The 236,025-nt window shown below is 42.4% G+C and overlaps 3 protein-coding genes across 4 annotated transcripts; all 3 read left to right on the top strand.

The window, feature by feature from the left end:
- Window positions 1–19,526: 19,526 nt before the first annotated feature.
- Window positions 19,527–121,382, top strand: SYNJ2 (synaptojanin 2). Its single transcript, XM_075267682.1, has 27 exons — window positions 19,527–19,986; window positions 42,794–42,880; window positions 48,956–49,229; window positions 55,246–55,471; window positions 58,646–58,729; window positions 66,131–66,192; window positions 70,882–70,978; window positions 72,457–72,629; window positions 76,057–76,138; window positions 76,519–76,671; window positions 78,316–78,481; window positions 79,758–79,949; window positions 80,860–80,944; window positions 93,197–93,337; window positions 94,701–94,893; window positions 95,650–95,808; window positions 100,132–100,288; window positions 102,179–102,296; window positions 106,177–106,395; window positions 107,446–107,524; window positions 109,188–109,356; window positions 110,602–110,766; window positions 113,857–113,988; window positions 114,261–114,325; window positions 115,375–115,483; window positions 118,356–118,552; window positions 120,329–121,382. The coding sequence occupies exons 1-27, from the start codon at window positions 19,863–19,865 to the stop codon at window positions 121,355–121,357; spliced, it is 4,737 nt and encodes a 1,578-aa protein (XP_075123783.1). The 5' UTR covers window positions 19,527–19,862; the 3' UTR covers window positions 121,358–121,382.
- Window positions 121,383–141,872: 20,490 nt separating this feature from the next.
- GTF2H5 (general transcription factor IIH subunit 5) lies at window positions 141,873–151,718 on the top strand. 2 transcript variants are annotated; one of them, XM_075267732.1, is made up of 3 exons: window positions 141,873–141,946; window positions 147,079–147,214; window positions 151,344–151,718. In XM_075267732.1, the coding sequence occupies exons 2-3, from the start codon at window positions 147,180–147,182 to the stop codon at window positions 151,522–151,524; spliced, it is 216 nt and encodes a 71-aa protein (XP_075123833.1). In that variant the 5' UTR covers window positions 141,873–141,946; window positions 147,079–147,179; the 3' UTR covers window positions 151,525–151,718. The 2 variants fall into 2 exon arrangements, with proteins under 2 accessions (XP_075123833.1, XP_075123834.1); XM_075267733.1 differs by lacking the exon at window positions 141,873–141,946 and adding an exon at window positions 142,936–142,983.
- SERAC1 (serine active site containing 1) lies at window positions 141,880–215,075 on the top strand. The gene is made up of 17 exons (XM_075267701.1): window positions 141,880–141,946; window positions 163,313–163,410; window positions 165,078–165,114; window positions 166,937–167,073; window positions 170,535–170,627; window positions 172,094–172,225; window positions 178,005–178,126; window positions 181,446–181,574; window positions 188,137–188,250; window positions 190,524–190,686; window positions 191,457–191,607; window positions 195,198–195,336; window positions 196,471–196,571; window positions 202,376–202,473; window positions 203,569–203,751; window positions 206,697–206,840; window positions 214,850–215,075. The coding sequence occupies exons 2-17, from the start codon at window positions 163,320–163,322 to the stop codon at window positions 214,987–214,989; spliced, it is 1,974 nt and encodes a 657-aa protein (XP_075123802.1). The 5' UTR covers window positions 141,880–141,946; window positions 163,313–163,319; the 3' UTR covers window positions 214,990–215,075.
- The last annotated feature ends 20,950 nt before the right edge of the window (window positions 215,076–236,025 follow it).

Here is a 236,025-nt window from a genome sequence, read left to right as displayed (position 1 = left end):
ACTCGACCAATCAGCGCTGGCTCTGCTGGAGGAGGCGGAGTCTAAGATCGCTCCACACCAGTCTCCATTCAGGTCCGACCTTAGACTCCGCCTCCTCCAGCAGAGCCAGCGCTGATTGGCCGAATTCCGTACTCTGGCCAATCAGCACTGGCTAATGCATTGTATTGGCGTGATGAAGCAGTGCTGAATGTGTGTGCTTAGCACACACATTCAGCTCTACTTCATCGGGCTAATAGAATGCATTGGCCAATCAGCGCTGGCCAATGCATTCTATTAGCGTGAACTGAGTTTGCACAGGGGTTCTAGTGCACCCTCGGCTCTGCTACATCAGATTGCTACATCTGATGTAGCAGTGCCGAGTGTGCATCAGATGTGTAGTTGAGCAAAACTGACTCAGCACTGCTAAGTCTGCATTCGCATAGGAATGCATTGGCCAGCCTTCGGCCAATCAGCGCTGGCTCTGCCGGAGGAGGCGGAGTCTAAGGTCGGACCTGAATGGAGACTGGTGTGGAGCGATCTTAGACTCCGCCTCCTCCAGCAGAGCCAGCGCTGATTGGTCGAGTTCCGTACTCTGGCCAATCAGCGCTGGCCAATGCATTCTATTAGCCCGATGAAGTAGAGCTGAATGTGTGTGCTTAGCACACACATTCAGCTCTACTTCATCAGGCTAATAGAATACATTGGCCAATCAGCGCTGGCCAATGCATTCTATTAGCTTGATGAAGCAGAGTGTGCACAAGGGTTCAAGCGCACCCTCGGCTCTGATGTAGCAGAGCTGAGGGTGCACAAGGGTTCAAGTGCACCCTCGGCTCTCCTACATCAGAGCCGAGGGTGCGCTTGAACCCTTGTGCAGCCTCGGCTCTGCTACATCAGAGCCGAGGGTGCGCTTGAACCCTTGTGCACACTCTGCTTCATCAAGCTAATAGAATGCATTGGCCAGCACTGATTGGCCAGAGTACGGAATTCGGCCAATCAGCGCTGGCCAATGCATCCCTATGGGAAAAAGTTTATCTCACAAAAATCACAATTACACACCCGATAGAGCCCCAAAAAGTTATTTTTAATAACATTCCCCCCTAAATAAAGGTTATCCCTAGCTATCCCTGCCTGTACAGGTATCCCTGTCTCATAGTCACAAAGTTCACATTCTCATATGACCCGGATTTGAAATCCACTATTCGTCTAAAATGGAGGTCACCTGATTTCGGCAGCCAATGACTTTTTCCAATTTTTTTCAATGCCCCCGGTGTCGTAGTTCCTGTCCCACCTCCCCTGCGCTGTTATTGGTGCAAAAAAGGCGCCAGGGAAGGTGGGAGGGGAATCGAATTTTGGCGCACTTTACCACGTGGTGTTCGATTCGATTCGAACATGGCGAACACCCTGATATCCGATCGAACATGTGTTCGATAGAACACTGTTCGCTCATCTCTAGTAAACACTTTCTACTAATGGTTACACAAATTGGCTAGTTTTAGGTTATAGGCAACTGTAGAGACTCAGCATTTTGACAACTTTTCTTTTGGTAGTCAATTTTGGTAACTGATAAAATGGAATAAGAGTTGAAATAATTTCTGGATACATCTAGGTCTACCTCATACAATGGAGCGCATTTTAGCATAATAGATGTGTATAGAATACATGTGTAAAAATAACACTCCCATTGACTTCAATGAAATTTTTTTACACGTGTAAAAAGTGTCAAAATATGCGCAAAAACGCAACGCGTATTTTGACGCGTTTTTTACACGTGTAAAAAGTTTCATTGAAGTCAATGGGAATGTTATTTTTACACATGTATTCTATACACGTGTATTATGCGCTCGCGTTAACTCCGTGTGCACGGGCCCTAAATGTGTAAACCAATCTCCTTGAGTGTTATATGCCAGCTATAGACAGTAGATGTGTATTGGTCAAGATGGACAATTTGGATGGGGTTTGACAACAAGAAAGAGGAGATGAGGATCAGGCAGCTGGATTTCAGGTGATCACTCTTTTTATTCTTGAGATAAGCCACAGCCAGTGTAATATAGATTAAGATGGAGAAGTCCAGAGGAGACAGATGGGTATGGCAGAGGCTATATCCGCAAGATGAGTATGGACGTATATACAGAAATTGCTCATGATACAACTTTGCTCTCTTCACTTTATACAAAACTTCTTACAATATGCACAAAACACACAGAGGAGAACCATTAAATTGGCTAAAAAATGTGAATATATTTAAAACCTATAAATAGGCTTTCTCCATCAGATTCCCTGCTTGAGCTTTCCCATGCTGGCTTCTTCTAGAACTGCAGGGACTGCCCCTGTCCGGATTTTAACTTTTGCTGAATAGCTTCTGATTTTTTATTAACATGGTAAAGATGACATGCACATTAAATAAGAATAGGTTTATTATTGATTAATTTACTGTCACTGCCATACACTCTCAGCGCTTGTACTATGTTCGGGGATCCTTTCCCCTCTCTGCATGAAAACTGCAGAGAGAAAAGTGCTGCAAGTGCGGAAACCACACGGACCCCATTATAGTCTATGGGGTCTGTGGATTTCTTAAGATAACCGTTTTTTATGTGCAATAGGTTTTCCCCAATCAGACCCTCTGAACGGAAACCCAGACGTAGATGTGAACCTAGCCTTGTTGAGATCAAGCATTAAAGTCATTCAACTTCGCCATACATATTCAGTGACCCAGGCAGAAAACCGAACAGTTTTTCTGGAAATGTTCTGTTATGGAGAGATCATTTTTAGACCTAGAGAAAATGTTTTCTATGACCAAATGCTTTTCTTTTCAATATCAGATAAAAAATAAATCCTTCCAAACTCCAAATGGTATAAATCATAGAATCAATGACACATTTCTATTATTTCCAGTAACTGCAACAAAGATTCCAATTTCCCATAGAAACCTACCTTCATATATGGTAGTCACTGCCCATATATTTCTCTCAATAGAAATTTCCTATCAGTTTCTCTTTGAAGTATGGGAGGAAACTGGAATACCCAGAAGAAACCTGGGAAACCCTTGAAGAACATTGTATATGTATTTTCATAGGAAAATAATCAGTAGCTTTTTAATGAATTACCGGAGCTCTATGGATTCCTTCGGACCATGACTGGCAACCATTTGTGAAGGAGTTGGTTTGTGGAAAAATAGAGGAGTTGATGTTTTAACCTACCGCTCCCACAGCCCTGTGTGTGCCCCCTTTTAGTTACAGTTCTACAAATAAATAGTTCATTATCCTGTTATTAAAGTTGTCCATTTATTTATACTTAGTTAAGTCAATTTAATTTATTTCCAATAAATATCCCAAATATTGATACTCTTTCTTACGATTCTTAGGTTTTAGTTCAGATCGATTATATATAGAGTTGAGTAAGTAGTATTGGATCGAGTAGGTATTCGATCGAATACTACGATATTCGAAATATACTCGATCGGATACTACTAGCTATTCGCAGTAAATATTCGATTTAGAATCAGCGTTGATTGGTCGAATGCTATCCGCTGGTTCTGCAGCAGGCTCGTCCTTGCTAGTCGGGAGAGCTGGCAGCTTGCTGTTACGAGGGAGCTGACTTTTTCTCATAGGAATGCATTGACCCGCGTTGGTTGGTCAGTGTACAGCATTTGGCCAATCAACGCTGGTTCTGCCGGAGGCTCGTCTGTGAGGAGGCGGAGTCTAAGTTCGGACCACAGCAGTCTCCATTGTGGATCGATCGCGGTGTTTATGCCATGTGTGGCCCCAATCTTAATGTGTTTTTTCACCTCCTTAAAAATGCAATAAAAGTGATCAAAAAGTTGTACAAACCAGAAATTGGTACTGATAAAAAAAAAAATACAACTACTGCAAAAATAAAAGCATCAGCAATTTAAATTTTTTTTTTTTAAATGTTACTAAAACAAAATAGCATTTTATTCAGTAAAGCTGTCAAACATGACAAAACTAATATAAATATAGTATCAGCCAGAAAAAAAAGTTGCCATCTTATTTTTAATTGAGACTGAACACCAAAAAATACAAATGTACAGTTTTTCCCTGACTCTGCCCCTATCATGTTGATAAAAGCTAATCAACAACCATATATATACTGCAAAATAGTGGCAACTCCCTACAGAAAGAATAAGCCCTTTTATGGCTATGTATATACAGCAGACAGTGCACCAAGAGACTTCCGGGGTGCACCCAGAACATAATTAGCATATGAATAAAAATGGACTTATTCAAAGACTACTGAGGCAATTTACATACAAAAAGTAGTTGTGGAATATCCTTTATAAAGGCTACACAAGGATGTGATTAGTTAAAAAATGACTTTTTCCAAAGATAGAGCCACTTTAATGTAGCTGTATAATGACCTGCAGTTTGTAGGTGAGTTATATTTTTTTCAACTGCTCCATTTTGAGGTATCCATAGTGTATTGAAAAAAAAAAAAATTCTCAATGAGAATAGGAAGAAAAAAAAAAACAAATATTTTAATACTTCACCCCACTGTACAATGTGCCTATTAAATTTATTATGTGGGTTGTGTGGGGAAGGTAACTCAGTAGAAGCAGTGGTGCAGACCCAAACAGTCAAGACAGGAGCACAAAAATGTGCAGCAAGCTGATTTATTTACAAAAAAAAAACTGGAAAAATAAACCTTCACTTCAGGAACAAATAAGCAAAACAAAATACAGGCTTCACTTTAGGCAAAAATAAAACAAATTCCTGCTCGTCTGAGCGACTAACTAAATAGAAGTTATAACCTAACTATACTTGTGGCTTATTACCAGACACACTAAAAACACAAGCACAAATCTCACCGGACTCAGGGTTACTGGACAGACCCAGGCACTTCCTCTCCTCCCTGGATCTGCCCTGAAGTGCAGGCTCTGCAGTCTTTTATGGTCTAATAATGAGCCTATGACCCACACCTGGGCTAAGGACTACTCCAGACCTGCTGTTAGGATTTGGTCACGCAGGTTGCTATCACAGCGCACAGTGCCACCTGCGGGTCAGTCTAACCATCCAGCTTTCACCTTACTGAGCATGCTCAGACGTATTGGAGCTGCTCACAAGCTAAGTGTCATTTCTCCCCTACTGAGCATGAGCAGTGAGGTCATGGCCACCGCCCTTATTGGGCGGGGACTTCCCTTTAAATAGTGTGAGCCGACACCTGCCAGGGGCTCACGCTTTGACTAAAATTTCCTCAAAGTCCATGGAGTGAATGACAGTAGTCTCAGGGATAGGCTCCAGTACTCAGGCAGCTTTCAGATTAGGCCTCTGTGTGGGGTTCCTCTGCTTCTCCTGGGTGCTGTTAGGTAGGACCTGTAAACCCTGTACTGTTAGAGCTACACCGGGGCTAGGAGTGGTAGACGCCGTTCCAGCTTGTAGATCTGCAGCAGGTATGGTCTCTGAGATAGCCTATGTGTACTGTCTGACTTCATGTAGCTTTGTGCGGAGCGTGGGTGTTTGATGGCTCCAAGCTGTGTGCAGGACCATGCAAACTCCCCTGGTAACTCCCAGCTGTGTGCAGGAGAATGTTCTAAACTTCCGTGGTGGCCCCTAGCTGTTGCAGGGGTAAGTGTGTGTTTGCTGACCTGGGGTGAGTGTTAACCCTTGGCAGCCGTGTGTGTTTCACTTGTACTGGTGCACCTGGCCAGTGAGCTAAACTGGCAGGGTTTTAGTTGCACCTTGTTCATATGGAGTGTCGCACAGTACCCACTGTTCACATTGAGTTCAGGCTGCAGTGTCTTTGCAGCTGTTCACATTAAGTACCGCACTGCAGTATCTTTGCAGTAGATCACATTTAGTTCAGACATACAGCTGCCCACCATTGGGCCTGTGGACCTTGCTGTAGTGTTCTACAGCTAAGAGGTTCTGTAGTTTAAAAAAAATATATTTATATTTATACACAGAACCGTAACAGCTGGCAAGGGCCACACATAAGTCAGGAATCTGCGGCTGATGTAGCGGAACTCCAGCACTTTGCCTTTCATCTTCTCACAGTTGATACAATTAAAAGAATATTATTTTTATGTTTTATTAATTTGTAGAATAAATGTAATATTTAGTGTGTTTGTGACAAGTTTTTTTTTTCTTTATTGAAGGCACCATTTTGGTGTTCATAATTTGATGAACTTTTATTACCACTTTCTGCTGAAGAATGGAAAAGTACAGCAATTCTGCGAGTTCATTATGTGACATAAATGGCAACGTTATTGTACAGTTTAATATGATTATGGAGATGCCTTATTTTTATAGCCCAATTCATTTTATGTGTCTCCATATTCTGAAAGTTGTAAATTTCTATTTTTTTGTAATTAAAGCTTTGTGAAGGATTTTTTTGTGGCTTTCACCATAAAGTATGTATAACTTGTTAACTATTCTGTGTCGACTGTGAAAGTTTGTTCATATAGGATGGAATAGAGTTTTTCATTGTATCATTTTGGTTTACATGTTTTTCTGATAATTTTCTATTCCTTCTTTGGGAAGCAGGATCAGTAAAACCAACATTTTTTTTTCAATCGTGATTAAATAACATAACTCTTCCTATAGTTACTTTGTTATAGTTACTTAGTTTCTGCTGCTGAAACCTGGGAGAAAGGGATGGGGAACAACAGAGACAGTGAGTCCTAATGCTAGACCCAGCCCCAATCCCTACCTACCTGCCTCAGCTACCCTAGGTGGTAGAGGACAACTGTGCGACAGTTCCTTCCCGTAATACAAGTAGAACACAAAACGCAGACAAGACAACCAAACAGGTACGGGTAATTCCACAATTCCTTTTTAGAGCCAAGACTCTCCTCTTCCTCTTCCCCAGCCCAACCGTTTCAGGGTTGCGTCACTAAAAAGAGCTTGCCTCCCCTATTTTAAACCTTTAATCCGTGCAAGGGGATCTGGTCTTCACTGCAGAAGGAATACCAAGTGGCTGCCTCTTGGAGTGGTCCCAATATATAGGTGATAACTGACTGAAGACTCTGGCATCAAAGGGACAGACCATATGTTGTAATGTACAGACCAAGGAGTCAGAAAGAGGAATCAGGTAGAACTGGATGAGTGGAGCAGCGACAAGCCAAGGTCCACGAAAGGTATCAGGCAGATTAGGATGAGCACGCTGATGTAGAACCAGGAACAAAACCAATGGTCAATGCACAGGTAAAAGAAGAACTAAGTAGAACAAGTCAGAAAGTCATTGTAGGAACTAGCAATGCTATTGACCTATAAATTGCTCAGTCACCCTGCAGAGGGAAGAGCAGATATAAATAGGCGGAAACTGCCAGGGATTGGCTGAGAAAGGCTTATACCCTGTTTCCCCGAAAATAAGCCGGTGTCTTATATTAATTTTTGCTCCCAAAGATGCGCCATGTCTTATTTTCAGGGGGTGTCTTATTTTTTTCAAAGAAGAATTCACATATATTGCTAAATATAAAAATTAACATTTATTAAATACTGTACAGCATACAAATATTTTTATAGATTTGTAGAGCAGGTGATTTTGGACACAGGGATACCTAACATGTACGGTATGTGTTTCACAGTATTTACATACTTTTATACGTGTTCTAGGGAAATGGGTTGATATATATATATATATATATATATATATTTCTTTTTTTGCATTTATTAACTCCCTGTAATACATTACAGACAGGCAACCTGCCTTCAAAAGAAATGACGATTTTTTTGCAATGCAATTGCAAAGGTCTGATCACTAATGCAATGCAATGCATTAGTGATCAGACCTTTGCAATTGCATTGCATTGCAAAAAAATTGTCATTTCTTTTGCAGGCTGCATAGAGCAGCCTGCAAAAGAAAAGCACTGCAGACAGGCCGGGGAGCCTTTACAAGGCTCCCGGCTGTCATGCCAACGTGACATCGGCCCTGGAGCATGCTCCAGGTGCCGGCAATCACCGGTGCCAGAAGGGTAATGCCCACGGTCAGTGTGGGCACCGACCGGGGGGCATTAGCGCTGGATGTCTGCTGAGGATCCAGGTGTTTAACTATGCCGACCACCCGGGAGTCGGGCGGCCGCCATAGCCGCCTGGTGTCTGCTGGTGTCAGCAGACATCCAGCGCTAATGCCTCTGGTCGGTGCCCACACACGCTTCCATAGAAATGAATGAAAGCACCCGGCACGCCGATTAACCCCCCTCTTGCCGGCTACTTCCATTCATTTCTATTCAGTACGCCTTACTTTCGGGGGAGCGCCTTATATTAGGCAAGGCAGCAAAATGTCTGCCATACCTTACTTTCGGGGTACGTCCTATTTTCGGGGAAACACGGTAGGCATGCAAGCTAAGTCTTCAAGTTGCAGGGAGGAAGGGCACACCTATTTGGCAGCAGAAGGAAACAGTGTAAGCAGTGGTGAACCTAGCTTCTCTGCTGCCTAAGGCGGACAATCGAAAGACTACCCCTCCCGCATTGAGTCCGGGGGGGGGGGGGGGGGGGGTTGTTGTTCATCTCTTGATTGTCCACCTCAGACAGTGTGTGTGTGTGTGTGTGTGTGTGTGTGGGGGGGGGGTTAACATTACAATAAATGCAATGCAGTAATATTTTGTGCAGCAATACTCACAGGGGACGTCTTCCCACATTTCCCATCTCTTCCCTTTGGACCGCCATGACCACTTCTTCCAGCTGCGACTGAAACACAGTTTGAAACACAGACATATTTGACTCCTCACTTCTCCACGCACCTAACGCCTATATATCCCACAGCGGCCCCTGCAGCCTATATTATGCCCCACAGTGGCAAAATAGACTGTGGGGCAATAATAGAGGTTGCAGGGGGGGGCCACTGTGGGGCATAATAGAGGTTACAGGGGCCACAGTGGACCCTTCAAGCTCTATTATGCCCCACAGTTGCACACCCATGAATTATTATTATACTCAGGGGTCTTTTCTACCTACCTCCCAGGGCTTTCTCACGGCCGCCTCCCGCTTCCTCTTCTGCTATAGGACGCAGGGGCGGCCAAGAGCAGGCCCCGGGCCCAGGCTGCGAAACTACTACCACTATTATTATACTCTGAGGTCTTTTCAGACCCCCGAGTATAATAATTGGAGCCCCAGGGGAGATGAAGGAACATAATAAACACTGTTACTCACCTCTCCGGGATCCAATGTTAATCCTAGCAGGCTTCGGGCCTATATGGTAATGCCCAGATGTCACGTGGTCTGGGATATTACTATATAGGCCCAAAGCATGTGCTAGCAGTAACAGGCTATTACTACTAGCACAGGCTTCGGGCCTATACGGTACTTTTAGCACAGGCTTTGGGCCTATATGGTAATATCCCAGACTATGTGACGTCTGACACATTACCATATAGGTCCGAAGCCTCCTAGGATTAACATTGGATCCTGGAGAGGTAAGTAACCGAAAAGACCCCCGAGTATAATAACAGAGGTAGTGGGATCGCGGCCTGGGCCTACTCACTACCGCCCTCCGCGGCCTATAGTACAAGGGAAAGCAGGGGTGGCAGGCCCGGGGAGGTTGGTAAATAGGCCGCTATCTGCTGGGGATACTCCAGCAGGTAGTGGCCTATTGGAAAACGAAAAAAAAACAATTATACTTACCGACATGAGCGCCGCTCCCGCTGCCACCGCATCCTCTTCTCCGGGCAGTACACTGCATCTCAGCGTAGGGGGCGTGATGACACCGCCTACGCTGATACGTAGACGTCTGGACCAGCGCAGGAGAGCGGCAGCTCACCTGCGCTGGTACAGAGAAAAAAAAGAAAAATCGCCGGGGCTACCGCCCCCCTCCGGTCCGCCACCCGAGGCGGTCGCCTCATCTCGCCTCATTAGAGGTGTGGCGCTGAAAAGGCTGCACATAGCAGGCCACATCCAAAAAAGCAGTGTGGGAAAAACCGCAGTACTTCTGACAGAAACTCAGTTTTCCTCTGCAGACTTTCTGCTTCAATTATAACTATAGGGCATTTCTGTAAGTATAAGTGACATGCTGCGATTTACAAAAACAGTTTTAGAAATCGCAGCATTTCCATTGTATTATTCTACAATATGTGGATGGGATTCGTTTGAATCCCGTCCACATTGCAGGGACTGTAAAACATTGTGATTTACACTATGTTGGGCCCTGGACTGAAGCAGAGGTGGCTGTGTTAGGCTGGGATAGTACAACAGTGGGTGCAGACATAGTGCTTTATCTGCATCATACTGTACATTAGACAACGTTCACATACAAAATTTGACATTGCTGTGCACAAGAGAAATATGAAAACCATTTTATTAGCAATATTGATTGAATTATTTTAGAAAAATAGCTAAAAATTATTTAGAAAAAAAATTATGACCTTTGAAGAGCTTGTATTATCAATACAAATAGCAATAGGTAAACTAAATATGTATATTAGAAGACCTTGGTGAAGTATTGTTGCTAAAGAAAATGTTTTGTTGCAGAAATATTAGATAAGATAAGATAATCCTTTAATAGTCCCACATTGGGGAAATTTCAGCATGTTACAGCAGCATAGTAATACAGGTACAGGATAATACACAGTAATATATTACAGACGTAGACACACATAAGCTGAGAAGAGAACATATACTAGGAGTCCATAGCAGCTAAGGAAAAACGGAAGAGAAAGAGGAAGACCTCATGGTCATCGTCATAATCATTAGTTCTCTGTGCGGAGTGATCTTCGCTTGGTCTGATGTAGATTATACAGCCTGGTCGCGGTTGGAAGGAAAGACCTGCGATAGCGCTCCTTCTCACACTTGGGATGAAGCAGACTGTCACTTATAGTGCTGCCAAGTCCCATCAGGGTCCCATACATGGGGTGGGATTTGTTCTCCCGCATGGAGGTCACCACAGACAGTATCCTTCTGTCACCCACCACCTGTACTGGGTCCAGGGGGCTCCCCAGGACAGAGCTGGCCCTTCTGATCAGCCTGTCAAGTCTATTTCTGTCCCTGGTTGATATACTGCTCCCCCAGCAGGCCACACCGAAAAAGATGGCTGAGGCAACCACAGAGTTGAAGAAAGCCCTAAGAAGTGTCCCCTGAACTCCGAAGGCCCCTCAGCCTCCTGAGCAGGTAGAGTCTGCTGTGACCCTTTCTGTGCAGCGCCTCCAGGTGATCAGTCCAGTCTAGTTTATTATTGAGGAGCACACCCAGGTACTTATAAGTCCTGACTATCTCAATACATGTTCCTTGGATCTCCACCGAGGTCGGAGCACCTCTCCGTTTACTAAAGTCCACCACCATCTCCTTGGTCTTAACAGTATTAATCCTGAGATGGTTCTGCTGGCACCATTCTACAAAATCCCGGTTTAAGCCTCTGTATTCCCTATCGTCGCCATCAGTGATAAGGCCGACTATAGCAGAGTCATCGGAGTACTTCTGTAAGTAACAGCTGGAGGAGTTGTGCCTAAAGTCAGCAGTGTACAGTGTGAAGAGAAATGGGGCAAGAACTGTACCTTGTGGTGCCCCCGTTCTACAGATCACAGTGTCAGACACCGTCTTGGGCTCTCACATACTGAGGGCGGTTTGTCAGGTAGTCTAGGATCCAGTAGGACAGGTGGTGGTCCACTCCACCAAGGTTCAGCTTGTCCCTCAGTAACCCAGGCTGAATGGTGTTGAACTCACTGGAGAAATCAAAGAACATTATTCTCACAGTGTTCCCGGGTTTCTCCAGGTGAGAGAGAGCTCTATGAAGGAGGTGGATGATGGCGTCATCTACCCCAATGCCCGTCCGATAGGCAAACTGGAGGGGGTCCAGAGCGGAGCACACTAGGGGGCGTAGGTGTGTCAGGACCAGTCTCTCTAGGACCTTCATCAGGTGGAATGTCAGTGCTACAGGTCGGTAGTCATTGTAGCCCATCGGGTTGGGTTTCTTTGGGACTGGTACCACACAAGATGTTTTCCACAGTTGAGATACCACTCCCAGCTTTAGACTCATATTGTACATGTGCGTAATAATGCCACCTAGCTGGTCACTGCACATTTTAAGAACTCTTGCGCTTATACCATCAGGTCCTCCCGCTTTGTCTGCTCTAATCTTCTTCATTTCCTTACAATTATTTGCTTGTAATACTACCACCAAGTGTTCAAAATGTATATGTCAGAATATGTCATTCTAGAGAGAGACTGTTATCTTGTAGACTGGTCGCAGCATTTCCTCATGGAGAAAGCCCAGCATAAGCAGCAGTAAATATAATAGTAACACATCGACGTCCTGATGCCGACTGCAGGCAGTGAGGCAAAAATCCCTGTTCCATCCTGAACAATCATTCTTGTATTTGTCCCTGGTGTAGAGAGCAGTGTAGTGAGGAACATCTCTACTGCTCCAAACGCTGCTGCCATGCTGACTTTCCTGTCTGAGAAGCTCCGTGCACGGCTCTATTGACACACAGTGGGCACTGCATATAGGGCACTGAAATGGCATATTTCTTTCAAAAATGTAATTTTTGCTTTCCCATTTTGTGGGAAGCACTCATGAGCTCACAATATCCCTTGATAAATTCCTTGAGGGATGTAAGTTCTAACATGGAGTTATATTTTGGGTGGGGTCAGTTTTTTTAAAATTTTACCTCAGAGCCTCTGTAATTGCCCATCAATGCTGTGTATAAGGGTCCATTCACACGGAGTAAACGTGCGCTCATTTTGGCACAATACACGTGTAAAGAATAGACGTGTAAAAATAAAACTCCCATTGACTTCAATGACATTTTTTAAACGTGTAAAAAAATATGTCAAAAAACGCATCAAAAAACTCTTCTTATGGAACGAGATCTTCACCGCATCTTCTTCTGGCGGTGGCTTCTAACTTCTAGGCCTCGGGCCTAGGGCAAAGCCGACTGCGCATTGCTCGCGGCCACAAGAAAAATGGGCGCTTAAATAACCAGATACATGTATTCGATTGGGACAGTAGAATTACATTGATACAACATTTGTATGTTTTTTTTTTATACTCTATTGCTTTGTAAATTGTGTTGTCTTGTTTTCATCTTAATTTTTTTTGGCAACTATTTTTTAACTTACCCTAGAGGACTTGAGCTTGCAATTGTCTTATTGCTTGCCTAATACATTGAACTACCTATGTCACCAAACTGCCAGGCAGTGTATTAGGCCACGGATTTACTGAAGGCAGTCCTCGGGTGCCATATAAAAGCTTTGTCACCCTGTGATTGTGTTTTACAGGGGTGCCATTGCCACCTTGCGGAAACCCACTCCCTACAAAACCATTTAAATTCTGTGGTTACTATTAACTGAACAAACTTGATTTGCGCACTTTGATTCTTTTCCATGTTCACTGTATTGGATAAATACTTTAATAGTATAATTATTTTTGAACATAGCGATAACTGTGAGTACATTCATCTTCACTTGTAAAATAGGGAAAGGGGGTGATTATAACTTTTTCACATTTTTTTTAACTTTTGTTCCTCTAACAATTTTGAATGTTAGCAGATTAGAGGGTGTGTTTATACAATATACTACAATATTTCTACCACATTCCACAGAGTATCATGGAATGGCAATCTGCGCGCTTCACTGTCCCTCCATACAATTCTTATCCCATCACAGGTCCAATTTTCTATAGATTAATGGAGTTTCCAGTGGTCAGGGCCAACAAGCAGCTAAATAAACATTTGTTCCGAACCACTGCCTCATATAAATATGCACAAGATTCAGCCAATCTTAAGGGGTTGTTCAGGATAATTTTTTATATATGCGACCGGGAAGGTAGTAATCAAATTTTAAAAAAAATCTCAAGTGCTTCGGTGTCTCCCACAATGGTCTAGTCCTGCAACAGCTTCAGCAAAGGACATGAGACGTCCCCTGTCCTCTCCTTAGTCGTGGAAAAGTGAGGAGCCAAAGGTGTCTATGCTGCAAACTTTGCAGAGATTGAAAGAGGTGGTATGCCGGTCCAGATGGAAGAAAAATGGAAAGGAAATATGAACGATTAGTCAGAGACGTCACTGGTAAATCACTAAATGTTACTGCACTGCATTCACCTAAATCGTCTGCAGAGCCCTGTGTAGAGCCGATATATACCTCTATACACTCACCATATAATAATGATATCGGTATACATAGGTTGGGGGTCCACTTGGACATATTCGCCCCCTTGTGCTGAACCCCTAGCTATGCTGCTCTTTAGGCAAGGATAATAATATTCATCTTTAATTAGTAATCTATAAATCTTTTTATGAGCCTACAAGTGCATGAGGGGCAGGGTTTGATTTTCCTGATTTGCCTACAGACAACTGTGTTGCAAACATGTCAATCATGAATGAAAAGGAAGCACTGGGCAGAAGCAGAACATCTGTGACTGTCTGAAGGCAAAGCTGAAAAATCTGTCCCAACCTGATGTACTTGCAGGCTGATCTGCATATACATAAAAGATTATCTCTACATTGCTTCATTGGTTTGCGGCTATACAGTTATGTTTCTGCTCCTATTAAATCCTACAAGCACTGTATTTGTATCTGGGTCACAGGGAAACATATGGCAGCAGGGTCTGTGACTTCAGACATCCATAATCAGGGACCATTAACCCCGCAGATGCTGTGTTCAGAGGCAACCACGGCATTTACAAGGTTACTTACACTGGAACGGCTCTACCATGAAAGAAAGCAAGAAAAATTCAATTGCTATGGCAGCTGGGAGCCTTCTGAAGACACCCAGGCATGCCATAGGCATACCTCCCAACCGTCCCGATTTCCGCGGGACAGTCCCGATTTGGGTGACATGTCCTGCGGTCCCGGTTGGAGGGAGGTATGTCCCGATTTCAACTCAGATCGGCGTCCAGAGGACGCCGATCTGAGTTGAACACATACGCGGCTGAAGCAAGGAGCTGACACAGATCAGCTCCTCGCTTCGCCGCTGCCCGCCTCTCTCCCTGACACATGCGGCTGAAGCGAGGAGCTGACCTGTGTCAGCTCCTCGCTTCGCTGCTGCCGCCGGCTCCTGGTTTGTAGACGCGATGTACAAGCCAGGAGCCGGCGGCAGCGGCGAATCGAGGAGCTGACACAGGTCAGCTCCTCGCTTCAGCCGCATGTGTCAGCGAGAGAGAGACGCAGCGGCGAAGCGAGCACGCGAGCAGCTTCAGCCGCATGTGTCAGGGAGAGAGGCGGGCAGCGGCGAAGCGAGGAGCTGACCTGTGTCAGCTCCTTCCTTCAGCTGCATGTGTCAGCGAGAGAGAGACGCGGGCAGAGAGCGGCGAGGGAGCGGAGGAGAAGGTAAGTTTAATGTGGAGGTGGAACGTGAATCTGGGGGCAGATGAAGGAGAGGACGGCATGACACTGGGGGCAGAGATGGAGAGGACATGAATCTGGGGGCAGAGATGGAGAGGACATTAATCTGGGGGCAGAGATGTGGGACATGAATCTGGGGGCAGAGATGGAGAGGACATGAATTTGGGGGCAGAGATGGAGGGACATGAATCTGGGGGCAGAGGTGTGGGGACATGAATCTGGGGGCAGAGATGGAGAGGACATGAATTTGGGGGCAGAGATGGAGGGACATGAATCTGGGGGCAGAGATGGAGGGACATGAATCTGGGGGCAGAGATGGAGTGGACATGAAACTGGGGGCAGAGATGGGGGACATGAATCTGGGGGCAGAGATGGGGGACATGAATCTGGGGGCAGAGATGGAGAGGACATGAATCTGGGGGCAGAGATGGAGGGACATGAATCTGGGGGCAGAGATGTGGGACATGAATCTGGGGGCAGAGATGTGGGGACATGAATCTGGGGGCAGAGATGTGGGGACATGAATCTGGGGGCAGAGATGGAGGACATGAATCTGGGGGCAGAGATGGGGGACATGAATCTGGGGCAGAGATGGAGAGGACATGAATCTGGGGGCAGAGATGGAGGGACATGAATCTGGGGGCAGAGATGGAAGACATGAATCTGGGGGCAGAGATGGGGGACATGAATCTGGGGCAGAGATGGAGAGGACATGAATCTGGGGGCAGAGATGGAGGGACATGAATCTGGGGGCAGAGATGGAAGAGGGACATGAAACTGGGGGCAGATGAAGGGTGTATATGAAACTGGGGGAGAGATAGAAGGGGGACATATAATTTACGGGTGACTGTAGGAGGAATATACTGTGTGCGGGCACATGAAAAATTAACGAGTGGGCGGAGTCAACACAAAAGTGGGCGGGGCTAAATTTGTCCCTCTTTCGCTTCTTCAAAAGTTGGGAGGTATGCATAGGGACATTGCTATTGAGTACTCCCTATGGTAGGGATCAATAGCAATGTAATGATTTTACCATAAACTGCAATACTGTAGTATAAGGCTAAGGCCCCACATTGCTTTTTTGTTGCAAATTTTGTTGCATTTTTTTGAGGCAAAGCATTATTCTTATAGTTTACATATAAAAATAAACACAAACATATTAGGTATCACCATTTCTTAATATCCCATACAGGATTTTTTTCTATAGTGGGCCAAATAAAAACTGAATTAGGGTAGGTTCACACCTGTGCCTGTTTCATGTTTGTGGTCTCCATCCCCGAATCCACTTAAAAACGCAGAGAAAAAAGTGCTGAACTTTTATCTCCGTATTTTTCGGGTGGAAACCCAGTAGACCCCTTTAGGGTTCATTCACACGGAGTAACCGCACGCTCATTTTGGCAAAATACATGTGTAAAGAATACACGTGTAAAAATAAGGGCTCATGCACACGGAGTTAACGCGAGCGCATTTTAGCATAATACACATGTATAGAATACACGTGTAAAAATAAGACTCCCATTGACTTCAATGATGTGCATTTTGACGTGTTTTTTTACACGTAAAAAAATGTCACTAAAGTCAATGGGAGTCTTATTTTTACACGTGTATTTTGCCAAAATGAGCGCGCGTTTACTCCGTGTGAATGGACCCTTATATTGTTTTGGTTTCCACGGGTAACCGCTTTTTAAGCGTAGTGGGTTTCCGTTCTTCGGATCCCCAAGTGAACAATTGAAGTTGTGAACCTAGCATAAATGTTTTTTTGGGTTTTTTTTGCTGCTGTTTTCCCTTTTCCAGAAATTGAATTAAAAGCAAACAGAATGTGAGACGTTCCCCAAAATGCTATAAACAAAAACTAAAACTAGTCCCTTGCCTCACAAAAAAAGATGCCTTAGGCCAAGCCCCCACAGGACGTCTTGCAGCAAAAAAAGCGCTTCAATTAGATCTGTATGGAAAACGCCAGTGTTTCGGCAGGTATAACTGACATGCAGCAATTTCCAAAAATGCAACAGTTGGAAATCGCAGTTTTTCCGCTGTGGGTATTTTTCTGCAATGTGTGGATGGGATTCTCCCATTCACTTTGCAGGCACTGTAAAACCAGCGATTACGCCAGGTTGGGCCCCGGCCTTAAACAATTATGGCCAAAGGTGTAACTGCAAGTTCCTGAACCCCAATGCAAAATCAGTAATGGGGCCCCCACCTACCTTGAGCTATTTAAAATAGTGGTATATAATATGTGGCAGGGGGCTTCTAGGGCCCCTTCAGTGTGCAGGGCCCAGTAACAACAGCTTATGTAGCTACATCTGGTTATGGCTTTTGGAACGGAAGGTATAAAAAAAAACAAAAAAAGGCATTGGATAGTTAAAGTAATAAAACATCACAAAACTATATGAGGCTGGGGCCTTAGGGTGCATTCACACTGAGTAAACGCTAGCTTATTCTGAACGTAAAACACGTTCAGAATAAGCGGCGTCTAAAGCAGCTCCATTCATCTCTATGGGAGCGGGGATACGAGCGCTCCCCATAGAAATGAATGGGCTGCTTATTTCACTCCGTGCAGTCCCATTGAAGTGAATGGGAAGTGCCGGCGTATACGGTAAGCTCTGCTCATGCCGGAGCGTACACGCCGGCACTCCCCATTCACTTCAATGGGACTGCTCGGAGTGAAATAAGCAGCCCATTCATTTCTATGGGGAGCGCTCGTATCCCCGCTCCCATAGAGATGAATGGAGCTGCTTTAGACGCCGCTTATTCTGAACGTGTTTTACGTTCAGAATAAGCTAGCGTTTACTCAGTGTGAATGCACCCTTACAGTGCAAAAACGCAGTGTTTTACATTTCCTGCATAATGGATGGAATTCTGGCAATTCTCATCCACATATTGCAGAAAAATCTGCAGCGGAAAAGCTGCGATTTCAGATATGCTTGTGTTTTTCTGAACTGCAGCTTGTCAGTTATACCTAGGAAAATACTTTGGACTTTGTGTGAAAAATGCTATTGTAAAAAATGTGATGCCTTTTAGCCAGTCTTTTCGGCAATGTTTTTTGTCTGTGGCCCGCTCTTTGGGGTATTGCTGGGATTGTACTGATCCACAGTATATATAGCTAGATGGGCATTTCTGCATAGTGAATGCTGCATAAACAAGACCTGCAATCCCACACCATTCATTTTATTGTAGTTCCAAATACATCATTTGAAATAAGCGATGGAGGGGCTATACATGGGATATATGATTAAAATTAGAGATGATCGAACAGTAAAATGTTCGATATTCGTTTCGAATAGCCGCTCAATATTCGACTATTCGAACGAATATGGAACCCCATTATAGTCTATGGGGAAAAATGCTTTGTTTCAGGGGATCCCACCATTCGACTCAGGAGAGTCACCAAGTCCACTATGACACCCCAGGAAATGATGGCAACACCCTGGAAAGCAACTGGGACAGCAGGGGAAGCATGTCTGGGGGCATCTAACATGCCCAAGTCATTGTATTATGTCGGGATCCCTGCTTGCGATATGCGGGAGCTGACTTTTTCTCATAGGATGTATGGCATTTGGCCAATCAACGCTTATTCTGCTGGAGGCTGGTCTGTGAGGAGGCGGAGTCTAAGATCGGACCAGAATGGAGACTGCTGTGGACCACTCTTAGACTCCGCCTCCACTGGCAGAACCAGCGTTGATTGGCTGAATGCTATAGCATATGCTCTCTGATGTAGCAGTGCTGGCCAATGTAGCAGTGTCCGATGTAGCAGTCCGATGCAGCAGAGCTGAGTGTGCAGCAGGTTCAGCTGAACCTGCTACACACTCGGCTCTGCTGCATCGTACTGCTACATCGGACACTGCTACACTGCTACATCGGCCAGCACTTAGGGTTGAGCCGATCTTCAAATTTCAGGATCGTTTTTAAAATCGGATTTCTGATCATTTGTAGATGGATTTTAAAAATGATCCTATTCACTACACACCATGTAGTCCAAAAAATTTTAAATTTTTGGGCCCCACGCTGTGTAGTGATTGGAATCGAATATCTTGAACGGCCTGATATTTGATCGAATATGTATTCGATCAAACGGTGTTCGCTCATCTCAAATTAAAATGTAATTTTCACATTGATCAAAAATATTGACATATTATAATTATTGCTATATCCTCAAAAACACACACAGCCATTCCCTAACAAATGCTAATAAATAATGTAGAGCACATTCCTATCAGCAGATGTCTCTTGTAGCGCCCACTATAGGCGCTTCATAGCAACGTGCATTCTGCTAATGATCCAGCAGAGGGAGCCAGAGCGCTGCAGCCGCCCCTGCCTGCAAGGAGGAGTCAGGACTGAGGGGAATGAGAAAGTAAACTCCCTCCGGGCTCGGGACAAGTGATCTCTGCGGAGATGTCTGGAGTGGGACAGGACGGGAGATAAAGTGGGACAAGGCGACGTGTTTATGTGACCTGCTGCGGGGGATACATGTGAGGTCCGGGGCTGTCATCTGTACTCGGAGCGGCTGCAGTGTGTCCGAGGGCTCACGGGGCTGTAAAGTTTGCCAGGATCCCTACAGTCCGTACATGGGATGCCGAGGACGCTATAGGTGATGCGGGAGCTCCGGGCGAGGCTCTTGTAGGAGACATGGAGGGTCCTCTGCGGTGACCGGTGGTCTCCTCCCGCTGCCATGGCTCTGAGTAAGGGGCTGAAGCTTCATGTGAAGCCGGATCCGGCTTGTTACAGCGCCCTGCTGGAGTCCCGCCATAGGGAGGACTGTCTGCTCTTCGAGTCGGGAACTATCGCCACCCTGAGTAAGTAATGGGGTGTCAGGGGGTGTACTGCTGTGCCTGCAGCCCTATTAAAGGGGTCCTCAGGAAGTAATGGGGTGTCAGGGGGTGTACACTGCTGTGACTGCAGCCCTATTAAAGGGGTCCTCAGTAAGCAATGGGGTGTCAGGGGGTGTACACTGCTGTGACTGCTGCCCTATTAAAGGGGTCCTCAGTAAGCAATGGGGTGTCAGGGGGTGTACACTGCTGTGACTGCTGCCCTATTAAAGGGGTCCTCAGTAAGCAATGGGGTGTCAGGGGGTGTACACTGCTATGACTGCAGCCCTATTAAAGGGGTCCTCAGTAAGCAATGGGGTGTCAGGGGGTGTACACTGCTGTGACTGCTGCCCTATTAAAGGGGTCCTCAGTAAGCAATGGGGTGTCGGGGTGTACACTGCTATGACTGCAGCCCTATTAAAGGGGTCCTCAGTAAGCAATGGGGTGTCAGGGGGTGTACACTGCTGTGCCTGCAGCCCTATTAAAGGGGTCCTGAGTAAGTAGAGGGGTGTCAGGGGGTGTACACTGCTGTGACTGCTGCCCTATTAAAGGGGTCCTCAGTAAGCAATGGGGTGTCAGGGGGTGTACACTGCTGTGACTGCTGCCCTATTAAAGGGGTCCTGAGTAAGTAGAGGGGTGTCGGGGTGTACACTGCTGTGACTGCAGCCCTATTAAAGGGGTCCTCAGGAAGTAGAGGGGTGTCAGGGGGTGTACACTGCTATGACTGCAGCCCTATTAAAGGGGTCCTCAGTAAGTAAAGGGGTGTCAGGGGGTGTACACTGCTGTGACTGCAGCCCTATTAAAGGGGTCCTCAGGAAGTAGAGGGGTGTCAGGGGGTGTACACTGCTATGACTGCAGCCCTATTAAAGGGGTCCTCAGGAAGTAATGGGGTGTCAGGGGGTGTACACTACTATGACTGCAGCCCTATTAAAGGGGTCCTGAGTAAGTAATGGGGCTAAAGGGGTGTCAAATTTGCATTTGTTTAAACTGGACACAGGGTTTTGGGTTGGATCCAACCCCCATCCCCCAGGGTCATTTCGCCTCCACTCCCATGTTCACAGGTAGTGAGTGCTATGGGGGCTTGCGGACTACAGTAAAGCTGGCCCTATAGGACACAGGTGACTAACCGCATGTGGAGAAGGGAAGAGGCAGCGTGACCTGGTGGATGGAGTTGGAACCCAGGGGTCCAGTTTAAACAAATGCAAGGAGAAAATAAGGTAAGTTCTAGTCACGTTATACCTAGGACACATTCTCCTTAAAGGATGAGGATAACTTTCAGATCACTGGTGGTCCAACTACATTGACCTCTACTGATCGGGAGAACAGGGATTTTTTGTCCCCTGCTCTGAATGAAGTGGTGGTGGAAATACCGAATTACGGCGCATGGCTACCCTGGCACTCCCATTGGAATGAAGGCCTGACCACTGCTTCATTCAGAACGTGAGATGAAATTCCCCCGTTCTCCTGATCAATGGGGGACTGACCAGTTAGATGCCTGCTGTTCTGTAAGTTATATCAAATCCTATGGATAGAGAATAACTTCATTTGGTGGGAAAACCAATTTATAGAAGACCTTTTATCACCTCAACCAACTCTTTTCATTCTTCCGTATCTGCTGCTCCACTGATTCTGGGGCAGTCACTTACATACGTACTTACATGCATGCATAGGACTGTGTGTTCTTATGATGTGGCTATGGAGTGACACTCAGAGTGACATCAAAGTGTTATCAGAGTGTATTCTGTTTTGCATTCACATCTGTGGGGACTTCTGATTATCAATTCTGTTCTGATGACATGGATGATCATAGAGAACGTCCGATACAGCTTTGTCTCATCGGAACAGAATGGATAAGAAGCCTTCTCAGACGTGGATACGTAATGGAATGCACTTGGATGGCTCAGCCCCACATGAGAATCACACTCAGCTGTCTGCAAGGACCTGAATACTGTTCTGAACAAGAATTCCGGGCTGTAACTGAGGACCCGTGCAGTTTGTTTATCATTCTACTGAATATTTTATGGAAATTAGCCATATAAAGTCAAGTTGACACATACACTCCAAGTCTGTCTGATATGCTGCTATATAAGGGACTTAATACATGGTCTGGCTGTCTGTACCTGATCATTTCTCTCTTAGGTGCAATTATATACAATAATCCAAGCCTCTCTATGGCACTCCTACTATAAGATTGGTGTACTTTGTCAGCACTGCTAGTATAAAAATTGTACGTGTAATTTTTGTTTTGTTTTTTGGTAGTGATACGTAAACATAAATAACAGCAATATATAGGGCTGCTCATTATATAGGAGCTTTCACCACCTCTACCCACTCTAACTCTTATAATAAGCACTGTATGTGCTCATAGGGAGTCTGTTATCATAACAGTCCCTGTAAGTAGGTGGAAACTGTGATTTGTTAGGGAGAAGCCTGGTAGGTTGCACATTACTCAGGTTAGGCACCTTAATTGTTCCAGATTGTATCATGCATGTTACTTTAAAAACTGCCTGCCATGTTGTGTATTATATTATGTTTCCAAGTCTGTCTTAGGGCATTTGGGTATTGTATTACACGCCCCATGGTATGGCCCTGCATAGCTACTGTTTTATGGTTGGTCTTAAGGCTAAGTTCACACTGAGTTTTTTTTGGTCAGGAATGTGGTCAGGAAACTGAATCAAATTCCTCCTCCTAAAAGATAAGATAAGATAATCCTTTAATAGTCCCACAGTGGGGAAATTTCAGCATGTTACAGCAGCATAGTAATACAGATATAGGATAATATACAGTAATATATTACAGACATAGGCACACATATGCTGAGAAGAGAAGATATACTAGGAGTCCATGGCAGCTAAGGAACAGAAGAGAAAGAAGGAAGACTTCATGGTCATAATCACCATAGGACTGTATGGTGAGGCATTTTTTGGAGAAGGAATTTGTCAGATTCCTGACCAAACTCCTGACCAAAAAACTCTGTGTGAACGTGGCCTTAGGGCCCCTTCATACGGAGTTTACGCTCCGTGTATTCTGTACATTTTACACGTGTAAAAATACACGTGTAAAATGTAGTTAGCCATTGAGTTCAATGGCTTTTTCGTATAACGCGCGTCTGCGCGCGCACAATAAGACGCGCGTTATACGAACATGCCATTGAACTCAATGGCTAACTACATTTTACACGTATATTTTTACACGTGTAAAATGTACAGAATACATGGAGCGTAAACTCCGTGTGAAGGGGCCCTTATGGATCACACCCCTCCTTGCCATCTTCTTAAGTGCAACCAATGTGTATCAGAGAGAGGGTAAGAGATTAACTGCCCCTGCATTATTCCTGACCGCCATCAGCACTATTACCTGTAGGAACTTTGTCAGATGACAGTTGCTTAAGACACTATGCTTAAGGATTTTACTCAGAGGACTTTTCACCAACTCCACCAATTTAAGTTCTTAACATCTGTTAATTGGGGCCACTCCACTAATTTCCGCACAGTTGGAAATGTTCTCTCTAACCCCCACCATTCCTGAGTAAAAAGTGCAGTCAGTTTTGGTCTTATATGCTATTTAAGCTCTGTAATATCAGTTTCAGGTGGGGTTGTGATTCAGAGCTCCAATCAGAGGCAAGTAGTGTCAAAGCTCAGAATCGCACCCTTGTCTGCTCCTGCCTGACACCGCCCTTCTGACGGTACAGAGCCTAAATAGTACATCAGGCACCACAACTAACAGCATCAATTGCTGGGTAACAGCGAGGGCTAGAGAAAATAGACTATTATGGGGCCTGCAGGGGCAAAAAAACGTTGAGCGAAAAGTGCTGCTTGAAGGACTTTTCTCTCTGCATTTTTAAAGCAGAATGGAGAATAGATTGACAAAGCGCAGGTGTGAACCTAGTCTTAGGAAAGGATACTTGTTTATGAGATGTTTGCAAGCATTACATTGTTACTTTGTTTGTCATTAAAGAATGTTTTGTTGCTAATAGTCAGTGTATTATTTGGCCTATGGTAAGGACAACTACATCTGTTATCTCCCAGGGCCACGGCTGCAAGGTCTCACTGTCATTTATATAGAGCCACATTATTATCTGGATAATGTAACAGTTGTAGGAAATGGTAACAAAATACTGTGCCAGTGAAGACACATTCATTGCTTGTGAGAATATTATTACAACAAATAATAGGGAATTCTCATTGGGCTGTAGTTATTATTGCAGCAAGCCTTTGTTTGTAATGCAGTATGTAATGTGTATTAATGGTGTACCACATTTCACAGGACTGTTTACTTAGCAGCTTGCATATTACATTGTATTCCCAGTGAAGTCCTTGGTCATAGTAATATGAAAGGTAGGAGACGTGTTTCACACTTGTAAGGAAGGCAAGCAGTTTATAGTTGTTTTAAACGGGCTGAAAAGATCTGTTAAAGAATGGAAAGCTTGTCTATACTTACATTTTATTTGTTGCAGCACATCATATGAAAATGCTGGGAGGCTGCAGTGCATTGTAATGTGCAGAAGGGTATAGCGGTTTTGTGAGTTATTGACCCCTCTCACCCACCCACTGCTGTTTGACAGCTTTCTCTCTATTAATGTGCATAGGCAGAAATCTGTCAATCATCAGCTGAGGGGGAGGGGGTAAGACCCGGTTCCCATCTGCGTTCAGGGATTCCGTTGCATTTTTCGTGCAGAAACCAAGCGGAAATCACACGGACCCCATTATAGTCTATTGGGTCCCATCTGTTTTCTAAGGTAACCGCTTTTTTTATGCTGATTCCCCAAGCAGACCCCCGATCGGAAACCCGAACACAGATGTAAATTTATCCTAACATAGTTGTTTGTAACAGTGGAGCCCTTATGTGCTCATAGATTCCTTATAAGACTGGGGCCATTGGATGAGAACATTGCAGAATTTCCATCAAGGTGTGTTTTCGTGAAATCTGCTAATCCAGAAGCCTGAGATTGGGGCGCTTCTTGCTGTGGTTCTCTGGAAACTGCATCAACATGTAATATCCTGCTAGTTTACTGCAGCACAAGTTACTTTGCAATGTGACTTTTAGATTAAGGCCCACACTGTGGACATTTTTGGATGCCGTGGAAGTGCAATAGAAAAACCTCTGCCGTTTACAGCACCAGCAGAGCAAATGAGATTTCATTAATCTCCTCTATCCATTGCAGAAAACGAGCTGCAGTCCAGTTGAATGCATTGCTTATGCTCAATCGTGAATTCTTCGGCTGTCACTAAAGAGCTAAAATGTATCGGTAGTGCTACAAACAGTCGCAGTGTAGCTCCAGCCTAAGTCACAGCATATGGGTGAGATCTATAGAAGTCTAATTTTCCTTAACGCTATTGTAGATTGCAGTGGATTAGCCACAGATGAGTTTATGGTTGCTAACCTGCTGTGAACACAATCCATGTCTTCAACCACAAGGTAGGTTATAAGATTACTGAGACTCTTAATGATTATTAGAATAGGAATCCAAAGACAAGAATGAGAAGGAATGTATATGGAATGGAGGTAATGGATGTGTGCAATGTATTCAACTTGGACAGTTTAGGGGGGTCACAATGGGGTTGTCATTTATATACTGAATGTGCTTTTTTTTTTTTTTTTTCTTTCCCACCCATTTTTTAATTTCCACTTCTGTTAAGTAATCTATTCTGTACTCTTGCTTGAGCTGTGAACAATGACTTCAGAGATTTGTTTTACTGCTGCCAAATGGACATAAGGAACTTTTAAAGCCGGGTTCACACTGGATTTTTTTGGTCAGGATTTTGACGCGGAATCCACGTGAAAATCCGGCTCAAAAAACCGCCTCCCATTGAATTCAATGGGTTCCTTCTTCTGCGAGCGGTTTGTTCCCACTCGTGGAAAAAAAGAAGCGACATGATCTTTCTTGAAGCGGAATCCACCACAGAGTCCACGGCGCAACACCTCCCTCCCAACTAGGCCCATTCATATGGGCCTAATCCGGAGTAGAATGCCGCTACTGGGTGCCGGTGCAGTTTATGCACTGCATCGGCATCCAGTCACAGCTAGCCATTTTTTGGACCAGATTCTGAGGCGGCCTCCACGTCAAAATCCGGTAAAAAAAAAACAAAAACATGTGAGCCCGGCTTAACTTCTGTAGAAGAGTATTGGGGGTATGCTATTGACATGCATTTGTGACTCTTGCACAGGTCACAAGCCATTCCCACAATATTCACCCTAAGAAATAAAAAAAAATATTTTTTTTTTTCTTTTTTGCATACATTCTATTGTAATTCCACATATTCTGATAATGCTAGGACTGATAACTTGGTCTCTACAATACATAACTTGTTACAGTAAAACTTTTTTCTGCTAATAAATTGAAATGCATATCTATGGAAGACCTTAAAAACTGCCAGGAGGAATTTTTTCATGGTCCCAATTATAAGAGAGAAAGCAGAGAAGACTTGTGCTATTATGCGCTAGGTAAACAGATTTCCAGCAGCTGCTTAATCTCTCATGTGACAGGTGGACAAAGAATAACACATTTCTTTGAAGCCCTTTTCTTGCTGAACCCACATGTAGGCTAAAGTGTAGCTTGTTCTGTAGCTTTTAATCAGTAGATGGAGCAGAAAATCTGTTCTCTTTGGCACCTTCTGCCATTCACAATTCCTGTCGTGGCGAAATAATTGTGGTCGTATGAAAAAAAAAAACAGTAAAGAAGCATAGTCAGTGTCTCTACAGAACGAATGAAGAATATACCGTATTTTTCTTAAAATGTGCGAAACATGCTGTTTATCAGCTATACCAAATTATAAGACAGAATCACAGTATAAATGATATAAACACTCATTCTCTGCAGACGTAGGCATTGCTGGACCTAGGGCCCATACGTAGCCCATACATCAGCAGACCTCAGGCAGCAGCAAGGCTTGGCAAGATTATTGGGGCTCATGCAGTGTGATTGAGAAAATGGGGCCCAGGGAAGATATGATTCTGGTTGGCCTGATTCTGCACCTAGATGTTATCTCAGAATGATACAAATATTAATTTTTACAAAGTCTACTGCTTCAGTTGTTCTAATGGCAATTTGCATATACTCCAGAATGTTATAAAGAGTGATCAGCTTAACAGCAATTTCTTACAAAGTCAATATTTGCCTAGAAAATGAACTTTATCCCCCAAAACACATTTCAACATCATTGCAGCCCTGCCTTAAAAGGACCAGCTAACATCATTTCAGTGATTGCTCCATTAACACAGGTGTGGGTGTTGATGAGGACAGGGATGGAGATCAATCTGTCATGATTAAGTAAGAAGGACACCACTGAACACTTTAAAAGGAGGCTGGTGCTTGGCATCATTGTTTCTCTTCTGTTAACCATGGTTATCTCTAAAGAAACACGTGCAGTCATCATTGCACTGCACAAAAATGGCCTAACAGGGAAGAGTATCGCAGCTAGAAAGATTGCACCTCAGTCAAGAATCTATCGCATCATCAAGAACTTCAAGGAGAGAGGTTCCATTGTTGGCAAAAAGGCTCCAGGGCGCCCAAGAAAGACCAGCAAGCGCCAGGACCGTCTCTTAAAAGTGTTTCATCTGCGGGATCGGGCTACCAGCAGTGCAGAACTTGCTGAGGAATGGCAGCAGGCAGGTGTGAGTGCATCTGCACGCACTGTGAGGCGGAGACTCTTGGAGCAAGGCCTGGTCTCCAGGAGGGCAGCAAAGAAGCCACTTCTCTCCAGAAAAAAGATCAGGGACAGACTGATATTCTGCAAAAGGTACAGGGAGTGGACTGCTGAGGACTGGGGTAAAGTCATTCTCTGATGAATCCCCTTTTCGATTGTTTGGGACATCTGGAAAACAGCTTATTCGGAGAAGACGAGGTGAGCGCTACCACCAGTCTTGTCTCATGCCAACTGTAAAGCATCCTGAAACCATTCATGTGTGGGGTTGCTTCTCAGCCAAGGGAATCGGCTCTCTCACAGTCTTGCCTAAAAACACAGCCATGAATAAAGAATGGTACCAGAATGTCCTCCAAGATCAACTTCTCCCAACCGTCCAAGAGCAGTTTGGCGATCAACAATGCCTTTTCCAGCATGATGGAGCACCTTGCCATAAAGCAAAGGTGATAACTAAATGGCTCAGGGAACAAAACAGAGAGATTTTGGGTCCATGGCCTGGAAACTCCCCAGATCTTAATCCCATTGAGAACTTGTGGTCAATCATCAAGAGACGGGTGGACAAACAAAAACCTACAAATTCTGACAAAATGCAAGCATTGATTGTGCAAGAATGGACTGCTGTCAGTCAGGATTTGGTCCAGAAGTTGATTGAGAGCATGCCAGGGAGAATTGCAGAGGTCCTCAAGAAGAAGGGTCAACACTGCAAATATTGACTTGCTGCATTAACTCATTCTAACTGTCAATATAAACTTTTGTTACTCATAATATGATTGCAATTATATTTCTGTATGTGATAAAAACATTTGACAAACACACATAAAAACCAGAGGGCAGCAGATCATGTGAAAATATAAGATTTGTGTCATTCTCAAAAATTTTGGCCGTGACTGTATACAGTATATACAAATAAACTGGATAAGTAGGGCTAGGCAATTTTGCTAAAAACTTACAAATTTATTTTATTTTTTTTCAACTTTATGGCCCATTTTCCAGTTGAATCTCAATGTCCTTAGTGTTGCTGTTAGTTTTTATCATTTGTTAGTTACGCACTAGAGTAAATGGTGGTAATGCTTACCAGGCAGTCATACCTTGTTGAGAATTTGCTTGACATGACATAATCCACTCACTTTTCCACATATCCTGGTCTTAGGGCGAATCGTCTGGGTTTTCTAGGGGTTATAACTAATGAGGGGAGACATTATCTTTGTCAACCAAAAAGGGTGTGAACACTGTACTAGGTTTCCAATGATCCAGGTTCACGGTGATATCAATGAATGAATAGTCTCCGTCTGGGGAGTATTTTTGTTCCTTAGTTGGGATTTATTATTTTTTGTGTTTAATAAAGTTTATGAGCTTTTACTGCGTCCTTTTTAGGGATACTCACCCTTATTTGTTTGAAATATAGGTACCACGTTTGCTGTCTAACAGTCATTAGAGAACTTCTAAATAAATGGGGGTACAATAACTAAACCTGAGCCCTATGTGGACATTTAGATAACCATACGCATAAGTGCATGGTTCCCTAATGGAATGACAAAGTTCCCTAGTGAAATGACAAAGTGTATAATACATTTTTTAATAAAAAGTAACAAAATATTTTTTTTTAAAGTAATAAAATCCATAAAATTTAAGTGATCAATACTAGAATTGCTGTTTTGTTTATCTTGGCTTCACAGTATGTCAATTATACCTGCGTAAAAGCTGGCGTTTTCCGTATAGGTATAATAAGGGCAGAAAGTCTGCAACAAAAAACACTGCAAAATTGCGGTGGAAAAAAAAACATGATGCATTTCAGCCATGGGTTTTTCTGCAGCATTTTTTTTTTTTTTTTGCTGCGTTTTGCTACATGGCGCCTTGGCCTATGAAGTGTAAGTGTACTTGTGTCTGGTTTTTTTTCATAAATCCAATAGTGAAGGTGAAGGGAACATAATATATAAGAAGGATGGATAGTAATTCCTGATAACCCAGCTGGTGTGAAAGAAAATTGGCACCATTATGCAGATGTGTCTCTGCTTATTCCCCCTCCTCTTCTCTATAAATGGCGATTGTACATATTCGATCAGTGGTAGCATGAGGTGAGTGACGAAACAGGCATTTCTCTTTAATAAACTATAGTCAGTCCAAAGAAATAAACCTCCTCCTATTTAATAAAAGCTTGTGAGTGAATTATGCTGAAAGTAAATATGCAGCAAACTAATTATACAATAGCAATATTTCATATCAGGAAAGATAAGTATTATATTTTGGAGTCTGAGCTAGTGACTTTTTTTTTCTGATTCCAACATACCCTAAATTGCACTTCACAAGCTTGTTTTATTGACTGATAAATATAGAAACAAGTGTGTAGCCCACTAAGTAAAGGAGAAACGGGCTGAGAAAGGAGTAGTGATGGCAGAAGCATTTTGAGAAATAGATATTGCAATTCAGTGGGTATGTCGGAAAGAAAGAAATCCAATTTTCTTCTGTTTCTTCTTCTGCCTTTCCTTCTGTCTTGTCTTGTTTTTGAAGCTGAATTCAATTTTACAAGCCCCCCCCCCCCACACTTATTCTCAAGTATGCCTCATTGGGAGATATAGTTACAGAAAATGTCTCAGATTTTGCTCAAAAAAACTGCAAGTGAACGTTTGTGAGAATTTTATATAGAGAGAAATTGTGGCATAAGTATTGCATAACCAAGAGTACTATGTAGCTAATGGTTACAATGTGATCATCTGTTTAGCAGATCCAAATAATGGGTTTGCTAAATATAGATGCAAAGGGAAGGTGATTCTTTTACATAGTTATCTAGAGATTGTCAGGTTTGCTTTTTTTTGTGAAACCCAAGAATGGCAGACTACGCTTTAGTTTCTGACAATATAAAAAAAAAAAACACCCCAAACCAAACATTTGTATCCAAATGATTAGAATGTGATGTGTACGGTGCCTTATTAGTGATAATTGGAGTCTATATTCATTATAACTGCAGGGTATATTGATAGCCAATCACCTATCCACTTGCCTATTGTCAGGACTGCATGGAAAATGTATTATTTTCACAAAGGAGGCCAATAACTTCCTTGACGTTCGGTAACTGTTTGGTTCATCTCCTGTTCTTCCGACCACTTTTCGCTCATTTTAATAAGCTTTTTATGGTCCTGTATGAAAGAAGAACCTTCCTGCCTCTACCTGTTGTATATTCACCACTTTTAGACCAAGTATGCTACTGCATAATATGTAAGTTTCTAAGAAAGCAAATGGCTAAAACTAAATGGCTTGTGATCCTTGCTCAGGTCATATCATTACTAAGGCTGTGGAGTCAGTAGGCTAAACTCTATTTTTCCAACACTTCAACTCCTCATAGATTATAGGCCCTTGCAAATAGGGCCCTTTATCCCACTGTACCAGTGGGTCACTGTTAGTAGTGTACTTGTTTTATTGTATATAATGCCTGAAATATACAGCATTATGGAATTAATGGTGCTCTATAAATAAATGGCTGACAGCATGATAGTAATAGCTGATGATAATTACAGTCCTATTAACCCCTTCCCGACCCATGTGGTACTATTACCACATGGATGTCTAGTGCTTCACGACCGATGTGGTAATAGTACCACATGGATGTAAACAATCCCCGCAGCGCAGTGCGGGTGTTCTTGGAGCAGGTGTTAGTTGTATCTGACACCTAACATCCTGCTCCATCCCCCTCCATCAGACAGGAGTGCTGATTTTGGGTTTTAACCCGTTGATTGCCGTGATCAAACATGATCACGGCAAACAACGGGTTGCCCGATCTTGTAGGGATCCCCGGCACCCCCCGCTGCGAGATCGGGGGGTGCTGGTATCCCTACCATGTAGCCAGGGGTCTGATTAGTCACCCCTGGCAGTCCTGAGTCCCACTTACCTTTCTTATCCTGTGCGGGATCTCCTGAAGATAAGTTGTCCCGTCTGTCTGCACGAGCCGAGCTTCACTTCCTGTTTACAGAGTGATAACGTGCAGGCTCTTACTGAAGCCTGTGACTCACTCTGTAAACAGGATCAGTGATGCAAGCTTCACTCATGAAAAACACATGAAAAAGTTAAAAAAAAAAAAAAAAAAAAAAAAAGTGGAAAAAAAAAAAAAAGTGTTTTGAAACAATTAATAGTTAAGCCCCAAAAACCCTTTTTTTCTATAGAAAATGAATTATAAAAAAAAACAAAACTAAAAATTAATAAAAACAATACATATTTGGTATCGCCGTGTCCGTAACAATCTGTACAATAAAACTGAAACAATATTTAATGTACACGGTGAATGACGGAAAAAAAAAAACGGAAAAAACCCGCCGGAAGTAGTGATTTTTCGCCATCTCACCTTACAGAATGTGCTATAAAAAGTGATCAAAAAGTCAAATGCACCTCACAACAGTACCAATAAAAAGCACACATTGTCCCGCAAAAAATAAGCCCCCAACCAACACTGTCAACCAAAAAATAAAAATGTTACGCCTCTCAGAAGATGGCGATGCAAAAAACATTGATTTATGTCTCCAAATGTGTTTTTGTTCTGCAGAATTAGTTACGCATAAAAAAAAATATAAATGAGGTATCGCCGTAACCGTACCGACCCACAGAATAAAGATAATATGTTACTTATACTGTACGCTGCATGGCGAAAAATTTACAAGGTAAAACGCAATACCGGAATTGATTTTTTTTAATTTAAATCCAGCAAAAAAAGAGTTAATAAAATGTATTCAGTAAGTTGTAGGCACCCAAAAATGGTGTCATTACAAAATACATCTCATCCCGCAAACAACAAGCCCTTATATGGCTGCGTCACCAGAAAAGTAAAGAAAATATAGCATCTAGTAATGCAAGAATAAAAACCCGCAAAAATCGCCAAATCATTAGAATACAACTGGCGGCGTCAGGAAGGGAATATATAAGCTGTGCGAGCGAATATCAGGGGACACCCCAGATTTAGAGCTTACGAGGGAAAATATACCAGAAGTGACCCCAAAGTGACCCCCAGAGTGACTCCCCCAATTATAGGAGCTACTGGGACCTAGTAGGAAATTCGGTGTTTGCAATGTCCTCCGCACTGCTTGTATATTCCCTCTTCGGCATCCGCTGTGCAGTCACGTCCGGGATACTAATACTCACTACACCCCCTGATAAATTCTTTGAGGGGTGCAGTTTTCAAACTGGGGTCACACCTTTGGGGAATCCACTTTTCTGGTACCCTACAGGCTCTACAAACATGACATGGCGTCCAGATACCAAACATCTGAATCTGCGCTCCAAAAGCCGCATCGCGCTCCTTCCCTTCTGCGCCCTGCTGTGTGCCCAAACTGCATTTTATGCCACATATATGACACATGTATGATACTGGTGTACCCCGGATAATGCACGTAATGTCATATGTGGGTATAAATTGATATTAGGGCACAGCCAGACACAGAAGGGAAGAAGGGTTATTGGGTTTTTGTAGCACAGACTTAGACGATTTGTTTGTTTTTTTTTTGGATGCCATGACACTTTTGCAGAGACCCTAAAATTGCCCTTACAGAATGGGGTCACTTCTTGGGGAATTCCAGTTCACTGGCACCTCCAGGGCTCTGCAAAAACATCATGGCACCCAGAAAGTCCCTCTAAATCTGTACCCCAAAAGCTAAAAAGCGCAGTGCTCCTTCCCTTCTGAGCCCTGCTATGTGCCCAAGCAGCAGTTTATACCTACATATATAATTTTTTGCCCCTCAGGATGGCCCACTTAATAGTTTTAGGAGTGCAGGTCTCTGACAACACGAAGTGGGTGCAACGTATTGGGCACCGAAATGGCAGATTTCTTTAAAAATTAAAATTTTCATTTTGTACATTAATTTTTGGGAAGCATTTTTAGGCTCAAAATGATAATACGCCTTTATTCATTCCTTGACAGGTGTAGTTTCTAAAATGGGGTCACTTTTGAGGGGTTTCCATTGTATTGGTACTTTAGGGGCTCTGCAAATGCGACATGGCACCAGAAAACTGCCCTCAAAAGCCAAATAGCCCTCTTTCCATTCTGAGCCCCGCCATGTTCCCATACAGCAGATTATGGCCACATATGGGGTATTGCCGTGTTCAGGAGACATTGTGTGACAAACTGGGGGGCTTTTAATTCTCTAACTACTTGTAAAAATTAAAAATATGGCGCTAAATGGACGATTTATTGGAAAAAAGTAATTTTTCATTTTCACATCTCAATGGTAAAAAAAAATCTGTGAAACACCTGTAGGGTCCAAGTGCTCACTAAACTCCTTGATAAATTCCTTGAGGGGTCTAGTTTTCAAAATGGGGTCATTTGGGGAGGGGGGTTCCACTGTTCTAGCACTTCAGGGGCTCTCCAAATGCAACATGGTGCCTGAAACAGATTTCAGCTAAATTTGCCCTCTAAAATCCCAATAGCGATCCTTCAGCTCTGGACCTCACAGCATGCCCATACATCACTTTACATCCACATAAGGGGCATTTCTGTAGTTGGGAGAAAATGCTTGACAATTTGTGGGGTGCATTTTCTCTTTTAACCCCTTGTGGAAATGCAAAATTTGGGGTTAAAGCAACATTTTATAGCAAAAAATGTCACTTTTCCTTTTGTTGGGCCAATTCTGTTACACTCCTGTAGGGTCAAAGTGCTCACTATACCCCTTAGTAAATTCTTTGAGGGGTATAGTTTCCAAAATGGGGTCACATTTGGGGGTTTCCACTGTTTTGGCACCTTGGGAGCTCTGCAAACGGGACATGGTGCCTGAAAAGTATTGTTCCAAAATCTGGCCTACGAAATCCAATTAGCGCTCCATCCGCTCTGAGAGCGACAGTGTGCCCGTACATTAGGGTACCAGCACATATTGGGTATTGTCGTGTTCGGGAGAAATTTTGTAACAAAATGTGGGGTGCAATTTTTCCTTTAACCCCTTGTGAAGATGAAAAATTTGGGGCTACATTGACATTTTATTATAAAAAAAAAGTAATTTTTCATTTTCACATCTCAATGGTAAAAAAAATCTGTGAAACACCTGTAGGGTCCAAGGGCTCACTATACCCCTTGATAAATTCCTTGAGGGGTCTAGTTTCCAAAATGGGGTGACATTTTGGGGGTTTCCACTGTTTTGGCACCTTGGGGGCTTTGCAAACGGGACATGGCGCCTGAAAAGTATTGTAGCAAAATCTGGCCTACAAAATCCAATTAGCGCTCCATCCGTTCTGAGAGCGATCGTGTGCCCGTACATTAGGGTACCAGCACATATGGGGTATTATCGTGTTCGGGAGAAATTGTGTAACAAAATGTGGGGTGCAGTTTCTCCTTTAACCCTTAGTAAATGTGTAAATTCTAGGGCTAAATGAATATATTAGTGACAGAAATTGAAAAATGTAAATTTGACCTCCATTTTGTTGTAATTGTTGTGAAATGCTGAAAGGGTTAAGAAACTTTCTAACTGCTGTTTTGGATTCTTTCAAGAGTGCAGTTTTTAGAATGGAGTGATTTTCGGGGGGTTTTATTAGAGAGGCCTTTCAAGTACCCTTCAGAACTAAACTGGTCCCTTGAAAAATGTGTTTTGGAAATTTTCTTGAAAATTTGGAAAATTACTGCTTGACTTGTAAGCCTTATAATATCTGAAAAAAATGAAAGGGTGATTAAAATTTGATTGCTACATAAATCAGAGACATGGTTAATTATATTTATGAAAAAATTTGGGTAGTATGGATTTCTATTTGAAAGGCTTGCAATTTCAAAGTTTGAAAACTGCATTTTTTTCAAAATTTTCACCAAATTTCCTATTTTTTCATAATGAAAGACAAAACATATTGACAAAAATTTACTACTGACATGAAGTACAATGTGTTACGAAAAAACAATCTCAGAATCACTTGTGTAAGTTAAAGCGTCTCAAAGTTATTGCCATTTAAAGTGACACATGTCAGTTTTGAAAAAAGAGGCCTGGTCCTCAAGTCACTTTTGAGCTGTGTCTCTATAGGGTTAAACGGATCCTATCATTTAAACAGAATTTTTTCTGCTTATCGCATAGGAATAGCCTTAAGAAAGGCTATTTGTCTCCTACCTTTAGATCTCTTCTCCGCACCGCCGTTGCGTAGAAATCCTGGTTTTCGCCGGTATGCAAATGAGTTCTCTCACAGCACTGGGGGTGGGACCCAGCGCTCAAACAGCACCGTGGGCGGTCACTAATGCGAGAGAACTCTGCAGCTCTGCCCCCATCGTCTTCAGGAACGGGGTCTTCTTTGCATCTTCTTCCAGCACGGGCGGTCATAACTTTACTGCGTAAGCAGCCATTTTTTTGTGGCTGGCGAGCATGTGCACTCGGCTTTGCCCAAGGCCTAGAAGTTTGAAGCCAACCCCCGGAAGAAGACCCATTCCTGAAGAAGATGGTGGCGGTGCTAGAGAGTTCTCTCGCAGCATTGGGGAACTCATTTGCATACCAACGAAAACCGGATTATATACCGAACTGTGGCCTGGAGAAGACATCTAAAGGTAGGAGAAGAATAGCCTTTCTTAAGGCTATTCCAACATGACAAGCAGAAAAAAATTCAGTTTAAATTATAGGATTCCTTTAAACTTGCAACAAGTTACACATCTAATAAATTATACAATATTTATTAAATTATGTAATATAATTAGTCATTTGATCTTGAAGCTGAATAATATATATATATATATATATATATATATATATATATATATATATATATATATATATATATATATATATATATATATACACACACATATATATATTATAAGATATTTTTTTTGCCGGCTCTAGCCTCAACTCCAAATCCATAGCCCAGGTCAATGTATAAAACGTTCTGTGGATTCTGTATCTGAGATAAACTGTATTGCATCCGAGATGGTCACATTTCACAAGTCAAAAATTGTCTGGAAATATTGCCCGCCTAGCTTCTGGGTCTTAGTGACTTTACTTAATGCATCACCTCTTGAGCACTGGAAAGCTATAAGAGACCCTGGTTCCATCCATTTATCACTGAGGATGATCTACACCAATTTTCTTTAAAAAGAATATAATGCACATTCAGAAGCTACACAGCAGTGAATAGAGGGTTTTTACCTTATGATGTCTTCAGATCGGGTGACAGGGTGCGTACATAAAGGCATGTGTATAAATGTGCTCAATTTATCTCTGTTAGTCCATCTCCATTTCACTGTAATATTGACATTCTTAGCCATTTTTATTTGGACTAATCCAAATGCATATGCGATTTTCAGATCTATTGGTTTAGATTCGGATAACACATCTAATAAAGTCAGAAAACAAAGCATTATTTTACAGTAGTCCGCTATTCCAGTGGATGGCAGGAATGGTGCAAAGCTGATGGGCCATAATACCTGGAGTTTGTCAGGATTTATATGTATACCAAATTTAACTGCGTCCGTTTTTCTTTTTTTCACCTAGCCTGGTAAGGTAATCCTGCTTTGACTGATATTTAAATAGTATTGTAAAGTGTTGCGGTGTGATGAAATATTTTAACATTTTTGGTTTAGGACACAGGGAGTGGGCACTTTACCATCATTGCCGTAGGACTTTCTAGCTAGTAATTTACTGCATAATGGACATTGTGCTTATTCAGTTGCTGTTTCTTTCTGACTTATTGGCATTCCTTGAGAATTAGGTCAGCAAAGGCAACTACTCAAGAATTGTTCTGGCAGCACCTGCTGTCTTTTCAGCTCAGTGATAGGAGTAAAACTTGGAATTTTCATCCAGCCAGATCTAACCCTTCTTTTTCTTGTCTTTTTGTGCAGTATATTAGCCAGTGTCTTTTCTGCAATGTTGTTGTGCTTAGGTGACATTTTTTTTTAGCTTACAGGCTAAGATTAATGTGGACTTTTCAGTATCTTCAACAACTCCAGTGGTTTCATCCTTTAGTAGGTGCTGTGCTACTGACTCCTGCACAGTTGGAATTTTTTTGTAGTTCCCACCATTCTTGAGCAATCTGTGCTGTTAGTTGTGGTGCCTCTTATGCTAGTTAGGTTCTGTACTGTCAGGAGCCTCTGTTTGGAACTCTAAATCATGCCCCTTTGCCTGCTCCTGCCTGACACAGAACCTAAATATCTTATCAGCCACCAAAACTAGATGTAGTGATTGCTCAGGATTGTTGGGGGCTACAGAAAGATATGTACAAGACCCAACTGCACTGGAATTGTTCTGAGGAACAATGAAGGAATACAGAGATATATAATCTTTTTATGGATATGCATTCATTTTAAGTCTGATAAAAACAAACTGTGTTCCAGGAACTCCTATATTTTGGTCACTGAGGCTTTTCCCAGGTATTTGTTTGCTAATGTACAGTTACTCCTGGGAGAATTACATATAATGAAACCAGTAGTATCCGTAATGGATAGGGGAGGGGGAAGACTGTTCCTTATTGTATATGCCCACAGCCTCGGAGACAAATGCAATATGTGTCGTGGCCTCAGTGTGATTATCAGCAGCAGAAAAAGGACATGTATGAAGGCTTAAACAGTCATAGAACAGACTGCCCAGCAAAACCCTGCATATATTTCTATGTAGGTACCATTAACACGAATATGCTGTATAAAACGCATTAGCAGGGCCTCTTTACTGGCAAACTCTGAAACGTGTTCACTCCAGCATTTTGCATGTGCGTTATTTTATAAGCAGTTTAATATGATCAGCCTTTTCTTCTGTCATATAACGTCTATGTATTTTATTCTCTCATGTGACCATTAATCTTATTTAATTACAATATACATTGTTTAACACTGAGACGTCTGTAAGGTGCAATCAGATGCTGTAACTTGGTTAACCATTAATATCAGCGTACGGAAACATATTTCAGAGATCACTTGTTTGTGTAAATGTTTATTACCCATATAAACTGCCGTATACTCGATAATACTTTAGTCTGTGACTTCTATTTCATTCCATGTAACTAATATTAAGCAATGCATGTTTGGCTGCTCTTGCAATGGCTTCATATCCTGTTTGGAAGCAATTGTGTTGCATGATCCTGTTACAGTGGAAGAATATGCCATTAAAAAGAGCAAATCCACACGGAGAAACATTAGAAGGGGCAAGTAGCTTTAGATCAGAGACAAGTTAATGTATACAACTAGTAAGGTTGACAAAACATGGAAAAAATATCCGTAGGTATTATGTTGCAGTGTACAGTAGTTAACTCTCAATAGGTGTCGCAATAGAGGGAATAGGGCAGGATAGGATGTACTGCATATGCATGACAATCTGACAGCAGTGATGGGTGGAGGAGGGGGTCTGGAGACCCTCAGAATTAAAGGGTTGAAAAAAAATTGATCTCATGTAACAGTATTCCTCAATATAAAAAATCAATCAAACAAACACTAATACACATCACATTAAAATTATGCGAAGTCTAGTTGATTTACCTTTAGGTCACAAGGCCATTTCTGTGATGTTTTATTTATAGGCTCCCTATAAGCAACGAGGCCTGTAAACGAAATGTCACTGTGTAGGTAAGCAAAACGTGGCTAAAAACAGGTCATGTGCCACGGTGATAATTCATTTGCATGCCTCGAAGCTTTCAGGGAGCCTGTAAACAAAACGCCAAAGACGTGATCACATGACTAAGGCTGGGTACTTATTTACCTTTGTAAACCACAATCTGTCTGTCTTTATCTTTCTCCCCTTCCTTTCTCCATGCACTTCATTGTAAATTGATCTACTTGTATAGTAGACAAAATTAATAGGCAGTTATCCTTAACAAAATATTTTATATAGTTTACCTTTACACTTTGTTTTTTTTGCAAGCTTAATAATTCCAACTGTCTACATTTTATAGCCATTCTTAGAATTCAACCTAATCTTTCAACGTGACACTTTAAGATCACATTACAATGTATAAAAAGATCTTTTGGCACCATGGTTTCATTATATCTTTTAACAGTAGAGTGAGATGCCAGAGAGACAATATAACAACATAATAATAATAATAATAATAAATTTTATTTATATAGCGCCAACATATTCCGCAGCACTGTACAATTTGTAGGGTTCAAATACAGACAGAAACATATATTACAAGAAAAGTCATTTCACACAATGGGACTGAGGGCCCTGCTCGCAAGAGCTTACAATCTATGAGGTAGAGGGGGTGACACAAAAGGTAGCAGGGGCGGCATTGCTTATACAGAAGTCAGACACTTTTGTAATAGAGGTTACTGTCATTACACAAACATAAAATTTGAGCTGTCACCAGTCGTGTCCTCTAACATGTGGATGGAGCTTGGACCTATAGAATTAGCCTGAAATGGCATCATATCGTGGGGTAATGTGGGAGCTGGAACAGAGGAGGGTTAAATTTTGGGGATTCTAATGATGGTACGACTTAAACTTATTGTAATTACAAAAAACAGTAGAAAATAGTATTGAAATTCAGTATTTTTGATTAAACTTATTGTATTTTATTATAAAAACTGTGTAATTCTCGGTTTCTTATATACCATTCTACCTGTTTTGTTTTTTAAAATTGTCAAAGGGATTACCATTGAACCATTTTAACCGTGATAAGATAAGATAATCCTTTAATAGTCTCACAGTGTGGAAATTTCAGCATGTTACAGCAGCATAGTAATACAGATATAGGATAATACACAGTAATATATTATGGAAGTAGACACATATATGCTGAGAAAGATATACTAGGAGTCCATAGCAGCTAAGGAAGGGAAGGAAGACTTCAGAATCATTTAGTTTTCTGTGCAGAGTGATCTTCGCTTGGTCTAAAGTAGATTATACAGCCTGACCGCGGTTGGAAGGAAGGACTTGCGATAACGCTCCTCCTCACACTTGGGGTGAAGCAGACGGTCACTTACAGTGCTGCCAAGTCCCATCAGGGTCCCATACATGGGGTGGGATTTATTGTCCCGCATGGAGCTCACCACAAACAGTATCCTTCACCCACCACCTGTACTGGGTCCAGGGGGCTCCCCAGGACAGAGCCGGCCCTTCTGATCAGCCTGTCAAGTCTATTTCTGTCTCTGGTTGATATACTGCTCCCCCAGCAGGCCACACCGAAAAAGATGGCTGAGGCAACCACAGAGTTGAAAAAGGCCCTAAGAAGTGGCCCCTGGACTCTGAAGGCCCTCAGCCTCCTGAGCAGGTAGAGCCTGCTGTGGCCCTTTCTGTCCAGCGCCTCCAGGTGATCAGTCCAGTCCAGTTTATTATTGAGGAGAACACCCAGGTCCTTATAGGTATTAACTATTTCAATTCATGTCCCTTGGATCTCCATCGGGATCGGAGCTCCTTGGTCTTCCCAGCATTAATCCTGAGGTGGTTCCGCTGGCACCATTCAACAAAAACCCAATTAACAGAGTCAAAATGGTTTGATAGTACAGTTGGTCCACTACCAGCTGACGCAGATAAGCCCACTGTTCTAGCAGTCTCCAGGATAGTGTTTTTTTTTTTTTTTTTTTTATACTTGTTTTTCATGTGTCTGCTTGTGTGTTGCGTTATGACACCCTTTACATGGTTCAGTCAGCAGTAATTGGGAATAGACGTTCTTCTGGATCTTCACTTTGTCATCCCCTGCATTTTTACATACAGCAGGTCATTGTTATTGCATCTTTTATTTTCATAAAGTTCACAATGTCGGCATCACATTCCCCTGTATAGACATTGTGGGGAATATAGCTCAGTAGAAGCAGTGGTGTGGACCCAAACAGTCAAGACAGGGATACAAAATATGCAGCAAACTGGTTTATTTAGGGGGAAAAAAACCAGAAAAAAACTTCAGGCACAAAATGAGCAAAATAAAATACAGACCAGGCAAAAACATAATAAAAACCTGCTCGTCTGAGCAACTAACTAAACATGTTAAAGGGGCTCTATCATTGGGAAAAGTCATTTTTAGATAAGCGCATCCTTGCAAAGCCTTTAGAAAGGCTATTTCACATGTACCTTTATTATGTAAATTGCCTCAGTAGATTTTGAATAAGTCAGTTTTATTCATATGCTAATGAGCTTAGACTGTGCACTGACCATGGACAGAAGTGTCTGTGTGCACTGTCTGCTCTATGTGTATGCACAGCAGAGACGAGTCATCAGCACAGCAGTCTCTGCTGTGCACACACAGAGCAGACCGTGCACACAGACACTTCCGGTGCACGGTCTAAGCTCATTCGCATATGAATAAAAACTGACTTATTCAAAATCTTCAGAGGCAATTTACAGGACAGACTCCATGGATCTGCATTGGAGTGCAGAATCTGCAGCCTTTTTCTGGGCCAGTAATGAATGAGCCAAGGACTCCCACCTGGAGCTGAGGCCTACTCGAGACCCGCCCTGGACCACACATAAGTTAAAAACCTGGGGGAGATATAGCAAGATTCCTGCAACCTGCTTGTTACCTTCTTACAACATGTATGTATATATGCTGCGGACAATCATGATTTTGAGGATAGATATATGATGTGATCACCTAATAATCAAAGATTTTGATGGCTCCGTTATTGGGTTTTAGGCCTGATCATTGCATTGTGCAAAGGGGCTTTTAGAGTCTATTGAGGGTCTGTAGTACCTATACATCAGTTCCATGTATGGTATGTAAGAACCATGGAGCTTGATTCTTGATGTTGAGTTTGCCCGCCCAGCTGTTTACTTAATGAAGCAGGAGTCCATTGAGTGTCCATGATTACTAAAAATATAGCTTTATTCCGTGTGCTTTTGTGTATGAGCCTTCCAGATTTTGCAGTTGTGTATGGCCTGGTTGGTGATTCCAGGGACTACCATGTCCAGTCAGTCAGCTTTCAGAACCTATTACCAAGCTAAATATCAATGGCCAATATACAATTTAAAGTTGCTGATGGCTGCTACAGAGTATCTTTGTGTTTTATCATTATAACCATGGTTAACCAGAATAAATAAGAAGCGCTTTTGTCTCTAATACGGTAGTATGTGAGTTTGTGTATTGGTTTCACCTAGTAGCTCTTTGATTTATGTCCTGCCGTAGAGATGACCCTATATAAATATTAGTAGTATTAGTAGGAGTAGTATTTAAGTACTGACTACTCATGATCTCATGAACCGTGATATACTGCCATAAAAGCCTTACCATAAAACTTATATAACCAAAGGATATTTTGCTATTATTATAAGCAGCAATTTTCTTTTTATTTCTTTAAGCACCTGGAGAAAAGGAAATAATTAAAGGCCAATATGAGAGACTGCAGGAAGCATATGGATGCCTCGGGGTGCTTCAGCTGAAATCAGGTAACTTGTTTTTCTCTTTCTCTTTCATGTTGCAAAATGTTCTTTTAGTAAAGGTTATTCCCAGCAGCTGGTGTCCAGACTAATATTTCTTAAGCTTGCATAGGTATTAGTATAGAGTTACATGTGGCCACCTTGACTCAGCTGTATTGTAGGAATGTTACAGATAAAATCTACAGAATCCACTTTACTGCACACTTTGCAGTAAAACAACTGGATAATGACACATACAGTCCTATGAAAAAGTTTGGGCACCCCTATTAATTTTAATCATTTTTAGTTCTAAATATTTTGGTGTTCGCAACAGCCATTTGTTTGATATATCTAATAACTGATGGACACAGTAATATTTCAGGATTGAAATGAGGTTTATTGTACTAACTGAAAATGTGCAATATGCATTAACCCCTTCCCGACATGCGCCGTAATAGTATGTCGCGTGTCGGGTCTGTAACTATGGCGACCGCCATAGCCGCCGGGTGTCTACTGCTTTAAGCAGTAGACAACCGGCTCTAATGCCTCCGATCGGTCCCCGGACCGATCGGAGGCATTAACCCCTCTGGCGCTGCTGTCAAAGGCGCCGGAGGCGCCATTTTCCCGGCGGCGCATGGGCGCCGCCATTTTGGCAGGGATCGCCGGCTCCTGGAGCATGCTCCAGGGCCGACGTCACGTTGCCATGACAGCCGGGAGCCTTGTTAAAGGCTCCCAGCCGGTCTGCAAATTCTCTCTTTTGCAGGCTGGTGTATATAGCCTGCAAAAGAGATGATGATTTTTTGCAATGCATTGCAATGCATTAGCATTGAAATGCATTGCATTAGTGATCAGACCCCCTGGGGTTCAACACCCCTAGGGGGTCTAATAAATGCAAAAAAAAATAAAAAAAAAAAAGTAAAAAAAAATATAAAAAAATATAAAAAGTATTAAAAGTTCAAATCACCCCCCTTTCCTTAGAACAAATATAAAAGTAGTTAAAAACTGTGAAACATATACATGTTAGGTATCCCCGCGTCCGAAATCGCCCACTCTACAAATCTATAAAAATATTTTTCCCGTTCGGTAAACGCCGTAGCAGGAAAAATAGTCAAAAGTGCCAAACCGCCGTTTTTTCACTGTTTTAATTCTGATAAAAATTTGAATAAAAAGTGATCAAAGCAATAACATTTCCCGAAAATGGTAGAACTAAAAAGTACACCCGGCCCCGCAAAAAAAGACGCCCTATGCATCCCCGTACACCTATGTATAAAAAAGTTACGGCCGTCGGAATATGGCGACTTTTAGAAAAAAAAATTTTAAACACCGTTTTGGAATTTTTTTTAGGGGTCAAAATGTAAATAAAACCATATAAATTTGGTATCCCTGGAACCGTACCGAAACACAGAATATAGGGGACATGTCATTTTGGCTGCACAGTGAACGCCGTAAAACCAAAGCCCGTAAGAAAGTCGCAGAAATGCATTTTTTCTTCAAATCCACTCCATTCTGAATTTTTTTCCTGCTTCCCAGTACATTATATAGAATAATTAATGGTGGCATCATGAAGAAAAAATTGTCCCGCAAAAATTAAGACCTCATATGACTCTGGGAGCGGAGAAATAAAAAAGTTATGGGGTTTAGAAGGAGGGGAGTCAAAAACGAAAAACGAAAATCAAAAAATGCCATCGGCGGGAAGGGGTTAAACCAAAATTTGACCGGTGCAAAAGTATGGGCACCCTTATCATTTTATTGATTTCAATACTCTTAACTACTTTTTACTGACTTACTGAAGCACAAAACTGGTTTTGTAACCTCACTGAGCTTTGAACTTCATAGCCAAATGTATCCAATCATGAGAAAAGGTATTTAAGGTGGCCAATTGCAAGTTGTTCCCCTCAGCGCTTCTGACTGCAGCCAGCTGCAGTTCCCCTTCAGGTCCGGCCTCCTGAGGTTCTTCTTCAGGTCCACCCCTCAGCGATCTTGTCGGGGATTTCCCCCAGCGCTCCTGCCGGGTATTCCCCTCAGTGCTTCTGTAAAAGGCTCCCGGCTGGCAGTGCTTCTCTTTTGCAGGCTGCTCTATGCAGTCTGCAAAAAAAATGACAATTTTTGCAATGTATTAGCATTGCGATGCATTGCATTAGTGATCAGGCCCCCTGGGGTTCAAGACCCCTAGGTGTTCTAATAAATGCAAAAAAAAAAAAAAAATTAAAGTAAAAATAAAATAAAATAAAAATAGGTATTAAAAATTACTCGAGTCAATAAGTTTTCCCAGTTTTTTTTGTGGTACAATTAGGGGTTTCGGCTTATATTCAGGTCGGCTTATACTCGAGTATATATGGTAATTACTTACATTTGCAAAAATGTTTACCTTATTATTATCTACAAATTTAAAAATGGTTATGTACGTGGGAATACCCCTTTAAGGAGTCCTGTTAAACTTTCTTATTTCTTTCCATTACACTGAAATCCAGGGACCTGACCATGTATAGAAAAGTGATTTAACTGAAAATTAAGGGTTAAAAGAAGGCAGGGAATCTATTGTGGCATTTGTTTGCATAGTGAACTGATAAATGTGAATATATTTGAGTGGTAGGGGGAATCTGATGATGTCATCACATTAGTATTTTGTGAAATGGGCATATAGATATAATGTTTGGGCCTGTGCTTGCATGGAAGCCTGTAGAACAAAAAGTATCAGAGGCATTGTTGGGTACACATAATTTAGAACTTAAAGAGGACCTTTCACCATATCCGGGCACATGCAGTTCTATATACTGCCAGAAAGCTGACAGTGCGCTGAATTCAGCGCACTGTCGGCTTTCCCGATCTGTGCCCGGTGTGAAGAGCTTACGGCCCGGTACCGTAGCTCTTCTATGGTCAGAAGGGCGTTTCTGACCATTAGCCAGAGACGTCCTTCTGCCTCGCGGCGCCAATCGCGCTGTGCTGTGGAGCTGGGAGGAACGCCCCCCTCCCTCTGCTCACACAGCTTGTCCGTAGACTAGCATTATCAGGAGCGGGAGGGGGCGTTCCTCCCGGCTCCACAGCACAGCGCGATTGGCGCCGCGAGGCAGAAGGACGTCTCTGGCTAATGGTCAGAAACGCCCTTCTGACTGTAAAGCGCTACGGTACCGGGACCGATAGCGCTTTACACCGGGCACGGATCGGGAAAGCCGACAGTGCGCTGAATTCAGCGCACTGTCAGCTTTCTGGCAGTATATAACACTGCCTGTGCCCAGATATGGTGAAAGGTCCTCTTTAAATGTTTGGAAAAGGTGGAGAGACTTGGCTCTTTGTCTTGGCACTAGCGAATATTGTCTTAAGCACACAAGACATTTGCAGACTGGCATTCATTGCCTTAGTATTCCTTTAATTTAATACTCCAGTATACATACCTGTATTTTGTGTAAGACATTTTGTATGGATTCACATGAACATACCAATATGTGATAAATGGAATACACTCAGATATGTTTTTCCAGTTAGAACAATATCCTTGGCGTTTATATTGTATAATCATATAATAATTTAGAAATGAATTTAAATAAGCTGGTAGATAAAGGGACTATATCATGCAAATCTAGCTGGAATATGAGATACGAGTTACAAATAAGAGAAGGATCCTTGTATTTTTGCCGGTCTCTGACTGCCTGGAGGTAGTACTTTAAAGCTATGGCAAGTGGTGGCTGTATCGGATGATACGTCCTCAGTCCTCGCAGTTATTGCCTCTTACTCTCAGTAGTATGAAAAGTCATCTCTGCCACAGGTATCAATGTATTAGTATGAAGGCGGCAATATGACATTCACTAGAAAACTGAGCTGAGGCTACTTCCTCGGAGCTGCACAGATGTGATTTTACAGATCTGAGTCCAGTGTCTCAGATCTTTGAAGAAACAACAGTATATTGTTGCAAAGGTCCTCCAAACTCTTCTGAATAACTTTAGGATCACTCGTCTGAGTCTTAAATAGGACAAAAATGACTGGAGATCACCGGTTCCTGCTCACTGAACGTACAAACTATAGTAGTAAGTGTAGGTACCGCAGCATTGCCCTATTGAAGTCTTTTACAATATTGAAAATTTTGTTGCAGTAGAAGTAAAACAAGTTGAAGATTACTAAAAAATCAAACGTTAAAAAGTGTTCACTTCTCCCTAATGGGAGACCACGGTGGGTGAAAATAGATGTGTAACCAAAGGCTTAGGTTTATATTTGCATGACACTAGCCGAGGTTCATAGGCATTGTTAAAAGCACTTCCTATGTTAATATGTTGTAAGCACAGACAACGATTTCTTGTGGTTACAGCATGCTTTCTTCATGTGTTGCTGAAATATCTTCAGGGAACTTAAGTATAGATTTAGTGAAGAATTGCTCTTCAAAGTTCTTCACATCTCAATTCGATAATTCTTTCCTTATCACCCCCTCATTCCATCCTAATAAGCAATGTTTGCTTTCTGTGCCACTTTACCTTCATTGCTGCCCAGTATTGCAGCTTAAGCCATTCACGTGAATTCAAGATTGATCAAATATTACATCTTAAACGGGTTGTCCAGGAATTTGGAAAAATTTTAGAGATGCCCTGGGCAGGTGTGATATTTAGATAAAAAAATACACAGAAAAAATCCTCTCCTGTCCCCAGCATTTTGTTGGGTACTGACGCAGTCTTTTCGTTCACACACCATGTCCCAGTCTCTGGAAGCCCTGCGAGCCATGTGACATCGGTTACTGGAGTGGGATTAGTGATGTGTGTGATGTCACTGTTCCTTTCACGTGGCCTGAGTGGTCATGTGAAACATGCTACACCTGTCTCTGCAGTTTTTCCTTTAATGTTCACATCAATGAGAACCCCTTTAAAATTTCAATGACTGACAGACCTACTTTTAGTCCTTACTATAGGTCAAATTTGGTTAAGGCTGAAATCGCACTAGCATTAGTGTTTCTATAGGGGATTCCACCATTGGATCTGATCTAAAATCAATAGAGAGAAAAAGAAGAACGTTTCTCTCAACCCGTTTTAGTCTGTGGGGTCCGCAAATCCAAAAGACAGAAACCCTAATGCTTGTGTGAACATGGCGTAAAGGGGTTGTCCACATGTTTGCATCCCAGGAGCCACACTGCTGGACAAGGTGAAGTGGCGGTTTGGGTACTAATATTGATGACCTATATTGAGGATATTAGAAAGGTGGACAACCTCCTTGACCAAAAGCTGCGGAAGTGAAACCGTGCAACATCTTTAGTAAGATTATAATGCAGAGATGTTTTTCTGAGAAAATCAGGTGCATTTAAGTTTTAGAAAATACACTCAAAGTGGTTTAGATCATGTTTTTGCTAAGGTGTGTTGTCAAGACACAAGTGAAATATACAACTGCCACCTGACCTGTCTCTTAGCAGCCACTTCGGGTGCGAGGTGATAGTGCTGGTATTTAGTAGATTCCCATACCAGTCTGTACTCCAGCAGAAAGAAGCACTTTCTTTTTCTTTAAAACCTTTTTGCATTTTTTTTCCTGCCAGTGTTAAACAGGTTTTTCAGGTTTATTGTTGCATCATAGACTAAAGAAGTAAAAAAAACAACAAAAGTGAAAAATGTTATCCAACCATAAGAATCTCTTCAAAATGCTTGATATTCTTGAGAAGCCTGGGGTCAGAATTTTTATAGGGTGACAGTTTCAGAAATGGTGAAAAATGCAATTACTTGGTATTTAATCCAGGTTAAATCAGGGTGCAGAGGAGGGGTAAGGGGCTCATCATTCTAGATAAGGGACCTGCAGTTATCACACACATGGCATGTTCTGTGGATTTGCCATGAATGTCTTTTTGCTTTTTTGTGGGGAAATCCCCTTTAAGTGGCTGTGAACTGAAGTGTGACTGGTTGATCTCCTATTGATATAGGGTTTTTTTGTTTGGGTGGTGGGGTTCAGCCCTAACTAAAGATAACTTTGGGCATATCATAGTTAATGTTAAGCAAATGAAATGTTGGTGTAGGGGTATATGAATTAAAACTGTGGAATTACTGATAATTACGATCTGTAATTTGTGTGATTGTCTTAGTGGATCGTCATTTTGTTTTACTTTTCTGAATTTTTTATTTTATTTTTTAATTTTCCTTCTAGGGAATTCTCGGTTGCACTTTCTTGTCCTGGTCAGTGGATGCACGTCTGTTGGAAGAATTTCAGATGCTGAAGTTTACAAAATCACATCAACTGAATTCTGTCCACTTCAAGAAGAGACCAAAGAGGAAGAACGAGTGACTGCTCTCAGGAAGATCCTGAATTCGGGGATGTTTTATTTCTCTTGGCCAAATGCAGGATCACGTTTTGACCTCACTGTTCGAGCCCAAAATCAAGCTGACAAAAGTTGTTATGAACCTGGAAACTGGTTTTTCTGGTTAGTACAATTGTATTGTCTCTGTTTGCTGTAATGTCCCAGCCCACAGCTTTACAAATGATGTCCTGGATAATATAACTTATTATGTGTTATTTACACTGTACACCGAAGATTTACTAATGTTGTGTAATAGGTAGACAGTGAAAACGGAAAGCCACACTCCAGGGTTCATTTGTTTTGTAGGTCCTTGTACAGCTGCACAAACTACTGCTGAGAGCCCTGGACGTATGGTGACCTGAGTATAAGAAAGGGGGCTATAGGGAGCAGATTAAGTGAGAAGCAGGGGGGCATTTATACAGAAGAGGTAGGACAGAAGAAGGCAGGACCTTGAATCTGAGGTCATGTAATGGCTCTGAATAGAATCCGCAGCAGAGAGAGAGAGATGACAACCAGTGCTAGTAAAAAGATGTCCTGCTATATTGTGAGTTATTGAAGGTGAAACCAAGGTTGCCAGGTTTATCACAGAGGCTCACTTTGGATGATACATTTGGTACATTTTTTTTTGACACTTCTGTGTAATTTTCATTACCTATAGGTTGTGTTTCTTTGACAAAATTTGTTGCAGTGTCACACCTTATATTTTACAGGAGTCCTATACACATGCAAACAGTGTTATATAATCCACATGTTAATAATACAATTGAGTTAATTTACAAAGAAAATATTAAGGTTAGATTTACAAGAAATGATGCAGCTACTATGTTAATAAAATATATATATATTATAAATCTCTTTCCCATCTGCGACAAGCAAAAAATGTTCATTAGAGACTATAAAGCAAAAACCAAAACATGATATTTGCAATACTGACACGCTAGATCTCTACTGCATTGCAATAATTGTGAGTTTTTGTATTGCCCGTTTAAGGTAAGATGATGCTGAAGAGATGTTGGCATTTATTTTCAGGCAGTATATCACAGAACATTTACCTGCATCTACAATGCATTTCCTTAGTTACACAGCTCTTCTTATCTACATTCAATAAAGACTGAACAAATAGTTACATTCTTGACAGGTATTTAACTATTAGTCACAGTTGAGTAATCTTGCAGCACTTCCCTTGAAACAGTCAGATGTCAGACCTCCACCAATCTGGTATTTTAGGGAAAGTCATCAGTACTAACATCCTGGAAAACCCCTTTTATTAGCAGATCGCCAACAGAATCACAAAGTATTTTAATAAGTTATGAATATCAGATTGGTGGGAGTCTTATTTCTGGCTGTTTTCATAGGAAGAGTAAGATTACTCAAGGAAACAAGATTTAGTTTTATTGGACTTTTAATATACTTGATCCTTTTGCTTGGCTCAGAGATGATCAACTTAATTAAGTGTCTTTAAAATTAGAATATGGGGCTAAACATTAGGGGACAGGGCTATATATTATATATTTGTAAATGGCCAATTCCTGACCGTTCAGCTGACAGTTGGCTATGAAAATACCTCATATGTTCTTATGTGATGGCCAATGGCAGACTTAAAGGGGTTCTCCCATCTCAGTGTATCAGACAGGCTGTATGCAGTGTCTGCTTCTCACTTCCTGCTATTCTGCTCCTCCGCCCCCCCCCCCCCCCCCCTCCGGAATAGCAGCATCACTCCTGTCGCTGCTGGCTTCATGCAGGGCAGGAGCGTAGCGATGTCGCAGGCACCTGTGCCAGCATCTAACCCTCCCCGGCATCCGCTTCTCTATTACAGCGGATGCCAGGTCTGTATTGGCGGCCCCCTCCCCCCCCCCCCAGCCGCAATAGTAATATACAGAAAGTCCCATAGACGGCAATACAGTTGTATTGCCGTCTATGGGAATTGCAATCAAATGACTGCAGGTTCAAGCCCCCTGGGTGGGGGGACGACTAATAAAATAATTAAAAAAAAAAAAAAGCTTTAAAAAATATATAATAGCTCCAGCACTTATTTCCCCCCTCCTTTATCTGATAGCAGGAATCTAGGTCACATGGTGTAGACACAGGAATAGCTACAGATACAGGCTCGCTCCCTGCACTTAGCCCCTCCTCCCTCCCCCCTGAGAGCAGGCACATACATCACTTGACTTTTGAGCAGATAAGTCAAGGGCTGTGTCAACAATGAATTGAATAAAGTAAGATAGTGGACAAACAAAGCAGTTTTGCTGAAGCAATGTATTTCGGAAAAGTCTTACATCCACATTAACAAGCAGTATAGATAGGATCCTTGTGATGGGACAACCCCTTTAATTAAGTATACTATATAAATGTTCACCAAACACCACAAAATAGTAAAAAATTAAATATGAATCATAAATGTGTTTATATATCTTCCTGTTAGCGGCTGACAGCTGAAACCTAGGACTACTTGGTTTGTACATTGGACTTGTGTGGGCTTCTATTTCTGAGAACATTACAGATTATGGTAGATTAGCAATCACTTTCCAAATTGAAACAATTTTGGTGAATGCAATACTTTGCACCAAGTAATCCATTTAATGTGGTGCCATAGTGAATTGCCTGTAGAAAGTTTAATCTGGTTATACGTTGGGGGATGTTGTTCATATTTGCTGTATAACTACACCTTTTATGTTGTTGGTGTAGGCAGGACACTTACACATTAGAAATCTCTCCGGATTAGTTTTAGAAAGTGCTATTAAATATTGAATGGGGTGAGAACATACAATACCAGCATCAGTGTTAAAGGAAACCAAGGAAGGAAGTATGCGGCTAGATGTCTGAATAGGTGTACAGCAAGTAACGGGATACCGGCGTTAGTCATTAATGAGTGATCACTGATCTGCTTTCCTATTTGGTTTCACTTGTCTGCTGACATGACTCTGGCCAGTGAAAAGCAATGTAGTCTTTTGTAGGAACTTTTTTTTAGCAGCTTCTTTATCCTATTTGGAAAAAAGAGACTTGAACTTTTTAAAGGGGATTTTCTAAGATTTAACAATTGGTGCCTTGTTTCTGTTAGATATCAGTAGGGGTCAGACTAATGGCATCTTACTGCTGTTTGTAGGGACCATGGCACTTGTGTGAGTGCTGCAGCTTCTTCATTATGTGTCATGTATGTTGTAGTGGATGTGGTGCTGTTATTTAAAGTACATGGGACAGAAATCTAAGCAATCTCTCTCCTCTCTCTACAGTAGGATTAAGCTGTATAACAAAACTTCCACTAAAAAAAAAATCAAAAAAAAATCTGCCATTTAGCTGGTAATTTCTGCACATTTTTATTGACAGGGGAGATACATTCTGCTAAATTTAATCTCTGGCTTTTTCAAGCTCCTTAGCGTCAAGAAAGTCTTGTGGCACCTTAACTGTATTACATGGCTTCCAAAGCAGTGTTTGCTCATTGGTGGATAGATTTGGATTTAAGCAACATTGCCAGTCAGTCAGTGTCCCTAACAGCTCTGAGAGCCTTACTAACCTATTGTTCAGGTGAAAACCCCCCACACTATGTTCTGTCCTGATTTAAGACTGTTGCCCGAGCCTGGCAAACTAATTTTGCAATGCTAAAGGGATTTTTCAACCCTTATACTGCCCGAGGAAAACCTATGGCTGAAACCACACGAATCCTTACCAAGAATGTTGCTGTGGAAGATCTCTTGTTTAAGAGACAACTCCTTTCTTCATGGACTTCTGGGAAATTCTTTAATTGTCTCCAACTACAACATGATTTTATGGTACAATCCGCTCCCTGGACCTTTGTAAGTTGGAGGATCTCCTTGGGACTTTTGACCTCCCAAAACTTTGCACATAGGCTTATGCTTTCCTGAAGTCAGCAAAGCCTAGACCCTTTGACAGGGCCAAAGCGGGGTGGCGAGATGAGGTTCCAGGTGACAGATGAAGAATAAAGGTGAAGTCTTACCGCTTTGGTACAATGTGGCAGCATTCCTACGCAACCACTTTGAGATCCCTCATATTTTTGATGTGTTTGATAGGTGTTATTAGTAACATGGTGCAACACTACTATGATAAGATTTTTTCTTGATTTACTTTGTTTTTTTTGCTAGGAAAATTATTATTGGTGGCAAATTCAGATGACCTGCTTGGCATCTCAAATAGACAATAACTAGACAAAATAATGGGATAGGAATTATCAGCCATACATTAATCAAGGGGTTAGATCAGATGATTGGATTCTTTCTCCTCTCTCACCCAGTGTGGGAGGGGGTAGGCGTTCCACCACCATTAACTGGATTTTTAATGTGTCAGATACAGGGTTCAATCTGAATTTGATCAATTTGCAAAATAAAAGGTATGTTTTTACTATACTTCGGATAATTCTAATTGGTGCTGTATAAGGGGAAATTTGCTGCCAATAGAAAAAAATGCAACTGTAAGGAAACCATTTCAAGAAAAATTATTTTTTCTAATATGTCCGTTATCCCAATTGATGAATGTAGATGGTAAATTCCCCCATGAATTTAGAAAACATTTGCTGGCTTGCAATGTCTGAGACCACTTAAATTACTACTTCTACTGCTTGCGTTTGGTGTTGGGCGTTTGCCTTATACAGTATGAGATTTACATTATACAGTATACAATTGAGTAATATGCACAAAGCAAGACACCAAGGAGATATTCATGACAATCGTCTATCAATACACAGAATATACAGTATCAGGCAAAAGTCTGGACATACCCTTCAATTCCATGGCTTGTTTTTTTTTGTTTGTTTGTTTTTATTTTCTACATTGTGGATTGGAGACATGAAAGCTGTGAAGAAACATGCATAGAATTAAGTAGTAATCAAAAAAGTGTTAAATAAACCAGGATTTGTTTTATATTTTAGATTCTTTGCTTTGACAGGTTGCACATTTTCGGCTTGGCATTCTCTCGATCAGATTCATGAGGTATTAAATTCGAAAGGTTTTTCCAACAGTCTTGAAGTTGTCTTTGGAGCTTTTGGGCACTCGCTGGCTGCTTTTCCTTCACTCTGCGGTCCAACTAGTTCCAAACCATCTCGAATGAGTTAGGCTGGTCTTACACAACCGTTGTGGTTTTTGCGGTCCGCAATGTGCGGATCCGCAACACAAATTTCACTCAAAAAACTCATTTTGGAGACATCCGTATCCAACCGTATGCACCCGTTTTCTTGCGGATCCGCAAAAAACACACACCCCCAAACAAAAAAAAAAAAAGGGGGATGTCCCAACCCCCTGCATAGGTGACATTGTTGGATAGTGACCATCTTTGCTTTGTTCATTGTTGCTGGGACGGTGCTGTCATTGTGAGCTGCTGTTGTTCTGCTGCCTTGTGAGTTTGGTGAAAAATGGATCCATTTACGTCTTGAAGCTAATGGCTCCTCGGCTGTCGTCTTCTTCTTTTCAATCTCCTGCGTGCTGACGTAGTTCCAGCAGAGTCCAGTCTTGACATCCGCAATTACGGATACACACTGAACATGTGTTGTGTGTATCTGCAGAAATGCACGCGCCCATAGACTTTTATTGGACCTTCCGTGCCGTGCCGTAAAAGCACGGCCATTACGGGCATGCGGTGTACTGTCCGGAGCACGGTTGCAGCGCGCCACACCACTGACAAAATCTACAGTCGTGTAAGAGGCCTCATAGAAAACTATGGGACCGTAAATGGTCTGCAATTTTAAACCCGCAATTGCGGACCATTTGCGGTGTAAAACTACGGTCGTGTAAGACCAGCCTTAGGTGGGTTATTGTGGAGGCCATGTCACTACCTGTGATGTCCTATATCCTTTGTGTGGATGGGCTTCACTAGAATCTTATCTATTTTGCAGGGACTATAAAACACAGCTGGGTTTTTTTTTTGCAGAGTTTGTACCACATGGAGCCTTAGCCTAAAACAGATTTTTCTAGGTTAAACAAAATTAAAGCTGAGCTTTTAGCAGTTACTGTTGTGAAAAAGGCTAGATGCAATTGATAAATCTCCTATGCTTGCTACATAAAAACCAGAGAAACAAATGTGAACACTTACCCAATTTGACTTTTAAATATCTTTGCTTTCTTTTTTCTTTCCTGTAAAGTCTTCTAGGATATTTCAGTTTGCTCTTTAGTTACACATGAACTTGTACTTACAGGAACCGGCTGCTGCACGTGCCTTTCAAACACTATCAAGTCAGCTGCTCAGATTGGCTGCTGAAGGTTATCTGTGGCGGGGTAGAAATCCGTACTGTCTATGCGTCACATCGGAAAGCCAAGGCTTGCCTTATCTCACGTATCAGCTGTGTACGGGCAGGTACAAGGTTCCACATCCGTGGAGTAGATGATGATGGACACGTTTCTAACTTTGTGGAAACAGAGCAGGTATGTGTAACACTATTTTTATATTATAGGGAACCTGTCAGCAGGAAAATCGGCATGAAACTAATTATAGCACCTTGAAGTGCGGCTTCTACGATTTCCAAAGACAACTTTCTTATTCTTCATGGCAGCTTCATGACTTAAGACAATTATAGCTTGGGCTAAATGCTATAGCTTTGATGTCCTATGAAAAATGAGATTCTACATTTTGTAATCCTACCTGTATTTCCAAAGATATCACCAGTTAAAAATAGTCTGTAATAGGAGCAGCCGCATATAAATATGCCATTCTCAATTGGTCCTAAAAACATTACAGTTTGAACTAAGATCTTGTCTTTCATATGAAACCAAAAGCACCTTTCTAGGTTTTTTTAATGCTCAAGATTAGAGATGAGCGAGTACTGTTCGGATCAGCTGATCCGAACAGCATGCACGCATTGAAATGAATGGAAGCACCTGGTACTTCCGCTTTGACGCCGGCCGGCCGCTTAACCCTCCGCGTGCTGGCTACGGCCATTCATTTCAATGCGTGCGTGCTGTTCGGATTGGCTGATCTGAACAGTACTCGCTCATCTCTACTCAAGATATGTATTGCATTGTACAAAAGCCTGTACACCCATATACCTGGTGAAAGCTGTATACAGTTCCCAATAGAGAAACAAAGGACAGAGTAAATAAGTGCAGGATTTCACAGAAAGGAGCCAGTACTTGCTAATGAAGTATGTTACAAAGCGTATTAATGACACAAATGGCAGAAAATCAAAAGTTGTTTGAAAGTTTAGGCACACTTTAACACCGTACTGTTATTTTAGGGAACTGAAAGCACAACCTCTTCATCTGGGACATAGTTGGCCAGGTGTGAAATTTTTGGCTGCTAGTTGGATGTTCATCCAAAAAGCTACTACTGTATAATATTTGTGGCCACCATAAGCACACTTTCATATGGTCGGTATTTATAAGCCAAAACCAGGAGTGGGACCTGCAGAAAGAAAAACTATAATGGAAAGATATGCGCCTCTTCTGTTTTATGTACCCACTCCTGGGGTTGACTTACAAATACTGATGCAGAATACTGACCAAATACTGACACTGTAAAAGTAACCTTAGATACCTGACAAACCGGATGAGTTCTTTTGTCACCATGTAAATGCCATTCAGCTGCAGCTTTCTGACCTTAGTGTGAATATAAAGTAGTAGCCATCAGAATAGTAAAAGCAGATAGCGTGTACATATAGAGAAACCACCTGGAATTACTGGCAGTTTTACAGTAATGGGGAAGCATTTGCATAGTTAGCTAATGTATTATGTAGGTTTAACTTTCAGAGGTGGAAATATCCAGTGGATGACATCAGATCTATTACTGTTTGCTAAGCTATTTAATATCATCAATTTCTCTGTTTTATGTAAATCCATCTGCTTGTAAACACAGAGGCATTGTTAGGATTTACTATTAATAGGACACCGTGAGACCATTGTGGCTTTTGCTTCTGTTAAGTTTGTGGATCATATAAACATCAGTGTTCTGAGATCTGATATAGCAGGTGACAAGAAGGAACTGATGCCGTCCTGAAACTTATTAAACATGGTCTGTCTTTAGATACATTCACACTTGTAGTTATCGTTCTGTTTTCCAGGAAGTAATGGACAGATTTGGTACATGGATACCGGCATGTATATATTCGTAGGGTCTGGTCACAGGCATGTATTTGGTTTCTTTGGTACATTTTCAAGCAGAGAAATAGGAACCAGTACAATAACTTTCTTATGGGAAATACAGTTTGTATATGTACAGATGCTTTCATTGGCAATCGCCTACTGTATTAAGCTCAGTGTCCCTATCAGATAACTATCCTTAATAGCTAAACTCACAGAAATAAGCAGAGGAAGGTAAATTCAGCTAGTCTATTATGCTCCACCCATAGAAATCTATGGGCTCTTTTGTAAACCTGTGCCATAATTTCATTTATACTATATACAGCAGCCCTAACCTCCCAGTACATCAGTGGAGGTCAGCTTTTCTTCTCTTAGTCCAAAATTTTGCACCCATAGTGCCAGGTTTATGCTTTTTCACATTATTATTATTATTATTATTTGACTGGTTGTATGGACTGGCATACAGTAAACCTCTTTCACAGCAAGCCAAACCAATAGTTGGTCCACTTCTGATTTTGTCTTACAAACAGTAATGTAAAATACGGTCCAAAATATTGCTGTGTGAATGAGGCCAAATAGATAAACTCAGGACATAGAATGTTATTGTAACAAGTAAAAGAACAGATTCCAGCACAACTATTGTAACCTATAACCTTTCTGTTCAAATTCCAAATACCAGCCTTTTATACCTCTTTCAGTAGAAGAAACGCTCAAAAATTAAGAACAAAAATGTCATTGTCTGCAAATTTCTTTTTTCTACTTTCTTATGTTTGTTAATAAGTTTAAGTAGATTCACACATGACTTTTTTTTTTTAAAAAGCACATATTCAATGCGCATGGTCCATGAATATGAACATGTGCTTAGTGTCAGCTTTGTATTACATAGCTAGCGCACTGATCCATTATTTTCTATGACCCCATACAGATTCCTGTGTATTATCACAGGCTTATGTATGCGGCTGTGAAACTCAGGACAGGTCCTATACCTCTGTTTTGCGGCCCAGGCTCACTGAAGGAAGTGAATTTTAACAATTTCCCTCATCAAGGGAGCGTTCACACTACCGTCGGTGTCCGACATGTAGTGTCCGCTCCTAGTGTCCGCTCAAAATCTGTCACGGACACGTCCTTCCCTGTCCTGCATGCAGGGTTCCTCTGTCCGCTTGAGAAGTCGGACATCTTCACTTGCGGACAGGAAAGGACGGGCACGGAGTGCAAAAGAACGCACCCGATGCCCATTGAAATAAATGACAGGTGTCACGGACACAGCTAGTGTCCGCTCCTAGTGTCCGTGACAGATTTTGAGCGGACACTACATGTCGGACACCGACGGTAGTGTGAACGCCCCCTAACAAAACCAACTTTAATAATCTTCCTAAATATCTAGGAAGCCTAAATTAGCTGGAAAATTGAAATCTCAGACAAATCTCATAAGTTTGTTGAATTTCAATAAAGTATTGCTACATTGTATTATAGATAAATCTGTAAAATAAATCTAATGTACTGTTGTCTTTTATCTCTGTACAGACCATCTTTGTGGATGATGATGTTTCCTCCTTTGTTCAAATCAGAGGATCTGTCCCATTATTCTGGGAACAACCAGGACTGCAGGTAAAGAGTCATGTAGGCTTCCAACACACTTAGATTTTAGGGTGCTTCCTAGTGCAGATCCCCCAGGTTGAGCCGTACCTTTTATTGTGCTAGCCACAACAACTATTGTAAGCCGTGGTCATAACGTATTGCAGATCTTGTTGTTCCCTTGGAGTGGCAACAGCTCGGGGTTAAACTGGACACCTCATAGACTGCGATGCAGTCACAACACAAAGGCACATGTACCTGTTCTCTCTTGCCGTTGTTTCAATGGGAGAAACATCAGGTGGAAGATGGAAGAAACTTTAGGCATCGGGCTTGTATTGGAATATGTTTATTTGTCATATACAGTAATAGGTGATGTTTTTCAGAGTAAATACTTCATCAGACCCAACTGACACACCCTACATTAAACGCCATTTATACATACTCGAACAGATCTTGTACAGAGGTCAGGAGGTCATATCAATAAAATGTTAGAGAAAATAGTAAAAACTTATATGACAGTGTTATATAAAGTGTATAGTAGAAACATTTACTCATTAGTAAACTATAATATACACTCATAGGGAATCATGTTGGCTCAGTTCAGTGATTTTGGCGGTAAAAAAGGCAGTTCACCAGTTGTGATCAGGACGAAAGCCCTTGCTACTTGACTGACTTTAGTTATGACTGATATTATACTTCCTGACCAATCTGGATTTATACCTGGAAGCAGCACCTTTAACAACCTGAGACATAGTCAATTAATAACTCAGATTGGTACAGTTCACCAAAATGCCTGTGCCTTGGCATCCCTAGATGTTTCTAAAGATTTGACTTAAAGAAGTGGCCCTACTTTCTCCAAACCCTTCGGAGTTTTGGCTTTGGTCCCAATTTCCTTAAATAGATATTTACCCTATACTGTTGTCCTAGGGCCTCTATTTCCCTCAATGGTCTCCAGTCGACTCAGTTTTCCCTGGTCATGGGTACTTGCCAAGGTTGCTCACTCTCACCACTATTGTTTGCCACTGTGGGGGAACCACTGGCAATACAGCTCTGAGTGGAATACCACATTTTACTGGTGAAGACTTTCTGTATGCAGATGACCTAATGCGCTATATGCAAGATCCAGACCACATGCTATTAAACGTATCGAGGTCTTTGGGTCCCTCTTGGGCAGGAAGATTAACTGGGACAAATCTTGCCTAATGTACGTCTCTTTCAATCAGCAATTGCAAGAAGGGACCACTGTTCTGGGCCTGTTATCTGATCTAAATAACTAGTTTTAAATATTTTGGGATTATCATTATGAAGAACCCATCGGATATGTTAGCTGCTAATGTCTTCCCAATAATACTACTAGAGCTGAGCGAATAGTATTCGATCGAATACTACTATTCGATCGAATACTCGTATCTGTCGAATACCACACAGGAAAATTTCATTGAATTCAATTCAAAAACCTCTTTGTGCTCCTCGTCCTGCTACTTCCTGAACTTGGAGGATCCAATGTGTCGAACTTTGGTTTTCATGGAAACCGGAACAACATTCCCGTTTTTTCCCATAGACTATAATGGTATTCGATATTCGATCGAATACTACTCGCTTATCTCTAAATACTACATGTCCGGTCCAAAACCATGTTCTGGGCGAAACTACCATTGTCTGTAGCTGGACGCATTAAACATTATAATGGTGATCCAGCCAAAATGTCTTTAAATCCTTCAGCATATATTCTCTCCTATTCCTCTATCGTCTTCTTAAACATTGGATTCAATTCCCAAAGCGTTTGTATGGAATGCTGGCAGATCTAAACTTCATCTGAAGAAACTTCAGCATCCAAAAGTGATGGCGGGAATGTTTGGGACGAATTTGTACCTATATTACCTGGCAAGTCAATTGAGATATCTCATCTTCTGATTGTGTTCTGACCTACCAACTTATCCTGCACGTTGAGTGGAGGATTGGATGGGTCCACCAAAGCTATGGCATTGGAAAAACCAGCCTCACTGAAATTATGCTTGCTTCCCATGATCGTAGCACAAAAAGTTTGGAGAGCAGCAAGAAGAATAAGTTATTATACTCAAGTTCTGCTAGAGACCCTGCTATGGCAGAATAAAGCCCTAGATCAATTGTACCAACTTTCCAAAGTAGACTTTTAGAAGGTTAAAGAGTTCAAACTCTACAAGACTTATATTTTGATGGTGTCCTCCTTTCCTTTGAACAACTACAATCCATGTTTGGAGTGATTCTGTCTCCATGTCCTAGAGGTATGATCTCTACATTGTACTCTCATCATCTCCCCAACAAATTGGATGCTGAACCTCTCCCTGTCCTGGATAAATGGAGGTCCCTGATTATTTCACCTGCGATCAATAATAAAACGACTCGATTATATATTATACAGTGAAGGAAATAATTATTTGATCCCTTGCTGATTTTGTAGGTTTGCCCACTGACAAAGACACGAACAGTCTTAATTTTAAGGGTAGATTAATTTTAACAGTGAGAGATAGAATATCAAAAATAAAATCCAGAAAATCACATTGTATAAATTTATTTGCATTTTGTATAGAGAAATAAGTATTTGATTCCTTTGGCAAATTAGACTTAATACTTGGAGGCAAAACCCTTTTTGGCACGCACAGCAATCAGATGTTTTTGTAGTTGATGATGAGGTTTGCGCACGTCAGGAGGAATTTTAGTCCACTCCTTTTAGCCGATCATCTCTAAATCATTAGGATTTTGAGGCTGTCGCTTGGCAATTCGGAGCTTCAGCTCCCTCTATAAGTTTTCTATGGGACTAAGGTCTGGACACTGACTAGGCCGCTCCATGACCTTAATGTACTTCTTTTAGAGCCACTCCTTTGTTGCCTTGGCTGTATGTTTTGGGTCATTGTCCTTCTGGAAGACCCAGCCATGACCCATTTTTAATGTTCTGGTGGAGGGAAGAACGTTATCACTCAGGATTTTACGGTACATGGCTCCATCCATTCTCCCATTGATGCAGTGAAGTAGTCCTGTGCCCTTAGCATAGAAAACCTAATGTTTCCACCTCCATGCTTGACAGTGGGGACGGTGCTCTTTGGGTCATAGGCAGCACTTCTCTTCGTCTAAACACAACGAGTTGAGTTAATGCCAAAGAGCTCCGAGTTACCAAGCGACAGCCTCAATATCTTAATGATTTAGAGAACAACTACAATCCATGTTTGATCTTCCACACCAAGCTTTCTACAAATAGCTCTAGGGAAAACGTGCACTTCAGTCTCCATTCTCCTTCAACTATGGATGTCCAACTATCCACTTATTGAGGTGATTCTGTCTCAAGGTCCCAGGGGTCTGATCTCTACATTTTATTCCTCATCGTCTCACCAGCAAATTGACTACTAAACCTCTCCCTACCCTGAACAAATGGAAGTCCCTGATTCGTACTCTGGAGAGGAGTCTATGTCTGATCTGCTGGAGTCCCATTTTTATATGTTTCACCAGCAATCAATAATAAAATTACTAAATTTTACTACAATTAATAAAATTTTTGTTTAAAATGGGCCATGTTTCCTTTTTTTCAGTGCCCTTAGATGCGTTCACTCTCCAGCTGTGTGGATAAGTTTAACCAAAATCTCATTCAGTCTGCTGGGACTGTAAAACACAGCATTTTTTCTCTGCTGCATTTCCAAAGTAGTAAAAACACAGCTTTTCCGCAATGTATGACCTTAGCCTTAGTCGAAGTCCATAGACGTTACTGGAGCAGGTCTGGTGCACATTTTTCCTTGGCATCCCTCTGCCCAGTTCTTCTACAGCTGACCTTGTTACAGAGTCCACTACTGTACTGAGTATTAAGTGCGCCTGCAGCTGGATCAGCAGTGAGTGAACCCCTTTAACTTCTCACATGGTAGCTCCCTATTTATTTACAAATTTAAAGTGTAATGCACTTTTTTTTTTGTTTTTTTTGCTATTGTGTTGGGATGTGTTCTGAACATTTTATATATATATATATATATATATATATATACTTTTTTAATCTACCTAACTCCATTGTAATAGAAAACCGGCTGTAAAGTTACTACCATAAGTGCTGTAACTAAGCATTGCCAGGGAAAGCCTGTATTCAATACAGTGTATAGATATACAACATTTGCCAAGAGGGATGATCACTTCCAATGGCTGTATCTCCGTTGTTATACAACCTAGAGAAATTTCTAGAATCTCATGGAAGCTGAGATTCTCATCTTTTACTTGCTGTCAAGATCACAGCTCTAGCTATAATAAAAACTGAGATCGCTAGCTAAAAACAGTGTTGAGAGTGTGATTCTTCTAGGCAGCATGAAGTGCTGCATATTGTTCACCTTTTAGACACTGTTTATTAACTCGTGAAATCTCCGGTTATTTTATAGCCAGCCCTGCAGTCTTGGATCCAGTTTTCTACGTTGTTTAATACTGGAGCCAATTGAAATGACCATTCCCCCTTTGGCAAATGCTACAGCTCTACATGCTGACAATATAAATGTGTACAGCTTTTTCTGGGAACAGAATTTTATAGCCCACTTTCTACTAGAAGAAAGTAAATTAGGATAAGTAAGTTGATCGCATAAGTGTTCCCCCCTCCCCAATCTGACACAATAGCAAAAGATAAAAGATTAAATGAAGCACAATAAATGAAGTGTAAAGAGCACATTAATGGGGCACTTTAACCAATTGCAGCAGGTTAACTACTACGTTTGTGTGTATTGTCAGGGTCTGGGGTTGCTAGGTGGGGTGGCATAGACACACAAGTCCAGTTTCTTTAGTCCAAAACAAAAGTAGAGTTTGATTTTCACTCAAAAAAGGTAGTGCAGCAACAAAGGAAACAATACAAAAATAAATACCTGCCTGGCTAGGCTCTAACTGAACATAGAATAGGTTACCTCACCTAGAATAACCGAAATCCAAAAGCCAGTAGAATCATTCAGGACACAGCTCCAAAAAATATGACCTCTCTGTCAGCTCTCCAGCCAAACTCTGCCCCCAGTTGGAGCTGACTTCTTAATCCTCCTTGACGAGGAGACCCTCAACAGCTGAGTCGCTGCCAGAACATCCCCCAAAGTGTGGACTGGAGGGGGGTGGAATGACAGGTCCCACTACCAACCTACCTGTCATTCCTAAAAATCCAGCCCAGTAACCGGAACTCTCAAATAACCCTCAGCAGACAATAGTTATCTGCTGAGAACCAGTCTTTCTGGAGTTTACTCATCTTACTCACCTTAGTAGTCTGGGTGAGGTGTACACCCCCTCCATTACCTGACCGGCCATTTGCTTACACTATATATATAGATATAGATATATATATATATATATATATATATTTTTTTTTTTTTTCTTTGTTAGTAACCCTACATATAGTATTCTCTTCTGCCAAGGTTATGTCTAAATTGAATCGGAAGCAGGAACACATACCAACTTGCCTTATCTGTCATCTATACCACTTGCTCTACACTGTGTTAAAACTTTCTCTATAGTTTACTGTGAAGTGTACATAGGTGAAAGCAGGGAGTGGTGTAGTCTCCACCCATACCAAGAACATTGAAAAAACTCTAGGCGTCTCCCTGATAACCTGGAATATGTGCTGAATATTCAGTAGTTCACAATGCCAAACTACTTTCACCTTTGCAAGTCCATACAATGCTACAGTATCTGTGACTAGTCATCCAGAAGCATGCAGCTGCTGTCATCACAGAGATGTATGTGCTTGTGCTCTCCATAGTATTCTGCCACTTGGTGTATAAAGTGTGTGGTTTTTTTTTTGAAGACTTAATTTTGCGTCTGTATGTGCAACTCATTGTCAGCTATTTTAGAAGATATATATATATATATATATATATATATATATATATATATATATATTTATTTATTTAATTTATATTTTTCCTCCCCCAGTCATAGTCCAAGGCTGCAGGCTTCCCTCCGCTGCGTGCTTGATACCTGGAAGTTTTGTCTGTCAGGCAAACTCCCATAGACTTTTGCCATTCTGTTTTATACCTATATGAAATGGTAGACATGAAAAATTCATCTTTACAAACATCTAAAGGCCCTGAAAGCAATAGCTATAAAAATGCATCATTTTCATATGAAATGTCTCTTGAATAAATGTTTAAGGTATAATGGAAATAAACCTTACAGTATAAGTAAACGTTTATGTATTTTTTCAGAAATCAGCAATGCAGGTGAAGGGAACAAACTTTAGAATATGCTTCACTAAAGAAAAGTACCTGTGTCTTTAAGTATTTCCCCTGTCTTTATCTCTTATTTCATTTCTTCAGTCCATACTCTGTACATAAATCAGATCAGTTTACAGTGGACTCTATGGAGAAGGGAGGGGAGAAGGAGAAAGACAGAGATTTAAGATATAAATAAATGAGTAATTTCTGTCAGTAGAAAGCTAAATAGTAATTCCTGATATTGTGAAAACAACCTGTCTTTATATAATGTAGATGTCTCTCTGTTTGAGGAGCTCTCCTTTTCTTCCCCCTCGCCTCTTCATAGAGTTCTATCATTATACAGATGCAGTGCAGAAGATGGGAAATACGTGAAGAAACAAGCACTTTAGTTATGTAAAGTATATTACAGAGTTAATCTTCACATGAACTATGCATTCATGAAAAAAATAAGTTGAGTGTATCTAAACCTTCAGACTTTTTATTTTCTGGCAAGGTTTGTCATTTTGTAATATACTGCGTCCTATAGCAGAAGAGGAAGTGAGAGGTGGCCGTGAGCAGGCCCGGGGAGGTAGGTAAATGGGCTGCTACCTCCTGGGGATACTCAAAAAAAAAAAAAAAAAAGCCCGTTACTTGCCTACTTTGCCGCTGCTCCTGCTGCCACTGCCTCCTCCTTTCACCCGGAAATAAGACGTCTGTGTCTCGGCACAGACAGATGAAGCCGCCTGTGCTGAGATGCAGAGGTTTAAACCAGCTCAGGATAGGGCCGTTTGTTTTCAGAGCAGCCCTGTCTGTCCTAGTTTCGAAAAAATAAATCAAATTGCCGTGGCTGCCGCCCCCTCCCCTCCAAAGTGCCGCCTGAGGCGTCCGCCTCACCTCGACTCATTAGAGGTGCGGCCCTGTGGCTGCATATAAATATCCCAAACCCAAATGTGTTTTGACCCGGTTATCTCTTTGGAAATGATATAGCTAGACGGCTCTCAATAGACATCTAAGGGAAATAATAAAGAAATGCAGGACTTTACCAAGGAACCAAAAATTTGTTATATTTAATATAAGTATATAACAAAGTTTATTATTAACACTGCCAGAAAATGAAGAGTTGTTTGCCAGTTTAGTTACACTTTGAATGTTTATATTCCCAGTAATGGCCATGTGTGATGTACAGAGTGTAGTGCAGTTGTGTGTTATTGTTCACATGTACCACCAACTTAGCAAATGATTCCCTCCACCCCCTTCTGTTTTTCAGGTTGGCTCTCATCATCTTAAGATTACTAGAGGATTAGAGGCAAATGCACCAGCTTTTGACAGGTACAGATTGTATCCTTCCTTAGGATGTGATTTATGTTGTGAAGAACTCTAATTCTAATACGCTTGATGCCTTTTTTTTTTTGTCAGTTTTGCAAAATTACAAATGTTCCATCACACTAAGATGATGGGTTATAGCAGGTGACCCAACAATGTAGACCTATCAATGTTTCAATCTCTGGGCAGAGCTTCTGAAGCTTATACTATTGCCATCATGACTCTCTTCTATTGGACAAGGACACACAGTTGATCTCACCAGTTAGCAAAGATTGGCATGTTTCTATTGACCCAGTGCATCTGTCGGGTATAATCGTTCTTTTTAAAGGTCTGTTTGTGCATATTATGACTTTTGTACATCTGTCAATCGTGCACATTACATATGTTGCATCTTTAACCTATTGTAGTTTTTGTACAAGTACTGAAAAGTCGAATATTTAAAAAAATATATATTTATAACGAAAGCCAAAAGCTAGTGCAAAAAGCACTTTTCTCTCCGCATGATTCAGATATATGGTTTATGGGTTTATATAGTCTATGGGTTCCATGTGGTTTCTTTGCTAACCGGGCAGATGCCCCGAACGGAATACCGAGCGCAGGCCTAAGGCTTTGTTAATACATCAGTGTGTTGGTCAATGTTTTACATCAGATTTTAAGCTAAAGCCAGATGTGGGTCAAAAAACTCTGAGCAGATGGCATTATTTCCATTCTACCTTCTTTGTAGTCTCCATCTAGGTTTGTCTTACAAACAGATGCAAAACATTAATGTGTGAATAAAGCTAAAAGTTTTTTTCCCGTTCATAACTAAACAGTTTTCTTATAAAAGTCTTAAACTTCTTGAAGTCCTACTCCATAAAGGTCCTACCCAGCAAGTAGGAAAGAAAGTGTGTACATAAGGTTTCATCAATGAATGATTCTCGTTCTGGGAAGGCTGCCATGTCCAAAGCTAAAACAAGATAAATATAGCAGTATTATCCTTCCTGGAGCACATGACCTTATTAATCCATGTAGAATGATGACAGTCATGCAAGTGTTGGCTGTGCATAGGAAGGATTTAACTACTCGCTGAACTCTTGCTCTTAGTCTGTTCATCAAAACAGGAAGCAATGGCAGCTGATACATATAGATTGTAAGCCTCATAATTCACTAACATATGATGTAAACCTGATGGACTGTAATACCTACAAGATGGTAAAAGAAATGGCAGTTTAATGGTGAAGTATCACAACAAAGTATAGCACCCAAATAATCCGTAACTATCGCTTAGTACATAGAAGGGCAATTGCACTTCCAGGGTTATGTTTTAGAGTAGTGAGTAAAAACCCTATAGATATACGTTGTTTTAGTGTAGGTTTACTTTTTTTCCTTTTGTTATGCAAACATTAGACATATTATAAAGGAGCATGAAATGAACGTTCCAGTTGTCATGTCTAATGTACTGTTGTAAGGAAAATTATTTTGAAGGTGTGTTGTGTTTTTTTTGTAAAAATCTTATTGGGGGATAATTATTATATATTTTACAAAAATGTTCTAGTGTACAAGGAATGAATGTGTAATTTTTTTTTTTAGCACGAATCAAGCTTTTTATTCTATTCAATTAATAGGAGCACCGCTGCTCTTCCCCAGAACCAACCCTATGCAGTGGACAGAACTTTTCTGCCACTCCTGTTACTTGAATAGGAGTAGCCTGCGTGCTCTACCCGTTGACTGATGTAACTTCCAGCGCCTGGTGGCTGCCAGAACTGATGATCTATTCGAAGTCTGAGTGCTGGACCCCCACAGATCATTTACTTTGACCTAAAATATATATTTGTGCGTTTCTAAGGCCCAGTTCACATCAGTGTTCAGTATTCCATTCAGGGAGTATGCTTGGGGACTCCCCCAAACGGAATACCGAACGCATTAAAAAGCGTTGAGCAATGAAAACACATGGACCCCATAGACTATAATGGGTCCGTGTGTTTTCCACGCAGTGTCCACACAAATCATGCGGAGACAAAAGTACTTCAAGCAGTACTTTTTTCTCTGCATGATTTGTGCAAAAAAACACATGGACCCATTATAGTCTATGGGGTCCGTGTGTTTTCATTGCTCACCGCTTTTTAATATGTTCAGTATTTTGTTTGTGGGAGTCCCCAAGCAGACTTCCCAAACAGAATAACGAAGCATGTTCCAGGTACATGGCCTCAAGCTCTGTGTCACCATCAGTAGTCTGAAACAAAATTAAAATACAGAAACAATAAGCCAGGCAAAGGAGGTACCTAAAGAGGACCATTTACCACCTTCAGATCATTTACATCATTATATAGCTGATGCTCTACTGATTCTGCTATATCCAACTGTTCCTAAGAAATCATTGCTGTCCGTTTTGGTGCTTGATAAGCTTTTTTTTTTTTTTCACTGACAGGAAGGCAGTGTCAGACAGGCACAGACAAGGGGTGTGATTCTGGCTGTCTGACTGGAGATCTTAATCGCATCTTCCCTACCTGACACTCCTCTTATCACATTACAGACCTTAAATAAGTTAGTACATCAGGCTCCAAAACTACCTTCGCTGGTTGCTCAGAAATGGTGGAGGCTAAATAAAACATTACAACTCTAATTCTAGCACAGTTGTTCACAGATGCTAAGAACACCACCCTTCTGACATTACAGAGCATAAATAGCTCAATAGGCACCAAAACTAAGTGCACTTGTTTGGGAATGGTGGATACTACAGAGACCGTTCCAACTGTGCTAGAATCAATGGAGTGGTGCTTATTGACAGAACTGGAGGTGATACAAAGGTCCTGTTAAAATTCATCATGAAGACAAGAATGAGGCCCTTAAAATAGGCAGTAAGGGTGACATCAGGAGGACGTGTGTGTTGCCATTGCTGCTAAATGCTTCTATAGCTTGCAGGATAGCAGGTTGCATAGAGGTGGGTCTAGAGTTAGCTCTGTAGACCCTGCACAGTAGAGGATGACACATGAGTAAAAGTATGTGCATGGGCTGTGTTTAGCATTGCAGCTCCGGCTTATTCAACCCTCTTCTAGTTTATGGTCACTCCTAAATATATTCCGTTATGCAGCATTGTAAATTGGTAGTGTAAAATGTGTTTCATAATACTACAATATTCATGAAATAGGATAGTACACTTCGTGTGTGTGTGTGTGTGTGTGTGTGTGTATATATATATATATATATATATATATATATATATATATATATATATATAATTTATTATATACTCACCGGCCACTTTATTAGGTACACCATGCTAGTAACGGGTCGGACCCCCTTTTGCCTTCAGAACTGCCTCAATTCTTCGTGGCATAGATTCAACAAGGTGCTGGAAGCATTCCTCAGAGATTTTGGTCCATATTGACATGATGGCATCACACAGTTGCCGCAGATTTGTCGGCTGCACATCCATGATGCGAATCTCCCGTTCCACCACATCCCAAAGATGCTCTATTGGATTGAGATCTGGTGACTGTGGAGGCCATTGGAGTACAGTGAACTCATTGTCATGTTCAAGAAACCAGTCTGAGATGATTCCAGCTTTATGACATGGCGCATTATCCTGCTGAAAGTAGCCAATAGATGTTGGGTACATTGTGGTCATAAAGGGATGGACATGGTCAGCAACAATACTCAGGTAGGCTTTGGCGTTGCAACGATGCTCAATTGGTACCAAGGGGCCCAAAGAGTGGCAAGAAAATATTCCCCACACCATGACACCACCACCACCAGCCTGAACCGTTGATACAAGGCAGGATGGATCCATGCTTTCATGTTGTTGACGCCAAATTCTGACCCTACCATCCGAATGTCGCAGCAGAAATCGAGACTCATCAGACCAGGCAACGTTTTTCCAATCTTCAATTGTCCAATTTCAATGAGCTTGTGCAAATTGTAGCCTCAGTTTCCTGTTCTTAGCTGAAAGGAGTGGCACCCGGTGTGGTCTTCTGCTGCTGTAGCCCATCTGCCTCAAAGTTCGACGTACTGTGCATTCAGAGATGCTCTTTTGGCTACCTTGGTTGTAACGGGTGGCTATTTGAGTCACTGTTGCCTTTCTATCAGCTCGAACCAGTCTGGCCATTCTCCTCTGACCTCTGGCATCAACAACGCATTTCCGCCCACAGAACTGCCGCTCACTGGATGTTTTTTCTTTTTCAGACCATTCTCTGTAAACCCTAGAGATGGTTGTGCGTGAAAATCCCAGTAGATCAGCAGTTTCTGAAATACTCAGACCAGCCCTTCTGGCACCAACAACCATGCCACGTTCAAAGGCACTCAAATCACCTTTCTTCCCCATACTGATGCTCGGTTTGAACTGCAGGAGATTGTCTTGACCATGTCTACATGCCTAAATGCACTGAGTTGCCGCCATGTGATTGGCTGATTAGAAATTAAGTGTTAACGAGCAGTTGGACAGGTGTACCTAATAAAGTGGTCGGTGAGTGTGTGTGTATATATATATATATATATATATATATATATATAGTGCATTATTATGTGCTGTGGGATGTAACTGGAAATATCTTTTGAGTTATAGGAGCCTTGTTTAACCCTTGCATTACTAATAGTATGGAAGATCATTGTGTCACAATCGCCTGGGACTTTTAAATGAAGTTTCCTTCATTCCTTAGATTTATTAATATATTGAACATGTGGTTTACAAATGGACTGAATTCTTTCTTTTCTCAATAGGCATATGATGTTATTGAAGGAACAATATGGCAAGCAAGTCATTGTTAATCTTCTGAGAAGCAAAGGAGGTGAAGAGGTTTTAAGTCGTGCCTTTAAGGTATGTACTGGTCTTGAAGTTATACTCTGGTAAATTGTATTATGCTTTAGCCTATTGGTACTGGGTATACTGATGTCTGCAGAAAGGGGAATGCATTCACTTGGCTTGCTCATCTTGTATGACTGCCGAATGGGTCTCCTGTCAGGTCATGTGATGGTCAGACTGTCCTGTTGATTCAAACAGCAACTGGAAGTCTCTCTTTTCCATACGAGTCTTTAAGATCCTTAACTACAGGCTCACATAGAAAAGAGGAACATCCGGATGCTGATTGAATAGCCCCATTTGACGGCTGTATGCAGTGACTGACCTTACAGACATTAATGCTAATGGGATTAAGAATAATGCATTTTAATATAATATGAGTTTATAGTTTTTCTAAAAAAAAATTTTTAAAATAATGGAAACAAGTCTTCAGTTTCATTAAATACTTCAGTATTTTCATACTGACTGTTAAATGGAAATCCAATTTTTCATTCCTGACTAGATACCAGTACATATCATGAACATATCAATATCTAAATTCGTAAACAATTTAAAAGTTAAACATTTTTGCAAATATTAAGAACTAAAAATTTTGCAGCGTTTCATTTTTTCACCATATTGTGGTGACAGTCTTTGATAGGTTACCAGTGGATATTACCATGAACACAAGAGCTTTGTATGGTCTGGAACTTGTCATAAACCCAACCGTGGCTTCCCTAGGTATCACTCAGAAGCAGGCAGGGTTAGTGCATGTACATGAAGATAACCCCTCTACTAATGTCTTGTGGCCCTGGTGCAAACTTTGACCAATGTGAAGGATACCGCCTTACCAAGCTGCTTGGCACACCTGGCGATCACCCGTCTTCCTTAGGGGGCGTTCACACTACCGTCAGTGTCCGACAGGTAGTGTCCGTTCAAAATCTCGCACTGACATTAGGAGCGGACACTAGCTGTGTCCGTGACACTTGTCATTCATTTAAATGGCGATCGGGTGCGTTCTTTTGCACTCTGTGCCTGTCCTTCACTGTCTGCTTGTAAAGATGTCTGACTTTTCAAGCGGACAGAAAAACCCGACATGTAGTCGGACATCTTTACAAGCGGACAGTGAAGGACAGGCACGGAGTGCAAAAGAACGCACCCGATCACCATTTAAATGAATGACAAGTGTCACGGACACAGCTAGTGTCCACTCCTAATGTCTGTGCGAGATTTTGAACGGACACTAGGAGCGGACACTAGCTGTTGGACACTGACGGTAGTGTGAACGCCCCCTTACTTTCCACTGGAACCCCGCGAGTATGTCCGGGTCTTACAGGATAATACGAAACCAGCTTTCTAAATTTTATATATTAACCCTGAATGGGTCGGTACTAGCCACTTAACATACACAGAAATCTATATCCGTGGTTGACAAGCAGATAGAGATAAAGTACAATAGAGTATAGAGTAACCAAAACCTGCCAGATTGTAATAATGTACTTCATGTGTCTTTGCAGAAACTACTGTGGGCATCCCTGCATGCAGAGGATGTGCCAATGATAAACTTCGATTACCACCAGCTTGTGAAAGGAGGGAAAATAGAGAAGCTTGAGCACTTACTAAAGCCTCAGTTAAAGCTGAACATAGAAGAGTTTGGCGTCTTCACTCAAGGAGAGAACCTAACCGCACGGTAACTACACCTTATATTTATAAAGGTTTCTGTATACCTCAGGATAGGTCGTCATTAATGGGTCCTAGATATATTTGTTAGCACATGTGATCAGTGCCTATAATAGGTGATTTATCATTGAGTATATTAGATTGTACAGTCATGGCCAAAAGTTTTGAGAATGATGCAAATATTAATTTTTACAAAGTCTACTGCTTCAGTTTTTCTAATGGCAATTTGCATACACTCCAGAATGTTATAAAGAGTGATCAGCTTAACAGCAATTACTTGCAAAGTCAATATTTTCCTAGAAAATGAACTTTATCCCCCAAAACACATTTCAACATCATTGCAGCCCTGCCTTAAAAGGACCAGCTAACATCGTTTCAGTGATTGCTCCATTAACACAGGTGTGGGTGTTGATGAGAACAGGGCTGGAGATCAATCTGTCATGATTAAGTAAGAATGACACCACTGGACACTTTAAAAGGAGGCTGGTGCTTGGCATCATTGTTTCTCTTCTGTTAACCATGGTTATCTCTAAATAAACACGTGCAGTCATCATTGCACTGCACAAAAATGGCCTAACAGGGAAGAGTATCACAGCTAGAAAGATTGCACCTCAGTCAACAATCTATCGCATCATCAAGAACTTCAAGGAGAGAGGTTCCATTGTTGGCAAAAAGGCTCCAGGGTGCCCAAGAAAGACCAGCAAGCGCCAGGACCGTCTCTTAAAAGTGTTTCAGCTGCGGGATCGGGCTACCAGCAGTGCAGAGCTTGCTGAGGAATGGCAGCAGGCAGGTGTGAGTGCATCTGCAGGCACTGTGAGGCGGAGACTCTTGGAGCAAGGCCTGGTCTCCAGGAGGGCAGCAAAGAAGCCACTTCTCTCCAGAAAAAACATCAGGGACAGACTGATATTCTGCAAAAGGTACAGGGAGTGGACTGCTGAGGACTGGGGTAAAGTCATTTTCTCTGATGAATCCCCTTTTTGATTGTTTGGGACATCTGGAAAACAGCATATTCGGAGAAGACGAGGTAAGCGCTACCACCACTCTTGTCTCATGCCAACTGTAAAGCATCCTGAAACCATTCATGTGTGGGGTTGCCAAGGGAATCGGCTCTCTCACAGTCTTGCCTAAAAACACAGCCATGAATAAAGAATGGTACCAGAATGTCCTCCAAGATCAACTTCACCCAACCGTCCAAAAGCAGTTTGGCGATCAACAATGCCTTTTCCAGCATGATGGAGCACCTTGCCATAAAGCAAAGGTGATAACTAAATGGCTCAGGGAACAAAACAGAGAGATTTTGGGTCCATGGCCTGGAAACTCCCCAGATCTTAATCCCATTGAGAACTTGTGGTCAATCATCAAGAGACGGGTGGACAAACAAAAACCTACAAATTCTGACAAAATGCAAGCGTTGATTGTGCAAGAATGAACTGCTATCAGTCAGGATTTGGTCCAGAAGTTGATTGAGAGCATGCCAGGGAGAATTGCAGAGGTCCTCAAGAAGAAGGGTCAACACTGCAAATATTGACTTGCTGCATTAACTCATTCTAACTGTCAATATAAGCTTTTGTTACTCATAATATGATTACAATTATATTTCTGTATGTGATAAAAACATCTGACAAACACACATAAAAACCAGAGGGCAGCAGATCATGTGAAAATATAATATTTGTGTCATTCTCAAAACTTTTGGCCATGACTGTACTTTACTTTCAGGTATAAACCTGACTTTTGACTAGTGGGTTGAATTTTTTCTCTTTTCTCGGATTGTATAGGTTTGTGTGCTTATATAGTGGGTCATGGGCATCATCTTTTTTTACTTCCGAGCCTCACAAAAGGATTGTTGCTTCATTGAAAATGCGTCTAATCACAGCATGGCAGACACAGAAAAAATAAAGCAGCTGTCTCTTCCTCTGATGCGTTTGTGGCACTGAATGTGCATTCATCTACAGCACAATGATGGCTCTATTGTTGCGATTACATGAGCCTACCAGCCCATCACAGCTAACCCCAAGCCTCTGAATTTTCAGGTGTTGCATTGTTGAAGTAGAGGCTAACTATGTCTCTGATATATGCAGTCCTAACCTTAATCCTGCTGGTTTGAGGATACAGCAAGTGGTGCCTCATACTAACAGTCACAGGAGGCAATGCCACCTACTGGAGCCAGAACATACTATACTGCACCTGATTTTACACAGTCCATTCTAGCATCTATCATGAGAACAGCCTTTGGCAGCAATACCAATGATATACTGACCTCTGATGTCTGAGCAGAGATGCTTGCTAAAGAATATACTTTACAAATCTAATTTACAGTGTGTGTAAACTGCAGTATGCAGCATTGTTCTTTGTTGCTAAACTTAGGGAGCATAGACTGCACCACCTTGCAGAGTAGCCACAATGCAGATAGAAAGCTATTTCACTTAATGTTCTCTGGGATAAAACTGCTGCATTGCTGTTCGGTGATGGTTAGTTGTGTTACATAATGAAGACTCTTGATCACAGAACAGGATCGTTCTCATACCACCACTTCAATTCCTAGGTTAAGACTGATTTACAGTCTGCATTAGGACACACAGTCCTGTTGGGAACACAGTCTCCTGTTGGCTCAACCCCAGCTGTAGCAAGAAAAATAACAAGGAGGAATTACCCCAGTTTTCAATTTATTCACAATTCTACAATGCAGACTAATACTAAACGATTTTCTAAAATTCTTATTTTAAAAGGAAGATCATTATTTACTGAACTGATGTGTGATGGGTGGTGACCGGATCACTTAAAAAAAAATGCATTTATCAAGTTCTGCTCAAATTTTAGAACTTGGTTTCTCTCCTTTGATCTAGAGGAAGGTACACTGCAACCCCCTATCACCTAGGCAATGAGCCTGTACTGTATCTGCCCCAACAGAACAGTCAGATGAAGAATTCAGTACAGTTACATTAAGCTTATTTGGTTATCAGTAGGTACCTAAAGCTTAGTTCACATTTTCGACGGAGTCTCCAATGCAATGTCCACCTGAAATTGTCAGAGGAAAGACCATCATGGTTTCAGTTTTAAAACAATGGACATCTAATGTAAAAATGTATTATACAAAACTGGTCATCTTGTGCCACTTGGGATATCTAGAAATAAGATAAGAACACAACTGTATATTAATCAGGGGAAACGTGGTGGCTCAGTGGTTAGCACTGCAGCCTTGCAGTGCTGGAGTCCTGGGTTCGAATCCCACCAGGAACAACATCTGCAAGGAGTTTGTATGTTCTCCCCATGTTTGTATAGATTTCCTCCCATTCTACAAAGACATACTAAAAAAAATGTACATTGTGTCCCTATATGGGGCTCACAAACTACATTAAAAAACAAAACAAAAAAAACCTGTATATTAATTATACCAAACAGACAAAAATACAAAACCTTTGCTCTACTTTCAAAAGTTTACAGAAGGGGACCTTCCGTATCAACTGTCTGGACTGTCTACACCGCACAAATGGGGTCCAAGCCTACATCGCACTTGAGGTAAGGAATTTTTGTGATATTTATGAACACTGAAACTTTAATAGTTTTTTTTTTTTTTTTATCTGAAGATAATTCTAGTAATTTAAACCTGATACTATAATAAGAGACTGCAGTTCATTCTGTTTCCCATCATACCAATTGTTTTCCTAATTATTGCCTGTTTAGTAGGGCAAGGGTCTGGAATTTGTGGAATTTTTAGTACAGAGCTTAATATGGTACAAAACGTTTAATTTCCTTCTCTATGATTTAGTATTAGATTACCCCTCTTTCCACCTTCTTTATAGTACAGTAGAATAATACAATACAGTGCTTATATCTTGGCTAGAATTTACCGCACTTGTTTTTGATCAGTCTGAAAACTTTTTTCTTTTCACGTTAAGGTTCTGCGGACCCAGCTTGAAAGTCTTGGATTGGTTGATATGAAGTCTGTGGTAGAGCGCTTTGATGAGTCTTATAAATCCATGTGGTCTGTCAACGGCCATAACCTCAGCATGATATTTACAGGAAGTAGAGCTCTCGAGGGTAAAGCCAATGTATGTATAATCCGATCTAATGGCAACCTATCCTAAAGCATTAAATGCCTAGACACATGGTAAAATGTGTAAAAGATACTTGCATCATACATGATCTCTTGTCTGTAATATAAGATCTCTTGTCTAACAGCATACTGGTGACTGTTTAGTGCTGAAAAACCTACTAACAGGCTTCCTTTACAAGGAGTCTGTGAGCAAGAAAATCAAATATATAAAGCAAGCACAGTATTTTGCAGGGCTTGGGGCACAGATACAAGGTATACTTTGCATATATAATGTTTTTGTTTAGGGGGAATTCTGCCTTCTAGCCATATGTTTATAGTGGTTACATCATTCATTTGCTCATTCTTCCTCCCATCCACTATGATGTCTGCCCCGACTGCTCCCGACGTTGAGAGGCTCCAAAGTGTGAGTCATACTGTACTGCTCGCGCTTGTACGCTTCATTTTGCTTAGACTGGATACGATCATGACACAGGTGATACAGCTCCCACTACCTTCCCATTGACTTGCATCGCAGTTCTGACACAATTTTTCCTTTTATCACAATCATATCCAGCCTAAGTAAGGTTAAGCCAAACTGCTTCTCTTCCATGTGTCTTATGTTAGTCGCTGATTCGCAGTACAGCACACAGGCACAATGGCAGAACTGGGCAGACATCATTGTGAATTGGAGGGAAAGTGAGTCATTGAATGATGTAGTTGTAATGCTCTGCCGCTATAAAAACTCCCCCGATAGACTGTTCAGTAATTTGCATATTGATGAAAAACAAAACTCCTTCTATGTGAAGCAAAGATTCTGCATATAAAGTATACCATTGTGATCTGTGTCCTAAGCCCACCAAGAGTTTGTGCTTTCTTTATATTTGTTTTTCCTGCTGACAGACTCCCTTAAAAGTACAGGTCATCCTAAAAGAAAATACTGTGTATTTTTTATTTATTTTTTTTGTCAGCAGTAGTAGTAATACTTAAATGGCTTGTCGAGTTCATATTTGAATTATTTAATCATGCTACAGGGGCAATAAACTTAGCAAACCAGTAATCTCCTTTCTACAGGTCCCCGTTTCTTGTGGCGGCTGCTCTGTTGATCTGTATTCTAGTAATACCCCTACAGCCAACCTCTTCACAAACTGCGTGTCATGTGCTGTTTGTGAAGAGGTAACCGCAGACCCCTGTGATTGGCTGCATTAGTGGGTGTGGTTTTTGCCTCTCAATCAGTACATTTTCCGCCTCTGTAACCTCCCTAAATGCAGAAAAGTACAACACAGTGGGAGATGTTACTCAAGCAAGTGGGGGGGGGGGGGGGGAGTTGAGTAGCAGTTAGGGGCAATTATATAGAGCATAGAGTAAAGCTCCACCAGGAGAAGACACGCCCCTAAAAACCTTTCCAGCTAATTTGCATGAGAATAGAACTCTGATTTTCATTGTTATTCTGTGTTGCAGCTTTATTTTAAAGGCATCATTGGGAAGTGTAGAATCAGACCTAAATATGGACTGTAACTAGTTTGATACTAATTTTCCTGCTGACAAACACCATTTTAATAAGACATCTTGTTAAAAGAAAATCAAATGATGTCATAACGTTTTTGCTTTCCTTTCAGTATATTCTTATATATGACATTATGTAATCCATTTTTCCTTAAAGGTTGGAAAACTCAAGGATGGAGCTCGTACCGTATCTAGGACAATACAGACAAACTTCTTTGATGGTGCAAAGCAAGAAGCTATTGATCTGCTGCTCGTGGGAGATTTCTACAGTGATGACTATGCAGACAAAGGGCGAATGTTACTGGACAGTTCTGCTTTGCTTGGTAATATAGATCTAGTGATTTCTATTCATTCATCCAACATCTTTCCAGCTGTCTCTCAAAACTTACCAAATCTGATGAAACAGCAGAAATCTTCTTGATGCATTTCTAAATGATGCTACAAAAGTGACCTAAAATAACTTCATTGTCAAAGTCAATAATATATCTGTAAACAATGGATTGAAAATTGATCCCCTTTTACCCAACACTTTATTTTTCTGTGTTTAAGAGTTTCACAGTCTGACTGCTCTTGTAGTCTTATCAGAAGTTTTCACCATTTCCACCAACTCAATTTTTTTGCATACTTCAGTAGATGTTGCTCCACTGATACCAGCGTCCTTGGAATTCTTTTTTTCTAGCCTTCAACGCTATTGTCGGGTGGGCGGTCCCCAATTATCTCCTACAGCCAATGACTGCTCACCTGACAGTGGAGAGCCTAATTGTACTGAAAATAACAGAAATGATTGCTCAGGAACAGTTGGGGCTAGAGAAAAAAATGTGCTGGAATCAGTGAAGCAGCGCCTATTAACAGAGGTGATGAAAGGTCGTCTTTAAGGTGGCCTTCAGTCTCCTGAGATGTAAAACTGATATAAACTGTAACACAAAGTTCAATATTTTGGAAGTCAGTCTTAGAAGATGGGTAGAACCTATTTACTGTATTATTGTATTTATTGTACCAATATGTGTGAGTGAGAGAGCTATATATATAATTTTAATTCGGACAGGTAGAAATGTCTGTGAACCAGTACTAACCATAAGATACTAGTGCTAAACAAGACAGAACCTCTGGAATTCATTTCTGGGTTTCCTTTTTGAAAAAATACATTTGATCAAGTTCAGCCATGGCATATTGTTAAAGAGAAAGGGGATAGGGAAGTTCAAGCCTTCTAAAGCCCCTGGTAATGAATCCTTGTCACCTCTGGAGACCAAATCTTATTATTTTTTTCTTTTTTATCCATGTGGAGTGTCCCCTTGTCTTTTGAGGGAAATCTACATGTCACAACTTTTTGCCATATTTTTTTAATTGAGCGATGTACTTACTTGCTGATATTATTTTTGTCTCCATTAGACTTCCCTCCTGGTGATTAAATCCATTTAATTATTTTAATATTAACTTATAATTCACATCCTCCAGCAATACAGAACTAATGAATTTTACTGTTTTCTAGTACAGAAAATGCAATAAAATTTAGGATTTTACGAATACAGAAGTATGCAAAAACTTGTTTTTTTTTTTTAAATCTAGAATATTCTAACAAAAAATATTTGTGTGTCACAGTAAATCCGACTGTATTAAACGCCATGTCTGAACGTCAGTTTGAGTTTACGAATTTCAAAAAGACTCGTGTTGCTGTGGGAACCTGGAACGTAAATGGAGGAAAGCAATTCCGAAGCAATATCCTCAGTACAAGTGAACTTACTGACTGGCTATTGGATGCCCCCAAACTATCTGGACTTCCTGATTTTCAGGGTAAGTGGAACTGCCATCTTATTACAGATATTAGGGTGCATTCACACGGAGTATACGCTCAGCTCATTCTGAACGTAAAACACGTTCAGAATGAGCGCGTACAAAGCAGATCCCATTCATTTCTATGGGAGCCGGCATACGAGCGCTCTCCATTGAAATGAATGGGAGGCTTTTTTCCCCTATTGCTTTCAATGTGATACACACGTATCACATTGAAAGCAATAGGGAAATAGCAGCCCATTCATTTCAATGGGGAGCGCACGTATGCCGGCTCCCATAGAAATGAATGGGATCTGCTTTGTACGCGCTTATTCTGAACGTGTTTTACGTTCAGAATGAGCTGAGCTGTGAATGCACCCTTACTTTGCAAAATAGCAAACAGATTAAAATAAAAATTTAACTGCAATATCTGATTTCATCTAACATCTGCCATAGGCCTGATTCACAGTACAATGAATGACAACCATTTTAAAACCAATGAATATCTTTGGGTCTATTGATATGTCCATTTATTTATTTATTTATTTTTGACAAACCTTTTTTCACAGCCGCCAAAAGACTAACATGTTCTATCTATCTTTGTCCCTTTTGATGGTCATAAAAGTAGACCTATGAATAGACCGATTGATGTTCATGAGTTTCACTTTGTATGTGGCCTTAAACCTTCCATTTTTCATGAATGTTAATCTTTCCTCTTTTTTATACTTTTTTTTTTTTTTTTCCTGGGATTGAGTATAATCTCTAATCTTGTGATATAATCAGGATTTCATGATAAGCCGGATATAGAAAATTTCCAATGCTGATAGAATAACATAGCTCCAAAACAAGCTACAAATCAATGGGGCACAGAATTGTCATACACACAAACTCGTATTGTACAAAAGTAATATTCTATTGTTTTGTGTTACAGATGATGAAAGTGGCCCTCCAGACATATTTGCTGTAGGATTTGAGGAAATGGTCGAACTGAATGCAGGAAACATTGTTAGTGCAAGGTCAGCATTATAAAATCCAGTAAAATCTCATTGTTCATGTGAATAGTTTGTGCTGTAGACAAATGAGGATACGTAATATACTTCTCGAAACAATAAGATTTGCATGTACTAAATAGCAAAGACCTAATAAACACACACATTCCAATATGAGAAAAGAAAATTATGGCATCAGTTACCCTTTGTTTCTCCAAAAGACCCCCACACAGTTGGAGGACCAACTGATCATGACCCCCCCACCACCAAGCCTGGTACACATCAGTGTCAGCGCACTCCCCTACCAACTTTTATGACTACTCGTATTGATTAGAGATGAGCGAACAGTGTTCTATCGAACTCATGTTCGATCGGATATTAGGCTGTTCGGCATGTTCGAATCGAATCGAACACCGCGTGGTAAAGTGCGCCATTACTCGATTCCCCTGCCACCTTCCCTGGCGCCTTTTTTGCTCCAATAACAGCACAGGGTAGGTGGGACAGGAACTACGACACCGGTGACGTTGAAAAAAGTAGGCAAAACCCATTGGCTGCCGAAAACATGTGACCTCTAATTTAAAAGAACAGCGCCGCCCAGCTTCGCGTCATTCTGAGCTTGCAATTCACCGAGGACGGAGGTTTCCGTCCAGTTAGCTAGGGGTTAGATTCTGGGTAGGCAGGGACAGGCTAGGATAGGAAGGAGAAGACAACCAACAGCTCTTATAAGAGCTAAATTCCAGGGAGAAGCTTGTCAGTGTAACGTGGCACTGACGGGCTCAATCGCCGCAACCCAGCTTTCCCAGGATCCTGAATGGAATACACTGTCAGTGTATTCCCGTATACCCGATATATACCCCCGATACCCGTTCCAACGGTGTGCCCCCCCACCTTCACCCCAGAAATACCCTGCAAGTCCCCTAGCAATAGGATTGGGGCTATATACACCCACTATTTTTGCTACTGCCATATAGTGCCATTGTCTCACTGGGAATTCAAAGAATATATTGGGCTTACATATAACTTCAATTCCAGGGAGAAGCTTGTCAGTGTAACGTGGCACTGACGGGCTCAATCGCCGCAACCCAGCTTTCCCAGGATCCTGAATGGAACACACTGACAGTGTATTCCCGTATACCCCATATATACACCCCAAATCCCCGTTCCAACGGTGTGCCCCCCCACCTTCACCTCAGAAATACCCTGCAAGTCCCCTAGCAATAGAATTGGGGCTATATACACCCACAATTTTTGCTACTGGTATATAGTGCCATTGTCTGACTGGGAATTCAAAGAATATATTGGGGTGACGTGCACCCACAATTTTTGCTACTGCTATACAGTGCCATTGTCTCACTGGGAATTCAAAGAATATATGGGGGTTATGTGCACCCACAATTTTTAATACTGGTATACAGTGCCATTGTCTGACTGGGAATTCAAAGAATATATGGGGGTTATGTGCACCCACAATTTTTAATACTGGTATACAGTGCCATTGTCTGACTGGGAATTCAAAGAATATATTGGGGTTATGTGCACCCACAATTTTTACTACTGGTATATAGTGCCATTGTCTGACTGGGAATTCAAAGAATATATGGGGGTTACGTGCACCCACAATTTTTAATACTGCTATACAGTTCCTTTGTCTCACTGGGAATTCAAAGAATATATGGGGGTTATGTGCACCCACAATTTTTAATACTGGTATACAGTGCCATTGTCTGACTGGGAATTCAAAGAATATATGGGGGTTATGTGCACCCACAATTTTTAATACTGGTATACAGTGCCATTGTCTGACTGGGAATTCAAAGAATATATGGGGGTTACGTGCACCCACAATTTTTAATACTGCTATACAGTTCCTTTGTCTCACTGGGAATTCAAAGAATATATGGGGGTTATGTGCACCCACAATTTTTAATACTGGTATACAGTGCCATTGTCTGACTGGGAATTCAAAGAATATATGGGGGTTATGTGCACCCACAATTTTTAATACTGGTATACAGTGCCATTGTCTGACTGGGAATTCAAAGAATATATTGGGGTTATGTGCACCCACAATTTTTACTACTGGTATATAGTGCCATTGTCTGACTGGGAATTCAAAGAATATATGGGGGTTATGTGCACCCACAATTTTTAATACTGGTATACAGTGCCATTGTCTGACTGGGAATTCAAAGAATATATGGGGGTTACGTGCACCCACAATTTTTAATACTGCTATACAGTTCCTTTGTCTCACTGGGAATTCAAAGAATATATGGGGGTTATGTGCACCCACAATTTTTACTACTGGTATACAGTGCCATTGTCTGACTGGGAATTCAAAGAATATATTGGGGTTATGTGCACCCACAATTTTTACTACTGGTATACAGTGCCATTGTCTGACTGGGAATTCAAAGAATATATTGGGGTTATGTGCACCCACAATTTTTAATACTGCTATACAGTTCCTTTGTCTCACTGGGAATTCAAAGAATATATGGGGGTTATGTGCACCCACAATTTTTACTACTGGTATACAGTGCCATTGTCTGACTGGGAATTCAAAGAATATATGGGGGTTACGTGCACCCACAATTTTTAATACTGCTATACAGTTCCTTTGTCTCACTGGGAATTCAAAGAATATATGGGGGTTATGTGCACCCACAATTTTTAATACTGGTATACAGTGCCATTGTCTGACTGGGAATTCAAAGAATATATTGGGGTTATGTGCACCCACAATTTTTACTACTGGTATATAGTGCCATTGTCTGACTGGGAATTCAAAGAATATATGGGGGTTATGTGCACCCACAATTTTTAATACTGGTATACAGTGCCATTGTCTGACTGGGAATTCAAAGAATATATTGGGGTTATGTGCACCCACAATTTTTACTACTGGTATATAGTGCCATTGTCTGACTGGGAATTCAAAGAATATATGGGGGTTATGTGCACCCACAATTTTTAATACTGGTATACAGTGCCATTGTCTGACTGGGAATTCAAAGAATATATGGGGGTTACGTGCACCCACAATTTTTAATACTGCTATACAGTTCCTTTGTCTCACTGGGAATTCAAAGAATATATGGGGGTTATGTGCACCCACAATTTTTAATACTGGTATACAGTGCCATTGTCTGACTGGGAATTCAAAGAATATATGGGGGTTATGTGCACCCACAATTTTTAATACTGGTATACAGTGCCATTGTCTCACTGGGAATTCAAAGAATATATGGGGGTTATGTGCACCCACAATTTTTAATACTGGTATACAGTGCCATTGTCTCACTGGGAATTCCACAAATAATTTGGGGATTCATTCACCCTACATCTCAGGCTCTTGCCATATTCACCCAGGTTGTCAGTGCTGCACCAGCTCGTTCCCAGACAGCTCGGCCCGAAAAACACGTTACCTATATAGAGGATTTGGACAATGAAGACAACATGTTCTAAATCTAATGTCTGCACCTTCTCCAGAATTAAAATAAAGGCAGCGTTTAACTTTCAAATAGCACTGCACAAAGGAAGAGCTTATCAGCTTGTCTCATGACATGCTACTGAAAAGTTTCATTTGTGTATCTTAATGTAAATATAGTTGTATAAGCTTTTTGGGTTTTAGGCACTGCCAAGTTATTTATTACCACCCGCTCCCTTATAATGATGATGACGCCAAAGTCACTGTGGGTGTTCAGAGCTCACAGCTTTGGGTGACATTTGTCTTGCTCTCTGTCGGTACCAGCTGTCTTTTTGGATACCGTAAAGTTATGTTGACTTTATTAACAGCTATAGAAGCTTTAGCCAGGTTGTGACGGTGTGTAACCCTAACAACACTAAGTGGGATACACATTAATAGTCAGTCTATGTACGCTAAACGTATCACTGAAGTAATTTTTTTTCCCTCTCCCCTAATATAAGAAAGGAACAGACATTAGACCTAGACCGGGGTTCGAGGCTTGAAAAAATCCAGTATTATTTGTTCTTCATGATGTGAAATATGTGTTGAAAAGCAACCCAAGATGAAGTCAGCCATGTGTGCCAGTGTGTTACTTGGCATGCCTTTGCTGGCCCCAACTGTAAGGGTCACTCTCCATTTCCTCCATTTTCCACTCCCCTTCACACCATTTGTGGTGAAGCAATGGGATGCACTGAAGTGCACCCTCTAGCCTCGTGTGGGATAGGGACATCAGATGCCACTCCAACCCCCTCGTCTTCCTCCGCCAGCCAACGGTGCGAAGATGAGAGGAGTGTGCTCTGAATGTTTTCTGCCTAGCAGAGGCTAGTTCTCACTTACGAAAATGGCCCCACTTTGACCTGTATATCAGGCACAATGGTGTAGGTTTCAAAGAAACATGGCACCAACAAGTTGGAAAACGTGGGCCATGCGTGGACCGTGTTTGAGTCTGGCAAGCTCCAGATCTGCTACCAGGTTCCAGCCATTATCACAGGCGCAAAAATGCCAGGCCCCAGGTGTAGCAGGGAAAAAAAAATGCCATCTCAGCCAGGATGGCATCCCTGACCTCGGAGGCACTGTGCTGTCTGTCCCCCAAGCTGATCAGTTTCAGCACGGCCTACTGACATCTCCCCATGCCAGTGTTACAGTGTTTTCCGCTAGTAGCTGGGGTGGAGGTTGCAGCTTCGTAGGGTTTCAGTCTACTCCTGCCATGAATTTTGGCCTGGGAGAGGAGATAGGCCACCCCAGTTTGCACCCGGGGAACAGACTCCACCACATTCACCCTGCCTGTCATTAAAGATAAGCACTGCAGCATCCCTGACCACAGGCGCTTGTCCATGTGTCGGTGGTCAAGTGGACCTTGCAGCAAAGCGCAGAGCTCTGGGCCCGACTGATGTTATGGGACACATGCAGGCGCAAGGCAGAGACAGCACACCAAGAGAAGTAGTAACGGCTAGGCCCAGCATAGGGAGGTGCCCCAGCTGCCATCTGCTGACGGAAGGCCTGGGTCTCCAGAAGCATAAACAAACACCAACATCTCCAGGGCCAGCAGTTTATCGATGAGGCTGTTACAGGCTTGGGCATGGGGGTGGGTTGTATTGTACTTCTGCCTGCAATGAAAAGCTTGGGAAATGTGGAGTGGCTGGGAAGAGGCGCATGATGGTGCAGGCCAAAAGGGCGCATGAGGGTGAACTCCCCAATGTGTCAGAGATAGGTGTGTAGGTGTCCTTGCATCATATACTTGCACCATATTTGGCTTTGGAAGTTAATTTTGTGCCAAAAAGTGGTTAAGACAGCGATCCCTCAGCTACTCCCGTTACACTGTCTATTGAAGTTACCATCTGTGGAAGTGGACCACCATTTCTAAGATCCCAAAGGAAGCAGGCAAGAGATGTGCAGTTCAGAAAAAAAGATGAGAAAATAAGTTTAGGCTGTAGAGCACAGAGGGATCGGAGAGGACAGAGCTGGTGTCGGCCAGGTATTCCCACAACATGCGCCTATACTTGTCCCTCCTGGTGACACTAGGCCCCTGAGTGGCAGTAATTTGTCCAGGGGGGCCATTAACGTGTTCCAGACCTAGGAATAAGTCTTCCAACAGGGTAGAGTTTTGCATGCCTTTGCTTCTACCCACTGTTTTTGCTGCTTAGCTTCCCTCCACATCTACTCTGCTTTCACCCCTAAACATCACCCCAGTTTATGCCTTTGCTTCTACCCAGGTTTTTTGTTGATTTAGCTTCCCTCTACATCTACACTGCTTTAGCCCCTAGACATCACCCCTGTCCATGTGGGGTCGGTGGCCTCGTCATCCACCAACTCCTCTTCCAATTGCGCACTGCCCCCTTACTGCAAACCGCACATGACCACAGCTTGCCTTGATGGCAACTGTGTCTCATGATCCCCACTTAGGTCCAGACAAGTCGGTGGCGGGTCCAAAACCCCAAAATTGGAAGGAAATGGCAGATGCTGCAGTATTTCTAACACCTGTTCCTGGTGCTCGGGCCTGGTCTGTGTTGTACCTTGCACCCTGCTTAACGCATCTGCCATATCCGAAGTTGTGCTGAGCGCATGCTAATGTTTCGTGTCCAGTGCAATGGATGGGATGGGATTTCACATAAGTCTGCCACCCATGGCCACTCATGGTTGAGCAACTGAGGGAGTTGACTTTGACGAACCCGAGGGTTTTGGAGTTGGAACTACATCAAAGGTCTGTGCTGCTCACACACTCTGCTCAACACATGATATGTTTAGTGCCAGCAGTGTGGAGACGTCGCACAACAGCCGTTGTTCCAGCAGGTACAGGCGTTGTAGGAGTGCATAGAGGCTAGCAGCGGCAACTATACACTTTAAAAACTATCCGCACAAGCGCCACACTTTCACCAGTAGCTCAGGAACATTGGGGTACCTTTTTCAAAAGATTAGCAGCAATGAGTTAAAAACGTGGCCCAGGCATGGAATATGTTGCAGGCTGCCAAGCTACAGAGCCAATCCCAGGTTACAGCCATTATCACACATGACAACATGCCTGGGCCCAGGTGCAGTGGCAAAAACCACATTGCCGTCTCATCGAGGATGGCATGACTCACTTTGTAGGCAGTGTGCTGTCTGGCCCCCAAGCTGATGAGCTTCAGCACGGCCCGCTGACGTCTCCCCACACCAGTGTTGCAGCGTTTCCAGCTCGTAGCTGGGGTCAATTTAACAGCGGAGGAGGGTGGTGTTTCAGCCCTCCTCCCAGGAATGTTGTGTGGGGAGACAAGTCAGGCCACCACATTTTGCGACCCGGTCCACGCCTCAACTACATTCAACCACTGTGCCCAAATTGAAAGGTAGCGTCCCTGTCCGCATGCACTTGTCCATTCGTAACTGGTCACATGGAACTTTAGGGCTAAGCGCTGAATTTAGGGACCGCCTCATGTTTGGGGGAAAGTGCTGGTGTGGACGGCACAGTGCGGTGGCGCAGTAGACACTCTGCCCAAAAAGGGCAGAGTGTCCCCCAGCCGGGATTCCAACATCTCCTGGGCCAGATTTCTTGAGATGAGGCCGTTGAAGCCTTGGGCATGTGGGTGGGTTGCGCTGTACTTTAGCATGAAATGAAAGGCTTGGGAGATGGGGAGTTGCTGGGAAGAGGCGCATGATGGCGCGGGCAAAAGGAGAAATGGCAGGAAAAGGTGAGGATAAGGGTGAACTCCCCAAAGTGTCAGAGGCAGATGTGGAGGTGTCCTGGCTCCTGGTCTGGACTGCAGCGCCAGCCCTGTCAACAGTGGAAGAGGCAGTGGCCGCCAGGCCAAACGACGATTATCCTGCGCTTGCTCTCACCCACTGAGCCCAGGGCTTGCCTTCCAAATGATGGCACCCGCAAGAGGTGGTGAGATTCCTCTCCGCAGATCTCCAAACCATCTTGGACTTGCAAATTGCACTAAATTTGTCATGTAACTGACATGTATATGATGAGTCTATCCATTGTCTGTTCATTTTGGTGAAAGTCAGCCTGTCAGCTGACAGACAGCTGTGCTTGTCAGTGATGATGTCACCGGCTGCTTGTACCCCCAGTTTTTGCTGCTTAGCTTGCCTCCACATCCACACTGCTTTTGCCCCTACACATCACCCCTATCCATGCCTGTGCCTCTAGCCATAAGTCTGCCACCCATGGAAACTCATGGTGCAGAAAGTGAGGGAGCTGACTCTGAGGAACCCTTGGGTTTTGTAGCTGGTACTCCATCAAAGGTCTCTGCTGCTCACACACCCTGCTGAACATACGGTATCTAGGGTTAGAGCGTGTGGTGACCTCGCACAACAGTAGGTGCTTCAGGCAGATGTAGGCCTTGCTGGAGTGTATTGCGGCTAGCTCCAGGTACTGTAGACTTGGGAAAGTGGGTGTCCAAGTGCCGCACTTTCACCCTTAGCTCAGCTAATTTGGGGTATGTTTTTAAAAATCATTGCACCACTACATTGAACATGTGGGCCAGGCATGGAACGTGTTGGAGGCTGGCAAGCTCCAGAGCCCTCCAACAAGCTAAAAAACCTGGCCCCAGGGGCAGCGGGGATAAACAAATTGCCATCTCATCCAGGATGGCATCCCTGACCTCAGAGGCAGTGTGCTGTCCGTCTCCCAAGCTGATGAGCTTCAGCCCAGCCTGCTGACGTCTCCCCACACCAGTGTTGCAGCGTTTTCAGCTCGTAGCTGGGGTCAATCTAACAGTGGAGGAGGAGGAGGGTGGTGTTTCAGCCCTCCTCCCAGGAATGTTTTGTGGGGAAACAAGTCAGGAAAATTCTTGAAACGGGAGAGTTTTGCATCTTTGCCCTTGCTGCCTATGGACATCCCTTTGCCTCTAGCCACCATTTTCCCTGCTTTGCTTGCCTCCACATCCACACTGCTTTTGCCCCTAGACATCACCCCAGTCCATGCCTTAGCTTGTACCCCCAGTTTTTCCTGCTTAGCTTGCCTCCACATCCACACTGCTTTTGCCCCTAGACATCACCCCAGTCCATGCCTTAGCTTGTACCCCCAGTTTTTCCTGCTTAGCTTGCCTCCACATCCACACTGCTTTTGCCCCTAGACATCACCCCAGTCCATGCCTTAGCTTGTACCCCCAGTTTTTCCTGCTTAGCTTGCCTCCACATCCACACTGCTTTTGCCCCTAGACATCACCCCAGTCCATGCCTTAGCTTGTATCCCCAGTTTTTCCTGCTTAGCTTGCCTCCACATCCACACTGCTTTTGCCCCTAGACATCACCCCAGTCCATGCCTTAGCTTGTACCCCCAGTTTTTCCTGCTTAGCTTGCCTCCACATCCACACTGCTTTTGCCCCTAGACATCATCCCTATCCATGCCTCTTCCCCTAGCCATAACTCTGCCACCCCTGGAAACTCATGGTGCAGAAACTTTGGTTGCTGACTTTGAGGAACCCTTGGGTTTTGTAGATGGAACTCCATCAAAGGTCTGTGCAGCTCACACACCCTGCTCAAGATATGGTATTGTAGGGTTTCAGCGTGTGTGAATGACGGACAACAGCCTGTGTTTGGACAGATGTAGGCCTTGCTAGAGTGTTTTTAGGCTAGCAGCGACTCCTGTGCACTTGCAAAAGTGGGCGCACAAGCGCCGCATTTTCAACAGTAGCTTCGGTACATTTGGGTATGTTTTTAAAAAACTTTGCACCACTAGGTTAGACGTGGGCCAAACATGGAACGTGTTGGAGGCTGGCAAGCTCCAGAGCCGCTACCAGGTTCCAGCCATTATCACAGGCGTAAAAATGCCAGGCCCCAGGTGTAGCAGGGAAAAAAAAATGCCATCTCAGCCAGGATGGCATCCCTGACCTCGGAGGCACTGTGCTGTCTGTCCCCCAAGCTGATGAGCTTCAGCACCGCCTGCTGACGTCTCCCCACACCAGTGTTTTAGCGTTTGCCGCTAGTAGCTGTGGTGGAGGTTGCAGCGTCGTAGGGTTTCAGTCTACTCCTGCCATGAATTTTGGCCTGGGAGAGGAGATAGGCCACCCCAGTTTGCACCCGGGGAACAGACTCCACCACATTCACCCTGCCTGTCATTAAAGATAAGCACTGCAGCATCCCTGACCACAGGCGCTTGTCCAAGTGTCGGTGGTCAAGTGGACCTTGCAGCAAAGCGCGGAACTAAGGGCCCACCTGATGTTGAGTGACACGTGCTGGTGCAAGGCGGGGACGCCACACCGGGAGAAGTTGAGACGGCTAGGGACGGCATAGTGAGGTGCCACAGTTGCCATCAGGTCCGGGAAGGCGGGAGTTTCAACAAGCCGGAACGCCAACCTCTCCTGGGCCAGCAGTTTAGCGATGTTGGCGTTCTAGGCTTGCGTGGGTGGGTGGTTAGCGGTGTATTTCTGCCGGCGCTCCAATGTCTGAGAGATGGTGGGTTGTTGTAAAGAAGCGCCTGATGGTGCCTTTGATGGTGCAGGAGAAGGAGATAAGACAGAAACAGGGGAGGATGAGGGAGAAGTCAACAAAGTGGCGGAGGCAGATGAAGTGATGTCCTGGCTCGTCCTCTGGAGTGCATCGCCAGCACTGTGAGCAGAGGCAGTGGCATGAACGGCGGGCGACGTTTGTCCTGCCGTTGCTGCCTGCCACTGATTCCATTGCTTGGATTCCAAATGACGGTGCATTGAAGTGGTGGACAGGTTGCTCTTCTCAGGGCCCCTACTCGATTTCGAGAGGCAAATTGTGTAGACGACACTATATCTGTCCTCGGCGCATTCCTTGAAAAAACTCTACACCTTCAAGAAACGTGCCCTCGATGGGGGAGTTTTTCTGGGCTGGGTACAAAAGGGAACATCTTCGGACATTCCGGGTCTGGCCTGGCTTCGGCAAAGCAGCTGACCTCTGCCTCTGGACATGTCTCTGCCTCTAGCTACCCTTTTTGGTGCTGCACCTGCCTCAACATCCACACTACTTTCCCAGCTTGACATCTGCCTTGTCCAGGTGGGGTCGGTGTCCTCGTCGTCCACCACCTCCTCTTCCAACTCCTGTCTCGCCTCCTCCTCCTGCACAATGCGCATGTCAACTGGCTGCCCTGACAGCAACTGCGTCTCATCGTCGTCGATGAGGGTGGGTTGCTGGTCATCCGCCACCAAATCGACCGGAGATGGAATGGAGGAGACTCTAGTGTTTGAGCATCTGGACACAGATACTCGTCTGTTAGGTCCATGGAATCGCGAAATGGAGGGGCAGGTTGCGGTACAGTCAAAGGAAGGGAGAACAGCTCTGGGGAGCAGGGACAGTTGGGGTTATTGTTCTGAGAAGATTGGGAATTTTGGGTGGAAGGAGGACAAGACTGTTGGGTAAGAGGAGGTAGAGGCTGACTGGCTGGTGGACAATGTGCTTTAAGCGTTATCCGACAGCCATTGCAAGACCTGTTCCTGGTTCTCGGGCCTACTAATCTTTGTACCATTCAGCCTAGTTAATGTGGAACTTTTGTGCAAAGCGCAGAACTTAGGGCCCGCCTGATGTTAAGGGACACACGCTGGTACAAGGCTCAACTCACCCTAAGTGCCAAAAACACTGCTGGTGCAAGGCTCTACTCATGCCAAGGGCCTCAATCTCTGCTGGTAGCTCAGCTTAAGGTCATGTAACTTTGTTTGGAAGGGCTCATGTTAAGGGCTAGAAAAGTGAATTTTGGAAGGTCTTACCACATCACACACACACACACACACACACACACACACACACACACACACACACACACACACTCAAAATGACAGTTAAGGGTGAGGGCTTTTGGAATTCCCATTGCCTATTCCATTTGTGGTTGTCATGGGGAACGTGATTTAAAGGGGTGGTTGTTACTGTTTGTTGAGCTTAAATTGGGGTTTGTGTCCATCCATTTGGGGAGTAAAGAAGGTTTCCAGGTATTTTCCCACTTTGATAGAGGTTTTTTTGAATGTGGAAAGTGTGTAGTTGTTAGGCAGTGATGTTGGGGTAATAGAGGGTCTTTGGTGTGTTAGATGCCCCCAGGCATGCTTCCCCTGCTGTCCCAGTGTCATTCCAGAGGTGTTGGCATCATTTCCTGGGGTGTCATAGTGGACTTGGTGACCTTCCAGACACGGATTTGGGTTTCCCCCTTAACGAGTATCTGTTCCCCATAGACTATAATGGGGTTCGAAACCCGTTCGAACACACGAACATTGAGCGGCTGTTCGAATCGAATTTCGAACCTCGAACATTTTAGTGTTCGCTCATCTCTAGTATTGATCCAAATGGAGACCTGCTGAACTACTTGTTACTCCTCCTTCACTGACTTAAAGTTTATGATATGTGTACTCTGGTAAACCAGTGCTACTTAGTATATGGGGTGTTGTGATCCTGCCTGGTAAGTCCCAGAGTTAAAAATTATAAAACAAAAATGGGGGAGGGGGGGGTGGCAAAATTTCCTCCTCACATAAGACTGCAATACTACATAATTTCAATGAACAAAAATCCCACAGATATTGAAGAAAAAAATTTAAAATTTTTCACCCCGGACAACCACTGGAGAGTATTCCCAGGGTGGAATCACATTTAATATCTGTTTCTAAAGATTCACAGTTGTCTTCAGTTTAGGACATCTGGCCATAGATGATGCAGAACCTTCGTTTCTTTTGGACATGTTGATATAAAAGTTCACTGTTGTACACTTGGACTGTATCGGCGAGCACATGTTCTGTACTATATTTAACTGTTAGCTCATAATGCCCAAAAATAGTCCTGATGTAGCTATTTCTGTTGAAACTATTGTATGAATAGTATGTTTAGACTAAAGCAATAAACTAAAGACATATGTAGTAAAAGCTAAATAATGTTCATTTTATTTGTAGCACTAAAAATAGGAAAATGTGGTCAGAGCAGATACAAAAGGCCATTTCCAGATCTCATCGGTATATCATGCTGACTTCCGGACAACTTGTTGGAGTCTGCCTTTTTATTTTTGTTCGGCCATACCACATGCCTTTCATCAGGTAATGTATTCATATTACACGTGTGTTCCTTGTTGATGTATACAATGTCAAACACAGGATCTCACCTTGCTGTTTATTATTCCTTGTACTTGCTGTAAATGTTTATCAATCTCCCCATCACAACATCCATGCTGGACAGAAGGGATATAGCACTCCAGTATCCTTGCACATACTCTGTCTTGGATATGCTTCAAAATAAGACTCATCCGTTCTATAACCAGATTGCAAGACAACCTCGCACAGATCGCCCAGGATCCTGTTCACAACTAAGTTCCTTTGAGCTTGAAGAAGGGCAATCTGTGCCCGAATTGCATTGTGCTGAACTTTAATAAAGAGGTTGTCTTGCAGTCTGGTGAAGCGCAGTCCTTTATCCCGGTCCATGTATGTTGAATCATCTTCAGAAGGCGTGATTACCACTGTGACTACTTAAGATAACTTGCATATGACTTTTTATGCTTTCAAACATTTAGAACTCCCTTTCTATTGGTGCTGCTCTGTAAGCTTTTTGTTGCAGTAAAGTGAATTACTTGAACATGAAAGGGCCAGTTTTTGGTGGAAAAACAACCTGAGGCTGACCTGTTCCCTTTAAGTTGGTGGACAGAGAAATAAAGAGAACTGTACAGCTAGGAACAATGGAATACTTGTCTTGAAGATCAGTCAGTGTACGTTCCAAGTTCTCAGTTTAGTTATTAAAGGCTGTCTATTTGCAGACCCAGCATTTCAACTCAGCCCCACAGATAAATAAGTTGGGGTCACCTGAATCGAGCAGTGTTTTTCCCTTGTGAATTGATACTTCCATTGCTGAGAGACCATGTTATTTTGTCCATATGCAATTGGTCTCTTTGAAACCACCAGGCCGATGCCTTTTTTCCAAGGAGCTGAGTGGCAACACCCGCATTCCTCCAAAGAGCATATGCATTTTCGTATTATCAAGAATGGTGATATTTCTGCAGCAGAAGCACCAATTCACTAAGGGAAAATGGGTCACATGAATCAAATTGCATTATGAATTAGTTCCTCCATTGTTGAGATATTGCCATTTTTGTCAATATGAAAATGTGCTCTTTGGAGTAGCAAGGGCATTAGAGTTATAGAATCCTGTATTGTTATACAGATGCTTTTATTGTTTAAAAAGTTAATAAAAACTACAGTATGTAGCAGTAAAAAAAAAAAAAAAAAAAAAGCATAGCAAGTGAAACAGTGACTTTGAGCGACAAATTATCCCAACTTTTTCTTGTTATTAATGAGCATTGCCATCTTCTGTGAAGCTACATGGATCTCCCAGGGCACAGGTTAGGAACATAACTGAAGATTAACGGTGGGCACACATTTCAAGATTAATCTAATTTATGTCTTGCAACAGAGAATTGTCAGTGGACACTGTAAAGACTGGTATGGGAGGCAAAACCGGGAACAAAGGAGCAGTGGCTGTTCGCTTTCAGTTCTACAGTACAAGTTTTTGCTTTATATGTAGTCACTTTACTGCTGGACAAACCCAAGTGAAAGAACGGAATGAGGATTACAAAGAGATCACCCAGAAATTAAACTTCCCCCTGGTAAGTGTCTCTGGTAAATTCCAATCAGAGGGTGACTGAACTTGTTAAGGAAGAACATTGTACATTATTGTTGCCTCCTTGCCATGGCAGATTGGGGAGTGTGGCAATTCTCTTTTTATGTTAAAAAATAAGGATTAGAGCTAATGGTGGACTGTCTGCTGGCAGAAATCATGCATATGCTGTGGCTTTATGCATATATTGTACTGGGTCCTGGGGGTTGTTGGAGGATCTATTCTATATCCATATAACATCCCAAACTACTATTATTGAGATACGTAAATGAGTTAACACTAGATATAATGGGAGAGTGGCCGTAGGCTGACATCACTTATGTAGCACTAAATCTGATTGCTTACCTTTGGATCCAGGCCACACCACCATGCAAAATAGAATTTATTGAGGGTTATTGAGAAGGTGAATTCAGTGCTCCTTAATGAAAAGGCCCACTGCTAAGGGACAGATCACTTAATACTTAATTGCTTGTGCCAATGATATTGGCTTAGACAATAACTGAAGGGCTCATGGCCCACAGAACCCTGGAGCATTGTATATGACTACTTGCTTGTACCATTGTTTGTTATATAGTGGTGATGAATGTGTCTGATCTATGTTTTATAATATAATTTTTATGTGGTTCTCCTTCTGCCCTGTGTGATAGATTCATCTACTCTATCCTAAACTGTCCTGCACTTGTCAAGAGGGTTATAATCAAAAACTGTAAACCTTTTTTACATTTATAGTTTCTTATTTCCACAGGGCAGAAATGTTTTTTCCCACGACTATGTCTTCTGGTGTGGAGACTTTAATTACCGGTTGGACCTTACGTATGAAGAAGTGTTTTACTTTATTAAGCGTCAGGACTGGAAAAAACTGCTTGAGTTTGACCAACTTCAACTTCAAAAGTCTAATGGAAAAGTATGTAGTACCTAAATGGCATAGAGTACATTACTACAATACCTTGCACCTCTGATGACTGTAATCTAGGAAACACACAAGAAGGGCTAGAAAAAGCATTGATTTCAAGTACACTGTAAGGGTCAGTGGGTTACTTACCCACTGTGCCGCCTAACTAGTTTGACCTTTAGCCACTCCCAAGGGTGTTCTCTAAGTAGCCTTTCTCTTGTCCTCCCATTAACCCTCGCTGCGAAGACACTGCCAGATAACTTTCACTTTCCTGGTGCACATGACAGGAGCCTTCTAGGTGCCACGAAGCAATGAAGGGCAAAGCAAAATGTGGTAGGCAGAGCTGGATGAGCAGGCAGATATGGAGTCAGAAAACAATCCAGTGTTCAGTAAACATGAAAACTGTCAGAATGCAGGACAAACTGTAAACCTATATTGCTCATGAAAGATGTGGTTGGTGAAGTAGACCTTTATTATACACACATGCTGATAATCTACAGCAGCATGGAAGGGTAGGTTCACATCTGTGTCGGAGTTTCTGTAGGAGACTCCACCGAAGATTCTGCCAAATATTGGCAGAGAGAAAAGTCCTGCACGGTAGACTTTTCTCTTCACCGATTTCAGTAAAAATAAAAAAACAGCGGAATCCTGGCCCATTATACTCTGGGGTCCGCAGGTGACTGCTGTTTTAGCGGACAGGCGCAAGTGTGAACCTAGCCTAACAGAGATAACCTGGTGCCTGTGTCTGCTGGGAAAGACAGCATGCTGACAAGTGCAGAATGGTTTGTTACATACACCGGTTAAGGAAATAATCTGAAAGGGACTGTGTCACCATATTGAACTATAAGCACAATCAGACCGTTTTCATGTGAATAATATGCTGCTTCCTAAATGGACCTTCATTGCTGAGATATTAGTTATTATTAGATATTAAATATTAGTCCTGTGGATAGGTAATCAGTATGAAAAATCCTTTGGGGCTGAACACCCGTTTAATGCTTTTATACAGAGCTGCGTTTACAGTTCTGCAGGTCTCAGAGCTGAAATTTCCCATCCTTCATTGCTGGCACACAATTTACATCGTGGTATGACTAGTGCCTACTTTGGATGGTGTTCAGCGATGTGATGTAGAAAAAAAAACTAACTGTATACTGAATTGTAGGAAGTGCCTACATTGAAATGTAAAGAGTCGATATGGGATGTTCTTATCCACAAGCATTTAATCACATTATCAGCAACTTTTTTAAATAGTCTACATTTATTTTGCCAAAAGTAGCCTATGTAGAAGTGGCAGTACTTGAACCCCTTACAGTTAGATCTAACCGTACAATACTAATTCATATCTGATATATCAAAGTAATGACATCCCACAAAGGTTACGCTTCCACAGTACTGCTTGGCTGCTGGAAAAGCTGAATAGCGTTTGTTACATCAGTACTGTCATTACTCACATGGATCTGATTTGAATAAGAATTGTGCACTTGTCATTTCAGGTGGTTGAAAATGCCTGAAGTGTCATATTATCCACATATTATGAACAAGTAATGGATGTGAGACTTACATCTGGTGCAAAACTGTAGTCACGATGTACTCTATAACAAAAGCTTTCATTTACATAACAATCAGGAATATGTGACAGACTGTACATGGTTAATAGTGCATAAAGCTATGCATTGAACAGATTAACTCTAAAGTAATGTACTGTGTGACATGTATAATCTGAACACAAATTTCTGAATCTTAATATCAGGAGATTTAAAGAAATGACATGTTTATAATAAATATATGCCAGAATACATCTTAAAAGGGCAAATGATAAAAAGAGGAATGCAACCTCTTGAGACTCACTTTTTAATAACCCAGAAGAGTAAGGTGCTGACTATTTTGCAAAACCATGGCCATAACAAAGTAGTCCATTCTGGTGGAAGGCAACAGTGTTTGGTAGCATCATATACAAGACTATCTTTGGTGGACAGCATAACAGGCTCCGAGTGATTGGCTATCTAAGGTAGATGGAACTAGTTTTGACCATTGTGCAAGAGTATAAAGAGGTAGGGATGGTTTGGGATGTGAAGCAGCACGGTCAACATGGTAGTTACTGACTCTTACAATAATAAGTAATATAAAGAAAAAGAATGGATACTCTAAGTACATTGCAGATGAAGGTAGTATAAAGTAATTAGAGATGAGCAAACAGTGTTCTATCGGGGATATCTGGCTGTTCGATGTGTTCGATTCGAATCGAATATCACGTGGCAAACTCCAAAAAAATTTGATTCCCCTTCCACCTTCCCTGGCGCTTTTTTTGCACCAATAACAGCGCAGGGAAGGTGTGACTGGAACTACGACACCGGAGGCATCGAAAAAAATCGTAAAAAGTCATTGGCTGCCGAAATCAGGTGACCTCCATTTTAGACGAATAGTGGATTTCAAATCCGGGTCATATGAGAATGTGAACTTTGTGACTATGAGACAGGGATAGCTGTACAGGCAGGGATAGCTAGGGATAACCTTTATTTAGGTAGGAATGTTATTAAAAATAACTTTTTGGGGCTCTATTGGGTGTGTAATTGTGATTTTTGTGACATAAACTTTTTCCCATAGGAATGCATTGGACAGCGCTGATTGGTCGAATTCCGTACTCTGGCCAATCAGCACTGGCTCTGCTGGAAGAGGCGGAGTCTAAGATCGCTCCACACCAGTCTCCATTCAGGTCCGACCTTAGACTCCGCCTCCTCCGGCAGAGCCAGCGCTGATTGGCCGAAGGCTGGCCAATGCATTCCTACGGGTATGCACATACTTAGCAGTGCTGAGCCAGTTCTGCTCAACTACACCGTGTGCCGGTCAGCCCATCTGATATAGCAGAGCCGAGTGTGCACACTCGGCTCTGCTACATCAGATGTAGCAGAGCCGAGGGTGCACTAGAACCCTTATGCACATTCGGCTCTGCTACATCTGATGGGCTGACCGGCACACGGTGTAGTTGAGCAGAACTGGCTCAGCACTGCTAAGTCTCTGCATTCCCATAGGAATGCATTGGCCAGCCTTCGGCCAATCAGCTCTGGCTCTGCCGGAGGAGGCGGAGTCTAAGGTCGGACCTGAATGGAGACTGGTGTGGAGCGATCTTAGACTCCGCCTCCTCCAGCAGAGCCAGCGCTGATTGGTCGAATTCCGTACTCTGGCCGATGCATTCTATTAGCCCGATGAAGTAGAGCTGAATGTGTGTGCTTAGCTCAACTACGCTGGTGGAGTAGTTGAGCTAAGCACACACATTCAGCTCTACTTCATCGGGCTAATAGAATGCATTGGCCAATCAGCGCTGGCCAATGCATTCTATTAGCGTGAGCTGAGTTTGCACAGGGGTTCCAGTGCACCCTCGGCTCTGCTACATCTGATGTAGCAGAGCCGAGTGTGCATAAGGGTTCTAGTGCACCCTCGGCTCTGCTACATCTGATGTAGCAGAGCCGAGTGTGCACACTCGGCTCTGCTATATCAGATGGGCTGACCGGCACACGGTGTAGTTGAGCAGAACTGGCTCAGCACTGCTAAGTATGTGCATACCCGTAGGAATGCATTGGCCAGCCTTCGGCCAATCAGCGCTGGCTCTGCCGGAGGAGGCGGAGTCTAAGGTCAGACCTGAATGGAGACTGGTGTGGAGCGATCTTAGACTCCGCCTCCTCCAGCAGAGCCAGCGCTGATTGGTCGAATTCCGTACTCTGGCCAATCAGCGCTGGCCAATACATTCCTATGGGGAAAAGTTAGCTTGCGAAAATCGCAAGCTGACAGGGATTTTCCATGAAATAAAGTGACTTTTATGCCCCCAGACATGCTTCCCCTGCTGTCCCAGTGTCATTCCAGGGTGTTGGTATCATTTCCTGGGGTGTCATAGTGGACTTGGTGACCCTCCAGACACGGATTTGGGTTTCCCCCTTAACGAGTATATGTTCCCCATAGACTATAATGGGGTTCGAAACCCGTTCGAACACTCGAACAGTGAGCGACTGTTCGAATCGAATTTCGAACCTCGAACATTTTAGTGTTCGCTCATCTCTAAAAGTAATATTATGGGGTATGTCATTCTCTGCTCTACAGGTTCATGGTGCGATGACAAATCAAGTTGCCTACACATGAAATCCAGTGTTACCAAATGATAATATCTTCATTGCACGTCATGAATCTGTTAATGCATTATTAAATAGGAAACTTGGCAGCCATTAATGATTGGTATGGGGATTTCTACTGGGAGGCTATATGAATCCTTGCAAGTAGATAAATCTTTTGGAAATGTTATTATTCCCAACTTACTTATAAAATAATTTCCTTTTTGTTTGTTAGATATTCAAAGACTTCTATGAAGGTACAATCGACTTTGGACCAACTTATAAATATGACATTGGATCAGAAGCTTATGACACAAGTGAAAAGTGCAGAACTCCTGCTTGGACAGACCGAGTATTATGGTGGAGAAAGAAGTTACCATTTGAGAAATCAGGTATACATTACTTGTGTCTGTAGAGATAATTGTAACAAATGTAATAGCTAAAGCTTCTATGTTCATTGAGTAACTCAGCAAATATTTTAATCTTGCAATCTAGAGACACTGTCCCCTATAGAAGCTGCAAGACAAGTAGGGACTTGGGTTACAGATTTAGCAAAGTTTCATCCATGAAGAAGTTCCTCACAATCTCAACTTGTAGGAAAGGTCTCCCTGTAAGAAGGGTTCCCCTGCTGTTGTCCCATGGTTCGCTGTTTGCTCTGAGAAAGAGTTGAGGATCCTTTGTCCCCTTGCTATTGCTTCCGAATAACCTAATATTGTATAGTTAGTGGCTTCTTAAAGGGGGCTTGTCACCAGAACCCAGGCACACAGATAGCTGAGGATCACTTGTAATAAACAGTGTTTTCCTCTTATGAGTCTGTGCCTCCAGTATATGGGACTACCTGACAAACATCACAGCAGTATCGTACATGGACCTAGAATATGATCAGTGACAAGTGTGACAGAACTGAGGACCAGGTGAGATTAGATGTACACTGCCTGACCCTGTCAATAAGAGGAACAAGGGATTGGCAAAGGACAGTATAGTACAGTGGTAGGCTTACCTCGTTGGGGTGATGGCAATGCTCCAAAGAGCTCATTTGTATATTGATAAAAACACTGTTTGATTCAATTGATCCAGACCCACCTATTGTTGAGGCTGGGCTGATATGCTGTGTTATAGTGACACCCTTTTTTCTTTCTTTTTTTTCTTTCTTTAGTATAATGCACACTGAACTATAATGGCCATTTAGTTCACTCAGCCGGTACATACGTTACACACTCTGGCTGCAGAACAGTTCCCTGACTGATCATGTGATTGTTACACTCACCTGCCTATTCACACAGCAGACGGAAGTCACTTCTTTCAGTCTACTGTATGATAGTCTGGAATTTTTGCTCTCATGGGTTCACATAGAAAACAGGGACTTCTGGCGACTGTATAAGTCTATCATTTCACCTACCAGGGGACCCATTCAACAGCCGCTAAGTGTGAAGTATGTTCGTTATTCCCTATACAAAAGGGCTAAATATAAAATAAAAAACAAGAAAACTCCTGATTGTAGCTATAACGAAAACTATAGTATAATAGGGTTGTTCTTAGTGCATCTCAGGCAGTGACTAGAGGTCATCAGGGCATGAATTCCAGTATTAAGGTTTTGACACATTCCAAGTAAATACATGCTCCAGGGTAAATACATTCAATGTGAATACTTTTTAGTTTTAACCATTTTAGGTATTGAGTGTTTTGGCAATTTAATGGAGTCTGTCGGCACCAATAATGTTGTTAAATCATCCCCTAGTTCCTGGATAGTGCTCAGAGCCATGAGCACAGTCATATGATTTGTTTGTAGAATGCCTGCTTTATTTTGACAAAAAAAAAAAACTTACTTTTTAGATTTTATTCAAATGAGCTAACAGCTAACTTTATCTGGGCATGTTCTTGGTGGCTAGGCCATGGCCAGATAACCCTCTTGGGAGAAGGTGAGGGGAGGCTTCAGTTATGTGACTATTGCTGGGAGGGGTATTCAGTGAGAGGAACATTTTTCTGTGATGCTCAGTTGCCGCAGAACATGTCCCAAGTAACTTGCGTCAATTTCAAGACATCTGCCCCAGTGCACCAGTAATGACTGTTCCATCCAGTTGAGTATACCGTGACATGAGATTGGTAGCTTATATATCTGGTAAAGGAAAAGGAGTATGTATAAATTACTAAAATGTTATTAGTAAAACTAAGGAAGATCTGTAAAATTGTATTTTATTATTTAGATTGCTCCTGTATAACCTTAATATGTCTGTAGAGAGTCATGACCTAAACTATTGCATTACTTGTTTATCGCCTTGTAGCTGGAGACATTAATCTTCTAGACAGTGACTTGGATTGGAGTTGTAAAGTAAAACACACGTGGAGTCCTGGTGCCCTGATGTATTATGGGAGAGCAGAGATTCCATCATCTGACCACAGGTACACTTCCTCTTCATAGAACTAAACATGGTCGCTTTTAAAATGTTTCTCATACTACTGATGTCATGATTTTCTACATTATAGAACAGGGGTCAGCAACCTTTTTCCTATGGTATGCCAATATTTAACAAATACTTGGTGAGCCGTGTAATAATTGTAAGGATGTCGATCTCCTTTAGACCTACATGAATGTCTTAAAACACAAACCGTATCAGCACCCAATGAATAACACTAGGTTCACACTAGCATTTGGCTTTCCATTCCTCGGGTCCAGTTGGAGTCCCGAGAAACGTAATCCTAATCCACTTAAAAAGTGGTTACCTGCAGAAACCCACAGACCCCATAGGGGTCCACCAGGCTTCCGCCTGAAAAATGCAGGGAAAAAAGTCCTGCTTGGAATTGAATGGATGGAATCCTTGAATGGAGATGGAGCACTAGTATAAACCCAGCCTTAGGGAGCCTTCACACGGAGTAACACTCCGCGCATTTTGCTCCAAATTACACATGTAAAAATACACGTATAAAATGTAGTAAGCCATTGAGTTCAATGTGGTTTTTTTTTCGTATAACGCACGTAATTTTGCAAAATTACGCTTGTTATACAGAAAAAAAAAGCCATTGAACTCAATGTCTTACTACATTTTACAAGTGTATTTTTACATGTATAATTTGGAGCAAAATGCGCGGAGCGTTACTCCGTGTAAAGGCTCCCTTAGTTTAAACTTGCATTTGACTGTGATCCTTCTCTTGTAACAGGATCGGCTATATGAAGGATGCGTTATGCTTAATAGATTGATACAAACGTTTCCACGTTGTCTTGTGTAAATGAATGTACACCCACTTTACCATGTTCTCCTGCCACGTTATACTTTTACATTTGCTTTAAGGAAGAATGAGCTCTGAACAGTTTAGCTCATGTCTAGACACATTGTCACACCTCTTGCTTCCCTCTTTAGTGCCTCCTCTGCTGTAGTACAGCAACTGAGATATCTCTGTGTCAGGTAGATATTCCTGATGTGCCGACATTGGCAGAGATGTTGGAGGTTGCTGACCCCTACCATTGGTTTTATCAGATCATAAGTGTCTCAAAGCCAGAACCACCTTTGTGGGAAGCGGAAGCGCTAGTAGTGGGGCATACCCTGCACTGTTGTCTGTCAGATGATTTTCTCTATCTAAAAATCTAGTGTGTGGTTTGTTTGTTTTTTTATTTTTTTTTATTTTTTATTTTTGGTAAACTTGAGCATCTTATTTATGGTGAACAATAAATGTTGGGTATGGGGGCACTCGTCCACATTAGGGAGAGTGTGTGCCTACATAGGCAGTACGGAGACTTACAAGTCATTCCTGCTCCGCTAGGGATTATGGGTAAAAAATATGCAAATCTATTCTCCTGGATGGAATTAGGAGAACAGAGTGCACTGTTCTCCTAATTCCATCCAGGAGAATAGATTTGCATATTTTTTACCCATAATCCCTAGCGGAGCAGGAATGACTTGTAAGTCTCCGTACTGCCTATGTAGGCACACACTCTCCCTAATGTGGACGAGTGCCCCCATACCCTGGTCTATAGTCTCTCACGCTGCTAAATCAGTATCCCTACGCTATGCTGAGGATGGCCCAATAGGCCGAAACAGCGCTGTCCATAGCTGGGAATCTGTTCCTTTTGGGACAGAAATACTGATTTAGCAATTAAATCCACATTATGATTAAAAGACTTTATAACTGAGTCGTTCATGATGTTAAGGATGCTGCCCTCTATAGGGTGGTGTACAGAGTGCACTCTGTTCTCTTAATTCCATCCAGGAGAATAGATTTGCATATTTTTTTACCAATAAATGTTGAAAACACAGGCATCTGTCCTGAGCAGGGAAGTCCTGCTTGCCGTACATCATATAATAAAGACCAGTGGTTTGAAGCTATGGAATGACATCCACTGGAATACACTGTGAATAAAATGTTGATGCTTATGTGATCCCACTGTGACAGGATCTAGTGAAAGCCTGCTGTGTACTTCCCAAAAATGTAACCTGTAGTGTAAAGTATACAGCGCTGTGACTCTGTAATGAATCGTTAGGTGTGTCATCTCTTTAATTGGGGTTCATGTGTAATAGCAAGTATGCACTCATTGGAATGTATTGTCCTCTTTGTAACAGGTGATTGTATAGGGCGTGCCAGTATTTGGCATCTACTATTTAATTATAATTTAAGTAATTATGGAGCCTGGGGAGCTGTCCGAGAAACTCTGAATAACAGCTGTTAATTCAGTTACAGATTTCTCCCATGTCCCCCATGCATGCCTCCTGCATGTAAGTGAAGCACAAATGCATTCAATGACCATGACCTGGGGCCCTATAGATGTGAATGGAGCACTGGTCAGTCATGTACACTGACATTTCATTTACAGGAAAGAGGGATCGGGACTTTCAGGTCCCATTGCTCTTGTTTGCTGACGATCCCAGTGGTCAGGCCCCCAGCGATCTGACACTTAACCCCTATCCACAAGAATGTCTTTAATGATAAAACTCCTTTAAGAGTCTGTTGATTTTTTTTCCTCATCCTCCTCTTACTATTACACCCGGATCATTTTGAAGAGGACCCACACTTTCAGTTTTTATTTTCTTATTATTTATATAGTTGAAATATTATTTAGAATTATTTTTAATTGACAATGACTCTCTGCCAATGTTTGTGATTGTTGTCTCTTTAAAGAGACAAAAACATCAGTTATAGACACATAGGGGGAGATTTATTATGCCTTGTACAGCAGTTTTCTAGTAGACAAGGCATGATTAAGTTTGTTTTCCACACAAATTGCGCTTTTTTTTTTTTCTTACATCAGTTTTGCCCCTTTCCTGAAATCAGGGGTGGCATTGGTGGGGCCACCAGCACTTCTAGATTTATGATCATTTGCACCAGTTTACTATGAACTGGAATAGATTTCAGTGAAGCACATAGTCCTTTGGAGGGTGTACATGATGTATGAGGAGGAGTCTACCTTATCATAACTGAGGTGCCCCCCCCCCCCTTCCAGCACATAAGATTCGAAGCCTGTTGTTGAAAATGTGTCTTCGTTTTCTATTGAGATCCAATACACAAATGTTGAGAAATTTTAGATTACTATATTTATTTATAAATCTGTAAACTTGATCATTCCTCAGTTTCAATAGTACTTGCACCGTTCTGAATAAGCCCCAAACCAATGAGAACTGTACCCTTAAGTGATCAAATGCCTAAACCACTTATATATGGAGCCTACAGTGATGAGCAATACAGTGAAGGAAAATATATCAATAGACAGAAGCATTTCACGTTCATCTAATGCGCAATCGCTCTGTACTATGTATGTTATAGCCACTGCGAAAGGCGTTTGTGCAGTACAAGTGAATGGATAGGGTTGTGCATGTTATATTGTAGCCTGTGCAACTTTGAGAAATACAGTTTAAGCAGCCAACCCTTTTATTGCTGAGCCTAGAAAGGTCAAGCCATTTATGTGCGACTCTACACAATGCTTATATGACGTTTTGTGTTTGTATATGTATTGCTCACTGTTGGTCTCTGTTATCAGCCATTATCAGGATTGTATATATGCAGATATGCAGCATTTGCTCACTGTTCAGTTATCAGAGGATCGAATATATAGAACACTCGCTCACCGTTGTTTTCTTTTATCAGCCATTTTTAGATTGTATCCAGAGAATTACATAGTCAGATAGTTACAGTCATCACAGCAAAGAATTTATCTCCACAGACATGGCCGGTATAGTCTCGAGGATTTGCTGGTTTTCATTTTATACAAATGGACCGCAATGCCAGATACTTTCTCTAGTAAAAACATCTGTACATCCTGGTGATAACTTGCACATCCTTGCCTGTTTTCCAGACCTGTGCTAGCCATTGTGGAGGTGGAAGTTCAGGAGGTGGATGTGACAGCGAGAGATAAGGTATTTGATGAAGTCTCCTCATCCCAGGGTCCTTTGGATGCCACAGTTGAAGTCCACATTGACTCTCCGACACCTGAGGAGAAAGCTGAGTTTCCTGAAGATTTAAGTTCAGAGCTTGTGGAACGATTCCAGCACCATGGCACTGTTGTCCTTGTACGGTAAGTGAAGTCTGAATAACAAATATTGTCAATTGCACCGAGTGGGAGGCAATTGAGGATGACAGCTAACAACACTTAATGGGGTGAAATGTAGAAAGCCGCAAATTGAAAGTATGTAGTAATAGCTGAACACTTAACTACTTGGTGACTAAAGCTGGTTAATCTGCAGTGACAATCGCAACACACCCACATAAACCAAGTAATGTGAAACAACCATATTGTAGGTTAAGTGACTACTGGTCCTTAACCCCTTCATTGTAGGTTAAGCGACTACACATTCTTAGTCCCTTCATTGAAGGATAAGCAGCTACTAGCCCTTAACCCCTTCTTTGCCAGTCTTTTTTTCTTTTGCACAATAATCAATGCATAGGGCTCCAACCAGGGGTGAACCTGCCCCTTTCGCCGCCCGAGGCGAACGACAGAAAGCGGCCGCCCCCTCCCCCGGGAGGAGTGGGCGGAGCGGAGGGGGCATGGCGGAGCGAAGGGGCGGGGCGAAGCGAGGGGCGGGGCGAAGCGAGGGGGCGGGGCGAAATGGCGTTCGCAGGCAGAGAGAGGACCTGCTCTCTGCCTGAGCGTGAGGGGAGGCCACTGGAGCAGCGCTGCTCCAGTGGCCTCCCCAATCCACCGCTCAGTGCTAAGCCAGTCCAGGACAACTTGTCCTGGACTGGCTTAGGTAAGCAAAAATGCCGCCCTCCCTGAGGCCCTGGCATAGCGCCGCCTGAAGCGGTTGCTTCAGGTCGCCTCATGGGAGGTGCAGCGCTAGCTCCAACCCATGAAATATGGTACATATAGACTACAAAGATCCACTTTCCTTTACTTGCCTGGATATAAAGTGGTCATTGATTTATTTTTATTTTTTTCCTTTTTGACAATCCTATATAAATCTTATTGAATTGATGAATACAAATATGAAAGGGTTTGCATGGCATCCAGAGAGTGATGGCCAAACTGTACATTAAAGAAGGCCCACAGATAAAGTCATCTTAAAGATGTTTCCAACATAATATTTAATGCATACTATGATTACATATTCTGCTTTCCTGTTCCTAGGTTAATTGGAGGGCAAATGATGGTCACATTTGCAGACAGCAGGGCAGCTTTAAGAGTTCTTGATCTTGATGGCTTAAAGGTAAATTACATTTAAGTTAAAGTACCATTCTTAAACCTGTTAATAGCATTCAGATTCATCACAGTAACTAAACACGGCGGCAGCTGTTGGAAAGCAATTATGTTTTTATGATATGCAATCTGCATTGAATATGTCACAGAAAATTGGAATGTATTATGTCTTTTGTGTGTGTGCGGGACTACTCCGTATATGTGATTAGGCTTTATAAGAGCAATATTCCAGGAAATGAATTACCGGGCTCTGCATTAATTCTTTCATACTGCACATTATTCTTTGTTTCTACAGTAACTTCTGTTCTGTCTCCAGAGAGTGTAATTTTAAGTGCAATTCCATGGTTTTAAAGTGACTATAAAATACTATTTCTAAAGAAGTAGAACTCAAAGGAAAAAAAAAGTTCTACAATCAGAATCTGAGCCAGTAAAACAAGCAGGCGCTGGAGCTCCTACAGAAACAAACAGGAAATCTTAGCATATTATATTGCCCAATGGACAAAATCAGAACTGAAGTTTGTTTTTTTTTGTTTATCAATAATATGGAAAAAAAACTTTTTAAATAAATAAAAAAAAAAAAAAAAATTGGCAACACATTACCTTTTAAAGAGGACCCTTTCACAGCCTCCATCAATTCAATTTCTGAGCATCTGTTAATAGGCGCAGCTCCACTGATTTTAGTGCAGTTAGAATTTTTTAGCCCCCATCATTCCCAAGCAATTAATGCTGTTAGTTTTGGTGCCTGATGTGCTATTAACAGATGCACAGCTGGACTTGTTGGAGATGGTGAAAGGTCCTCTTTAAGCGTGATATCATTGGAGGAGAGAGAAAGAGCAAAGGGCGGTGAGTGAGAATGGAATATGCACTTGCTGCTTGGTCCCTGGACTCTGCAAAGAATTCAAAAATTGTGAAGCAGGAGGAGGAGGGGGGCAAGCACGAGGGGCTATTGTACAGTATGGGTCATACGGGTCCATTATGTGGGGACATAATGGAGCGTTGTACTGTATGCATACAGAGGTGATAATACTGGATAGAGCATAAGGACATTATATTGTGGGTGTGTAATGTATGTTATAAAGCAAGTAATGGTGCGGTTATACATGTATGGCCGTGCCAATCATATCTGCAAATCTCATACACAGTGTTCACTCTTTGCAATTCAATGGATAAAGACCTACAGCCATTCTAGTAGGTGTGCTGCAGCAAAGAAAAAAAAACAACCAATGTTTTTTTGTTTTTGTTTTTTTGTGTGTGTGCAAATTTTACTACAAATGGAATGAGAGCTATAAAAGAATTACTTGTACTTCCCCCATTTGCTCCGTCAACTCCTGACTTTAGCTAAAAAAAAAAAAAACAGCAAAATCTGCAACAAAAAAAGCTGTGTTTCTGTAGTGTGAGGTCTTACGTTGTGAACAGACAGCGTTTAGGCAGTGGCAGAAATGCCCTGGCAAAAAACACTGCATTTTACATTACCTGCAAAATGGATAGTATTCTGGCTATTCCCATCCTAACATAGCAGCTTTTCCACTGAAGATTTTTTTTCTGCGATTTCAAAAACCCTGGCAGTTTTATAAAGGCTGATATACATATTGTCAGTTTAGATATCAGTACTATATGCATATCCTGTATATCATCAACATTTAGTGCGGATTGTATTCTGTTTTCTTTGACAGGTAAAAGGAAAAACTTTGAGAGTGAAACCAAAGACAAAAGATTGGCTAAAGGGTCTGCAGGAGGAAATAGCAAGGAACAGGGATAGTATGGTACTGCTGTCACCGAACGCCAACTCCTCTCTTTTAGAAGAAAATTTTGACTTCTCTAGTCTTGACTATGAGTCAGAAGGTTAGTGAGTCACATAACTATTAACATATGGGGTTTTTAATCCTTATTGCATTACTGTATTCATCTGAGTATAATCTGCTTTACTCACTTTTTCAGATAAATTTTAGGGACAACTCTGTGCTCAAGTGTTGGCGCTATATAAATAAAATGTATTATTATATTATTATTAAGTGTGCCAAATCAAATGGCTCTAAAGCTCACGCTGTCCCTCATTGAAGAAGTTTGCATCATTTATTGCCTGGTTTGATTAAATTACTTTATACGTAGTCTTTTAAATCCACAGTCACTTGAATAAAATATAAATCACAGAAAGAAGTGAATAAAAAATACATTTTAATATATTCAACTAAAAACTGGGTTCTTATCATGTGAATAGTGATTTATACATTGGGTACAAAAAGAATTCAGACCCCTTTAAATTTATCACTCTTTGTTTCATTGCAGCCATTTGTTAAAATCAAAAAAGTTCATTTTATTTCTCGTTATTATTAGAGATGAGCGAGTACTATTCGAAACGGCCGTTTCGAATAGCTCGCACCCATAAGAATGAATGGAAGCAGCCGGCACGCAGACTTTGGCGGCAGCCATCCGCTTATTCCCCTGCGTGTGGACTACGTTCATTCATTCCATTCATTCCTATGGGTGCGTCTTCCAGTTTCGAGTAGTACTCTCTCATCTCTAATTATTATGTACACTCAGCACCCCATCTTGACAGAAAAATAGAAATGTAGATATTTTTGCAAATTTATTAAAAAAGCACTATATATAATTTTTTAATTTTATTTTTTTCATAATGTTTCAGATGTAACTGTTTGAAGTAATCCCTCCCCTACTATTTTCTCTACAGTTTACACAGCTCAGTACTCCAAGCCCATACTCCAGGAACAGCTCTCAGTACAGAAGCAAGGGAATAGCCTTTTATAAAGGCTATTCATCTCTTACCTTTATCTTGAAGCTCCGCGCCGCCTGTTTTCAACTCTACTCCTCTTCTTAAAGGAGACCACCACAAAATGGCCGTCAGTCACGTGGAGTCGACTGTTCTGTTGGCCATTTTGCGGTTCTCCTGTAAGAAGAAGAGTAGAATTCAAAAAGGCCTGGTTGTTTCACAGTTAATAGTATGGTTGGTTGGTGTATATATATTTCTCTTCTCTTTGATGTGCACTTCTTTTGTTGGGGGGTGGGCACAGCACATATGCTGCTCCAGATGTCTACAAGATTCCTAACATTCTTTGATTCTCACTGCAGGTGACATATTGGATGACGATTCTGACTACGTGTTGCCTCCCCACCTAGTGACTGACAAATCAGTAGCTGATGTGTCACATGGCAATGAACAACTGTGTACAACAAAAACGCCTGGATCTAGTAAAGCTTCTAGTTCTAGTCCAAAGAAACCACATTCATTTAAAGGTATATACATTGGAATTTAGCTCTTTGCTGCCAAAATATGTAATTGTATATTTTTGGTATGAAGTGCATTAGTGTATACAGAGTTCTAACCTGCTGTTTTACCTTAATGGAACATATTAGAAAGTTCCTATCTAAAATCCATGTCCTAAAGTATAGATGGATGATGTGCTAGGATGAAAAGGTCCTGTCAATTCCACTAGTAACACATTTTATTTGGTATACATGGCTACCATGAATGTAAGCACAATATAACTAGTAACCACAAACCTATATAAATGTAGCTACTGTACATGTGGATTTGCTGTATAGTAGCACTCCAGCATTTTTCGTCTTATAAAGTGCAGGTTGTGGTCAGGGCCGGTTTTAGACAAAATGGGGCTCTGGGCAAAATTAAAAGTGGGGCCCCACTCGTGCATACAACATAGTCTCATTATGTTAATTCAATGTGCTGCAGGCCTATCACTGGTACTTACAGGGATGTTCTTAATGTCTTTTAAGTGGCTGTTTGTAAATTTGTAAGTTTTTTTTGCCTAGACAAACCTTATCTTTAAACATCAGTTGCAGAAGCAACAAGGCACATGCCCTTCCCTACACTAAAAAATATTTATATACATACAGAGTTATCAAATAGGTCCGCTATACCAGGACTAAATACTGTCACTTAACCCGCTAACCGCTATACCAGGACTATATACTGTCACATCACCCGCTATACCAGGACTAAATACTGTCACGTCACCTGCTGACTGCTATACCAGGACTAAATACTGTCACGTCACCCGCTGACTGCTATACCAGGACTAAATACTGTCACGTCACCCGCTGACTGCTATACCAGGACTAAATACTGTCACGTCACCTGCTGACTGCTATACCAGGACTAAATACTGTCACGTCACCTGTTGACTGCTATACCAGGACTAAATACTGTCACGTCACCCACTGACCGCTATACCAGGACTAAATACTGTCACATCACCCACTGACCTCTATACCAGGACTAAATACTGTCACGTCACCCACTGACCGCTATACCAGGACTAAATACTGTCACATCACCCACTGACCTCTATACCAGGACTAAATACTGTCACGTCACCTGCTGACCGCTATACCAGGACTAAATAATGTCACATCACCCACTGACCTCTATACCAGGACTAAATACTGTCACGTCACCTGCTGACTGCTATACCAGGACTAAATACTGTCACGTCACCCACTGACCGCTATACCAGGACTAAATACTGTCACGTCACCTGCTGACCGCTATACCAGGACTAAATACTGTCACGTCACCCGCTGACTGCTATACCAGGACTAAATACTGTCACGTCACTCACTGACTGCTATACCAGGACTAAATACTGTCACTTAACCCGCTAACCGCTATACCAGGACTAAATACTGTCACGTCACTCGCTGACTGCTATACCAGGACTAAATACTGTCACTTAACCCGCTAACCGCTGTACCAGGACTGTATACTGTCACATCACCTGCTATACCAGGACTAAATACTGTCACGTCACCCGCTGACTGCTATTTCAGGACTAAATACTGTCACTTAATCCACTGACTGGTATACCAGGACTAAATATTGTCACACCACTTGCTGACCACTATACCAGGACTAAATACTGTCACATTAGCCACTTACTGCCAGATTCCCCTCTGCCTGCATAATACAATCCACAAATAGCTATTTTTACCATATAATGCTCCCCTCACATCACCAAGCACTTCATGACTATCAGTTTCCTCCATTTCCCATATGAGGAATATAACCAGACCCCTTTTATTTACAGATGCCCCCTCATAATACCAGCCAGCAATTAACCTCTTCCTGCCCTGCACTGTAATAGTAAGCTGCAGTAAGCAGGTTCTTCCTAGGAGCCTTGTACTCCTCACTTGTGAGTGCCGGCGGCTTACAAGTCCTGGTTGGACAATGGTCCTGGACAACCAGAGAACTGATGCAGATGAAGTGTATTTAAAGAGAACCTTTCATGTCCTCAGAGATGTGCAGTATTATATACTGCTAGAAAGCCGACTGAATTCAGTGTGCTGCCAGATTTGCTGGTATTCGCCATGCGGAGATATTGGTGCTGTTAGTTTCGGCACCAATATCTCTCCACTGTCGGAAAGGCCTTCTAGCCTAGCGGCATCACTGAGTGGTAAGAAAATGCCCCTCTGACAGTACAAGGCTATGGAAGAGTACAATCAGGAGGGCGTTCCTCACAGCCCAGGAATGATGCTGAGCTATAACACCCTTTCTTCTGACAGTGGAGAGATATTGCTGCCGAAATTAATAGCACCAATATCTCCATCACCAGGCCCATACCTTGAAAGCTGGCAGTGTAATGAATTCAGTCTTTCTAGGGATATATAATACCACCCATGTCTGAGAACATGAAAGGTGTAGGTATGGGACCTGCTCCATAATTTGCATTTCTTCAATTTGGCCTGGACACACAGCCGCAAAAACAACGGCCCTAATGCCGGCCCTGGTTGTGGTGGTGGTGGTGGTTGTGGTTGGTGGTTGTTGTGGTGGTGATTGTTGTTGTTGATGATTGTTATTGTTGTTGTGTTTAGCTGTTTTATTTAATGTTTCATTTGTGAACCATTGGTCATCTTGGTTACTTCTTCCTCTCTGATGTGGTTTATCTGATCTATTCCTTGTTCAGCCTTTTCTTGACACATATAAGAGCTATGCAACTTACAGAATAGCAGAGTAAAGTAGCTGCAGTTATTTGTATGTCTATGTGGTAGAAGGTCCTGTTTAAGTGTTGTTAATTTTTATTACATCTGTACTTGTCGGCTTTTCCCCCAATGAATAACTTCTCACCGCGCACATACAGCCTTTGTCACACTCCTTTCTGCTGTTACTGGCCACTTTGCTGCAAAATAGGTAACCCTGACTTGTCAGTGCAAATATTCCTGCCTGTCACAGTACCTGCATCTCACAGCATGATACACATGTAGTTCATTTCTTTTCCATTCCTTATTTCATTAAGCAGAAGTTCATGATGAACAACGCATACTCTTTACTGCAAAATTAAGGTTTTTATATATATTTTTTTATTTATGCAGATGATGCAGATTTGTTGGCTTTGAAAAAGGAACTCCAGGATATTGGGGAGGTGCGCTCACGCTCACCTAGCAGATCACTGTCTGTTCCCAACAGGCCTAGTTCACGTCCACCACAGAGACCACCGCCTCCAAGTAATTATTCTTATATCATCTGAAGAATCAAAGAGATTGCACATATTGGCATTGCTGTAACTATACTCAAAAGATCATTATGACACAGAATTAAATTGATGAATAATTCTAGCTTGTTTTTTCTGTTAAAACCATTGAAATCTATAGGGCTCTATAGTGAAATTACAAAAATGTGAATGCTTGAGAAATGCCAAAAGACCTGTAGCTTATGTAGGAAAATAGGCTTACTTTTTGTTTGGAAACATTTATTGAAATAGTTCTTCTCATTGCAGAAAACAACATTCCAGCATCTATTCAGCAATCGGTGAAGCTTCTCCCTGGCGCTCCGCATCATCCTGTGAGTTTTAGCTGTCAATGACAATAATTTGGTATCTAAAGTGGTTATCTTTGAACCCCAGTTCATTTTAAAGCTGAATGTATCCAAAATGTTGCAATGTATGCAGTAAGCTCTCTTTAGTGGCGGCTGTTGACAGTCAAAATATTATTTATTTTATTTATTAATTTTTTTTGTGGCAGAAGACTGCAAAACTTTCTTCAAGTTCTAACTGTGGGAGGATAGAAAGTGACTATATTTCCTGTCCATCACTACCTAGCAAACAATTTAGCCAGAGGGTAGATTAAATTAAGGCACCACGAAGGCTACCTTCACACTGCTATTTATTTATCAGTCTGTTGTTCTGATCAGCCATAGGATCAGAACAATGGGCTGAAAACCAACAGAAGGAGAATAGTGAAGGATGCAAATGAAGGGTGCTTCATCTGCATGAGACTTTGTTGGCTATCCAGTCTACTGTTCTGATGCTATGACTGATTAGAACAATGAACTGGAAAACGCCATTGTGAACTTATACAAAACATTGGAATTACTGTGTTGTGTTAACCTTTTCCTGACTTTTCACCCTTTTTTTTTTCTCTCTGTGTCTTCAAAGAACTATGACATATACTTATGAGGGCTTGGGTTTTTTTGCAATTTTTGTAAGTTGTCATTTCAAATGGCAAAATTTAATATTCTATATGTTGTGGAAACTTTAAAACAAATAATTCTGCAGGTTGTCACCGCAATAGTGAGTTTATAAAACATTTTAGGGGTTTTGTCTGTAATGAAATGTATCTACGATTTTAGGCACTACTGACAGGTGTCCGTTTCAGCTTGTGAGCACACTCTTTCCGTTGTATATAAGGCATATTTATTAGTGTTGAGCGAGTAGTATTCAATCGATTACCTCACCGGCATAGGAATGCGTGTAATCGGCCGAACACCAAGGGCTTAAACAGTTTGAATATTCGATGCGTTTAACCCCTTGGTATTCGATCGAATACTACTCGCTCAACACTAGTATTTGTCTATAAATTTTAGAAACTAAACACTTCACATTTTCTTTATAGCCAAAGGACAAATCTGGAATTAGCAAACCTTACAATGTGAAACAAATAAAAACTACAACAGCTGAAGAAGCAGAAGAAACGATTAAATGGCTCATGGAGTCCAAAAAAGGTGAAGAATTTATGAAGTAACTATGATGTAACTAGTAACACATGTGCACAGTGTTGTATCTGTTTTACCAGACTTTCCTTTGTTTGTTTCTGAGAACAGGTGACCATTTACATCAGTTGTTTCTTGAAAATTTCAGTGCACAAGTGTTAGGCCAGACTTGATCTTTTTCTTGTGGGCAGCATCTAGCAGGGTACTATATTTTTAAGGCAGTGAGTTAATACAGAGCGTTCTGTGCTTCCTTTTAGCTACTTCCCCTGGCTTAAGGTCTAAATGTATGAGAAGGCAGCTAAAAATGGAGATGGGAACTCTCTGGTGTTCTTCTCAGTCAGCCTTGTGCACACAGTTTGCACATAATATAGTGTGATGCAGCTTCAACCACTTGGAGAACAGCAAATGATGGCAGTGATCGGGTGTTTAGACAACTATGTAGCAGCTTTCTTAGTCCCTATGGTGTTTTCAGTACAAGATAAGGGATGATCCCACTAGCCCCTGTGATAATGGAAATGTGGACCTGCAGTTCACATGCTCAACTGCTGCTCCATGCATTTCTATGTGGCTGCTGGAAGTAGGTGTCTCTAAAGTCCCACAGAAGTAAGAACAGTATTGGCATGAGCCTGACTTACCTATGGTGGCATGAGGTTGTGTCTGGGAGGAGATCCAGCACCACAAACTAGATACCATCTGTTTCTACCACAACACCGTGATGCTCTGAAAGCTCTGTGGACTTCCTGCTATAACTCCTGACCACCCTGATCGTTCCACAGCCTCAACTGCTTATTGGTGCATTCCAGTGCTTCTGCATCTGTGATAGTCCAGTCCGAACGTCAGGAACAGGCAGCAGAGATGTAGAGCCATGGGAAGCCAAAAGGTCATACACTGAAGAACAAAAGATCAAGCTAAGGTCACTAAACAAAAGATCAGTGAGGAATACAAATACAAAACCCTTGCAGGATCTAGATATCCAAGAACCTATGTTGCTCAGGAACAGTGGAGATGGCTTAGTAGGATTAAATAGACCAGGGCATTCTGGGATTAGCTGATTTCTTATCCATTTGGTGCACACATGCTTCATTGAATCTCAGTTGAACTCAGCTTCACTACTATCCTCCTCTCTGCAATCCCATGGCTTTTGACCTATAATTCCTATAAGTGGTTATCCATCAATTAATGCTACGGCACTGTGCTGCCTCTTTCCTTCCCGTTTTCCACAATCCTTGGTGATCCTGACGTTTTCCCTGGCCTGGAAGACAGTTTTTAAAAAATGGCTCACTTGTGGATGATGGAGGGTTGGTGGAGGTCAGGTTCGAGGGATCAATAGGATTGCCTCCATAAGAGCAAGATGGTTTGTCGGGAGGTGGATGTATTGGAGCAAGCTTGCTTGTATTTCTTGCTCATGTCATGAGGTGTGGTGCCCGATCTAATTTGTTTAGGGTATGTAGGTCTCTTGTTTTGTTGGTCCCTCTGTGTGCATCTACTGGATGCTGGGTCGCCCTAGGGAATGTTGGCTGAAGTCTAGAACCAGCTACTCTCTGTCACACACGAGAGAAGGCGGTATTTTGTGTAAAAATTTCAGTCTGTTGAAGTAATTGGGCCTAGCTGGATATGTAGTTTTCCAGATGATCACTAGATGGTGCAACAAGCCTGGTTTCTGGTCATGTAGTATTGGAAGTCAATGGAAAAATGATAGACACTAAAGACAACTAGGTGTTGCAGGTTGTAGTTGGTTATGAGGTCTGGAAGAAGGGAAGGGAGGTGCAGGGCCATATCAGTTAGTAGTGCAGTTAAAATGTCAGTATTTATCTGTAGTTCAGCAGGTAAACTGCAGGATTTCACGTCCTTCACGTTGATACAGGCAGATAGGGTTGCTCTCTAGTTGTCTGATGAGAATGGTCATAGTGTCATACCTGCAAGATCAGTATGGTGTCTTCCTCAAGGCTGGAAGTTGGAGAGGTGGCGACTGACCTCCATAACAGGGAGGTGGGGCAACAGATGGGTACTGGGCAGTTGCGTTGTCCCACTGGCAGTGCATAGTTGTGTCAGAGCTGGAGCCGTGTTGGGGTCTGGATCCCCAGGTCTGCCAGGGAGTCTAATCTGTGGACCCGGCCTGCATCAGGGCTGCGGTTTTGCATGTGCTAGAAGAAGTCGAGCCTTAGATGCAGGCAAGTGCACTAGAAGAGAGCGGAGGTCGCTGACACCCCGAAATAGTTGCATTGTGTTTGCAGGGTCAGTTAAAATAGATGGCTACCAGAAAAATGCGAAATAGGGCTTCCTTTTTTCAGAAGGAAATATCTATAGATTGTGAATCCCAGCGAGGAAATGGACCAATATGGGTCATAACATCTCTGTATAGTTCTATGGAAATAACTTGGCACTACATCTCAACCAGTCTGATAGTGATAACCTATTCTAATGATAAGCAATCAGTGTGAGGTCTTGGAGTATATTCAGAAGGTGATATTAGGCACTGAATTTGAGGCTTATTCCACATCCAACATCAAACTCCCAAATTGAAAACTCCTATTGAAGTGAATGAAAGGCAGAAAAATACCACCTGGCAGGTGCAGAATTTGGTGAAGCAGAAAATTTCAGCTTCAAATTCCTAAAGCTGAAACTTTCATCTAGAGAAAGATGCCGTTTGCCCTTTAAAAACGTTTGAGATTTGAAGACCCATTTTAGTTGTTCTGTTGCCTGTGGTGTTCTCTACAATAAAGTCTTAGAGGGAGTCTCAGGCCAGATAAATAACTTGTGACCTTTTAAGTATTATTAAAATTATATTTTATATTACACCATTAAAACTGTACTTAAGACTGTGCATAGAGAATTACCTACTGTATAATGAATGTCGTAATGAAAGAGTCGGCTTATATTTCAGAAAAACCAGCTGAAGATGTGAAAACTGGACTGCATCGCAACCAGAGCTTTCCAAAAGCACAACCTAAATCTATATCCCCCAAGGTGTCACATCTGCATTCACTAGAAGCAGAGGCAGTGCTGCTCCCACATAGACCCCCTCCCAAGGTGCCGAGTTCTCGACCAGTTCCCCATCAGAGAACTACCATCAGCACGGACGTAAGTCATGTTATATTAGAAGTTGTATTCCCATCTCATCCTTTCAGGGTTGAGAAACACATGAAATAATGTTGAAAGGGTATTCTTCACAATCTAATTTACAGAGTGTGGCAAATTGTTTGCAAATGCATGTCTTTAACAATAAACTGAAAAAGGACATTATTACAAGTTATATCACTGAAAAAGGCTACATTTACCTGGTGTCAGATGTAGCAATGGTTGCCTGCAGGACGCAGACAAGCCCAAATGGTATAAGGTGGGGATAGCACAAATATAGAATACTAAATGCAATAATCCATGACGGGGAAAGTGGATACCAGCATTCACTGGGAACATGGATAAGGCTAATATAAGGTACCAGGCACAAAATAATAACACCCATACTATTACACCAGGCAGGCTGCCTAGGAAATATATATGTATCCTGCAAAAAAATGAATTAATAACCATGAGGTATTAGCTGATATCTTGGTCAAAATACACACAGAGTCCCCAAGTGTTGTGACAATATTATAAATCATATCACTGAACATTCCCTGCAGGACAAATGCTTATCTTTAGCAAACTTGCCTGGCCTTCCTGATGTGGCTGCTTATGTATCTACATTGTTGACAGCTCATTGTGTAGGTTCCCAACCACCACTCTTCTGTAGAAGCAGTCACCGTGCACAGCAAAACCAGAAAGTGAGTTCTAGTACAGTATCAGCAGGGAAGAAGAAATGGAAGATGAGTCGTCCATGCCGTTTTTTAAAAAAATATTATGTATTATTTGCTCCTACGTTATATTATTTAACGTTGGAGCAAACTGTGCAGCTGCTTCAGGCCTCCTCTCCGTGGTCGACTAGGAAACTTCCACATTTTGGGTGCTCTTTGAGATGGCTCCTTAGGATGCAGATGAATATTAAAATAATGTTGACATGAGAAGCTGACGGCTCCATGCTTCACTATTCAGGCTACAGCTGAGGCGGGGACCACAATGAGTGCAGAGCCAGAGACAGCAGTATATATGGAGTCTGAAGGCAGGTCCATGGAAGTGGCAGTGAAGTGAGCAGAATCTTTACAATTTTTTTTAGAATGGTCACTATATTGTGTGGGCACTTTAAAATTAAAATCCTTTGAACTAGGCCCACCAATATGTTAAAACCATCCTGACCCTGGTGGTCACAAAACCTGATATAAATAATTTATTAATGTATAGAAGCAAATATTCTGTGTTGGCTCTTTTGGTCACTGTGACATGTATTTGAGACCAGCTGGTCCAACAGAAGTGTCCTTTTGCCTTTTCTGGAAACCGTAGCCCTTCCTAATATTTACTTGTATTATTGATTATTAAAATAAGTTATTCTATGCTAGTACAGAAAGTGGTCAGAGGTCTAACTTTTTGTGTTACACCCAAGATACAAACAAAGTAATCCCAACCAAGTTAGATGCAGCCAGTATGTGACTATGTCCCCTACTGTGAAGCAAGAATCACTAGGAATAGAAATAGTCCTTCATAAAGTGCTACTTTTATTTTTGTTAGTGATTAAAGTAAATGACCTAATGACATGTAATAAAAAGATGCAAACACTGAATGTTCAATGTACGGTATATACTTGTAGCTATTGCAGCTCAGGCTCATTAAAGTTAGTGGGGCTGAACTTCAATACTATGGATAGGGCACTGGAAGCAACTAGCTATGTGTTTCTAAATCTTTGACAACGGCTTTATCTTTAGTGATTTATGTACCATGTATTACAGTGGGGAGGTTTTTACCTTTTTTTTTTCTGTTCAATAGTTTAATGAAGAATCGAAAACGGAACAGTCTCAACAACAAGGTGCAGAATCTCCTAAACTGGGGTACAATGGGGGAAACTCCGACATTGTATTGCCACTGAGACCTCCACCCAAAATTCCTCCCAAACCAAAACCTGAGCCTTGTGTGAATTCAATTGATTCAAATGTTAATGTGACAGCTGAACCTGATCTGGAGAGCAATGACCTCATAACATTAGATCTGATGGATGAGCCACCAAATAAAGATACAAAGCCTGTTAAAGTAAATAATGCAGAACCTGCAGGGATGGAATATCCACTTAAGTTCAGCAGAGCTTCTGAATTGGTTACCAATTCAGATGTGAATATTGGACTTTGTCAAGCAGCTCCTCTAGTCCACAAAGCAGAGTTACAACCTCAGCCAGGTACCTCTACTTCTTCAGTTTCCTCAACTGTTTCTATTGGACCTCAGAAGGAGGTTAAAACAAAAGATACAGATAATGGAGACATTCCAAAATTACGTCCAGTACCCAAACCAAGAACAATCCCACCTCAGATTGTAAAGTCTCAGGAAGTCAAGCAGAGTGAGGAGGCTCCTTCTACCCCTCAGACTAAGGTTACATCAGAGGAGGAGGTGTTAAACAGTAATGCTTTTCCCCCAGCAGTTCCTCCTCGAAGAAAGAAGTCGGCCCCTGCAGCTTTCCACCTTCAGGTGTTACAAAGTATGAAGAGTTTGTCTCAAGATGATGCAGCGACCAATAAGAATAACAATAACAGTTCGAGTAAGGAGACTTTAGTGAATATAGATTTTTTTTGTGAAGCTGTAAGCACAAAGGACACCAGTGTTCACCAAAACAATTTCACTCAACTCCTAGAGCCACAAAGAAGCTGGTCTTCTGAAGGGACCGTTTTGGATGAGCATGTGGTATTTCAGTCCACAAACCTTGGTACTTCCAAAGACCAGTTTACCGCCAATGGTAATGATATGTTTCAAGATGAAGCAAAAAGTGATAATACAATCCCAGAGGGATCTTGTGAATCTCCATGGTGACTGAAGATATAGCAAATTAAATTTACAGGACATGTTACAGAGGAAAGGTTTTCGAAACATCTGTGTAAGATGTTCGTTTTCTTAATTCTGAAGACTGAAGAATTCCAGTTTTAGTTGTGGAGAGAGATTTTCCTAAGCACAATAACCTTTCCGTCCAGTGAGCCCATTGAAGGATGCTGCAGGCAGCCGTGCCCTGTGTAATGTGGCATATGAACGTTTTTTTTTTTTTATTTTAAATTTAAAATACTCAAAATTCTTACACACATATCTGTTTCTGGTTTACGCTGGGTTCACACCAGCGTCTGGAGTCCGTTATCAGGTTTTCATCTTCTTCATGCAGAAGACGGAAACCTGTCATTCCGAGTCCGGCCGTGAGCGCCGGTGAGCGTTTTATGCTCTCCGCGGCAAAACCGTTTTTTTTAAAACCGGACACAGAGTACTGCATGTCCGATTTAAAAAAAAAACAAAAAAAAAAAAAACCGGTTTTAGAGCATAAAACGCTCACCGGCACTCACGGCCGGACACTTTTCAAACCCATTCAAATGAATGGGTTTGAAAAGATGCCGGCAGGTTTCCGTCTCCTGCCCCTGTTTTGTGCAGGAAACGGAAACCTGCAGAACGGACTCCGGGCGCAGATGTCAACGAGCCCTTACTATTACTTAGAAAACTTGTGTTAGGTAGACATTAAAGTGTACCTCCACTTGTACAGAAAAACTAGTGCAGGAGTTTAGGTAGGGAGATTTATTCAACGATACATACCAGTATACCTTGATTTGAGACAGAAAACTGGCTGAGAATTTTATATTTATTTTATTAATCATCCATCAAAGAGATATGGCTTGTCAAAAGAAGCATGGCTTAGGAACTGAGCCAGCAACCATAGCTGTGGGGTCTCTGCTGTGTACAACCTGGTTTACACGGTGTCAGTGCCTGCGATCAGAGATGTCTATAAGCGGCTAATAGTATAATAAATAAAAGTTTTTATAAAAATTCATATAAAAGGAAAAGAAATGAAAAAAACAAAACACATTAGGTATCTCTGAGTTCACAATAGTAAATATGCTTTACATTGCATCATACACAGAATTATAAAAAAAAAAATAATATAGAAATACAATAGTTTTTCAAAGTTTTTATTTATTTAAACATTATACCTTTATTAAATGTACAAAATATATAAATTGTGATTATCCTGACCCACAGAATGTAGGTAACTTTATAGAGACAAATACCATAAAAAAATGGCTTGCAGTTTTGTGTTTTCCTAGTTCTATCCCATTCTAATTTTTTTCAGCTTCCCAGTACATTGCAGATTATTAAATGGCGCTATTATGAAGTGAATTTTATCCACAAAAATAAATATTCATATGGCTCTGTGAACAGAGAAAAAAAAAAAGTTATAGCTTTTGAATAGACTGAGTTTATTTAAAAGAGGAAAAAAAAAAAACCAAACAGGAAAGGATTAAGATGTTACACAAGGTATGATAAAATTTTAGTTTACAGCTAAGGCCCCATGGGACAATCTGCGTCACCAAAGCGCTGCGGGAAAAGCCAAGGTGGGAACCCATCGCGGTTCTTCCTGCAGCACTTTAAACATAAAGTTCACAGAGTTTTCCTCTGCGGACTTTACCATTATATCTACGTGGAAGCTGCCGATGTTTCCGTAGATATAATTGACATGGTAAATAAATAGAGAAAGATCGGCATCACTCCGTGGACGATGATACAATTATTCTTTAATCCATGTTAGTAATAAAGCACAAAAAAGGTACAGAAAAAGTGAAAAAAGAAAAACATTTAAAAAACATTGGCGTTTTTTAAATGTTTTTCTTCTTTTTTCACTTTTTTGTACTTAATTACTAACATGGATTAAAGAATAATTTTATCATCATCCATGGAGTGATGCCGATCTTTCTCTTTTTATTTACCATTATTCCTGCTTCTTGGTCCGAAAGCAGATTGCGCACCCCGAAGAGGATTTCAGATTATTCAAGGTGAACTCCAAATCTTTTTTTTTTTTTTTTTTTTCTTTTACATATAATTGACATGTTGATTTTGGAAATCAAAGTGTTTCCGAGCTGCAGTTTTCACCGCAAAGTGGGCAAGGGATTCACATGAATCCCATCCACTTTGCATTTACTGTAAAATGCTGCAAATTTTCCTACAGTGTTTCTGACCCATGGGGCCCTGGCCTAAAGGGGTTTTCCAGGCAAAAATTGCAAAAGGTCTGTTAGTGCTATTAGTAAGTTAATAAGAGCACCCAAATACCTATTAGCAGTGTTGGAGTGATTTCTGGGTTTCTCTGTGAGCTCTGGCATCTTGGTACCGCATCTCTTCTCTTCTGCCATGTAGAAGAAGAATCTGTTTAAAGAATCTGTTAAGAATTTATTTAACAGAAACATAGTAAAATAATTGTTGCAAACCTATGCACTGCAGTTTTCTCTTTATAAGTGAAGGTACACCTTAAGGTCTCTTATTTGGTACTTGCTGTAGTTGATGGTCTTACACTACACAGCTGCATGAAGACATTTACTCATAGAAAGTGACAACAGTTTGGTTTAGTCCATAGTTCATACATACATCTCTAATACAAGATGACTTTGCTGTGTTTATTCATTGTGCAGTGTAATGTATCCTCTGCTAAGTTAATACAATGGAAAAGTCAGATTTTTTTACTGGATTTATCCTTTGACTGAAGCCCCACATGGAGTAAACACTGTGGATTGTCCTCAGCAGAAATGCTACAACAAAAACCGTGGTGTTTTACAGTCCCTGCAAAATATAATCCCATCCACACATTCCAGAAAAATACTGTCGAGTTTTGGGAAATTTCAGCATGTTAATTATACTTAGAGAAACGCTGGCTGTTTCTTTATAGGTATAAGTGAAACACAAAGTCCACAGAGGAAAACTCTGCAAACTTTCTGTGAAAAGCACTGCGGGAAAAACCACAACGTTTGTCCCCCAGTGCTTTTTGGCTGTGGCCCACTATGTGGGACCTTAGCCTTAAACTGGTTTTCTCATCTTTTAAAGTGATGACATATTTTAGGATATTCCTTTGGTCTTTGATCCACGTCAAACCACCTGTGTCTGAGACCCCGTCCCCTCAAAGTTCCTGAAAATAACACACAGGGTTAGGTTAGCAATGAATCCCCTTCCACTGCAGCTCTCCCCGGCCACCCAGATGTGCAGATGACTGGGGCAAAACTATGATGAGTACAAACACTGAAGGGAGATGCAGTGCTACACCAGCATTGGGCTATATCGCTGAGATTCTGTCTTCCAAATTACATCAGGGAAGACAGGCTTGCACTTTCCAGTGAGCGCCCTCTATTGGTTTGCAACACTGAGGCAACTGACTTCCTAATTACATCATGGAAGACAGATTTGCATATTCTTCCCATGGTCCCTTGCACAGTGGAGTGCTAAAGGCTTAATAAGTCTCCACACACCTAAATGGTGGTCTCTCCCCAAGGAGTGACGATATCCCCCTAACACCAGCACTGGGTGATTTTCTTTCTTAGGATTGTAGATGATCCCAGAGGTCAGGCCCCCACTGACCATAAAGCAATCAATGTGGATCAGACCATTGGGATATGTCAACTCTTTACAAGATTGAAAACCCCTTTAAAGGCTGGTGTTACTCTATCTACTCTTATCTGCTACTGTTGTATCTTTTATCACTAGGAGATTGCATTCTTGCACTCTAAATATTGCTGGCTTTAGTCATTACAGCTTATGAGTGCTTTATGTTTACACCAGCTAGGTATGCACACGTACTGTTCCTGTGTAACACCTGAAGAACTTCACAAGTTGAGAAAAGCAGATCTGCTGCATTGAAACTTTACTACAATAGTGATATATTATTCTTTATGGAAACATTTCTATAAGTTTGTATTTTCGGTACAGATAATAAAATAGCACAACAAGATAAGAATATCAAATGCTGTAATTGTGGAGATTAAAAAAAAAACAAAAAAAAAACCATTCCATGCCAATGAAATGGAATATCTACCTCACCTTAAATAATATTGACATTTTCTGTCCTTTCCCTGTAAAATAAAATAAAATAAATTATAAAATTTATTAGGAAGGGAGGATTCGATATTATTTTATGTGAGCAATCCTTTAGCTATACTTGGACACACTACACAGATATGTCTACTGCTTTATACACCACTGCTTCTGGTAAATACCAATACGAGCTGTACATTTTACAATAACTTCAATATTTTTCTTACTAGAACATCCAGTTTTTCAAAGCCACTGCTGTTATAATATTTTACTATGAATAAAAGCAAATTACTAAATAAAATCAATCAGAATTCTCATCTGTTTCATTTTTGTCAATCATGATACATGCGTAATAGAAATGAACACCCTATTGAAGACCATCACAATACACACGTCACATAGACGACATTTCATCCAGAAAAAAAAAAAAAAAGTACCAGTAAGTGTCATCTTTTCTTCATGTTTTCATGATAGCACTTACCGAGATAATCATAATATCAAGAAATTCATCAGGAAGATAAAGCATACCATATCACCGGAGATGCTGGAATTCCTTTTTCCTGTCAAATCCGAAAAAAAATCTTCAATGAAATACAAAGCACAAGCACTGATATTACTGACACATTTCTTATGTATTATCGGTGGATGAACACTCTTTGACGCTACAAACCAAATATACATTATGCAGTAATTCATACCTGAGACTTGAGAGAAAAAGCCTACAGGTATTGGAGCTAATTTGTCAATGTTTTTACAGCATTCTTCTAGCACTTTTTTTTCCTGCTTCTCTCTCCACTTCCCCGGTGAGCAGTCCAAAAAATTTACCAAATCATGCTACAAATTGTCAAATTATACCGTAAACCTACTCCAGCTCATGTATATTTTCGTGGAACGTGGACAAAGATGCCATCTCCTTTATTGATTTCTTTTGTCTTTATTGGTTTCCAGTGGATAAGACCATGACTGCAGGGAAAGCACAGGCTAAATCTAGACATGAGCGAACACTGTTCGGCACAGCCATTCCAAACAGCACGCTCCCATAGAAATGAATGGACGTAGCCGACACGCGGGGGGTTAAGCGACCGGCCGCCGGCAAAGTGTACGTGCCAGCTGCTTCCATTCATTTCTATGGGAGCGTGCTGTTCAGAACGGCTGTGCCGAACAGTGCTCGCTCATCTCTAAATCCAGCTATCAGTGTTACTGGGACAAAAGCAGGACTCGCCACTGTAGAGGATAGACCTGAATTGCAGCTTCCTTTGCCATCTTGCCTTACACCATGATAGCCTTTGAGAGTCGTGGCGTAAGGTTCTTTGCCTCATTTGCAATAACTGGCATGTCTATTAACAAGAAACCGCTCACAATCATCCCACAAATTTGTTAAGCTTTATGCTCCTTCTACATGCCACAGATTGGAGCTAGGGGCTGGAAAATATGATTCTTAGTGACGCTACTTTTTGTGACGCCAAAAAAAGGGGAAAAGCCCAGAGGGCACTCACCACATAGCCGGAAACTTCTTTTCTTTAAAAGTTCAATCCTTTATTGCGGCATGTTTAAAAACAGCTCCTGGGAGGGAGTAAAGTGCACATAGGCAAAGAGGCAACAGCCGTTTCACGCTAATGTAGCGCTTTCTCAAGCCCATTTTTATTTATTTATTTTTTTAAACTTGTTTTATTGAAAATTACACTCACCAGCCACTTTATTAGGTACACCATGCTAGTAACGGGTTGGACCCCCTTTTGCCTTCAGAACTGCCTCAATTCTTCGTGGCATAGATTCAACAAGGTGCTGGAAGCATTCCTCAGAGATTTTGGTCCATATTGACATGATGGCATCACACAGTTGCCGCAGATTTGTCGGCTGCACATCCATGATGCGAATCTCCCGTTCCACCACATCCCAAAGATGCTCTATTGGATTGAGATCTGGTGACTGTGGAGGCCATTGGAGTACAGTGAACTCACTGTCATGTTCAAGAAACCAGTCTGAGATGATTCCAGCTTTATGACATGGCGCATTATCCTGCTGAAAGTAGCCATCAGATGTTGGGTACATTGTGGTCATAAAGGGATGGACATGGTCAGCAACAATACTCAGGTAGGCTTTGGCATTGCAACGATGCTCAATTGGTACCAAGGGGCCCAAAGAGTGCCAAGAAAATATTCCCCACACCATGACACCACCACCACCAGCCTGAACCGTTGATACAAGGCAGGATGGATCCATGCTTTCATGTTGTTGACGCCAAATTCTGACCCTACCATCCGAATGTCGCAGCAGAAATCGAGACTCATCAGACCAGGCAACGTTTTTCCAATCTTCAATTGTCCAATTTCGATGAGCTTGTGCAAATTGTAGCCTCAGTTTCCTGTTCTTAGCTGAAAGGAGTGGCACCCGGTGTGGTCTTCTGCTGCTGTAGCCCATCTGCCTCAAAGTTCGACGTACTGTGCGTTCAGAGATGCTCTTCTGGCTACCTTGGTTGTAACGGGTGGCTATTTGAGTCACTGTTGCCTTTCTATCAGCTCGAACCAGTCTGGCCATTCTCCTCTGACCTCTGGCATCAACAAGGCATTTCTGCCCACAGAACTGCCGCTCACTGGATGTTTTTTCTTTTTCGGACCATTCTCTGTAAACCCTAGAGATGGTTGTGCGTGAAAATCCCAGTAGATCAGCAGTTTCTGAAATACTCAGACCAGCCCTTCTGGCACCAACAACCATGCCACGTTCAAAGGCACTCAAGTCACCTTTCTTCCCCATACTGATGCTCAGTTTGAACTGCAGGAGATTGTCTTGACCATGTCTACATGCCTAAATGCACTGAGTTGCCGCCATGTGATTGGCTGATTAGAAATTAAGTGTTAACGAGCAGTTGGACAGGTGTACCTAATAAAGTGGCCGGTGAGTGTATATAACAAAGCAAAAAGTACAATCAGGAAAAATACGTTCACAAATGAGCATAAAGAAAAATACAGGAAAAATCACAACTTAACAGATATGCCACATTGCCATCCCACTTCAGCCCTACCCCACCCTCCACATCAAAAGTACAGTAACGAGTAAAGTATCAACGTCAGTTATCACATGTCCTATTGATACAAGGGACCATGGACCTACCAGGCAGACGTCACCCCTCAAGACATAAAGGCGTCCAGCGCTGAACGCATTGAGGGAGAAGAGTATTAAGTTGCGGCGGAATTACATCACGCTCCCCATACCTTATCAAATGTCTGAGGACAGCCTCTCCCCTTATATATAATTTGGTTAAGTGGAAGGATCGAATTGATCAACTTCCGCCATTGAGATACTGATGGAGACCGTGGGGCCATCCACTGTAAGGCAATGGCCTTCCTGGTGTAAAACAGACATTCCCGAAGAAAAATTCAGGTATGCTGCCACTCCTCCTCCAGTACAAAAAATAGGCAGACTCCAGGAGAAAGTGGGACAGGGCAACCCAGGACATCCACCAAGAGGTCCACCACCCCCTCCAGAAGGTTTGTAGAATTGAACAACTCCGCACCATGTACCAAAAATCCGCGTGAGCACATGGACACCTAAGGCAATTCGGGCTAGGCAAGCGACCCATCTTATGTAAGCAGGCTGGGGTCAGGTAACACTGATGTAAGATGAAAATTTGAATCAGTTTATTTTTGGCCGAAGGTGAGACGTATAGAGGAGATTCCAAAATTTCCTGAAACGTCTCATCTGTTAGTTCCGGAATATTGGTGCGCCAACGCATCAGAGCTGGGACCTCAGCTAAAGACACCTTCACATGGATCAGAACCACAATTACCCCTGTCCCACAGGCCCGATGCCTTGGGGTAACCCTGGACTCCGACCTATCCTTCAAGCCACACGTTCAAACCCTTAACACTTCCTGCCGCCTCCAACTCAAGAACATCCATCGAATCCGCTCCTTCCTCAACCCTGAAACCACTAAGATGCTCGTCCAGGCTCTCATAATCTCCCGCTTAGACTACTGCAACACCCTTCTCCATGGACTCCCAGCAAACACCCTCGCCCCCCTCCAGTCCACCCTAAACTGTGCTGCTCGTTTAATTCAACTCTCCCCCAATCTTCATCGGCTGTTCCCTCTGCCAGTCCACTGGTTACCTATAGCCCAGCGAATTGAGTTCAAGCTACTAACGCTAACATTTAAAGCCATCCACATCCTGTCCCCTCCATGTATCTCTGAACTAATCTCCCGCTACCTGCCCACACGTAACCTCAGATCCTCCATTGACCTCCTACTTCTCTCTGCTCTCATCCGCTCCTCACACAACCCTCTCCAAGATTTCTCCCGTGCATCCCCCATACTCTGGATTTCCTTACCAAGACACATAAGACTGACCCCCACAATCACAGGCTTCAAGAAGGCCCTGAAGACTCACCTATTCAGGAAGGCCTACAACCTCCAATAACACTATCACCGCACTGCCATCTGTACAGTCTCCCCCTCTCCTTCTGTCTCTATCCCCCCTCCCTCATAGATTGTAAGCCCTCACGGGCTGGGCCCTCTACCCCACTGTGCCAGTCGGGCATTGTTCGTATGATACCTACCTGTATATTTTGTGTATTGTATGTAACCCCCAAATGTAAGGCACCATGGAAATAATGGTGCTATATAAATAAATAAACAATAATAATAAATCAGATGTTCGTAAAGAATGGAAATAAGGCCCCCAGGACCCTAGAAGCGCAGCACACCAATTAGCAGGTATTCAGGGATGGCACACGGCTTATCAGGGAATAATGATGAAAGGGTATATCGAATTTGGAGAAACCTGAAGAATTGATGTCGGGGAATTTCACGGGAAGTAGCCAGGGATGCAAAGGTAACAAACACCCCTTGTGTGTACAAATCCGCTAGGGAGGACACCCCATATAGGGACCAAGACCAGGCATCGGGTAACTCAAATAAGTCGGGCAAACCAGGATTGTCCCATAAAGGGGTATCAAAATAAGAAGACACCTTCTGGGCCTGCTTCCAGACCTGTGCCGCCAAAGCGTGAATAGGCAAAAGCCTACCTCTGAATAGCTGAGACTGTTCCAACACCGGCCACAGGATACCCAAGTCCAAGTGGTGGGCCAGATATGCCTCTGGACCCTGGAGCTGGCCCGGGGAAAGCCAAGGTTTTATAAAGCGAAGCTGACCTGCTAAATAATAAAGAAATAGGTCGGGGAGTGACGCACCACCAAACTGTTTCAGTATTTGGAGAGCAGACAATCGTAATTTGGATCTGGAGTGGCCCTTCACAAAAGGAGTTATCAAGGAGTCCATTTGTCTAAAAAAATCAGACAGGCACAGGCAAGGCTGAGTTACTTAATGAGTATAGGCATTTGGGTAAAACAATCATTTTAATTAGGTTAATCCTACCCGCTACCGACAAGGGCAATGCAGCCCAAGTCTGAAATTTAGCTTGAAAGTGTGAAAGGAGGGGGAATATATTGAGGTTCAGGAACCTCTTATGGTCTCTAGGGATAACTATGCCAAGATATTTACAAGCCGAGATCACCAGCAGGCCGCACATCACCTCTCCCTCCGCCGTCGCCAGAGCACAACCTATGTGCATATAAGAGTACATAGTCCAATTAGTGCGCAGGCCCGAATAGTTACCAAAAACATCTATCAATTCCATGGCTTGGGGCAGTGAAGTAGAGGGCTCAGTCATGAACAGGAGGAGGTCGTCGGCATAGAGCACGGTTCTCTCCTCCCGGGAGCCAATGGATATGCCCCTGTAGACAGGGTCCTGTCTGAGAAGTATGGCCAAGGGTTCTACAGCCAGGGCGAACAGCAGCGGAGAGAGAAGACAGCCCTGCCGTGTGCCCCTACCTAATGAGAAATACGGGAACAGCGAACCATTGATGGACAGTGCCGCCCCAGAAGAGCGATATAGGAGGGACACCCAAGTAATGAAACCATCTCCAAAACCATATCTACATAAGGATTGTAAAAGGAAAGGCCAATCAACCGAATCAAAGGCTTTAGTAGCATCCAAAGAGGTTATCGCCCAATCCTCTGAAGAGACCAAACCAATCTGGGCCACCACCTGGACGGGCCTGAGATTATCAGAAGTAGATTTACCTGGCATAAAACCTGTTTGGTCCGGATGAACCAGATCTAAAACCACAGAGATAAGCCTTTTCACCAACATTTTGGTCAACAGTTTGTAATCAATATTTAATAGACTTATAGGCCTATATGAACCACAGTCCAGCGTGTCCTTATCTGGCTTAAGTAACAGGATAATGGTAGCATCATAAAAGGACGCCGGGAGACTGCGGCCCTCAAAAGCAGTTTAGCAGCACAGGAAGAAGCAGATCTTTGTACTCCCTCCTTCTACAGGGATGCCATCTGGGCCTGGAGATTTGCCCCTTGCCATATCCGACAGCGCCTCCGTCAACTACTCCAAAGTGAAGGGGAGTCCAAAAAAGCACGCTGGTTGTTTGACAAGGTGGGAAAGGGGATGGAGTCAAGGAAAGCAACCAGCTCCTGATCACTAACCCTAAGTTTGGAAAGATACAACTCACTATAATACTGGTGGAACCTGTCACTGATGTCCTGGCTGTTAGATAGGGTATCACCCGTCATCGAGTTCACTTGAAGAATGGCAGGGGAAGCTGTATTTTGATGCACCAGATGGGCCAATAGACTGCTTGATTACCTAATTCATAGAATCTCTGCTTGTTAAAAAACAGACCTGCGGGCTTTTTCATGTAGCACATGTAAATATTGTCTACCCATATGCATACCTCCCAACTTTTGAAGAACTGAAAGAGGGACAAAATGTGCGGCGCGTGTAGTGCGCCGCGGCAAATTTAGCCCCGCCCACTTTTTGTTGACTCCACCCACTCATTATTTTTTCATGTGCCCGCACACAGTATAATCCTCCTACAGTCACCCGTAAATTATATGTCCCCCCTCTATCTCTCCCCCAGTTTCATATACACCCTTCATCTGCCCCCAGTTTCATGTCCCTCTTCCATCTCTGCCCCCAGATTCATGTCCCTCCATCTCTTCCCCCAGATTCATGTCCTCTCCATCTCTGCCCCCAGATTCATGTCCCCACATCTCTGCCCCCAGATTCACGTTCCACCTCCACATTAAGCTTACCTTCTACTCCGCTCCCTCGCCGCTCTCTGCCCGCCTCTCTCGCTGACACATGCGGCTGAAGCTGCTCGCATGCTCGCTTCGCCGCTGCGTGTCTCTCTCGCTGACACATGCGGCTGAAGCGAGGAGCTGACCTGTGTCAGCTCCTCGCTTCGCCGCTGCCGCCGGCTCCTGGCTTGTACATCGCGTCTACAAGCCAGGAGACGGCGGCAGCGGCTTCATGTGTCAGCGAGGGAGACACGCAGCGGCGAAGCGAGCAAGCGAGCAGCTTCAGCCGCATGTGTCAGGGAGAGAGGCGGGCAGCGGCGAAGCGAGGAGCTGACCTGTGTCAGCTCCTTGCTTCAGCGGCAAGGAGGGATACCTCCCTCCAACCGGGACCGCAGGACATGTCACCCAAATCGTGACTGTCCCGCGGAAATCGGGACGTTTGGGAGGTATGCATATGTAACCACTGAGATCTGGTCTCATCAGTCGGGTTAGCAACATAAGCCACTTTTAGGGAGGTACACTGAGCCGCTAAACCAGTCTCCAGCAGGGAGAACTCCCTCTTAATAAAAGAAATGGAGGATTTAACACAGCCCCTAAGGTACGCCTTAGTGGTCTCCCACAGGAGAGACGGAGAGGTATCAGGGGAATTAACAGTTAGAATACCTGACTAGTTGCAGGTTTTTCTATCATTCGGCAAAAATAATTTGAGCCAGAAGAGGTGTATGCGGCAACTTTGACGCAGTCCAACGGTCTCACCATGATTGAGGATAACCAAAAGAGGGGCGTGATCTGAGACAGCCCTGGGTAAATAAGATGCCGACTGTAAAATAGAACAAGCTTTCACATTCTCAAAGGCGTAATCAATATGGGACAGGGCATGCCTATGGGCAGAATGACAAGAAAACACTCTAGTGTCGGGAGACAGAATCCTCCACAGATCCCACCATCCCAACTCCTGGATCAACTTGGCCATGGAGGAGGGACAGAAGGAGAGAAGAGGATCTGGGCCAGTATAAAACCGGTCCAAAGCATTAGTCATTACCTTATTAAAGTCTCCCAGACAGAGAAACACTGCCCCAGGAAATTTAGCCACAAACTGCGCCCTCCCCCCCCCCCCCCCCGGAGTACAGAAAAGTCAAATATACACCCAGTATTACACATAAAGTCGACTCAATCCAGGCCCGGACATACACATAACGTCCCACAGGATTCCTCTCTACCAAGCCCGGTTCCCATCTAAGTCTACGGTGTACTAATATCGACACTCCTCTAGAGAAAGTGAAAAAAAACAAAAAAACTTTTCAAGTCTTCAGTAAGTGATACCTTTTTTAATGGCTAACTCATAATGATGACAGAATATGACGTTTCGAAGCTTCCTCTGAGCTCCTTCTACAGATATATCTAAAAACACTTTCTAGAGGCTGCATATTTATAACTGGACATAGGGGTAGAGTTACAGGAGGGAGGGGGGGGGAACTGTGACGTATCGCGCCGTTCCGCCCCGGTCTCCGGCCCCCAAGGCGCGAGGACGCCGGCCTCCGCCTCAGCCACCCAGCCGCAGCTGCTGGCCCACCCGGCCTTTGCCGCAGGCGGAACCCGCGATCGTCTTCTTAACTATACCGTCCGCTCCCACAAACCCAGAGAGAGGACCGGGCCTCATAGGATAATACGAGAAGAGCCTTCTAAAGTTTTAACGTTTTATTAACCCAAGATGGTCGATACTAGGTCAACCAGAAATATATATAAAGATATACCCTGGCGGTCACAAGTTTATACGGTTACAGAGAAGGTATGTTACAGTGCAGTGAGAAAGTGGTGTGCATGGAGTGGGCGGCCCATTGTATCCATGGTTTTTGAAGCCACCTGGAATGCTCTGGCACTAAGTGCGTCTCCTGAAGACATACGACATGAGGGACAACCTGTCTAATCTGGGAGAAAATAGTGGAGCGCTTACGCGGGCTGCCCATGCCCCTCACGTTCCATGAGAAAACATTAAGTGACGCCATAACAATTTGCATCTCTATAATTAAAGGGCCAAGACCCCAGATAGGAGGTACAGGCCGGCAATAGGTGCATCAGGACATAGAGGTAGAACAGCATGTGGCAGATCAGAAACCAAATGAAAACATAAATACAACAGAACAATACACCTACAGGAGGTGTAAAAAACTGTACAAACAGATGAAAGACACTGGACATACCAGTACCATGGCTACAGGTAACGGGGGAGAAAGTGCACCCAGCATAAGTGGTGTACAGGGCACCCTCTCAAGAAAATAGTGTGGTAAAGTAAAACGTGGTCATGTAGCAGAGCCAAAAGTGCAGAACCATAATAGTTTAGGTACCCCAGGCCCATGGGTATAAATTGAGAAGAGTAAATGTCAGATAAAGTGGAAATAAGAATAACTGTGGAACCCATGAGTCCAGCAATATGGTCCAACAGGACCTCTCACCAACAGAACACGAACTCAACACTGCGGGGATCTGGGAAGAAGAGACAGCCAGTCTTTCGCGTCTTTAGGAGAAGTGAAGAACATGGAGCGGTCACCATGGATGACTCGGAGCCTTACCGGGTAGACCATAGAGTATTGAATGGCCCTTTCACGCAGCTTTCTCTTAACTGCCACAAATCATGCTCGGGTTTTCAGGAGTGCAGCTGAAAAATCTGGGAAAATCACCACTGCTGCTCCATTAAATTTAATCTCTCCAATTTGACGTGCAGCCCGCAGTGCAGTATCCCGGTGAGGAGGCGGTTTAGCAGGGACTCTTTGGGCCCGTTCCACAGCGAATATAGGTGAGAAATGTGCATCTGGTAGAGTATCTCTAAGCCACTTCTCAACAAAGGATTAAGGATCAGCACCCTCCGCCCGTTCCGGAAGCCCCAGGATTCACAGGTTATTGCGGCGTAGTCTATTCTCTAGGTCATCGGCTCTCTGTGTCCAGAGATTTGCCGCCTGCTCCAACTCCTGAATTTTAGCAGGAATGGGTTGAACAGGTTCCTCCACTTGGGAGACAAGATCCTCCATTTCACTCACCCTGCACCGCAAAGTTTGAAAGTCCTGACGGAGCAGGCCAAGGTCGATTTTGACCTCCTCAATCTTGCCAGTAAGGGAGGAGGTGCCAGCCTGGATCGCTTCCAACAATTGCACAGTCACCTGTAGGCAGGTCAGGGGGGGAAGCCACAGGTGAAGCAGCAGCAGGGGGAGTAGCGGACCTAGCGAACCTCCGTAGGCGCTCAGACGTAGAGGATGACTGCTGGTGACTCATCGTGGAGAATCTGCCACCGCCCTTTTTGCATGCTGTAAGAGTAGGTACAGTATAATGGCGGATAAGTAGGTCCGAAGCCACTGAGGTAGGCCACAGCAGTCCCAATATTATAAGAAGATAACACAAAAAGGAGCAGGCAGCATATATATATATGAAGGAGAGTCCACTTAAAGGAAAACAGCAGCAGTCCCAGGACTATGAGAGAATAATACAAAACGGGACAGGCAGCATGCATATGAAAGTACAATAATCTGCAATACAACAGCAGGATGCCAGGAGAGACAACGGAGGTACAATCCAAGCAGGCAGACGGGCAATCAGATAGATATCAGCCACCTCGCAGGGCCACCAGGAGAGAGCAGGCAGCTTAGTTGCACCAAAATATAACACCCCAACACGTGTCAGTGAGCTGCCAGGAGGGACTGGTGAGGGGACTCCAAACAGAAAGTCTATGGATAGCAGCAGAGTACGGGCACACAACACTAGGCAGGTAGTCATGATATCCATCCAAGCATGAGGGGGAGGGAGGATGGTCCGGGCAGCACAAGTCCCCTGCAGGATCCCCACTCTACAGCAACGCGGTCACGAATTGCGTTTAGGCCGAAGCCTGCAGTAGTTGCCACCTGAGACTTGGGGAGGTTCAGGCTAGTGAAGGTCGACTACCGGCAGGGTCCGGGCAGCAGGCCGGGTAGGTATAGCAGGCTGCCACGTCGGAGGATCCAGAAAATGGCCACCGGCCTCGTGTGAGGAGAACAGGCCGCAGCTACTCCGGACGACTTCGGGACCGGCAACACCACAGTGGAGGTCCGCAGATGGAGGGACCGAAGCAGGTATGTGTCCCATAGCAGGAGGAACCCGGGACACCAGGTTTCAGGCTGAAATTCAGGATGATATGACTGGCTCAGGACGGAGCTCTAGCTACATGCGACCGTCTGCTACGAGCGCCCCAAAATTTCTTTATTTGCATACTTTAATGGCTTCTCCTTGGTGTCACAATTTCAATGTTGAGGAGTGTGTTATAAGACTGTGTGCTGAAGAGTCTGTTAGGGGCCTTTGTCGCTATCAAAACCCAAGGATGAAATAGTTCACCAGTTGACAGCTGAAAATGTACTAAATAAAATAATTATTGTGTATAGTATAATGGACACATTATAAAATGTATTGTGGGAAAGTTAGCTTGGTAGAAGCAGTGGTGTGGACCTAAACATTCAAGACGGATGCAAAATATGCAGCAAACTGATTTATTTAGAAAAGAAATGGAAAATACAGCCTTAACTTCAGACAAAAACAAAATAAATACCTGCTCGTCTGAGCCACTAGCTATACAGATTGGATAACCTAACTATACCATACCTCCCAACCGTCCCGATTTCCGCGGGACAGTCACGATTTGGGTGACATGTCCCGCGGTCCTGGTTGGAGGGAGGTATGTCCCGATTTCAACTCAGATCTGCGTCCAGAGGACGCAGATCTGAGTTGAACACATATGCGGCTGAAGCAAGGAGCTGACACAGGTCAGCTCCTCGCTTCGCCGCTGCGCGCCTCTCTCCCTGACACATACGCGGCTGAAGTGAGGAGCTGACCTGTGTCAGCTCCTCGCTTCGCCGCTGCCGCCGGTCTTGCTGACACATATGCGGCTGAAGCGAGGAGCTGACAGTCAGCTCCTCGCTTCAGCCGCATATGTGTCAGCGACAGAGGCGTGCACAGATCGGCGAGGGAGCGGAGGAGAAGGTAAGTTTAATGTGGAGGTGGAACGTGGAACTGGGGGCAGATGAAGGAGAGGATGGCATGACACTGGGGGCAGATGAAGGAGGGGACGGCATGACACTGGGGGCAGAGATGGAGAGGACGGCATGACACTGGGGGCAGATGAAGGAGGGGACGGCATGACACTGGGGGCAGAGATGGAGAGGACGGCATGACACTGGGGGCAGATGAAGGAGGGGACGGCATGACACTGGGGACAGAGATGGAGAGAACGGCATGACACTGGGACAGAGATGGAGAGGACGGCATGACACTGGGGGCAGAGATGGAGAGGACGGCATGACACGGGGGCAGATGAAGGAGGGGACGGCATGACACTGGGGGCAGAGATGGAGAGGACTGCATGACACTGGGGACAGAGATGGAGAGGACGGCATGACACTGGGGGCAGAGATGTGGGGACATGAATCTGGGGGCAGAGATGGAGGTGACATGAATATGGGGGCAGAGATGGAAGGGGGACATGAAACTGGGGGCAGATGAAGGGTGTATATGAAACTGGGGGAGAGATAGAGGGGGAACATATAATTTACGGGTGACTGTAGGAGGATTATACTGAGTGCGGGCACATGAAAAATTAACGAGTGGGCGGAGTCAACACAAAAGTGGGTGGGGCTAAGTTTTCCGCGGCGCGCTATGCGCACCGCACATTTTGTCCCTCTTTCAGTTCTTCAAAAGTTGGGAGGTATGCTATACGTGGGGCTTGCTTCCAGCCACTCGAACAAAACAAGCACAATATAGTCTCACCGGACTCAGAGTTACTGGACAGAACCATACACCTCCGGCATCCAATCACGGCATTCTGCTCCGGATTGCGCCCAAATGAATGGGCCTAGTTGGGAGGGAGTGCTGTGCCGCAACGGATTCAGCTGTGGAATCCGTGTCAAAATAGGGCAGCTTGATTCTTTTTTCCGTGAGCAGGAAAAACTGCTAGTGGAAAAATTACATGAACGGCTACTATTGAAGTGAATGGGAGATGTTTTTTGGAGGCAGATTCCGCATCAAAATCCGGTCCAAAAAACTCTGTGTGTACTCAGCTTAACAATAGCTGGAGTGCTGCTGGTTGCTGAACCCCTGCCTTACAGAAGTTAGGTAGTCAGATTGACAATGGTAGGTAGTTGGTTATTGACTAGTAGGTAGTCTATTGAGAAGACGGCCATTCATTGTCAAGCTCAGGCAGCAACTCGCAACACTAGAAGGACAGGAAGGTAGAGCCAGGACTGAAGCAATAGGTTAAACTCCCACAGAGAGTCCTGGTGTTATCTAGTGTCAAGACCTTGTGTGTTAAATTGGGTTGTGTCCCATGACTCAGTAGCGCACTGCCTACTATGTAAAAGTGGTTGGCTAGACGTGCACTGTTCAGCAAATGGTAAGTCTGCTCCTGTTTATGACAGACAAATTGAATATACTGTATATAGCTTTTATACTAGTTAGCTATATACCAATATATGCTGCTGAATAGGTGGACAATGGACATGCCTTATCTTAGGAACTCACTGTAGCTCCTCTGTGGGCTTTAATGCTTGTAAAAATGTCTGTATACAAAGAAAGGAATAATCCAGCACTCCAGAAGATAAAAAATGATCAATATTTCATTATCTCACAAATTAAAATCCTGCGATAATAGGGGAGGGCAAAAATAGACTAACCTACATGGCAGTATTATTGTTTTGTTTTTTATTGGAATAAAGCTGCGGGTGAATTAAGAATTTGGAGTAAGCGCGGTGCCTTTTCATTCTTTTCCTTCTGCAATTTTGTCATCCCTTGTGGGTGTAGAGGGCTCCAGCTGCTGTACGTTTCTCCATTCCACCACCATCTACATCATTCCAGTGCTCCAGATGACTATCCAAGCAGATGACAGGCGGTTGCTCGGTGTCTAAGGACCCGTACACATGCAGTAAAAGGACGCTCATTTTTGCATAATACACGTGTAAAAATCAGACTCCCATTGACTTCAATGACATTTTTTACACGTGTAAAAAACACGCCAAAAGCGTGCGTTTTTTTACGCTTTTTTTGTGGGTTTTTTACACGTGCAAAAAATGTCATTGAAGTCAATGGGAGTCTGATTTTTACACGTGTATTCTATACACGTGTTTTATGCAAAAATGAGCACACGTTTACCCCGTGTGCACAGGCCTTAATAAAAAGAGAAACATACTCTGCCCCAATATGAAAAGTTGCCACATTGTGACCCCAATTTAAAAATATCTGTAACGTGACTCTTATTTTAGAAATACCTTCCCTGAGCCCAGTGAATAAAAACACTCTCACTGTGCCCCATAAAAAAGGAAATGCCCCCAGTGTGCCCGATTATAAGGTGCGAATAAACCTCACACTGTGTTTCCAGAGTAAGAGAACTCGTACACTATGCTCTGGTTACAAAAACCAAGCCCCCTAAACAAACTAAGCCTCACAGTGCCCTGAATTTAAAAAAAAAAACCTACTTATTATTTTACTTCATTAAAAGCTTTTTTTCTGTTTTCCTATTGCTGGGTCCAATCTAATATGAATACAAAGTAACGGTGGTACCGCACACTCTTATAGCAGAGTTGTGGTGCTAGCAAAAAAAAAAGTCCTTCGACCTACGTAATCAAGTAGAAATAAATTTTGCTGCACACACTATATATACAATGCTCTGCGGTGATCAGAGGGGATCATTTTTCACATCCCCATACAGGACGCCGGTTTCCTATCAAGGATTTCTTCACGTTTGATTCCTCTTTCTTAGATTATTTGCTCAAATGTCCTTGTGGCCTACTTTATGTAGGTGAAACTACTCAACATATACAGGACCGTATCTCCAAGCACAAGTCTACCATCAGAAATCACGTGGATTCTCTTCCTGTACCAGCACATTTTAGCAAGCACAAACATATCACAATTATGTTTTCAGGTAATTGAACACGTTCCACAACCCCGCAGAGGGGGCAACCGGATCGCTATTCTTAAGCAGCGTGAATCCTTTTGGATACACTCACTCAATACCATCGAACCTATGGGACTCAATCGAGCGTATGATCGAACTTTTACATATTGAATGCTTTGCTACCTTGTTGATGTGATATTTCACTATATCCTTTCTTACTTAAATTTCCTTTTTCCATAGGTAGATGTGGATCTTGCTCATTACATTGAATACTTGTGTGCTCTGTACCCCTAACCATACGACTGCCTTAAAGGGGCTCTATCAGCAAAATTATGCTAATAGAGCCCCACATATGTGTGAATAGCCTTTAAAAAAAGGCTATTCAGGCAGCATAAATGTTATATTAAACCCCCGTCCCGTTTCTAAATAAAAGCATTAAAACATATATGCTAATCTTACCGAACGTGCACCATGGGCGGGGATGCACAATGTGATGTCAGCTTCGGGCACTCCTGCCTCTTCTGTCTTCTTGTAGTAACGCCCTCTGGCTCTGTGTCTTCCGGCTTCTTCTCTTCAAATCCCGCAAACTGCCATTAAGTAAAATGGCAAGTGAGCCTGCACAGTAGCGCTCCTGAGGGAAGCGCTACTACGCAGGCGCGGGATTTGAAGAGAAGCCGGAAGACACGGAACCAGAGGGCGTTACTCCAAGAAGACAGAAGAGGCAAGCGTGCCCGAAGCTGACGTCGCATCATTTATCCCCGCCCATGGTGCACGTTCGGTACGATTAGCATATGTTTTAAAGCCTTTATTTAAAAACGGGACTGGGATTTAAAATAACATTTACGGTGCCTGAATAACCTTTTTAAAGACTATTCACGCATATGTGGGACTCTATTAGCATAATTTTTCTGATATTTTTAATTTTCTTTCACAGACGAAGTGACAACTCTTCATCACCTATGGCTATAGTACAGATATATGGTAGCGCAAGATAGTTTTTCCCTTTTTTGACCCCCCTTTTCCCCCCCTGAACCATTATTATCAGTCCCCCCCTCGTTTATCCCACCTTGTAATCTCATTTTATGTTATGTTTTCTCTTTTTCTTCCTTCTTTCCCCTTCTTTGCTTTACTTAGTTGACTTTCTTGTCCCTGTTCTCTTTTTTTCATTTCTACATATATGATTCACTCACATTTGGCCTGACATTCCACTTTTATTCATTTACATCCATACACTTTTTTACATTGTTCATCCCCCTCTTTGGAACGCATATCCCTCCTACTTCCTCCCTTTGGAACACATATCCCTCCTACTTCCTCCCTTTTGGAACGCATATCCCTCCTACTTCCTCCCTTTGGAACGCATATCCCTCCTACTTCCTCCCTTTGGAACGCATATTCCTCCTACTTCCTCCCTTTGGAACGCATATCCCTCCTACTTCCTCTCTTTGGAACACATATTCCTTCTACTTCCTCCCCATTTGGCTGTCAGCACTGACTTCATTTCCTGTGAAGCTGCCTGTGTATAACCGGAGTTATATTTGCTCGCCCTGACACTTCTCCCTGCCATGCTATGCACTAGGTAAGCTTTATCTGTATTCTGGCTCTCACTCCTTGCTACTCAGGTCTCTTAGTCTCTAATCTCCGCCATTGTTTTCACATCTTTGCACTCTGCTTTATCTATTTACTCTCACTATCTGTCCCACATTACTTCTATCTTCTTATCTCCTATATTTCCGGCCATCTGTGTTTGTCTTACCCCCATACACTGTACCTATCTGCTTTCTCTATACACCACCTCTTACAGCTGTGTACCATGATTTTTACCCTGCTGCATATGACCCGACTACATACAGTATTATAATTTTCACCTTTGCTCTGCAGTCTCACTGTTCCTCCTTTCTTATACTTTTGGCATACCATAGTTCTCCTGGTTTCCTCTATATGTTTGTTTTCTACTTCTCTGTCTCTTCATTGTCTCATTACGGTTTTCATGTACACTGTATATAGTGCATTTATTTATTTTCTCTATGATATTGAGCCTTGACCTTTCATGTCACATTGCTGTTTAATGTTTGTTCATTATTTCTAGATCTATTCTGATGAAGGTCTAACGACCGAAACATCAAAAACATTGATCTAGTTTGCCTTTTTCAATTTTTTTCTTTGCACTGTGTCAATGGTGTTTGTTCCAATCTAATATGAATGACCTGAGTGAATTCCAGTCAGTATATGCATAAAAGCAGCCAGTAGTGCAGTCCCATTAGTGCGCCACTAGAGGGCGCCTGCATACTACCCACCCACTGACTCTGTATTGTCTCCGCCTTTCCTTCTCGCTAGGCGGCGCAGTTTACACTAGGTCCTAGTTACATTAGTTGAGGGTGTGCGGCCATTTCTGTGGTACTCCTCGCCTGTCTTCCCTCAGTGGTTTCCGCTCTGATATAGCACTCGGGTCCTCGGGACACAAGGGGATGTCAATCACATACACGCTAGCTCTCTGATTGGCTGCGCTCAGGAGCAGGGGGGAGGAAGTATTATCCTAGTTATCATAGAGCGGAGCTTCCATTGTGGTGGTCCTGGGTCACGTGAGTTCTGGCCGTGGCGTTTCCTGTGTGGCAGGTGAGCCCCAGGTCCAGTGTAATGGCGCTAGTCCTACTTTGTCACGCTACTGTGCGCAAGCAGTGATGAGGTTTTACCACGATGGTAAATTTGGCCGCAACTGGCTGCCAGGGAATGCTGGGAGTTGTAGTTTTGCAAGTTAAAGCCCATAATATTACATTATATAATATTACAGTGTATGCTTTCCCTGATCACTAGTAAGTACATAACGGTAGAAGGTTACTCTGAAGCTCATTGACCGTCATCAACTGGACTTAGTAGGTCAAACCATCAGTCTTCGCACAGTCTGATTCCTTCAGGAATGGCTGTCTCTTCCTGTACAAGCATAGAAGTGAATGGGATCTATGCAAACCGCGTAGCACGTGCAGTCCGGACATGTGCACAGTTGTTCCCGCTTTGGTAGTGAATTGGCATCGTGGCATGTAGGGCTGTCAATTATGGAGAGACATTTCTGTACTTCTGAGAGAAAACCTAATGGGGGAGAGTTATGTTGGGTTCACACCAGCGCTTGCACTTCGTTTGGGGATTCCGTTTCCCTCTCCATGTTTTTTGTCCTTTTCGGGCAGAAACCAAGTGGACCACATTATAGTCTGTGGTACCGGCTTTTTTTTAATTCGCATTAGGTTTCCGATCATGGTGTCCCCAAGTGGGCCCCCCAAATGGAAACCTGAACACAGATGTGAAGCAGGCCTTACAAGAAGTCAAACAACTGTATGAGAGGGAGGTAAAGTTGTGCAATAATTGTACAGTCCTATGAAAAAGTTTGGGCACCCCTATTAATCTTAATCATTTTTAGTTCTAAATATTTTGGTGTTTATAACAGCCATTTCAGTTTGATATATCTAATAACTGATGGACACAGTAATATTTCAGGATTGAAATGAGGTTTATTGTACTAACAGAAAATGTGCAATATGCATTAAACCAAAATTTGACCGGTGCAAAAGTATGGGCACCTCAACAGAAAAGTGACATTAATATTTAGTAGATCCTCCTTTTGCAAAGATAACAGCCTCTAGTCGCTTCCTGTAGCTTTTAATCAGTTCCTGGATAAAGGTATTTTGGACAAACAATTCAAGTTCAGTTAAGTTAGATGGTCGCCGAGCATGGACAGCCCGCTTCAAATCATCCCACAGATGTTCAATGATATTCAGGTCTGGGGACTGGGATGGCCATTCCAGAACATTGTAATTGTTCCTCTGCATGAATGCCTGAGTTGATTTGGAGCGGTGTTTTGGATCATTGTCTTGCTGAAATATCCATCCCCGGCGTAACTTCAACTTCGTCACTGATTCTTGAACATTATTCTCAAGAATCTGCTGATACTGAGTGGAATCCATGCGACCCTCAACTTTACCAAGATTCCCGATGCCGGCATTGGCCACACAGCCCCAAAGCATGATGGAACTTCCACCAAATTTTACAGTGGGTAGCAAGTGTTTTTCTTGGAATGCTGTTTCTTTTTGGATGCCATGCATAACGCCTTTTTTTTTTATAACCAAACAACTCAATTTTTGTTTCCAAAATGAAGTTGGCTTCTCCAAATGTGCATTTGCATACCTCAGGCGACTCTGTTTGTGGCGTACGTGCAGAAACGGCTTCTTTCTCATCACTCTCCCATACAGCTTCTCCATGTGCAAAGTGCGCTGTATTGTTACCGATGCACAGTGACACCATCTGCAGCAAGATGATGCTGCAGCTCTTTGGAGGTGGTCTGTGGATTGTCCTTGACTGTTCTCACCATTCTTCTTCTCTGCCTTTCTGATATTTTTCTTGGCCTGCCACTTCTGGGCTTAACAAGAACTGTCCCTGTGGTCTTCCATTTCCTTACTATGTTCCTCACAGTGGAAACTGACAGGTTAAATCTCTGAGACAACTTTTTGTATCCTTCCCCTGAACAACTATGTTGAACAATCTTTGTTTTCAGATCATTTGAGAGCGGGCTGTCTATGTTCGGCGACCATCAAACTTAACTGAACTTGAATTGTTTTGTAGAAAGAAATGGTCCAAAATACCTTCATCCAGGATCCAGGAACTGATTAAAAGCTACAGGGAGCGACTAGAGGCTGTTATCTTTGCAAAAGGAGGATGTACTAAATATTAATGTCACCTTTCTGTTGAGGTTCCCCATATATTTGCACCGGTCAAATTTTGGTTTAATGCATATTGCGCATTTTCTGTTAGTACAATAAACCTCATTTCAATCCTGAAATATTACTGTGTCCATCAGTTATTAGATATAGCAAACTGAAATGGCTGCTGCAAACACCAAAATATTTAGAACTAAAAATGATTAAGATTAATAGGGGTGCCCAAACTTTTTCATAGGACTGTATCAGGACCAAAAGGCACTCTCGATCTGTAGCCGAAATGACTGAAAATCTGTGTAACATAATTGTAAGAAAAGTGGAGACATTCTCTGTTCAGTTTTTACCAGTTTTCTCAAAAAGTCATGAAAATGTTGGTCCCCACCATTTGTGGATGAGCAGTTTAGGGGGTGCTTCCAGTATTTATACTATACGGACAGGTTCCCTTATTGTAGCTCTGCTCCCATTGATGTCAACCCCTTTATATTATGGAACTAAATATCCATATCCATCTAATAGCTTTTATTTATTAATACATTTGTTAAAATTTCATCTGATTTGCTACTAATGTGAACTATGGTACTTTAGATTTTCTATGTGCAAATCCGCTTGGAAAATCTGTAGCACTTCCATTAGGGCTGCGTAAATTCTGCTTTGATTCTGCCTCCATTGTATTTAATAAAGGCAGAGATTGAAGCAGGATTCATATTGTTATGGATACCGCGAATATTTCATCTGGAGGGTGTGCGGCCTGAGGCAATTCTGTTTCAGTATTATGCTACAGGATACCCCATGTGAGTGAGGCATCATTACTAGAGATGAGCGAACACTATTCGGATCAGCCGATCCGAACAGCACGCTCCCATAGAAATGAATGGAAGCACCTGTGACGCCGGCTGATCCGAACAGTGTTCGCTCATCTCTAATAATTACACCAGCCCCATAGTAACAGGAGCGCAGGTCATTCCTGCACATTGGAGACACAGGGAGACTTTCCTGTAGATTAGGGATACGGGTCATATTCTGTGAATTCTGGCCATGGCGACCAATCTCATATTTCAGCTTTCATCCTTTTAATTTAGATAAATCAAAAACATGGTCTGATTAGTCGACAACACTGACTCTGCCAGCGCTAGGGGTTTTTTGGCATGACGTTTGGCACTTTTTAAGCATGGGGCACACTATTTCTCTTTTGTGTATACATATTTATCTTTATATGTAATGTTAGGTAAATTTGGAGATTTAAGTTCATTATAGTGTGATAAATATAAGCAAGTGACATTACCAAACAATGCTACAATTTGTCATATTATTTCTGTCGTTTCCATGCTTATTTAGCGCCTTTCTATTTGGCAATGTATGTATGACATGTGCTTATGTGTTTTTTTAGAAATAGGATTGCATTTAAAGTCCATGTATGTCCTAGACATCAACATTTATAGGGGAGAACATTGCTAAAACAGCATTAAGAAAAATGACAGAAGGTCCATCTATAAATGATGTAATAAATGTCTTATATAACAGTGATATTGGCCTGTTTGGTCAGTATAGCCGTCAGAGGGAAGGAAGTTTTTGCCAAAGGTTCTACAGCTCACTCTGCTTTTGTAAAGAATACCTGCCCTGTAAGCGTCGTACCAACATATATATATATATATATATCAACTTCTTGGACCATATGTAAATATCGGATTTGTTGGAGGGGAGATATGGGTAGAAGCACTGAATGGCAATGCAATAGCTAGAGCTGGTTATAAATGAGAGATAACAATTGGCTGTCATCACTCTGATCAATTGATAATGGGATGGTTGGGGTGGACAATCCCATTATCAACATAAGCAACTAAACTAGCTGTTCACGTGGCCAGTTTAAGTATGGGAGGGGGATTGCTCCGAGTCTTCTTTTAACAAATAATCATCTAAACTCGACCAGTTGTGCCATACACTCATGTTTTGAGCTGACTAAAAGGAGTTCATGGCTTTCTAAGATGAGAACTACTTTTTATTTTAGATCTCCAACTCATTAGCAATCATATCTTAAAACCAGGACAATAATATTAAAGAAGTTCTACCTCAAGGACTTGACTAGTCCTTCAGTCTTCGACTGTCAAAATGGTGAATGTTCTCAAGGGCGTCCTTGTAGAATGGTAAGTACACGCCTTTTATTCTGTATTTCTGGTACGGCCTATAGGAAAGCTTTTAGTAGTTTTTAACCCTCCAAACTTCTGACAGTTCATTGCTAGATAGCTGATGTGGAAAGCAATTAAAACTACCCCCGGGAATGGTCCTACTAGCTGGAGAGAGAGGAGTTTTTATCTGCCATAGGGAAAGTATCTTCAAAGAAGAGTTCCAGCAGACGTGTATAAAAGTCCAAATATTTATTTCTCAAACATTAAAAGTGAACAAGGTTCAAAATAGACGTGGCATTATTCACCCATAGAGAGTAAAAGAGCGTTCAAACTGACGCGTTTTGGTACGAAACCCGTCAGCTTGAACGCTTTTACTCTCTATGGGTGAATAATGCCATGTCTATTTTGAACCTTGTTCACTTTTAATGTTTGAGAAATAAATATTTGGACTTTTGCTGGAACTCTTCTTTGAAGACACTTTCCCTATTGCTGTGGTGCTCCGGACCGAGGAGCTCTTACAGTGCAGTCATACCATCATGTGTGGGACGTAAGTTATGGATATTATATCCTTTTGAAGCAATATTCTTCACACACATGCAATCTGGATTAGTGGGCTTTGTGTTCCCTCTCCCCCACCCTATATTTTTCAACGTTTTTATCTGCCTTCTGCCATAATTGTGTGCAAATATGCTCGGGTGTTCCTTAATAGAGATGAGTGAGTACTATTCGAAACGACCGTTTCGAATAGCACGCACCTATAGGAATGAATGGAAGCGGCCGGCACACAGACTTTGCTGACGACCGGCCTCTTAACCCCCTGCATGCCGGCTGTGTCCATTCATTCCTATGGGTGCATGCTATTCGAAACGGCCATTTCGAATAGTACTCGCTCATCTCTATTCCTTAACCTCTTCCAGCCACGGGCATTTTTAATTTTGACTCCCTTCCATTTCCCCCCCTCCTTCCAAACCCCATAATTTTTTAATTTTTCCGCTCTCGGAGCCATATGAGGTCTTAATGTTTGCGGGACAAATTTTTCTTCATGATGCTGCCATTATTCTGTATAATGTACTGGGAAGCTGGAAAAAATTCAGAATGGGGGATTTGAAGAAAAAGTGCATTTGTGTGACTTTCCCACAGGCTTCATTCACTGTGCAGCCAAAAATGACATATTATCTGTATTCTATGTTTCGGTGCGATTCCGAGGATACCAAATTTATATGGTTTTATTTACATTTTAACCCTTTAACAAAAATCCAAAACCGTACCAACAAATTTTTTTCTGAAAGTTGCCATATTCTGACACCGGTAACCTTTTTACACTTTTGTGTATGGGGATACATAGGGCGTCTTTTTTTTTTTTTTTTGCAAGATCAGGTATACTTTTTAGTTATACCATTTGGGGCAATTGCTATTGCTTTGATCACTTTTCTTATTCAAATTTTTAATCAGAGGAAAAACAGTGGAAAAAAAATGTCATTTTGGCACTTACAATTTTTTACAGTCATTTCTATTGTAGGCTACATAGATTAGTCTGCTTTAGAAAATGATTACAGACAGTCTTGGGAGCCTTCACAAGGCTCCAGATTGTCATGCCAACAGAATGTCAGCCCCAGAACTTGCTCTGGGTGCCGGTGATACCCAACAAAATGTTGGCGCCCACGCACCTTTGGTAAGATGGCGTCTCGGTCAGCTTTGACTGAAGCGCCAAAAGGGTTAATGCCCGCAGTCGGTGTGGGCACTGATCATGGGCATTAGCACCGGGTGTCTGCTATATAAAACAGCAGACACCTGCTGGCTATGGCAGCCGCCTGGCTCCTGAGCGAACGCAATCTTTAAACACCCAGCATCCACCGAACTAGTATGGCAGATGTCAGGATACGGTTAAGGACAAGAGTTAGTTTGTATGTTGATGCTTGGCAACTTTTCTCATATATTCCCTTCCTACCAAAATTCATAACTTTTTTTTATTTTACTGTCCATGTAGCTATGTGAGGGCTTATTCTTTGCGTGATAAGTAGTTATTTCATTTCCCACCATTTTGGGATACATATAAAGTTTTGATTAGCTTTTATTTACTTTTTTGGGGGTCCATGTAAAATAAACTTATATACATTTTTGCATTTTGCTTTTATGGTGTTCACTCTACATTAAGAATGACATGGCAGCTTTGTCCGGCAGGTCATAACGATTGTCAATACCATATTCATATGGGTTGAGTTTTTCCACGTTTGTAAGAGAGAGGGGCTTGAGGGGATGACCTTGGGTGGCAATCTTTCCCACAGATCCCCTGGATGCCATAATCCCAGGGTTAATCCGCCAGAGTTTGAGTATCTTCCTACTCTGTAAGCTTTTCTATAACATAGCTGAGAGGTAGGAACTATATACTTGGAGCGATGTAATAGTATGGCGCAGAGCAGGAACGGGTTAAAGGAGTTTTCCCAGGAACAAAACCATATGTAAATTTAGACAAAAGTCTGTCAGTTTTGCAAATACAAGTGATTAAAAATGTTGTAGAGTTTTAAAGACTTTATCTAACCATCTTGGTCATGTCTGTTGTCTTGATCAGTTGCCAATGGATGCCACTATGAATGCAGGAACTTTCTATGATTTGTAACTTGCCAGAGTCCAGTCCTTATTGTAGCTCCGTTAACGTCTCATGCATGTAGTGTCATTGCCTGATAACTAGAGATGAGCGAACCTTAAAATGTTCGAGGTTTGATATTCGTTTCGAGTAGCCCCTCAATATTCGACTACTCAAATTGAATATCGAACCCTATTATAGTCTATGGGGGGAAAATGCTCGTTTCAGGTGTAGGCAACGTTCGATCAAATTATACTTACCAAGTCCATGAGTGAGGGTCAGGCTGGATCCTCCAAGAAGTCTTCTCCGTGCAGCTTCCCCGCGGCGTCTTCCGGCTCTGAATTCACTCTGCCAGGCATCGGGTCTGGGCAGAGCCGACTGCGTATGTCCGCACTACAGAATGTGTTTTTCCTCACAAAAATTTGTAACTTGGGGTCTAAAGAGACCTGGGTATAATAGCAGTTTTGGTTCGTCTTTATTCGGTCTGAATAAAACTGCAGTAACCTAGCAAATATTGTAATAACTAAAATAAGTGATATGAACAAAATCCTGGCTGACGTTCGGTTATTTTTCTATTAAACGTCCAGCTCTAGTATGTGGGAGACATCCTTTTGTTGCGTTATATATACTTTTTGGGAATTCAATTTTTATTTAATAAAGGTTACATTTTTTTTAGCGCATCATTATATTTCACTACTCTTCTTCTGTTCCCTTCCCATCATTGTGTATTGAATGGGAAATATACATACTTATCTTATATTTTTCTTTTTTGCTAAATCCAATCCTTTTGTTGGCTCAAACAATTGCAGCAAAATCTGCTAATTAAAAAGTTGCTTTTCTGCAACTTGGAGCTTTTAGGTTAAAGCCTCGTGAAGCAAATCATGTTTTCCTCTGCAGACTTTCTGGTTCTGTTATACCTATATGGAAGGTATAATTGACATGCTGCACTTTCTTCAATGTGTGAATGGATTAGCCAGAATCCCATCCACTTTGCAGGTACTGTAAAACGCAGTATTTTTGGCAGTTCTTCTGCAGTTAGTACTCTGCACTTTCGCAAAGTGGGGCTTCAGTCTTAGGGTATATTCACACTGAGTTTTTTGGAGTGGATTTTGAAGCGGAATCCGGCTCCAAAAACAGCTCTCAGTTACTTCAATGGGAGGTGCTCGCTTCTTTTTTCCGCTAGCTAGTAGCGTAAAAAAGAAGCGAGCCGCCCTATCTTGCTGCAGATTCCGCGACACGAAGCTCCCTCCCAATTAGGCCCATTCTTCAGGCCTAATCCAGAGTGGAATGCCACGACTGGATGCTGGTGCACTGCACCGACATCCCGTTGTGGCTAGCCGCGCGGAAGTGTTCACACGTGGAATGCAAATTCCGCTGTGTGAACAAACCTTTTAGAATCTTTTATTTGCCGTTTCAAACAAAATGCAATACATAAAGTATTATTTGTAAGTTGGTCTCCTCTTTGTACCTCAGTGTTCTTTTATTCTAAATGATTTTGTGATTGAGTAATGACGTGCCTACTACTTGGATGACCAGTGTACCCTCTTGTGTTTGTATTTGCAGTGACCCAGCTATGAAACAGTTCCTCTTATACTTGGATGAAACTAATGCTTTAGGAACCAAGTTTATTATCCAGGACTTGGATGAAACCCATGTGTTTGTCCTAGCTGAGTTGGTTACTGTCCTCCAGGAGAAGGTTGGAGAACTTATGGACCAGAATTCATTTCCTATCACACAGAAGTAAAATGTATGGACTGTAAAATAGGATGGGTTAGTGTTTTATTTGTGGGTTAACTCTAATAAAGCACTTTATTATGTACAAAGGTAATTTTATGTTCTATGTCACTTCACTCTTCAGTTTAGACCTCTGTTATGTTAATATTTAAACTTTGTGTTATTTTGGTGTTGTAAAATACCAATAAAGGTCCTCTAACAAGATTGTGAATATTTTTCTTTTCATTCTACATATTGATCTGGTCCTTTTCTGCACACTTCACAAATGCAGAGTGATGCTGTGAACTTTTTGTTCCTTCACATATATTGTACTATGTAATTTATATTAAGTACTCAATTTCTTGTAGGTCGTTATATGGAACACATCGTAACTGTAACTCTGGCTGAATTTACTGATGTTCTGATTTCCCAGCAGACGTAGCAGTCTGGCTACATCTGTTTGATCTCTTGTCACTTTAAGAATGTTTACCTACTTCTCTTCCTTTTGCCTATTCCTATGTGTCTGCATCTATTTAAAGGAGTTTTCCCATCTCACTGTTTGCCTGCAGTCTCTTCTTCTCGCTTACTGTATTCCCCTCCCATCCCCCACTCCCCAGCTTGCTGAATTACACTGAGTTATCATAATACTTATACAGATCAGATAATATGCACATGCTTGTATAGAAAGACTGTGTTATCTGTGTGTTTACATAGAGAGATAATAGACTTTATCAGCAAATTGCAATTAGCTGAGCTGATTGTCCTGCCAGCACTGAGTAAGTGATGTCACTTCTCCTATCTCACAGGCAGGGCCGGCTCCAGGTTTTTATGGGCCCTTGGGCGACAGAGCCTCAGTGGGCCCCCTTGTAAAGGAGGCGGGGGACTCGAGACACTGTGTGTCGCAGATGAAGCGAGTGTCACGCAGGAGTGTGGCGTCACCAACGCCATACCTCCCAATTTTTAAAGAGTAGAAAGAGGGGCAAAATGTGCGGCGCGCTCTGCGTGCTGCGGCAAATTTGGCTCCACCCACTTATGTTGACTCTGCCCATTCTCATTAATTTATCATGTGCCCCCACACAGTATAATCCTCCTACAGTCACCCGTAAATTATATGCCCCCCCTCCATCTCTCCCCCAGTTTCATACACATCCTTCCTCTGCCCCCAGTTTCATGTCCCCCCCTCCATCTCTGTCCCCAGTTTCATCACGTTCTCCCCCTTCATCTGCCCAGTTTCATGTCCCCCGTCTCTGCCCCAGTGTCATGCCGTCCCCCCCCCCAGTTTCATTGGGCTCCCTCCATCTCTGTCCCCAGTTTCATGCCGTTCTCTCCTCACCCCCTTCATCTTCCCCAGTGTCATGCCGTTCCCACTCCCCCTCCCCTTCATTTGCCCCCCAGTTTCATTGGGCCCCCTCCATCTCTGTTCCCAGTTTCATGCCGTTCTCTCCCCACCCCCTTCATCTTCCCCAGTGTCATGCCGTTCCCCCCCCTCCCCTTCACAAAGACAAACACTTACACTCACCTTCCATCGCTCCCCTGACGCTCCTCTCTCCGCTCTCTCACTCCATTCACATACGCGATTAAAGCAGGAGCTGTGATCTCAGCTCCTGCTTTAAAGCTGTGGCCCGGCTAGCGTATGTAGGTGCGATGTGATGATGTCATCGCGCCTACACACGCAAGCCGGGCCGCAGCTTTAAAGCAGGAGCTGAGATCACAGCTCCTGCTTTAATCGCCTATGCATTTAATTCAGCTCTTCGGCGTCCGTCGGACGCCGATGAGCTGATATCGGGACAGGAAAGTGCTGGGGCGGGCAAGTGCCGGGGGGCCCCCAGAGGCTCTGTGGGCCCCCAGAGGCTCTGTGGGCCCCCAGAGGCTCTGTGGGCCCCCAGAGGCTCTGTGGGCCCCCAGAGGCTCTGTGGGCCCCCAGAGGCTCTGTGGGCCCCCAGAGGCTCTGTGGGCCCCCAGAGGCTCTGTGGGCCCCCAGAGGCTCTGTGGGCCCCCAGAGGCTCTGTGGGCCCCCAGAGGCTCTGTGGGCCCCCAGAGGCTCTGTGGGCCCCCAGAGGCTCTGTGGGCCCCCAGAGGCTCTGTGGGCCCCCAGAGGCTCTGTGGGCCCCCAGAGGCTCTGTGGGCCCCCAGAGGCTCTGTGGGCCCCGGCACTTGCCCGACTATGCCGTGCGCTGACGCCGGCCCTGCTCACAGGTCTGTCATTATAGCAACACTTTGTAAACAATGGAAGGAATAAGGTAACATAGCAGGCAAAGAAAGCAGAATTTCTAAAGCAATATATGTAGGAAAAGTCTTCAGTTTACATAAGCTACCAGTATAGTTAGGCTCCTTCTCCCTCACTTTGGTTGAGCAATGTGTTGTGTTCAGCTGCTGGTCTTCTATATTTGCATGCTTCTGTTTTGTGTGCTATGTTAGGGGGTGTTCACACTACCGTCTGTGTCCAACAGGTAGCGTCCGCTCCTAGTGTCCGTTCAAAATCTCGCACGGACATTAGGAGCGGACACTAGCTGTGTCCATGACACCTGTAATTTGTTTAAATCGCGACCGTGTGTGTTCTTTTGCACTCCGTGCCCTTCCTTCACTGTCCGCTTGTAAAGATGTCCAATTTTTCAAGCAGACAGAAAAACCCTACAAGTCCTGATTCATGTTAGACCCAGATTCTGTTTGTTTGTGTGTGTGTATGTGTATGTGTGTGTGTATATATATATATATATATATATATATATATATATATATATATATATATATATAATTATAAATTTCTCATAATATAGTTGGCATCGCTGTGTGTGTAACTCTACACTACACAAAAACATTATTTATTCTGTACCGTGAACCCAAAAAAATAAATACCACAACATGCAAACTAATATATTTTGGTAGACTCACTTCCCACAAAAAATAGCAATAAGAAGTGATCAAGAAGTTGTGACAAAATAAAATGGTAGCAAAAAACCTACAAAAAAAAAAAAAAAAGGTATTGACTACAGGAACATCGTTTATTATCAAACAGTGGCGTTTTTATTTAGTAAAAGCAGTAAAACAGAATATAATGCATAAAATTTTGGTATTGCCATAATTCTAATGACTTGCCGTAGGAAGTTGAAGTCTCCATATCACACTTAATGCAGAATGAACAACATAAAAGAGAAACTGGGAATAAATAAATAATGAAGGTATGTTTTTCACACAGACCCATCAAAAAACAAGACAAAAACAATGTTATATCTACCCCGAAAAGGTTCCAACTGAATGCACAATTTGCCACTCAGAGTAATCTCACATATGGTTATGTCAACAGAAAAATAAAGCTATGAAAATGGAAGGTAGATGGAAAATTTCAAAATGGTCACCTATGCAACTTGTGGTTTAAACCTAACTGTTTACAGCTGTTGCAGTTGAACAGACACAGGAAGGAGAGCAATAAACAATCTCTGACATCCAGCGAGCTGAAGCTTGCAATCTTTCTGGTGCAGCCAAGCATTTCTTATATACTGTATTCATGGGGGAAATATTGACCATATTAGAATTACTACAGTAGAGAGGGTGAAAACCTATAAATGGGGACTTAATGAAACTTATGACAAGGGGGACTTAAGGCTGAGCCCCACATTGTGAAAACACAGCGTTTTACATTACCTGCAAAGTGGATGGGATACTGGCTAATGCACATTACAGAAAGCAAAGCTTTTTGAAAATCACAGCATGTCCATTATACCCATGGAAATGCTGACCTTTTCTGAATAGATATAATAGCGACAAAAAGTCCACAGAGGAAAACTTTGTGGACTTTCTGTGAAAAACCCTTCAGAAAAAAACCTTATGCGTTTCTGCTGCTGGCTTTCTACAGCGTTTTTGTGGCTCGCTACATGAGGCCTTTGCATAAGGGTAAGTTCAGACAGAGTTTTTTTGGTCCGGAACCGCCTCAGGTTCCGGACCAAAAACCGGGTAGCCGTGACTGAAAGCTGATGCATTCCAGCGGCATCCAGCCAAGCACTCCGCTCCGGATTAGGCCCAATGAATGGGCCTAGTCCAGAGGAGGGTGTGTCTTCAGGCCAAACCGCGCGGCGAAAAAAAACTCCCGAGCGACTCTCATTGATTTCAGTGGGAGCTGTCTTTTTGGACAGGGTTTTGAGGCGGGTACGGCCCTAAGGCCATGTTGCGGAAACGCAGTTGTTGTGGTTTTTTTTGGGTTTTTGTTTTTTTTTTTGCAGATTTTGTTGCGGTTATTTGAGCCAAAGCTAAGTATGGATACAAAAGGAATGGGGAACATATAGGAAACACTCATACTTCTACCTTCTGCTCAATCAACTCTTAGCTTTGGCTAAGAAAAACAACCGTAGCAAAATCTGCAAAAAAAAAAAGCTGCATTTCTGCAAAGTGGGGTCTTAGCCTAAGGGTGAATTCACACTGAGTAAACGCTAGCTTATTCTGAACGTAAAACACGTTCAGAATAAGCGGCATCTAAAGCAGCTCCATTCATTTCTATGGGAGCGGGGATACGAGCGCTCCCCATAGAAATGAATGGTCTGCTTCTTTCACTCCGTGCAGTCCCATTGAAGTGAATGGGGAGTGCCGGCGTGTACGCTCCGGCATGAGCAGAGCTTGCCGTATACGCCGGCACTCCCCATTCACTTCAATGGGACTGCACGGAGTGAAAGAAGCAGCCCATTCATTTCTATGGGGAGCGCTCGTATCCCCGCTCCCATAGAAATGAATGGAGCTGCTTTAGACGCCGCTTATTCTGAACGTGTTTTACGTTCAGAATAAGCTAGCGTTTACTCAGTGTGAATGCACCCTAAAAGTGTTTTCCTAAGGATTGGTCAACAGTATCAAATTGGTTAGGGTCTGACATCCAGGGCCCCCACTGATTCTCTGTAGCTGCTTCACAGAGAGCGGAACAGGAACAGCTCTGTACTGTGTGTACTGGCCAAACCAGGTTACTGCAGTTTAGAAAAACATAAAAGTATAATAAAGTATATCATAATTTTCCGTCCGTCTCAAAAAGTGACAGAGACAAACCTGTTTGTTTGGGGGGGGGGGGTGTTTACCGCTGATTTCTATGTAAACAAATTCAATTTCTTGTATCTGTCAAGTGCGTACTTCTTACACCGTAACATTCAGTGAGAGGGTAGGAACAGCTCTCAATACAGAAGCAAGGAATTAAATGAAAAAAATGCAGGATTTCACAAAAAGGATCCAAAATTTGTTAATAAAGTATAAAACAAAATGTGTTAATGACACAAATACTGCCAGAAAATCAAAAGTTGTCCTAAACTGTAGTTACATAGACATGGATGTTGATAAGGGATTAAGAAATAGTGCAGCTTGGGAAATTAGAGAAGGCAGGGAAGGTTTATTACTGTGCCTGCCTTCTCGATCACTGCGTGTACAGCGTTCAATAAGCGTTGTATACATAGTTATGGGAGGCGCCATGATGCGTCCGCCTTCTGACAGGGGTCACGTGATCCACCGGGATTAGAGCTGCTGGATCCTAGAGGACAGAGATCAGCTCTGTAGCTATGGGCAGGAAGCTATATTCCTCCTGAAACTGGGGCTAAGGTAACAGCCCCAGTTGCAGAGGAAATAAGTCCCACATCAAAAAAAAATGTCCCCAAATGTATATTATGACCTCATGGGGACGCAATGTAAAAAAGAAATAAGTAGAAAAGTAATAAATTAAAATTAAACTAAAATAATTTTTAAAAAAATAAAGAAATAATACATCTATAACACTCCCTCATGACAGGTTCTGCCTCACCCCTGACTACACAATCCAGAATAAAAATTACCAAAAAATGAAGAAAAACTATTTTAAAAATAATTTTTAACAGCACTTTGTGCTATTAAATAAAAAAAAAATGAAAAGTGAAAAAACAGATCAGTTTTCCCTCTTGTTTTATATTTATATTTAAGAAAACATGCAAAAGTAGAAACAAAAATAAAGCCCTATGTGTCACCAAAAAAAAAAGACTCAAGTTCAATAATTCAAATGATAAAAATGTTATAACCCTCAAAACTGCGCATATTTAAAAAAAAAAAAAAAAAAACCTGAAAAAAATTGTGTCTGGCCCTGAACCAGAAGTTGGCCCGGTACTGAAGCAATTAAAGAGGCTGCAGCATTAGGGGGAACACCGTGTCATATATAGTATAATGGCTGTGCTTGGTATTAACAAATGAACATAAAATCCCTGGCCTGTGAAGCAGAACCAGTACTCGCCCAAGCACCGCACCTTCCCATGGCATATTTGTAGCAGTGTTGGACTCTCACCGATCTAATATTGAAGACATCATAAAGTTAGGATAAATTTCAGAATCCTAGAGACTCTTGTAAACCATAAAACTGATTCGTCCTATATACTGTATCTTGAACAGCGGTGTGTTTTTACCAGTGCGAATTTTTCCATCTTGTAATAACTATAACTTTATAAGGATTGACTATTTCATATATAACTCACCAACACAACATCCCCTTTGTGCAAAAACCAACTTGTGCAAATAATCGTGCCAGAAATCGCGTGTACAAGGTATGATAAATCAGTCCCAGAATTTTTAAAACAGAAGACTTGTAATTCAGATCTGCCATTAGTAAGAAGAACTCCGCTATACAGTTCTAAGTGTGGGAGACTTTTTGTGTTTTAAAATTGAGTAATAAGTCGTTTTCATTTTGGAAAGAAGATGTGCTTGATGTAATTTCTTTCTATGGACTATAAACAATTTGTACCAGACAGAGGGTTGTGGGCCTACTTTGCCACCTAAGGGCTCGTTCACATCTGCGCCTGGACTCCGTTCTGCAGGTTTCCGTTTCCTGCACAAAACAGAGGCAGGAGACGGAAACCTGCAGGAGTCTCTCACCCATTCATTTGAATGGGTTTGAAAGATGTCCGGCCGTGAGCGGCGGTGAGCGTTTTATGCTCTCTGCCGCGAAACCGGTTTTTAAAATCGGACACAGAGTCGAACATGCTGACCGCCGCTCCTGGCCGGACCCGCTCTGACAGGTTTCTGTCTTCTGCATGCAGAAGACGGAAACCACATAACAGACCTGAATGCTAGTGTGAACCTAGCGTAACCCGTTTGACTTGAGGCCACTCCCAATTGTCAAGCTGCCTCCCTGGTAATCACCCTGTAAACTCTACACAGGGATTCAGACATTACTAAAGGGAGACTGTCAGGTCGGAGGGATCCCGGTATAGGTGGAAGTTGGCTAAGAGTCATAGAGACATACCGAGTGTTTATCCAAGGGGATGTGAGGCTGACAAATAATGAATTTCTGTCTGCATAGAAGATACAGTCCGCCAACTAACAGCTCTGTGTGTGTGTTTGTCAGATAACCCATGGGCATATATTCACAATGGTCAGACATAAACAATTATCCCACCAATGATCCCCCCCCCCCCTTATGGGGCAGTCATGCGCTATAGAAGATCAACATGCAGGTTTCATGTGGTTTTGATGGCAGCTTTTGATTATAAAGGTGAAATATGTTACATAAATGAGATTGACCTGTAAAGTGAATAAACTGCTTGGAGTTCATTCAGATGTAGTTATAACTGCTTCTAGCGGCGCTGCGTGATGCAACCTTATATGTGTGCAGACATTCTGGTAGGTCCTTAAGCTTCAATGATCTCTGAAATCTATACTGTATTTCCAAATAAAATACTTGCAAAGGAATCGATGTAGACCCCAAAGCCTACTCTGTAACAGTTGTTATAGACATTGACTGTAATATTTTCTGACTTTCCAATGGGTAACCAATGCTTAAGTTTTTGGGAAGGTAAATAATGGTTAACTATCCTTTGTATAGGTCAATATTAGATCATTGGGCAGCGCTTCCACTTTACAGGTCACCTTCATTGGTGTCATGGCTTGTTTTCAAGTGAATCGTGAATAGCACAGTGAAATGGCTGCTGCACCCCAAACGTTGTCTCCACAGCTGATCGGGATGTTGCAATCTGTCAGATTCCCAACAATCAGATATTGATGAACTTTCCTAAATCCATATCATAATCCATGAAAATCCCTATAGGATAGTTCTACAACCTATAGGAACTATGTTTATGAGTCACTTCTTCACTTCCTCAAAACAATTCTGTGCATCTACTTTACGAACTTCCTGTTCCTTTTAGAAAGCAAAATATTACAAAGGATGTATTATTGTCATTCATAGAGTTTCACGTGGAGCTGCTCATGGTGAGTTCATGTAGTTTTACTGAATAAGTTGCTCGTAGCTGTAAATATCTTTCTGGAAACTCATTTAATGCCTCTACTCATGTTCTACTTAGATTTATAAGCTCTTGGTATAAAGAACTGAGAGAAGTTTATATTGGTGGGAATCTGGGCGTTTGAGACTCAAACAGATCCTAAGAGGCACAAGCATTTGCATTGCACTTTTTCTCTTCAATCTCCATAGATCACCCATCATCTAGCTGCAAATTTCCTATGATAGTTGGTAAATGCACGCAGTTGTATTTGTATGCAATTCCGAAATGTCTCTGGGAAGTATCGGAAGTGAAATGTTATGCCAGTAAACCTTTATGGTACGATTGGAACACTGCAAAAAAATCTGCAGCATTTTGTATGAACATTTTGTGTGGTAGTTTCATTCGGGAAGTGCAGTTGCATAGGGTGAAATGTGTTATAAAGATTCCGAGTATAAATAACCATTTTTTTCAGATTTTATATCCGCACCACATTGCAGTTTCTGCTGCTCATTTTTTCAACAATATGCAGATGAGGTGTATAAAAAAAAAAATTCTGCAGACATTTCCGCACTTTGTGTTTCCAGCCCTAAAAGGATTGGCAACTAATAAGGTCAAATCAACTTTTTCCATGACAAGTAGCGCCTTCTTGCCCATTGGCTGTGGATAGTAATAGGCCATGCACAGCCAATGGACAGCGCTGGAGTTGCTGGTGAAAAAAAGCACATTTTAATTTAGTCCTAGACTACTTTTTAAAGAATATCGTATTTTTTTTTGGACTATAATACGCACCTAGGTTTTAGAGGAGGAAAATAGGGGGAAAAAAATTTGAAGCAAAAAAAAAAAAAAAAGGTAAAATATTTAATATATGGGAGTTGTAGTTTTGCAACAGCTGCAAGACCACATTGACAGGTGACCCTGCAGCTGTACGGAGATCCATAGAGCGTTTTTTTTGCGGAGCCAGATATACTTTTTAGTTATACCATTTTGGGGAATATCTATTGCTTAGATCACCTTGTATTGAAATCAGAGGCAAAACAGTGAAAAAAAAAAACGACGGTTTGAAAAATATCAGTAGACCAGGCATTTACGGACACAGGGATTCCTAATGTTTATGTGTTTCACAGTAATTTTCTACTTTTATATGTATTCTAGGGAAAGGAGGTCATTTAGAAGTTTTATTTATTTTATTTTATTTTTTTAAGCTTTTTTTTTCTCTTTTCACTATTTTATTGCCCCTTCCCCCTAGGTGGCTTGAACCTGCAATCATTTGATTGCAAGTCCCATAGACGGCAATACAAGTGTAGTACCGCCCATGGGAGATTCTCTGCATTACTATTACGGCTGGTCATAAACCAACCACAATAGTAATATAGCTATGACAGACCTGGGAGCCTTCAGTTGGCTCCCAGCTGTCACCAGAACAGGTCCGCTCCTGCGACCTCGCCGTGTAGGAACCGGCCTGCAACTTTAAAGGTATGGGGTGTATTCTATTTTGAGGGGAAGGGGGGGTTAAGTTTTAATGCCCGCAATTAGAATGCATTCTAATTGCGGGCATTAGCTTTGGGCCTCCGCGTGTAGCGGAGACCCGGTTGCTATGGCAACCACTCTGCAGCAGAGCGGCCGCCATTATTCTTACAGACCGGGCATCCCGGCAATAAAACGACAGATGCCGGGAAGGGTTTTAGACGCCGGCAACAGGTGCCGGGGCCTGCAGTATTGCCACGCTCCTGTCGCTGCATGAAGCCAGCAGTGGCAGGAACATGGCGATCTGCACATTCGGACTATAAGACGCACCCTCATTTTCCCCCCAGATTCGGGAGAAAAAAAAGTGCATCTTATAGTCCGAAAAATACGGTACATTATATTTTACATGACCAACATGGCATAACTTAAGTTCCTGTTTTATTATAAGTTATCTTGGCTGAAAATTTGCTATTACTCATGTTCTGTTTTTAATGCTGTTAACACATGTATTTTTTTTTTTTACACCTCTGAAAATTACTAATACTGATCAAAAATGCTAAATAACTTGTATTTTCCAAAAATAAATGCATTAGCGGTCATGCTATTTACTAAATGCAGATGTAACTGCAGTCACTTCGGGGCCACATGTACTGTCTGTAATAAGTAAGTGACACTTGATAAAAGATGTATGGAAGCTGGTGAGGGCCATTTCAAGCTGTTATGTCTCAGCCATTGTAAAATGTAGAGAAGTGTTTTTATGTATATAGGAAAGAAGGGATTCTGATATGAGATTGATATTTATATATAGCCTGTAGTTGCTGCTCCCCATCCCAGCTGTTCAATCAGGATAATCTCCTAATAATACAGGGAGAAGTGTCACATCAAAGATCAGAATGTTTTATAATGCCCAAGCTAAACCCGTGCGGCGTTATCCTCTCATATTAGAGTTTCCCGGTATTATTACAGCCCATACACTAGTGAAAAGCAATGAGAGAAACAAGTGAAAAAATATAGAACAGAAAGTGGATCCTAATGCAGTAAATGTTAATAAATGACAATATTTATTAATGTTACAAATGTTGCCAGAAAATCAAAACTTGTTCAAAGGCTTAGGAAGGCTTTACGAAAAAGATCCCGTGTGTATGAGCCAGAGAATACACAAGGTCAGATCCAAGGCTTTGATCACATCTTCTAGTGATGGCATTAGTCACATATTCTCTGAGCAGTCATCTGTACATCCCAGTAATGAACAGAGAAAATAATGGCTACTTGGATAAAAAAAAAAATAAGAACCTGCCGGTGTGTTCTCTCTGTATGTGGCAGAGATGTTCTGTACAATGTGTGGTATGGTAGGAAGTAAATATATAAGGGTGCAGCCAGGCATGGTTTTCATCCAAATCTGTAGGTAATGGATTGTAGCAGATGCTAGGGTCAGTGGTCATTGTTGACAAATATACGGGTAAAGTTTATTTTGGCCATAGCAAACATTCACATTTATTTAGTAGATAAGAATATTTCTAGCTGCCTGGGCTAACTGTTATGTGGGCAATTGCTACAACATTACTGGGAATTTACTTATTACAGTTTTCAGGACCCTATAAACTAAGAAAGAAGAGTAATAGAGTAATAACTCCCGTCCCATGTATGAGACTGTGATGGCACTGGGCAGTACTGTCAGTGACCAACTGTTTCACCCCAAGTGTGAGAAGGAATGATATCGGAGGTATTTCCTCCCCGCTACGGTTAAGTTGTATAATCAACACCGAGCTAAGCGGAGATCACTCCATACAGAGAAATGAAACATCCTTAAGTTGTGATATCCCTCCTACTATCTTCTTTACCTTTTATCTTTTATCTGTACCTACTGTCACTGTAATACCTCTACCATGGAGCTTTTGTGTTTGTATTATTATTTTATTATCTATGCTGCTTTAACACACTGAATTTCCCCATGTGAGACTATTAAAGGATTATCTTATTTTAAAGGGTTTATATGTTTTGGGGTGTATTTATATCTGCCAGTAGTATGATGCATGGCATAGCCATACTTATTATACCACAAATTGCCATGATTTTATGATGTCATTTTTAGTCATGTGGTTTTTACAGTGGTCTTGTTTTATAACTATATCAATTTTTTATTTTGTGCAGATAAAATATGTCAGTAGCAGCCTATTGTCTCATCTGTTGTAGAAAAATAGCTACATCTGGGACTTCATCAAGACGTGACCACAGCTGGAAAGATTTCAGTAAGTTCAATATCGTCTATCTTTTTCTTTTCCAATAACCTTAATGGGGTGTCCAGAAATATGAGATTGAGCTCCACTTCCAAATCCATTGGTCACTGTATTGAGTCTCAGCTGCAATATCAAGCACATTCATTATACAATGTACAGTGGTGTGTTTGGTAAGTAGTGAAGGGGCCTCAACAGTGAACGTCCTGGACAACCCCTTTAATATCCAGTAGTGCTGTACATTGTACATTGTAGCCCCGCTCACTGAGCCCTGTGCCCAGTCAGACATTTTTATTTAAAGCATTATTAAACTTAAAAACAACTTTTGATTTCCTGGCAGCATTTGTGACAATAAAGGGGTCATCTACTTTCTAATACTGGTGGCCTAAGTGAAGGTTCTGTGAGTGTCCAAGGCAGATCTATTGCTCTCAGTAATGTTCACATGCCTGCAATCACTCTGCTTTCTTGCCATACAGACTGTAGCCGTGGCTTTAGCTACTACAGTGCTGCCCCATTCAAGTCTATTTGACAGCACTACAGTACCAAAAGCCACCTCTACAGTTTGTACAGTGAATAAGCAGAGTAATTCCAGACATGGAAACATTACCAGAGACGCATTGGCCCAGAGCAGTAAATCTGCATAGGACCCTCACACTGCTGCTCATTCCCAAGTTCGGAGACCAAATAGGTTTATGGTATCTTGTAATGGAAACCAATAGGAGGACAGGCCAACAGAAACAGTTGGAGAAATGTCCTCTCCTTCATTACAAGAGCATTTTTCCACTTGTTTCTGTTGGCCTAAAGAAAGAGCCAGTTCGGCGTTGAAACCCGTTCTTTGCAGACCCCCGAGTATAATGATCGGAGGCTCGGGAGAGGTAAGGGAATGTAAAAAACACTGTTACTTACCTCTCCACGATCCTGCTAGGCCTCCGTCCTACTTGTCTGACGTCTCTGACGTCACATGAACTCGGCCTGCTTCCCGGGTCATGTGACGTCCGACGTCATAGAAGTGGGCCAACAGCGGACAAGACAGCGTAGGAGCTGGGGGACAGGTAAGTAACAGTAATTTTTTATGTTTTTATTTCCCTGGGTCTCCAATTATTATACTCTGGGGTCTGAAAAGACCCCAGAATATAATAATTGTTTATGGGTGTCCACTATGGGCTATAGTACTGTGTGCAGGAGCCACTATGGGGGATAATACTGGATAAACCATGTCAAAAGTTCGCCACGGGGCCCCGCCATTCCTAGTTACGCCACTGATTCTGGGGTGTGTGATTGTACCACAAAAGGGGAGAAAATTGCTGTGGGGGGCCTAAGCTGGACTTTCACACCAGAACCCTTAAGCCTCTAGTTATGCCACTGAGATCTGTGGTTAATTCACAGAAGATGTTTGAAACAACTCGCTGCCAAGTTCCTTCAAAAACTGTGTGCTAGGGTACCTAGAAGGATTGAGGATTGATAATGAAAAGGTGGTCAGACCAGATGTTGGTTTGACTTCAGTCTCTCTTTAATTGAAAAAATAAACTATGCACACTTCTATTTTATTTAAAGCATTCTTAGTTTTCAGTATTTTTCTGTACATCTGCCTAATAATTTTGTACGATACTTTATATCATAAATTGTCTGAAAATGTATAATGCTGCAATCATACTGTGTAATTTATTTTTGTTTTTATCTAGGAAACATTGCAATGATTACAGGGTCACTGTTTTTAGGGTAAGTGCTTTATCTCTTTCAGTAAATAAATTGTTAATGAGCTTTTGCCTTGCAGCACTTGGCGCTCCGGATTTGACCAAGAGGAACATAATAATAATTATAATAATAACAATACATTTTATTTATATAGCACCAACATATTCCCCAGCACTGTACAATTTGTAGGGTTCAAATACAAACAAAATAGTCACCTCACACAATGGGACTGAGGGCCCTGCTCATAAGAGCTTAAAATTCATGAGGTAGAGGGGGTGACACAAGAGTTAACGGGGTGGCATTGAAGGTAGCATTGCTTATACAGTGGTCCGGCCATTTCTGGGATAGAGGTAACTTTCATATATAAACATATATAAAGCTGTATGAGCCATTTCCTTAACGTGCAGATGGTGCTTGGACATGTAAAGTTAGTCTGAAATTACATCATATACTGTTCGGAAATGCGGGAGCGTGATCCGAGGAGGGTTCATGTTAGGGTTTCCAATTGCATTATGGAAGGGTATACATTAGGAATTGTGATAGGCCTGTTTGAAAAGCTGTAGAAATTGGGAGTTAATCTGATTGTCCGGGGTAGAGCATTATAGAGAAGTGGTGCAGCTCGGGAAAAAGTCTTGTATACGAGCGTGGGAGGTTCTAATAATAGAGGATGTAAGTCTTACGTCACTGTGTGAATGGAGAGCACGGGTTGGGTGGTTGACAGAGATGAGGGAGGAATTGTCAGGAAGTGCAGTATTATGGAGAGCCTTGTGGATTAGAGTCTTAAGTTTATATTGTATTCTGTATTGAATAGGAAGCCAATGTAGTGACTGGCACAGACCAGAGGCATCACTTTAGCATCTCGAGTGATAGATGAGCCTGGCCACTGTATTCAGAATAGATTGTAGAGGGGAGAGTTTAGTGAGGGGAAGACTGATTAATAAGGAGTTACAGTAGTCAAGGCGAGAATGAATCAGGACGACAATAGGTGTCTTTAAAGGGATTCTACCACTAAATCGCATTTTTTTTTTTTTTTTTTTTGCTTTAGACGTCGGAATAGCCTTTAGAAAGGCTATTCGTCTCTTACCTTTAGACGTGGTCTCCGCGGCGCAGTTCCCTAGAAATACCGGTTTTAACCGGTATGCAAATGAGTTCTCCGCAGCAATGGGGGCAGGCCCCAGCGCTCAAACGGCGATAGGGGAGTCCCCACTGCTGCCAGAGAACTCTCTCCAGCGACGCCTCCATCTTCAGCTGCAACCCCGCCCTTTCTCTCTTCCGTCTCGGTCCAACCTCTGAAGCCTGCGCAGTACGCTCCTGTACTGAACTACAAGACCAAGAGCAGCCTCCCAAAAAGACGGAAGACAGAAGAGGCGGGGGTTGCAGCTGAAGATGGAGGCGTCGCTGAAGAGAGCTCTCTGGCAGCAGTGGAGACGCCCACATCGCCGTTTGAGCGCTGGGGCCCGCCCCCATTGCTACGGAGAACTCATTTGCATACCGGTTAAAAACGTTATTTCTAAGGAATGGCGCAGCGGAGACCACGTCTAAAAGTAAGAGATGAATAGACTTTCTAAAGGCTATTCCGAGGTCTAAAGGACAAAAAAAAGCAATTTAGTGGTAGAATTCCTTTAACCCATTCCTGACATACTAGTACGGCGGATGCCGGGTGTTTAACTATTTTGATTTAGTTTATTGCTAAATAGTTATTTTATTGTTCTGCTTTATAGTTATTTATATGAATTTAGATGTTATATATATTTACAGCACATATTAGATTATTTTGGAAGGCAATGCCCTGAAGATGACATGTTCATTTTGAAATTTCTCACCCATAATCTCTTTTTGCAACCAGAGGTTGTGTGTTTATCACATACAAAATCCAGTCTTTCAGAAAAGCCATTACACTTGACACGAAAGCAGTCCAACAAGAGAAGCTCAAGTCTTATATCTATGTGCACACCTTTCCAGCAGATCAGAATGATTTCCAAGGTAAGAAATATTTGCTCTAAATGATTGTTGCTTTGAGAATCCCATGTTGTTGGAGTACAGAGACAGATTAATAAATTTGGGATTGTTCAGTTTGGGAATAAAGACGGCGAGATCCAATAACAATGTACAAATACTGTACATGAAAGGACAGTACAAAGACCTTTCTAATGATCTTCTTACATAGAGAGGAAAGAACAATTCACCGACAGTGTAAAGATTCTTTACTGTAAGAGCAGTGAGGCTAGGGAACTCCACAGGATCTTGTGATGGTGAATTCAAAAAGAGCTTGGATGCTTTTCTTAAGATTACAAAGTATGGGTTTTAGATTTTTGGTAAAGACACGTTGATTCAGGGTTTGATATTGTCGCATTTGGTGTAAATTTGTTTCCTCTTGATATGGGCCATTGGCATCATCCTAATGTTTTATTGTTGTTTTTTTGCTCAGGATCAACACTGTAGAGTTGTAGGTTGGACTTGATGGATCTCTGGACTTTTGTCTTAATTCAGTATCATCTATGATGTTACTATGTTAATGATAAGTTTGAAATTCTTTGTGCGACTTCCTTTCCTTAACTTTCCTTTAGCAGTTCTCATCTTCTTTCAATTCCTGTGTTAGCGCTCATGTCCAGTATGCAGTGCTAGCTTGTGTATGGGGGTATTCATTACCCAGCATCCCTGTCACTGAGCGTTGTATAAAGGTGCATTTAGCCGACTTATGGCTCAAACACTGGCTGATGTTTGTTCTGTATGTATTTAACAATGGGGCCAAGAAAAAAGAAAAAAGATATAGGATGGCACTGCTGAATGCACAAATGAAAGTCCCGACAAACTGGAGGTAAGTGAGAGGAATATAACCTTATGTATACAAAGCTGTGGGGGTGCTCAACAACCGAAAAAAGACTGTTAGAAAAATAGAGCAAATGCAGAAAAATGAGGAAGGGCACTCACCCACGTTCACGCTTGTCTTCATAAAATGCTTCTTTTATTAAGGTAACATATTTCTTTAAAAACAAGTAGTGCAGGGAGGGAATAGAGCATATATAGGCATGTAGGCAACAGCTGTTTCGCGCAACTATGTGCGCTTTCTCAAGCCTCAAAATGCAAACAATGGGGCCTTTACAGATCAGAACTGGGGCTGGGAGTACCTATAAATGTTACTGGGGGTGCTCTAAGAGGGTGATTAAAAAGGACCTTTCATCAGATCGGGCACATGCAGTTTTATATACTGCTGGAAAGCTGACAGTGCGCTGAATTCAGTGCACTATCGGCTTTCCCGATCTGTGCCCGGTGTAAAGCGCTATCAGTCCCGGTACCGTAGCGCTTTAGTGTCAGAAGGGCGTTTCTGACACTTAGCCAGGGACGCCCTTCTGCCCAGCAGCGCCTATCGCGCTGTACTGTGGAGCGGGGAGGAACGCCCCCTCCCTCTGCTCACACAGCTCGTCCATAGACGAGTATTATCAGGAGCGGGAGGGGGGAGTTACTCCCCGCTCCACAGTACAGCGCGATAGGCGCTGCTGGGCAGAAGGGCGTCCCTGGCTAAGTGTCAGAAACTCCCTTCTGACTGTAAAGCGCTACGGTATCGGGACCGATAGCGCTTTACACCGGGCACAGATCGGGAAAGCCGACAGTGCGCTGAATTTAGCGCACTGTCAGCTTTCCAGCAGTATATAGAACTGCATGTGCCCGATCTGATGAAATGTCCTCTTTAACTCCTTATTACTGTGGGAAAGGCTATTACTGTTCAAGTTGGCTCAGCTGTTGATCTGAGACAGAAAGAGCCCCTTTGGTCAAATACCGACATAAACCAGTGGTCTACTACATTCGTATGACATATTACCCAAATAAGACATGAATGATGTTATGCCTTATGTAATGACTGAAGTTTATTGGTTACAATATGTGTTTGTTTGTATATTTATTTTACCTTCCTTGCCCTCAGAGGTGTTGAGTGTGACACCATATATCAAGTGTTTGTTTAATTCTGTTCCTTAATGTGTATTGGAGTGGAGTTTTTGGAGTGTGCCTGTTGTATTTACAGGGTCCCATGAGTTTGTGCTTTATGTTAGATTTGGTGGACTGCAGTTCTGACCTTCTATTAATTTTATTTTATGTGTAACTGTGTATAAGCACAAAAGGAATGAACAAATTGGGCTATGCGGATAACAATGGAAGTAAGCTTTTGCATGAAAAGCAGCTAGATAGTTCCTAGTCTCATGATAAGTTATAAATACACACCCCTTGCAAAACCTCCTCTTGCCCAGCACTACTTCTTCTATGTGCTAAATTAAATAAAGAGATCTCATTGGCAGGTTTAGATCACATGGTTGTGGTTACTAGTGCTCAATAACCTGCTGACCACTGAACTCTAGTACCCACTTTTTTTTTTGCACAAGAAGCATTTAGGTTGTGCCACAATTATGACGCATCCTGACAACTTTGTGCGCCAGTCTAGAGGGACTCCTTCAGCTACAAAGAGGTCCCTGCACTCAAGAGATGAATTGCAGTCATATTAATACTGCAAGTAACCCCTTTAAACCAGGAGTCCCTGCAAATAAGAAGTCCCTGCGCTTAGGTACTTGCAGTCATTGACTTACTTTTAAAAGCAGGTCAAAACCTTGGTTAACTAGAGGGAAATTAAAGTGCAAATAGTGCAGCAGATGAGCAATGGCATTTGGCACATGAAAGCATGGCGAAAGCAGAGAAAAGGAGATACATGATCTTGGGGATCAGGCTGGCTTCCCCATAGTGCATTGCAAGCAGTCCTCATGTCAAGTAACAACCAATCATGAGGAACAATAGATAGCCTATATATCTCAAAACTACAGGGAAAGAAATGTCATGGTGATATAAATCCATTTAATCATTATAGATATATCCTACAGATGGGTATTTATCATTGTAGGTCATTCATATATACATATATATTCATGAGGGACAATAGGTTTGACATTACTGTAGTATAAAAAGCCCAGGGAGCGATTAGGAACATCTCAGACAGTCAGACTGAGAGAGATCTACAAACAGTGTAGGGATTCTGGGGAATTGTAATGGCTGGAAGAAAAGGCTAATGTAATTGATGGAAAGAGAGTCTCACCTCTAGGATGAAATGGAATGCTATTTGTGATCCAGATATCAATGCCTAACCTAAATACTCTTTTGCCTAAAATGAGCAAAAATTTCGGCAGACACAAATGGAAAAATCTTCTGGAAATCCTTCCCAGATAGAAGGCTGTTATAGCTGCGAAGGAGGGTCGACCGACAAAACCCCTTGGTTTTGAAATGGGATTTCTAACAAACTGATACAGGAGAGATTGTATATTATGCAGGTACATCCTCGAGACTACCATTGACATTGATAACTTCACTAACATGGGCAGTGTTTATAGGATGGCCGGTTACAGTTTTCTTAATTCCACATATTCATTGATCTCATAGAGATTATTTCCATATTGTGTTTTTAGGAATCACAAAGAAATTGAGAAAGGAGCTTCACAAAACAGCTATAAAAGTTTTAGAAGTTTCAACCAGACTGTTCCGGAAAGAATATGATGGAGGTAAATTAAAAAGTGTGGGCATGTTGTAATTTCACTATACAGTATAATGTATAATAATGTATGGCTTTGGCTCAAAAAAAAAAAAAGCGCAACAAAATCTGCAACAGAAAAAGCTACATTTTCCCAATGTGAGGCCTGAGCCTTAAAATGTATTTTCTTGACAGCAAGACACAAAAAGGTATGTTCACTATGCCACTAATGGCGCCTACAACAGCATGTAAATGTTTTTGAAACAAATTTTGTGTTAGGAGACCCCTTTAAGTCAATTCCTGAAACAAGACAATACTGGAAAGGGAATGTGTCACTTAAATTTACCTATGTTTTAAACAAAGTTTTTATGTTAAACATATTCAAAAAAAGTACTATAATCTGCAATTTTCACTTTGACCACCAACCCTAATAGTAGACTAAACTTGCATTCACCAGACTAAGTTTCAGCTGTGAAACTTGATGCATGTGTTGGCCAGGTTTACCAGTGTGAACGATATGCCAGGACTGATATCGGCATAGATAACTATCCTGCTAGGAATTCTTCTTCCTGCATATTGTTCAGGTTGGTAAATCTGGCTAACACACAGACTGAGTTTCATGGCCGAAATTCGGTCATATGAATGTGGGGTAACTCTTGCCTATTCTGTAGGTTTTCTCCTGGCAGTATTAATCTCATTTATATCATAGAGATGAGAGACAGTATTACAATAAAATTTAACACCTCAATAGATAACTTCACATAACAACCAACATTACATCCACTATTGCCAATAGATTATATCACAGCTTATCTACTCTTCTCCTTCTATAGAGCACGTCTAGAAAACACTCTCATACACCTCAATCAGTTGGCTCCGGACTATTGCTGACTATGGCCATGACTACTGTAAAGCATATGACTAAATGCTGCTAAGAGTAGAAGCGCAGGCAAGATGGCAGCTCCTATTATAATATACAGGAAATAGAAATTTTAAAACACCCAACAATCTGAAAATAAAAACGGATGAAAAAAACACAAACCATTTCATCTGGTTTTAGTAAATAAAAAAAATATATATATAAAAAAATATAATATTGGGGATGCATTCCTTTTAAAGTTAAATACTGACAAAATGTGTTAAATAATATTTACTATAATAAATACTTAGAAAGTGTGATTTATGAAAAGGACAATCATTCATTGAAAGGAGCGCCATTGTAACATATAATATGGAAGTTTGTTCGGCTTATCTCCATATGGGTCCAAAAAAAGTCCAAGTGTCCTTATACGATCCAGCAGGAGAAAGCTGTAGTGGCGGTCCAGGTAATAGGTCCTCAATTCTTTATTGCATCCTTTATGAATATTGCTTTTATAACGGGAGATATGCTTTCAGTATTATTTCTATTCACAACAGTTTGTGACTATTGATCCGATATGGCCTTTTTTAGAACATGTTTTGTGTATCGTAAAGTGTATTTATTTTATTTATTCATAGAAAAATACAGCAAATCAAACATGGAGGACCACGAGCTTCCGCTTTGGCTTCTTTTGAAGGGTACACAGTCGACAGATAAAAAAGTCCGATTAGAAGCTGTCCAGAATATCGCAGGAATCCATTACTGGCGGGGTACTGGCTGCTTTTCTAATTCATATCAAACTAATTGATATTTGCTTGCTTTTTTATCATTTCTTAAAGATCAACCAAATACACATTACATTAAGTGACCTTTAACTCCGTAGTGTCCACGGATGTATCCATCATAAGCAGGTGTCATTTCCATCAGTGTAGCAATGAGTTCTTAGTGGGAGACTGGCTGTATTACACAACCCTGCTCCTGTGGCATATTCTACCATTGGGAATTTTTGCCAACCCAGCAGTTTAACCCCTTAGATTTAAGAAGTTAAAAAGAAACCAGGAGGTAGTTTTCTCTTCCTGGCACTGCCACCCCACAAGGTAGTCGTACTGTATCAATGCATGAACATGTTAGCCAGTGACTTACATGTTGATGAAAAAAAAGTTGTGGTTGCTGAAATACGATGATGAAAAGAAGAAGAAAGTTCTTGACGTTAAGGCTTAAAATAGCCTGGTTGTTAAGGAGTTAAAAAGCAGTTGGCTGGGGGGCGTGGCTTGACATACACGCGAGTGGCAGCTTACCTTAAGAGCTCCGCTCCAGACTCCGGGATTCGGGCTGTTTTCGGCGTCGATATGGGCAAGTCCTGTTCACAGCGAACTAAGGGGGACCCTTCTGCCCCCCCTCCACCTGCTAGGAAGATCCCGGCCTTCTTCACCCCGCAGTCGGGGCATCAGGAGCCCGTGCAGGATGCGGCCTACTACCCGCCGCCGGCGCCATCCTCCTCAACAACACGTGGGCGCCTGCGTGAGCAGTCTGGTGCCTTCTCCTCCTCTATGCCGGACCTCAGCTGCCGGGACTCGACCGCTTCGGGGTCCTCCACGCTGTCTGCAGACGGACCTCAGGTAACTGTTGCTGGCCCTTCTGTTCAGGAGCCAGCCTTCTCCCCCTCCAAATCAAAAGCACTGATGCCCAATATTAAAACATAACATTTATTTATTCCTATATAAAATACCTTGATCCCTTATAAAATATCCTTGTGTAAGGACAACAGATAGTCAAGCTTTCAGACTCAGCACATGAGTATTATTCTTTCCTCACCCATGTAGCAAAGCCCAACCGTCTATCAGATGTAATAAATAGAAACGGTCTTACCAGGTCTAGTCGCCGGCTGGAGTACTGTGGACAAAGGGTTAATTCAGGAATCCTCCCTATACATATTCTCACAATGACCCTCAGTTCCCCGTAACTCCCACCCTGACAAGGGCAGTCCACAGCTGTCCCTTACAGTTGCCTGGTATAATACAGTATATATCCCTACGCGTTTCCTGGCACCGTATTGCGCCAATCATCAGGGGATTTTCAAAAACACTAAAGTATCCAAGTACTATGCCTGCCCACAGTGGTGAGACTAGACTAACTTAGCTAGACAGTGCTAACTAGCATGACTACCAATGATGACTATGATAGCCATCATAGTCATCATTGGTAGTCATGCTAGTTAGCACTGTCTAGCTAAGTTAGTCTAGTCTCACCACTGTGGGCAGGCATAGTACTTGGATACTTTAGTGTTTTTCAAAATCCCCTGATGATTGGCGCAATACGGTGCCAGGAAACGCGTAGGGATATATACTGTATTATACCAGGCAACTGTAAGGGACAGCTGTGGACTGCCCTTGTCAGGGCGGGAGTTACGGGGAACTGAGGGTCATTGTGAGAATATGTATAGGGAGGATTCCTGAATTAACCCTTTGTCCACAGTACTCCAGCCGGCGACTCGACCTGGTAAGACCGTTTCTATTTATTACATCTGATAGACGGTTGGGCTTTGCTACATGGGTGAGGAAAGAATAATACTCATGTGCTGAGTCTGAAAGCTTGACTATCTGTTGTCCTTACACAAGGATATTTTATAAGGGATCAAGGTATCCCCCTCCAAATCCCCTGCTCTCTGCCACCATAAAGCTCCACAGAGAGCAGCGGCATCAGCGGCGCCGCTGCTCTCAGTATCTGCTTCCTCTCCATTTGACTCCAGGACCACCCCTAGGACTCTCCAGTCTTCCCCTCCACAGCTCCACCACTCCCTATGGCCTCAGGGATCCCTGGAAGGTGTGACTGCATGGGGTGCTAGTCCTCTGCCTGCGCATCCCCTGTCTTTAGCTGCTGGCCAGGATTTGGTACCCCCTGCTCCTGGGTCTGACTTTTCCTCTGTGGTGGGATTGTCTCCCCCAGTCACCTGTGAAAGGACACCTGGATCTGCGACTCCTGCCGTGACCCTCCGTGCGGAGGCTCCTGCATTTGTATTTCACCTTCCTCCACCTGAGGAGGCTGCTCTCACCCTGCAGAAGTTTCCAGAACTACAGGCCTTACTAGCCCTAAGTCGGAGGGATATGGACAGTCTTGCATCTGATCTAAAGCGCGCCTGGCGCCAGGACCTGCATGTGGTCCAAACGAACATTTCTGACTTACAACAGCGAGTGCGGACCCTTGAGGAATCTCGATCTGCCGCCTCCTCCTCTCTCGACTTCATCCAGCAGCAAATGGCCGTTCACTCCGCGCAAATTTGTAATCTGGTCTCTCACATGGACGATATCGAAAATCGTAACCGCCGCAACAATATCCGTATTCGGGGTCTCCCGGAATTGGTTCAAACTGCGGACCTGGTCCCGGTTTTGTCTGGCATTTTTAACTCGCTGCTGGGACGCCCTCCTGATTCCCACATTGAGATGGACCGTGCTCATCGGGCTCTCCGCCCCCGCAGTGAGGACCCTAGTAAACCGAGAGATGTAATTTGCCGGATTCATTTCTATGCAGTCAAGGAGGCTATAATGCACAAGATTAGAGATGTTGGCACAGTGGACTTCGAGGGATCCTCCCTATCGATTTACCCGGACCTATCCAGATACACTCTTCGGCAGCGAGCAGTTTTGAAGCCTCTCCTCTCCCTCCTCCGGGAACGCAGAATTCCTTATCGCTGGGGCTTTCCATTCTCCCTACAAGTTCGCTGAGGTGACCGACTGCACTCTCTTGCCCATCCGGATGATCTTCCGAACTTTCTTCGATCCCTGGATCTACCAGCTTTGCAGCTTCCTGATTGGTCTTCCCTGCTTTCCGATCCTAATCGGTACGGCCCTTTTCGCCTGCAATGGGATGCTGTGGACGACCCCGGCCCTCTGCGTTCTCAGAGGCCACAACGCCAGCGTAGACCCTCCTCTGCCCGGGGGTCCCGGAAGTGACTGGTTCTGCTGCTCTTTGGATGTCTGTGACCGGACTTTGTGAGTTTGTTCCATGTCCTGTTTATTCCTGATAACTCTTTCTCTAGTTTTGCCCTTCATATTTTTGCCCACGACTATATGTTGCTTGCCCTAGCCGTCTAGCTGCTTTCTATCTTCTTTGTGTTATTTGTATGTTAAGATGCCCGTGTGTCGGAGTTGGAGCAGCTTTTTTTTTTTTTTCTCTGATCGCTCCTTCCGTTATTTGTGTGTCTCTCTTCTGGTGCTCTGTGTTCAGCCGCGTGGCTTGCCTTCTTCGCCCCCGCATAGCTGTGTCCCTGCAGTGCGGGGTCATCTGGAGACTCGTGCTCCTGTTACTTAGCTTTCCCCTGAGGGTACCCCATTAGCCCTCTTTTTGTGTTCTTGTTTGGTATTTTGTTTGAAGTCTTCTGTTCTCCAGTTCTTGTGTGTTGCTCGTGTAGTGTGGTTTCTCTTCCCTCCCTTTTGTTCTTCCCATTTGTGTCTTATTTGTCCCCCGTTTCCCTCCAATGTAGCATATATCCGTCTCCTCTTTCAATGTCAAGGAGCTCAACGTCCCTGAACAGCGTTCACAAGTACTATGCGATGCTCATAAGCGTAGGGTGCACATTCTCTGCCTGCAAGGAACTCACTTCCTGGCTGCCTGTACACCCACGATTACGAATAGGTGCTATCCGCAGTAGTTTCATGATAGCAGTGCAGCGGGTAGGGTTGAAGAGGTAGCCATCTTTTCCCATAAAAATCGTCCGGTGAAAATCCTAGATTCTTTGGCGGATAACGAGGCGAGGTACTTATTCCTTATCTGTGCAATCTCAGGTGTTGTTTATACCATTACTAATATGTATGCTCCCACCGTAGATCAGGTTCCTCTTTTGCTGTCTACCCTGTCTGCGCTCCAGTCCTTTGCTAGGGGTCACATGATTGTATGTGGTGATTTCAATTTCCCACTTAACCGTCTGCTTGAGTCTCATTCCCTCCGGATGTGTGGTCATCGGCCTTCCGTGCATGTCCTGCTTTCTCCATGTCGTGTAGGGCGCAGGAGACCGATTTCAAAATATTTTCCAGTTGGTATAGGGTCTCGGCTCTCCTGCATGTTATTTACCCCTCCACCTCTGATAGATGCTGGTGGTGCCTCTCTGACCGAGGCACGATGGCCCACATTTGGTGAGGTTGCCCTCTCTTACGCCCCTTTCTGGTCTGGGGTCGGACAGGTTATTCTACAGGTGATAGGGATTGGTTTAGAAGATGACCCAGTGCCACTACTTCTTTCCCTGTTTTCCAGGACGTTTCGTAAATCCACCCGTATGCTTCTTGGATTTTTGTTTGGGGCAGCTCGCTCAGTAGTTCCCAGGCTATGGAAGTTCACGACTCCTCCCTCGCTCCTTGGTTGGCTGAATGAGGTTTTTGCCTTGCGAACTATGGAGACCCTGGTGGCTGAGCTCCGCCAGGATGACACCAAGCATCGACAGACTTGGCTCCTTTGGAACCATTTTTATTACCCTGCCGATCCCCCTTCGCTCTTCCCTTCTGTGTCCCCTGTGTAGCGTCTCCCTGTGCGATTTGTGAGTCTTGTGTACCTTTCTCTTTGCACTTGATTGACACTGTTGCTTGACAATTTTCTGTTTTATGCTTTTGTATGTTTTGACTCTGCTGCGTCAGAGTCTATGCTTATCCCCCTTACCCACCCACCCCTCTCCCCTATCCCCTTCTTTTCCCCCAAGTTTTGCCATTATTTGATACTTCTGTACATTATTTCCTCCCCCCCAATCCCCCCCCCTTCAAACCCCCCTTTTTCTTCCCCTCTCCGGTTTTGTGTAAAAAATTTTTGGAAAAACTTTCAATAAAACTTCTAATGTTGAAAAAGCAGTTGGCTGCTGTGGTATGTGTGCAGGTTAATGGCAGATTCTGCTTATTTCAGTATTATCTGCATTTAGTCCTATGGGTATGAACACCACAGACAGCATTTTCTTGGCAGATTTTACAAGATTACTAGCATAGGGACATGTTCTATCCATTACTACAATTACAAACTACATTGAGATCTTTAATAAACAAGCGCTATGTAAACCCAGACTGATTCGGCTTTGGGCTACATGCACACAAAAATATGTATAGTTGGGTCCATGGGAAAACAGCTCACATGGCACATGAATGATATCTGTGTGCCGTCCGTGTTCTCCATGGGCCCATTTCCTGGTCTGGAAAATGTTCAGAAATAGGACCTGTCCTGAGTCATACTCCAGGTTCAGAGCCCCCTACACAGACCCATGATAATAGGCGGGTATGTGTATAGGGCTATAGAAAAATCAGTTGTCAATGTACTAGCCATTTTAAAAAACACATGGCAGACATTTGTATACATGGAATAATCCCTCAAAGCAAATGATTTTAGATGGAATATAGAAAATCCAAGCTTGTTGATGACTGATCATCTTAAAGCTAAACACATGTATGCCATGGATGGGCCCTTCAGCATGTATAGAATTCCAATAAATTGGTAATATCAAGGTTTAAATGTATTTGCAAGTTTTGTTGAACCAAACAAGATGTTCTCAAGCAAGAACCGGATTTCATGTTTTGGCAGACTACCAGTATCGGACGCTGGCACAAGCATGTGACAGAAGAACAACTATTGGGTTAGCCAGGAGCAAAGATGTAGACTTGCGATTTTTCCTTTCGCCTCCAGCCCTGCCAAAAGTAAATGATGTAAGTGACCAAACAGGTTTATAAATGGAAAAGATGTGCACACCTCTGAGTTTTTAGTGAGCTGGAAACCTTCAGTCTGCTTTTTCATAAATGGCTATAGATACTATGTCTCCAATAATCCTACTAATATTATAAATGTGAAAATTTGTGTGTTTGGATGTTTGTGTGTTTGGATGTTTGTCCCTCAATCATGCAAAAACAGCTGAACGGATTTGCATGAAATTTGCCACATACATAGATAGGAACCCCAATTAAAACATAGGCTACTTTTTTATTCCGGGAAACAACGTCACTACACAACCGCAGTGAAGGAATTTAGGTTCACACAACACTAAAGGACCTGTGATGACATCATCACAGGTCCTTGAGCCATTCTCAGATAATCATGCTAGGCAGTGGGCGGAGCTATACACTATTTTGTGGGCGGAGCTATATAGGATGAAGCTCGACAATGTGAAAGCTGAAGAAAATTGAGTCTCATAGAAGATCAGGAGACTACAGAACATGCAGGCTGTGTATGGGCAAGATGAGTATATCGGGGGTAGAGTTTCAGTGAGTATGACGGGGAATGTGTTGTTCTACCTCTGATGGCAGAGGGTGGAGAACTTTGGCACATTTCAGCAACATCCGTTCAGCCCTTTGTAACACAGAAGCTGCTCAGACAGTCACATAACAAAACCCCTGTAATCATAATTGCCCGATGTAGCAGAGCTTACACATCGCTGTAGCACACCTCTGTATATACCGCTGGGTATCCTACGCATATGCAGCGATGTAGCAGTGCCAAGAAGCGGAAGCAGGCTGATCGATCTGTGGAAAATTTCTGCAACATCCATCCGATCAGCTGTTTCCAACACAGAAGCTGCTCAGACACTGACATAAGAACACCCCTATAATCCAAATGTCCAGATGTAGTAGAGCTTAGGCAGCGCTGTAGCACAGCTGAGTATGCTCTGCATATGCAGAGATGTAAATACAACTTAGTATTATGTACATATGTTGCGATGTAGCAGAGCTGAGATGCGGGAGCAGGTGGATCATCCACAACAGCAATTGGCTAAATAGAAGCGGCTCAGCGTCAGCACCAACCCGCAGATGAAGTTGTGGGCAGATGCTAGTATATACATATTTGTAAAGCTACTTTCACATCTGCTTCAGGATCTATGTTGGAGACTCTGTTGCAGTGTAGCCTGAAAATTGGAAATTTAAAACAACATGCATAGAGGATTTATTTTTCTCCACCAGTTTCAAAATAGTGAACTCCATTATAGTCAAGGACCTGATCGGACATCTGTTGGACTCTCTGTGTTTCCGCTATTTTAGCAGTCCGCCTGTACGTTGTTCTGGTCCTCGAACTAGTGTGAACCTGGTGTAGATGGGAAATGCGGTTTATTGAAGTTTCAGTGAGAAGTATGGAGGAAAGGATATTTAAAGGCAGAAGCCTCCCTAAGGCTAAGGCCCAACGTGGTGTCCTGCAACAAAAAAGTGCTGTGGGAAGAGCCATGGCAGCAACACATCGTGGTTCTTACCACAGAACTTTGTACAAAAAGTTCATAAAGTATTCCTCTGCGGACTTTCTACTTCAATTATATCTATAAGGAATGCCAACAGAGTTTCCATAGATATAATTGACACGTTGTGATTTCTAAAACAGTGACGGTTTTAGAAATCGCCACATGTCCGCACAACGTATTATACTACAAAGTGGGCATGGGATATTCTAGAATCCCATCCAATTTGTTCTGACTGTAAAATGCCGAGCTTTCTTCCGCGCTGTTTCTGGCCGGGGGGCAAACTGTGGCGTTTACGCCATGTGGGACCCTGACCTTAAGTTTTGTTTCAGTTGGTTGTTATTATGATTACTATTATTATTATTACTATTCAATACAGAAAATATATATGGAGAGAAATGTGTAAACTACATGTGGTAACACATAGATAAACAATAAGATCTTAGATATAAAGAACAACCTCTGTTGTGAAAATGCTGAGTTTTATGGTACCTGCAAAGTGGATGGGATTCTTTCTAATCCCATTTAAAGACTGCAGAAAAAAAATCAGCTCATGTTTTTGAAAATCACAGTTTGTCAGTTATACCTACGATAACCCTGGTATTTTCCATATAGCTATGATAGGGGCAGAAACTTTCCATAAAAAAATATCCGGAAAAATCCACAATTCTTTTACACAATGTTTTGTTTGTATTATTTCGGAGAGTCGGGACTTAGCCTTAAGTTTATTTCATTCCCATCAACATGGCCATTAGAAATAGACAAGAGTCTCCTGAACCATTCACCTCTTACGATCTTAACAGATTACAACTGTGTTGTGAAAGTTGTTACTAAAATTATGTTGGTCTTTAAAGTGTAACTAAACTTTCAGACAACTATTGATTTTCTGGCAGTATTTGTGTCATAAACACATTTTGTTATATACTTTATTAACAAATGTCAGATCCTTTCGGTGAAATCCTGCATTTTTTCACTGTTTCCATTGTTTCATATTAAGAGCGGTTTCTGCCTCTCACTGAATGTTACTGTGTTTGGCGTACACAGCGGAGGGTCCCTTCAAACCATTATACATTGTAAAACGCACAAACTTGTTTTTTTGTGACATAAAAAAGCGGAGATTCTCTTCTTCCTTGTGCCACTAAGGCTGCAGTTCTAAGTTATTTCCATACAAATCACTCTTTAAAATCACAGTCAGGATTGAGATTTTTATGTCCTATATATTATATATTATAAAGATGCATATAAATATCCTAATTCGGCTGTGTTTTCAACCAGTAATGTTGATGAAAATGATATAGTGTCACCTCTTTCATGTGACACCGAAAGCAAGTTTGTCTGTTTTAAAAAGTCCAAGATATAACTGTTTGAAGTGACCCTCCCCATCTCTCAGGTTATTTAAATTTTACACAGCCCCATATTTCTACTTCCGTATACAGTAACATTCAATGAGAGGCAGAAACAGCTCTCAACACAGAAACAAGGGAAAGACTGAAAAAATGCAGGATTTCACAGAAAGGAGCCAAAATGTGTTAATACAGTATATTACAAAATGTATTAATGACACAAATACTGTGAGAAAATCAAAAGTTCTCCAAAAGTTTAGGTAAAACTTTAATGGATTACAGTTTTAACATTATGATCCAAGGCATATTGCTAAAGCAGGTAGTTTCCACGATATCTGTAAAACCCCGGGGTGACCGGCGGTGGTGTAAGTTAAAAGAAGGGATAATCAGCTATCCCTTCATTTCCATTATCATTAATGTCTGGTTTAATCTTATATACTAATGTATTTTTTGTTTGGCTTATAGAATTATTCGATAGAGGATGAGTTACGCCAGTTGCTGTCCTCCCTTCCGCAGACAGAAATTGACCAGTGTATAAAGTATTTTACATCTTTGGCTTTGAGAGAGAGTAGTCAGTCTCTAGTAGCCCAAAGGGTAAGTTTATATTGAAATGGTTTTATTTTTTACCATATTTTCACAGTGTGGATTCTAAGATTTGGAAAGAAAAGCCCTATTTGTCAAATGTTTTACAAGTGAAACTTGCTCTGATTTTATCATTAAGAGCCATATGTTTTCTTTTATATATTTAAAGAGAAGGTGACATCAGAAAATGACCATTTGTTAGATCAACTCTTAATATTTAAGATATTTTTTTCTTAATTTTTTATAGGTTTTTATTATTTTTCATGTTGCTGCTTACATTAAAGGGGTTGTCCAGTTTCAGACATTTGAGAGACAAAGATTATTGTATGTAGAATAAAAAGTTATACAATTTTCCAATATATGTTCTGTATCAAAGTTTACTGGAGGACCCAGATCAGCTCTGTAGTTATGGGCGGGAGGCTAAGGTATCAGCCCCAGTTACAGGGAAAATAGGCCCCCCACCAACAAAAAGATTAGTGTTCAGATGCCCCCAAAGGTCTATTATGATCTTATGGGGACACAATGTAAAAAAAAGAAAGAAAGAAGTAGAAAAGTAAAACATAAAAATTAAAGTAAACTAATTTTAAAAAAATAAACTACAAAAACGCCAATAACACGCCCTTATCACAAGTTTTAGCCCCACTCCCAGTGGTACAATCCAAAATAAAAATTACCACAACAGAGAGGAAAAATATTAAAAAACGTTTTTAATAGTGCTTTATGCTATTAAAAAAAAAAAAAGAAAAACAGACCCATTTTCCCTCCTCTTTCGTTTATATTTTCCTGGATGTAATAACTATTAAAAAACATGCAAAAATAAAAACAACATAAAAATAAAGCCCTATGTGTCAACAAAAAAAGATGAAAAAATTAATTGAATAACCCAAATGATAAAAATGTTATAGTCCTGAAAACCGCACATACAAAAAAAAAAAAAAATCGAAAATGTGTCTGGTGCTGAACCAGAAATTGGCCCAGTACTGAAGGAGTTAAATAAAAATTCAGCCATCAAAATGTGCTAACACTTTTTTCTAGTAAATAACATGTCGGTATGAAGCATGTCAGCTCGATTTGTTATGATTTCTTATGCAAATTCTTGCAGATTTCTGTGCTTGTAAAGAAGGATTAGAATATTCTGCTTTTGGTGTCATATGAAAGAGGAGATTCTCTTATTTCATATGACACTAAGGTGACACTAAATTATTTGCAGAGATATCATTGGTTGAAAACAGAGTCAGGATTAGGGTATTTACACGACCATGGACTGATTTTTATCCACAGGAAGTAAAGAGAATGAAAGACAACAAGCAGAGATCTAGGAAACTGTGAAAAATTGATACAGGAAGTATATTGGGAAATTGTATAATATTTCATTATATACAGTACATACAACCAGTAGTGCTCCAATTTCAATACTGCTGAGTGTTAAAAGTGTTGTCTTGTCTTGTGAGTAACTTTTTCTGCTTCATCGAACTTATGGACATTTGAGTGTCAGGCAAGAAACATCAGAGATCACCTATCTGCAACCCCTATTGGATTGACATAAGCTGGTGGTAGCAGCCTTATTGTCTGGGGGATTTTATCATGGCATTCTGTGGTCAGCTCACCCTGGTAAATCCATCCTTGCAGATCACGTACACCCATATATGCTGTTTATCTCCCCTGGATCAGATGGATTCTTGCAGAAAGACAATACAACTGTCACATTAGAAATGTCTCACAGTGGTTGGAAGAACATGACCAAGATTTCCCAGTACTCCCTTGGTCCTCTAATTCTCCAGACATCTGTATGACCACCTTGGTCATTATGTTTGTTTGGTGGATCTTCTACCATGCATCCTCCAGCAAATGTGATATGCACTGCAAACAACCTGACTTCAGATACCTGCTACACCCTACCAACACCTTACTGGCACCTCACGGCTTGTCCAGCTGCCATCAATGCTGCACACAGCAGTTATTCTGGATATTAACTGGTAGTCATAATATTTTATGTATGTATGCATTTGTCGTATCAAAATAAACAACATGTGATATATGGCTTACAACATAACAAGGGTAGTATCACACGATGTACTAGACCTGGCCATGGTCATACCCAGACCCTGTGATGCTAGTACTGTCACTTCTCTACAAGTCAAACACCAATTAATTTCAGTTGGGTGTCATCATTGGACACTCAATAACCTATAGAGAAGAAGTAAAAGCACTGGCGGCTCAGGGTCTGGGATGTCTCTGTATATCGTGTGGCACCACACAAAGAAAGCAAAGACAACCAGAGCAACCAGGCAGTGAACAACATAGCCAGCATACGTTTTTGTGTCAAAGTTCAGTCTTGTTGTTTAGAGAATCAGTTTTTAATCCTGATAGAGAATAGTTAATTTGCATATACATTGAAAGCTGATTTTATTGGCAACAAGATTGCACCTTCACACAAAAAAACCACGTTCATTATGCCATTAACAGGCATAAAAGTGGGGTTTGGAAGTGATGGTGGTGGTGGCGCTCCTCACCGCTCAGCGTCATCGCTGGGCAGTAAGGAACACCCACCCACAGTATAGAGCTACACACAGTACTGTTGAAACCACACAGCTGAAACCAGGTTGTATGTTGGAATAGTTCTTGTATTTCTTGAGGGAAAGATGGGAAACATCCTTCATAGACTTGGACAAAAATGTAATACACTTTATTTAATTATGTTTCTGTTTTCTGCCTGAAAAGTTGCTGCCACTAGGTCTCCCTTCTAGCTAGTTTGTTGTTCACTCTCTGTTAGGGTGGGTTCACACCTGCGCCCGTGCCCACTTTTGCCTAATTGCCTAATCCTGCTGGGTTTCCGTCTTCTGCTCCGAGAAACTGAACAGGGGATGGAAACCCGGCAGTCAGTTTTCAAACCCATTCACTTGAGCGTTTTGTGTTTCTCTGCAGCGAAACCAGTTGGACATGCAGGGCTTTGTGTCCGGTTAAAAAAAAAAACGGTTTTGCCGCGGACAGGCACAAAATGCTCACAGGCAGTCACTTTGAAAACCCATTCAAGTGAATGGGTTTGAATACTGATTGCCAGTTTTCTGTCCCCTGTCCAGTTTCTTGGGGCAGAAGATTGAAACCCAGCAAGATTGCCTACAGCAGACACAGGCACAGGTGTGAGCCCGCCCTTACTGGGGAAGCTTAGGCCGCATTCACATGGTGTAACGTGCCGCGTGATGTGGCACGTGTACGCCGCGGGACCCTTTGCGTGCTGTACACGCTCCCATTGATTTCAATGGGAGCGGGGATTGTATGCGCCGCGCTAGTTTGCGGCCGTGCATTTATTCACGGCCGCAAACTAGCGCGGCGCATACGATCCCCGCTCCCATTGAAATCAATGGGAGCGTGTACGGCACGCAAAGGGTCCCATGGTGTACACGTGCCACATCACACGGCAGGTTACACCATGTGGATGCGGCCTTAGTTACCTTCAAAATCAATATGGGTTCACAGTGAGTGAAATTATGAGGGGCTGGGCTTTCTTCACACAGTGCTTCTCATTGAGCGCTGTGCATACAATGATATGGAAGGCAGGAACAGTAATAGAATAAAGGTAACATATTATTTATGTCCTAAGACGAAGGGTAAAAATTTCAAATGTTCAAAAACTATGCCTGAATTGATGTTTTTTTATATAAAACCTCAGCGTTAAAAAGATTTTGTCAATAAGTTATAGACACCACCAAAATTGTGTTATTAAAAAATGCATCTCATCCTTCAAAAAACAAGCCCTCATATGACTACATAACCATAAAAATAAAAAATTATAGCTTGTACAATACAACAAAAAAACAAAAATCACCAAATCTTTAGGACAAGAATGGCTGTAGTAAGAAGGGAAATGTATAAGCTGTGCAATCATACATATTAGGGTACACCCCAGATTTAGCACTTGCGAGGAAAAAGACACAAGAAGTGAACCGCCCAATTGTATGAGCTACTGGGAAAGTAATAGGGAATTTGGTGTACCCAATGTACTCCATACAGCGTACATATTCACTTTTTGCCATTCGCTGTGCATTCATATGTGGGAAAATGAATACTAACTACTCCCCTCAATAAATTCTTTGAGGGGTGCAGTTTTCAAAATGGGGTCTTTCTCTATGGGTTTCCACTTTACTGGCACATCAGGGGCTCTGCAAAAGTAACAAGAGATAAATCTGTATTCCAAAAGCCACATAACGCTCCTCCACATCTGTGCCGTGCTGTGTGCCCAAACAGTTGTATATGCCAACATGTACGACACTGATGTACCCAGAATAACATACTGAACAGTGTCAGATGTGGGTATAAACTGCTGTTTTGGCAAACAGCCAAGCACAGAAGGGAAGAAAAGCTATTTGGTGTTTGGAGACTTTTTTTTCTTAATTCAAAGTTTTATTAATTTTCAAAACAGTTTAGAAAAAGTGGTAACAATTTCAAGAGTGAACAGTACAAGCAAACAACGGTATAAGGAGAGGAGGAAGAGGTGGTGCAGGAATGGAGAAAGGAGATAAATGGGGAACAAAATATAGATGGGGTCACAGCTCTATTGCAGCAGAGTAACAATTAAAAACATAACATCAAAAGTTGAGGTGTGTAGCAGGAGGGAGGTTTAACCTCCACCATGGGGAAATAGCATCTTAGAATGTAATAGGGGAGAGGGCTGGAATACGGGAGCTGTAAAAAATGGTGAGGGTTTGGAGGAAACATGATGGGAGAAGAAAGAGGAAGGAGGTGAGATTAGTGAGGAGAGGTATTAGGAAAAAGGATTGGAAGACAGAGAAATAATAAAAGGTATTCCAGACCTGTTCTGGCCTTGGTTCTGAGTCCAAGTCTTCCATGCATCAGATGTGCATTCATGGAGCCAATCAATGATGGATAGGGAAGATGTAGACTTCCACTACCTTAGGATGACAGATCTGGCCTAATCAGCATAAAACCTATGAGTTTGTGATGATGTTTGTTAAGTTTTCAGAGAAAATTTAAAAGGAGAAATGGTGCGAGGTTTACCACCAGGGCCACTCCCATTACCATCACGATCATCCCATGAACCTTATGCCAAAAAGGTCACAGTAGGGAGAAGTCCCACCAGATGTGTAGCATTGTTCCCCGGTGATAGAATTTTATATTTTGTTTTTTGAGGTTTACAGGACATGGTTAATTTATAGCTTGACCTAAAGGCACATAGGCACATACAGTGAACAAGTGAATTCCCTGGTGGGCCCCAGTAGTGCTACTATTATACACTGGGGTCGACTCAAACCTCAGAGTATAATAATTGGAGGCCCAGGGGAGGTGATTAAATATAACAACTATTTATACTCACCTCTTTTGGCGAGTATAAGTCATGTCCCAATGTTAATAATATCTGTGAAACAGCTGTGGGGTCAAAATATCCCTATGACCCTTGATAAATTCTTGGGGGTTTAGTTTCCAAAATGGCGTCACTTTTGGAGGGTTTCTACTGTTCTGGTACTTTAAGGGGCTCTGCAAATGAAACATGACATCTGAAAACCATTCCATCAAATTTGGTGCTCCCATGTAGGGTATTTCCGTGCTTGGAAGAAAGTGCATAACACATTGTGTAATGCATTTTCTCCTTTAAACCCATGGGAGTTTTAGTGCTAAATCAATGTATTATTTTTTTAAAAAATGTCTAAATGTCACCGCCATATTGTTTTCATTTTCATGAAAGGGTTAACAAAGTTCCTAAATACTGTTTTGAATTATTTGAGGGGTGCAGTTTTGAACATGGTGTGATTTAAGGGGCATTTATAATATACAGTCTTCAGAATTATAGTAGTCCCTAACCATTTGGGAAATTTTCTTGTAATTTTGGAAAATTGCTTTTAGACTTGTAAGCCTTCTAATGTCCAAAATAAATTAAAGCTCGATTAAAAGATAATGCAAATATAAAGCAGAGATATGATAGATAATATTTATTAACTAATTTTACATTTTGAAAATTGACATTTTCTTCCAAATTTCCATCAAATTTCTTTTTTTTAATAAATAAGTGCAAAAAAATATTGGTCCATATTTACCACTAACATGTAGAACAGTACAATGGGTCCCAAAGAAACAATCTCCAAAGTACTTAGGTAAATTGAAGAATCTCAAAGTTATTGCCATATAAACTGACACATGACAGGCAATCTGAAAGCGTCCAGTTTTATCACAGTGGCTGATGCTGGATGGTAAATCTGGTGTATTTTCAGACTACCTAGTCTAAATTTATTTCGTCTATCAGTTGACTTACCGATTTTTTGTGTAGGCCCATTTTTTTTTCTATATTTTTAATTGTTAATGTTCTTAGTCTTGTATTTGGCATAGCAGTTAAGCTTTTGATATTGTAAATATTTGGATTTAGTATTGTATCCTTCAGATTTTTTAATGCTTTTTGGGATCATAGAATCAATAATGTTATATATATTAGATAGAATGCATGTATCTATTAGGAGGAGAGCAAATATTTCATACATCATGCTATCCCAGTGTTTGTATCCTGGCCCGATACCAGATCTGCTTTGAGAGTGCAGTAATGGAGTAAATGTTTTTCCAATTTCAGAGAGGATTATGGTGCTTTGGTGGGAATGGACTACCATATGCTGAGAGTCTCAGTTCTGTTCCATCAGAGAAACTGGAAGTATACAGCCTACAGGCTTTATTGAAACACTCCAGGGTAATGTATACCTACTCTTATCTTCTTTGACTAAATTTACAGTGAAATACGACTGATTGAATAGTTTACTTATTTCTGTCATCACTTATATTGTGGAGAAATAGGAAGCTGTAGGGATTCTGTGTGTGCCATCATGCATGCTTTTTGCACATGGCTTGCCAGAATTGTGTTAAAGGTTCCTGTAAGGTATATCTAATGTGACCTTGGCCATTTGGAGCTCTTAGTCATCTAAGAGTCATATCATGCAAGACAATTGCTTCCCTACAACCAAATATTTTCATAATCCGCAAAGACTGGAAATTGGCAAGGAACAGAAACACAAATTAATCAAAGCTAGAATATTTGCAAATTTGATATTTATTTCTGTTTTTTTGTGGCACCACCAGGCTCCTCCTCACTGTTCTACCTTCCACACTTCTCATCCTCTTGCCAGGTGCCTGGTCCTGTCTCCCTACTTATATATATTTCTATTTCCACTTCTATAAGGGCCTGCATGCTTGTCCACTTTTCTGTGCTCAGGCAATCACCAGTGCGTCAGGCTGATTTAAGGCCCATTTTCCCATGGGAAGCTTGATCAGTATGGTTCTTAGTTCTTTAGTCCTGTCCTCTGTCTGTTTACCTTATTCTGTACCTGTTCTGTCTGCTCTGAAATCTGTATTGACCCTGTGTCACTTTCCCTGACATCTTCTCATATACAGTGATGATTGAACTCTGCTTGTCCTGACTATAGATAGTCCTCTGACCATATCTACACCTGCCTTTTCAGTGCTATGCAGGGGTGTAGCTATAGGGGATGTAGAAGCAGCGATCTCTACCAGGCCATGGACCCTGAGGGGAACCTTAGGACCCTCAGACACTTAAAATATATCACTATTATAAATGGCATAAGGTAGAGGCCCATAACAGATTGTCAAGACTACTCCTGAGGTGGTTCCCTGCAGGAAAGATGAGATTCATGTATGGGGGTCAATGGATGATTCCCAGGGGACCATTTAGATAAGATAAGAGATAAGATAAGATAATCCTTTAATAGTCCCACAATGGGGAAATTTCAGTGATACAGTTTCATAGATGTACAGTAGTATATAACAAGAGAGAAACACATACAAACTCATGGCAGATAGAGAAATCCTAGGAATCAGAGCAACTAAAAAGGAAAGAAACACAGACACACTGCAGGATCATTTAGTTCTCTGTGTGGAGTGTTGTTAATAATAATAATAATACAGCCCGACCGTGGTTGGAGGACATGAGGAGGGGTCACAGCATGTGGATATAACAAGCAGAAAACATTTTTTTGCAGAGGTGGGGACATATGCAGCTATCATGATAACATGTGGTAGTTCCTTTGGTAGGTAGTGAGATCTCCTGCTCACAGCTGATAGTTTGGTATCTTGTATCAGCACTATTGTCCATTAACCACAAAAAATGCCCCAAATGTCCTTCATCACAAGCTCTCCTCCTCCTGCTTCCTCCTTACCACTGTGTTCTACATCCCCAAAGAAGTCAGAAGCCATCCAGGTATACAGGGTGCTGTTCTCTTGCCAAGCTTCCATAACTCCTGGGGTAGGTGGGTGATGGTAGGTTCCCAGGCTGTAACAGAGTCCCACGTGTCCACAGTAATAGAAAGAAATACCAGTCAGCTGTAGCATCTTCACACACCAGCAATAGACTCCAAAAAACATCTCCTTGAAGGAAGAAGTCCGCATTTCCATGTAGGTTTCTCCTCCTTGCCGCATGGTGAGCCATGCTGTCCTAGCTGGGGGGATGGTAACAGGCACATGTGGAAACCAGCGGAACCAGGTCTTGTCATTGTCCATGCTTTACAATAGAAACAAAATACTCCACAGGGTCTTCCATTCGATTTATAGTTGCTAATTCATAGTGCTAGATTGCTTAGTTACACGATTCTTGAAGATACAGAGGAAAAGAGTGAGAAAGGAAAGATAGAGATTGCTCCCAGCTTGGAGCTCTGTATCGAGGCAGCCACTAAGGGCGCCAGGAAGATAATTCCTAAAGGAGTAACTCCAAGTCAAATCTTAGTGGCACGGCGGGTTCATACATGCTGCATAACATTTTTCAGCACTGGAGCAATAAAAATTATTCCAAAAGTATATATACCCTTAATAACATAGAAAGGATGCTCAGTATACAGTGTGGTTTATAAACATGTCTTAAATGCTGCTTAAAGGCAAGAGCAAGTATTTTGAACATTTTTATTAAAAAATTTAATCTAATTTTCCTTACTCCCCATTTATTTGTGTCTGATATAGATATCCACCCATGTTGACAGTATAGTGTCAAATGGAGGACTGCAGCTACTACAGAGAATATATCTGCTCCGGAAGGACTCTCAGAAAATACAAAGGAATATAATGCGTGTAATTGGAAACCTAGCTTTACATGAGCACCTGCACCCAACTATTGTAGATTCAGGTAATGTCATTAGCATTTTGTGAAATTTGGACTATAATTAGATCTTCTGATTGTAGAATTTTTTTTTTCCATCCTTCATTCTGAGAGTCATGGGGGTAGGTAGTCGGAGCGCTACTTGTAAGAAACTGATAGCATATACTAGTGATTTGCCATCAGCTATGCCATCAAATGCGTATTATAATTTAATATCACGCCCTTGTTGCATCGAATCTTTATCTATAATGAACAATATGAAATTTGGTCAAAGAAGATGTACAAAAGATACTTGAATAGAGACTGGTGACCTGAAAGAGTCCTCTGCATAGTTCTGACCCTCGGTTATGCAAACTAACCTACCTTCTCATATAAATTTCTTCTGTGCTTACTCTAAAGACACAATAGTGACTTGTTTTAGGATATGATACACTTTTTTTCTTATTATTTGAAGACTAAAAGCATATATTGAAGTCTTCATTTTTCAAGGCATAGCTTGCCCTACCGATGATTTTGTATTGTTTTTGTTAGTAAAAATTATCAAAGTAAAATAACACAAAATTATACCACATGAAATAGATCATTGTAATCCTTGGCTTTTGGATACATATGGACAAGACATGTATATACTATACCTTTTATGCCATTCTTCCTCCATTATCTGAATAGGAAATATATTTGGAGTAGTGATGCTATCCAGCAGATATATTACAGACGTTCCAAAGAAATAATTACTTGTGTATTGATGTACGACCATTCCCAGTATGTGTTGTGTGTCATAATTCTTTTTTCTCAAGGTTGGATTTGTTTGCTGGCTGAAGCAATGAAATCTCCTTATGTCATTCAGACATCACACGCTGCCAGAGCATTGGCTAATTTGGACCGGGATACAGTTAGTGAAAAATACCCTGATGGAGTTTATGTGCTTCATCCACAACATCGAACTAGGTAAGAAAATATATCATAATATATGTCATCATCATCATCATCTTATTCATTTTCAGTAGAATGCATTACATTTCATTAGTACTTTTGGATGTATCTGCAAATACCAAAAAAACAACTTCTTTCTTTAAAAACACCTGTAGAGCAGTGAGCCGCAATTTATCGTCAATATTTCTGTATTTCAGTTCTTGAGTTGCCCAAGGTCTATCACGTGCATAAGAAAAATGGAAGAGGCAGCTTAATAAAAAAAAAAAGAAAAAAAATCTCTACCCAAAATAAGTAAACCACTTCTTTTTTATTAAAAATAATTTTATTTTTTAAAAATAGTTAACTAGAAAAAAAAATATTTGTACCTCCACAACAACCATCACAATTCATAGAATAAAGTTTGCTTGTTAAAAGCAAACAGTAAAAGAAAAATGCAAAAACCCCATCCTACAAAAAAAGACTGGTTACTGCACCATAAAGCTCACTTAGTTAAGGTACTGTTATGTTTTAGCACTGTTATTATGCATGATATACCGAATTGCTAACTCTTATATAGCAGAGACTAATCTGCATTCAAAATTTTAAAATTTGATATTATAATAAAATATTTGAATAAATATTGGATTTTCTATAAATAGAAACTTGTCGTGTAGTATTTGTAGGAAATATATATTCATATAACAATAACATCACATTATTGACTTAAAATAGAATAATAATTATAATTAAAATATATTTATTTCATATCACTGTTTTTGGACCAACCCACAAATTAAAACTAAGCGCGGGTTCACACCTGCGCTCGGTCTTCGCTTTAGGCAATCTGGCGAGTTTATGTCTACTGCCCCGAGAAACTGGACAAGGGACGGAAACCCAGCAGTCAATCTTCAATCCCATTCACTTGAATGGGTTTGCAAAGTGACCACCCATGTGCGTCTTCTTCCTCTTCGCAGCTAAAATGTTTATTTTTAACCGGACACAAAGTCGGACATGCAGGACTTTGTGTCCGGTTAAAAAAAAAAAAACTGTTTCGCTGCGGAGAGGCAGAAGATGTACACAGGCAGTCACTTTGCAAACCCATTCAAGGGAATGGGTTTGAAAACTGACTGCCGGGTTTCCGTCCCCTGTCCAGTTTCTCGGGGAAACCTGCCAGATTGCCTGAAACAGAGACCGGACGCAGGTGTGAACCCGCCCTAAGTTCTTTTAACCACATTTTAACCCTTTTCCGACATCCACTCTAATAGTTGTAACGGATGTCGTGTATTTAAATATGGTAGCTGACGACAGTCCCTCCAATCAGTATCCCTCTTTCATTTTCCTGACAGTGAATGAGCACCAGCATTTTTAGGTTGTGCAGCGATCCATAGTGCAAGATTGTTTCAGAGCATTATGTGCATTAGGGTGAAAGCTCAGTTTTCCAGGTTCTGCTGTACAGGCACAATTCCATTGTCTAGTATTCTTCTACTCCGGGTGTACCGCTACCTCAGTCTCAAATAGGAATGCATCAGAGGAAACAACAAAGCTCAACAGCCACTGCTGAAAGGAGTCAGGCTAGATGTTCAGAGAGCTTTTTTTTTCCATGTTATTTTGAATAGACATTTCAGTATTAAAGTATTGCCTTCCTCAGGCCATAAAACGATAAAAAGCATTGGGATTTATAGACATAGTATAACAAGAAAGTAGACTCTCTGCTAAAAAAGAACATATACCTCTCCTCTTTTCAATTTTCCTATGTAATTTAAGAAGCATACCCGTAAGCTACTAGGCTTTCTATTGGTAGCTGCGAGGTCCGATATTCCTAGGTTGTGGAAATCCCTGATGCTCCCCTCTCTGTTGTCTTGGCTTCAGGCGGTCCTAAGCATATGCAGCATGGAGAATTTACTTGCTGAACTGAAACAAGATGGTTTAAAATGCATGAATATAGGAAATATGCATAAAGAAGCATACACAGCATAAAATAATATACAATTTGCATAAATGAGACAATTCAGCGAGTGGTCTCACTCACAATTTTGCCTAAGAACTCTTCCATGAAAAAGAATAGTATCCAAGCATTCTCTAAGAGCAACTTCTCCCAATGATCCAGGAGCAATAGGCGATGAACAATGCTTTTTCCAACTTGATTTATATGTCAATAAAACTTGTATGAAATGTATTTCAGTGTACCATGGAAAAATCTAAAAACAGTGAGGCAGGCAACTTACTGTATGGCACCTTTCTCCTCTTTGCACACACAAAGACCTTCTACAGTAGTAGTCTGTCCCTACCAGCAGTAACATAAAAGGATTGTGCCCACCTTAACACTCCCACATTACTACTGAAGATATATCTGTAGCCATAGAGGCTCTAATGAAGTCCTGTCACCCAGGTCTAGATAGCTATAGAACCTTGTCTTGCAGAAAATTGGCTTACATTCATCTCCCCATGGCCATGACCATCCACTCACCATATTGTTTCTTCTATGCATTTGGATCTTTACATGATTTCTACTATAATGTCACTTCCATACAACTGGACACGTTTTTTTCTTCAGGATTGTGTATTATCTGGCTTTGTGAAAGTAAATGCCATTACCTTGTGATATAGTTTTCTGCTTTTTTTTATTATCATTAGAGGTGAGCGAACAGTGTTCTATCGAACACATGTTCGATCGGATATCAGGCTGTTCGATGTGTTTGATTCGAATCGAACATCACGTGGCAAACTCCAAAAAAATTCGATTCCCCTCCCACCTTCCCTGGCGCTTTTTTTGCACCAAGGCCTACTATAGCAGAGTCATCGGAGTACTTCTGTAAGTAACAGCTGGATGAGTTGTGCCTAAAGTCAGCAGTGTACAGTGTGAAGAGAAATGGGGCAAGAACTGTACCTTGTGGTGCCCCCGTACTACAGATCACAGTGTCAGACACACCATTTTGATGTAAAAGTTTAGATGACCTATAACAGACTGCAGGGAGGAGGGTGAATTGCACAGTTTTAGCTCTTGTGTCTTTTAGCACAAAGGAGGAGATGGACCATCCATGGAGATAAGTCTCAATCTAAGGTTGCAAACTGCATATCAGGGAATATGAGAATGAATGAAGGAATAAAAATTGCTACGTGCCATTCTTTAAGAGGTTAAAAAACTGGTTTATGCAAATTCTTTTGAGAAAAAGCCTGACCTGAACAGAATGTATATGTTTGGTAAGATTTGTACAGGAGGTAACATTGATGTGTGTTTTGATGAAATTCATGAGCGTCGTGTTATCATTGTAATGACCCTGGCCTATTCTGAGCACAGTCACATTGCATTCACAGTCCAAGCTCACTTAGAAACATTCTGCAACATTTCAAGGTGACATCTGGAAGAGCATTTGTCTAAATGAATATTCCTATCAACAACAATATAGGATGTCCCTTAGATTTATGTAAAATAGAAGGACTGAAGAGTAGCAGCATAAACTCTGGAATCCTTCACAAATCACAATACACACCATAGCGCTTCTATATTATTTTTATACTATTTGTATTATTCTTATACCTGATTCCCATACAGCTCATTGTGTGTCTTTTTCATGAAAGCAGTCATATTAAAAATGTGTATTTAATTCCTGAAATTCCATCCATAGCCAGCCCCTAAAAGCCGACATCCTTTTTGTCCATGGTCTGTTGGGAGCAGCCTTCAAAACATGGCGCCAGCAAGATCGTGATCAACCACTGGATGAAAGTGCTGCTCAGGAAGAAGACTATACAGAATGCTGGCCAAAGGTAATTTCATCACCTTCCTTACATGGGTCCTCTTCATTTACTGTACATTTATACTAATTATAAGAAAGATCATAATATAGAAAAATAACTCCAGCTCACCCAACAGCTTGTGAATAATTTCCAAATACCTCTAGCCGAGATGCACGGACACCGATGGACTCCCTCGGTCAGTGTAGACTTAGATAGTAAGAACAAAATTCCAGCATTCACGGACAAGAAGATAATATAAAATCTCTTTCTTTATTTCTTCATATAAAACAATTCATTTCATAGTCCTAGAGGTGCTGTATCGGCAGATCCAGCATATCGTTAATGATAATAGCTACGCGTTTCAGGACATAGTCCCTTCCTCATGGCATCATGCCATGAGGAAGGGACTATGTCCTGAAACGCGTAGCTATTATCATTAACGATATGCTGGATCTGCCGATACAGCACCTCTAGGACTATGAAATGAATTGTTTTATATGAAGAAATAAAGAAAGAGATTTTATATTATCTTCTTGTCCGTGAATGCTGGAATTTTGTTCTTACTATAAGAAAGATCATATCTCAGCTCAAGATAGAGAGGTTACATTACCATATAAACCGTACCTAACCTGTTTAGATAATATTTAAGGATAAGCTGCAATGTGTGTACATGAGATATAACACTGTCTCTGAGTTGTGACTGTTTCTATTATGAGTTGTTTCACTCATTGTTTTACATTTCCCACCAGTACAACCCCGGTCTATATATCCTATAATAGACCACTTAAGACATCCCTTTATGAGCCAGAGCAGTGTGCTGCCATGTAAATCAACATGTCTTCCTATAGCAAACAGCTGTTTACCAGGGCTCTAATCCTAAAGGTAGCCTATCTGGCAATCACTGGCTATAGATAACACTACAGTAAAATAAATATTGGCCTTTTCTTTGCACATTATGGTATGTTTTATTAATTAAAGACAGATACGGTACATATTCTTGTCTTCTAATCTGCTTTTATTTTCTCATGGTAGATTTCTTTACTTTATTTTCTGTTTTTAGCTCAACACATTAAAGCGTTCAGAAATCACATGGACCATATAAACGTGATTTAAACAATATTTCATTTTCAGATCACACATTCATTTTAACATTCTTATATTTAGGACTGGCTGGCAGAAGACTGTCCTGCTTTAAGAATTATTTCTGTGGAATATGATACTCATCTTAGTGACTGGAAAGCAAAATGCCCTGCAGATAATCACAGGTAATTGTGAACTACCCAAACTTTACTATTTTCATCACTCCAGTGACCTTAACCTAAAGTGGAACTTCTATTTTTTTCATTTTTTTCCTATTGTGTTTGGCGACCATTTTTTGTAATATACTTTATTAACCTATCTAGCTTCCTTTTGTATTATAAACCAGTTTCTTCCTCTAACTGAGCTGTTACTAAGGAAAGTCCATACACAGTTACTTCCTAAGTTCTGAAACATTTACCAAAGGGTGGATAGTCTATTGAAATGGCTGTATCTTTGGTTTTATACCATCCAAAAAATGGTTTTAACTCTATGTAGCAGTTCATGCTGCATATAAAATCACATTCCTGGCTGTGTTTTTAACTAGTGAAATCTCAAGTTCTGTTATAGCTAGTAGTTAAAGAGGTTGTCTAGGCAAAAACATTATTTTTAAAATGGGCTGGGGGAGGTGAAAAAAAAAAAAAGCATAGTCACTTTTCCCCGGTGTCTTCCCATCACGGTCTTGTCCTGCTGCTCCGGTGTCTTCTGAAGTGAAACTAGCTGTGATGTCCCAGATTCCTTCCGCTGAAGCCACTCATTGGCCTCAACAGTCATGTGACCAGCCAATCAGCAGCCTCAAAGGCATGAGGAAGTGACCCCGGGACATCGCAGGTAGTAATGTCAGGTGTCCTTCGCTGAACCCTCTGATTGCCCTCAGCTGTCATGTGCAGCAGGGACTTCCGCCGGAAGACAACAATAGACCAGTAGGAGTGGACCGCGCTTATAGACACCGGGGCATTGGGAAAAGGTGAGTATGATATTATTTAAAATATAAAATTTTTGTCTGGACAACCCCTTTAAATCTTGGCAGAATCTCAGCTTTCTTGTGATACCAGAACCTTTTTTTTCTAGGTGGTAAATCCCCCCATAGATACAGCCATATGACGTTTCCATTCCCCTTGGGTAAATGTTTCAGCTCTACATACTACATTGAGTACTGGTGTACGGACAGAGTCTCCCTGGCAAAGCTTAGATACATCACTGCTAATGGAAACTTTACAGTCTGTTTCCTATTGAAAGGAAATTTGATAAGTTAATAAAGTATATTGCAAAATGTTCAGCAGCCCCCAAACCAGCCCCTATCTCCTCAGACCTCAGAGTATAATACATAGAGGCCAAGGAGAAGTGATTAAAAATAACAAACACTTAGATTCACATTAACTCACCTTTCTTTGATCCGTCCGGTTGTCTTTCCCATTTTCCTTGGTCCTCTTCTCTCTGGCAATTGAGGTTATGTACCACATACATCACTGCTGGGGCCTGTGATTGGACCTCAGCGGTCATATGGAGAATGATGATGCCATTACGCTGGCATGCCCAGTGTGATCGCTGGGGCCCAATCACAGGCCCCAGCAGTGAGGCCTGGCATGTGTGACCTCAGTCACCAGTTGGAAGAGCACCAGAGAGGATGCTGAGCCCAGGATAGGTGTGCATAATTTATTTTTTTTTATGTGTCACCTCCCCTGGGCTGGTATGTATGTTAACAATAGACATAGCAGTCAGAGAGCCAGCTTTTCCCCGACCACTATCATGATGGTCTGCGGTCCCAGCCATTTCCAGGCCTTTACCTTGTGGAGGATTAGAGATGAGCGAACACTAAAATGTTCGAGGTTCGAAATTCGATTCGAACAGCCGCTCACTGTTCGAGTGTTCGAATGGGTTTCGAACCCCATTATAGTCTATGGGGAACATAAACTCGTTAAGGGGGAAACCCAAATTCGTGTCTGGAGGGTCACCAAGTCCACTATGACACCCCAGGAAATGATACCAACACCCTGGAATGACACTGGGACAGCAGGGGAAGCATGTCTGGGGGCATAAAAGTCACTTTATTTCATGGAAATCCCTGTCAGTTTGCGATTTTCACAAGCTAACTTTTCCCCATAGAAATGCATTGGCCAGTGCTGATTGGCCAGAGTACGGAACTCGACCAATCAGCGCTGGCTCTGCTGGAGGAGGCGGAGTCTAAGATAGCTCCACACCAGTCTCCATTCAGGTCCGACCTTAGACTCCGCCTCCTCCGGCAGAGCCAGCGCTGATTGGCCGAAGGCTGGCCAATGCATTCCTATGCGAATGCAGACTTAGCAGTGCTGAGTCAGTTTTGCTCAACTACACATCTGATGCACACTCGGCACTGCTACATCAGATGTAGCAATCTGATGTAGCAGAGCCGAGGGTGCACTAGAACCCCTGTGCAAACTCAGTTCACGCTAATAGAATGCATTGGCCAGCGCTGATTGGCCAATGCATTCTATTAGCCCGATGAAGTAGAGCTGAATGTGTGTGCTAAGCACACTCATTCAGCACTGCTTCATCACGCCAATACAATGCATTAGCCAGTGCTGATTGGCCAGAGTACGGAATTCGGCCAATCAGCGCTGGCCAATGCATTCTATTAGCCCGATGAAGTAGAGCTGAATGTGTGTGCTAAGCACACACATTCAGCACTGCTTCATCACGCCAATACAATGCATTAGCCAGTGCTGATTGGCCAGAGTACGGAATTCGGCCAATCAGCGCTGGCTCTGCTGGAGGAGGCGGAGTCTAAGGTCGGACCTGAATGGAGACTGGTGTGGAGCGATCTTAGACTCCGCCTCCTCCAGCAGAGCCAGCGCTGATTGGCCGAATTCCGTACTCTGGCCAATCAGCGCTGGCCAATGCATTCTATTAGCCCGATGAAGTAGAGCTGAATGTGTGTGCTAAGCACACACATTCAGCACTGCTTCATCACGCCAATACAATGCATTAGCCAGTGCTGATTGGCCAGAGTACGGAATTCGGCCAATCAGCGCTGGCTCTGCTGGAGGAGGCGGAGTCTAAGATCGCTCCACACCAGTCTCCATTCAGGTCCGACCTTAGACTCCGCCTCCTCCGGCAGAGCCAGCGCTGATTGGCCGAAGGCTGGCCAATGCATTCCTATGCGAATGCAGACTTAGCAGTGCTGAGTCAGTTTTGCTCAACTACACATCTGATGCACACTCGGCACTGCTACATCAGATGTAGCAATCTGATGTAGCAGAGCCGAGGGTGCACTAGAACCCCTGTGCAAACTCAGTTCACGCTAATAGAATGCATTGGCCAGCGCTGATTGGCCAATGCATTCTATTAGCCCGATGAAGTAGAGCTGAATGTGTGTGCTAAGCACACACATTCAGCACTGCTTCATCACGCCAATACAATGCATTAGCCAGTGCTGATTGGCCAGAGTACGGAATTCGGCCAATCAGCGCTGGCTCTGCTGGAGGAGGCGGAGTCTAAGGTCGGACCTGAATGGAGACTGGTGTGGAGCGATCTTAGACTCCGCCTCCTCCAGCAGAGCCAGCGCTGATTGGCCGAATTCCGTACTCTGGCCAATCAGCGCTGGCCAATGCATTTTATTAGCTTGATGAAGCAGAGTGTGCACAAGGGTTCAAGCGCACCCTCGGCTCTGATGTAGCAGAGCTGAGGCTGCACAAGGGTTCAAGCGCACCCTCGGCTCTGATGTAGGAGAGCCGAGGGTGCACTTGAACCCTTGTGCACCCTCAGCTCTGCTACATCAGAGCCGAGGGTGCGCTTGAACCCTTGTGCACACTCTGCTTCATCAAGCTAATAGAATGCATTGGCCAGCGCTGATTGGCCAATGTATTCTATTAGCCTGATGAAGTAGAGCTGAATGTGTGTGCTAAGCACACACATTCAGCTCTACTTCATCGGGCTAATAGAATGCATTGGCCAGCGCTGATTGGCCAGAGTACGGAACTCGACCAATCAGCGCTGGCTCTGCTGGAGGAGGCGGAGTCTAAGATCGCTCCACACCAGTCTCCATTCAGGTCCGACCTTAGACTCCGCCTCCTCCAGCAGAGCCAGCGCTGATTGGCCGAATTCCGTACTCTGGCCAATCAGCACTGGATAATGCATTGTATTGGCGTGATGAAGCAGTGCTGAATGTGTGTGCTTAGCACACACATTCAGCTCTACTTCATCGGGCTAATAGAATGCATTGGCCAATCAGCGCTGGCCAATGCATTCTATTAGCGTGAACTGAGTTTGCACAGGGGTTCTAGTGCACCCTCGGCTCTGCTACATCAGATTGCTACATCTGATGTAGCAGTGCCGAGTGTGCATCAGATGTGTAGTTGAGCAAAACTGACTCAGCACTGCTAAGTCTGCATTCGCATAGGAATGCATTGGCCAGCCTTCGGCCAATCAGCGCTGGCTCTGCCGGAGGAGGCGGAGTCTAAGGTCGGACCTGAATGGAGACTGGTGTGGAGCGATCTTAGACTCCGCCTCCTCCAGCAGAGCCAGCGCTGATTGGTCGAGTTCCGTACTCTGGCCAATCAGCGCTGGCCAATGCATTCTATTAGCCCGATGAAGTAGAGCTGAATGTGTGTGCTTAGCACACACATTCAGCTCTACTTCATCAGGCTAATAGAATACATTGGCCAATCAGCGCTGGCCAATGCATTCTATTAGCTTGATGAAGCAGAGTGTGCACAAGGGTTCAAGCGCACCCTCGGCTCTGATGTAGCAGAGCTGAGGGTGCACAAGGGTTCAAGTGCACCCTCGGCTCTCCTACATCAGAGCCGAGGGTGCGCTTGAACCCTTGTGCAGCCTCGGCTCTGCTACATCAGAGCCGAGGGTGCGCTTGAACCCTTGTGCACACTCTGCTTCATCAAGCTAATAGAATGCATTGGCCAGCACTGATTGGCCAGAGTACGGAATTCGGCCAATCAGCGCTGGCCAATGCATCCCTATGGGAAAAAGTTTATCTCACAAAAATCACAATTACACACCCGATAGAGCCCCAAAAAGTTATTTTTAATAACATTCCCCCCTAAATAAAGGTTATCCCTAGCTATCCCTGCCTGTACAGCTATCCCTGTCTCATAGTCACAAAGTTCACATTCTCATATGACCCGGATTTGAAATCCACTATTCGTCTAAAATGGAGGTCACCTGATTTCGGCAGCCAATGACTTTTTCCAATTTTTTTCAATGCCCCCGGTGTCGTAGTTCCTGTCCCACCTCCCCTGCGCTGTTATTGGTGCAAAAAAGGCGCCAGGGAAGGTGGGAGGGGAATCGAATTTTGGCGCACTTTACCACGTGGTGTTCGATTCGATTCGAACATGGCGAACACCCTGATATCCGATCGAACATGTGTTCGATAGAACACTGTTCGCTCATCTCTATGGAGGATTACTTAGACTTAAAGGGGTTGTCCAGGATATACATTTTTCCGCAAGAAGGCAAAGAGAAAAAGAAAAAAACATACTCGCCTGTCCCCCACTGCTACTTCTTGCAGAAGTCCTTGCCTCACGTGACCACTGAGGCCAAACAGCCGCTTAAGGAAAGGACATGGGACGTATGTGAGTGACATCCTGGTTCCTTTCCTTAAGCCAATCTGTGGTGTTGGTTTCACTTATGCTTTAACAAGTCCCTGGGACTGTCGTGAGAGACAGCAGAGTACCGGGGACAGGTATGTTATGGGGGGGGGGGGGGGTTTGTATGTGTGTATATGTGTTTTTCACCTCTCCTAGCCTCCTTGTGAAAAGTTGTATATACTCCCTTAATGCAATACATTACAATATTTTAGCAAAGTCTCAGCTGTGAGTAGTTTAGGTCTTATGGGTTTTCAGCCTCTAGATGTAATAAACAATGTTCCAGTTCATTGAGAGTAGACAGGAATTGTGAAGAAAGTGAGTGTATTAGAAAACTCCATAACTTTTTATTATATAGTGATTATACTTTGCATTAAATCCTGTTTGATGCAAGTGCTGGTTCATTTCTGTCACAGGAAGTCTATGGCTTACAGAAGCTCTGAACTGCTTAATAAACTAAAGATGGCTGGTGTTGGGAAACGGCCCATAGTATGGGTGTCACATAGCATGGGAGGTAAGTACCTAGATATTATTTTTGCAGTTGTTGTTGTTCTGCTTTTATAAAAGCATACAACATGCAGTCTGTATAATGGAAATACAATTTACCGTAAACTACCTTTATGCAATTTTACATTATTCACTGAATTTACAATTATAATTGATATGGGCAGCATGGAAGATATTGGGCCTCTGAAGTATTCTACAGATCAAGTTTAAAAAAAATGAAAGTTTGTAGCCAACAGAAATCTACCTTTGTTGCTGCACTCCTCTATCACCACCCTGCCAAATACAATTTCAGCAAACCCTTTACTAATGACCACTTACAGGGCTTGGGGAGGGTGAGGAAAAACTGGCAGTACATATACTACATGTCACCAATACTAGATACTGGATCTCTACATACATGCCCAATTAGTACCATATACAGTTTATTAAGGGGCCTGGTAGACCACATCCCGAACAGTGGGGAAGTGGCATCATGGCTGCCGAACGTATGCTGAAGTGCAAATTATTATATAGAGGTTATATATCACCTGAAAGACAATTTCTCATGGGACAGATACTGCAAAGTGCCATAGATGTGGGACTCTAGAAGCAAATGTATCATACTTTTTATTGCCTATAAGTAAGAGGTTGTGGATGAAGGGATACACGTATTTTAGCAGGAGTTACATACTTCATTTCAGTTTACTGCAGAATGGGCATTGTTTCCATTCTAACAGCTATCAGAACTTACCTTACCTTATCCTTATGTCCTATAAACAGGTTTATTTGGAAAAACAGCAAAATAAACAAACTTTCCCGTCATTTACAGAATAAGCAAAAATAAAATACAGCCTTAACTTCAGGCAAAACAGCAAACAAAACCCTGCTTGCCCGAGCTCAAACCAAACAGTAAAAAACTAACTATACATGTGGCTTACTACCAACCACATAAACAAAAAAACCTGAAAAAAAGTATAATTTATAGAACCTGTTATTTAACCTCACAGCAAAAAAGTGGTGACCTGCCATTTGAGTTTACAGCTAACATGCGGCCACTGCTTGGCTTTAGTCATTTGCCTTGAATGGAATAAGATTAAAGATTAAGTTAACCATTTTCCTGCAGGACTTTTAGTGAAAAAGATGTTGATAAATGCATCAAGGGATAAGGACTTGCAAGATTTTGTGAACAACACAAGAGGGATTGCGTTTTACAGTGTTCCTCACCATGGCTCTCGACTGGCGGAATATTCCGTTAATGCAAGATTGCTACTCTTCCCTTCCATTGAAGTTAAGGAGCTTAGCAAAGGTGAGACATTATTTACTGAGTATATAAGAAACAGTAGCCTTTGTAGTCTCTAGGCTGTTACACTGTATTTAGGCCACCGTGATGCAAAATTGCATTTGGCCTTTTTTTAATGGCCATTTCGTGGAATCCATTTTCATGTCCCTCATAGACCTGAGTTTATTGAAGGAGCCATGAAAAGAGGCAAAAATAGAAGAGGTCCTATTTTTTGATGGCCTGTTAAAATGGACCTTCACAAAATTGGTCATGTAATAGTCACACTGGAATCAATAGATTTTTTGATTTTTTTTTACATTTTAATTCTTTATTTCTAACATTTTCAAAACAGGAATATAACAATTAGTACACAAGACGTAGTAAGACTCTTTACTATTTTTGTCCCTCTGCAATGTCACAGAGGGCCTGACCCACGTGATGTCTGTGACATCACTACAGAGGCCAAAGCATAGAATTGTGCTGGAGAGGTGAGTAATACTAGTTTTTATGTTTGCTCACCGACCCTGGGCCTCTGATCATTATACTCTGGAATCTGAAGAGACCCCAAAGTATAATAGGGGGCTCCAGTGACATGATATGAGATGCATGGAGCCCCCTGGAGGGCATGAAGGGAAGTGGGGGCAGCTGTGAACAGGAATGCGTATCAGTAGGTAAATAAGTAACAGCGGCAAAACCGTTTTTTATTTTTAATCGGGCACAAATTCGGACATGCAGGACTTTGTGTCCGGTTAAAAAAAAAAATGGTTTCACCGCGGAGACCAGAAGACACTCATGGGCGGACTCTGACTGCTGGGTTTCCGTCTCCTGTTAACAGAAGAAACTCACAAAGCGGAGACCGGGCGCTGGTGTGAACCCGCCCTAAGGAGTAGAAAATATAAGATGGAATTTTTGGTTGAAAAGGTTCACCATATATTTCTGTATTCCTAGTACGATAACATTAGAGGGGTTGTGAGGGGAAATAAAAAGATTCTCCACTGCTGCCACTCCGACTCTGCTTTACCCCTGGGGCTTGTACATGGAGTACAGAGGGTTGGTTATGTGAGAATCTGAGCATTAGCAGGGAAAGCAGAGGAGCAAAACTTCTAACCCACTGATGCGCTCTGGAAACCTAAGAATTGTGGCAATGGGGGTGGTATGTACAGTGGGGCAAAAAAGTATTTAGTCAGTCACCAATAGTGCAAGTTCCACCACTTAAAAAGATGAGAGGCGTCTGTAATTTACATCATAGGTAGACCTCAACTATGAGAGACAAAATGAGAAAACAAATCCAGAAAATCACATTGTCTGATTTTGTAAGAATTTATTTGCAAATTATGGTGAAAAATAAGTATTTGGTCACCTACAAACAATCAAGATTTCTGGCTCTCACAGACCTGTAACTTCTTCTTTAAGAGTCTCCTCTTTCCTCCACTCATTACCTGTAGTAATGGCACCTGTTTAAACTTGTTATCAGTATAAAAAGACACCTGTGCACACCCTCAAACAGTCAGACTCCAAACTCCACTATGGTGAAGACCAAAGAGCTGTCAAAGAACACCAGAAACAAAATTGTAGCCCTGCACCAGGCTGGGAAGACTGAATCTGCAATAGGCAACCAGCTTGGATTGAAGAAATCAACTGTGGGAGCAATAATTAGAAAATGGAAGACATACAAGACCACTGATAATCTCCCTCGATCTGGGGCTCCACGCAAAATCTCACCCCGTGGGGTCAAAATGATCACAAGAACGGTGAGCAAAAATCCCAGAACCACGCGGGGGGACCTAGTGAATGAACTGCAGAGAGCTGGGACCAATGTAACAAAGCCTACCATCAGTAACACACTACGCCGCCAGGGACTCAGATCCTGCAGTGCCAGACGTGTCCCACTGCTTAAGCCAGTACATGTCCGGGCCAGTCTGAAGTTTGCTAGAGAGCATTTGGATGATCCAGAAGAGTATTGGGAGAATGTCCTATGGTCTGATGAAACCAAACTGGAACTGTTTGGTAGAAACACAACTTTTCGTGTTTGGAGGAAAAAGAATACTGAGTTGCATCCATCAAACACCATACCTACTGTAAAGCATGGGGGTGGAAACATCATGCTTTGGGGCTGTTTCTCTGCAAAGGGGCCAGGACAACTGATCCGGGTACATGAAAGAATGAATGGGGCCATGTATCGTGAGATTTTGAGTGCAAACGTGGCTGGGTCTTTCAACATGACAATGATCCAAAGCACACTGCAAGGGCAACGAAGGAGTGGCTTTGTAAGAAGCATTTCAAGGTCCTGGAGTGGCCTAGCCAGTCTCCAGATCTCAACCCTATAGAAAACCTTTGGAGGGAGTTGAAAGTCCGTGTTGCCAAGCGACAGCCCCAAAACATCACTGCTCTAGAGGAGATCTGCATGGAGGAATGGGCCAACATACCAACAACAGTGTGTGCCAACCTTGTGAAGACTTACAGAAAACGTTTGACCTCTGTCATTGCCAACAAAGGATATATAACAAAGTATTGAGATGAAATTTTGTTACTGACCAAATACTTATTTTCCACCATAATTTGCAAATAAATTCTTACAAAATCAGACAATGTGATTTTCTGGATTTGTTTTCTCATTTTGTCTCTCATAGTTGAGGTCTACCTATGATGTAAATTACAGACGCCTCTCATCTTTTTAAGTGGTGGAACTTGCACTATTGGTGACTGACTAAATACTTTTTTGCCCCACTGTATATTAGTAAGTAGGCATATTCAGTGCAGTGAGACATTTATATCCCCACATAACCTCTTTAAATCACCAATTGCATATGGAAATTGTGAACATATTGAATATGTGTATGAAATTCTCTTGCGATGAGAGATATATTGGGAACAATTTCTCTTCTCTGCTATTACAGTTTTTGTTTAAAGTTTATACATTTCAGGCAGTCATTATAGGTTTACATGTAATTAACTAATACATTTTCTGAAAGATTCTCCTGCATTGAAAGAGCTAAATGAAGAGTTCCTAGAATTTGCAAAAAACAAGGACTTCAAAGTTGTCAGCTTTGCAGAAACGCTGCCGACACGAGTTGGCAGCATGATGAGACTGCTTGTGGTGCCAGCGGAATCAGCAGGTAGATTCATTTCAATTCCATGATATATGTTAATTATTGTGTGGGCTTTGCTGGTATTAAGCGATACATCTACAGAATATTTGCAACCAAGCATTGATCTTAATTAAAACCAAACAGCAAATGTTAAATTTCTGAGCATTTCTATCTTATGCCTAACTATTCACAATAAGCAACAGCACATAAAACCATATCCATATGAATTTTCCTTTAGCTTACAGTAGGGCAGCAACTATAAATTATCATCTCTTATACAGCAGTGTCTGTAGGCGCTTTGTGTATGGCTGTATGATGCCACCATGAGTCACCATATTCTTACCTAGAGGCATTGCCTCTGTAATATGGCATGTCTGGAGTATATCCATAAAAATATACTGTGTATATGTGTGTATATATATATATATATATATATATATATATATATATATACACTCACCGGCCACTTTATTAGGTACACCTGTCCAACTGCTCGTTAACACTTAATTTATAATCAGCCAATCACATGGCGGCAACTCAGTGCATTTAGGCATGTAGACATGGTCAAGACAATCTCCTGCAGTTCAAACCGAGCATCAGTATGGGGAAGAAAGGTGATTTGAGTGCCTTTGAACGTGGCATGGTTGTTGGTGCCAGAAGGGCTGGTCTGAGTATTTCAGAAACTGCTGATCTACTGGGATTTTCACACACAACCATCTCTAGGGTTTACAGAGAATGGTCCGAAAAAGAAAAAACATCCAGTGAGCGGCAGTTCTGTGGGCGGAAATGCGTTGTTGATGCCAGAGGTCAGAGGAGAATGGCCAGACTGGTTCGAGCTGATAGAAAGGCAACAGTGACTCAAATAGCCACCCGTTACAACCAAGGTAGCCAGAAGAGCATCTCTGAACGCACAGTACATCGAACTTTGAGGCAGATGGGCTACAGCAGCAGAAGACCACACCGGGTGCCACTCCTTTCAGCTAAGAACAGGAAACTGAGGCTACAATTTGCACAAGCTCATCGAAATTGGACAATTGAAGATTGGAAAAACGTTGCCTGGTCTGATGAGTCTCGATTTCTGCTGCGACATTCGGATGGTAGGGTCAGAATTTGGCGCCAACAACATGAAAGCATGGATCCATCCTGCCTTGTATCAACGGTTCAGGCTGGTGGTGGTGGTGTCATGGTGTGGGGAATATTTTCTTGGCATTCTTTGGGCCCCTTGGTACCAATTGAGCATCGTTGCAACGCCAAAGCCTACCTGAGTATTGTTGCTGACCATGTCCATCCCTTTATGACCACAATGTACCCAACATCTGATGGCTGCTTTCAGCAGGATAATGCGCCATGTCATAAAGCTGGAATCATCTCAGACTGGTTTCTTGAACATGACAATGAGTTCACTGTACTCCAATGGCCTCCACAGTCACCAGATCTCAATCCAATAGAGCATCTTTGGGATGTGGTGGAACGGGAGATTCGCATCATGGATGTGCAGCCGACAAATCTGCGGCAACTGTGTGATGCCATCATGTCAATATGGACCAAAATCTCGGAGGAATGCTTCCAGCACCTTGTTGAATCTATGCCACGAAGAATTGAGGCAGTTCTGAAGGCAAAAGGGGGTCCAACCCGTTACTAGCATGGTGTACCTAATAAAGTGGCCGGTGAGTGTATGTATATATATATATATATATATATATATATATATATATATATATATATATATATAAAACATTTTATTTACTTTAGAAATTCTGGGGTTGAAATATCCTATTAATATTATAAAGGTGAATGTTTGTGAGTTTGTGGGTTTGTGGGTTTTGATGTTTGGATGTTCGGATGTTTGTTCCTCAATCACAGCCAAACAGCTGAACGGATTTTGGTGAAATTTCACACACACCTACATATTTCCCAGGAAGGTGCAATAGGCTACTTTAAATGTGGGTCACTCACCCCAAATCGCCACTGTCACCCTCCAAAGACCCCTCCGGGTTCGGCTATAGAAGCTGGCATTCTGCCAGCGCTGGTCTGTCCACGCTCCTCCTATTGGTGCATGGCAGGCTGTAGGCGAGCTATAGAGCCAGGGCTGCGGCACCATAGGTTGGGGGCTGAATGTGGGCGTGCCGATTCAGCAGGGACACACTCAACAACATGGCGGCCGCCCACAGGGTCCTGAGCCGCAGCTATACCAGGCTGCCTACACACATTGCGGAGGGGTGTCCCAGTGGGGGGGTTCCGGGGAGAGAGGGGTCCAGGGGGGGGGGAGGGGGTGTCCCCCGGTCGGTCTCCCCAGTTCCCCCCCTACATCGGCCCCCTGTGTAGTACGACTCACCTTTGTCTTTGTCCTCCGCTGCTGTGTGTGCTGGCTGAGTGCACACAGGTCTCGGCCTGCTGCTGCCTGTGTCCTATATGAAGCACAGCGAGCTCCGGCGTTGAGGTATGTGGTCTTCCGGAATGCTTCTTATGGACGTCCTGAACAGTTCCATCAGCTTCAAACTTATCTCTAATTCGAGTGATGGTAACTCGTGTAGGTGGTTCTTTGTCAAACTCCCTCCTAAATTGTCTTTGCACTTCTACTGCGTATTCATACTTCCAGTAGCATTTTAGAATAAATTTCCTTTCTTCAAAGTCAAGTCTGTATGCCATCACTCGGTTTAATGGGTTCAGTCTGTAAAGAAAGAATAAATAATTGAGTTATCAGCTGCTAAAATGTGCATAATTTTTTTTGGGACACCACATATATATATATATATATATATATATATATATATATATATATATATATAGTATTGTGCAAATTATGCCTTGGAATTATGATATTCAGAGAATTGATAGACATATTAATATAAGTGCTAATAAAATGGAAAACAAATATTCAAAACATCTCAATGTATTAAATATGGAGTATGAGCACCACACACATATAAATACACACACTCGCACGTCCTGGCACGCCATCAATGAGCTTTGTAATGGTTATGCCAAGCTGAATGCACTTGGGCATGCAAATCATCAAGATCGGCTGTTAGTAGCTCCCTTGACAATTGCAGACCAATGATGCTCCAGATGTGCTCAATGGGACGCTGCAGGCCATGGTAGCACATTTAGACCACACAGGCTGTTCACATTGGCATGAAAATACAGGCATCTATTTATTTTGTGCAAAGCAGATAGCAGACAAACTGAAACAGCTTCTTTCAGCAGGAGGGTAAAAAACCAATCTTGTGGCAAACACAAAGTCCTTACTTCAGGCAAAATAAATGTCCATAATAAATCAGTTGGTCTCAACAGCTTGGTTGGGTCACAGTAGCAGACTGTCAGGTGCTTTGTTCAGCTTGGGAAAATCCAGAGCAAGGTTCTTCTCCCAGAGACACACATAGGTAACAAGGAAAAGCCCCTGAATGGGGTATAGGACCTCCCCACCAAGTCACTCCTAATACCTGGATCACTTCAAGGAAAGAGTCCTCAGTGACTCATAAAGTGGTTTACAAAAGTATTCATATCCCTTGAGCTTTTTCCACATTTTGTCACTTTACAGCCACAAAATTAAATGTGTTTTATTCAGATTTTAAGTGATAGACCAACACAAAGTAGCAGATAATTGTGAAGTTGAATGAAAAGTGGTTTTCAAAATTTTAATCCATTAAAAATCTGAAAAGTGTGACTTTCAAAAGTATTCAGCCCCCTGTACTCTGACACCCCTACATAAAGTCCAGTGCAATCAGTTGCCTTCATAAGTCACTTAATTAGTTAATCGGGTTCAGCTGTGTAATTTAGTCTCAGTATAAATACACCTATTCTTAAGGCCTCAGTGGTTTGTTAGAGAACACTAGTGAACAAACAGCGTCATGAAGACCAAGGAACTTACCAGACAGGTCAGAGATAAAGTTGTGAAATTTAAAGCAGGGTTAGGTTATAAAAACATATCCCAAGCTTTGGGAATCCCAAGGAGCACTGTTCAATACATCATGCAAAAATGGAAAAAGTATTCTACAGCTGCAAACCTACCAAGCCCTTTTTTTTGTTGCTTTTCATCCAATATACAGTCTAACAGCATGTGCTAATATAAAATAAAAAATCTGCTATGTAAGGGGTTTTTTTTTCTCTCAGCCAATAACGCATGTGTTGCAGCTGCTAATCTGAAAAAAAATCCCCATTTATTTATTTATTTTGATTACAAAATATAAATACAAACTACCACCATTAGCGTCTCTCCTTGTAAATGTTCCTGTGGAGAAAGGTACATGCCATAGTCAATACATGGAGCAACAATTATGGCAGGGGGCAACACATAGTTGTTATGACCCACTGGATTAATGTTTTAAGCATCAGCATCAGAGGCCACAGTCTGGAAATAGAGCAAGGTCTGATGCTATCTAGCATTGACATCATCTCATGGGTGCAGGGCAGGCACAGTTTCAACACCATCCACCTCCACCCCTACCTCTAATGTCACTCCATAAGGAGAGTCCACCTATTAGGTGTGTGGAGGCTTATACAGCCATAGTCGCTCCACTATAAGGGATCATGGGAGGAATATGCAAATCTGTCTCCCAAGATGTAAATAGGGAGACAGTGCCTCTGTTATGCTGCCCTCTATAGGAAGCACCCTGAACATCATGCCCGACTTTCCCAGAAGCCTTTACTGCATAATGTAACTTCAATGTATATCTAAAAAAATACACAGGCAAGCACTTTTTCCTACAAAAAAGAGTAGTTTTTGGAGTGTGCTAAAATGCATAAAAAGGAGTGGCAGTTTAGAGGCCACCTGTATTTTGCACTCTATTTCTGCTTTGTATATCCACGGTCATACAATATTCACTGCTTGGTGCTTGTTCTTTCTATTTATACCACTGCAAACAAAGGCAACAGTGTCTGTCTGTCAATGGCAGGACATGTAATGGGTGCTGTGACACTAAATTTCCTTCTGTTATGTGCCTAGAAATGGTCTGGGCAGAGACAGAGGTGGAGGACAAGGAATCCATGGGAGCTGCTTGTACATGTCAGCAGATAAAACAATCCTGCCTTCTGGAGGTCTGTCTGGGCTGTCCAGAGCCTGGGTGCAGTATGTGTCTTCCCTCACATAACCACTGCTCCCAACACATTCTACATAACAAGCAACTTGTTGAAATGACTGTTTATCTGATGATATTCTCAGTCCAATGATGCTTCCTTTTACATAGGTTCTGTGGATAATATCACTCCTTAAGGAGAGAGCACCTTTAAAGGCGTATGGAGACTTACAAAGCCATTTTCGCACCACTGGGGGATTATGGGAAATATGCAAATCTGTTTTCCAGGATGTAATTAGGAAAACAATGCCTCTGCTTGCTGCCCTCTAGGGACAGCCCCCTTAAACATCATGCATGACTTTTTCAACAAACCTATTGCTAGGATGCAAGGTTTAGCCAAACCAGTAGATCTATTCCAAAAGGAACAGAATCCAAGCTATGAACTGCACTGTTTCGCTCTTTTGGATTGCATCAGCACAGTAAGAGGGCAGCAAGCAGAGACATTGTTTTCCTACTTACATCCTGGAAAATAGATTTACATATTTCCCATAATTCCTTTACGTAGTCTATCAGCTGGGCAAAATGCCTTTGAGTGTGTTGTAGAGACAGATTTATAAGTCAACGATCTATTACCAAGAGGTACACTACAATAGTAACCTCTGACTTCCTTCATAGGGCAGCGGAGGAAGCACTTTCATGTCCTCTTAGTGTCTACTCAGACTATACCTGTAATCCTTTACATATCTGTCTAAAACATAACTGCATGGAGCAATCTGACATTTCTATCTCTGGGTGCATTATTTTTTGTCATTGTGAGTGTGCATATAAATAAATAAATAAATATATCTGTTGGTAAGGTTAGCTCAACTTTTATAATGGGTTTTCAATGGCTTTTGTTGTTTTTGGAGATGGGATTTCATGGTGCAGAAAATTATCATGCTGTATAAAGTCAAGTTAAACAGTGCTTCATCCTTGTACACAAAAATATTTTTGGGATATTTCTTCTTTCACAGAAAACCCCCCTGCAATTTCTTAATGATGACATGCCTAACTTAGAAAATGAAGGAAAATAGACAATTTTAATCAGTGTACCTGAATTAATATATTATTGAATTATGATAAATTCTGCAATATTCAAATATATTTCACTTCCTCACCATTTACAAGGCAAAAAGCAAAGGCCTGTAGTAAGCCTACATTCACTCTAATGTCATAATCTGCTGTCATTCTCTAATGACCATCACATGGCGTTAAAATCGATTCATGCGTTTTGGGGCTTTTCACATGACTGATTTTTTTTGACAGTCTGTTGTAACTGGCCATCAAAAAATATTTTGTATCCTGAGAACAGGCATGCCTCGTGTACAAAATGGCTGTGACCAATGTACAATATTCATCGGTGTTTTGCACAATGTTCTTGGGAATCCATCCTAAAGCAACATCCATTATATGGGGCAGTTCACTTCATGTTTTCATCAGTTTAGGGGCCGTTCACATCAGTTTAACTGATTAATTTTAAGGATATGATAAACTGATAAAAACAATAAATGGAATCTGACGACCATCCATTTACATAAAGTCAACGTTGTATAAAAATGGAACAGTTTCTGTAGAAAAGATAAGTAGGACATACCAGATTTTTGTGTCGTAGAAAAAAAGAAGACAGAAACTGATCCATTTTTATGTAAATTTTTCCATCCGCATAGAAACTGCAATTCAAAACCAAAGGGAGTTTATGCCATGAAAAAAGTTCAGGCCCTCCAAAAACTTTACAATAGGTCACGATAACACTTGTAAGAACCCATATGTGTCGAATAAAGTCTTAAGTCGTATTAAATTGCATGAGATTTTTCTCAACATCTGAACACCTTAACACTGGCATGCTACACTATCCCCAGCCCGGATCATCAGTGTCTAAGCAGGTACCAGAGCTGTGACATGCCACTGTTTAATCTATTACAGCATCTATTAACCTGTTTCTTACCAATGGTAGAGAACAGAGGTTAAGGCTAAGGCTCCACATAGCGGACTGCAACGCTTTTCACAGTAAGTCTGCAGAGTTTTCCTCCGTGGACTTTCTTCTTCCATTATACCTATAGGGAAACCGCCAGCGTTTCCGTAGGTATAATTGACCTGCTGCGATTTACAAACATACAACACAGTTTGGTGTGAGGAAGGTGCATACTGTTCTGAAACGCGTTACCACAATTGTCTGACTTTTTGTAACAATAAAAGAACATTAAAGTGTTCTTTGGTGCTTTTGCATCTAGTTTTTTTTTTTTTTTTTTTTTTTTTGCATTTTTGCAACAGTGCATCTTTTCCTGTGGATAATACCATCTCCTTATCCACTACAATAAACCTCGGGAGGAAGCGCAGATACACATGGTATACATTTTTTCTGATGTGGTAATCTACATCAACCTGCTTCTATTGGAAATCCTTTGGTCTCTTTAATGGATGAGGGAAGTACTACCAATTCTGCAGCACCGCTTAGAGACATGTATGAAAAGTCCACTAGTTATTGTGTCTATTACATAACAACATAAGGTAATAACCCACCCGCAAGGGAGCGTGTATTCTTCATTTTTTATTTTTCTTGATTCATATAAGGTTCCACACAAGGGAGCGTCCCTCTTGTCATTTTTTTCTTTTTCCGCTGGGGATATGATGGCGTGTATCTGAGCAAACCTGGGCTACCGCTTAGGCATCTACTATGTCACCAATCAAAATCACAGCAAACATTTATAGTATATAGCTAACATTTGGTTAGATGTTGTGTCTTTTCATGATCCTAAATTTGTGCAATATTTTCTCATTTATGAATATTGAAATTGATGATTTTACACCATTCTTCTTGAATCCTCCTGCAAATTAGAAAGTGGTGTCACTATTCATACTTAAATAATTATGCTTTATTAATCAAAGAATGAATCATTTCATTGTTGGGATACATTTGCAAAAATCTGATTAATTAAATTAATTATTTAATATTAAATGTTTCCCTGTTGTATTTTTGCTTAGATTTGGGTATTGGTGAAATTGTTCCTGTTGAAGTAAACCATCTAAACATCTGCAAGCCAAAGAGCAAGGATTCGTTTATCTACCAGCGCACATTGCAGTTCATCATTGATGCATTGGATACTGACCTTACAAAGCAGTGACCAGCTAAAGAACTCTTTTAACCTTTGATACTTTCACCTCTCACCTTTCTGCTGAATAGGAAGTGGCTGCCAATTGTAAAATATATGCCCCATTATTTGTACAATAAGATCAATAAATAAATAATCCATATTGTTAGTATTCTGAGTTTGTGTAATTTATTTTAAATTGTGTAGTCAGATCATAAGCAGTTACTGATAGCTTTATCACTAATGATTTATCAAATGTTCCCATATTGCTCAACAGTGGCCCCTAAACAGTATAAGCTCAACAGTGGCCCCTGCACATTGTAATATGCTCCACACAGTATAATATGCTCCACATTGGCCACTACACAGTATAATGGTGAACAGTGGCCCCCCACACAGTATATGCTCCACATTGGTTGCTACACAGTATAATGCATAACAGCTTAAATGCTAAGTATAATGTGGCGGGGGTGCGGATAGCCATTAAACCAAGATTCTGGAACATCAGCGGAAAGGAAAAAAAAAAAATATATATAGGTCACATGACCTTTGTATATTACAGTAAAATAAAGTATTATGCAAACATGTACATTATATAGTTGGATCGGGAAGGCATGGGGGCCTTGTCCTTATTATATGAATTTATCCTGGACAATGCCTTTAATGTAAAGAACATATAGAATGTGGCAGCATCAGTCATAGTTCTAGTGAAATGTAAGTTAGGGGGCGTTCACACTACTGTCATTGTGCGACAGCTAGTGTCCGCTCCTAATATCCGTGCAAGATTTTGAACAGACACTAGCAGCGGACACTACCTATCAGACAATGACGGCAGTGTGAACGCTCCCTTACAGTTGTAAGAGAAAAGATATATCAAAAATCATCCAACTGTCAGTATGAACGTAGAGAAATAAGTGCTGAAAATGATGAACTCCCATAGTTACAAGCTTGCATTAGTCTGTATAAAAATAATGTATCCATTTTTTAAACCAAATTTTTATGTGAAACTTTTTTTTAAAGAATTTTCAATTAGTTTAATTTTCCATGCTACAATCTATATTATTTTTAAGAAAAGTACTGTGTACTACAATTTTCATGAAGCCTAACAATAGAGTGGCACTTGACAATTCCTTAGGGATTTCACTGCAGCACTCACTTCATTTCTATCACTCACAAGACGGACAGAATCCCAACAGAAGATCACACCTGTGTAAATAGCTTCCATAGTGACCCATTATTGCATCCACTATTGAAAATAGATGACGTCACAGTTTATCTATTCCTGCTACCTGCATAGAGCATGCCTAGAAAACTCCTATAGACCTCAATGAGTCAAATCTAGTCTATTGCTGTCTGTGGCCATGACTATGCAGAGATACTCAACTACTTGTTGTAAAAGGAGAAAGGGAGAAAGAACAGTGGGATATTTGGATTTTATGTATAATCGGTGTTTGTGAAATTTTTTACAATAAGAGAACACGAACAAGAACAAATAAAAAAAATCCAAAAACGGGACACGCAGGCCCCAATCAGCATATACATACGAAGGGGGGAACCCCCAACCGAGAAAACTCAATAGGATACAGTCAATGCTGAAGCGACAAATAAAGAAGAAATAAACCGGCCATGAAAGTCAGACAATATGAACGGCATACATACAGGGAACAGGGAGGGGGACAAAGCCCCGGAAAGATAAACAAACAGTCAAGACCACAAACACAAACAAGAAAGGGGAGGGGTACAGGACAAGAGAACAAAGGGGAGAGCCAAAACGGGAAAGAGAAAGACAAAAAGAGAGAGCGAGGAGGATCAGAGACACAACCAAGTCCCCACTCAAGAAAAAGAAGAAGAAAAGTCAGAGGACTCCTGGAAAATCACTCCAGAGCTGCTCAAACCTAGAGGAGTCAGGAGAGTCCTCTGCAACCAGAGCCTCCAATCTCCGAATAAGGAGGAATTCCTGGAGAAACTCAAGAAGGGTAGGCGGAGTATGCTGCGCCAATGCCTCGGAATGACAGCCCTTGCGGCCGTGACAAAATGCCCCAGCAAATCCTTTTTGATGACAGACAACTTACCAGGAATGACCGAAAGCAGGGCCAGTTGAGGCGAAACCACAACTGTGCGTTCACACACTCTAGAGTAGAGGGAGAAGACCGCATCCCAAAATGATCGGAGCACAGCGCACTCCCACCAAATATGAAGCATGGTGCCCCTCTCGGTACCACAGCGCCAACACCGGTCAGAGGCGGCAGGGAAAATCCTATGAAGGAGGTCGGGACAGCGATACCATCTGGTAAGGATCTTAAAGCTCCTTTCCTGCACACTACAGGGCAAATCCAATTTGTGGGAGAGAAGGAAGGCCTTATCCCAGTCGGCCGGCTAAAGGCCTGAGGAAACCTCAGCATCCCACGAGGCCACATACGAGGGAAGCCCTGGCGTTGGATATTTGGATTTTGATGCCGCCCTCTTTGTTCCCAAGAACCTAAACTACTACCGTGGGGACAGAGTGTCTCCCCTAAACATGGAACAAACAATTGTACCGAGCGACCAAATTCTGTCCGCTCCAACAGTCCTTTTAGAGGTATTGACAGTAATGAACTGGAGCACTGATGAGCAGCAGGAAACCCAACACCCACCCCGGGTGGTATAACAGGGATAAACGACCAGAATTCGGGAAAAACCATATTACCACATAATAAAATACAAAGTTCAATATACTATTCATTTGTCATATAAAAAACTGTTATCAAATATAATGCATTCCAGAAAAGTGCATTTATTCACATAATGACACAACTAGGTGCTTCCCATAATAAAATACAAAGTTCAAATACTGTTCATTTACCATATAGAAAAAAACAAAAAATGTTGCCATATATAATGCATTGTATTATGTGGTATTATGTGGTAATATGATTTTTTATTGTTTTATGTATCAATAGGATACTGGTGTATTGTTCTGGTATTGTTGTTAAAGGGGTAATCCCCGAAACGCTGGTGAAGGCGCCGTGTGTTTGAAATCCAATAAAGTGCGTTGTTTGAATTAAACACGTTTGGAGACAGCACAGAGTGTCTCCCCTGTCACCATTCAGAACACATGTAAACTTGGCTAAGGTGGGCATGAATGTGCATGGGTGGGTCAGGAGACGTACAGTAGCGATCAGTCAGTAGGCAGCTGATCTCCGGGGTCTTCAGATGCTGGACAACTGCTCAGTCCGCTGACATTATTCTTATGTGTATGGGCAGTGTTTTGCATATTTATTGTTAACCATTTATTCTCTGAAAGGTTTTGTATAAGTGCATACATTGAAATGCTGAGCAAATACAGAAGCATTTCTAGTGTCATTCTGAATCCTTCTGTAGCCACTTATTTTGTCGTGGCGTCTGGTTATATTTGAACAGGATTCTCATATGTGATCTACAACATAATAAAGTAAAATAAATCAGACATAAATCAGAATATTTCATGCTATCCCGATATTCCCCAGTGTCATTGCTGTAGATAAACCCGTTGTTCCATGATCTTTACTGCCAAGGATACTAAGTTATCTCTCCTCATACAGACAGTTTTGATGCTTGAGTGTTCAGTTGAGACTTCATCATCTGAGGCGATTCTCAAAGGGATATGGCTACCACACACAAACCAGGCGAAGAAAAAAAGAGCCATAATTTATACTAAGAAGTATGCATTTCTATTATAAGAGATCAGAGAATTTCAAGTCAGACTTTTATCTCCTTCACTACGCTCTATGCATAAACAATGCATTGAAACATCTCAATAAGTCGGCTTCCTTCAGAGGGACGCACCACCCCCATCTAGGTTAGAATTTTCTATAATGGGGTTTACTTTTTCCTATGTTGTGTATGTATTCATCTTTTGTTTGATAGGAATATTCCCTAGAAAGCGATTTTTTTTTCACTGCAGTTTTGATCTTGACGGCTTTTATAGAATTAGAATTTTAATACATATGCATGGTCTTACAGATAATGAAAGCATGATATTGGTGTAGTCAACAATGAAATTAATATGCAACTGTAAAAGTATGAAGCTTGCGTAATAAAATTCTATTTAGTACCACCTTTTAAGCACATTGAGGCACACTGAATATAATTGCATATCACTTTCATTAAAAAGTCTGATGTTTTCGGCCCTAAGGCCAAGGCCCCATGTTGCAGAACTGCAACTTTTTTGTTGTTGTTGCAGAATTTACTGCCTTTTTTGAGCCAAAATAAAGGGTGACTTTAAAAGAAATGGGAAATATCTAAGAAGTACCTATAACTTCTTCCCCTAGCTCAATTCACAACTGGATTTTGCTCAAAAGAAATGCAGCAAAGTCTGCAACAAAAAAACTGTTTTTCTGCAACGTGGGGGCATTAGCTTAAGGACGGTGCCCCACATTGTGCAAATGCCACGGTTTGGCTGTGGCGGAAACTCTGTGGCAAAAAGCGTGGTGTTTTACAGTCCCATCCACACATTGCAGAAAAATACACACAGCGGAAAAGCTGCGATTTTCAAAACCGTCGGAGTTTTGGAATCGCAGCATGGCAATTATACCCACAGAAATACTGGAATTTGCCCTATAGATGTAATGGAAGCAGAAAGTCTGTAGACTTTGCTTTTTTTTTTTTTGCTGCAGCCCCTTGCCTAAGGCCGGGGCCCCACGTGCCGGATGCGCAGCGATTTGCACTGCGGGAAAAATCACGGCGTTTTACAGTAACAGTAAAGTGGATGGGATTCATGTGAATACCATGGGCACTCTGTGTTAAAATCCGCAGCGCGAACATGCTGCGATTTCCAAAAACAGCGCGGTTTTGAAAATCTCAGCATGTCAATTATATCTACAGAAACTCCAGAAGCTTTCCCGTTGATATAATAGTAACAGAAAGTCCACGGAGGAAAACTCTGTGAAGTTTCTGTTCAAAGCGCTGCGGGAAGAACCACGATGCGTTGTCGAGGGGGTCCATCAGCTCCTTTACAAGCATAATCTCTACAGGCACTTATCTCACCTAGCATCTGGTGCCAAATAGCCAAGTCTCCTGTAAACATCAAAATGGAGCTGGGTGTGTGTGCACTGCCAACAATCAATATCAATAACTGTAGGGCAGAGGTATGATTGATTAAATAGACAAAGGGTTAAGAGATTAAAGGGGTATTCCAACATCACATACTCACCAGTCTTCACTGCTGTAAAATCTTCTTTCTTCCTGGTTTCTTGCATCATTTGGTGGGCAGGGTTTCACATGCAACCTGCCGTTTATCTCCGCCCCCAAATTAACGTGTAGCTCCGCCCAACGCATAGCGTGATCCTATGGGGGGGCTGAAGGGCCTGTGATGTCATCAAAGGTCCTCAAACAACACTATATGTACAATATTGGACTATGAAGTACAGGCAGGAGCAACTCCATTCTGTGTTACATACAGACACTGCCTGTCTCTGCCATAATGAACACAATTGTATTAGCTAGCCTGATAACTGGGAGAACAGAAGCCGAGTTCAGAAATGAAAGCAGCTCCTCTCCCCTATCTGACAGCAGGGACCTAGATTACGTGGTGCAGACACAGGAATAGCTAGAAACACAGGCTCGCTCCTGTGCACTTAGCCCCTCCTCCCTCCTACTTGAGAGCAGGCAGATACATCACTTGACTTTTGAGCAGATAAGTCAAGGGCTGTGTCAACAATGAAGTGAATAAAGTAAGATAGTGGACAAACAAAGCAGTTTTGCTAAAGCAGTGTATTTAGGAAAAGTCTTACATCCACATTAACAAGCAGTATAGATAGGATCCTTGTGATGGGACAACCCCTTTAACTAATCACTTCAGTACCGGGCCAATTTCCCTAGTTCAGCAGCAGACACATTTTTGGGTGTTTTTGTATATGTGATTGTGAGGGCTATAATATTTTTTTAATAGTCATTCAAGTAGTTTTTGCATTTTTTTTCAGTGACACATTTTTTATGTTATTTTCATGTTTTTTTTTGTTTTTTTTAATATATATTTTTGGTGTCTCTTTTTCACGTTTCACTTTTTTTTAATAGCCAAAAGTGCTGTTAAAAAAATATTAAAAACAGTTTTCCCTCAACGTTATGGTAATTTTTATTTGGTATTACGTCGTCAGAGGTGGAGCTAGAACCTGTGATGTATGCACAGTATTGGCATATTATTTTTTACTTTAATTTCTTTTATTTTACTTTTCTTTTATTTTATTTATTTTATTATTTTACTTTGTGTCCCCATAAGATCATAATAGACTTTTATCGACATTTTAACAAGTATTTTTTCGGGGGTGGGGGTGGGCTGATTTCTCCTGTAGCTGGGGCTGATGCATTTATCTCCAGTTACAGAAAAAATTCAACCTCTTGCCCATAACTGCTGAGTAGAGATGAGCGAACACTATTCGAAACAGCCATTTCAAGTAGCACGCTCCCATAGAAATGAATGGAAGCGGCCAGCTCTCAGACTTTGCCGGTGGCCGGCCGCTTAACCCCCCACGTGTAAGCTACGCCCATTCTGCCCATTCATTTCTATGGGAGCGTGCTATTCGAAACGGCTGTTTCGAATAGCGTTCGCTCATCTGTACTGATGAGCAGATCTGGGTCCTCTAGGACCCAGCAGCTCTAAAAGTTTCTTATCCTCTGTGGATCACGTGACCACTCGGTCACAGGGGAGCCGCAACATGGCGCTCATTGATTGCTGTGTACACAATTAACGGTTTGGAAGGGACGGTAATAAATCGTCCCTTCCTTCTCTAGCCCTTCCCAACATCCGCCATAATAGTACAGCAGATGTCGGGTGTATAAATATGGTCGCTACCATAGTGGGCATTAAACCCTCTGGCGCCTTGGTGGCACTGCCATTTTGCTGGGGACTGCCGATACCCGGAGGCTGTGAAGGCTCCCAGGCTTGCCTTTAGTATATTTCTATTGCAGGCTGCTCTATAAGTGACATACCTCAGTTTATTATAACTGTGCCCCTGATCAAGTTGCCATCAGTTTTTTTTTCAGTTTTTTTTTTTAAATTCTTCTATCTGATTGAAAGATCTGGTCCCTGGAAGGTTATATGTGAATTAGCACTTACTCTCCAAGTGGGTGGCAACCGGATATTTTCTCTGAGAAATACAAAAGGTTCTACCTTGTGAGTGAGAGTGAATTCATATATAACCTTCCAGACACCATAGCTTTTGAATGGGTGGACAGATTTTTGTTAAAAACGTCAAACTGGTGAGGCGCAAAGTGGTGATCAGTTGAGGTTTGTCACTTAGTATTTTGTACTTGGTGACAAGTCCTCTTTAAGTCATGTACACACACTACAGGTAACATTGGTGACAAGATGAAAACCACAATTACATCCCTACATTCTTACACAACAAGATCCTGAAGTAAAGAGGAATTGCAACTCCAGCTTTACAACCTGGGCAAGTGACTGCATTACAAGGGTAAGTTCAACAATTGCTGCACAGATTGGTTGAATGAAAATGACATAGATAAAGCAGCATGTTTTAGAATAAATGCAATGTATGACATGCACCTCATGAAAAAAAAAAAAATACAAAAATATAATCACCTGTACAATAAAGTATATCATATGTACTTTATTGTACAGGTGACTATATCCAATTCACGTTAACAATTACCGTGCTATGTTTGGATGCTCTATGGTTCCGGGACCCCATTTCTTTGTCTGTTGGTAACAATCCTTCTACTATGACCTTTTAATGTTTTCTAATTAAAGATAGAAATTTTATCCCCAATTATTTTGAGTATTCCTCCCTTTTGTTCTGTTTTGTCTATCTAGTTTGGCATAGGAATACATAAAATGTTAGACCCATACAGGGGGAATTGACTATATGTTCTGCACTTAGCCCCTATTCACTTGATGTCATGCTTATGGTATGTCCATTAAAATATAGTAAAAACGGACAAATATTCATCTGTTGATGTCTGTTATTTTACTTTTTTTTTTGTTTATTTAGTTCTGCTTTCTGAGCATGTGCAGAAAAAAAAGGGGCAGAAATACTGAACAGTATAACGTCCGATAGCCATAGACATTAATGTTAAAAAAAAAAAAATAATGGACACTACACATCAGGTCAGTTCACACACACAGAGACACCCTGCTCCATTACTACAGGTAAGTAAATCTAAACACTTCTTTATTAACCCACAATGTTGTGAACATTTCCTTAGTTTTCTTACATTGTTCCAAGATTGTAACACTGGATAGCGGGGGGAAAAAATAGAGCATTAGGTGGGCAGGCTAATGGGAAAGAAAGGAATAAGAAGCAGGAAAAAAACATTCACACAGAGGTTTAACCAGAACTGGGGAACTCATCTACTACAACCAAGGTAACAAAGATGAAAATTTCTAAAATGGATCATAAAAAGCTAAGTTTTACCATAAAATTTATCCATAGCGCTGGATTTTTATTGTTTTTGTTACATAATTCAGCTACAAGTGGAATACTTTTGTTCACGGGGAAAAGTTTCCTACTAAGAATGGTTCTTCACCATTATTCTGGTGATTTAGGACTACACCAAGTCCCACCTCTGATCAGTCTGTATAATAAATGGTTTGGCAAAGTTCGGGCTCTGCAAAACTGGCTCTTTACACAAAATTTCCTTTACTTGTTCATAAGCTAGTTGTCCATATCACGTCCTCTCTCCTCTTGTTTTTAGTTAGGCCAGGTAAGAGAGCAACTATGGTAGTAAATTCTAGAATAAACACCTATACTAACCAGCAAGACCTAAAAATGATCTGACTTCTATTTTTTTTATGGCTGGTTACCACCAAATTGAATGGCTTGTACTTTTGACATCTCTGGCCTTACTTTACCATAACAATAAATCCAAGGTACTTTGTTTCTTAACATCCCAAAGCAAATGTACATAGATTCATTGTGAATCCAGCTTTCTCTATTTCAGTTATTATTAGAGATGAGCGAACACTAAAATGTTCGAGGTTCGAAATTCGATTCGAACAGCCGCTCAATGTTCGTGTGTTCGAATGGGTTTCGAACCCCATTATAGTCTATGGGGAACAGATACTCGTTAAGGGGGAAACCCAAATCCGTGTCTGGAGGGTCACCAAGTCCACTATGACACCCCAGGAAATGATGCCAACACCTCTGGAATGACACTGGGACAGCAGGGGAAGCATGTCTGGGGGCATCTAACACACCAAAGACCCTCTATTACCCCAACATCACAGCCTAACAACTACACACTTTACACACTCAATACCACCTCTCTGACAGTAGGAAAACACCTTGAAACATGTGTATTTGGCACTTGCAGTGAGGAGAGCTTGTCACCAGCAGTGAATTTGGCCCTTGTAGTAAGTTGAGGTTGGCACCAACATTTGTTTTGAAAATCAGGGTGGATTGAGCCTCTAACCAGCAGAGTTTGGGCAAATTCATGGTGGAGGGAGCCTCTAAACACCCCAGTTTGGGCAAATTCATGGTGGAGGGAGCCTCTAAAAACCCCAGTTTGGACCAATTCATGGTGGAGGGAGCCTCTAACCAGCCCAGTGTGGGCAAATTCATGGTGGAGGGAGCCTCTAAAAAACCCAGTTTGGACCAATTCATGGTGGAGGGAGCCTCTAACCAGCCCAGTTTGGGCAAATTCATGGTGGAGGGAGCCTCTAAAAAACCCAGTTTGGACCAATTCATGGTGGAGGGAGCCTCTAACCAGCCCAGTTTGGGCAAATTCATGGTGGAGGGAGCCTCTAAAAAACCCAGTTTGGACCAATTCATGGTGGAGGGAGCCTCTAACCAGCCCAGTTTGGGCAAATTCATGGTGGAGGGAGCCTCTAAACAGCCCAGTTTGGGCAAATTCATGGTGGAGGGAGCCTCTAAACAGCCCAGTTTGGGCAAATTCATGGTGGAGGGAGCCTCTAACCAGCCCAGTTTGGACCAATTAATGGTGGAGGGAGCCTCTAACCAGCCCAGTTTGGGCAAATTCATGGTGGAGGGAGCCTCTAAACAGCCCAGTTTGGACCAATTCATGGTGGAGGGAGCCTCTAAAAAACCCAGTTTGGACCAATTCATGGTGGAGGGAGCCTCTAAACAGCCCAGTTTGGGCAAATTCATGGTGGAGGGAGCCTCTAACCAGCCCAGTTTGGACCAATTCATGGTGGAGGGAGCCTCTAACCAGCCCAGTTTGGGCAAATTCATGGTGGAGGGAGCCTCTAACAGCCCAGTTTGGACCAATTCATGGTGGAGGGAGCCTCTAAAAAACCCAGTTTGGACCAATTCATGGTGGAGGGAGCCTCTAAACAGCCCAGTTTGGGCAAATTCATGGTGGAGGGAGCCTCTAACCAGCCCAGTTTGGACCAATTAATGGTGGAGGGAGCCTCTAAACAGCCAAGTTTTGGGAAATTCATGGTGGAGGGAGCCTCTAACCAGCCCAGTTTGGACCAATTCATGGTGGAGGGAGCCTCTAAACAGCCCAGTTTGGGCAAATTCATGGTGGAGGGAGCCTCTAAAAAACCCAGTTTGGACCAATTCATGGTGGAGGGAGCCTCTAACCAGCCCAGTTTGGACCAATTAATGGTGGAGGGAGCCTCTAAACAGCCAAGTTTGGACCAATTCATGGTGGAGGGAGCCTCTAAAAACCCCAGTTTGGACCAATTCATGGTGGAGGGAGCCTCTAACCAGCCCAGTTTGGGCAAATTCATGGTGGAGGGAGCCTCTAACCAGCCCAGTTTGGACCAATTAATGGTGGAGGGAGCCTCTAAACAGCCAAGTTTGGACCAATTCATGGTGGAGGGAGCCTCTAAAAACCCCAGTTTGGACCAATTCATGGTGGAGGGAGCCTCTAACCAGCCCAGTTTGGGCAAATTCATGGTGGAGGGAGCCTCTAAACAGCCCAGTTTGGGCACATTCATGGTGGAGGGAGCCTCTAACCAGCCCAGTTTGGACCAATTAATGGTGGAGGGAGCCGCTAAACAGCCCAGTTTGGACCAATTCATGGTGGAGGGAGCCTCTAAAAACCCCAGTTTGGACCAATTCATGGTGGAGGGAGCCTCTAAAAAACCCAGTTTGGACCAATTCATGGTGGAGGGAGCCTCTAACCAGCCCAGTTTGGACCAATTAATGGTGGAGGGAGCCTCTAAACAGCCAAGTTTGGACCAATTCATGGTGGAGGGAGCCTCTAAAAACCCCAGTTTGGACCAATTCATGGTGGAGGGAGCCTCTAACCAGCCCAGTTTGGGCAAATTCATGGTGGAGGGAGCCTCTAAACAGCCCAGTTTGGGCAAATTCATGGTGGAGGGAGCCTCTAACCAGCCCAGTTTGGACCAATTAATGGTGGAGGGAGCCGCTAAACAGCCCAGTTTGGACCAATTCATGGTGGAGGGAGCCTCTAAAAACCCCAGTTTGGACCAATTCATGGTGGAGGGAGCCTCTAAAAAACCCAGTTTGGACCAATTCATGGTGGAGGGAGCCTCTAACCAGCCCAGTTTGGACCAATTAATGGTGGAGGGAGCCTCTAAACAGCCAAGTTTGGACCAATTCATGGTGGAGGGAGCCTCTAAAAACCCCAGTTTGGACCAATTCATGGTGGAGGGAGCCTCTAACCAGCCCAGTTTGGGCAAATTCATGGTGGAGGGAGCCTCTAAACAGCCCAGTTTGGGCACATTCATGGTGGAGGGAGCCTCTAACCAGCCCAGTTTGGACCAATTAATGGTGGAGGGAGCCGCTAAACAGCCCAGTTTGGACCAATTCATGGTGGAGGGAGCCTCTAAAAACCCCAGTTTGGACCAATTCATGGTGGAGGGAGCCTCTAAAAAACCCAGTTTGGACCAATTCATGGTGGAGGGAGCCTCTAACCAGCCCAGTTTGGACCAATTAATGGTGGAGGGAGCCTCTAAACAGCCAAGTTTGGACCAATTCATGGTGGAGGGAGCCTCTAAAAACCCCAGTTTGGACCAATTCATGGTGGAGGGAGCCTCTAACCAGCCCAGTTTGGGCAAATTCATGGTGGAGGGAGCCTCTAAACAGCCCAGTTTGGGCAAATTCATGGTGGAGGGAGCCTCTAACCAGCCCAGTTTGGACCAATTAATGGTGGAGGGAGCCGCTAAACAGCCCAGTTTGGACCAATTCATGGTGGAGGGAGCCTCTAAAAACCCCAGTTTGGACCAATTCATGGTGGAGGGAGCCTCTAAAAAACCCAGTTTGGACCAATTCATGGTGGAGGGAGCCTCTAACCAGCCCAGTTTGGACCAATTAATGGTGGAGGGAGCCTCTAAACAGCCAAGTTTGGACCAATTCATGGTGGAGGGAGCCTCTAAAAACCCCAGTTTGGACAAATTCATGGTGGAGGGAGCCTCTAACCAGCCCAGTTTGGGCAAATTCATGGTGGAGGGAGCCTCTAAACAGCCCAGTTTGGGCACATTCATGGTGGAGGGAGCCTCTAACCAGCCCAGTTTGGACCAATTAATGGTGGAGGGAGCCGCTAAACAGCCCAGTTTGGACCAATTCATGGTGGAGGGAGCCTCTAAAAACCCCAGTTTGGACCAATTCATGGTGGAGGGAGCCTCTAAAAAACCCAGTTTGGACCAATTCATGGTGGAGGGAGCCTCTAACCAGCAGAGTTGTGGGAAAGCAGGGTGGAGGGAGCCTCTAACCAGCAGAGTTGGTGGAAATCAGGGTGGAGGGAGCCTCTAACCAGCAGAGTTGGGGGAAATCATGTTGGAGGGAGCCTAGTATTAGCAGAATTGTGCAACGCTTATGGTGGATGAGTATGAGGATGCGGAGGAATTGGAGAGGTTGAGTACAGACATGGAGTTTCATGTTGGGGTGCTTTACACAGGTGGGCACAAAAATGAAGGCTCTATCCAGTGGTGGTTCATTTTTATCAAAGTGAGCCGGTCGGCACTCTCAGCTGACAGACGGGTGCGCTTGTCAGTGATGATGCCACCGGCTGCACTGAACACCCTCTCAGATAGGACGCTGGCGGCAGGACAGGACAGCACCTCCAAGGCATATAGGGCAAGTTCAAGCCACAGGTCCAACTTCGACACCCAATACGTGTAGGGCGCAGAGGGGTCGGAGAGGACAGGGCTGTGGTCGGAAAGGTATTCCCGCAACATGCGCCTATACTTCTCACGCCTGGTGACACTAGGACCCTCCGTGGCGGCACTTTGGCGAGGGGGTGCCATCAAGGTGTCCCAGACCTTAGACAGTGTGCCCCTCGTTTGTGTGGACCGGTGAGAACTTGGTTGCCTACTGGAGGAACTGCCCTCCCTGCCGCCAACGTCACATGCTGGAAACATCTCCATCATATTCTGCACCAATTGCCTGTGGCAAGCATTGATGCGATTGGCCCTCCCCTCTACCGGAATAAAAGACGAGATGTTGTTTTTATACCGGGGGTCAAGGATAGCAAAGATCCAGTACTGGTTGTCCTCCATGATTTTGACAATACGCTTGTCGGTTGTAAAGCACCCCAACATGAACTCAGCCATGTCTGCCACAGTGTTAGTTGGCATGACTCCTCTGGCCCCACCGGAAAGTTCAATCTCCATTTCCTCCTCATCCTCCATGTCTACCCATCCGCGCTGCAACAATGGGACAATTCAAAGTTGCCCGGAAGCCTCCTGTATCACCATCACATCATCGGACAACTCTTCTTCCTCCTCCTCCTCCTCCTCCTCCATTAAACGCAGTGAAGCGGACAGATGTGTGGACCTACTCTCCAGCTGTGACGGATCGGATGCTATCCCTAACTCCTCTGTGTGATCTGAGTTATCCCTGATGTCAATCAGGGATTCTCTCAGAACACACAAGAGCGGGATTGTAAGGCTCACCATCGCATCCTCAGAGCTCACCCTCCTTGTGGACTCCTCAAAGACCCGTAGGATGTCACAAAGGTCTCTCATCCATGGCCACTCATGGATGTGAAACTGAGGCAGCTGACTTTGTGGCACCCTAGGGTTTTGTAGCTGGTATTCCATCAAAGGTCTCTGCTGCTCAACCACTCTATTCAACATCTGAAACGTTGAGTTCCAGCGTGTGGGGACGTCGCACAAAAGCCGGTGTTGTGGCACATGCAGGCGTTGCTGGAAAGATTTTAAGCTAGCAGCGGCTACTGTCGACTTGCGAAAGTGGGCGCACATGCGCCGCACTTTCACCAGTAGCTCTGGAACATTGGGGTAGCTCTTTAGGAAACGTTGCACCACTAGGTTGAAGACGTGGGCCAGGCATGGAACATTTTGGAGTCCGGCAAGCTCCAGAGCTGCTACCAGGTTCCGGCCGTTATCACAAACGACCATGCCTGGGCCCAGGTGCAGCGGCTCAAACCATATTGCCGTCTCATCGAGGAGGGCATCCCTCACCTCGGAGGCAGTGTGCTGTCTGTCCCCCAAGCTGATCAGCTTCAGCACAGCCTGCTGACGTCTACCAACGCCAGTGCTGCAACGTTTCCAACTCGTAGCTGGGGTCAATCTAACAGCGGAGGAGGAGGCGGTGGCGGAGGAGGAGGCGGTGGCGGAGGAGGAGGCGGTAGAGGAGGAGGAGGAGGGGGGTGTTCTTCTCGTGTCCCTGCCAGGAATGTTAGGCGGGGAGACGAGGTACACCGGGCCAGTTTGGGAAGCAGTCCCAGCCTCAACTACATTCACCCAGTGTGCCGTCAGTGAAATGTAGCGTCCCTGTCCGCATGCACTTGTCCACGCGTCGGTGGTCAAGTGGACCTTTGTGCAAAGCGCGGAACTAAGGGCCCGCCTGATGTTGAGTGACACGTGCTGGTGCAAGGCGGGGACGGCACACCGGGAGAAGTAGTGACGGCTAGGGACGGCATAGCGAGGTGCCGCAGTTGCCATCAGGTCCAGGAAGGCGGGAGTTTCAACAAGCCGGAACGCCAACATCTCCTGGGCCAGCAGTTTAGCGATGTTGGCGTTCAAGGCTTGCGCGTGTGGGTGGTTAGCAGTGTATTTCTGCCGCCGCTCCAATGTCTGAGAGATGGTGGGTTGTTGTAAAGAAACGCCTGATGGTGCCTTTGATGGTGCAGGAGAAGGAGATAAGACAGGACCAGGGGAGGATGAGGTAGAAGTCAACAAAGTGGCGGAGGCAGATGAAGTGGTGTCCTGGCTCGTCCTCTGGAGTGCATCGCCAGCACAGTCAGCAGTGGCAGTGGCAGAGGCAGAGGCAGTGGCAGAGGCAGTGGCAGTGGCGTGAACGGCAGGCGGCCTTTGTCCTGCCGTTGCTGCCTGCCACTGATTCCAGTGCTTGGATTCCAAATGACGGCGCATTGAAGTGGTGGACAGGTTGCTCTTCTCAGAGCCCCTAATCAATTTCGAGAGGCAAATTGTGCAGACAACACTATATCTGTCCTCGGCGCATTCCTTGAAAAAACTCCACACCTTCGAGAAACGTGCCCTCGAGGTGGGAGTTTTTCGGGGCTGGGTACGAACTGGAACATCTTGGGAGATTCCAGGTGTGGCCTGGCTTCGCCTAAGCTGCTGACCTCTGCCTCTGCCTCTAGCTACCCTTTTTGGTGCTGCACCTGCCTCAACATCCACACTACTTTCCCCGCTTGACATCCCCCCTGTCCAGGTCGGGTCAGTGTCCTCATCATCCACCACTTCCTCTTCCAACTCCTGTCTCATCTCCTCCTCCCGCACAATGCGCCGGTCAACTGGATGCCCTGACGGCAACTGCGTCACATCATCGTCGATGAGGGTGGGTTGCTGGTCATCCACCACCAAATCGAACGGAGATGGAGGAGACTCTAGTGTTTGAGCATCTGGACACAGATGCTCCTCTGTTAGGTTCGTGGAATCGTGACGTGGAGAGGCAGGTTGAGGGACAATGAAAGGAGCGGAGAACAGCTCTGGGGAGCAGGGACAGTTTGGGTTATTGTTCTGTAAAGCTTCGGAATTTTGGGAGGAAGGAAGACAAGACTGTTGGGTAATAGGAGGAGAGGAGGCAGAGTCTGACTGGCTGCTGGACAATGTGCTGTAAGCGTTCTCTGACAGCCATTGCAAGACCTGTTCCTGGTTCTCGGGCCTACTAAGGTTTGTACCCTGCAGTTTAGTTAATGTGGCAAGCAACCCTGGCACTGTGGAGTGGCGCAATGCTTGCTGCCCCACAGGAGTAGGCACGGGACGCCCTGTGGCTTCACTGCTACCTTGCTCCCCAGAACCATTTCCCCGACCTCGCCCACGGCCTCGTCCACGTCCCTTTCCGGGAGCCTTGCGCATTTTGAATTCCTAGTTAGAAATTGGCACTGTATACCAGTAGTAAAAATTGTGGGTGCACGTAACCCCAATATATTCTTTGAATTACCAGTCAGAAACTGGCACTATATGGCAGTAGCAGGAAATGAGGGTATTTGTATTCCCAATATATTCTTTGAATTCCCAGTCAGACAATGGCACTGTATACCAGTAGTAAAAATTGTGGGTGCACGTAACCCCAATATATTCTTTGAATTACCAGTCAGAAACTGGCACTATATGGCAGTAGCAAGAAATGAGGGTATTTGTATTCCCAATATATTCTTTGAATTCCCAGTCAGACAATGGCACTGTATACCAGTAGTAAAAATTGTGGGTGCACGTAACCCCAATATATTCTTTGAATTCCCAGTCAGACACTGGCACTATATGGCAGTAGCAAGAAATGAGGGTATTTCTATTCCCAATATATTCTTTGAATTCCCAGTCAGACAATGGCACTGTATACCAGTAGTAAAAATTGTGGGTGCACGTAACCCCAATATATTCTTTGAATTCCCAGTCAGACACTGGCACTATATGGCAGTAGCAAGAAATGAGGGTATTTGTATTCCCAATATATTCTTTGAATTCCCAGTCAGACAATGGCACTGTATACCAGTAGTAAAAATTGTGGGTGCACGTAACCCCAATATATTCTTTGAATTACCAGTCAGAAACTGGCACTATATGGCAGTAGCAAGAAATGAGGGTATTTGTATTCCCAATATATTCTTTGAATTCCCAGTCAGACAATGGCACTGTATACCAGTAGTAAAAATTGTGGGTGCACGTAACCCCAATATATTCTTTGAATTACCAGTCAGAAACTGGCACTATATGGCAGTAGCAAGAAATGAGGGTATTTGTATTCCCAATATATTCTTTGAATTCCCAGTCAGACAATGGCACTGTATACCAGTAGTAAAAATTGTGGGTGCACGTAACCCCAATATATTCTTTGAATTCCCAGTCAGACACTGGCACTATATGGCAGTAGCAAGAAATGAGGGTATTTGTATTCCCAATATATTCTTTGAATTCCCAGTCAGACAATGGCACTGTATACCAGTAGTAAAAATTGTGGGTGCACGTAACCCCAATATATTCTTTGAATTACCAGTCAGAAACTGGCACTATATGGCAGTAGCAAGAAATGAGGGTATTTGTATTCCCAATATATTCTTTGAATTCCCAGTCAGACAATGGCACTGTATACCAGTAGTAAAAATTGTGGGTACACGTAACCCCAATATATTCTTTGAATTCCCAGTCAGACACTGGCACTATATGGCAGTAGCAAGAAATGAGGGTATTTGTATTCCCAATATAGTCTTTGAATTCCCAGTCAGACAATGGCACTGTATACCAGTAGTAAAAATTGTGGGTGCACGTAACCCCAATATATTCTTTGAATTCCCAGTCAGACACTGGCACTATATGGCAGTAGCAAGAAATGAGGGTATTTGTATTCCCAATATATTCTTTGAATTCCCAGTCAGACAATGGCACTGTATACCAGTAGTAAAAATTGTGGGTGCACGTAACCCCAATATATTCTTTGAATTACCAGTCAGAAACTGGCACTATATGGCAGTAGCAAGAAATGAGGGTATTTGTATTCCCAATATATTCTTTGAATTCCCAGTCAGACAATGGCACTGTATACCAGTAGTAAAAATTGTGGGTGCACGTAACCCCAATATATTCTTTGAATTCCCAGTCAGACACTGGCACTATATGGCAGTAGCAAGAAATAAGGGTATTTGTATTCCCAATATATTCTTTGAATTCCCAGTCAGACAATGGCACTGTATACCAGTAGTAAAAATTGTGGGTGCACGTAACCCCAATATATTCTTTGAATTACCAGTCAGAAACTGGCACTATATGGCAGTAGCAAGAAATGAGGGTATTTGTATTCCCAATATATTCTTTGAATTCCCAGTCAGACAATGGCACTGTATACCAGTAGTAAAAATTGTGGGTGCACGTAACCCCAATATATTCTTTGAATTCCCAGTCAGACACTGGCACTATATGGCAGTAGCAAGAAATGAGGGTATTTGTATTCCCAATATATTCTTTGAATTCCCAGTCAGACAATGGCACTGTATACCAGTAGTAAAAATTGTGGGTGCACGTAACCCCAATATTTTCTTTGAATTCCCAGTCAGACACTGGCACTATATGGCAGTAGCAAGAAATGAGGGTATTTGTATTCCCAATATATTCTTTGAATTCCCAGTCAGACAATGGCACTGTATACCAGTAGTAAAAATTGTGGGTGCACGTAACCCCAATATATTCTTTGAATTACCAGTCAGAAACTGGCACTATATGGCAGTAGCAAGAAATGAGGGTATTTGTATTCCCAATATATTCTTTGAATTCCCAGTCAGACAATGGCACTGTATACCAGTAGTAAAAATTGTGGGTGCACGTAACCACAATATATTCTTTGAATTACCAGTCAGAAACTGGCACTATATGGCAGTAGCAAGAAATGAGGGTATTTGTATTCCCAATATATTCTTTGAATTCCCAGTCAGACAATGGCACTGTATACCAGTAGTAAAAATTGTGGGTGCACGTAACCACAATATATTCTTTGAATTACCAGTCAGAAACTGGCACTATATGGCAGTAGCAAGAAATGAGGGTATTTATAACCCCAATATATTCTTTGAATTCCCAGTCAGACAATGGCACTGTATACCAGTAGTAAAAATTGTGGGTGCACGTAACCCCAATATATTCTTTGAATTCCCAGTCAGACACTGGCACTATATGGCAGTAGCAAGAAATGAGGGTATTTGTATTCCCAATATATTCTTTGAATTCCCAGTCAGACAATGGCACTGTATACCAGTAGTAAAAATTGTGGGTGCACGTAACCCCAATATATTCTTTGAATTACCAGTCAGAAACTGGCACTATATGGCAGTAGCAAGAAATGAGGGTATTTGTATTCCCAATATATTCTTTGAATTCCCAGTCAGACAATGGCACTGTATACCAGTAGTAAAAATTGTGGGTGCACGTAACCCCAATATATTCTTTGAATTACCAGTCAGAAACTGGCACTATATGGCAGTAGCAAGAAATGAGGGTATTTGTATTCCCAATATATTCTTTGAATTCCCAGTCAGACAATGGCACTGTATACCAGTAGTAAAAATTGTGGGTGCACGTAACCCCAATATATTCTTTGAATTCCCAGTCAGACACTGGCACTATATGGCAGTAGCAAGAAATAAGGGTATTTGTATTCCCAATATATTCTTTGAATTCCCAGTCAGACAATGGCACTGTATACCAGTAGTAAAAATTGTGGGTGCACGTAACCCCAATATATTCTTTGAATTACCAGTCAGAAACTGGCACTATATGGCAGTAGCAAGAAATGAGGGTATTTATAACCCCAATATATTCTTTGAATTCCCAGTCAGACACTGGCACTATATGGCAGTAGCAAGAAATGAGGGTATTTGTATTCCTAATATATTCTTTGAATTCCCAGTCAGACAATGGCACTGTATACCAGTAGTAAAAATTGTGGGTGCACGTAACCCCAATATATTCTTTGAATTACCAGTCAGAAACTGGCACTATATGGCAGTAGCAAGAAATGAGGGTATTTGTATTCCCAATATATTCTTTGAATTCCCAGTCAGACAATGGCACTGTATACCAGTAGTAAAAATTGTGGGTGCACGTAACCCCAATATATTCTTTGAATTACCAGTCAGAAACTGGCACTATATGGCAGTAGCAAGAAATGAGGGTATTTATAACCCCAATATATTCTTTGAATTCCCAGTCAGACAATGGCACTGTATACCAGTAGTAAAAATTGTGGGTGCACGTAACCCCAATATATTCTTTGAATTACCAGTCAGACACTGGCACTATATGGCAGTAGCAAGAAATGAGGGTATTTGTATTCCCAATATATTCTTTGAATTCCCAGTCAGACAATGGCACTGTATACCAGTAGTAAAAATTGTGGGTGCACGTAACCCCAATATATTCTTTGAATTCCCAGTCAGACACTGGCACTATATGGCAGTAGCAAGAAATGAGGGTATTTGTATTCCTAATATATTCTTTGAATTCCCAGTCAGACAATGGCACTGTATACCAGTAGTAAAAATTGTGGGTGCACGTAACCCCAATATATTCTTTGAATTACCAGTCAGAAACTGGCACTATATGGCAGTAGCAAGAAATGAGGGTATTTGTATTCCCAATATATTCTTTGAATTCCCAGTCAGACAATGGCACTGTATACCAGTAGTAAAAATTGTGGGTGCACGTAACCCCAATATATTCTTTGAATTACCAGTCAGAAACTGGCACTATATGGCAGTAGCAAGAAATGAGGGTATTTGTATTCCCAATATATTCTTTGAATTCCCAGTCAGACAATGGCACTGTATACCAGTAGTAAAAATTGTGGGTGCACGTAACCCCAATATATTCTTTGAATTACCAGTCAGAAACTGGCACTATATGGCAGTAGCAAGAAATGAGGGTATTTATAACCCCAATATATTCTTTGAATTCCCAGTCAGACAATGGCACTGTATACCAGTAGTAAAAATTGTGGGTGTATATAGCCCCAATTCTATTGCTAGGGGACTTGCAGGGTATTTCTGGGGTGAAGGTGGGGGGGCACACCGTTGGAACGGGTATCGGGGTATATATCGGGTATACGGGAATACACTGACAGTGTATTCCATTCAGGATCCTGGGAAAGCTGGGTTGCGGCGATTGAGCCCGTCAGTGCCACGTTACACTGACAAGCTTCTCCCTGGAATTTAGCTCTTACAAGAGCTGTTGGTTGTCTTCTCCTTCCT

Source organism: Leptodactylus fuscus, chromosome 3 (assembly GCF_031893055.1).
Source record: "Leptodactylus fuscus isolate aLepFus1 chromosome 3, aLepFus1.hap2, whole genome shotgun sequence".
NCBI lineage: Eukaryota > Metazoa > Chordata > Amphibia > Anura > Leptodactylidae > Leptodactylus > Leptodactylus fuscus.
This window is presented reverse-complemented; position numbering and strand designations above follow the sequence as displayed.

What these genes read in the sequence shown, in the direction of transcription:
- SYNJ2 (XM_075267682.1), top strand. Translation starts at nt 19,863, where the DNA reads ATGGCTCTGAGTAAGGGGCTGAAGCTTCATGTGAAGCCGGATCCGGCT. An exon ending in TACCACATGCCTTTCATCAG is followed by an intron (nt 93,338 to 94,700) that starts GTAATGTATTCA and finishes GTCTTGCAACAG; the next exon opens with AGAATTGTCAGTGGACACTG. An exon ending in AGAAATTAAACTTCCCCCTG is followed by an intron (nt 94,894 to 95,649) that starts GTAAGTGTCTCT and finishes TTATTTCCACAG; the next exon opens with GGCAGAAATGTTTTTTCCCA.
- SERAC1 (XM_075267701.1), top strand. Translation starts at nt 163,320, where the DNA reads ATGTCAGTAGCAGCCTATTGTCTCATCTGTTGTAGAAAAATAGCTACA. An exon ending in ACAGGGTCACTGTTTTTAGG is followed by an intron (nt 165,115 to 166,936) that starts GTAAGTGCTTTA and finishes TTTTGCAACCAG; the next exon opens with AGGTTGTGTGTTTATCACAT. An exon ending in AGATCAGAATGATTTCCAAG is followed by an intron (nt 167,074 to 170,534) that starts GTAAGAAATATT and finishes TTGTGTTTTTAG; the next exon opens with GAATCACAAAGAAATTGAGA.
- GTF2H5 (XM_075267732.1), top strand. Translation starts at nt 147,180, where the DNA reads ATGGTGAATGTTCTCAAGGGCGTCCTTGTAGAATG. An exon ending in AAGGGCGTCCTTGTAGAATG is followed by an intron (nt 147,215 to 151,343) that starts GTAAGTACACGC and finishes TTGTATTTGCAG; the next exon opens with TGACCCAGCTATGAAACAGT.